Here is a 288358-nt window from a genome sequence, read left to right as displayed (position 1 = left end):
CTCTGGTTATGGCCTTCATTTTGAAATCTATTTTTATCAGATATGAGTATTGCTACCCCAGCTATTTTTTCCTTTCTATTTGCTTGGAAGATTTTTTTTTTTATCCTTTCACTTTCAAACTATGTGAATCTTTGGTTGTGAGGTGGGCCTCTGGTAAATAACATATATGTGAGTCATGCTTTCTCATCCAGTCAGCTACTCTGTGTCTTTTTATCAGAGCTTTAAACCATTCACATTTAAGGTGATAATTGATATGTACTTATTTATTGCCATTTTTGTTTATTGTGCTTATATTTTTCTTCCGATTTCTCCTGCTAATTACAGCAGTCCCTTTAACTTTTCTGGCAGGGCTGACTTTTTGCTAATGTATTCCCTTAGCCTTTTTTTTTTTTTTGTCTGGGAAGCTCTTTATTTGACCTTCTATTTTGAATGATAGCCTTGCTGGATAGAGTCATCTTGAATTCAGATCCGTGTTTTTCATGACCTTGATTACCTTATGCCATTCCCTTCTGGCCTATAGTGTTTCTGTTGAGAAGTCAGCTGAGAGCCTTATGGGGTTTCCTTTGTAGGTAACCTATTGCTTATCTCTTGCTGCCTTTAGGATTCTCTCTTTCTCTTTAAATTTTGGCATTTTAATTATTATTTGTCTTGGTGTGGACCTGTTTGGGTTTCTCTTACTTGGGGCTCTCTGTGCTTCTTGAATTTGAATGCCTTCTTCCTTCACTAAGTTAGGAAAGTTTTCTGTCACTATTTCTTCAATATATTCTCTAACCCTTGTGCATTTTCTTCTTCGGGGACTCCTATGATGCAAATGTTATTACTTTTTCAGTTGTCCCACATCTCTCTTAAGCTGTCTTCCTGTTTTTTAATTGTTTTTTTTTTTTTTTTTTCCTGATTGGTTGATTTTTCTACTCTGTCTTCTAATTCACTGATCCAGTCCTCAGCTTCCTCTACTCTGCTGTTTCATCCTTTCAATGTGTTCTTTATTTTTGCTATGTCATTCTTCATTTCCACTTGGTTGGTTTCCAGTGTTTCTATATCTTTATTCGTGGTGCTGATGTCTTTACTCATGCTGTTGAGCTTCCTCAAGATCATGGCTCTGAATTCTACCTCTGATAACTTGCTTAACTGCATTTCTTTTATCTCATCTTCAGTAGAGGTCTTTTGTTCTTTCATTTGGGATTCGTTTCTTTGTTTCACCATTTTGCCTATCACAGTGGGTTTTGGAGCCTGCCAAATTTTCTCTTGGGTATTGGTGTTCTGCTTTTTGTGGCTCCCTCTACTGGGTTTGGATGAGCATGGGAGGACCCACGTTAAAAAACACTGTCAAGTTTTACTTTCCTGAGTAGATTTGCAAGCCCAGGAATGGTTCAGTTATCCTCTAGCTTTTTGCCTGGAGGCTATTAGTCTAGGTTACTTCAAGAGCCTTGGGTTCTCAGTTGAATGAAAAACTCCCTTAGGTGTTCAGCGTAAGAGGATTTCCCAAGGGTGGGACAGATGCTGGTTGTTAATGAGCCTCAATTTGCATTTCTTTGGCCCACCTAGGTGGGGTTGAATCTTTAAGGGAGGGACCATTGCCTTTTCCTCAGAGCCCTGGGAAGGAGTGAGATGGCCACTGTCCTGCGTGGCCACAACTCAGCAAAAGCTCTGAGCTCCCTCCAAATCCCAAGTGTTCCCACACAGTTCCAGTACAATCTGCCCTCCCTCTGCCAGAGCCCAAGGTGAGTGGCTATGCTAATGTAGTGCTCTGTCCTGGCCTTCTGCGCTGTGGAGCCGGCTTGGGATTTTAACTTCAAGGGTGCTGCTCACAGCTAAGACCACTGCTGTCCATTGTCTCCCAGCCCTGCTCTTGTGCTTCCACAGAACTACCAGGCTCGATTCAGTGTCCCTGGTTATATGTTCCTCGCAAGCTGCTTTACTGTTGCTTTTTGTGATGATTTGTCTTTATTTTAGCTGTAATTCCAGTTTGTTCCTGGGAGATGGTCTGTGTAGCTTCCATTCACTCCACCGCCATTTGGGAATCTCTCTTTCACGTGTTATATAAGTCTGTTATGTCTTCCAGTCTTGGCAGGGTGGCCTTTTGTAGAAGGTGTCATCTGAAGTCCAGTGGCACAGTCTCCCTCTCACCTGAGCTGGATGGCTTAGGGATGTCCCTTCTGTGGGTTTTACAGGTGCTCCTACTAGAATTCTGCCTTGGTTGCTGTTGCCATGTCAGTGAGTGAAATTAACTACACAGAGAGAGTTGCCCTGACCCCTCTCCCTCCAGTCCTCACCCTAAGGCTGACTGGTTATCAGCGCTTTCTATGACTACTGTGGACAAGCTGTGAGGGCTGATTCCACAGAGCTGGAGTGTCTATAGCAGGGCTCTTGTTCCAATCAATGCACCTTGCAGGTCTGTCACTTGTAGAGTTGGTTGGGTGGTGCTCTGGTGTGATCTGAAGGTGGCCATCAGGAGTCATGGTCTGAAGCCTCTTACGAGATACAGGGAATCACCAGCGTAGGCGAACTGTGTCCGCAAAGTTAATAAAGAGCTCAGATTCAGTGTCTTCCTGTGCTGGGCCAGCTGGCTCAAACAAGCAATGGTGCCTGCCAGCACTTCTGTTCCCAGAGACAGCTGCCCTGACCCCTGCCCCCCTAGCCCTAACTATGAAGCCAGTCAATTAATTCCCTCCCTGTGTGTCCCTGGTGCTTTTTAAGTTGCTTCCCCTGCCAGCTTAGAGCAAGTGGCTGGCTCTGAGGGCTGGCCATGACTACAGTGGACAGGCTGTTTTGTGTGGGCTGATTCCACAGAGCCGTGAGCCAGTGAATCCATGTTCCTGAACCTCAAGAGAAATGCCTGGGACTCTAGCAACAATCTCACTTGAATGCAGTCCTTGCTGATTTTCACAGCCAGGTGTTATGGGGACTCCTCTTCCTGGCAATGTTGCCCAGGCTGGAGAGCCTGATGTGGGGCTATCCTCATTTCTGAGTAGGACTCTGCAGCTGAGAATCCTTCCAGATTCCTGATCACCACATGTGCTGTGGGGTCAGCTGTCTCATGTCACTGCCCCTCCTCTCAGTCTCAGTGTGGCTTCCTGTTCATGTCCTTTGTAATAGGACTTCTGTTCAGCCAGATTGCAGGCGGTTGCTCTGTAGTGTGGTTGTAATTTTCCTGTGCTTGTGGTAGGAGGCAGTCACAGAACTTACCTACTCTGCCTTGTTGACCAGACATGTCCTTTCTTGGATTTTCCCATAATGCACAGATTATTTATTTAATAAAAATGATAGATATTCCCCCAGAAAAGAACTGTAACTCTTAAATATTATAGGAGAATTTGCTAAGACAAACATTTCTGAAAAACAAAGGCTTTCTTTGGTAAGGTCAGCCTTGCTCCCTAGTTTGTTTGGTACAAAAATATAAAGGAGGGGGACATATTTCTATACAGACAGTTGTCTTACAGCCAGGTACGCCTGTACCTATGATCCTAGAAAGCCAGGTTTTTGCTAGGCTTCACAGGTACACAGAGCCCTGGTCAAAGCTGCTCTCCTGGCTGCCTCTTGTCATGCCAAGATGAGGTGCCAGCCCTCAGTGTACCCCAGTCTGTGTGGCATCTGAGGGGCTGGTCTCTTGCCCTACTTTCCCATCAGGCCCATAGACTGGGGCTGAGCCTGGTGAGTTAGAGCCTGTTCAGCCTGTGGGAGCCTCAGAGGCGGAGGGTTGTGGCAGATCCTTTTGGACAGAACCAAGCTGATAGGCAACCTGCTCAGTATCAACGTGGGGCAGACCCTCCTCCCTGAGAAACCAAAGCTATGTGCTCTGGGGGTTTGCAAAAATCCTACCTCCTCCATCATCCATAGACATGGACTGCCTTCCTGTTGGATAGTACCTGTGGTAGTCTGAACACTTCTGCACCGCGCCAGGGCTGGGGCTTGCCTCATTTTAGGGTCCTGGTGGGTCACCTGGAGGGCACATTGTCCTTCCATGAACACCGTACAGAGACTCTGAGCTCTGGGCACAGCAGAAGTGGGCCCAGTGCCTCTTCTCTCCTCCCTCACCAGCCTGAAGGCTCCAACCTCCTTGCTCCTTCATCCCTCTCCCTGCCCCCGTGGTCAGTCTAACCGTGCCCCTTCCTCCTCACATATGCAGCTTCTTTCCTTCTTCAAAACTGTCCAACAAAGATGAATTTTTTTCAGCTAGATATTTATGGAATGAAAGGATCTAATCAACCAAATTCATGCTAAGTATTAATGAATAAGTATACCTTAATGTATTCAGCCAAAAGAACTAATCTTCTAACTGCAGAATTTTACCATTTTGTGGCAGGCCATGAGAAAGTGGTTTGTTTCACTTTTTTTAATGCATTCCTAGAAATCAAATCCCAAATTATATCACCGAATAAGTGGGAACTGGGTTCTCAATTATTGTGTAGAAACAGCACTGCCGACCAGAGTCTCACAGATGCATAATCTGTTAGAACTTTAATGGGAATTGGAGACTACATAATAATACTAGTAAATATATAGTGAGACATTTTTATGCTATACAAGTTATGTTATCTTAGTCAATCCATGCAACAATTTTATGAAGTAGGCAATGTTATTCTAATTTATGTTTTATAGATGGAGACGTGGTGCTTGGAGAAGTTAGTCTAAGGCTACATTGTTTTATTTCTTTATTTATTTTAGAGAAAAAAGAAGAGAGAAGGAGAGAGAGAGAGAAACATCAATGAGAGAGCACATTGATTGGCCACCTCCTGCATGCCCCCCACCCCCACCACTGGGGATTTGACCCACAACTTAGGCATGTGTCCTGACTGGGAATTGAACCAGCAACCTCTTGGTGCATGGGTCGATGCTAAACCACTGAGCCACACTGGCCTAAGGCTACATTGTAACTAAGAAAGCTGGAGTTTGAGTCCTGAAAGTCTGGCTTAGGGCTATGGACTCTTCTAGTATGTATTACTGTCTCCCAACTACCTCTCAGAGACCAGGACACCAGACGGCTGGGAATCAGCAGTCGGGAGACAGGGAGTGAACAGCAAGGACAGAACCTCCTCCTCCTTGGCACTAGTTCTCTTTCCCAGAAGCAGGGTGTGTGAGTCTACGAACCAGAGGGCAGAGGAGGCAGCAGAGACCCTAAAGATCACTCCCAACCAACGGGTGTTCACGTGTCTTTTATCCGTGGCAACTTTTTTCAAATGAGATGCTCCTTGGAAGTCCATCGATCCTGAAGATAAAAGTGAGTTACTCTGGCTGAAGGTAGAGGGGCGGCCCAAACTTGAATCTTGACGCTATCATGGCCCGCGAGGCTCTTCCATAAAGCCCTTGGTTTTGAAGAGCACATTTGGAGAAACACTCCCTGTTGTAGATTGCAAAAATGGCCAAAGTTCTTTGTAGCCTTCTCATCAGAAGATGGAATTCATTTCCCCACTCCTAGCATTGGCGCTAGACTTCTGACACCCTGACCGACAGAGCATTGTGGGAGCAATGTAACGATTTAGAGTTTAGGCCTCGAGACTTTGCACTCTTTTGTTCTTCTCTTTGAATCTTACTACTACCCTCTGTGCAAGTTAGGGCTAGCCTGCTGGACGATGACAGCCCATGTGGCCCCAGTCACCCTTCCTGAGACCATCATAAGCCAACCCATCAGCTGACCATGCCCATCTGAGATCTGTGAATCCCAGCTAGGACCAACTGTAGAGAGCCCAAACTGTTGACTTACAAAATTGTGAGCTAGGTAAATGGTCTTGCTATAAGCTGCTAAGTTTTAGAATGGTTTGTTATGCAGCAACAACTAACTGATTCTAATAAAAGAATCACAAAATGACACCATGACCTTCCTTTTCAGATCTCAAAATATGGGGACAGTACAGCATGGTGTATGCCTACCCCCATCCTAAGCAGAGCCCCTGCCCACCCACCTGTGCTCTAGGATGTGCTGGGCAGAGGAGACACATGTCCCCATCTATTCTAACTTCAAACAGAATTAGTCACAGAGGGAAAAAGTCTCCCTTACTTGGCCCCAAGAGGGCAAAATTCCATCTAGAGAAGTCTGCTCAGAATTCACTGGTGTGGAGAAAGGGCACCTCTCTGTTCCCCATAGGTATGTCCAGAGTCACGTCATTCTTGAAGTCTGGGGTAGAGGAAGAAATGGCAGAGAGAATGTCTTAAAGTTAAACCTAAAACATTAAAGCTGCCGAGAAAACACCAAAAAAAAAAAAAAAAAGTAAATAAAAATGTTCAGCTGCAGGGATAGAACCCCAGGCCCTGGGCCCCGGGCTGATCTTTCATTCTGTTGGGCGCACTGCAAAGCTGTTCCCATTTATTTACTTCTAAATGAAAGCTGGCATGCCGAGGGCCGCTCCACCCAGGCGTGAAGTGTAGCCATCTGTGAAAGATTTCCAAGACTTCTCCCTTCACAGACGCATCCTTCATGTGCTTGAAAAAGAAAATGTCATAGGCACACTAAATGAAAGCTCAGTTTTGCCTTTGAAAAGTAGATGCATTCCTCAGGAGGATGTGGTTGGAGAGATACCAGCATTCACATAATTCCAGTGCACTTTATGTAGGCCAATCAGAAGAAAGGATATTCAGAAATATGCCTGAAAAAAAAGTTCTCATGGGGGACACAAATGCTAATTCTCACAAACAGAGACTCTTGGACTCACAGTTGACAATGGGGGGGGGGGGTTACCCCTCACAGGGGTTGTTTCAACACAATCGGTCAGCTAGTGCTAGCTACCATCCAGGAAAAAGAAGCCGACTAGTTTTCAAGACAGGAAGCTATATACAAGTTCATTAGTTCACTCACTCACTTCCTTTGTTTATCCAACAAATGCTTGCTGGGCCCCTGCAGTGTGTAGATGACCGTGTTGGCCACTGAGCATACCATTGTGAACAAGATAGGCCCCCTCAAAACCTACAGTCTCCCAGGAAAGAGAGGCAAGTAAGGTAAGACAGTCCTCCATTTACACAAGGGCTCCCTCTGGAATTCTTCTGTAAGTTCATTTTGGACAAAAGCCAGAATTGTTCAAAACTCTGGACCCATTCAGCAGGTGTCTATACAGTAGCACTAGGGACATCTGAGCAGGCATGGGGCTGTCTACTTGTCACCTGCCTTTCTTTTTAGGCAAACTACCATTAGCATGTAGAGGTAAAGAATGTGGGCATTGGAGTTGGGCAAACCTCCATTCAAGTGCTGGCTCTTTTTTACCATCAGTGTAATCTTGGGTAAGATGCCTGACTCTCACTGATAAAATGAGGACAAAAGCAGCACTATAACAGAGACATCTTACCTTATATTCATTTTCCTCTTCTTTCTTAGTATTGGAGTCTTGGCATGACTGAAGGCTACAGTGAGCCCAGCTAAAAAGACTACCTCAACCAGCCTCCCTTGCAGCTAGGTATGGCCATGAGAGCAATCTCTGGCCCATGAGATAAAACTGAACATTGTTGGGTGGGATTTCTGGGAAGGCACTGTAGAGCAAGCTCATAGAGTAAGCTGGCATTGAAATCTTTTGGCTTTTCTCCATTCTGTTATTGTCAGAAATGTAGACATAAGGGCAGCAGCTACAGCAGCCATAGTGGACCATGAGGTAACCCTGAAGATGGAACTTCTAAAACAAAGAAATCCAGAAGGAGCCTGAGACTCTGATGATTATGGAACTTCTATTAAGCCTAAGACTGCCAAGTTTCAGGCTTCTTTTATATAAGAAAAATATTAAAATCTTTTAAAATCACTGTTAATTCTAGTCTCTATCAAGAAACCAAAGGCATTCAATAAAAAGGTAAAAAAAAATAAGGGGGGGGGGAGGAAAGAAACTAAAGGCAATTCCACAAGTATTACTGTGGAACTTGACTGAGGCCATTCATATGGAGCACTGGTCCGCAGTGAATTCTCAGGAGAGAAGAGATTGTCAGTACATGTTTAAAATACATTGTCTTAGCTCAGGCTGCTTTAGGATAGTAACATAGACTGCATAGCTTAAATAGCAGATATTAATTTATCACAATGCTGGAGGCTGGGAAGTCCAAGCAAGGTGCTGGACAATTTGATTTCTGGTGAGACTTCTCTTTCTGGCTTGTAGGTGGCCACCTTCCTCCTGTGTCCTTACATGGTGGAGAGAGGGAGAGAGCTCTGGTCTTTCTTCCTTTTCTTGTAAGGACACCAGTCTCATCATGGGGCAACAACCTAATCACCTCATCTAAAACTAATTATCTCCCAAAGACCTCACATCCAAAACTATCACACTGGGAACTAAGTCTTCAACATATGAATTTGTTAGACAGCAGTCCATAACATATATGGACCCTACTGGAAAGGTTAATTACAGTCAATTTGCTTAGGTTAGATTAGTATCAATAGGAACCTCCTGGATTATAGTTACGAGTCTTGAGGGTTATAATAAAGGAAGGGCAGGACACGAGAACTGGAAGTGCAGTGTGATGATTGGGGACTGGAGGCTGTGTCCATGGCAGTATCTAGCTGGGAGGGCCAGGAGGGCCAGCTATTCATCATGGCACTACTGGTTCAGGAGAGTAAAACCACATCAGCTGATTAAGAGAAAAAGACCTTGAACAATGAAGTCAATGGTCAAACCCACATATCCATCTGTGTTTCATTCTTTGCTTTGTGGAGGACAAAACAATAGCAGCAACAGACTGTCTGCAGTACTCGCTATGTGCCAGGCTCTGTCCTAAGTCTTACCTCCAAGAGAATAGGTCAGGACTGGCAGAAGCAGAGGGCACATTCAAATGGAAGTTTTGAGGAGAGTTTAAAGGGGAGACCATTTGCAAAGGTGTGAGTAAGATCCAGAGAAACCACAGGGAAGGTGCAGCACCTGGAGGTCAGTAATGGGACTGTTGCCATCGGCCCTCTGACCTGAAGCCATAAGGAGACAGAGCAGTCACCAGAGCCTATAGAGAGGGTCACCTGGCAGGAGCCAGGACCTTGATAGCAGGACACAGCCAGCCTGTGATGCCCACATGGGACTGAGCCAACCATACTCCCCTCCTGCTCCAAACTAGTTTCCCATGGGCTGTAACCTTCCAGAAACCATGCCGTGATGTTGCCCATGGCCACAGCCCATCCAGACACAGCAGGGTGGAGGCGGGTGGAGAGGGAGCCTGGAAGAGCCACGGTCTTGTCTTTTAATCTTCAACAACCATCTTCTGAGATAGATACAATTATTGCCTCTATTTTGTAGATGAGGAAACTGAGGCCCAGAGAGAGAGAGATTAAACCATTTGTACATTTAAAACACATCATCTTGTAAAGACGTACAAAAGCTTGGAATCTCTGGAATAAGATGGTGAGTTCTGTTACCCAAGCTATTCGGAATAAGGTATTTCTGTGGAAACACAGGCAGCTCTGTGTGATGGCTCCGCAGACAAGACAGCTCTCGCTGTCAGATGTACCCTCTGCTGATCTGTATTTTTCTTTGAAGAAGAAAAAGCTTCATGAGGCTTACCTAGGTGACCTCTCAGATTCATTGAAATCAAAGTAGTCTCTAATCAGTGACTACTTAAACTGTTACTTCTGATTTGTAAAAAGTAGACCATAAAAATATCTTCACCACCACCAACAGAAAACTGTGCTAAATTAGAAACTCTTTCCAGTGAAATAGACCAATGCAGTAAATCCTTCTATCCAGGGACACGGAAGTGGCCAGTGGGAACAACAGAAATCAGGGAATCCGCATTGTGCCCTTCCCGATGGCATTCCTGACCATCATGCCCAAAATTTGTTCTTTGGTTTCCCTGAAGCTATCACATTTCATAGTATTATTGCCTATGGTATTAGTTGCAATTCTGTTGGTACCACCTACAGAAAATCCAACTCAATCTGGCTAAAGCTAAAAAGAAAAATCTAGTCTCTGGCGCTAGGATAAGGTTGTCTTTAGGTGTCAATTAATCCCAGGCCCAAAGGATGTCACAAGGAACCAGCTTCCCTCTCTGTGTCTTGGCTCTTCTCCATGGTGTGGGCCCCATCCTAAGCTTCATGTAGTTGCACAGTGACCACAAAAGCTCTATGGTCCACATCCTTCCAGCATAAAATCTAGCAGAAAGGCAGAATTCCACTTCTTTAGTAATTCAAATGAAAATCCTGGTTGGCATGGTGTGGGTCACATGGTCACTCTGGTCAACGGAATGTAGTCCTATGTTCTAGTCCACTGGGTGGTGCTTTCTCTCCACAACATGTAGACTGGGGCTGGCAAAAGATGACCCCACAGGCATCAGGGTTGCTGCTCAAACAATGGGGAAAAGAGGAAGGAAACAGCCCTGTTCACTTCGCTCATCAAGACCATCTTCAGAAAGATGACCAGGAAACCTCTGCAGAAATTCCCATGTTCCCCAAGCCACAATGGGGTCTGGGGACCTGTCCATAACCTCCTCCCTCACACATCCTCAGCAGTCCCCACCGGTCTCAGCCTTCTTTCTTGGGGAAGGGCACACACACAAAGAACGTGGATCCCAACACGATCACCTTCAGTTTTCCATTGGTTCCTGCAGAACTCATCCCTGTTCCATGTCTGGGTGGGCATGTTGCCTTCTTCCTGAAGCCATCCTTAATAAACCCCACACCTCCCCAACTTTTTAAAGAGCAAAAATCATCCTCCTTTATGTACTCACAATACTTTGTACATACGTTATCTTCAAAAGAGTATTTTTTTATGTATCAAAAGTAGTTACCACCAGTCCCTCATACCCTACTCTTACATCTGACCAGATTAGAAGTTGCTTGAGAGCAGGAGTTTGCTTTCGTCCATTCTTAGTCCCTAACTTGCGCACACATCTGGGATGGTATTCAAAAGCACTGGAGGAATGAATGAATAAATAAATGAATTAATGAAGGAAAGCTCTCTACGCTTGACCACTAATAAATGCAGCACTTATTTATGCATTTAGGATCAATAGCTTTAGTAAACTCTTACTGTGTATACAGGAGGCACAAGCAAAATGAGAAAAGTAAAATTAAATAAGAAAACAGAAAAGCAAGATTATGCTTATTCTGCTTGTTTTAAAATAGAACAACCCTGACATAAAAAGAATGTGCCATGTCCATGGATTCATGTGGGGGATATACACCGCCAGGTAGGGGAAAAATAGACCCCAGAGGGCCCAAGAAGCCACAGTGATAGTGGAAAAATGTGCTGAGTTGTTCCCACAAGCACAAATGGGCTACAGGCATGCTGATGAGTTGTAGAAACGCTGTTAAAAATCAGATCTCAGAGGCAGAACACCCTGGGCTCAAGTCTCCACTTTGGCCTTCCTGTCAGGTTAATCAACTCCTCTGGGCCTCTGATGACCACCCTGGGGCTGCTTGGGAAGCTCAAGACTTGACCTGCTGGCCATCCTTGATTTCTCCCAAGAGCGTGTCCATCTGCAAAATATATCCAAACCCAGTGCCTCTCGCTCATTTCCCTGAGGGCTCATCTGTCTGAATAACCATTACGGAGTCAAGTGCCTTCAGTGCCCAGAGTCCTCGGTTCCTGCTGGGCCAGCACAGTGAGCCACTATCTGAACCTGCTGGGCTCCTGAATTGGGAGGGAGCAGACCACACCTGAGGTCAGCACAGACCCTCTGCACCTGACCGAGCTGTTCTACACCAAGGTAACTGCTCTTCGCCTGGTCCATCCTACTGCCTTGGCGCCCTGCTGCCTTCTGCCTGCTCCCCGGATGTGCCAAACATGTTTTCCCTTTGGGATGCTGCCCCTGTCCTCGTCCTGGGTGTCCTTCAGATCTTAGCTCAGAAGGCCTTCCCTGACCGCCCAGGCAAATTAAACAGGATTCGGGGAGCTGCCACCTGTTTTATTTTCTTCATAACACTGATCACTACTTGAAACTATCTTATCTGCTTGTTAACTGCACCTGAACTAGAAAGTGTGCTTCAGAAACACAGGGGTGCAATTTGTCTGGTCAGCGTCTGTGTCTCCAGACCCTGGGATAGTCCCGATGCATAATAAACAGTCCATCAATATTCGATGAATGAAAGCAAGAGTAGAGGAAGGAAGGAAAGGAGGAAGGAGGGAGGGCGCACATCCTCACATCGCGATGATAAAGACTCAGAGCACTCTCACAAATCACTCAGCATGGTGCCTGACACTCAAAAACTACTTCCTACATTGTCATGATTATTCAGTTATTAGGATAAAAAGTGAGCAACACACACACTTGAGAAAGGAAAGCAAACCAAGCTCCCCTTTGCTTGGATCCCCCCAGCTTGTGAGGATACCGAGGCCCCTGAGGGAGCAATGCCCCCCCCCCCCCCAGCTCTGCCGAGCTAATGCTTGAACCAGCTCAGACCCCACGGGGTTGGAGTTCATTTTCTTTTGGCAAAACCATTGGCTTTTCTTTTCTAAGAGAAAAAATAAAATACAAAAAGACACTCATATAACATCTTGTAGATCAAATGGCTCTTGAAAAACTGAATTTTGATGAGTGAGGGAATCAAAACCATATGGATTACATTCTCCTCGGATCTCTGAGGGAATGGGGGCAGGGCAGGGGCAGGGTAGGAATGGCGGATGGTCCGAAGGGTCTGAGGTCCTTTGAAGCCGTTTGTTGACCACATACAGCTGACTCAGAAGAGAAGGAAATATAAAAGGTTAATTTTTAATCACCAATGTCTCTTTTCTTCTGAGTCCCCTCCCCCATGGGGCTGACTTTTGAAAAGGGTAGTGGCTGGATCATAAGTTTGTGTAATTTCTCCCAGAAAGCAATTTCCAAGTCTCTCCCTGAGGAAGTGGCCTGAAGTATCTGCTGAACCCAAATTTTTGGAATCAGGTACCTAGATGAGGGGGATTCGTTTTTTCGTGGTTGTGTTTCCATCTGCATTTTGCTGATCTGGGCAAATTGCAAAAAGCAGACCCCAACTCTACATCAGTCGTGATTCATGCTATCATTTCCGTGAGAGGAAATCAAGAGGGACGGGCAGGCCCCACGTCTTCACCTGGAGGCAGAGAGGCCTCCGCGCTGTTGCGGCTCCTCTCGCCCTGATGTCCTGGGCGGTGGCCGGCACAGCCGGCGGCCGAGTCCCCGGACACGGTCCTCTCACTGCGCCCTCCCACACACTTCGAGGACGCGCTCGTACTGTTCTCATTCTGCAAAGGAGACTGAGGTACCGAGAGATGGGGCAACTTAAGCAAAGTCACACAGCTAGAGATGGACAGAGTTGAGATTTGAACGTGGTTTTGCCTGTGCTTTGGACACCTTTGTCTTTGCTTTGGCTGTTCCCGTCATCTAAATAGTCTTTCCTGCTAGTCCTACCCTTGCTCGCTGCCACGTGACAAAAAACTGCCCCACCCGAGCGGTCTCAAATAAAGGCTTTTGAAACCTCCAAACTGGTGAGATTTCTCCCGCCTCTGAACCCCAAGACACCGGGTGCCCTCTGCTGCTACCCAGCATATTCCACGTCGTCACCCCAGCTCAGCTGGATGGCTGGATGCCCTAGCTTACAGCCAGACACACCAAGCGTTATCCCTTGATGGGACGCGTTAAATCCACCAACCGCTCCAGGACTCAGATTCCTCGTCTACAAACGGGGGGAACCAAACGACCTTGCATAACAGCATGCAACGCGCTAGCGCAGGGACCCACCACCCGCAGCAGACCCCTGGGAGCCTCCTGTGCTGAAGCAGCTCATGGGCATTTGGTCGCGGGTCCCAGTACATGCAGGGCGCAGAGCAAGCGCAGGACCCACAGCTGCTGCTTCCAGGTTGTCTCAGGCTGCTTGTCACCGTCCTCCCACCTACAGTCAGTTCTGGGTTTTGGGCAGTGATTGGATTAGCATTTTATTAACCAAGTTTAAAGAAGACGAGAGAGAGCGCTACTTCCGGTCAAGGAGGCTGCACAGGTAAGCGTGGTATCACCTCCACCCACAACCACATAGATTTTACAACCAAACTACAAACAAACATCCTTTAGAACCACCTGAAATTGAGCTGCATGAAGTCCTACAACTACCAGATTAAAGAAGCAGCCTTATGGAGACTGGTAGGAGGGCGGAGGCCGACGGGCTGGTCTCACACCCACATATGGGGGATAAAATCAGGAGGATACCTCCTCTGTGAAGGTCCTCCCTGAGGGGTGAGGGGTCCCCATCCCACACTAGGCTCCCAGCTCAGGGTTCCAGTGCCAGGAAGAGAATCCCCATCACTTCTGGCTGTAAAACCAGCTGGAACAGAAGCTGAGGGAGGCTGAGGCTTCTGGAGCCCCAGGCAGCTCCTCTTAAAGGACCCATGCAGCGACTTACTTGGACCCACTCCCTCCAGGCTCCATCATGGGGGAGGCAGCTTGAAGGGCAGCAGAGACATATGATGAAGAACTGAGTTGTTTGGCATCAGGATAAAAACTTGAGAGGCACCTTTCTCCCAGACAGATGGACAGATGTGCTGGTGGAGGCCTTTGCTCCTTTGGTGAACCCTTCCCCCGTGGGCCCTGCAGACGGCCACCATAGCTGGGACTCCAGCAACCTGGCTCACACTGTTTGCTCCACCCTGGTGATTCTCTGAGGCCCCGCCCCACCTGACTTTCAGTCCCACCAAAGCTATTTCCAGTGGCTTTACCATAGGATTGGCCTGTCTTGGCTCCTGCTTCAGATGTTCCTAAATTCTCTCAAACAAGCAGCATCTGGACTCAGCAAGCCCCATACCTCTCGCTAACTCAATCCAGGCCTGACACTAGAAGCAGCCAGCCTTGGTTCACAGCTCAGCTTTGCCTGGGCACCTCCAAGCTCAGCACAAGAAGCAGCCATCTACAGATAGCTTTGTAGCTTATACCTGGTTGCCCCGGATAGTACACAGGCAGTGGCTGACTTTGGCCAGAGCAATCACACATAGTGGACAACTTCAGACCATGTTGAAGTGACATCCCCCAACCACCTCCACAAGTGACACACTCAAAAAGTGGACTCAGTGGGTACCAGAGCCCTGCTGAAGTAAGTCTCGCTCTGTGTGGTGGGCCCCTGCACAGCTGATCCAAGGGAATCAGAGGCCAATGATAAATGGGCACAGCTAGTCTTTTCAGCTGATGTGCCAACAGCAATCAAAACTCAATTACAGGAAGAAAAAATGGCGGCGGAGTGAATGGAGCTACACAGACCATCTCCCAGGACCAAACTGGATTCACAACAAAAATAAAGGCAAATCTTCAGGAAGGGGCAACCAAAAGACACCTTGGAGGACCACATAACCAGGGACACCGACTCAATCCTCGAAAGCTTGCGAGGACAGGAAAGGGGACCAGGATCCCACGGTCCGCAGCGGCCTGGGCGGGGACCAGGGGATTCCGTGGCGAGAAGTTGCTACTAAAGCCTCCGCAGCGACCCCGCCTGAGTCCTGCGAACTCTGCTGCATGCTAAGCCCTCAGGTGGTGCCGCCCGGGCTGGCAAGGACTGGTTCCGACCAGGGGATTCGGCGGGAAGCTGCTACCCAGGCAGACTCCTACGAACTCTGCGTGCTAAGCACTCGGCTGGTGCCACACAGACTCGCAGGGACCAGGGAACTCTGCTGGAAGCTGCAGCCACCCTGGCAGCGTCCCGCTACCACGGCTCAGTCCTGGGGCTTCTGCTGAGTGCAAAACCCTCTACTGGTGTCAGAGCTGTGGCCGCCCTTGGCTGGAAGCAGCGTTCTCGGGTTAAAAGTCCCAGGCGGCTCCACGACACAGAGTCTAGACAGAGGCTAAATTGGCAGCAGCCATTCACCTTGGGCTTCAGCAGAGGGAGGGAAGACAGGACTGGAACTGTGTGGGGACACTCAGGTGTTGGAGGGTGCTAAGAGCTTTCGCCGAGTGCAGCCACACAGGACTGTGGTCATTCTGCTCCTTACCAGGGCCCTGCAGAGAGGCGAGGCGGAGGCGCCCCCCTCAGAGATTCAATCCTACCGGGTGACCATTGAAATGCTAATTGAGGCCCATTAACAACCAGCAGCTGCCCCAACCTCGGGAAATCCTCTTACACTGAACACCTGAGGGAGGTTTTCAGGCAACTCAGAAACTAAAGGTCTGCAGGTGACCTCTACTAATAGCCTCCAGGCAAAAAAAAGAAAAAAGAAAAAAGCTAGAGGATAACTACCATACCCTGGGCTAGCAACACTAACCAGAAAAGCTAAGACTTGAAGGTGGTGTTTAAAGTGGGTCCTCCCTGGCTCATTCAAACCCAGGAGAGGGAACCACAAACAGCAGAACACCAACACCCACAGGGAAAATTTGGCAGACTCCAAAGCCCACTGTGATAGCCAAAATGGTGAAACACAGAAACAATCGCCAAATGAAAGAACATGAGACCTCTACGGAAGATGAGATAAATGAGGTGCAGTTAAGCAAGTTAACAGAACTAGAATTTAGAGCCATGATGTTGAGGAAGCTCAACAGCATGTGTAAGGATATGAGCACCATGAGTAAAGACATAGAAATGTTGAAAATCAACCAGTTGGAAATTAAAAACCAACCTCAAGAAATGAAGAATGACATATCAGAAATGAAAAACACATTGGAAGGTCTAAAAAGCACAGTAGGGGAAGCTGAGGACCGGATCAGGAAATTAGAAGACAGGGTAGAAAAAAATCAACCACTCAGAAAACCAAAAGCAAAAAAATTATTAAAAAACAGGAAGACAGCTTAAGAGAACTGTGGGAAAACTGGAAATGGAATAATATTCACATCATAGGAGTACCTGCAGAAGGAGAAAATAAGCAAGGGTTAGAGAATATATTCAAAGAAATAGTGACAGAAAACTTCCCTAATTTGGTGAAGGAAGGAGGCATTCAAGTTCAAGAAGCACAGAGAGCCTGCACTAAGAAGAACCCAAACAGGCCCACACCAAGACACATAGTAATCAAACTGCCAAAAATTAAAGACAAAGAGAGAATCCTAAAAGCAGCAAGAGATAAGCAACAGGTTACCTACAAAGGAAACACCATAAGGCTCTCAGCGGACTTCTCACAAGAAACACTACAGGCCAGAAGGGAATGGCATGAAGTAATCAAGGTCATGAAAAACAAGGATCTGAATCCAAGACTACTCTACCCAGCAAGGCGATCATTCAAAATAGAAGGTCAAATAAGGAGCTTCCCAGACAAAAAAAGGCTAAAGGAGTACATTAGCACCAAACCAGCACTCCAAGAAATGTTAAAAGGACTGCTCTAATTACCAGGAGAAATAGGAAGAAAAACAGAACCACACTAAACAAAAATGGCAATAAATAAGTACATATCAATAATCACCTTAAATGAAAATGGACTGAATGCTCCCATAAAAAGACACAGAGTAGCTGATTGGATAAGAAAGCATGACTCATCTATATGTTGTTTACAAGAGACCCACCTCACAACAAAAGACTCACATAGATTGAAAGTGAAGGGATAAAACAAAATCTTCCAAGCAAACGGAAAAGAAAAAAAAGCTGGGGTAGCAATACCCATATCTGATAAAATAGATTTCAGACTGAAGGCCATAATTAGAGACAAAGAAGGCCACTACATAATATTGAAAGTGTCTATCCAACAGGAAGATATAACCTTGATAAGCATATATGCACCCAATATAGGAGCACCAAAATATATTAAAGAACTTCTGAAGGACTTCAAAGGAGAAATCGATAGCAATATAATCCTAGCAGGGGACTTCAATACCCCGCTGTCATCACTGGATAGATCCTCTAGACAAAAAATTAGCAAGAAAACAGAGACTCTAAATGAAGCACTAGACCAAATGGATTTAATAGATATCTACAGAGAACTACACCCCAAAACTACAGAATTCACATTCTTCTCAAGTGCACATGGGACATTCTCAAAGATAGACCACATGTTAGGGCACAAACTAAGTCTCTACAAGTTCAAGAAGATTGAAATTATATCAATCATCTTCTCAGATCACAATGGCATGAAACTAGAAATCAACTGCAAGAAGAACATACAAAGACATTTGAACACATGGAAGCTAAATAGCATGTTATTGAACAATGAATGGGTCACCGAGGAGATTAAGGAAGACATCAAAAACTTCCTGGAAACCAATGAAAATGAAGACACAACAACACAAAATCTATGGGATGCAGCGAAAGCAGTTATGAGAGGGAAGTTCATAGCACTACAGGTCTACCTCAAAAAAGAAGAAAAATCTCTAATAGACTATCTAACCTCAGAACTTAAAGAATTAAAGAGCAAACAAAAAGAAAACCCCAGAGCAAGTAGAAGGAAGGAAATCGTAAAGATCAGAGCAGAAATGAATAACATAGAGACCAAAAAAAAACAATTCAAAGAATCAATAAAACAAAGAGCTGATTTTTCGAAAAGATAAACGAGATTGATGGACCCTTAGCTAGACTCACCAGGAAACAAAGAGATAGAACGCAAATACACAGAATCAGAAATGAAAGAAGAGAGATAACAACTGACACCACAGAAATACAAAAAATCCTTAACAACTACTATGAACAACTATATGGCAACAAATTCGACAATATTAGCGAAATGGACAAATTTCTAGAAACACATAGTCTCCCAAAACTAGATCAGGAAGAGATAGAAAACTTGAACAGATCAATAACAACAGAATAAATTGAAGATGTAATCAAGACTCTCCCAGCAAACAAAAGCCCAGACCTGGATGCCTTCATGGGGGAGTTTTACCGAACATTCAAAGAAGAACTAATACCCGTTCTCCTCAAACTATTTCAAAAAATTCAAGAAGAAGGAAGACTTCCAAACTCATTTTATGAAGCCAGCATAATTCTAATTCCAAAATCAGAAAAAGAAACAACAAAGAAAGAAAACTACAGGCCAATATCCCTGATGAACATAGATGCCAAAATCCTGAACAAAATACTAGTAAATTCAATCCAGCAATACACCAAAAAAATTATCCACCATGACCAAGTGAGATTCATCCCAGGGATGCAAGGCTGGTACAATATTCGCAAATCCATAAATGTGGTACACCACATAAATAAAATAAAGAATAAAAACCACATGATCATATCAATAGATGCTGAAAAAGCCTTCGACAAAATCCAGCATCCATTTATGATAAAAACGCTCAGTAGTGTGAGAATAGAGGGATCATATCTAGACATAATAAAGGCCATATATGAAAGACCTACAGCCAACATCATACTCAATGGTCAAAAACTAAAAGCATTTCCCTTAAGAACAGGAACAAGGCAAGGATGCCCACTTTTGCCACTCCTATTTAACATAGTACTGGAAGTCTTAGCCACAGCAATCAGACAGGAAGAAAAAATAAAAGGGATCCAAATTGGAAAGGAGGAAGTGAAATTGTCATTATTCACAGATGACATGATACTATACGTAGAAAACCCCAAAGACACCATCAAAAATTTGCTAGACCTAATAAATGAATTTGGAAAAGTAGCAGGATACAAAATTAACATCAAGAAATCAATGGTATTTTTATACACCAATGATGAACTCACAGAAAGAGAAACTAAGCAAAAAATCCCATTTACCATTGCAGCAAAAAAATTAAGATACCTAGGAATAAACTTAACCAAAGAAATAAAGGACTTATTCACAGAAAACTACAGGTCATTGAAAAAAGAAATAGAGGAAGATATAAAAAGTGGAAGCACATACCCTGTTCATGGATTGGGAGAATTAACATCATTAAAATGTCCATATTACCCAAAGCAATCTATAGATTCAAGGCAATCCCCATCAAAATACCAATGGCATACTTCACAGAATTAGAACAATTATTTCAAAAGTTCATATGGAACCAAAAAAGGCCTCAAATAGCCACAGCAATCTTGAAAAGGAAGAACAAAGTTGGAGGGATCACAATACCAGATTTCAGGTTATACTACAAAGCCACTGTAATCAAAACAGCCTGGTACTGGCACAAGAACAGGCATATAGACCAGTGGAACAGAACAGAGAACCCAGAAATGGACCCAAGGCAATATGCTCAATTAATATTTGACAAAGGTGGCAAGAGCATACAGTGGAGTAAGGACAGCCTCTTTAATAAATGGTGCTGGGAAAATTGGACAGCTACTTGGAGAAAAATGAAACTAGACCATCAACTTACACCCTACACGAGAATAAACTCAAAATGGATAAAAGACTTAAATGTAACTCATGAATCTATAAAAATCCTAGAAGAGACTGTAGGCAACAAAATTTCAGACATCCTGAGGAATACAGTAGACCCAGACACATGGAAGTAGGGCACAGACTGACATCCCTCAGAAGAGGGGATGGGGGGTAGGGGGGTGGGAAGAGATAAACCACAGAACTTATATGCATGTATGCATGACCAATGGACATGGACAACTAAGCCGGGGACGGGGCGGAGGTCGGGTGGGGTGGGGGGTGCCAATGGGGTAAAAAGGTAAAATATCTGTAACAAAAGATAAATAAAAATTCATAAAGTTAAAAAAAAATTTCAGACATCATACGCAGCAGAATTTTTATTGACACATCACCTAAGGCAATAGAAACAAAGGAGAAAATGAACACATGGGACTCCATCAAACTCAAAAGCTTCTGCACAGCAAAAGATACAATCATCAAAACGGAAAGGCTACCCACTGTATGGGAGAGCATAATTGCCAATGATATATCAGATAAGGGGTTAATTTCCAATACATATAGAGTGCTCATACAACTCCACAAAAAGAAGACAAAGAATCCAATTAAAAAATGGGCAGAGGAACTAAATAGACACTTCTCCAAACTGGACATACAAATAGCTAAGAAACATATGAAGAAATGCTCATCATCACTAATCATCAGAGAGATACAAATTAAAACAACAATGAGGTATCACCTCACACCTGTCAGAATGGCCGCCATCAACAAATCATCAAACGAACAAGTGTTGGCGAGGGTGTGGAGAAAAGGGGACTCTAGTACACTGCTGGTGGGAATGCAGACTGGTGCAGCCACTATGGAAAACAATATGGTATTACCTCAAAAAATTAAAAATTGAGCTTCCATTTGACCCAGTGATTCCACTTCTAGGAATATACCCTAAGAAGCCTAAAACACCAATCAGAAAGAATATATGTGCCCCCATGTTTGTAGCAGCACTATTTACAATAGCTAAGATCTGGCAACAGCCCAAGTGTCCATCAGTAGACGAATGGATGGAAAAGCTGTGGTACATATACACAATGGAGTACTATGCAGCTGTAAGAAAGAAAGACCTCTTATCCTTTGAGACTACATGGAGGGACCTGGAAAGTATCATCCTAAGTGAAACAAGCCAAACAGAGAAAGACAAGTTTCATATGATCTCACTTATTTGTGGAATATAATGAACATAACAGTCTGAGGAAGGGGGTAGTCCCAGAGACGCGGAAGTGGGCTACAGACTGACAATCCCCTAAAAAGGGGGTGGTGGGGAAGAGATAAACCACAGAACTTATATGCATGTATGCATGAACAGTGGACATGGACAACAAACTGGGGAAAGGGTAGGGAGGGAGGGGAGGTGGGAATCAGTGGGGGGAAAAGGAGAAACATCTGTAACAAAAATTAATTAACAAAATTATTTTTTAAAAAAACTCAATTACAACAGAAGGGTGTAGAGTCCACACAAGGGGTGCACCTCGATGGCCGAGCTGGGGTGACCAAGTAGGCTCTCACAGGAGCCTGCAAAATACCTACAATACACCACCGTAGGAAGCCTAGGAGACATAGCAACTCTACCTAATACATAGAAACAAATACAGGGAGGCAGCCAAAATGAGGAGACAAGGAAATATGTCTTAGATGAAAGAACAGGAAAAAACTCCAGGAAAAGAACTAAATGAAATGGAAATAAGGAATCTAACAAATGCAGAGTTCAAAACACTGGTTATAAGGATGCTCAATGAACTTAGTGAGGACCTCAAGAGCATAAAAAAGGACCAGTCAGAAATGAAGGATGTACTAACTGAAATATAAAATAACTCACAGGGAATCAATAGTAGAGTAGGCAAAGCCAAGGAGCAAGCCATTAATTTGGAATATTAGGAAGCAAAACACACCCAATCAGAACAGCAAAAAGAAAAAAAGAAAAAAATAATAAAATATATGAGGATAGTGTAAGGAGCCTCTGGGACAACTTCCAGCGTACCAACATTCTCATCATGGGGGTGCCAGAAGAAGAGAGAGAGCAGGAAATTGAAAACCTATTTGAAAAAAATAATGACAGAACACTGCCTTAATTTGGTGAAGAAAACAGACATACAAGTTCAGGAAGCACAGAAAGTCCCAAATAAGATAAACCCAAAGAGGTCTACACCAAGACACATCATAATGAAAATGCAAAAGGTTGATAGAAAGCCATGGAGCTTGGAAAAATGGAGATGGCGGCAGAATGAATGGAAGCTACCCAGACCATATCCCAGAACGAAATTGGAATTACAACTACAATAAAAACAAAACATCAGGTAAAACCAACTGAAGAGCAGCTGGAAGAGAGCCAGTACAACCAAATAGATCCTGGTAGGAACTGCGGAGGTATGTGGGCTGGGAGCCCATGGACAACAAGGAGGGCTGTATTAGTGGTGTGCATTTCCCACTGAGAAAGCAGGGGTTTTAACAAGCACCAAATCAGCTACAGCCACTCACCTTGGGCTTCAGCAGAGAGAGGGTGAACTGGACTGGAACTGTGTGAAAAGAGTCCAAGGCTCCAGGCTGAGGAGAGAACTGAGAGCTGAACAGAACACTGGGACTCTTGTACTGACTGACTCTCTTACAGGATAGTAGCCATCTTACTCAAAGACCCCTTCCCAGAGCCCTGGGAAGAAGCAACAGCCCCTCCCACAGGAATTCAACACCACTAGGTCAGGCCAAAGAAGTGCAAATTGAGGTTTATTAACATCTAAAGTTTGATAGCAAGCCAGTGCCCCACCTGCTAGAAATTCTTTTACAACTGAGAAATTTTTTCATTCAGCTGCTGGCTACAAATTTAAACTCATCAAATATCTGAGCCTGACAGTGTCTAGGCAAAAAGCTAGAAGATAACAAAACCTTTCCTTGGCTTGCAAATCTACCCAAGAAAGTAAGACTTGACAGTGGTGTTTAACATGCATCATCCTACACTCATCCAAACCCAGTAGACAGAGCCACAACTAGAAGAACACCAACACCCACAGAAAAAAGTTGGCAGGCTCCAAAACCCACTGAGACAGCCAAAATGATAAAACAAAGAAACAAATCCTAAATGAAAGAACAAGATCATTCTGCAGGAAAAAAAATAAATGACATAGAATTAGGCAAGACATCAGAAGAAGAGTTCAGAGTAATAATCATGCGAAAGCTCAACAGCATGAGTAAAGAGCTCAACAGCATGAATAAAGATATAGAAACATTGAAAACCAACCAATTGGAAATAAAGAATGACATAGCAGAAATAAAGAATGCATTGGAAGAAATAACCACCAGAGTAGAGGAAGCCGAGAACCAGATCAGTGAATTAGCAGACAGGGTAAAAAAAAAAATCACCCAATCAGAATGCCAAAAAGAAAAAGAAAAAAAACAATTTCAAAACAGAAAGACAGTCTAAAAGAACTGTGGGACAATATAAAATGTAACAACATCTGCATCATAGATATGCCAGAAGAAGAAAATGAGCAGGGATCAGAGAATATATTTGAAGAAATAGTGACAGAAAGCTTTCCTAGGTTGGTGAAGAAAAAAGGCATAAAAGTCCAAGAAGCATTGAGAGCCCCAAATAAGAAGCACCCAAAGAGGCCCACACCAAGACACATAGTAAATAAAATGCCAAAAATTAAAGACAAAGAAAGAATCCTAAAGGCAGCAAGAGATAAGCAACAGGTTACCTACAAAAGAACCCCTATAAGGTTATGAATTCACTTCTCAACAGAAACACTACAGCACACAAGGGACTGGCATGAAGTAATCAAGGACATGAAAAACAAGGATCTGAACCCAAAACTACTTTATACAGCAAGTCTATCATTCAAAATAGAAGATGAAATAAAGAGCTTCCCAGACCCCCCCCCCCCAAAAAAAGGCTAAGGTAATATATTAGCATAAAACCAGCACTGCAAGAAATGTTAAAAGGACTTCTGTAATAAGCATAAGAAGTAGGAAGAGAAACATAACCAGAATAAACAAAAATAGCAATAAATAAGTACATATCAATAATAACCTTAAACATAAATGGATTAAATGCTCTGATCAAAAGACAAAGAGTAGCTGAATGGATAAGAAAATATGACTCATATATATATTGTTTACAAGAGACACATCTCACAACAAAAGACTCACATAGGTGAAAGTGAAGGGATGAAAAAAATTTGTCCAAACAAATGGAAAGAAAAAAAAGCTCGGGTAGCAATGCTTATATCTGATAATAGACTTCAAAATGAAGGCCGTAACTAGAGACAAAGAAGGCCACTACATAATATTGAAAGGATCTAACCAACAGGAAGATATAACCAACCTTGGTAAACATATATGCATCTAACATAGGAGCACCAAAATACATTGAAAAACTTCTGGAGGACTTCACATGAAAAATCAACAGTAATACAATCATAGCAGGGGAGTTAAACACCCCACTGACATCACTGCATAGATCCTCTAGACAAAAAATTAACAAGGAAACAGATTCTAAATGATGCACTAGGATCAAATGAATTTAATAGATATCTACGGAGAATTACACACCAAAACTGCAAAATTTACACTCTTCTCAAGTGCACATGGGACATTCTCAAAGATAGACCACATATCAGGACACAAACTAATCTCTACAAGTTCAAGAGGGTTGGAATCATATCAAGTATCTTCTCAGATCGAAATGGCATGAAATTAGAAATCCATTACAGTGAAAACATTCAAATACATGGATGCTAAATAGTATATTATTAAACAATGAATGGGTTACCAAGGAGATCAAGAAAGAAATTAAAAACTTCTTAGAAACCAATGAAAATGAACACACAACACAAAAATCTATGGGACAAAGCCAAAACAGTCCTGAGAGGGAAGTTCATAGCACTACAGGCCTACCTCAAGAAACAAGAAAAATTTCTAGTTGATTTACTAACCCGACAACTTAAAGAACTAGAAAGTAAACAAAAAGAAAAACTCAGAGCAAGTAGGGGAAGGAAATAGTAAAGGGCAGAGCAGAAATAAATGACATAGAAACTAAAAAAAACAAACAAACAACAATTCAAAACATCAATGAAACAAAGAACTGGTTCTTTGAAAAGATAAACAAGATTGATGGACCCTTAGCTAGACTCACCAAGAAACAAAAAGATAGGACCCAAATAAACAAAATCAGAAACGAAAGAGAAGTAACAACTGACACCACAAAAATGCAAAAGATCATTAAAAAAAAAAAAACATGAAAAATTATACGCCAACATATTGAACAATCTAGGTGAAATGGACAAATTTCTAAAAACACACAGTCTCCCAAAATCGAACCAGGGAGAGATAGAAAATATGAAAAGACCAATAACAATTAAAGAAATTGAAGATGCAATCAAGAAACTCCCAGCAAACAAAAGCTCATGTCTGGAAGGAGTCTCATGGGAGTGTTACCAAACATTTAAAGATCTACCACCCATTCTCCTCAAAACTATTCCAAAAAAATTCAAGAAGGAAGACTTCCAAACTCATTTTATGAGGCCAGCATGATTCTAATTCTAAAACCAGATAAGACACTACAAAGAAAGAAAACTACAGGCCAATATCCCTGATAAACATAGATGCCAAAACCCTTAACAAAAATATTAGCAAATTAGCCCTGGCTGGTCTGGCTCAGCAGCTGGAGCATCGGCCTGTGGACCAGAGAGTCCCGGGTTTGGTTCCTACCAGGGGCACATCCAAAATATATATATGAAAATTAGATATAGCAATACATCATAAAAAATTATTTACCATGACCAAGTGGGATTCATCCCAGGGATGCAAGGCTGGTACAATATTTGCAAATTAATAAATGTGATACACCACATAAACAGAATGAAAGATTAAAAACCATATGATCATATCAATAGATGCTAAAAAAGCATTTGACAAAATCCAGTACCCATTTCTGATAAAAACACTCAGCAGTGTGGGAATAGAGGGATCATATCTCAACAAAATAAAGGCCATATATGAAAAACCTACAGTCAACATCATACTCAATGGGCAAAAACTTAAAGCATTTTCCTTAAAAACAGGGACGAGACAGGGATGCCCACTTTTGCCACTCTTATTTAACATAGTACTGGAAGTCTTAGCCACAGCAATTAGACAAGAAGGAAAAATAAAAGGGATCCAAATTGGAAAGGAGGAAGTGAAACTGTCATTATTTGTAGATGACATGATACTCTACATAGAAAACCCTAAAGACTCCATCAAAAATCTATTATATTTAATAAACAAATTTGGCAAGGTAGCAGGATACAAAATTAACATCAAGAAATTGATGGCATTCTTATACACCAATAATAAACTCACAGAAAGAGAAACTAAAAAACAATCTCATTAACCATTGCAGGAAAAATATTAAGATCCCTAAGAATAAACTGAACCAAAAAAATAAAGGACCTATTCTCAGAAAACTACAGGACATTGGGGGAAAAAAAAGCTAGAGGAAGATATAAAAAAAGTGGGAGCATATACTTTGTTCATGGATTGGAAGAATTAACATCATTAAAATGTCCATACTACCCAAAGCAATCTATAGATTCAATGCAATCCCCATTAAAAAACCAATGACATATTTCATGGAACTAGACCAAATATTCCAAAAGTGTATGGGAACCAAAAAAGACCCCAAATAGCTACAGCAATCTTGAAAAAGAAGAACAAAGTAGGAGGGATCATTTTACCGGATATTATGTTATACTACAAAGCCACTGTAATCAAAACAGCCTGGTACAAGAACAGGCCTATAGATCAATGGAACAGAACAGAGAACCCAGAAATTGACCCAAGAAATTATGCTCAATTAATATTTGACAAAGTGGCAAGAGTATACAATGGAGTAAAGACAACTTCTTTAATAAATGGTGTTGGAAAAATTGTACAGCTTCATGAAAAAAAATGAGGCTAGACCACCAACTTACACCATACACAAAAATAAACTTAAAATGGATAAAAGACTTAAACGTGACTCATGAATTCATAAAAATTCTACAAGAAAATCTAGTCAACAAAATTTCAGACATCACACGCAGGGAATTTTCACTAATACAATGCCTATGGCAAGAAAAACAAAGGACAAATTAATACTTGGGACTACATCAAAAGATACAACCATCAAAATGGAAAGGGAACCCACTGTATGGGAGAGCATAACTGCCAATGATACATCAGATAAGGGGTTAATTTTTAAAATATATAGAGTACTCATATAACTCAACCAAAGGAAGACAAACAATCTAATTAAAAATGGGCAGAGAACCTAAACAGACACCTCTCCAAACAGGACAGAACAATGGCCAAGAGAGCCCAGCTGGTGTGGCTCAGTGGTTCAGTGTCGACCCATGCACCAGGAGGTCTCCAGTTCAATTCCCAGTCAGGGCACATGCCAAAGTTGTGGGCCCAGTCCCCAGTGGGGGGCATGCAGAAGGTGGCTTCAATGTTCTCTCTCATCGATGTTTCTATTTCTGTCTCCCTCTCCCTCTTCCCTTCCTCTCTAAAAATCAATAAAGAAAAAATGAAAAATAAAAACAATAAATAAAATAACAAATGGCCAAAAGACATATGAAGAAATGCTCAACGTCACTAATTATCAGAGAGATGACAATTAAAATGACTTTGAGATATCACCTCACACCTGTCAGAATGGCCACCATCAACAAATCATCAAACAACAAGTGCTGGTGAGGGTGTGGAGAAAAGGGACCTCTAGTACATTGCTGGTAGGAATGCAGACTGGTGCAGCCACTATGGAAAACAATATGGTGTTTCCTTCAAAAAATTAAAAATTGAACTTCCATTTGACCCAGTGATCCCACTTCTAGGAATATACCCTAAGAAGCATGAAACACCAATCAGAAAGAATATATGTACCCCCATGTTCATAGCAGCACTATTTACAATAGCTAAGATCTGGAAACAGCCCAAGTGTCCATCAATAGATGAGTGGACACAAAAGCTGTGGTACATATATACAATGGAACACTATGCAGCTGTAAGAAAGAAAGATCTCTTATCCTTTGAGATGACATGGAGGGTCCTGGAGAGTATTATGCTAAGCTAAATAAGCCAATCAGAGAAAGACAAATACCACATGATCTCACTTATTTGTGAAACATAATGAACAATACAAGATGAAGAACAAAATAGACCCAGAGAAACAGAAGTACAGTACAGACTGACAAACCTCAGAAGAGGGACACGAGGTAGAGGAAAAAAATAAACCACAGAACTTATATGCATATATGCAAAACCAATGGACAACAATGCTGGGGTGGGGGTGAGATCAGGAGGAGGGTATCAATGGGGGGAAAAGGAGAAACATCTGTAACAAAAGTAAATTAATAAAAATTGCAAAAAAAATGCAAAAGTTAAAAATGAAGAGAGAATCTTAAAAGCAGTAAGAAAAAAGCAGTTAGTAACCTACAAGGGAGCTCCCATAAGACTAAGCCGAGCCCTGGCCAGTTTTGCTGAGTGGTTAGAGCGTCGGTCCGCAGACTGGAGAATGTTGGGTTCGGTTCCTGCTAAGGGCACGTACCTCGGTTGCGGTTTGTCCCCGGCCCCTGCTGTGGTTGGGGTTGTGTGGGTGGCAACCAGTCAATGTGTCTCTCTCAGATCAATGTTTCTCTCTCTCTCTTTCTCCCTCTCTCACTCTTGCTTTGTCTGAAGATACGCACAAAAATGTCCACAGGTGAGGATAAAAAATAATTTTAAAAAATTAAAATAAAATAAAAATACCGTAAGCCAATTTCTCAAAAGAAACTTTGCAGGCCAGAAGGGTGCAGGCAGGAAATATTTTAAATGATGAAAAGCAAAGACCTACAACCAAAGCTATCCTGCAAAGCTACCATTTAGAGTCAATTACCGTATAAAGAGTTTCCCAGACAAGGAAAAGCTAAAGGAGTTCATCACTACCAAATCAGTATTATATGAAATGTTGACAAGTCTTCTCGAAGAAGAACAAAAATATGAACAATAAAATGGCAATAAATACATATCTATCAACAATTGAATCTACAAACAAAATGAGCAAGCACAACAGAAACAGACTCATAGATACAGATTACTTTTTGGTGGTTGCCAGATGGGAGGGAAGTTGGGGTGATGGAAGAAAAAGGTGAAGGGATTAAGAATTAGAAATTGGTTGTTAGACTGAGGAACCTCAAAGGGACGGGGAGTGTGGTGGGAAGAGATAAACGAAAGAATTTATATGCATATGTGCATAACCAATCGACAAAAACAATAGTGTGTGTAAGGCAGGAGGGGGTGGTAGTGGGGAGGAGAGGTTCAAGGGGGGGATAGGGGGTACATCTGTAATACATTCAACAATAAAGATAAGCTTATAAAGAAAAAAGAAAGAAAGAAGAGAGGAGAGGGGTGGTGGGAGCAGCGGATGGAGACATGGCTGAGAAGAACAAGGTCAGCCCCTGTGGACTGATTGCTTACCATGTGGAAGGTTCCAGGGTTAATGTGTTCGAGCCTCCCGCCCTGGCAGGTATGTGTTGTTATTGTCCTCCATTTTACAGATAAAGGAATGGAGACCAGGACGGTTGAGTGGCTTTTCCAAAACTGTATTTAGGATTCGAAATTCAACATTGTGAGTCCAGAGTCCAAGGTCTTACCAGCTAAACTAGGTTGCCCTTAAAAGAGAGGATTTTAAGGCTTTCAAATAGCAATAAAAGAAAAAGATTAGCCAGATTTAACAGGTGCAGCTGTTGGGACACGTCTACTAACACTTTCCTGGTAGTTTATCCGATGGGGAAAGAGGTGCATTCTCCCCTAGGAGACGTGTTGGCCTGTGGCTCCACATGGACAACAGCTCCGCATGACAACAGACAGGAAAACACTGACTTCGTGAGTAGGCTTGTATATAACGTTATATTTCTTTTTAAAGGACTTGATTTAACATATACCTTAAGGTGGGGTTCAGCAAAAATATCCAGGAGGACTAGGGAACACTTGAGAGGTCAATATGATGGTGAAACATCTAAATTAGTCCTTAAAAGGTGGGGATCAGGGAAGGCTTCCAAGAGGAAGGGACAGCTAAACGCAATTGGAAGTGTGAGCAGTTAGCTTACTGAACAAGGCATCGTGGTTAGGTTCACTCAGTGGCCATTCCCAAGCCCTTTCCTTTTTACCATCCTCCACTTGAAGTTACAGCCACTACAACTCCAGCAGAAGTGTGCTGGAGGTTCTAGAAAAAGTTTCAGTTTTCTTATGAAAGAGACAGAATGGCTGGCTCAGCCCCTTCCCATTCCTCCTGCCTTGAGCACAGATGTGGCACCTGGAGCTATCACAGCCTGAGACAACAAGGTCGGAACCAAAGGAAGGGCGAGACCCAGGCTCCGGGCGCCAGCTGCTGGGGCGGTGCCGGCTGCTCCCTGCCTCGGCCTGTCTTGTCATGTGAAAGAGAGGAGCTGCTCTCCGAGCTCTAGAATCCAGTTTATTCCCCATTACTTGCAATCAAAGTATTCTAACTCATACAGGATGTTTAAGTGGAGAAAATTGAGCTGTTCTGGGCAGAAAGTCTACTATGTGTGAAAACCTGGAGGAGAGAAAAACAGGAATATTTGAAGATGGGAGATAAATGTAACCGAAGTATGTGGTGCTGGTGGTGGTGGGCGGTGGGTCCTGGGTGCTGGACGCTCGCTGTGGTGAGCAATCAGACTGAAGAATCATACAAGGGCTGCACCATGCTGGACCTTGTACAGCTTGTAAGATTAGAATTTGGAAATTATAACAACGAGGCACCATGGAAATGGCGTGTGTTCAAGCAGGGGAGTGACTGGGATAAAGTTAGTTCGAAAAAGACCCTCTGGCCTGAGTATTTCACTCAGTAAATACTTGAACATGTGAAAGTAGATTGCTACAGCCACTTTGGAAAACTGTTTTGAAGTATCGGCTAAAACGAAACATTACTACCCATCTCACAAAGAAATGAAGGCACGAGTCCACCAAAAGACAAGTCCAAGCATATTCATAGAAGCTTTACTCACAACAGCCAAAAACAGGTGGCAACTCAAATGCCCATCGAGTCTGAAAGAGATGGTGATCTGTAGGCATGGTCGCACATGGAGTGCGACACGCAGCCACACTGATGGAAACACAGGCCTGATGACGAGCAAAAGAAGCTTACAGGGAAGAGAAGATGTTTGTGTGAGTCTGGGGCCTCCAAGAAGGAAAGGTCAAATCAAATATCCAAGAGATAATTAAGAGAAACACCCCTGAAGGAAACAGGCAGGTAGTCAGGAGAGACTGGGAACCATGAGACTGGGATGCAGGTCTGTCCTACAGGAGGGAAATATCCTAGACCATCCATTTCTTTTTTTTTAATCGTCACCTGAGGATATTTCATTGCTCTTTAAATAGAGTGGAGGGAGGGAGGAGGAAAGAGAGAGAGAGAGACATTGATGTGAGAGAGACACATCGACTGGTTACCTCCCGCACGACCCCAACAAGGACCAGTGCCAGGGACCTAATCACAACTGAGGCACGTGCCCTTGACCTGAATCAAACCCCTGACTCCTTGGTCCCTGGACTGATGCTGTAACTGCTGAGCCAAACTGGCCAAGGACCACCATACATTTCTAAGGAAGCTCAGTAAGGCCAATGGGTATCATTGAGCCAAAATTGCCCGTCAGAGGAATTGCCCGTTTCCCAGGAATGAACCTGCCGTGCACTTTTCAAGGTAGAAGCAGATTCTCACAAAGGCCGTGGTGGGTTTCAGAGCTCAGCACAGTGGCCATGCAGCAGTCCCTGCAGCTGAGGTCTGCAATGTACTGGGGTGACATTAGTTAATAAAATTGCATAAGTTTCAAGGGTACAGTTCTGTAATGCATCATCTATACATTGAATTGAATGTTCGCCACCCAAAGTCAAGTTTCCTTCCATCGCCATTGATCCTCATTACTCTCTTCGACCTGCCCCCGCCCCTTCTCTTCTGATAATCACCACACTGTTGTCTGTATCTGTGAGGGTTTGGTTTTTTTTTTGTTGTTGTTTTTGCTTAATCCCTTCATCTTTTTCACCCAGCTCCCCTGACCCACTCTGCTCTGACAGCTGTCAGTCTGTTCTCTGAATCTGTGAATCTGTTTCTATTTAGTTTGTTTGTTTTGTTCATGATTCCACATATGAGTTCAATCACATGATACCTGTCTTTCTCTAACTGGCTAATTTCACTTTTTAATGCTCTCCTGGTCCATCCATGTTGTAAAAAATGGTAAAGTTTTCTTCCTTTTTACAGCCGAGTAGTATTCCATTGTGTAGATGTACCACAGCTTTTTTTTTTGCTGCAACAGGAACTTTAATATAGCATTAAACAATGCAGCATTACTTAGTAAAGCAATAGATTATTATTACTGAATATTTTATATCTTAGCAATTTTGCTATTACAAAAACGCTTAACTAAATATGCATGTAGATAAATATTTTTTCTTTTTTTAAATTAATTTATTTATTTTTGTTACAGATGTTTCTCCTTTTCCCCCCACTGATTCCCCCTCCCCAGCCCTGTCCCCAGCATTGTAGTCCCTTGTTCATGCATACATGCATATAAGTTCTGTGGTTTATCTCTCCCTCACCACTCCCTCTGATGGGGATTGTCAATCTGTACCCCACTTCCACATCTCTGGGACTACCCCATTCCTCAGACTGTTATGTTCATTATATTTCACAAATAAGTGAGATCATATGATACTTGTCTTTCTCTGTTTGGCTTGTTTCACTTAGGATAATACTTTCCAGGTCCCTCCATGTTGTCTCAAAGGTTAAGAGGTCTTTCTTTCTTACAGCTGCATAGTACTCCATTGTGTATACGTACCACGGCTTTTTTAGCCATTTGTCCACTGATGGATATTTGGGTTGTTTACAGACCTTAGCTACTGTAAATAATGCTGCTACAAACATGGGGGTACATATATTCTTTCTGATTGGTGTTTCAGGCTTCTTAGAGTATATTCCTAGAAGTGGGATCACTGGGTCAAATGGCAATTCAATTTTTATTTTTTTGACATAACACCATATTGTTTTCCATAGTGGCTGCACCAGTCTGCATTCCCACCAGCAGTGTATTAGAGTCCCCTTTTCTCCACACCCTCGCCAACACTTGTTGTTTGATGATTTGTTGATGGCGGCCATTCTGACAGGTGTGAGGTGATACCTTATTGTTGTTTTCATTTGCATCTCTCTGATGATTGGTGATGTTGAGCATTTCTTCATATGTCTCTTGGCCATTTGTATGTCCTGTTGGGAGAGGTGTCTATTTAGTTCTTCTGCCCATTTTTTAATTGGGTTCTTTGCTTTCCTTTTGTTGAGTTGTATGAGCACTCTATATATATTGGAAATTAACCCCTATCTGATATATCATTGACAATTATGCTCTCCCATACAGTGGATTGACTTTCCATTTTGATGATTGTATCTTTTGCTGTGCAGAAGCTTTTGATACTGATATAGTCCCATGTGCTGATTTTCTCCTTTGTTTCTGTTGCCTTAGGTGATGTATCAGTGAAAATTCTGCTGCATATGATGTCTGAAATTTTGTTGCCTACAGTTTCTTCTAGGATTTTTATGGATTCATGAGTCACATTTAAGTCTTTTAATCATTTTGAATTTATTCTTATGTATGGAGTAAGTTGATGGTCTGGTTTCATATTTTTGCATGTAGCTGTCTAATTTTCCCAACACCATTTATTAAAGAGGCTCTCTTTACTCCACTGTATGCTCTTGCCACCTTTGTCAAATATTAATTGAGCATAATGCCTTAGGTCTATTTCTGGGTTCTCTGTTCTGTTCCACTGGTCTATATGCCTGTTCTTGTGCCAGTACCAGGCTGTTTTGATTACAGTGGCTTTTTAGTATCACCTGAAATCTGGTAATGTGATCCCTCCAACTTTGTTCTTTTTTTCAAGATTTCTGTGGCTATTTGAGGTTTTTTTAGGTTCCATATGAACTTTTGAAGTATTTGTTCTAGTTCCGTGAAGTATGTTGTTGGTATTTTGATGGGGATTGCATTAAATCTATAAATTGCTTTGGGTAATATGAACATTTTAATGATTTTAATTTTTCCAATCCATTAACAAGGTGTGTGCTTCCACTTTTTATATCTTCCTCTATTTCTTTTTTCAATGACCTGCAGTTTTCTGTGAATAGGTCCTTTATTTCTTTGGTTAAGTTGATTCCTACGTATTTTAATTTTTTTGCCGTGATGGTAAGTGGGATTGTTTTTTTAGTTTCTCTTTCTGTGAGTTCATCATTGGTATATAAGAATGACATCGATTTCTTGACATTAATTTTGTATCCTGCTACTTTGCCAAATTCATTTATTAAGTCTAGTAAATTTTTGATGGAATCTTTGGGGTTTTCTACGTATAGTATCATGTCATCTGTGAATAATGACAGTTTTACTTCTATTTCCTATTTGGATCCCTTTTATTTTTTCTTTCTGTCTGATTGCTATGGCTGACTTCCAGTACTATGTTAAATAAGAGTGGCGAAAGTGGACATCTTGTCTTGTTCCTGTTCTCAAAGGGAATGCTTTTAGTTTTTGCCCATTGAGTATGATGTTGACTGTAGTTCTTTCATATATGGCCTTTATTATGTTGAGATATGATCTCTCTATTCTCAAATTGCTGAGCGTTTTTATCAGAATTTGGTGCTGGATTTTGTTGAATGCTTTTTCAGCGTCTATTGATATGATCCTATGATTTTTATCTGTCTTTTTGTTTATGTGGTGTATCACATTTGTTGATTTCTGCATATTGTACCAGCCTTGCATCCCTGAAATGAATCCCACTTGGTCATGGTGAATAATTTTTTTGATGTATTTCTGGATTTGATTTGCTAGTATTTTGTTCAGGATTTTGGCATCTGTGTTCATCAGATATATTGGCCTGTAGTTTTCTTTCTTTGTAGTGTGCTTTTCTGGTTTTGGAATTAGAATTATGCTGGCCTCATAAAACAAGTTTGGAAGTCTTCCTTCTTCTTAAATTTTTTGAAATAGTTTGAGGAGAATGGGTAGTAGCTCTTCTTTGAATGTTCGGTAAAACTCTCCCGTGAAGCCGTCCGGGCCTGGGCTTTTGTTTGCTGGGAGAGTCTTGATTACATTTTAATTTTTGTTGTTGTTATTGGTCTGTTCAAGTTTTCTATTTCTTCCCGGTTCCATTTTGGGAGACTATGTGTTTCTAGAAATTCGTCCATTTCACTTAGATTGTCAAATTTGTTGCAATATAATTGTTCATAATATCTGTTAACAATCCTGTGTATTTCTGTGGTGTCAGTTATTATTTCTCCTCTTTCATTTCTGATTTTGTGTATTTTGGTTCTCTCTCTTTGTTTCTTGATGAGTCTAGCTAAGAGTCCATCGATCTTGTTTATCTTTTCCAAGAAAAAGCTCTTTGTTTCGTTGATCCTTTGAATTAATTTGTTTTCTATTTTTTAATTTTTTTGGTTTCCATGTCATTTAATTCTGCTCTGATCTTTACTATTTCCTTTCTTCTACTTGCTCTGGGGTTTTCTTTTTGTTTGCTCTCTAGTTCTTTAAGTTGTGAGGTTAGATAGTGCATTAGACATTTTTCTTGTTCTTGAGGTAGGCCTGTAGTGCTATGAACGTCCCTGTCAGAATTGCTTTTGCTGCATCCCATAGATTTTGTGTTGTCGTGTCTTCATTTTCATTGGTTTCCAGGAAGTTTATAATCTCTTCCTTGATCTCCATGGTAACCCATTTATTATTTAATAATATGCTAGTTAGCCTCCATGTTTTTAAATGTCTTTGCATGTTCTTGTTGCAATTGATTTCTAGTTGCATGCCATTGTGATCTGAGAAGATGCTTGATATGATTTCAATCTTCTTGAACTTGTAGAGACTTAGTTTGTGCCCTAACATGTGATCTATCTTTGAGAATGTCCCATGTGCACTTGAGAAGAATGTGAATTCTGTAGTTTTGGAGTGTAATTCTCTGTAGATATCTATTAAATCCATTTGGACTAGTGCTTCATTTAGAGTTTGTGTTTTCTTGTTAATTTTTTGTTTAGAAGATCTATCCAGTAATGTCAGCAGCGTGTTGAAGTACCCTGTTTTGATTTTATTGCTATCTATTTCTCCTTGAAAGTTCTCCAAAAGATTTTTAATATATGTTGGTGCTCCTATATTGGGTGCATATGTGTTAATCAAGGTTATATCTTCCTGTTGGATAGATCCTTTCAATATTATGTAGTCGCCTTCTTTCTCTCTAGTTATGGCCTTCATTTTGAAATCTATTTTGTCAGATAGGAATATTGCTAGCCCAGCTTTTTCTTTTCTTTATGTTTGCATGAAAGATTTTTTTCTATCCCTTCACTTTCAACCTATGTGAGTCTTTTGTTGTGAGATGGGTCTCTTGTAAACGACAAATATGTGAGTCATACTTTCTTATCCAGTCAGCTACTCTGTGTCTTTTTATTGGAGCATTCAATCCATTTATATTTAAGGTGATAATTGATATGTACTTATTTATTGCCTCATTTATTTAGTGTGGTTCTACTTTTCTTCCTATTTTTTCTACTAATTACAGCAGTCCTTTTAGCATATCTTACAGTGCTGGTTTGGTATTAATATATTCCCTTAGCCTTTTTTGTTTTGTTTTGAAAGCTCCTTATTTGACCTTCTATTTTTGAATGATAGCCTTGCTTGATAGAGTAGTCTTGGATTCAGATCCCTGTTTTTCATGACCTTGATTACTTCATGCCATTCCTTTCTGGCCTGTAGTGTTTCTATTGAGAAGTCAGCTGAGAGCCTTATGGTGTTTCCGTTGTAGGTAACCTGTTGCTTATCTCTTGCTGCCTTTAGGATTCTCTCTTTGTCTTTAACTTTTGGCAGTTTGATTACTATGTGTCTTGGTGTGGGCCTGTTTGGGTTCTTCTAACTTGGACCTTTCTGTGCTTCTTGAACTTGAATGCCTCCTTCCTTCACCAAGTTAGGAAAGTTTTCTGTCACTGTTTTTTCAAATATATTCTGAAACCATTGTCCATTTTCTTCCTCTTCTCCTATGATGCAAATGTTATTATGTTTCCAGTTTTCCCACAGTTCTCTTAAACTGTCTTCCTGTTTTTTAATTGTTTTTTCCTTTTGGTTTTCTGATTGGTTGATTTTTTTCTACCCTGTCTTCTAATTCACTGATCTGGTACTCAGCTTCCTTTACTCTGCTGGTTAGTCCTTCCAATGTGTTCTTAATTTCTGCTGTGTCATTCTCCATTTCCACTTGGTTGGTTTTCAATGTTTCTATATCTTTGCTCATGGTGCTGATGTCCTTATTCATGCTGTTGAGCTTCCTCAAGATCATGGCTCTGAACTCTACCTCTGATAATTTCCTTAGCTGCATTTCGTTTATCTCATGTTCGATAGAGTCCACTTGTTCTTTCATTTGGGATTTGTTTCTTTGTTTCACCATTTTGGCTATCTCAGTAGGTTTTGGAGCCTGCCAAATTTTCCCTGTGGGTGTTGGTGTTCTGTTGTTTGTGGCTTCCTCTCCTGGGTTTGGATGAGCCTGGGTGGGCCCATGTTAAACACCATTGTCAAGTCTTACTTTCCTGGGTAGATGTGCAAGCCAGAAAAGGTTCAGTTATCCTCTAGCTTTTTCCTGGTGGCTAGTAGTCTCAGTTATACAGTCCCTTGGAGTGTATCCCTGGTATTCTGCATAAGAGGATTTCCAGAGGGTGGATTAGATGCTGGTTATTAATGAGCCTCAATTTGCATTTTTTTTGCCTTACCTAGGAAAGGCTGAATATCCGAGGGGAGGGGGGGGACGCTGCTGCTTTTCCCCTCAGCTTGGTGAAGGAGCACCCTGACTACCGTCCTTTGTGGCCGCAACTCAGCAAAAACTCTGAGTGCCCTCCAAATCCCAGGTGTCCCCACAGAGTTCTAGCCCAGTCTGCCCTCCCTCTGCCATAGCCCTCAGTTGAGTGGCTGTGGCTATTTTAGTGCTCAGTCCTGGCTCTCTTCACTGTAGATTGGGCTTGGTTTTTATTCCCCAAGGGTGCTGCTCACAGCTAAGACTGCTGCTGTCCTTGGGCTCTGAGCCCCCCACCCTCTTTTGCCTCCGCGGATCTTGCCAGTGTCCCTGGTTATATGGTTCTGTCCTGCTGCTTTTCTGTTGCTTTTTTCCAAGGATTTGTCTTTATTTATTTATTTATTTATTTATTTTATCCTCACCCGAGGACATTTTTCCATTTTTTGTTCAGGTAGAGTAGGAGGGGGAGAGAGGAACAGAGAGAGAGAAACATCGACGTGAAGGGACACATCGAGTGGCCGCCACCCGCACGACTGACCAGAGCCGGGGACAAACTGCAACCGAGGTACATGCCCTTAGCGGGAACCGAACCCGGGTCTCTCGGGACCGCAGGCCGACGCTCTAACCGCTGAGCCAAACCGGCCAGGGCGATTTGTCTTTATTTTAGTTGTAATTCCCATTTGGTCCTGGGAGAACATCTGCATAGCTTCTATTCACTCAGCCTCAGTTTTTCACATCTTCTATGTCTATCTTGTGCGCAGCTGGGTGGCACAGGCCTTCCTGGTGCCCCAGCGTCCTGCAGGTCCCGCGGGTAACTGAATTTCACAGTCCCTTTGGGAACCCAGCTCCATGCCTATGTTATGGACTGCTGGGTGGCACAGGCCTCTCTGGTGCTGCAGCACCCCTGAGGACCCGCAGGTAACTGGATTGCATAGTCCCTGCTGGGTCACACAGGCCTCTCTGGTGCCCCTGAACTCTGCAGTTCCCGAGGGAGGGCAGCTGAATCACACCAGTCTCTCCAGGGCTCTGGCTTGCCACTGCTCTTGTGAGCTACTGGACCGCACAGGCCTCTGTGGAGCCCCAGGTCCTGTGGCTGGAGGCTGGGGAGTGCTGCTGCCCTGTGGGGTTCATCTTCTGCTCAGCTTTTGTTACAGTTTTTGGGGATGGGTCTCAGCTGCTGGTCTGTGCTTCTGTTGCCTGAGGATGGATGTCTGCTCCCCAGCCTCTGTTGCTGGGGGTATATCTGGACTCTGATTGGGCTGCTACTATGGGGGATGGTGCTGGGCTCCGGGCTGTCTGCGGTTTCTGCAACCAACCAGCACCTTGAGAGCTCCACTACTGTGCGCTGGTCTGTGTGGACACAGAGTGTCTACTGGTCGGATGGTGCCAGGTGCGCTGTTGGGCTTAGGTTGCTGGGCCCTAGCCAATCCCACTGCCTCCTCCCAAGGAAGACCCAGGATCTTCCTAAATGGTGGGACCTCCCCGCAGCACAGGGAGAAGTGCCCTGAAGGGTCACTTACCTTGGAAGCCAGCTGCTCCGTCAGCACAGGGACCTTCTGCTCCATGTCTCTGCACTGCTCGGGTTTGTTCGTCCACCTTCATGTCCACTCACACTCTCTCACACACTCGCTCACTCTCACACACTCACTCTCCCTAGGTCCTGCCTGCCATCATCTTACCCACAGCTGTTTTATCCTCTCATCTACTGATGGACCCTGGAGCTGCTCCTAAATCTTGGCAATTGTAAATAATGCTGCAGTGAACATAGAGGTGCATATATCATTTCAGATTAGTGTTTTGGGTTTCTTTGGGTATATTCCCAGAAGTGGATCACTGGGTCAAACAGAAGTTCCATTTTTAATTTTTTTGAGGAAACTTTATACTGTTTGCCACAGTGGCTGCACCAGTCTGCATTCCCATGAATAGTGCACTAGGGGTCTTTCCTCCACACCCTCGCCAGCACTTGTTTGTTGACTTGCTGATAGTTGCCATTCTGACAGGTGTGAGGTGATACCTCATTGTTGTTTTAATTTGCATCTCTCTGACAATTAGTGATGTTGAACATTTTTTCATGTCTATTGGCCATTTGTATGTCTTCTTTGAAGAAATGTCTCCTCAGTTCCTTTGACTATTTTTTAATTGGATTGTTTATCTTGACTGGGGGAGTAATGTGAGGTGGGTACAAATCCTTCAAGACATCGCCTAAGATTTGTGCACTTCATGTACCTTCATAGAAAAAAATTAAGAAGTATGTACTGAGGGAGTGCTCTACATCAAATGTAGTGCTTAGCCCTGGGCGCACGCTGGGGGGTGGACTAAAGCAGACAGGGACGCTGCCCTCGAGGGGCATGCAGCAAGGAGCACGGTCTGGAACACAGGATCGAGACAGGAGCTGTGCAGTGTCCCTGCGGCCTGTGAGACTGCAGAGCTCAAGTCCAAAGGACAGTTCATCAGAGACTCTTGAAAAAAGAGAATAAAGCACAACTGACTTGCAAGATGTGAGAACTAGAAAAAGGAAAGCCAGTCGGAAACCACTGCAGCTGCTTGCAGAGCACAGTGCTTGTGGAGAAATCACTATCAGAGAGTTTGGTGTGGCTGTTAACGTGGGGCCTCAGGGAGCCCCGAGCCCCAAGTCCCGGGAACCTCATCTTTCCTGGGCTGGATCATCTCTGTTCCCAGCAACGCCTCGTTTGTTTTACAGGATCCACTGGAAAATTGTGTCTGATGCTTTTTAAAGCCAGGAAAGGATTTCACACCTTCTGGGAGGCAGGGAGAGGAATGTAGCCTCTGGGGAAAAGGGTGCAAATTAGAGCCAATTAGAACTAAATTGACCTGTCATTTGCCAGAAATGCATAACGGAGCTCACGCTGTTCTGCAGGGTTTCTCCTGTGCGTTCACTTGCTCAGGGAAAGTTCTTAATAGAAAGTGCTTATGTGAGCATTCTTTCAGAAAAATGTTAAAAAGTGAACTCATCCCAAATGACCGTGTAGTGCCAATGCTTCTATTATCACTACGTGATTCCCACACATTTGCAACTGGAGGTGGTGATGTTGACTTTCAGGCTCTGAATCGAAACATAGACAGAATGGGGCAAAAGTAGGTTTACAGTTGTTTGTATGGAAAATAATACCATAATTAATAAATAACAGTACAAGAATAAACCCTGTGCTTGCTTTCCACAACTGCAGACCCACCTCTGCTCCAGCCTGCGTGCCCCGGAGAAGCCCGCCCTCAAGCTTGTGCTCTCCACGCTTCCCAGAGAGAGAGTCTAAACAAAATATCTAAACTTGTCTCACTTCTTCTAGGCTTTAAAAAAATGTCTATCTCTTCAGTCTGTGAGAAATGCATAAAAAAAGTGTTATCCAATACTTTGCTGTGCGAGATGGCAGGTAATTGAGCTATCCCAGTTGGTGCTTTAGGGAAGTTCCCATGAGGGGCCATTTCGCTTTCTAAGCTTTATTTACTGGATCAAAGTGAATGAATTGACATGTTCAAACTTAAAGGCATGGTTAGTTCCAAATCAGTTAAGTTCCTTATGACTTTTGATTAAGAACCCAACATTATGAAACATTGATATAAAAATCACTGTAAAGCAGAAAGTAGTAGAATCATTATGTAAGCTTCATTACACAAACAGGGGAAGAGTGATCAGGTAAATTGAGTGCGGTGGTCCCAAAAGGCTCTGCTTGGGACAGAACAAACATTTCAATGACAATAAAGAAGCTGGGAAACTTCTGGTCAAGGTGGCAGGTAGGTAAACACAGCATCACCTCCTCCCACAACCACATCAAAATGACAACTAAACAACCACCCTTTAGAACCACCTGAATGGAAGTCCTACAAGTACGAGATTAAAGAAGCCACATGGAGACGTAGGAGGGCGGAGACGGATGGGCTGGTCCCACACCCACATGTGGTGGATGAAAATCAGGAGGGTACCTGGGCTGGGAAGGTCCTCCCTGAGGACTGAGGGCTCCCCGTCCCACACCAGGCCCCCAATTCAGGGTTCCGGTGTCAGGAAGAGAGTCGCCATCACTTCTGGCTGGGAAACCAGTGGCAGCCGAGACTGAGGGAGGCTGAGGCAGCTGGAGCCCCAGCAGCTCCTCTTAAAGAGCCCATGCACGAACTTACTCGGGCGTGCTCCCTCTGGGCTCCAGCACTGGGGAGGCAGCTTAAAAGGACCAGGGACATAGGGGAAGAACTGAGTTGTTTGGCATCTCGGTGAGAGCTGGAGTGGCAGCTTTCTCCCGGACAGATGTGCTGGCGGAGGCCATTGTTCCTTTGGTGAGCCCTTCCCTGTGGCGGCAGGCAGCCACCATCCTGGGACTCCAGCAGCCTGGCTCACACTGGTTGCCCCGCCCTGGTGATCCCCTGAGCCCCTGCCCCACCCAACTTTCAGGCCCACCCAAACTGTTGCCAATTGTTTTATCATACATAGGATTGGCCTGTCTTGGCTCCTGCTTCAGATTTTCCTAAATTCTCTCAAATAAGCAGCATCTGGACTCAGCAAGCCCCATACCTCTTACTAAGTGGCCCCAAGCCTGGCACTAGAAGCATTCCACCTTGGTTCACAGCTTGCTTTGCCTAGACACCTCCAGGCCCAGGCACCTCCAAGCCCAGCACAAGAAGCAGCCATCAGCTAATCACTTTGTAGCTTATGCTTGGTGGCCTCAGATAGAACACAGGCAGTGGCTGATGTTGCCCCAGAGCCAGCACACCCAGTGGACAGCTCCAGACCACATCAAAGCACCATCACCCAATCACCTCCACAAGTGACATACTCAAGGAGTGGACTCAGTGGGTACCAGAGACCTGATGAAGTAAGTCTTGCTCTGTGTGGTGGGCCCTGCACAGCTGATCCTCCAAGGTACTCAGAGGCCAGTGGTCAGTGGGCACAGCCAGTCCTTGCAGCTGATCAGCCTGAATAAATCCCTCCCATTGATGTGCCAATAGCACTTAATTACAACAGAGGGTGCACAGTCCACAGGAAGGGTGCACCTCGAAGACTGAGCTGAGGTGACCAGGAAGACTGTTGTCACTGGACCCCACAGAATACCTACTACAACAGACTACCCTAGGAAGCCTAGAGACATACCAACTCAACCTAATACATAGAAACAAACACAGGGAGCCAGACAAAAAAACCATGTCCCAAATGACAGAATAGAACAAAACTCTAGTAAAAGAACTAAATGAAATGGAGATAAGCAATCTAACAGATGCAGAGTTCAAAACACTAGTTATAAGGACGCTCAAGGTACTTAGTGAGAACTTCAAGGAACTTAGTGAGGACCTCAAGAGCATAAAAAAGGACTAGTCAGAAATGAAGGCTGCACTAACAAAAATAAAGACTAATTTACAGGGAATCAATAGTAGAGTAGGTGAAGCCAAGAAACAAATCATCGATTTAGAATATAAGGAAGCAAAAACTACCCAATCAGAACATCAAAAATCCAAAAAGATAAGGATAGTGTAAGGAGCCTCTGGAACAACTTCAAGCATACCAACATTCACATCATGGGGGTGTCAGAAGGAGAAGAGAGAGCACAACAAATTAAAAACCTATTTGAAAAAATGACAAAAAACTTTTCTAACTTGGTGAAGGAATCAGACATATAAGTCCAGAAAGCACAGACAGTCCCAAACAAGATGAACCCAAAGAGGTACACACCAAGACACATCATCTTCAAAATGGAAAGGTTTAAATCAAAGAGAGAATCTTAAAAGCATCAAAAGAAAAGCAGTTACAGTGATACCTCGGTTCTCGAACATAATTCGTTCCAGGAGGACGGTCGAGAACCAAATTGTTCGAGAACCGAAGCAATGAAACCCAATAGGAAATAATGGAAACTGGATTAATTCGTTCCAAGCCCCAGAAAATGCCTATTTACTGGCCTAATTTGTATATAATATGTAGAAAAACATAAGTCTCAACAAGAAATAAAAGTGTACAGTATGTCTAAGGGTTAAATTCAGTGTAAAGCGTGACTCTCTCCACAAAGCGTGACTCTCTCTCTGCACTCACACTGATGACGCAAGCAAGGCGCGCTGGGCCGAATGAACGCCATTCGGCTCAACTCGGCTCATCTCGGAAGTTCGAGTTCCAAATATTTGTTCGGATTCCAAGACAAAAGTTTCTCGAATCTCCTGGTCGAATACCGATTTGGTCGAAATCCGAGGCGTTCGAGAACCGAGGTATCACTGTAGTTACTTACCACAGAGTTCCCATAAGACTGTCAACTGATTTCTCAAAAGAAACTTTGTAGGCCAGAAGGGAGTGGCAAGAAATATTCAAAGTAATAAAAAAACAAGGACCTACAATCAAGATTATTCTATTCTGCAGAGCTATCATTTAGAATCAATGTACATATACAGAGTTTCCAGAGCCCATCACCGGTTTGGCTCAGCAGTTGGAGTGTCGGCCTGCGGACCAGAGAGTCCCGGGTTTGGTTCCCACTTAAGAGCATGTACCAAAAAAAAAAAAAAAAAAAAAAGGATTTTCCAGAAATGAAAATACTAAAGGAGTTCATCACCACCAAACCTGTATTATATGAAATGTTGACAGGTCTTCTTGAAGAAGAAGAACAAAAACAAAACTATGAACAATAAAGTGGCAATAAATGCATATCTATCAACAATTAAATCTACAAACAAAATGAACAAGCAGAACAGAAACAGATTCATAGATACAGAGAATTTTCTGTTTGTTTCCAGATAGGAGAGGGTTTGGGGGGATGGGTGAAAGAGATGAAGGGATTAAGTACAAGTTGGTTGTTAGACTGACTTACCCAAAGGGAATGCATGGGGGGGGGGGACCAAATAATTTATAAGCATATATGCATAACCAATGGACACAAACAATAGTATGGGGAAGGCAAGAAAGGGGTGGGAGCAGGAAGGAGGGGGGTCAATAGGGGGAAAAAGAAGGAACATCTATAATACATTCAATAATAAAGATAAGTTAAAAAAAAAAAAAAAGAAGAAGCACCTGGAGTCCAGAAGGCCTTCCATAGGATTTGAATCTGAAGGGAACCCTCAGAGGTCTGATGTCCTTGCAGCAGAAATTCAAAGTTCCCATGGAAAGCATAGACTGGGCTCTGGACGTTCTGGCCCTTACCTGTTGACCTTGGCCAGCCTGCCATCCACCACCAGACACAAGGTAAGGACCTACTCTTGGTTGGAGCCAGTTGGCATTCACCTGAAAGCCTTTTAAGGATCAATGAAATGTGATTTTTGCCTTTTAGCATTCACATTGAATTTTTCTCCTGCAGTTTTGGAGCTCAAGGAAGTAACGAGGAGGGAGTCAACTGGAATTGACATTAAAACAATAATGAGGGCTTCCCAAGTGCCAAGTTTAACAAGTTTGGTCATTCTCATCCATCTCTACACTTCTCCTGGAAGGATGTGGGGATGATTCATAACCTCCCTTGTGTTACAGACTGAAGCACAGATACGTTCGATAACTTCCCACATGGTCACACAGTGAGGAGGGGTAGAGCCCAGGCCTGCATGATTAGAAGAATAGGTTCTTTATCTCCACAAGGTGACAAGGCCTATTGCACCCATTTATTCAAGATGTATTAACTGGATGCTTTTGCCTTGTCTGTGCATTCTAGGAGCCAAAGGTACAGTGTGACCCACACAGCCAGGTTCCTGCCCTCAAAGGGTTCTATTCCAGTGCAAAGAGACAAACGTTAAGTAATTAAACAAATTAACAAAGTCAGAAAGTGATAATGTTTTGCAGAAATTGTTTAAAGGGTAACATGATAGTTGCTGGTTGCTTCTTTCATCTCTTAAGAGATGGTATATGAGTTGAGATTTAAATAAGAAGGTAACAGCTATCCTGAGACCAGGGAGGAGGCCACTCCATGCAGAGGCCAGAGGCAGGTGCAGAGACCCCAAGGGAAGAATGAGTTGGTCATCTGAAAGCAACAAGAAGAGGCCAGGGTTGTGCATTGCAGATTACCACAAATTCTTTGTCTATTTTCCTCCCCTTGAATGTGGGTGCACCTTGTGACTTTCTTTGACCCGTAGAATGTAAATGAAGTGATAGTGCTTCAATCTGGGGTCTAGGAGTCTGGCAGTTTCATATTTTAGTCTCTTGAAGACCTGAGCCAACACATAAAGGGATCCAGCTCCACGTAGTGGAGACCACATGGAGAGAAAGAGATGCCTGGCCAGCCCCCAGCTGAGAAGCCAGCTGTGTGAGAGGAGGAGTTCCAGCAGCAGCAGAGGTCCCAGCTGAGTACAGCCGCTTGAGTAACCCTAACTGAAATCATACTGGAATGGAGATGAATCTCCAGCTGAGCCCAGCCAATCCACGGAGTCATGAGAAATAACCCATGGTGACTATTTTAAGCCAGTAAGTTTTAGGATGGTTTGTTTCACAGCAATAAATTATTACAGCAGCAGAGAGGTGGTGAGGGCTAGGTCAGGTGGGTCTAGAGGCCAGGGAGAGCAGTTAGGATTTCATTCAAAGTGTGATCTGGAGCCATCAGAAGGTTTAGGGGCATGACATGGCCTGTTGATCTCTATATCTTAAAGCTTATTCTGACTGTTGTGTGGTGACAAGTGGGGCGGGGCGAGCAAGAGAAGGAGCAAGGAGTTCGGTGACGGCTGTGAGAAGGACATCAAGAGACAGGGGCAGATTGGACCAAGGCAGTGGCAGTGGAAACTCAGTGACCTGATTTATGTTGTGTTTTGCAGACAGAGTCAAAAGAACACGCTGCTGGATGGAGTGTGTTGGGACTGACTGAGGATGCTGCTTGGTCCTGTCTTGAGGAACCTGGCTGATGGTGCACTGTTCTCTACTGTGGAGAAGACCAAGGAACATGAGCATATTTGGACAAAAGAGAACAAGAATGCACAACCCTGGCCTCTTCTTGTTGCATTAAATTTGAGGCATCGATAAAATATCCAAGTGGAAAAAAACAAATGAACATTCAATTACAAGGGTAGAAGGTGTCATGGAGAAAGTGTGATATTTCAAGTTATGGATCTAAAGAGAATGTTTATATAGATAAGAAAACAGGCCCTCTTGACTGAGCCCCAGGGTACTCGGACACTTGGAGAAGAGAGGAGGAGAGGATTTAACCACAAAGGCGAAGACAAGCAGCAGTGAGGTGGGGGAAGACCCAGAGTCTATGGGAATCACAGAAACCAGGAGAATAATGTTGTTAAAGAAGAGGGAGAAATCGTCAAATAGGATAAGAACAGATGTTGGCTCAGGCAACCAATGGAAGTCGCAGTGACCCATGAAGAAACCATGCCAAGAACTACGCATTTCAGAAGATAGGGCATAGAGCAGAAACTAGTTCCCAACCCTCCCGAATCAATGCCGTGAATGATAGTATTCAAATCCCTGAAGATGATATCAATTCAAGAGAGGAAAGAAAATAAAAGGATTCTTAATTGACTGAGTTTAAACTTTAAAAGAGGGAGTTGCCCCCTCTTCCCCCCATATATCATTAAGAAGAATGATGGCCCAGAAAGGAGTCTGGAAATGAGCTATGGGAATATGGAATAGAATATAAAGTAAGTTAAATTTGATATCAGCTCGAAAACATGGCGCAAAGATCTCGGTCCTGCTGCTTCAGTAGCCAGACCCTCCCAGAAGGGTCCACCTTGGCCTTGATCAACAGTGGGGCACAACTGGGGTGACTCTTGCCTCCCCAGGGGACACTTGGGGTGTCTGGAGACAGCTAGGGTTGTCACAATGAGGTTGCTACTGGTACCCAGTGAGCAGAGGCCGGGGAAGCTGATAACACCCTACGATGTAGAGGATAGTCCCAACAACAGGGAATTGTCTGGTCCCAAATTATCTGGTCAAAGTGCCAAGTTATAAACCTAGTCTATAGGAAATCCCAGTTGTATAGAAAGAAAACAACCTATCATAAGGTGACAATTGTAAAAAAAAAAAAAACCCAAAACAAAACAAAAAAAGCTTGAATTCCCTCTACATGTAGCCAATCACCTCTGTTGACCAGACTGCAGAGTTAAGGAGGCCAGGTGTCTTGGTTCAATCTCTTCCTGATCATTTGTCTGTGTTCTCTCTAGGGTCACAACCTGTATCCCAGCTCAACAAGGCTCTCGCCCACCACAGGAAGAGGCTGTGGCCAGCCCAGGCAGGGCCATCCATGCAGTTTTCACATACAAAGAACCCTGTTAACCTAAGCACATTTGCAAGCATTTGCACCTTAGTCACTGTACTTTTAGCTTCTGTTGGTTCAAGAGACAATAAGAAACTATCTTATTTCCAGTACTACTTTTATTATTTTTTTCCAGTAATACTTTTAAAACAATTGTGAAAGAGAGAGGCAAGACGGGTGCAGCCTCAGGAAGCTCCGCCCACTTGCTCCAAGCACAGGACTGGATTTGAGACTAACCTGCAGAACATTCAACTTGAAAACCACCTGAACACGGCTGACTGGGAACACGGCGAGTAGGAGCGTGGAGAGGGGTCAGGGGACACGAGAGCAGCTGGGGAGCCAGGGAAGGTGGGCAGCCCAGCTCCTGCCCCCTGGGAGCGGGGACTCAGCCCCACCCACAGATCCCCAAAGGGCAGCAGCAGAGAAGGGAAGGGGAGGCCCTCGCATCAGACGGTGGGAGTCGGAGGTGATGGGCCCACTGTGGGGACGCCAAGCACTATCCCGGGCTAAAAGCAAGTGCTGGGTCACAACACCAGCCTGGGAAGCTCGCCCTGATTGCGGCGGTGGGAGGGGACACTAAGCAGCACTCTGGACCTGAGGAGGGTCTGAGCGGATCACAGAGCAGTGAATCTGAGGGGCTGGGTATTGGCTGAAAGAACTTTGATGGGGGCCGGTCAGAGTGCCCAGGGAAAGAGGCATAACCCTCCCTACCTTGAGGGGAGGGGAAGTGTCCCTTCCCCCACCAGGAAACAGTGCTGGCCTGGAAACTGGCACCCCAACAGCAGCACTGGGGATTTGGATATTGGGCTGGGTAAGAGCCTGTGTAGAAACCCCGCCCAGTGAGAGCCGGAGACACTGAAAGATTAAAGAGCCAAGCAGGGCATGTTTTTCTTTCTCCTTTATGTTTCTATTCTCCCTGCTTGGGGTGGCGACCAGGGAGTGCCAGCACCCAGGCAGAGCTGAGGCCGAGACCACCTGCCCTTCCTATAAGCTACAAACAACACTCCCAGCACAAACATGCTTAGAACACCCTGGCGGGTCCTGACACCCTGCAGAGCCCAGTGCTGTGGGGGAAGGGAAAGTAGCCCAGAACAAATACATACAAGAGGCGAGCCAGAAGCAGACCTAGCCTCTGGGCTAGGGAAGCCCTGACCGTAGGACTACCTGGGATCCCACCCTCCGGGGATCCAGCCCCGAGGTCCAGGACCAGGAAGGGACAGCGATTCACATGGCCTGTACCAAAGAACTGCCCAAGAGGACAGGGACCCACACCCAAGGGGACAGATCCAAGATCATTGGAACAAAATCCAGTGAGCTCCATAAATAGTATATCCAAGGTTTTATTTGTTGTGGTGGTGGTTGTTTTAGTGTGTGTGTGTGTGTGTGTGTGTGTGTGTGTGTAACTTTTATTTTTAATTTAATTTTTTCTTCCTTTTTTCCCCCATTTTTCTTTTCTATTCTATATTTTATTCAATTTATCATTATTATTTTCTAAAATTGTTATTATTTCAGTCATTATTTTTTTATGGAAAAATATCCTCGGGAGAGGATTAAAAATTTTTTAAATAGCATTAACAGAATTGTGAAGTTGTAAGAATAAGATGATCTTGAGGCAAGATTCAGTGTGGGTACATTGAGTTATTACCCCTTTATCATCCCAAATTCCTAAAAATATATGTTATCCAGGATTGTTACAGAGCTTGATCTGTATGTTTACCTTGGGGAATGGTGGATTGGATTTGTCTATGTGCCCTGGTGTCCTTTAAATAAAGAAGTTGAGACTGTAACCAAACCCCCAGATTTTTCCATTTGATCTGTGCTAGGCAGGAGTAAGAGGCTCTGTGGAAGGATTGCTCATTCTGTGCTGCTGGATCTGGGTTCTGTCTCGATATGCGAGAGCCCTGGGGAAATTGGAAATGAAGTGGTGTATGGCTGGTCAGTGGGAAAAGATGCGTTCCCAGACATTTTCTGAAACAAAGATGGAACTTTACTGTTGGACCTTAAGACTGCACAACAAGCAAATTTCAAGGGGCAAAAGAAAGTGCAATTCAAAAACTCAAGGTCAAGAAGAGACTACTAAGCAGAAAACCTTCACTCTGTTCTCTGTCAGTATCTTGGTCATCAAAGAGAGATTATTGGGGTGGCCACCAACTCTGCATGGGTGAATAACCAATAGGGTCCAAGAACATTCAGATTATCAAGAGCTACATGTCTAGCTACCAGTGATTTTCAAAGTGTAGTCCCTGGACCAGCAAAATCAGCCTTACCTGGGAACTTGTTACACAAGCACCCAGATGATTCTCTGATGTATACTCAAGTTTGAGAAGTTCAGTCATTAATTTCTATCTTTTATTTTTTATACTTATCCTATTTCTGGTCTCTGCCTTCTTTGCTTTCATATACTAGCCACCCCCCCACCCCACCCCCACCTCCGCCAACTCTCAGTCTCACACCTTCTAGTATTCTGTGTGTGTATGTTTTCAGTTTGTTTGTGTGTCTTTTAATCTTTTTGTTGATGCTGGTGCTTTTATCATTGTTGATGCTGATTTTTTTTCAGGTTCTTTCTTATTTGGTCTGGTATTGCCTTGCCTTCTTTACTTTTATTTTTATTCTCTCTCTTCTAATTCTTTTGGTCTCACACCTCCTAGTATTCTGTGTGTGTGTGTGTGTGTGTGTGTGTGTGTGTGTCTTTTAATCATTTTTATTGAGGCTGGTGCTTTTATTATTGTTGATGCTGATGCTTTGGGGGGATTTTTTTTTGGTTTGCTCTGCTTTTGCTTTGTTTTGTTTTATCAACACCTATATAACAACTGTCATGACAGGGTTGACAGGTTCAACAGGGTCAAGGTTGAGACTCATAGTTAACAACCCTGAGGGCTGAGCCCACCACAAATGGACAACAGCAATCAAGACCTAAATTTAACAAGAGAGCCCACATAACCCGCACAAGGGTCATTCCTAGAGAACCCAGCTCAGAAGATCAAGGAGACTACTCCATTGGGTCCCACAAGGCCACTACACCAAGACTAGAAGGCATCTTGTCTGATACACACCAACTGGCCTATGCATCCAGCATGCCTTACCTGGCCCCAAACTACAAGACTGCTAAAATGAAAGAAAAGGTGGAGTCACCAGAAAAGGGACTACATGAAATGGAGGCAAGCAGTTTGTCAGATAAGGAATTCAAAGTAATGGTTTTAAGGGTGCTCAAACACCTTAGTGAGAATTATAAGCAACTTAATGAGAATTATAAAGAGCTCAGTGGGAACTACACCAGCATTAAAAAAAAAAAAAAAAAAAAAAAGGTAGAAGCTATGAATAAAAATCAAGTGAAAATGAAAAATAACATAGCTAATAGAAAAAATATCTGTGAAAGCCCGGCCATTGTGGCTCAGTGAATTGAGTGATCCCAGTTCGATTTCTGGTCAGGGCACATGCCCAAGTTGTGGGCTCGATTCCCAGTAGAGGACATGCAGGAGGCAACTGATTGATGTTTCTCTCTCACATCAATGTTCTCTCTCCCTTCCTCTTTCTCTAAGAAATTAGTAAAAACATATTTTAAAAAATACTTTGGAAGAATTTAATAGTAGATTAGAAGAAGCTAAAGACCAAAACAGTGATTTAGAAGACAAAGTAAAAAACAAAACAAAACAAAACAAAAAAGACCCAATTATAGCACCAAATGGAAAATAATAATAATAATTTAAAAAAAATTAAAAAGCAGGAGGACAGTCTGAGGGAGCTTTGGGACCATATGAAACATAGCAACATTTGTATCATAGGGGTACCAGAAGGAGAAGAGTTGGAGAAAGGACTAGAGAACCTTTGGAAGAAATAATGACAGAAAAATTTTCTAACTTAGTGAAGGAAAAAGTCACACAAGTCCAGGAAACACAGACAGTCCCAAGCAAGATGAACCCAAAAAGACCCACAGCTAAACACATCATAATTAAAATGACAAATGTAAAAGATAAAGAAAGACTCTTAAAGGCAGCAAGAGAGCAACAGAAAGTTACCTACAAGGGAGCTCCCATTAGTTTGTCAACTGATTTCTCCATAGAAACACTTGAGGCCAGAAAAGAGTGGCATGAAATATATAAAGTAATGAAAAGCAAGGGTCTGAATTCAATACTTCTCTATCCAGCAAGGCTCACATTCAAAATGGAAGGTGAAGTAAAGAGCTTCACAGACAGAAAAATGGCTAAAGAAATTTACTACCACCAAACCAGCACTGCAAAAAAATGCTACAGGGACTATTGAAGAAGAAGACAAAGTAGAAAGAGAGAGAGAGAGAGAGAGGAACACAGGCATAAAGACTAAAAATGGCAACTAATAAGTATCTATCAATAATAACCTTAAATGCAAATGGCTTAAACGGTCTATTCAAAAGACATAGGGTAGCTGAATGGATAAGAAAACATGACCCATATATATGCTGTCTACAGGAGACCACCTCAGAACAAAAGACTCACATAGGGTGAAAGTAAAGCAATGGGAAAAAGTTTTCCATGCAAAAGGAAATGAAAAAAAAAAAAAAAAAAAAAAAAAGCTGGTGTAGCAATACTCATATCTGACAAAATAGACTTCAAAATGAAGGCCATAATAAGAGATGAAGAAGGTCACTATATAATATTAAAAAGATTAATCCAACAAAAGGCTATAACCCTGGTAAACATATATGCACTGAATTTGGAAGCACCAACTTATATTTAAAAACTTCTGGAGGAGTTCAAGGAAGAGATTGAGTGCAATACAATTATATTAGGAGACTTTAACACCCCAGTGATACCACTAGATAGATCTTTAAGACCAAAAATTAACAAGGAAACAGAGATTCTTAATGACACACTAGATCAGCTGGATTTAATTGATATTTATAGAACATTTCACCCAAAGCTGCAGAATATACATTCTCCTCAAGTGCACATGGGACATTCTCAAAGATAGACCACATGTTAGGACAAAAACTAAGTCTTTAATAGTTCAAAAATATTGAAATAATATCAAGCATCTTCTCGAATCACATTGGCATGAAACTAGAAATCAGTTATAGTAAAAACACTCAAAAATATTCAAACACATGGTGGCTAAATAGCAAGTTATTAAACAATGAATGTTGTACCAATGAGATCAAAAAATAAATAAATAACTTCCTGGAAACTAATGAAAATGAACATACAACAATACAAAATCTATGAGACAAAGAGAAAGCAGTCATAAGAGAAATTTTATAGCAATACCAGCCTACGTCAAGAAACAAGAAACATTTCTAATAAACTATCTTACCCCACAACTTAAAGAATTAGAAAGAAACCAAAAATAAAAGCACAGAGTTACTAGAAGGAGGAAATAATAAGGATCAGAGTGGAAATAAATGACGTAGAGATTTTTAAAAAAATACTAAATCAATGAAACCAAGAGCTGCTTCTTTGAAAAGATAAGCAAGATTGATCAACCTTTAGCCAGACTCTCCAAGAGACAAAGAGAGAGGACCCAAATTAAAATCAGAAACGAAAGAGGTGCAGTAACAACTGCCATCACAGAAATACAAAGAATTGCAAGAAAATGCTATGAATAATTGTATGCCAACAAACTGGACAACCTAGGCAAAGTGGACAAATTCCTGGAATCATAGTTTTCCAAAACTCAACCAGGAAGAGTCAGAAAACCTGAACAGACCAATAACAACTAAGGAAATAGAAGCAGTAATCAATAAACTTCCAGAAAACAAAAGCCCTGGTCTGGATGAATTCACAGGAGAGTTTTACCTAACATTCTTCTCCTGATACTATTCCAAAAATGTCAAGAGAAAGGAAGACTTCCAAGCTCCTTTTATGAGGCCATCATAATCCTAATCTCAAAACCAGATTAAGACACTACAAAAAAAAAAAAAAAGAAAATTATAGGCCAATATTTCTGATGAACATAGACACAAAAATCCTCAAGAAAATATTAGCAAATTGGATCCAGCAATATATTTAAAAAGTTATACACCATGACCAAGTGAAATATATCCCAGGGATGCAAGGCTGGTACAACATTTGCAAATCAATGAATGTGATATACCACATAACAAAATAAAAGATAAAAGTCATATGATCATATCAATAAATGTTGAATAAGCCTTTGACAAAATACAGAACCCATTTCTGATAAAAATTCTCAGCAGTGTGGGAATAGAGGGATCATATCTCAACATAATAAAGGCCATATATGAAAAACCTATAGCTAACATTACACTGAATGGGCAGAAACTAAAGGCATTACCTTTAAGAACAGGAATAAGACAAGGATGTCCATTTTCACCCATCTTATTCAAAGTAGTATAGGACATCTTAGTCACAGCAATAAGACAAGAAGAAAAAAAATAAAAGGCATCCAAATTGGAAAGGAGGAAGTGAAACTGTCATTATTCACAGATGACATGGTATTGCCAATAGAAAACCCTAAAGACTCCACCAAAAAACTACAGATTTAATAAATAAATTTGGCAAAGTAGCAGGATACAAACTCAACATCCAGAAATCATTGGCATTTTTATACACCAAAAATGAACACACAGAAAGAGAAACTTAAAATAAATCTCATTTATCATCACAACAAAAAAAATTAAGATACCTAAGAATAAACTTAATCAAGTGGGTAAAAGACCTGTACTCAGAAAACTACAGGACATTGAAAAAAGAAATAGAGAAAGCCATTAAAATGTGGAAGCATATATCATATTCATGGATTAGAAGAATTAACATTGTTAAAATGTCCATACTACTCAAAGCAATTTATAGATTCAATACAATCCCTATTAAAATACCAATAGCATAATTCAAAGATCTAGAATAAATACTCCAAAAGTTTATATGGAATAAAAAAAAGTCCCCAAATAGACACAGCAATCTTGGAAAAGAACAAAGTAGGAGGGATCACATTACCAGACATCAGGTTATACTACAAAGCACTGTAATCAGAACAGATTGGTACTGGCGCAAGAAAACATATAGATCAGTGGAACAGAACAGAGAACCCAGAAATTGACCCAAGACATTATGCTCAATTGATATTTGACAAAGGAGGCAAGAGCATACAATGGAGTAAGACAGTCTCTTTAATAAATGGTATTGGAAAAATTGGACAGGAACATGCAAAAAAAAAAAAAAAAAAAGAAGAGGAAAAAAAGAAACTAGACCACCAACTTATACTATACACAAGAATAAACTCAAAATGGATAAAAGACTTAAATGTAAGTCATGAAACAATAACAATCCTAGAAGAATTGTAGGCAACAGAATCTCAGATATCACATGTAGCAAAATTTCCACAGATATATATGCCTAGGGCAAGAGAAACAAATAAAAGATTAATAAATGGCACTATATCAAACTAAAAAGTTTCTGCACAGCAAAAGAAACCAGCATCAAAATAGGAAGGGAACCCACTGTATGAGGGAACATATTTGTCAATGATACATCAGATAAGGGGTTAATTTCCAAAGTATATAGAGTACTCATAAAACTCAACAAAAGGAAGATAAGAATCCAATTAAAAAATGGGCACAGGACCTGAATAGACATTTCTCCAAAAAGGACATTTAAATGTCCAAGAGACATATAAAAAAAAAAGAAGCTCAATGTCACTAATCATCAGAGAGATGCAAATTAAAACGACTGTTAGGCATCACCTCACACCTGCCAGAATGGTTGCCATCAACAACTCATCCAACAACAAGTGCTGGCGAGGGTGTGGAGAAAAGGGGACTCTAGCACATTGCTGGTGGGAATGTAGACTTGTGCAGCCACTATGGAAAACAATATGGTGTTTCCTCAAAAAATTAAAAATTGAACTGCCATTTGACCCAGTGATTCCACTTCTAGGAATATATCTTAAGAATCCTGAAACACCAATCAGCAAGAATATATGCACCCCTATATTCATAGCAGCACTATTTAAGATCTGGAAAAGCTGTGATACCTTTACACAATGGAATACTATAAAGCTGTAAGAAAGAAAGATCTCTTACCCTTTGAGATGACATGGAAGGACCTGGAGAGCATTATTATGCTAAGCAAAATAAGCCAGAGAAAGACGTGTATCATATGATCTCACTTATTTGTGGAACATAATGAACAAAATAAGGTGGTGAACAGAATAGATCCAGAGTCATGGAAGTAGGAAACAGACTGACAAACCTCAGAGGGAAGGTGGGGGTGAGTGGTGGGAAGAGATAAACCAAAGGATACTTACATGCATGTATGCACAACCAGTGGACACAGACAACAGTGCCGTGAAGGCAGGAGGTGCAGCAGTGGGGAGGAGACTGTCAATGGGGGAAAAGAACGGACATCTTAATAAAATAATTAATTAATTAATTTTAAAAAATAATAATTGTGAGAGAATTTTTTTCCTAATAGCACTACACCTAATGTAACAAGATGGTGTTAGGGTTAGTGGAAGTTTTCCTATTGTTCTGAAATTGCTGCTAAGGCCCAAAGCTGATGACAAAGGATATTAATGTCCATATTACAAGTTCAGAGATTTAACCTTTGAGAATCAAAATGACCAGCCACCTCTCCTCAGGGGTTTTTTTGGAGGTAATTGTTTAGGAAAATCACCATCTCTACCATTACCTGTATTTCTACCATCAACTCCACCACCATCATTTCTACCACCACCTCATCCTCCACTATCATCACCACCATCATCACCACTATCACTTCCATCACAATCACCACCACCAGGACAGCTGCCACCACTGTCATCGCCACCACCATGACCATCACCTCAGCTGCCATCGCCACCACCACAACCACCACCACCACAGCCACTGCCGACACCACCACCACTGCTATCACCACCACCATGGCCACCACCTCAGCTGCCATCGCCACCACCACAACCACCACCACACAGCCATTGCCACCACCATGACCACCACCACAGCCATTGCCACCACCATGGCCACTGCCACCACGGCCATTACCACCACCACAGCCACTGCCATGGCCACTGCCACCACGGCCATTACCACCACCATGGCCATTACCACCATCACAGCCACCACTACCACCACGGTCACCAGCACCACCACGGCCACCACCACCACCACCATTACCACCACCACAGTCATTACCACCACCATGGCCGCCACCACCATGGCCACTGCCACCACCATGGCCACCACCACCATAGCCACCACCATAGCCACCACCACAGCCACCGCCACAGCCACCGCCACTGCCACCACCATGGCCACCACCACCACAGCCATTACCACCACCATGGCCACCAGCACAGCCACCGCCGCCACCACGGCCACTGCCACCACCATGGCCACCTCCACCATAGCCACCACCATAGCCACCACCACAGCCACCGCCACCACCACGGCCACTGCCACCACCATGGCCACCACCACCACAGCCATTACCACCACCATGGCCACCACCACAGCCACCACCACCACCACGGCCACTGCCACCACCATGGCCACCACCACCACAGTCATTACCACCACCATGGCCACCACCACCACAGCCACCGCCAACACTACGGCCACTGCCACCACTATGGCCACCACCACCACAGCCACCAGCACCACCATGGCCACCACCACCACAGCCATTACTGCCACCGCCACCACCATGGCCATCACCACTACAGCCACCGCCACTATGGCCACTGCCACCACTGCCATCACAATTGCCCCTGACATCATCACCACCTCCACTATCATCATCAGTGCCACTGTTTCCATTGCCATCACCACCATTACCACCACCACTATGAAGAGAGAAAGTCACTTTTTGGGGCAATGCAGCACTTTTTAAAAATATGTTTTTATTGATTTCAGACAGAGGGAGAGATAGAAACATCAATGAGGGAGAAACATCGATCAGCTGCCTCTTGCACACCCCCTACTAGGAATTGAGCCTGAAACCCGAGCATGTGTGCTGACCAGGACTTGAGCCGGCAACCTTCTTGTACAAAGGATGACACTCAACCAACTGAGCCACACCAGTCAGGCACACGCACATTTTAAAAGAGAGGCCCTTTCCTTTCCTTTCTTATTCCCTTGATGAAAAAGTGTGCTCCCATCTCCGAAGCTAGGAGAGGGAGGCCCAGAGAGAAAACCTCCTAGTGATTGGGGGAGTGCCTGTGAGCAAAAGAGACTGAAATTGCACTTTCTAGTGAGAGGACATGCTGACTTCCTCTGTCTTCTAGAACTGAGGTGGATTGGCTGGTGGGGTCCACCAGGAAGAGAGGGGATCAGGAGCATCCCTACTTTTAGTCCCTAGTCCTTGAGAGGTACGGCAGTTGAATCTCATACATACCCAGAGGCCCTGTGTTGGTTTTGGAAGTTAGATGAGCAAGGACACTTCACCATGGGGACCAAGAGGTACCTGTGCAGAGGATTATGGTTGGGTCAGCTAGAAGGTGTGGCCAGATCCAGGTAGACCAACAGCGCTCAAGTAGATACTGATAAATTAGTCCCTTGCAAGGTCAAACACACAAAGCCCACAACCCCAGGGCAACAACAGTTGGGCAACCAGACAGAAGCGTTGACCTCGCCAGGTCCAGGCAGGAGGCGGGACCATGCTTCCGTTCCTTCCTACAGCCCCTCCTTACACATGAGCCAGTGAAAGTTGAGGGATGTGAAGGGCAAATGGTGTGAGGAACATCTTTGCTTCCCTTATAATTATAGTTTAAGTCTGACCCAGGGAAAGAGTAGAGAAAAGCCTTTCAATTCAATGAGACAGTGAAGTTTTAAAATGAACAGGATGGAGCCTGAAGTCAAACTTGATGGTTTTAGTCAAGAATTTGATAAACGATAAAATCCAGCTGAACTTCTACTAAGGATATGTTTCCTGATGACAAATGTTATGTACCAAGCTGGGGACAATTGTTAGAAACAATAAAACCATTTCTTGTTTATCCCAGCAATGGACTGAGACCCCTGGAAACAGAGGCTACAGCGCACTGAGGAGCAGCCCTGTGCCCAGTGCTGAGCCGGCCTGGCTTCGTCTCGTCCTCACACCGGCCTGCACGGCAGGCAGCACTCTCGTCCCTGCTTTGCTGCAGAAATTGAGACTCACACCAAGACCACACAGAAAATAAATGACAGTTAGAATTCAAACTCAGGGTACATAGTGTGACTTGAAAATCTAGTATTATGACCGGGACCCTGAATCCTTCAGAAGGCCTTATTCATCACAACAGTGGGAACGGGACCACACTGTTCTGCATGTAGAACTACAAGCTACAAACTCAGCCACGGAGAAACACTTCTCCACTTTTCTGACAACTAAAATTAATTTATTTGTTAGGTCCCTGGTCCCGGAAGTGATAGAGACAAAAATTGCTGTCATTTAGGAATTTCTCTGCCTCTCCCAGGTTGAGTTCAAGTTCTGGAGGTTCCTGGGGGGACTGAGGCGCGGGAGGGATTGCAGCCTCCTGAGGTTCTCACGCCCTGTCCACGTCTCTCTGCCAGCTGAGGCTTCCTCGGGCTCTTTGTGCCTGGACGCCCTAGTCAGCCATCGCCACCCAACTGAGCCCATACTGGGGTCTCTCCTCATCTATCCAGGGTGTGACTATGGACATGGGCTCTGGAGTCAGATTTGTTATATGACTCTGGGCAAGTTACTTAACCAGTTTGTGCCTCAGTTTCCCTATCTGTAAAGTCAAAGGTCACATAAGGTTGTTAGAGAATTAAGAACAGAATACTTGCCCAGCTGGTATGGCTCAGTGGTTGAGCGTCGACCCTGCACCAAGAGGTCCTGGTTCGATTCCCGGTCAGGATCAGGTTGTGGGCCTGATCCCCAGTGGGGGGCATGCAGGAGGTGGTCAATTGATGTTCTCTCTCATCAATGTTTCTATCTCCCTCTCTCTCCCTTCCTATGTCTCTAAAATCAATAAAGAAAAAAAATTGGGGGAAAAAAAAAAGGACAGAATCCTTGTGAAATGCCTAAAACAGTGTGTGGCACACCATAAATGCTTGACTAAAGTTAACTGTCATTATTCAGGGGTCAAAGGGAGGACAATGATAACTCTCCATAATCAAGGCGTTGTTTTTCGTTTTTGTTTTTTTTTGTGGTACGTGCCCCTAGCAGGAACCGAACCCGGAACTCTCTGGTCCACAGGCCGACGCTCAACCACTGAGCCAAACTGACCAGGGCTAATCAAGGTTTTTTCTCATGTTTGGACAATAGCTTTGAAATTCAAATGACAACCTTTAGCCCTTTTACTCCTTTCTTTTCTCAGACAATACAGGCACATTTTTGGCTTCACAAATTAGAGTTTGGAGATGGGCTATGGTTAATATCACAAAATCCCACCCTACCCAGCCAGAGGTGGACAATTCTGTTTGAGACCCTCTGAGCTGCCCTGCAGCAACTCTGCAGTTCCCCGACCCGCACGCCCATCACTACCACCATCATCGCCATCTACAGGGCAGACTTCTCTGCCACTACAACCACTACAACAGCACACAGAATTTATTTTCCAGCCACATCCATTCATTGGATCCTTTTCATGACCTTTGAAAAGAAAAAAAACAGATTCGGTTCTGGGTCACCATCCTTTTTTTTATTAACAAAAATTTTTGCATCCTTATAAAGTTGTTCATAATTATTGACACAGGAGTTTTCCACTCTCCAGAGGGAGGTGTGCAGATTAGAATGAGATTCTGACATGCATATTTCTCAGCTTCATGTCTCCCATGTAGACATATTGCTCCCATAATGAAATACGCTGAAATTCTTTTTTTCTTTTCTTGCACCGCGGAAAACTTCAAACATATACAAAAGTGAATGTAGCCCTGGCTGGTTTGGCTCAGTGGCTAGAGCATTGGCCCACAGACCAATGAGTCGTGGGTTTGATTCCAGTCACGGGCAACCTCGGTTGCGGTTTGTCCCTGGCCCTGCTTGGGTCATGCAGGAGGCAACCAGTCGATGTGGCTCTATCACATCGATGTTCCTCTCTGTCTCTCTCTCTCTCCCTCCCTCCCACTTTATCTAATGATGAATAGAAAAATATCCTCAGGTGAGGAATTTTAAAAAAGTGAATGTACCAGGAGCAGAAAAGTCATGCATGTATCCTCAATCAGTTTGGCTTTGTCCATCCCTATCTATATATAGGGCATCCCCCCAAAATCTGTACACAACTTTGAATAATTACAAAGCCAGTGTTTATTAAAATACATTTCATTTTTAAAATGTAATAGAATCTATAGACCCCCTGTGTACATTTTTGGGGACACATTTTTGAAGCAAATCTTAGAAATCATAATTTCACCTGTAAATATCAGTGTGTGTTTCTAAAGCCTTGGAATGCTCTTTCAAAACACAAAACTATGACCACACTTAGAAAACCAAGGATGAGTCTTTACTATCATAAAAAACCTGTCTGTGTCCAACATTTTTAGCAGAATCCAATGTGACGCATCAGGGTTCGGGTCTGTTTGCTGGTGGAAGTGGGGTCCTTGCTGTGTCATGACAAAAGCAGCTTTGGGAACCCACAAGGGAGGATGCAGTATAGTAGTAAGATTTATTTGGGTGCTGGATGTAAAATCAAAAGGGTGTCCCTCCTAGGTTCCCAGTGCCCCACCTCTGTCCGTCCTGCCATGGAAACCAGGGCCAGCAACGGGGCCGGAGCCCAGACATCCTGCGCCCTGTTCAAGCTCGGTCCAGGCCAGCACAGACAGCTTCCCTGTGCTCCCCGCTGCAGCCCCTGCTGTGCCTGCGTCCAGCCCGCCTGGGGCCTGAGTTCGGAGTCCACTCCGCCGGGGAGGCCACATGGCTATGTAGAGAGAGCGGCCCAGTGGGGAGAGTCACTGAGTGGATGAGAGAGAGAGAGAGAAAGAGAGAGAGAGAGAGAGAGAGAGAGAGAGAGAGGAGAGAGAGCTTCTTGTTAAGCTGGGTTTATATTATCTTGGGCTTGGGAAGAACCAGGAGCTTTTATGAAATAACCAACCAACTTTCCAAGCTTTCATGGGTTTCTGATTGGTCCATCCCTAGCCAATGATCCCTTTCCCAGGTGAGACTGACAGGCCTCTATGGTCTAGCCCCGCCCCCTGCCCCTGTGAAGACACCCCTGTACAGGGGGGAAGGGAGGGATGTTCATCTTGGAGGGGCAATGCTGGGATCGCCCCGACTGCAGGGGTGAGGAACGTTTTTTCTGCCAAGGGCTATTTAGAGATGTATAACACCCTTCACGGGCCATACAAAATCGTCAACTTAAAAATTAGCCTGCTCTATTTGGTCAGGCTGATTTGGTGAGGCGGGTGACGTGAGCTGGTACTGGTTTCTCAGGCCTCATATGGCCCGCGGGCCAGACATTCCCACCCCTGCAGGAGTGTGTGTGAAGCTATAGCTTCCTGGTGAAATAAACAGTTGATTATATTTAATGATGTCTGACTCCCTCTGCTCCCTTCCCTTATTCATATCTACGCTAACATTCGCACCTGGCAAATTGTTTTAGGAAATCGCCTTAGGCTATCCAAAAGAGTCATTCCACCCCTGTTTCCTTCATAGACAGGAATGTTATACCAAACCCACGCCGGTTTTGCTAAGGTCTCCAAAAAGGCAATCATGTGTCAAATAACCATGGAGACGCAGTGACAGGAGGAACTGAATCCTTCCTCCCTTAGAGGAGCAAGAAGAAGCTGGAGGTGGAGGGAGGGCGGGGGCAGAGAGCACCAGCTGCTCCCTGGCTGTCAGAGCCCATTGGCCGGCTCCTACCAGGCTGGGCTGACTGCCCACTGCCCCGACTGCAACCACCAGACGTTCCTCGTTAGTTTCGTCTAATGGTTTAGCAAACAGTTTGAGCTGACTTCAGCAGAGAATTCATCTAAGGTATTTTATTATTATTATTTCATCTGGTTCCAAGCTAGTCATTTGCACGATCTTGTGATATCACTACCCTCAGGGCAGTTCCCAGCCTGACCCCTTGAAGTGACTGCAGTGTCAGGTTGGAAGCTGTGAGGCCTCCCTTCAGACACCTCACTCGCATGCCCGCAGCCGCGGGTGAAGCGCTGCCCACGCTCTCATTTACTTGTGAATATGGTGAGCAACATACGCTGAGGAACAAAACAGATCCAGAGACAGGGAAGTAGGGATCAGACTGAAAAACTTCAGAGGGAAGGGGGTGGGGGCAGGAAGAGGTAAGGCAAAGAACTTATATGCTTATATGCACAACCATTGGACACAGACAGCAATGCTGGAAAGAGGAAGGGGGAGGGAACGGAGGAGGGTGTCAATGGGGAAAAAAGGAGAAACATCTGTAACAAAAATAAATTTTTTAAAAAAGAATGAAGTGATACTATATTTACTTTTTAAAAATATGTGCACAGAACCATTCCCATAGCAGATGCTCTGGGGCTGGGCCCCTGCTCCTCGGCAAACTTCTCCTGTGTCTTGCTGTCCCAGGTCAGTCCAACAGCCAGGGAGCACGTGTTGGTGGCCAAAGCCCGAGGGTGGGATGACAGGGTGTTCTGCAGTGCTCCCCAGAGTCCCACATAGGCTCAAGCTCCAGGGTAACGTGTTCATTAACGTGCCCTCACCCATCACCCCTCTATCCCGGCATCACCTCTCATTATAGGGTGACTGACCCATGGGAACCCCCAGTTCCACACAAACCAGGACAGTGGTCACCTTACCTCCCAAATAAACCACTATTACCCAAATCCTCGTCTCGGGGTTGGCTTCTGGGGCACCCAAGGCAACCCACACGCAGAGCAGAGTCTGGGCTGAGACATCACCTCGATTGCATTGCTCGTGGCCAGAGACCCTGGAGCTGGCGGGGGGCAGCGCTGGCCTCCGAGGGTGTCTGGGAGTGAACGAGGTACCCACCAAATCTGCAATCGATGTTTGTGCAAAGACCACACATCATTTGTCTTTCTTTTTTTTTAAGTACATAATTTTTTAACAATTAGCAAATATTTGTTTTACAATTTTAAATGGATCATTTTTATTTAGATTTTTTAAAATGAAGGAAATAAACCACGTGTTAACATTTTTTTTATGGTGATTTAGGGCAATGGTTCTCAAGTTTTTTAAGTCTCCAGATATTTTCTGACGGGTTCCTACATGACTCCTCCGGCAACTAAAACCGAGTTCTGGCCCGAGCCCTGTCCACCAGCGCCCTCAGCCCCCAAGGTCTTCTGCGCCTCAGTAACCACCGGGCACTTCCTGGGGACCCTGAGGCTGCTGTCCATCCAAAGGAATCACTGCCCTAGAGGACTGTTTAACGGCATGACAAAATAGTGTGAACTTTTTACTTTAAAACACGTTATTGCAGGGAAAAAGCAGGTTTAGAACCAAGAGCAGCACACTGCGACCTGAGGCTGTGGAGAAGGGTGACACGTGTCTGCTTGCACACACAGGGACAGGACGAGGAGTGTGTTTCAAGCCCATGTGCCTTAGTCACAACTCAGAGGAAAGTCTTCTCATATCCAATCTGTAGATGATGAAGCAGATCGGGGGACGTTAAGAGACTTGCCCAAGATCACTTAGAAAGAAAAGAGGCAGCATTTGGATTTCGGTCTGAGGCCCAAACACGCCCTCATCCATTCAGCCAGGCCATTTCCGGAAAGTTCATTGTTTTCCTAGAACAACAGTGTCAGAATTCTCCACTCAGCCCCTCATCCGCTATGCTCGGCCTCCTCCTGCTCGCTCACACACCGTCTACGTCTGACCTGCATCTAAAATGCCGAATCCCGCCCAAGACATTCTGTTGCAGCTGTCTTCTCCCCACTGGCGGACTTCTTGTCATGACGCGTCTTCCCTTAGCTATGGAAACCAGCTACTACTCGATTCCACTGTAACTCTGTTATTTGAAAGCAATTGCGCAAACTCCTCTAAGCAATTTGGTTATTCGAAGTATAAGGTGCTTGACGGTGGCTTCCTCTTCCTCCTCTAGTAGATCCATGGTGGCTACAGATTTCCACCCTGACCTCCTGCGATGACACAGAGAGTCCACCTCAGAGCCACCCACAAGGACATGGTTACTGGAGAACTGGCACAGACACCCCTCAGCCGCTCCGTGCGCCCAAGGCCCCGTGGTCTGTCCTTCAAACACCCCGACAGCTGCTTACTTACAAGTCCCGGGCAGGCGCCCCAGCGGCCACACTGAGAGGGCGGCGGGCCAGGGGACCCCGTGCTGCCCGGTGCGCGCTGGGGACCGAGCGCCTGCCTTTCCAGGACAGTGAGCAGCAGGTCTGACTTGACTCACTGCGAAGTTGGAACAGACAACGCGCCATGGAACGTCTCTCCTCATCCACCTTGTGGAATGGCAGATTCCCGTCCGTGGTCCGTGAGAAGCCCCGTTAGAACTCCGCCGTGCGAAGGCCCCGCGGTGCTCGGACAGGGACCGGAGCAGTGGGACGGCGTGCCCCGGGGCTAGCGGGCCGCCCTGCAGGGCAGACGGAGGGCCCGCGCGGAGCGTCTGCGCTTCGGTTTGGAAGTGACTTGCAGGCAGCGCCTCAGCCGAACAGCGACACTTAACTGCGAGCCGGACCCTGTGCCAGGGGCTGTGCTAGCGTTTGACCAGAAAGAAAGCCGCCCTCACTGAGTTCCCAGCAGGCGGCCCCAGGAGACCAGGAGGGCTACTTGAAAGCCGTAAATCTTCTCTCCAGGAGACCGGCTGCCCTGAGTTCCCCGGCCTCCTGGGAATTCCCCAGTCATCATCAACAATCACTTTTCACTCTTGGCTCAGAACTCTGAACAATAAATGCACCCTGATTCCCCAGAAGGTATCCCGCAGCATGACTTCTGAGCAGAGTTGGTTCTGAAGCTGGCTTGGGAACTCCTCCGGGGGACAGCTGTGTTCTACCCAAAGCCTGCGGGCAGCTGGCACGGGGTGCTCCTGAGGCCGAAGGGGCCAGAGTCTGCTCTGGGTCTCTTTCAACAGGTCAACTGTCCCGAGGAGCCGGGTACAGAAGCTCCAGAGCAGGGCCGCGGACCACAGCCAAGGGTGCCCTCCCCTCCTGCCTGAAAGGGGCGGGGACCCAGCACCAGGACCATAACTGCAGAGCTGTAAGGGACAGGGCAATAGGTCAGGTGAGACAGGACCCAAACCTGCACACATTATGAAGGGGGACTTGAAAGAATTTGTCAGTGGATCAAAAAAAAGAGGACTCAAGCCCTGGCTGGTTTGACTCAGTGGTTAGAGCGTTGGCCCACAGACCAAAGAGTCGTGGGTTCGATTCCGGTCAAAGGCAGTAAATCGGTTGCAGTTCGTCCCCAGCCCCGGTTTGGGTCATGTGGGTGGCAACCAGTCAAAGTGTCGCTCTCACGTTGATGTTTCTCTTTCTCCCTCCCTCCCTCCCCCCCACTTTATCTGAACATAAATGGAAAAATATCCTTGGGCGAGGATTGAAAGAGAAGAGAGAGAAGAGTCAAGGCCGAGCAGATGGAGAAGCCGAGGAGCATGTTCGGGGAAGAGCTGGACATACTGGGCTCCAGACGACTACTCGGTGCCCCAGGTTTGCTCGTTTTCCATTGCTGTGCAACAAAGCAGCGTCAGAGCTGCGGTGCGGGTGCTCGCTGGCCCGAGGTCTTGTCTGAGGCCCTCCGGAAGGGCCCACTGGCGGACTCCTGTGAGTTTCTGGGAGAATGCAGTTCCTTGCACTTTAGGCTCGAGGTCCCTGTTCCCTGGCAGTCAGCTGAGGGCACTCCTGGCTTCCAGAAGCTGCCCGCATCCCCACCCCGGGCTCCCTCCATCCTCCAGCCAGAACAGGGGCCACACTCTCCTGCTGCCGACCTCGCACTTGCTCTTGTGCCACAGCCACCCAGCTCGCCCTCAGCCGCCTCCACGGGGCAGCCTCCAGCTGTGTCACAGCACCAGCGAGTCCCAGCAGCAATCCCGCCACGTTCTCAGTCCCAGGAATTCTGTGAGTGCACACAGCAGGGGTGCAAACCCGTGGGGCTTTCTAAGAATTCTGCCCCCAGTGGCAATGAGGAAGAGACAGTCTTCTTCAGAAACGTCCAGGGCTGAAGGATGGAGCAGGAGCTGGGAGCCCATCTGGATCTTTCTAACCTCTGGAACCTGAAGCATGCAGGAAGGAAGGCCAGGCCTTTGAATCTGCCCCCCAGAGCCCGCTTCCTGGGCCCCACAGAGCCTGCCTGCCAGCCCCCGCCCCCAGGCCCTGAGGCCTCTTGGCTGCAGTCCCCATACTTGGCAGGTGAGTCAACATTTGGCTTCTCTCCTGGGCTTTCCTGGAAAGGGCTCTGTTCCAAGTTGGCAGCTGTGCTGGCTGGGAAGGAGGAAAGATAAAAGCCAGCTTCTGGGGGCCTGGCAAGGCTGGGCACCAGGGCCTCTCCCCGTCAGCTACTGAAAATGACAGGAGGAAAAGTTTGCTGTCACGCCAGGTAAAGCAGGGTGGTAACACTCTCAGGCAATGGAGTCAGAGGGTGACAGCCTCTCGGCTTCCCCATTCACAACGTGGGGTGGTCCTTGGCAGGGGTCTGTGATACACGCATGGTATCCCCAAACCACTGAGCATATAGGCATATAGAAAGTACCAGTAATGCTGCACAGTGAGCATGACTTTTTTAATTAAAAACATGTTTATTGATTTTTAGAGAGAGAGGAAGGAAAAGAGCGAGAGAGAAACACTGATGAGAAGAGAAACACTGACTGGCTGCCTCCTGCACTCCCCCTATCAGGGATCAAACCCACAACCTGACTGGGAATCAAACCGGCACAGGACAACACCCAACCAACAGAGCCACACTGACCAGGGCACAGTGAATGCTATGAACTAGGGGAAATGGAAGACAGAGGTTTTTCGACCAGAAGGGATTAAAAAGGAGGAAGGGATCCGGTAAAAAGGTCAAGGAGCTGGCTAACCCCTGTTATGAAAATCTCTCATGGTACTGGAATGCAAGTTGGTTGTTTGTATAAAGATTTACAAACACACAAAGGACAAATGCTAAACCCAAAGCATGATAGATTTTTATTGGGTCACATAGTGAATCTGGATATGATGTTCCCGAGACTCCTGGGTAGCCAGATAGGGTTTCTACTATCTACAGAAATTCAGGAAAGAAAAGAGGGACAAGCGAGGGGCAGACTATTGTGTTGGAATGTTGCCATGTTTGGGTGCAAGAAAAAGAAATCCACTCAAGCAAGTGGAAGGGGGTGACATCTGGGCATTAATGATGGGTTTACCGTACTCCTATACTCACCAAATCTCTCCCATTCATCCTGAAGACCAATTTCCCACCTCCAACCTCAATCTAACTCAGCAAGAATCGAATTAGGCCAGCCGGTGTGGCTCAGTGGCTGAGTGTGTCGACCCATGGACCAAGAGGTCACTGGTTTGATTCCTGGTTAGGGCACATGACCAGATTGTGGGCCCAATCCCCAGGGGAGGGCACGCAGGAGGCTGCCAGTCGATGTTCTCTCTCATCGATGTTTCTATCTCTCTCTCAAATCAATAAAGAAAAAAAATTGAATTGGTTACTCCCTGGGAAACAAAGAAGAGACCATGTATACTCAGGGCAACACAGTGGAAGAATGAAGATCAGTTTCCACCAGCTTTGCACCAAATAGCTGAGAGTTCCTTGAATTGACACCAAAGCATCTCGCTTCCCTGGCAAGGACAACCAAACCCCATCAATCTTTCAGGTTGCAGTTGTGAACCCTGAGCAGGAAGAACCCACCTACTAGAAAGGGTTCTTGGTGGCTAACTGGGCTCAATTTTTTAAAAAGATCACCTAGCAACCATTTCTACAGCAGAGCCTCTCTTGCAGACTGCACTTCATGGAGAAGCCCAGCACTGACTGCCTGCCTACTCTCTGTTCCCACCCTCTGAACCAGCCCTTATAAAGGAGTTCCTGGAATCCTCTTTCAACTAATAGGACTGAGTTTTTTTTCCATCCAATTAGAGCTGTACAGCTTGGTCCAATCAGATTGGCTCTATTCTGACCAATCAGGAAAGTGCCTTTTGGACCAACCAAACTGCAAAGATTTGGAGTCCTCATTTGCATGAGGGCAGACCAATCAGGGACCAGGGGCAGGGACTTCTGTCCATAGAAGGCAGCTCCCACTGCCTCCCGGAGCCCACTCTCCACAGCAGAGTGAAGAGTGCATTTTCCTATTAGAGCAGAGCAGAGCAGACCAGACCGTTGCAGGAAGGTCCAGCAGAGCTGCTCAGCTGCAGAGGGCCTCCCAGCAATGTGGTTCCCACAGCAGGCTGCATGGGGTGAGCTGTTCCCCAGCCGTGCTGTTTCCACAGCCATGCTCTATCACTGCTGAGCTGATTGCACTGAATAAAGTTCCCTTCTTTACTGAGCCTGAACTGGGGATTCCTGTTGGCATTGAATGGGCGCTGACCATTGGTTGAGGCCACTGGTTGACACAGTGACGTGTCCCATGGATAATATCCTTCCTGCATTCAATGACCAGGACAAAAGCCTCCAGGCCAGAGAGGCCCACAGAGGACACTGGACCCGCTGAGAGCAGATGGTGACAAAAATGCGGTGGATAAGCTGAGATTAGTTTGGAATCCCCCTTGAGTGGGGACCTTGAACATGCAATAGGCAATCCCACAAAAACCCAACAAAAGGAAATCAAGGAAGTCAGGCCCTACCATTGCTTGATTGTCAGGTCATTCCTCTCTCCCCTCTACAGACTGGTGTGCTCTCTCTGCCTTTGTAAGAAAGAATGCCTGGCATTTGATTAAGTGATCCAACCTAGCTGTGTGTGCCTCGGTTCCAGGACCGAGCACTGCCTGGGGCTGTGTGCCTCTGAGTTTGCCATTTCAAAGGCAGAAGCTGGTTGGCTCATAGATTGAGCCCACTGATTGATACCTAGGCCAGGCATTTACTTCTGATCCAGTTAATGATGAGGGGTGGGCCATGTAGTCACACAGCACACGCATGGCTGCTCAGACCTACCTCCATCTTCCAGTGTGGTTGTGGACAACTCGATTCTCAGAGGAGAGGCAAGGCTTGGCCAGCACCCAAAATGTGTCCACCACAAACCACCCCAAACCAATTCAGAGTTCACAAGTTTCTTTCCGACATATCATTACAGAGTTCTGGCTGTCTAACCTGTTCCAGAACATTCTCTGATGGACCAGGAGGGAATTGTTACATCTTTGTATTCTCTGTCTCTTCCAGAATCTAATTGTCAGTGTTATTTCTAAACTAGCTATTACAGAAGTCCTATTTTGCAAAACAAAGTCTCTTGTGGTTAGTTAAATAATTATCCTTCATTTATCTTTTCAACAAGTCTCAGTTTTCATAGAGTGGGCTTGTTTAATGTGGGGTGCACCCATATGGATATTTCTGGGGCAACAGTGTGTCACAGAACAAGCCAATTAATTACAGGAGAGTTAATTTCCTTGTCCAGGTTGCTAATAAAGCCAAGTGCCACTTGCTGAGTCTTCAACTCTTCATGAACTCAAATCCCAGTTGGAACTTTCTACTAGGGTTGGGAGTTCTCATTTTCCTTAATTCACCAGATAGAATCAGAGCAACACTAAGGGCGGTAAATACTCTGTCAGGGCATGAAAAATAACCACAATAAGGCACTCACATTAGCGAGGAGATTCATTCATCACAGTTTGTTTACTGTCTCAACAACCCAGCAGATTTGGTGTTGCAGTCTCTGGGGAAGCAAATGGATTAAGGAAATCAGATTTCGGTGGGAAGAATGTGTGCTGTGCAGTCATGGGGCCTCATTTCGAGTCCTGGCCAAGGCCCTGCCTTCTCTAATGGGACAAACCTGCTGGTCAGTACCCGTGCCCTAACCCTAGTTAGAGTTTGAATGTCTGCTTCTCTGGCCCTCAGCATTTCTCCCGAATGGAGACTAACAACACCCACCCACAGGGTGACTGTGCGGACTGCAGACCACCCACGCGCAAGTGCCGAATCCAGTAAGTCCTTGCTGTGTCTGCTTCTTTCACACTGTCGCTGGTTTTTTCAAGGTTTCTGGAATGAATGTTATGACTGGCAAAAGGGACAAAACAAGACCTAATGAGGAAAGGCAAAGTTTCTTCATTCTAAAAACAAAAACAAAAACTCTCAGGTAGGTCCTGCTTAAGGCTTGAATCCTAGCCTCTTTCCCAGACCCTTCTTTCATTATGGCAGAGGCTTCTGATTATCCCTAACATCAGCCTTCCTTAGTTCTATAATAATAGAATTCTCACACACAAATCAAGTTTAAACTGAACATGTGGTCAATTAGGGAGAGAGGCTACAATTCCCAGCATCCCTTGCAGCTGACAAGACTATGTGACTACATTTTCACCAATAGATGTGAGAGGAAGGACAACTGTGCAATTATTGGGACTCATTGGGCTTCTCTTTCCCCTGTCATGCTAACTGGAATGTAGACAAGAAGCTGGTGAGCCTGTCATGACCACATGGATGAAGACAACACACTGAGCAACAAGAGAGAAGGAACCTGGGTCCCTGGACAACTTTATGCAGCAGAGCTGTCCTGGACCATCCACTTACCTCCATGCTGTTACATGAGAAAGAAACATACTTTTCTCTGGTTACCAACATTATACTTGGGCAGGGGGGTCTCTTTATCACATCAATTCATTCTACTCCCTAACAAATACATCCACCCTCCCTTATCCAATTTTGTCTTTGGAGCTGGCCTTGAGCAAGAATGGTCTGGAGCCAAGACTGCCTTTAGGACAGCTCAGATTTCGTAATCTGGCTGTTTGGAAACCGATCCGACCCCAGACATGCTTTGTTTTGGCTCCTCTAGTGTATTTTTAAAATTTTGGATTTGTCATCGACATTTTCAATTTGAGAAATTGCCCCTAAAAATCTAGACGTCCAGATTCTTTTGAGATGTCCCTTGGTCTGGCAGCCCTGGGCCCACACTGCTGACTGGCAAAGTCCAGCTGTAAGCCGCTCTTGCTCAGCACAGTCAATGCTTGAAGATGCCCTCGGCCCGGGGCCTTGCCATTTGGGAGTGCAGTGGCCTGACTTCTTACCCCAGAGCCTGTTCCTTTGCCTGAGGCTCTCTCACCCCCTCTGGATCCTGGTCAGCCAGCGGAGCCAGGGCACTGAAGCCACCAACACAGTGGATGGAAGCTGATGTGTTAGCCCCAGCCCCCCACTCTCAGGCTGGATGGCTGAGGGCACCGCTCACACTCACTCCCAGAGCTGGAGTCGCAGCTGCTCACAATGGCGACTCACTGCTCAGTGTAGTCTTTGTCACTGACTGGCTGCCTCCCTCCGTCCTGGGTTCCAGTTCACCTTCCAGACAGCGCTCCTTGCACAGACCTTACCCTCAGAGCCTGCTTCCGGGGCAGCCGGCATCACGGCCCTGGTTCCCACTTGACAACAGTCTGTATCACCATGCCCAGTGGCATGTCTCTCCTTAGCACAGTATTTATTTGTTTTTGTTTTTGTTTTTTTATCCTTACCCAAGGACGCTTTTGCATTCATCTTCAGAGAGAGCAAGAAGAAGAGAGGGAGGAAGAGAGAGAGAAATGTCAATGTGAGAGAGACACATCAACTGGCTGCCACCCGCACGACCCAACCAGGGCTAGGGACAAACTGCAACTGAGGTATGTGCCCTTGACAGGAACCGAACCCGGGACTCTCTGGTGTGCGGGCCAACGCTCTAACCACTAAGCAAAACCGGCCAGGGCATATTTGTATCTGATCTTCTTTAACAGAGAAAAATTGTTCCAGAAGATGATGTGTTTAGAAAAAAATAGGAGAGCCCTGGCCGGTTTGGTTCAGCGGTTAGAGCGTCGGCCTGCGGTTCTGAGAGACCCGGGTTCGGTTTCCGCTAAGGGCGCGAACCTCGGTTGCAGTTTGTCCCCAGCCCTGGTCGGTTGTGCGGGTGGCAGCCACTCGATGTGTTCCTTTCACAAGGATGGTTCTCTCTCTCTCTCTCTTCCTCTCTCTCCCTCCCACTCTACCTGAACAAAAAATGGAAAAATGTCCTCGGGTGAGGAAAAAAAAGAAAAAAGAATAAAATAGGAGAGAATATGTCTTCGTGGAAGTCGAGAATATTCCGGCACGTGTAACATGCAGACAGGAGCCTGCTCATCTCACTGCACTACCTGCCGGACCCTCAGACGTTCTTGTCCTGACCCCTGGTCCACAGCACCGCAGACTCCTGCTGAAATCCTGGAGTCCTTTACCCCCGACTTTGACTGACTGAGATGAGCTAGGCAGCCATCTGGGGGCACACGGAGGGAAGAAAACGGAAGATGTACATGTTTCAAAAGAAGGAAGGACCATAGAACATCTTGGCATTTGGGTCAGACAAGGGAGCTCAAGGGGGCACCTGGGTGAGGGAGGCAGGGCCTTTTCCTAATCTGTGACACCCCCTTCACCCACAATGTCCACCCCCCCCCCCAGTTTTGCTCTCTTCACACAGACACCCCTTCTGGTGGGTATCTCCTGACCTCGCAGGAATTCCTGCAGCTCGGACGCTGTACCTATTCTACCGGCTACCCCCGTGCTGGGCAGAGGACTTCCGGTAGCGGGTGCCCAGGAAACGTTTGTCTTGCATTTCTGTGGGCCAGCTTGACCCCAGAGTGGGCACTCAGAATGCCGTGGAAGCCAGGGGGCGCTGTGGTTCCGTGTTCATTCTCCACCGGGGAGCTTAGAGGGTTTGAGCTGTAGGCTGCGCCCACGGCGGGCACGGGCTGGCCCCACGCCATCCAAACCACAAAACACGGGCTTCTGGGAAAACCAGCCGTCTCTTCCCTGGGTTACAGCCACCTGGTGTACGAGTGTGGGCTCTGGAGTCAGACTGCCCAGGCGGCAACACCAGTTTGCCTGCTTACTAGCCGTGTGACCTTGGGCAAGTCACTTAACCGCATAAAAGGTGGGAGTTAAATAAAGGAAAACAAAGGCGTGTGCAAGGCTTCCTCCATGCCTGCACAGAGGAAATGCTTAAAATAGGTTAGCTATTATTGGCTCAGATTGGGGATGACAGGATCCCGATTTACAAGAAAGCCAGATACTAAGGTGGACTTGATGCCTACATTTTGACAGAAATGACAACTTTCTCTTAGAGATTAGCAAATACAAAAAAATAAATCTTTTCCCTATCCGAAATAAAAATCTCTTTCCCGAGGGGAGCCACAGTACATCCAGGCATATCGAGAAACACCCAAGTTGGTCCTTCCCTGCTCCCTCCCTCCTGCCCACCACCCTGAACATGCAGTGGGCTGAGCAGGGTGTGCCTTCTGGAGGAGCAAGTGTCTCTCCTTCGAGTCTTGGGAGGAGCTTCAGGAGAGGAGCTAGCGAGGGGGTGGGCATCTCATCTCCTGGCTAGACTCTCATTAACAACAGGGATTTCAAACCTGTTCTGGAAGGACCAGGAGAGGCCTGGAAACAGAGGCAGGAAAGGGTGCTGTCAACCTCATCACTGAAAGGGTGAGCCATGGAAATGCCCTCGGGTAAAGGACCCCGTTGGCTTGAGTCGTCCAGGCCAGAAGAGCCCAGGAGCCAGTGTCCAGGGAGAGGTTTCTACCAAGGAAGATGGAGGAGGCCAAGCGGGTGGGTCTTCCATGTCGGAGGCCTGTGCACTGAGTAAACCCCTCCCCCTCTCCACCCACACACACCAGAACCCACTTCAAAAACCTCACAAATGGACCCACTTGCAAGTCAGCATTTGGAACCCCACACACAGAGGGGGCGCGGCATGACCCAGTGTGAACTGAGTGGAGACTCCCCAAACTTCTGTTGAATAAAATCAAATGTGTTCTTTCTCTGCAGGCCCTTCTCCTTCTGCCAGCAGAAAGGGCTCCTGGAAATCGCAGGGGACACATGTCACATTGTCTCCTACAGGAAGTCGTCCCAGGACTGTGCCACGCGCCAGGGTGCTGCCTGGCACCGCCTAAGAGAGGATGGAAGAAGGACGGGGGAGGAGAGATGCTTAAGCAAACCGAGCTCCTTCCTCACTGCAAACCTTCAGGCTGAGTCAAACTTGAGCAGGGTGGAGGGAGGAGATGAGACTAGAATTTTAAACAAAACCTTTTTCTATCCAAAGTGAAGAACAGACCTCTCTGGGGACCATCCAGAGTGTCACCAAGGGACAAGAAAAGGAGACAGACCAGCTGGAGAAAAGTCGTCCAGTTCATGTTTATGTTTCATCATCTTCAGACTTGTCAACACCTGAAGTCGGTTTTGCAATCAGGAGAGCACCCAGATGCAGTCATGGGCCCCACAGCCATAGGCAGACACTTGCCTTCATGTTACCTGGGAAGAGCAACACCTTCCTCTCAAAAAATTGATCCCCAAAGATGGAAACACATTGTAACACTGGTGGTTGATGGTCCCTTTGGTACGGGAGACACCGCAGTTGCTCCGGCAGGGTGCCAGCCGGCTGGAGCTGCTCCAGAGGCAGCTCTTCCAGTCAGAGCGTCCACAGGAACGGGGACTGAGGAACTCACAGCCCAGGGGTCGTGGATGTGTAACTAGCACAGCACACGTCTGGGTGCACAAGTCACGGGAGCTCTGAAGGAGACTTCCACAGTCCTGGCTCCAGCCCGGGCTGTGCTTTCCAAAGCCAGGAGAGCCCAGGCCTGCAGACACAGGCAGACTGAGGAAAGTTAGTTCCCAGGGGTACGCTCCCACCTCGGGGGTGGCAGGCAGTGGATCGATGTTGCCCCCCACCCCCAGCAGGACAGGGCAAAGGCATACCCATGTCTGCATTCCCTACACAGCACCCTGTACGTGACCGGAAAAGAAGACACCATTCTCTGCTTTCCTCCCTTCTTCCTCACTCCTTCTTCCTGGGTTGCTTCCCAAATAAACGATTGCACCCAAGCCCTGACCTGCTTTTGGAGAAACCCTCACTGAGCCTGCGCTCCCTGCAGTTGAATGCCTCTGGCTTCATTAGGTCCTGCCGCACCTGCGTGACTTCAGGCCAAGGACGGGAAGCCCTGGGATGCAAGCGGAGGGTGACTGGAGAAGAGCCATGCAGCCAGGAAAAGCATTTGGAAATTACGAAGCTAAGCGGCTTACAAAGGCAGAAGCCTGGCTGGAAATGACTGCAAGAGCACAAGGTGGAAAAGGTGCTCCGGGCAGTCCGGAATCTTCAGCGACAAGAGAGGGCTTTGTGAAGGACAGGAAGCCGAGTGCGGTCCGGGACAGCTGGGCCCAGTGCAGGACTGGGAGGCGGGAGGAGTGGGTTGTGGTGCCCGAGTGGCCTATGGGGCCTGAAATACCTGTTCCGGCAGGACAGCTGGGCCCAGAGGGACGGTGGGCCAGAGTTTCTCGTGGCTGTAGGTTTGTCCCCAGCGTCAGCAGGCTGAAGGAGCATGGACAGGAGCGGAGTGTCCGGGAAGCCCCTGCAGAGAGCTGTGTCTACACTCACATCCGCGCCTGCGCTTCGCTCCCTGGAGGCGCACTGAGCGTTTCCTGAGGGCGCCGTCTGTGGAGCTGACCCTGCACGGCCCTCTGGGGAAGGGGCTTGGAGTGGATGTTTGCGGGAGGTACTCTTGGGAGATTCACTCACTCAACAAGTGCTCCTGGAGGCTGCTCTAGGCTGGTGGGAACCGGGACTGCCACAGTGGATGGCCAGAGGATGAGCCTGTCCCCCGAGCACGTCAGCCCCTAGGGGAAAACAAGCATTACGCTATATCAGCTACCACCCAATACATGGGGGCACTAGTCCAGACCCTGGCATGGACTACCTCAGTGAACCTTCACAACTCCCTGTGAGGTCCATGCTGCACGACTGACTTCAGAGAGGAGGAAACAGGCCCAAAAGGTTTAGTTAAATGGGCCGAGATGACAACATTGTAAGGTGTCAGAGCCATGACCCAAACCCATATGGTCCAGCTCCCAAGTCTGCACTCTGAACCACTACACTTTAGTGCCTTTTGCCTTTTGTATTAAAGGGCCTGACAAGTCCTGCAAGCAGGATCGGCTACATAATTTGTGGGACCCAAAGCAACATGAGAATGCATGGCCCTGGCTGGTAGTGGGGAAGCTGATCTCTTTGCATGGCTGCCCCAACCCACAGTGGGTGGGTGATCCCCAAAGGACTGGAAACTCTTTAGTACCTGGATCAGAGGTGGGTAAGAGGCCCCCACCAAGCTGTCTGCCAAATATATTGGGATACTGCTGGTCCACCATTGGGATTGCTGTTGTCTTTCCCTGCCCTGAGATACTGTGGGACACGCACTGAACTCTAGCCCTGCCCTCACCTGCATCCAGGCCCCTGCAGGGGGCAGAGTGACAGAAGAATGCTCCCCCACCCGATGCTAACTTGTCCCTGTCCTGAGCTCAGTGGTCTGGGCATCCTGGTGACGGGGTCTCCGGGAAGAGCAGGGAATGGGAGCTGGCAGGGCCTGAACCCCAGGAGGAGGGCAGGTGGCCCAGGGAGGTGGTGAGGGGGGCCCCAAGGACCCAGCCCAGAGAGGCGGTGAGGGGGGCCCCAAGGACCCAGCCCAGGGAGGCGGTGAGGGGGGCCCCAAGGACCCAGCCCAGGGAGGCGGTGAGGGGAATTACTGAGACATCAGGCCCGCAGCGTCTGCTCTATTGTTTTACCAAACTTTCTTCACAAAACACAACTTTGAAGATAAAATAATTAAGAATGTCAGGACAGCAACCACGGGCCATAAAACCCCAGGTGCAGGGTGCGTGCCCGAGAAGCTGGCCTGTGGTGAAGGCGGCGGGAAGGGGTTGGGTGCCATTGAAGTTTTCCACTCTCTCTTCTGCACAGAACCCCTTTGGCGGTTAACAGCCCATGGTGTCCATGGGTCACCCTTTTGTAAGTGCTACAGCAGCTCCTTCAAACCTAGTGATACTCTGTGAGTCAAAGAGGACCAGGGTTATCACCATTTTCCTCAGAGGAGGAAACCGAGGCACAGAGAGGAAAGTGTTTCATTTGAAATAGGATGGCAGGGTCAGCTCCCAAAGCCAGGCATGCAGCCTTCAGGCCCAGCACTCTGTCCCCTGCCTCCGGGTGGCCTGCCATCCCTGGTGCCACTGCAGAGTGGGTATATGCTGCCAACCAGACGTGCCAGGAAACGACAGGCCAGCAGGTCAGCAGAATTCATTTACTCATGTACTTCAGAAGCTCTGAGAAACTCTTTCAGGCACGAGTTGTTGGAGAGGGAGCTTTTGGTCCTCCAAGATGCCACGTTATCCTGAGCATCCAAAGGCCTCCTGGGGGAAGAGAGTCCCCATCAAGTTCAAAGAAACCGTAATGATACTTCATGACACCACCTGCCTCCCTCACAAGTGTGACAGCCCAGCCAGTGACCCCTGCCCTCTGACAGGCACATCTTCATGTGGCGCCCTCCACACCGAGTGCGGCTGACCTGAACCACAGTGGAATATTGCAGAAACGATGGTATAACTTTCAAGGTTAGGTCACAAAAGACATGCAGCTGCTGCCTTCCTCTCTCCGGGGTCCCTCACTCTGGGGGGCCAGCCGTCACGTGGTGAGGGCAGTAGAGCACCTTTCTGCAGAGATTCATGGACCAGGGCCCGGCCTCCTCCAGCAGCAGGTGATGCTCCACGTCGCACTGGGTCCCCCAGCCCACACGCTTTCAGATGGCAGCAGCCCGGGCCCATGTCTGGACTGTAGCCTCATGAGGGACCTTGAACTGGAACCACCCAGCAGCAAAGCTGTTCCCTGCCCCACATGAGATAATCAGTATCTGGTTGTTTTAAGGCACTAAATTTTGGGCTTGCTCATTATACAACAGAGAACTAATACACTTCCTACAAGAGATAATGGGGGATCAGCAGCTGTGCGGGGGCGGGGGGATCTGGTCGTCAAAATGAGATCTGCAAACACAAACCTCCGTCATGTCCTCTGTTCTCCCCCTGCCCTCACTGTCCCTTCAAGAGAGCCCCTGGGGACACTGGAGTCACAGGGCTGGAGGGAGGTGGAGAGGTGGAGAAGGGGAACTCGAGTGCGGAGGTTTCCACAGAGGACCACGGAGGTGGCGCAGGTGGCCACAACGACAACCACAAAGCAGAGGCGAGAAGCAGCACCATCCATAGTTACGTATGAATTGCTACCAAAATAATAGCCTTCGCTAGCAGTCACCAAGCACCCTGCGTGCTGAGCGCAACCTTAGTTCTAGGGCTTTACCCACGTTAATCCTCACAGTAACTCAGTGGCCTGGTGCACAGGTCAGAACACATCCATTGTGAAGGACAAAACGCACCTCAAATTGGCTGAAGCCAGAATGGATGGCATTTGTCACTTAATCAACTGAGAAGGGCAGAGGAGATCTGGGCTGCAGCACTGCTGCACGCTGGGTGCCCAATGAAGGCCTCTCCCTCCCTGTCTCTCTCCCTCTTGTTGCTTCCCTCTCTCTCTCTATCTGCCCCCTCAGTCTCTCTCTCCGTGCGTGTGTGTGTGTGTGTGTGTGTGTGTGTGTGTGTTTGTGGTGTGACGCGTGGCTGGGCCTGGTTCCAGTGCCAAGCAGTGAAGCCAGTCTCACTAGAACCACATGCCATGGTGATTTTCTAACTGAAAAGGGGGTGATGGGCAGAAAAAAACACCCCTTTTGTTACTATTGTTACCCTCATTTTACAGCTGAGGAAACAGGTTCAGTGCACCCTCCAACCTGCCCAGGTCTCTCAGCGGGTGAACAGCAAAGCCAAATCTCTGACCCCAGGCCCTAAGCTGTAAGCCATGCCCCTCCACCTCCCTGATTCCCACACAGGTGTCCAGGCCCTGCAACCAGGGTGCCTGTGACCTCGTCTGCCCCTTCGCCGCCCACCCCATTCTTCTGAGGCCAGAAAACACTCGCCCAGAGAACCTCCCATCCAGGCCCTGACTGTACCCACAGCCACAGGGACCACAGCCACCTCCACCCACGGGGAAACCCTTCGGTGCATCCCCTTGCTTTCGGAGTGAGGACCAAGACTCTTACTTCAGAACGCCTGGCCCCTCCCAACCTCTGGCTTTGTCTTTTCCACACTCTGTTCTAGCCACACTCTCCTTTCATCTATGCAGTGCCTTGCTTCCCTCATCCCAGGACCCTTGCACTTTCTGTTCTCTCTCTTGGAGCACTCATCCCTCCTCTCTCCACCAAGAGCATCATCCTTCACATCAGCTCAAGAAGCCACACACATCCACAGCTGGGGTTAGTTCCTCTGTTTCGACTCTCGTGGAAATTCAGAACTCTCGTGAGGCTCTGAGCACGCAGGGGTTTGTGCTGGGATCTGCCTCTTCAGCTGCTGAGCAATCAGAGCAGGGGTCTTTGTATGTCTACTCAGTACTTCTAACACTCAGCTCAGGGCCTGGCCCAGAACAGACCCTCACAGAACATTTCCTGAAAGGGAGACAGAAAGGAATGCAAGAAGGAGGAAGGGAAGGAGGAAGGAGGGAAGGAAGGAAGAAAGGAGGGAAGGAAGGAGGGAGGAAGGGAGGGAAGGAGGGAGGGAGGGAGGGAGGGAAGAAAGGAGGGAGAAAAGGAGGGAGGGAGGGAGGGAAGGAGGGAGGGAGGGAGGAAGGGAGGAAAGAAAGGAGGGAGGGAAGAAAGGAGGGAGGGAGGGAAGAAAGGAGGGAGAAAAGGGGAGGGAGGGAGGGAAGGAAGGAGGGAGGGAAGGAGGGAGGGAGGGAGGGAAGGCGGGAGGGAGGGAAGGAGGGAGGGAGGGAGGTGGAGGGAGGGAGGGAAGGAAGGAGGGAGGGTGGGAGGGTTGGAGGAAGGGAGGGAGGAGGGAGGGGAGAAAGGAGGAAAGGAGGGAGGGAGGGAAGGAAGGAGGGAGGGTGGGAGGGTTGGAGGAAGGGAGGGAGGAGGGAGGGGAGAAAGGAGGAAAGGAGGGAGGGAGGGAGGGAGGGAGGGAAGGAGGGAGGGAAGGAGAGAGGGAGGGAGGGAAGGAGGAAGGGAGGGAGGGGAGAAAGGAGGAAAGGAGGGAGGGAGGGAGGGAGAGAGGGAGGGAGGGAAGGAGGAAGGGAGGGAGGGGAGAAAGGAGGAAAGAAGGGAGGGAGGGAGGGAGAGAGGGAGGGAGGGGAGAAAGGAGGAAAGGAGGGAGGGAAGGAGGGAGGGAGGGAGAGAGGAGGGAGGGGAGAAAGGAGGAAAGGAGGGAGGGGTGGAGGGAAGGAGGGAGGGGAGAAAGGAGGAAAGGAGGGAGGGAGGGAAGGAGGAAGGGAGGGAGGAGGGAGGGGAGAAAGGAGGAAAGGAGGGAGGGAAGGAGGGAGGGAGGGAGAGAGGAGGGAGGGGAGAAAGGAGGAAAGGAGGGAGAGGGAGGGAAGGAAGGAGGGAGGGTGGAGGGAGGGAGAGGAGAAAGGAGGAAAGGAGGGAGGGGTGGAGGGAAGGAGGGAGGGGAGAAAGGAGGAAAGGAGGGAGGGAGGGAAGGAAGGAGGGAGGGTGGAGGGAGGGAGGGAAGGAAGGAAGGAGGGTGGAGGGAGGGAGGGAAGGAAGGAGGGAGGGTGGAGGGAGGGAGGGAAGGAAGGAGGGAGGGTGGAAGGAGGGAAGGAAGGAAGGAGGGAGGGTGGAGGGAGGGAGGGAAGGAAGGAGGGAGGGTGGGAGGGATGGAGGAAGGAATCAAGGGAGGGAGGGAGCAAGGAAAGGAAGGAGGGAGGGAGGAGGGAAGGAGGGCGGAAGGGAAGGTGGGAGGGAGGGAGGGTGGGAGGGAGGACAGGAAGAGAGTTTACATGACTCGAATTAAGGTCCCTTGGAGTAGATCACAAGTATTTCAAAGACGTTGAGTAAACTCTTAATCTAGGATGAACATGTCAATGAAACTGAACAAGCATTAGAGGATTCACTGGCTGGTCCTGGCTGCTTTTCAGTATAGTCCTTCTTCTCATCTCCTTGGAGGACAGGCTGGAAGTCCTGGGGGCGGGGGGTGAATTGGTGGAAAAGGGAAAGATATAAGGAAGGAAGGACAGAGGGAACACAGACAGGTAGCAGGGGAAACAAAGGGAGGGAAGGAGAAGGCAGGCGAGGCAAAGGGGAAAGGAGAGGGAGCCGCCCACGCGGACCTGCCAGCGCAGGGGGCAGCGCAGGGGGCAGCGCAGGGGGCAGCGCAGGGGGCAGCGCAGGGGGCAGCGCAGCACTCCCGCAAGCCCGCCGCGCCCAGGAGAGGTCTTGCGCAAGGTCCGTGCCAACCGTGCACCGTCCGCCTGGACCTGGACGGAATGTGACCCATGGAGCCGAGGACGGGAGGTAGGACACGTGCTGGGAGCAAAGGGAGGAAGGGAGCCCAGGCTGACCCGGGAGGGAGGCGGAAGGAGCGGACCTGTCACTTTGTCCCCGAGCGCTCATCACTCCGAAGGCTTCTGCAGCTGGCTCCCTCCCTGGTCGCGTGGACGGGAGGAAGGGATATTCACTCTGCTAACACAGCGGACTGTGGCCGCAGCCGGAGTCCCAGGAATTGTCCTTCATGCTGTGCGGAGACGGCTGAGGCTCATCCTGTGGCCGCGGTGGGCGGTGGGGCAGAGGGAGGGGCTGGCATCCCTGGGCTGTCAGCCTGTCCCTGGAAGCAGACACCGCTTGACACACCCAGCTCGGGTTCTGGGAACTTTATTGTTGAAAACACAGGAGCATGGCCTCTGGAGGTGAGAGGGCCCCCGCACAGCGTCCATGCACCTCTGGGAATGTCTTTGCAGAGGACAGGTTTGCAGAGATGTAGGAACACACGTGGAAACAATGAAAAGAATGACTGCAAAAAAGAGCAAAATTCTCGAGGCAGAAGCAAGTGCCGGTGGGCAGGACGTGCAGTGAAATGCCCCAGAGGAACGCAGGCGAACTTCCTCGCCAACCGGACCCTGGGCCCCAGGGTTGGTGGTTTTCCTGCTGAACCCACTACCTCAGCACTAGAACCACAGCCCTTTCTGGCAGGAATTTATTGACTCAGGTGACTGAAAAATCCAGGGATTACATGGCTCTGGGCACAGCCACGCCAGGAGTTGGAGCGTCACCAAGGCTGTTTCTCTGTCAGGGGAGATGCCTTCCTCTGCTGCTGTCCCACGTGGCCCTACTGAAGACGGCTCCTCTTCCCCAGGGTTCCAAGGAGTCTCGGGCCTGGGTCTCACTGGCTGGGCTTGGGACTTGTGCCACTCCTGGGACCAGGAGCAACATGTCAGTTCTATCAAAATAGGTGCTATCAGCCCAATGATGCTCCATGGCTGTTGTGCAGACAAGACACCAGCCTGGCCCCAGAGCTGTCTTCCCAGCCTGCCAACGAGGGCACCGCCCCCAGGAGCCACAGCCTACACACTGGTTACTTCCTGAGACAGAAAGTACTGGGTGGGAATGACCCCTCCCTGACTGGTCTTCTCTGGGCATTTACTTGGCAAATGGTGTCTCCAGAATTACCAGGTGGCACACAGACTGTACCAGAATGCCATTCACCCGCCCATCCGCCCACCCAGCACTCTCTCCTCCTCTGGATCCCTCACCCCTGCCTTCTTCCTGCATCGCTCAGGGAACCATGCTTGTGAAAGCTGCCAATGGCTTTCTGCTTTGCGATCCTGTGGACAATGTCACCTTTTTCCTTCCTTGACCGCTCAGAGGACTTGGCACCGTGGACAGTCTCTCTGGAAACCTGTCTTCTCCACATCTCATCTGTCTGCCGGTCTCCAGTCCAGACCCACAGCCCAGACCACTCTGCTCAGCTTTGGTTTGTGAATCCAAGTGTGTCCTGCAGCCTGTGCTCAAGTACCAGCTAGTGTCCTGGACTCAACAGGTCTTTTTTATTATTATTAATTTATTTTTGATACAGATGTTCTCCTTTTTCCCCACAGACACCCTTCTTCCTGTGGACTCAACATGTCTTAAACCTGAACTCCTGGACAAGGTAGTGCAGGAGCACCCAGGAGTGGAAAAGAGCCTCGAGTGCAGAGGGAGACGCCGACCACGACGTCCCCTCACCCCTCCCACCCCCTGGGGACTGTCCGCGGGGGCCCTGAGCGACTTTGTCACGCGTGCATGAGGTCACAAGCAGTCAGTAGCGCAGAGGGACAGGCTGAGGGTGAGGCGAGTTCTGAGTGAAGGAAGCCAAGGAGAGATTAAAACCGGCAGTGCTCTGCATTTTCCTGTCACAGCGGATTTTATAAGCCTTCATCTCATCCGAAGTGGCTGCTGCCCGTTGTCTCTACTGCTCGGATTTTCTCCAGAGAGAGTTCCTCACCTGTTTTCTTAAAAACCCACACTATGGTAGCCTCATTAATGCAGATGGCCATGCTGAAGTGTGGACTGATTGGAATGATATGTCCAAGTTTTTCCAATATGGATGGAGATGCACCACTAATGAGAATGCCTATTCAAACCATACCCCGATGGGCAACTGGGACCAGGAAAGATACGACCTAAAGAATATCATGCAGCCCAAACCTTTACCTTCCCAGTTTGGACACTACTTTGAAACAACATACAATATAAGCTACAACAACAAAATGCCACTTTCAAACCATAGATTTAAGCGAGAGCCTCACTGGTTCCCAGGACATCAACCTGAGCTGGATCCTCCTCGATACAAATGCACAGAAAAGTCAGCTTATACAAGTAGCTATTTAAACCTTAAACTGGACATCACTCTGTCTGTGCATAATCATGATAACTGCCTATTTCAGGGTCTAAGATTCTAAGAAAGAATAAGAAGCTTCGGAGAGGAAAAAAGGCGGCGGAGTGAACGGAGCTATACAGACCGTCTCCCAGAACCAAACTGGAATTACAACTAAAACACAGACAAATCGACGGGAAAAACCAACAGAAAAGCAGCTTGGAGGACCATATAACGAGGGACCCTGACTCCATCCCGGTAGGCTTGCGAAGGCGCGAGACCGGGCTGGGAGCCCACGGTTGGCAGCTCGGCAGCAGCCTCAGCTGGGAGCGGCGCCCTCGGGTCACACTCCCAGGCGGCCCCACAGCGCAGCCGGGACAGAGGCTGAAACAGCCACAGCCACTCACCTTGGGCTCCGGCAGAGGGAGGGCGGACTGGACTGGAGCTGTGTCGGGACACTCGGGATCTGGAGCGCGCTCAGAGCTTTGGCTGAGTGCAGCCACTCAGGACATGGCCACATTGCTCCTTCCCAGGGCTCTGAGAGAGGCAGCAGCCCCTCCCTCAGAGATCCAACCCCACCTTGTGGGCCATTGAAGTGCTAATTGAGGCTCACTAAGAACCAGCATCTGCCCCACCCTCGGGAAATCCCCTTGTGCTAAACACCTGAGGGAGCTTTTCAATCAACTGACAACCCAAAACTCATCAAGTAACCTAGACTGCTAGCCTCCAGGCAAAAAGCTAGAGGATAACAGTACCTTTCCTGGGCTGGCAACTTTAACCAGGAAAGTAAGACTTGACAGTGGTGTTCAACGTGGGTCCTCCCTCGCTTATCTAAACACAGGAGAGGGAGCCACAAACAGCAGAACACCAACACCCACAGGGAAAACTTGACAGGCTCCAAAGCCCACAGTGATAGCCAAAATGGTGAAACACAGAAACAGAAGCCAAATGAAAGAGCAAGAGACCTCCACCGAAGATGAGATCAATGTGGAGCAATTAGGCATGTTAACAGAGCTAGAATTCAGAGCCATGATCTTGAGGAAGCTGAACAGCATGAGTAAGGACATAGAGACACTGAAAATAAGCCAATTGGAAATTAAAAACCAACAAGAAGAGATAAAAATGACATATCAGAAATGAAAAACACATTGGAAGGTTTAAAAAGCAGAGTAGGGGAAGCTGAGGACCGGATCAGTGAATTAGAAGACAGGGTAGAAAAAATCAACCAATCAGAAAAACAAAAGGAAAAAACTATTAAAAAACAGGAAGACAGCTTAAGAGAACTATGGGACAACTGGAAACGTAATAATATTCGCATCACAGGAGTCCCCGAAGAAGAAGAAAATGAGCAAGGGATAGAGAATATATTCAAAACAATAGTGAGAGAAAACTTCCCTAATTTGGTGAAGGAAGAAGGCATTCAAGTTCAAGAAGCACAGAGAGTCCCAAGTAAGAAGAACCCAAACAGGCCCACACCAAGACACATAGTAATTAAAATGCCACAAATTAAAGACAAAGAGAGAATCCTAAAAGCAGCAAGAGATAAGCAACAGGTTACCTACAAAGGGAACCCCATAAGGCTCTCAGCTGACTTCTCCCAAGAAACACTACAGGCCAGAAGAGAATGGCATGAAGTAATCAAAGTCATGAAAAACAAGAATCTGAATCCAAGACTACTCTACCCAGCAAGGCGATCATTCAAAATAGAAGATCAAATAAAGAGCTTCCCAGACAAAAAAAGGCTAAGGGAATACATTAGCACCAAACCAGCACTGCAAGAAATGTTAAAAGGACTGCTGTAATTAGCAGTAGAAATGGGAAGAAAAATAGAACCACACTAAACAAAAATGGCAATAAATAAGTACATATCAATAATCACCTTAAACGTAAATGGATTGAATGCTCCCATAAAAAGACACAGAGTAGCTGATTGGATAAGAAAGCATGACTCATCTATATGTTGTTTACAAGAGACCCACCTCTCAACAAAAGACTCACATAGATTGAAAGTGAAGGGATGGAAAAAAAATTTCCAAGCAAATGGAAAGCAAAAAAAAGCTGGGGTAGCAATTCTTATATCTGATAAAATAGATTTCCAAATGAAGACCATAACTAGAGACAAAGACAGCCACTACATAATATTGAAAGGATCTATCCAACAGGAAGATATAACCTTGATAAACATATATGCACCCAATATAGGAGCACCTAAATATATTAAAAATCTTCTGGAGGACTTCCAAGGAGAAATCGACAACAATACAATCATAGCAGGGGACTTCAACACCCCATTGACAGCACTGGATAGATCCTCTAGGCAAAAAATTAGCAAGGAAACAGAGACTCTAAATGAAGCACTAGACCAAATGGATTTAATAGATATCTACAGAGAATTACACCCCAAAACTACAGAATACACATTCTTCTCAAGTACACATGGGACATTCTCAAAGATAGACCACATGGTAGGACACAAACTATATCTCTACAAGTTCAAGAAGATTGAAATCATATCAAGCATCTTCTCAGATCACAATGGCATGAAACTAGAAATCAATTGCAACAAGAACATGCAAAGACATTTCAACACATGGAGGCTAAATAGCATGTTATTAAACAATGAATGGGTCACCGAGGAGATCAAGGAAGAAATTAAAAACTTCCTGGAAACCAATGAAAATGAACACACAACAACACAAAATCTATGGGATGCCGCGAAAGCAGTTCTGAGAGGGAAGTTCATAGCACTACAGGCCTACCTCAAAAAACAAGAAAAATTTCTGATTGTCTAACCTCACAACTTAAAGAATTAGAAAGCAAACAAAAAGAAAACCCTAGAGTAAGTAGAAGGAAGGAAATAGTGAAGATCAGAGCAGAAATAAATGACATAGAGACCAAAAAAACAATTCAAAGGATCAATGAAACAAAGAGCTGGTTTTTCGAAAAGATAAACAAGATTGATGGACCCTTAGCTAGACTCACCAAGAAACAAAGAGAGAGAACCCAAATACACAAAATCAGAAATGAAAGAGGAGAAGTAACAACCAACACCATGGAAATACAAAAGATCATTAACAACTACTATGAACAACTATATGGCAACAAATTCGACAATCTAAGCGAAATGGACAAATTTCTAGAAACACACAGTCTCCCAAAACTATTCCTGGAAGAGATAGACAACTTGAACAGACCAATAACAACTAAGGAAATTGAAGAGGTAATCAAGACTCTCCCAGCAAACAAAAGCCCAGGCCCAGATGGCTTCACGGGGGATTTTTACCGAACATTCAAAAAAGAACTAACACCCATTCTCCTCAAACTATTTCAAAAAATTCAAGAAGAAGAAAGACTTCCAAACACATTCTATGAGGCCAGCATAATTCTTATTCCAAAACCAGAAAAAGACACTACAAAGAAAGAAAATTACAGGCCAATATCCCTGATGAACATAGATGCCAAAATCCTGAACAAAATATTAGCAAATCGGATCCAGAAATACATCAAAAAAATTATTCACCATGACCAAGTGGGATTCATTCCAGGGATGCAAGGCTGGTACAATATTCGCAAATCAATAAACGTGATACACCACATAAACAAAATGAAGAATAAAAACCACATGATCATATCAATAGATGCTGAAAAAGCATTCGACAAAATCCAGCATCCATTTCTGATAAAAACGCTCAGCACTGTAGGAATAGAGGCATCATATCTCGACATAATAAAGGCCATATATGAAAGACCTACTGCCAACATCATACTCAATGGACAGAAACTAAAAACATTTCCATTAAGAATAGGAACAAGACAGGGATGTCCACTTTCGCCACTCTTATTTAACATTGTACTGGAAGTCTTAGCCACAGCAATCAGACAGGAAGGAAAAATAAAAGGGATCCAAATTGGAAAGGAGGAAGTGAAACTGTCATTATTTGCAGATGACATGATATTATACATAGAAAACCCTAAAGACTCCATCAAAAATCTACTAGACTTAATAAACGAATTTGGCAAAGAAGCAGGATACAAAATTAACGTCAAGAAATCGACGGCATTCTTGTACACCAATGATGAACTCACAGAAAGAGAAACTGAAAAAACAATCCCATTTACCATCGCATCAAAAATATTACGATACCTAGGAATAAACTTAACCAAAGAAGTAAAGGACTTATTTGCAGAAAACTACAGGTCATTGAAAAAAGAAATAGAGGAAGATAAAAAAAAGTGGAAGCACATACCCTGTTCATGGATTGGAAGAATTAACATCATTAAAATGTCCATACTACCCAAAGCAATCTATAGATTCAATGCAATCCCCATCAAAATACCAACGACATATTTCATAGAACTAGAACAAATACTTCAAAAGTTCATATGGAACCAAAAAAGACCCCGAATAGCCACAGCAATCTTGAAAAAAAAGAACAAAGTAGGTGGGATCACAATACCAGATATCAGGTTATACTACAAAGCGACTGTAACCAAAACAGCCTGGTACTGGCACAAGAACAGGCATATAGACCAGTGGAACAGAACTGAAAACCCAGAAATGGACCCAAGGCAATATGCTCAATTAATATTTGACAAAGGTGGCAAGAGCATACAGTGGAGTAAAGACAGCCTCTTTAATTAATGATGTTGGGAAAATTGGACAGCTACATGCAAAAAAATGAAACTAGACCATCAACTTACACCATACACAAAAAGAAACTCAAAATGGATAAAAGACTTAAATGTGACCTATGAATCCATAAAAATTCTAGAAGAAAATGTAGGCAACAAAATTTCGGACATCATACGGAGCAGAATTTTCGCTGATACATCACCTAAGGCAACAGAAATAAAGGAGAAAATGAATACATGGGACTACATCAAACTAAAAAGCTTCTGCACAGCAAAAAAAACAACCATCAAAATGGAAAGGCAACCCACTGTATGGGAGAACATCATTGCCAATGATGTATCAGATAAGGGGTTAATTTCCAATATATATAGAGTGCTCATACAACTCCACAAAAGGCAGACAAAGAACCCAATTAAAAAATGGGCAGAGGAGCTGAATAGACACCTCTCCAAACAGGACATACAAATGGCCAAAAGACATATGAAGAAATGCTGAACATCACTAATCATCAAAGAGATGCAAATTAAAACAACAATGAGGTATCACCTCACACCTGTCAGAATGGCCGCCATCAATAAATCATCAAACAACAAGTATTGGTGAGGGTGTGGAGAAAAGGGGACTCTAATACACTGCTGGTGGGAATGCAGACTGGTGCAGCCGCTATGGAAAACAATATGGTGCTACCTCAAAAAATTAAAAATTGAACTTCCATTTGACCCAGTGATCCCACTGCTGGGAATATACCCTAAGAAGCCTGAAACACCAATCAGGAAGAATATATGTACCCCCATGTTCATAGCAGCACTATTTACAATAGCTAAGATCTGGAAACAGCCCAAGTGTCCACCAGTAGATGAATGGATAAAAAAGCTGTGGTACATATACACAATGGAGTACTATGCAGCGGTAAGAAAGAAAGATCTTTTATCTTTTGAGACGACATGGAGGGACCTGGAAAGTATTATCCTAAGTGAAAGAAGCCAAGCAGAAAAAGACAAGTACCACATGATCTCACTTATATACGGAATATAATGAACATAACAGTCTGAGGAATACAGTAGACCCAGAAACATGGAAGTAGGGCACAGACTGACATCCCTCAGAAGAGGGGGTGGGGGGGGGGGGGGTGGGAAGAGATAAACCACAGAACTTATATGCATGTGTGCATGACCAATGGACATGGACAACTAAGCCTGGGACAGGGCGGAGGTGGGGTGGGGTGGGGGGTGCCAATGGAGTAAAAAGGTAAAATATCTGTAACAAAAAAATAAATAAAAAATTCATTAAAAAAAAAAAAAAAAAAAAGAATAAGAAGCTTCATTTTTCCAGAATAGAACATAGGAGAGAGCACATTCTAAGCACAACTAAGAATTTAGCAGACTATAGCACAGTTTCACTCTCTGAATAAATAAAGCACAGAAAATGTTCTGTACCCACTTTTAACGAAGATTTAAATGTCAAATTTAAGTTGATTACATCTATTAGTTATGCATTGGGGGTGTTGTAGCAGGGCATTACAAATCATATTTCTCTCAAATCTACAGCCAGTCTGCTCTCCTGTGCCTTTCATCCAGAGCAGAGTTCAGTATAACTTAGGTAAAGTTTGGCTAGATGCTGTCTGGATATGAGTCTGGTAATTATGGTCAAATAATGTAACTTTAATGTGAACTTAATGAACATTCCTCTTAAGGACTAGAAATAGAAAAATAACTTTTTTATTATTACAGAGAATTTAAAACATACAAAAGCAGACAGAGTATTATAATGAACTCCCATCATCAAAACTTTATGACCAATTTTACTACCCCTGTCTAGTTTCTCTGGTTATTTAAAAATTAATTTTGGAGCATATCTCAGAAATTATATCACTTTATCGATAAATATTTCCATTTATATTTCAAAAAGATATGTCTATCAATTTTTGATTCCCCACAAGGATCATCATAGACACCTATTGATTAAACAAAGCTGAGTATTTAAACCTATAGCAAGGAAGAATATCGGCTTGGCAAAATCTTGGTAATGATTCAAAAGAGAAATATTTGTGTAAGTTATCTTCAGGACTTTGGGATAAGGACTCAGTTTGCTTATGTTAAGGATGGGTCTCTCAAAGTGGGGAATTGGTAAGGATTGAGAAAAGGTTGTTATTAGTTTAGGGTTAGTGAACACAGGGAGGCAACAGTCTTGATTTTAAAATGGCAAACTTCGGGACATCCAGGATGGTGGCAGACTAGGTGGATATTACATTCACCTCCCAGGACCAAACTGGAATTACAACTGAAATATAGAGCAATCAACCTGAATAACCAACTGAAGAATAGCTGAAGAGAAGTCTGAAAACCAAGAATTTACAGAAGAAGCTTCGTTGAGACTGGTAGGAAGGGTGGAGACGTGAAAAGGGCTGTCCTGCCCTGGCTGGAATTGCTGTTGGTTGGGCACTGTCCTGTGCTCCAAAAGGTTGCTGGTTCAATTCCCAGTCAGGGCACGTGCTCCGGTTGTGGGCTCATCCCTGGTAGGGGTGTGCAGGAGGCAGCCAATTGATGTTTCACTCTCACATCAATGTTTCTCTTTCTCCCTCTCCCTTCCTCTCTCTCTCTCTGAAAATCAATACAAAAAAATATTTTTGGAAAAAAAAACAAAAAACAAACCTGAACTCCTCACATCCCCACCCTGTCCGTTTCTCTCCAGGGTCCCCTGGCTTGGGCCTGGAACCACCACCCAACTATCTGTCTAGATCACAGACCGAGAATAGGCTCAGCCCTCTCACCCCCACATCCTTCAGTCAGTCGGTCCTCCCTGAAAAGACCCACCCACTTCTCGCCACCCCCTCTGCCTTCTGTGGCAGCGCCATCATCCAGCAGCAGGACTTCGGCCAACTGCGTCCCAGCTGCCCTCTCGCCTCCCGCCTTGTCCCACTCCAGTCCATCACCCACACCGCAGTCGGAGGTCCTTCTGAACACAGATCTCACGGGCTTGCTTCCTTGTGGTTTTCCATGGCCCTCAGGAAGAATTCAGACCCTTGAGGCGGCACCAAAGGCCAGGTTACCACCAGCTTGCCACCCCAGATTCACTGCCTTTGACCTTCTTCTCTCAGACCTCACACGCCTGCCACACTGGACACTTCTCCATTCTCACTCCGGCTGCTCCCTCTGCCCGAGATGCCCTCCCTCCTGCCTGTCCACTTAGCTCCTCTTGCCCATCCTTCAGGTCTCCTTTTATATCTGTCATCCCCTGCAGGACAACGTCTCCAAGCACCCAACGATAGACCACGGGCCTCTTCCACGCGCCCCTGAAGGTGAATGAATGAATGCATCCGTCAGTCAATAAGATGGTCTAAAAAAAGTGTTCCAGCTCTGGATGAAAGAAAAGATCACACAGGAGGAGAGGTATGAAAACACGTCTAGCCAATAAAGACATTCTTTTTGACATTTATTTTCCAAACAAAAATGTGTTCAGTTGTTACCCTGAGTCAGCTGCGCTATGCTGGACACTGAGACATTACCCGCAAACCAGACACACACACCTTGCCCTTCAGGAAATTACATTCTAGTAACAAGATAGACACTAAATAGACAATTCAGCAAAATTTAATGTGTATTGGCCCTAAGTCTCCTTTTCCAGAGGTGGCTGCACCAATGTACACCCCACTCAATGCGCCTCGCGATTGACAGCTGGCCCTGCACGGAGGTGGGGTCCGCCCTCCCCTCCCTTTGGAGCAGATGGACTTCGCAACAGCTTTGATCAGTAGACTATTGTATAAGTGACACTGGGTGATGTTCAGGTCCATAAAAGCAACACGGTTTCCACCAATCTCTCTCTCCCTCTTTCCGTGCCCCCTTTGAAACCCAGCCCACCCCACTGTGAGGAGCATGAGCCCATGGAGAGACCACGCGTGGGTGTTCTTGCCAACAACTCCAGCCAAGACTTGGGCACACAGACAGCATCGACCTGGCTCCTGTGAACAGAGCAGTGCATGTGAAGCCAGCCCCAAGCCAGGCACTCTCCCAGCTGGTGTGCAGACACTGTGGGCAGTCCAGTTCCCAACCCATGGAATCCATGAGCATAACAAGGGGTTGTTCTACGCGGCTGGGTTTGGGCGCAGTTTGTTCTGCAGCCATGGCAACTGTATTTCCTCTCTAGGCTTTCTTGCAGAAAAGAACAATGGACTTGAAAAAAGAGAGTTAAATGTGATGGTGTCTGTCTTTTGGCTGTGCGGATGCTCGCTGGCTGTGTGACCCTGGGCACACACACCATCACCCACCTCTGGGTGCTTAGTCGTCCTGTCTGTAAAATAAGGGGATGGGGCCAGATGGTCCTAAGACCCTGAGAAGCTTGAAAATTCTACCAACTCATTAATGAGATGACCTCATCAGAACCGTGTCTCTTGGTATGGCAAGAAGTAAACTTTTTAATTGACAATAGTGATTTAAACATTTTTTTCCTAAGAGATGAACTTAACAAAAGCCAAGAGAAAAACAAAGGCTTCCTCTCATACACATGTCATGAAGGGAGAGAGGGTCTGACCCAGCAAACCACTGGGAATGGAAATGCTGTTAAAATGAATGTTATCCCTCCCTCTGCCTCCCTCAACTCACACCAGCTGGGGGGGGGGGGGGGGGTGACTGGAGTGCGGTGAAGTTTTAGTTGATTTATTACAGAATGGTCATCTCCTCCAGCCACTGCAGTAATGACACACACTGAGTGTTCAGGCAGGTCTGTCCCACCCCAGGGCCCCTCATCCTGAGTGATAAGGACTCCATTCCTTCCCTGGGAGATGACCTCCCCTTCTGGTATCCTGCTCAATTAGGAAGCTATGAGCCCAGTGACAAGACGCCTGTCTGCTCAAAGCTTTGGGAAATCCCCAAGGGGCTAACCTGGTCCACAGAGGCACAGGGAAGGAGAGTCGACAGCCTGTAATTAGTATAATGACCTGTTCCGAGTCTGCCTGTCTGTGATTCCCCAGCTTGCTCGTTGGTCCACGCATTCACTCACTCAGGCAGCAGATGTTTGCCCAGTGCTGTGACGTGCCACCCTGGTGACTGCCTGCCCCAGGAGCCAGGAATCTGAGTGCCAACGACGGAGAAGGCAGTGCTCCCAGGGCTGTGGGAAGAGTGGGGGCAGCCCCTGGCACGCGAAGAGCTCGACAATAAAGCCCACGGAGGAGCGCGGAGGGAGACAGGAGCGGTGGCGAGGCCCGACCAGCGTGGCTTGCTCAGAACCCCGGATCCAGGCTTGCCTGAAGCCAACTCTAAACTTGGGCCGAAAAAAGTCTCTGCTTGCTTCATCCAGCGTGGCCTGTTCATCGCATGCCCAGGTAACACAAGTGGCGAATGAGGCAGAGCCCAGTGGGCCCCTCTGGAGCCCCCGCCAAAAAGGGAGCGGTGCCGACCAAAAAGGGTAGGAGTGACCCGCGTCCAGGGCAGAGGATGCGCAGACCACGCAGAGCCAGTGCCAGCTGGCGAGGGTCCGAGAAGGGCCCTGCCGTTCCAGTGCAGACTGCGAGAGAAGCAGCTGTTTCCAGGGGAGACGCCAGCGTTACCCCGACCTCAGCGACACCGCAGGGACTTGGTCCTCAGGAAGCCCTGGATCTCATTCTTCTCCGACGTCCCGCACCCTTGCATGCCCATTCTTCCAACACTCCGGCTCGCTCAAAAGCTGCCCAAATCGCCAATTTCCCCACACTCTTGTAAACGCCTCCAGTTCTGGAGAAAGACGGATCTCTGTCGTGTTCATAAGTGTTTTCTGTCTTACAGCCTTGGCCTCTGTGTGCACAGGGCAATCAGGCCGGGGCTGAGGCAGAGGAGGGGTGCAGAGAACCCCATCTGCCGCCCGGCAGGGAGAGGGCTGTACCTGGGAAGACCTGGGACAGGCCGAACATGCTTTTGCAGATAGGAAAACCACTCACTATTGTCCAGGGTGCACGCATTCTTTCTGACTGGTGTTTCGGGATTCTTGGGGTATAGTCCCAAAATTGGAATCTCTGGGCCAAAAGGAATTCCATTTTTAACTTCTTGAGAAAACTCCACAGTTTCCCACAGCGGCTGCGCGGTCTGCATTCCCACCAGCAGTGCCCAGGCTCCCTTTCTCCACATTGCAACAGCCAAGATCTGGACACAGCCCAAGTGCCCATCAGCAGAGGAGCGGATAAAAAAGCCGTGGTACATTTACACAATGGAGTACTACTCGACCATAAACAAGAAGGAAATTCTAACTTTTGTGACCACATGGGTGGACCTGAAGAGTATTATGCTAAGAAAGATAAGCCAGTCAGAGAAAGACAGTACCTCTACATATGTGAAACCTAACGAACAAGGTGAACTGATGAACAAATGGAAACAGAGGCAAGGACACATGGAACAGGCTGACAGCTGTCAGAGGGGACCGGGTTGGGGGACTGGGTGAAGGGATTAACCAAAAAGCATGTATACATGACACATAGACACAGACAACTGTGTGTGATAGCCAGGGGAGGGGGTGGAAGTGGGCGAAGGGGGCGAGTGGGGCCCGAAAGAGACTTTGCTTGGAGCACTAGGCACCCCATGCAGTGTGCAGACAATCTTTCGATGAGTTGTACACTTGAAATCTGTGTGGTTTTATGAACCAGTATCACCCCAATATATTCAATTTTTTAAAAAGGAAGAACCAGGAGCATTCCCTGGTAACCTGCCCAGGTGTGTTTGTTCTCGGGCATCCTCTGAATCAGAAGGGAGAAACACTCAAGGGTCCTGGGTCCCAGGGCCAGAGCACTCCTCCCTTAGCCACTGGGTCTCAAACAAGGCTCTAAGCCTCAGTTTCTTAATCTGTAAAGTGGGAAAATGAAATATGGCTGACCTTACTCTATTTCGCTAAAACATGGGCGCCACTCCTCTGAGGCCAGGCACACCCCTGGTGGGACGTCCGTGACAGGCTGACGGGCAGCTCCATCCGGTTCCGACTTGCGACCACTCAGCCTTCCCACCACAGTGGCCCCAGGCCCCATTCTCTGACCCCAGCAGAGGGACCACGCCTTCCAGTCCTCTCTCTTTGCCAGCCACCCACCAGCACCCCAGCCTGTGCCCAGCACTGCAGCTGCTGGTCAGGCACTGGATGAACCTGGCTGGTGCGAAGGGACTTTGCTGTGCTTCACGGTCCTGGGCTGGGAGGGCCAGCGTCCCCACTGCCCCAGGCTGTCTGACTTGCTCCCTCAGGACCCGACTTGGCCTCCAGGACAAAGGTGCCGGGCAGGTGCTTAGTGTCTCGCTATCCCTGTTGTAATGTGTGTGAGTTGCCCCTGAAGCCCTGCTCTGTCCACAGGATGGAAGAGGGTTGGAATCGTGCCCCCAGCTCAGTGCAGCTCTGAGCCTGTGCTTGAGCACAGCCCACCAAGCTTTAGACCCGTCAGACCAAGCCTGTGAGAGCACCGGGTTCGTCTTCAAAAGTGGGAGCTGGTGAGTGTACTGCAGCTTGTTTATCCACCATCTGTGGGGGACACATGGTATACACACAATGGAACACTGTGCTGCTGTAAGAAAAAGCTCTCTTACCCTCTGAGACAGCATGGAGGGACCTGGGGAGCATTATGCTGAGTGAAATAAGCCAATCAAAGAAAGATAAATACCACATGATCTCACTTATTTGTGGAACATAATGAACACAATAAGCTGATGATCAAAATAGACCCAGAGACATGGAAGTAGGGATCAGACTGACAGACCTCAGAGGGAAGGGGTGGGAAGAGATAAAGCAAAGAACTTACATGCATGTGTGCACAACCCACGGACACAGACGACAACACTATGAAAGGGGTGGGGAACAGGAGCAAGGAAGAGGGTGTCAATGGGGAGAAAAGGAGGGACATCTGTAATTTTAAAAAATCAAAATTAAAAAAAATATTTCAAAAAAGAAAAAAAGTAGGAGCTAGGAATCAGGTGTCTTTGACCAGTGTTGGCCTCTGCTCCGCAACCATCCCTGGCTTTGTAGGGGTGTTTCCAAGGTTGTCGGGAGTCCGCAGAGGGAGGAAGGGCTTTCAGGCGGGCCTCTGGACCCTTGCCCATGTCCCTTTGCCCCTCCTGACCTTCACAGGGGACAGCCGAGCTCTGAAGAACGGTCCACACAAGGGAATGAGGGAGGGGCCTGGCCACAGCTGTCTCCCTAGTGCTTCCGCCGACGCACCTGCAGCCCAGAGCCTCTGATCAACGCTGTTGTTCCACTGACTTCAGGAGAAACCCAAGTTCTTTGTCTGATGTGCAGTAAATGGATCAGCTCTTTCTTCACCCGAAACAATACAAGTGATTCTGAAAGAAAAGACTCTGCTTAGGACAAGTGGTTCAGCTCAGTGGGCATGTGGATGCCCTGGGAGCTCGTTAATCTGATTGCTGAGCCCACACTCTGAGGGCAGTGCCTGAGCCAGGGCTGGGGTCCCTCCAGCGCCCGGCAGCTCTGTCACCTGCAGCAGGTCAGTGAACCTCTCTGTGGCTCAGCTGTCTCGTCAGGGCAGTAGGTATGACCACGCACGTGCCTGGGGGAGTGTGGATGAGTTAGCTGCTGGGAAGCCCTCAGAACAGGGACCAGCACGTAAAAGCGCTCAGTGAGCGTAAGTCCCAGCGAGACAAAGCCCTGGGAGCTGCGTGTCCAGTAAGGAGCCCGGGTGATCGATCGGGTGCAGAGCGTCTGTGGGCCACCAAGAGCCGGACCAGCCTCCGCGTGCTCGCGCTCCCCCTGTGCGCGGACGGCGCGGACGGCGCAGCACCTGCACTGCCCGGCCCTGTGCTCCCGAAGAGGCAGCAGCTACTTTTCCCTCAGATGGAAGCAGCTTGTTACTCCGAGACACACGTACAGGCCAACGAACCCCAATTATAAAGGTCAGAGAGGTAAAAAGAAAAAAACACTTTAACCCCAAACACAGAGAAAACAACTAGGAATGTGTTGTTCTGTGCACACACACACAACAGAGGAAGGAACTTTTTTCTCTCATTCACCACAGTCGCCCTTCCCCTCGGTGATGTGAGGGGACATCTGGCCATGTCGTATCACCTGCTCACGTGACAAAGCGCAGAGATGACGCAGCCAGTCAGTTACTGCCCTCTGGCTGGGTGAGGCTCAACAGCTGCAGGCTGCAAGTGCCCGTGGTGCCAGGCGCTTTCCTCGCAGATCAGGAGCGTGTGTCGGTTTCGCTCCATGTTGGCCTTGCCTGGAAGGCTGGGCGCTCTGAGATGAATGGTCACAAGGTTACGCTCTCAACCCTGATACATCTGCTTCAAACCCAGCTCCACCGACAATTAGCTCTGCGATCCTGAGCAGCTAATTAACCGCCCAAGTCCTTGTTTCCTGTCTATAATATGGGGACAGTGACGGTGCGTCTCAGGGTGGCGCTGGCCAGTCTGTTCAGGTGTGAAGTCTCAGCAGGTGCCTGGCAACGAGTGAGTCTCCGTCACTTACCAGGTGTGTGGTGAACAGAAGCAACACTAAATGTCTTTGCCCTTTAGTCAAAATTCCTGAGGACAAAAACCTAAGATCTCAGGGCCACACTTTTTAAAGTCTTAATTCATAGCATTAAACTGTGCTCCAGAAACACATCCCCACATAAAACATAAGAATTCTGGTTTCTCTCTGCCGTCACTTGCACAGCTAGGTACTTTCTGTGCGAACCTGCCCCTCCCTGTGTTGGCATAGCAGTCTCTCCAGGCCATGGACGTGAGGCCTGCTGAGTCAGAGCCTGCTGAGGACAGACAGCTGGTGGCCCCTTCAGAGAAGCATGCTCCCTTTCTCTCTCTGTGACTAAGTCACGTTCAACTTGCCTGGACATCAGAGCCGTGTCCATCAAAACGTTCCAGCAGAACACTTGGCATCTCTGTCCTGGACGCTGCAGGTCAGCCCGACCCCTCCCACCAGGTCTGTCTCTCAGCCTGTGGGGAAACAGCTGGACCCAATGTGATCCCTTCACAGCTCGTCTTCCTGGACAGCTCTGTGGGTCTCCAGACATCCCGAGCCCAGGCCTACACACAGCCTTTCTCCTGTGCCAGCAGTGCCCCGCTGCGCCTGGCTCCAGCCACCTGTGGGGACTACACGCTCGGAGCTGATGAAAGGTAATACCCGCAGTGCACGGCTTTAAACTGGCTGCCGCCGTGAGGCCTGGGCCACCTCTCCAAAGGCTAACCTGTCACTGCACACGGCCCTGTGAAAGTGGGGGAGTCTGGCCAAGAGGCATACGTGGGAGCGCGGGTTCTCGGCTCCCGAGGAACTGGAACACCTGCTCTCTATTGTGTTCCCTGAGTGGGCGGAGAAAGGCCAGCAGGCGATCTCTTTCAGGTGGTCTCACCCTCAGCGTGCGCTCAGGAAAGGGGGTTTGAGGACCCTAGAAAGAAAATGAGCATTTTCAAAAGAGGGAGCTATTTTTTATTTTCTTCAGTGAGTTGACACCTATCACAAATAAGTTCAACCCACAGAAAGGCCCTTTGTAGGTTTTTCTTTAGATTTCTTTCTCACCTGAAGAATAATGACATTTCCCCCAGATTTCTTAAAAATTAGGCATTCAGAGAAATCTACGTCGAAGGAAAAGAAATTAGCAACAAAAAGAATAACAATAACAATAGGTCTCATTTATGATGCAGGTGATGTGCTCGGTGGTTCACTGGGTTTACACTCATTAAATCTCCGCGTAACAGTGGCCTGGGAGGAAGGTAAGGAAACCAGGCTTAAAGAGCGAAACTATTTTATCAGGGTTGGCTAAGGTTTCTCTAACCTTTTATTACAGTATACACCAGAAAAATGTACACATTATAAGTAACAAGTTGGATGGATTTCAACTGGTGAACATGTCCATGTAACCAGCATGTCAACCAAGACCATCATCACCAGCCCCAGCTTCCACGCACTGATCCCCAGGGCAGCTGTGACCCTGACTGACACCTGCTCCGCCTCTGTGATGCACAGCATGGACTTGTGTCGTGCTTCCTTGTCCACGCTTTCCTTCCCGTGACGCTGTCGGGGCATCGTCCTCACTGCAGCACTTCGTGGCCATTGATGAACTTTCGGGGTGTTTCCAGTTGGTTGCTCTTACACGTGGTGCCGCTCTGGAACACCCCTGAATGTGTCTTCGGGGCACACATGTGCGCGTTCCTGTCAGTGTGTGCTTCAGAATAAATGTTCAGCTTTAGCGGAGTCTGCTTTCCAAAACACTTGGACCCGTTCACGCTCCTACCAGCAGCGTAGAGAGTTCCAGTTGCCTGACTGTCTCACTAAGACTTGGGATTCTTTTGTTTCTACTCCAGCCATGCTGCTGGGCAGGCAGCACACAGCTTCTGGGTGGAGGAGCTGAGCGTCAGACCCAAATGTTCCCAGTGCATTGCGGAGCCTGGTGTCTGACACTTGGGGGATACTCAAGGAATAGTCATCAAACTAATTAATTAATGATTCCAGTGCACATGGTGTTTCTGCTACAGTATTCTGCTTGTCCCCCTTCCTCCATCTCAGACCCCTGCATGTCACAGGTCTCAACCTCTCTCTGATGGGACAACGAAGACATACTGTCAGTAGTAAAAGGAAGCCAGGGTGAGCTGTGAGGGATTCAGGAGCTGCGGGCTGTGGGAAGCAGTCATGACTATGGGGTGGGTCCTGGGCTGCAGTGACCATTCCCCTCGGAGAGCAATCCATGGGGCAAAGGAAGAAAGACAAGAAGAAAGCTGTACCAACACCATACATGTGCACTAACACATTATAGAAGAGAGAGGAGTCTCTTGATTCCCTTGCAAACTACAAGGTTTTATTAGGGCAACTCTTTCAGAAGAAATCAAATGAATGACTGTCCAATTTTACAAAACCTCCTGAGAACAGGCTTAAGTATGATTAAGGCAATTGTACTCATTGGGAATAACAGACAGCTGCCCTGGGCCCTTTGCCCTCATTGTACATCTTCTGAGAGCTTTCTTCCTCTGGCCCTTCTCCCTCACCCTGCTGACAAATTCTGGGAACAGGAATGACAGCAAGGTTTGGCATTTTTAGAGCTTACTGCTGTATGGGCACTGTCCCGAGCCTTTTGCCAAAGTCACCTCATTTAATCTTCACTGAAACCCTACGGGCAGGGCCTGACCCTGTCCCCACTTAAAGGAGACTGAGCCCTGGCTGGTGTGGCTCAGTGGGTTGCAGCATCGTCCCACATGCTGAAAGGCCCAGGTTTAATTCTCAATCAGGGCACATACCCAGGTTGCGAGTTCAGTCCTCAGTTGGGACACGTATGGGAGGCAACCAATCAACATTCTCTCTCACATCAATGTCTCTCTCTTTCCCTCACTCTCTCTCTAAGATCAATAAGTATATCCTCAGTGAGGATTAATAACAATAATAATATAATAATGATAACAATAATAAAGGTAGGAGATTGAAACTTGGGGAGATAATACCTAAAGGTCAAGCAGCTGGTCACAAGTGGTAACCGAGGCTCAACTGCCACGTAACATGTCACCCCAGACTTAACGGCTTGAAGTGACCATCATTTGGGCAGCGTTCTTTGGGCAGAGATCCACGCCACCGGCATCATGGGCCTTTCTGGGCTCCTGTGGAGGCTCAGACTGCTTCTCCCGGCGACTATGCCTCGGCAGGAGGCTGGCAGCTCAGCTGGGGCTGCCACTTGAAGGAGCAGGTGTGCTGTCGCAGCGGGGCTGGGTACCCCTGTATTTACACAGCCAGCAGGGTGTGCACGGAGTTGCCCAGGAGCCAGTGGGAGTGCCCGAGCCTCAGGGCCGCACAGCAGGTTGGGGGGAGTGCTCAACCTCTCAGGGGGAGCAACATCAAAGAGTTCCGTCTTCGGTCTTGGAGTCCGGAGCCACCCCCCCAAAAAAAACCGAATCCTGCTTCGCGGCTGTTAACGGTGTTGTCAGGCATTTACACAAGCACACGTCCTGTTTGACTTAGTTCTAGAGGAAAGAGGAGGAAGAGGGGGAGGGAAGGAGGAAGGGGAGGGGAAAGGGGAGAGGCGGAGGTGGGGGCAGGGGGAGAGGAGGCGGGAGGGGAGGGGGGAGAAGAAGAGAAAGAAGAAGGGGAAGAAAGGAACATGGGAGACGGGAGAGAAGGGGAACCCAGAAAGCACACATTCTCCGATTGGTGTTACGGGTGACGACACAGACCTGGAGAGGTGGCACGACTTCTCCCGGGCTAGAGTCAAGGTAGCAGTTCACGGGGGTCCTGCTTCCTTCCTACTGGTTCCTGAACCCTCCCTCTGCCAGGCTGCACCTCCCTTTCCCAGTCCCCAAAGTCAACCCGGGGTCAACAGTCAGGGGTGTCCCCCGAACCCGACACCTGCTCAGGGCGAGCGCAGTGTCCTGGCCGGCTCCCCAACAGGCGGAGGGTCCCCTGCCCTGCGCACGGCTCGGTGCGCGGGGCGAGGGCGGTTCCAGGGCTGGGTCTGCCGGCTGGCAGCGCCCGCTCCTCCGCCGCCCACTCGCGGCCTTTCCCTCAGACACGCGCTGCGGATCCACCAGGAACGGAAACTGCTTATCCAAGTGCATCTCCAACGCGGCGGCCACCGAGTGTGCGTGCCGCGCCCAGGCACCTGCGGCCCACGGAGCTGTCCGGGCGGCGTCCCGCGCCTGGCGCCGCAGCCGAGGGCAGGGAAGGCTTGAGTAGGAAAAGGGATCCTTCAGGGCACAGTGATTCTCGTGTGTGTGTTTGTTGTCCTGACCGGAACTCATACACACACACAGAACTGTGAATCTAGTTTAATCGGAGGCTCTCAAAGTTACTGCTAATGTGGTTCCTTAATATCCTTGGTTCAATCTTAGAATTTCAAACATTTTTGGCTAAGGTTTTCTTTCCCTGGAAGCACTGTAGCTAAGAGGTTGAAAGTGTGGGTGCTAAAGGTACCCTGCCCACCTTTGAGTCCTGCGCGCGCGCGCACACACACACACACACACACACACACACCCTCTTGGCAGCTGGGGCCCTGGTAACTGTTCCTGGGCCTCTATTCGAAACATGACTGACAGGGCCTCCCAGCCAGTGTTGCTGTGAGGTTAAAAGACACAGATATGGGAAGAGCCTTTAACACAGCGCGGGGTATACATGCTGAGTGTTTGTGTTCACTGAGTATTTAATAACCCAAGATTCAAATATCTAGTCACATACACCATGTGGATAAGTGCATATCTTGGTGTAAAATGACCAGCTATATACTTCTTTGTCAATCACCTGTAAATATTTTTTCCCCATTGACTCCCTCCTTTCCATTCCCACCCCCCTCCTGCCTTCCCCAGCCTAGTGTCCATATCCACTGGTTGTGCACATATGCATACAAGTTTTTTGGTTTATCCCCTCCCACCCTCCGCCTCCCACCCTCCCCGTCCCTCTGAGATTTGTCAGTCTGTTCCCTACTTCCATGATTCTGGATCTCTTTTGGCTGACAGCTTATTTTGTTCATTATGTTCCACAAATAAGTGAGATCATGTGGTATTTGTCTTTCTCTGGCTTATTTCACTTAGCATAATACTCTCCAGGTTCCTCCATGTCATCTCAAAGGATAAGAGAGCTCTCTTTCTTACAGCTGCATAGTATTCCATTGTGTATTTGTACCACAGCTTTTTTTATCCATTCATCTACTGATGAACATTTGGGCTGATTCCAGATCTTAGCAATTGTAAATAGCGCTGCTATGAACATAGGGGGTACATATATTCTTTCTGATGGGTGTTTCATGCTTCTTGGGATATATCCCAAAAAGTAGGATCACTGGGTCAAATGGCAGAGCCATTTTTTTTTTTTTTTCTTTTTTGGTACGTGCCCCTAGCAGGAACCAAACCCGGGACTCTCTGGTCCACAGCCTATGCTCCAACTACTGAGCCAAACCAGCCGGGACAGCAGTGCCATTTTTAATTTTTGAGAAATACCATAGTGTTTTCCATAGTGACTGCACCAGTCTGCATTCCCACCAGCAGTGTACTAGAGTCCCCTTTTCTCCACACCCTCGCCAGCATTTGTTGTTTGAGGATGTGTTGATGGCCACCATTCTGGCAGGTGTGAGGTGATACCTCATTGTTGTTTTAATTTGCATCTCTCTGATGATTAGTGATGATGAGCATGTTTTCTTATTTCTCCTGGCCTTTTGTATGTCCCATTTGGAGAGGTGTCTATTCAGGTCCTATCTTCATTTTTTAATTTGGTTGTTTGTCTTCCTTTTGTTGAGTTGTATGAGTACTCTATATATTTTGGAAATGAAACCCCTTATACGACGTATCATTAGCAAATCTGTTCTCCCAGAGAGTGGGTTCCCTTTTCATTTCAATGCTGGTTTCTCTTGCCGTGCAGAAGATTTTAGTTTGATGTAGTCCCATGTATTAATTTTTTCCTTTGTTTCTCTTGCCCTAGGTGATATATCAGTGAAAATTCCACTAAGTGTGATATTTGAGATTTTTTTGCCTACATTATTTTCTAGGATTTTTATGGATTCATGGGTCACATTTAAGTCTTTTATCCATTTTGAGTTTATTCTTATGTATGGTGTAAGTTGGTGGTCTAACTTCATTTTTTTGCAGGTAGCTGTCCAATTTTCCCAACACCATTTATTAAAGAGGCTGTCTTTTCTCCATTGTATGCTCTTGTCACCTTTGTCAAATATTAATTGTGTATAGTGCCTTGGGTCGATTTCTGTGTTCTCTGTTGTGTTCCATTGATCTATATGCCTGTTCTTGTGCCAGTACTGGGCTGTTTTTATTATGATGGCTTTGTAGTATAACCTGATATCTGGTATTGTGATCCCTCCCACTTTGTTCTTCTTTTTCAAAATTGCTGTGGCTATTCGGGGTTTTTGCATATAAACTTTTGGAATGTTTGTTCTAGATCTGTGAAATATGCTCTTGATACTTTAATAGGGGTTGTACTGAATCTGTAGATTGCTTTGGGTAGTAATGGACATTTAATGATGTTAGTTTTTCCAAGCCATGAACATGGTATATGCTTCCACTTTTTTATGTCTCCATTTCTTTTTTTTCCAGCGTCCTATAGTTTTCTGAGAACAGGTTTTTTACCTCCTTGGTTCAGTTTATTCCTAGGTATTTTACTTTTTGTTGTTGCAATGGTAAATGGGATTGGTTTTTTTGTTTGTTTCTGAGTGTTCATAATTGGTGTATAAGAATGCCATCAATTTCTGGATGTTAATTTTGTATCCTGCTACTTTGCCAAATTCTTTTATTAAATCTAGTAGATTTTTGATGAACTCTTTCAGGTTTTCTGTGTACCATATCATGCCGTCAGGGAATAGTGGCAGTTTCACTTCCTCCTTTCTGATTTGGTTCCCTTTTAATTTTTCTTCCTCTCTGATAGCAATTTTAGCCACAGCAGGCTAAGACTTCCAGTACTATGTTAAATTAGAGTGGTAAAAGTGGGTATCCCTGTCTTGTTCCTGTTCTTAAGGGAAATGCTTTTAGTTTTTGCCCATTGAGTATGGTGTTGGCTATAGGTTTTTAATACATGGCCTTTGTTATGTTGAGATATGATTCCCCTATTCCCACTTGTAAACATTTTAATTATTATAAAAGTAATTTGTTTATTGTGGAATTATTTTTTAAATATGGAAAAGTATAAAGAAATAAAAATCACTACTTTTCATCCAATGGCCTACAGATAAACATTTTTTAACATTTGACCTATAAACTTCTGGTTATTTTTAGTGTGCTTAAATATTTTTTTCATAAAGTACTTGCTTTTTATAGCTTACTCTATTTACTAGTGATAGATCACAAATGCACTCACATCATTAAATAGCCCTGGACAGAATCATATTAAACGGCTTGGTTTGGGCTTCCATCTCTTGAATATATTGCTATTAATTTAACTGACCCCCTGCTATTGAACAGTTAGATTGCTTCCAGTATTTTTGTAATATTAAAAACAACACCAAAATTAACAGTCCTGGAAATCAACTATTGTACACTTACATGGGCTATTTCCTTGGGACAAATTGATACAAATAGAATTTCTAGCAAAAGTCCTGCATATTTTTAAGGTTATATAGGGGACCATAAACCCTCCAGGAAAGATGCATCACTCCCATTGTTGGTGAATGAATATTTCTTTTCCCTAAATTTATTGCCCCTGAGCATCACTTGCTCAGTTCAATAGCTTCTTACTTAGCACCTGCTTCTCCCAGGCACTGCTGGAGGTAACTGGAAGTCCTTCTCCCCCCATGCTCCATCTCTAAAGATTTCCTATCCTCACCTCTGAAGATCTGGGGTCAGCCTGGCCACTTATCTCTCTACCTTACCATCTGAAAAATGCAACAGGGTGGAGACAGCTCTTCAGTTGGGCTGTGAAAAGCCCATCCTTCCTGCCGTGGTCACAAATGTCCAGTCCTAATGTTCCCTCCTTACTGCTCTGTGTGCTCTGTGCCTTGGTCTGATCCTCTAGTCCAAGTCTTCTCCCGAAATGTGTGGCCAGAGCTTATAACCCAGACAGAAGAGGGTTTCTACGCAAACACAACTCTAGTGAGTTGGTAGTGATAACATCAATCTCTGGTGGAGGATTCTGAGGCTGTATCTGAGCTCAGTTGGACGAGTGCTGTGATTGATTAGTGATGTCTGCCACAGGCAGAGGCATGTAAGAGAGTGCTCTCTATACTGGTCAATTCTGTCATTTCCTCCATCTCCAGGCTTTGGTTGTCCTGAGGACAGAACTGTGGGTTTGTGCGCTGTTTTCCTGTACTGCTGCCTTTGCTCCTTTCGTCTTCTTCTTCACACTCTTCTCATTTCACTCTCTCTATTTTATTTCTGTTCTTCAGCCATGTTTCTCATCTTTGTAAATCTTGTGTTTCCTACAGACGAGACCCTCAGTGTTTTGCCAAGAGAGCTTACTCACTGACCTCTCCGCCCCTGCAGCCGTGTGTCCTCAGCCCTCTCAGTGACACCAGATGTCTCAGTGGTAAACAGCATTCCCCAAGCCAGCAACTCCTTCCTGACAAAGTGACCACAGGTGGGCTGTGTCCCTCAGGACGTCCCACTGTTTGGGCAGGAGGGGCTGGTGCCCTGGTAGTCACCAGGAAGCCCCTCCCACACCCCCAGGAAACAAAGCCCATCAGCTATGACAGCTTTCTCAGTCACAGCATCCGCCCACTGCTTCACAAGGCCCTGGAGGCTGGTACATGTCACCTGTAGAATTAATTCCATGCTGGCCCAGGCCTGTGAAGAGCACTGAAACACTTAGCCTCTGGGGCTTAACAGTCTTTGGGTACACTATTACATCCCATAAACAGCATCCCCCTTACTGAGCTTGAACTATGAACCATTGTGTTCAGGGTTTGTTTGCATTATCTCAATGGATTTCCCACTAATCTGGAGGCTGGTTACCATCATTATCCCGTTTACAGATGAGACAACTGAGGCTCTGGGTATCTAAGTAACTTTCTCCAAATCACTCTGCTAGGGAATTGAGGGGCCTCCAACTTGTCTGTGCTGTTCCGCATCAAGTATCAGTCAATATAATACATTGATCTTGTGTGGGAGCCAAGATGTAACACCTACCCATCCTGCCTCACCAAAGAATTTGGAAACTGGAAAGACAGAATTGTCATCTGGAAGCTAGATCACAGAATCAGTCCACAGTGTCGATCAGCAAGGCGGTTCCAAAGACATCTTGGCCCCAGGTCTGTAAGCAATAAGACATCAGCATATTTAAAGAAACTACTGTGTCCCTTTAAAGGAGGTTTGGTTACTACTACAGATGATCTCACTTACAGTGGTTCAACATAAGGTTTTTCAACTTTATGATGGTGCAACAATGTTAGGCATTCGGTGGAAACTGTACTTCGAATTTTGAATTTTGATGCTTTTCTGGGCTAATACTGTGTGGTTTGATACGCTCTCATGATGTTGGCAATAGCAGTAAGCGCAGCTCCCTGCCAGCCATGTGATCACGAGGGCAAATGCCCAGCACCCGGTGCTGTGCTGCTGTGCTGCTGCCCAGCTGTGGCTACTCCAGTTCCCCACAACGTCCAGCAGATTGGCTGTATCATACACATTTTCAACGTATGGCATTTACAACTTGTGATGGGTTTATTGGGACATAGCCCCATTGTGAGTCAAGGAACATCTGCAGTAGACACCCTGTAAAAGGACATCAGCCACCAAGCACCAGCCAGGGGAGGAGTTGAAACACCAAGTTTCCTACTGTGGGCTCCTGGAGCTTGAGCCCATGGGGGCCTTGGGGACACAGGGTGTGTTAGAATATGGGTTCTATTATCGTTCAGTTGTGGCAAGGCCAAGATACAAGGAGCCAGGCGCCACTGGGAAGAGAGCTCCCGGGGCGCGGCTGCCGCGTGGCCGATGGTGGGGAGCAGGGGCTCCGTGTGGGGCAGAGAGAGGGGCTGTGGCTTCTGCGGAGAAGAGGGTGAGGCAGGGGGAGCAGGCTCAGGGTTGGCTGGTTTGAATCATGCAGTGGGCTCTGGGGCAGAGGTTGTCTGGCATCTGGCCCTTTGATGACTGGGGTAGGTAGATGGTAACCTGGAGCATCAGAGTCCAGTACAGGACGCAGGTGGGGGTGTGGACTCTGGATTGGTTACTTTGCATTTTAAAGATACACTCCCGAGTACATTTTTTCTCACCTGCAGGAAGGAGCTAATCTTGGGCAGGGCAGTCCCTCCAGAGTCAGCAAGGCCCCAGATGTCAAAACAACAGAAATAAAGAAAATAAAGCCCGGCCGGTGTGGCTCAGTGGTTGAGAGGCCCCTGCACCAAGAAGTGTGCAGGAGGCGGCCAGTCGGTGCTCTTTCTTCTTGATGTCTCTATCGCTCCCTCTCCCTTCCTCTCTCCGAAAGAGGGAAAGAAATGCCTTTTGGAAGACGCCCCCCCCAACCCTTGCGCAGAGCCGGGGCAGTGCAGTACAGCTCCCCGCAGGCGCCTGTGGCAGCAGAGTTCCTGGCGGCTGGACGCTGCTACTTCAGGTTGAGGGGGTCACTTGGTGTGACTCGGAGCTAGACCGACCTGGACCTGTCCCAGGGTCGATCCCAGCCCTGCCACGTGCCAGCCGTGGGAGCTTGAGTGGGTTCCCCTCTGCCCAGCGTCCTCGTCTGGAAAGTGGCAGCACACCGGCAGAGCTGTGAGGCCCGTTCCAAGGGCCGAGTGTGCAGCAGGCGCCCGGCAGCGTCGGCTTTTGTACCCCGCACTCGTCGGCTTCATTGGCTGGTTTGACTTTCCAGGAAAGCTGCCAGTCAGGACTGAGCTTCTGCACCCCTGGAGCCCGGAGGACTACTGAAGCACAAGGCATATACCTCCCGGTGTGACCTCAGGAGGGCCTGACCTTGGGACACTCCGCCCACTGAGATACATTGCTGTTGGCTTGGCCTTAGAATGTCTGCAATGCTGAGGATCGAGATGAACAGACTGTCCCTGACACAGTCACTCTTTGGAACACAGCCTGACACCCACGTCTAGGCATCAGACTGAGAAGTCAACAGCTCGGGAAGGAAGCTGGCTCCACAGGTGTCCCAGGTCCTGCCACCACCCTCACTGCATCACCCTCCTTTTCCTTTCTTCTCTCATTTTCCTAAACTTTATTTTCCAGTCACAGGTGAGAGTCAGTATTATTTTATATTAGTTTCAGGTGCGCGGCATAGTGGTCACACAGTCATACACTTTACTGAAGTTGCTCACGATATGTCCAGCACCCATCGGCCCCACACACAGCCTCACAATGCTACTGACTGTGTTCCCTGAGCTGCACTTCATCCCCTGTGACTACCACATTGTACTTACTACATTCCCTTTTCAACCCACCCCTCCAAGCTTCCTCCCCTCTGGCAACCCTGTGTGTTCTCTGTATCTGTGAGTCTGTTTCTTGTTTGTTTATTTTGCTCTTTATGTTCCACATTTAAGTGAAATCATATGGCATTTGTCTTTGATTCACTTCACTTAGCTTACTAGGTCCACCTATGATGTAGAAAATGCTATGGGTTCATTCTTTTTTGTGGCCAGGTAATATTCCATTGTACATATGGACCACAGCTTTTTTCCACTTGTCTATCGATGGGCACTTAGGTTGCTTCCACATCTTGGCTATTCTAAATAACGCTGTGATGAACAATGGGGTACATACATCTTCGTCAATTAGTGTTTCAGGTTTGCACAGAGGTATACCAACTGTGGAATTGCACCTCCATTGTACACACACATTTTCTTATCATTCCTACTCAGTCACATAGAAAATAGGAAGGCACTTTCTAAACATCAATGGACTGCAGAAAATGAGACCCCCAGGCCCAACCCCAGGCAGGTGGACAGGCTGGTGATGCCTGCATCTCCTTTTTGTGTATTTTTCATTAAGTGAACCCAACTCCAAGCATGCGGATCAGTCTGAGAACACAGGTAGCAGTGCAGCTGCCAGGAGCACCTTCTTACGTGGATCTGGGGGTACTTGTGCATGTTTTGTCTGCCAGAAAGGAGGCAGGACAGCTGAGCTTCGGAACTGAGGGTCTCAACCCTGGCTTGATTGTTTCCTTGCCATGTGAGGACTGAAAGCAAGCTGCTTAGCACTCTGAGTCTCTCCCCCCACCACCAGCATTGTTGTCTATATCCATCAGTTATGCACACATGCATATCAGTTCTGTGGTTTATCTCTTCCCTCCCCACTTCCCCCTCCTCTGAGGTTTGTCAGTCTGAACCCTACTTCTATGTCTCTTAGACTATTTTGTTCATCATCTTATTTTGTTAATTATATTCCTAAAATAAGTGAGATCATATGATACTTGTCTTTCTCTGATTGGCTTATTTGGCTTAGTATAATGCTCTCCAGATCCCTCCATGTCATTTCAAAGGTAAGAGATCTTTCTTACAGTTGCATAGTACTCCATTGTGTATATGTACCACAGCTTTTTTGTCCACTCATCTACTGATGGACACTGGGCTGTATCCAGATCTTAGCTATTGTAAATAGTGCTGCTATGAACATAGGGGTACATATATTCTTTCTGATTGGTGTTTCGGACTTCTTAGGATGTATTCCTAGAAGTGGGTCAAACGACAGTTTTATTTTTAAGTTTTTGAGGAAACACCATATTGTTTTCCATAGTGGCTGCACCAGTCTGCATGCCCACCAGCAGTAAACTAGAGTCCCCTTTTCTCCACACCCTCGCCAACACTTGTGTGAGGATGTGTTAATGGCGGCCATTCTGGCAGGTGTGAGGTGATACCTCATAGTCATTTAATTTGCATCTCCCTGATGATTGGCGACATTGAGCATTTTTTCCCTATGTCTCTTGGCCATTTGTATGTCCTGTTTGGAGAGGTGTCTATTTAGCTCCTCTGCCCATTTTTTAATTGGGTTCTTTGTCTTCCTTTCGTAGAGTTGTGTGAGTCCTCTATATATTTTGGAAATTAAACCCTTATCTGATGCCTCATTGGCAATTATGCTCTCCCATACAGTGGGTTCCCTTTCCATTTCGATGCTTGTTTCTTTTGCTGTGCTGAAGCTTTTTAGTTTAATATAGTCCCCTTTATTAATGCTTTCCTTTGTTTCTCTTGACCTAGGCGATGTATCAGTGAAAATTCTGCTGCATGTGATATCTGAAATTTTGTTGCCTACATTTTCTTCTAGGATTTTTATGAATTCACAAGTCACGTTTAAGTCTTCTATCTATTTCAAGTTTATTCTTGTGTATAGTGTAAGTTGGTGGTGTAACTTCATTTTTATTTTTTTGTTCTCACCCAAGGACATTTTTGCATTTATCTTCAGATAGAGCGGTGGGGGGGGGGGGGGGGGAGAAACATCTACATGAGAGAGACACATTGACTGGTTGCCACCCACACAACCCCAACCAGGGTGGAGACAAACTGCAAGCGAGGTACGTGCCCTTAGTAGGAACGAAACCTCTCTGGTCTGCAGGCCAAAGCTCTAACAGCTGAGCCAAACTGGCCAGGGCTGTAGCTTCATTTTTTGCATGTAGCTGTCCAATTTTCCCAACACTATTTATTAAAGAGGCTGTCTTTAGTCCACTGTATGCTCTTGCTACCTTTGTCAAATATTAATTGAGCATAATGTCTTGGATTAATTTCTGGGCTCTCTGTTCTGGTCCATTGATCTATATGCCTGTCCTTGTGCCAGTACCAGGTTGTTCTGATTACAATGGCTTTGTAATATAACCTGATATTTGGTATCTGATCCTTCCCACTTTGTTCTTCTTTTTGAAGATTGCTGCGGCTATTCGGGGTCTTTTTGGTTGCATATAAACTTTTGGAATGTTTGTTCTAGTTCTGTGAAATATGTTGTTGGTATTTTAATAGGGATTGCATTGAATCTATAGATTGCTTTAGGTAGTATGAACATTTTAATGATGTTAATTCTTCCAATCTATGAACAAGGTATATGCTTCTACCTTTTTATATCTTCCTCTATTTCTTTTTTCAATGTCCTGTAGTTTTCTGCAAACAGGTCCTTTACTTCTTTGGTTAAGTTTATTTCTAGGAATTTTAATTTTTTTGCCACAATGGTAAATGGGATTGTTTTTTTAGTTTCTCTTTCTGTGTGTTCATTATTGGTGTATAAAAATGTCAGTGATTTCTGGATGTTGATTTTGTATTCTGCTACTTTGCCAAATTCATTTATTAAATCTAGTAGATTTTTTATTGAGTCTTTAGGGTTGTCTATGTACAATATCATGTCATCTACAAATAATGACAGTTTCACTTTGTCCTTTCCAATTTGGATCCCTTTTATTTTTTCTTCTTGTCTAATTGCTGTGGCTAGAAACTTCTAGCACTATGTTAAATAAGAGTGGTGAAAGTGGACATCTCTGTCTTGTTCCTGTTCTTAAGGGAAATGCTTTTAGTTTTTGCTCATTTAGTATAATGTTGGCTGTAGGTTTTTCATATATGACCTTTATTATGTAGAGATATGATCCTCCTATTCCCATTTTGCTGAGAGTTTTTATAAAAAATGAATGCTGGATTTTTTCTAATGCTCTTTCAACCTCTATTGATATGATCACATGCTTTTCATCTTTCATTTTGCTTATATGGTATATTACATTTATTGATTTATGAATATTGTACCGGCCTTGCATCCTGGGATGAATCCTACTTGGTCATGGTATATAATTTTTAAAATATATTGCTGGAGTCTATTTGCTAAGATTTTGTAGAGGATTTTGGCATCTGTGTTCATCAGGGATATTGGCCTGTAATTTTCATTCTTTGTCATGTCTTTATCTGGTTTTGGGATTAAGATTATGCTGGCCTCATAAAAAGAGCTTAAAAGTCTTTCTTCCTTTTGAATTTTTTTAAATAACTTGAGGGGGATTGGTGTTAGTTCTTCTTTGAATGTTTGGTAAAACTCCCCTGTGTACCCGTCCAAACCAGGGCTTTTGTTTGCTGGAATTGTATTGATTACTTCTTCTATTTCCTTAATTGTTATTGGTCTGTTTAGGTTTGCGGACTCTTCCCAGTTGAGTTTTGGCATAGTATATGATTCTAAGAATTTGTTCATTTTTCCTGCATTGTCAAATTTGTTGGCATATAACTGATCACAGTATTTTCTTACACTCCTTTGTATTTCTGTGGTGTCCATTGTTACTTCACCTTTTTTGTTTCTGATTTTATTTATTTATTTAATCCTCACCTGAGGACATTTTTCGATATTTTGTTCAGATAGAGTGGGGGGTGGGGGAGAGAGAGAGAAACATCGATGTGAAAGGGACACGTCAAGTGGTTGCCACCCGTACAACCCAACCCGGGCCGGGGACAAACTGCAACCGATGTACGTGCCCTTAGCGGGAACCGAACCCGGGTCTCTCTGGACCACAGGCCTATGCTCTAACCGCTGAGCCAAACCAGCAGGGCTGTTTCTGATTTTATTAATTGGGTTCTCACTCTTTGTTTCTTGGTGGGTCTGGCTAAAGGTTCTTTTCAAAGAACCAGCTCTTGGTTTCATTGATCTTTTATATTTTTTTAGTCTGTATGTCATTTATTTCTGCTCTGATTGTTATTATTTCCTTCTTTCTACTAAATCTGGGCGGGGGAGAGGTGTTGTTCTTTTTCTAAATACTTAAGTTGTTGGGTTAGTTTACTAGAAATTTTTTTTCTTTCTTGAGGTAGGCCTATAGTGCTATGAACTTCCCCCTCAGAACTGCTTTTGCTATATCCCATAGATTTTGTGTTGCTGTGTGTTCATTTTCATTAGTTTCCAGGAAGTTTTTTATCTCTTTCTTGATCTCATTGGTAACCCATTCATTGTTTAATAACATGCTATTTAGCCTCCATATGTTTCAATATTTTTGAGTGTTTTTATTGCAATTGATTTCTAGTTTCATGCCACTGTGATCTGAGAAGATGCTTGATATGATTTCAGTCTCCTTGAATTTGTAGAGACTTACTTTGTGTCCTAACACGTGGTCTACCTTTGAGAATATCCTGCGTGCACTTGAGAAGAATGTATATTGTTCAGCTTTGGGGTAAAATGTTCTGTAAATATCAATTAAATCCAACTGATGTAGTTTGTCATTTAAGAACTCTGTTTCCTTGTTAATGTTTTTCTAGAAGATCTATCCAGTGGTGTCAGTTTATCTTATCAGATATGAATATTGGAGTCTATCTTATCAGATATGAGTATTACTACACTAGCTTTTTTAAAAATTTCCATTAGCCTGGAAAATTTTTTTCCATCCCTTCACTTTCATCCTGTGTGAATCTTTTGTTGTGAGATGGGGCTCTTGTAGACAGCATATATAAGGGTTATGTTTTCTTGTCCAGTCAGCTACCCTATGTCATTTGATTGGAACATTTAAGCCATATACATTTAAGGTTATTATTGATAAGATACTTATTAGTTGCCATTTTTATTTTATGCCTGTGTTCTTCTCTCTATATATTTCTTCTCCTTCTCCTTCTCTTTCTCCTTCTCCTTCTTCTTACAACAGTCCCTTTAGCATGCCTGGCAGTGCTGGTTTGGTGGTGGTAAATTTCTAATTTTTTTTTTTTTACTGTGAAACTCTTTATGTCTCCTTCAATTTTGAATGATAGCCTTGCTGGATAGAGTAGTCTTGGATTCAGACTCTTGCCTTTCATTACTTTGTACACTTCATTCTACTCCCTTATGGCCTGACGTGTTTCTATTGAGAAATCAGCTGACAGTGTAATGCGAGCTCCCTTGTAGGTAACTTTCTGTCTCTCTCTTGCTGCCTTTAAGATTCTTTCTTTGTCTTTAATGCTTGTCATTTTAATTATGACGTGTCTGAGTGTGAGTTTTTTTTGGGTTCATCTTGCTTGGGACTGTCTGTGTTTCCTGGACTTGTGTGACTTTTTTCTTCACCAAATTAGGAAGTTTTCTGTCATTATTTCTTCAAACAGGTTCTCTTTTCCTTTCTTTGATTCTTCTTCTGGTACCCCTATGATGTGAATATTATTATGTTTCCTATTGTCCCAAAACTCCCCTAATCTCTGCTCCTGCTTTTTAATTTTTTCCTCATTTTTTGCTCTATTTGGGTGTTTTATTCTACCTTGTCTTCTAACTCGCTGATTTGGTCTTCATCTTCTAATCTACTACTGAATCCTCAAAGGTATTTTTCATAACTGCTATGTCATTCTTTATTTCCATTTGATTTTTATTCATAGCTTCTACCTCTTTTTAGGCTGATGTAGTTCCCACTGAGCTTTTTATAATTCTCATTAAGTTGCTTGTGGTTCTCACTGAATTGTTTGAGCACCCTTAGAATCATTGCTTTAAATTCTTTATGTGACAAATTGCTTGCTTTCATTGCATGTAGTTCCTTTTCTGGTATTTCCTCATTTTCTTTCATTTGGGTGTTGTTTCTTTGTTTCACCAATTTAGCTGTGTGGTAGTTCCAGGTCCAGTGAGGAATGTTGGGATGTGTAGGCAGGTCGGTGTGTATCAAATAAGGCTGCTGTGCCTCCCAGACTGTTCTGATGTGTGGTATCTCCTGCCTGCTGTGAGTCCCTGAGGATTGACAACTGGCAGCTGGTATTGGTCTGTCATGGTAGGCACTGCTGGGGTGCAGGTCCCACCGGTGCATTGCTGGATATGCTGCTGCCTGGTGGGGCTCAGCTCCTGATTAGTTGCTACTGATGTTGCTGGGGGCAAGTGTCAGCTCCCAGTTTGCACTGCTACTGCTGTTTCTGTTGCCAGGAGATGCTCTCAGTTTCCAGTCCTCTGCTGCTGTTGGGGGCTTAGGATGCTCAGCTTCTGGGACTTTGCTGCTTCTGGGGGAGAGGCTCCACTCCAAATCTGGTGCTGCAGTTGCCAGCGGGGGGGGGGGAGGGGGGTCTCAGCTGCCCGAGCCTTGCTGCTCCTTGGGCTGGGGCACTGCTCCTGATCAGCTTTTGCTGATGCTGCCGGCAATGGGTCTCAGCTGCCAAACTGTTTTGCTGCTGCCTGGGGATGGATGTTTGTTCCTGAGCTTCAGCTGCTATTGGGGATGGTGCTCAGCTCAGATCAGGCTGCTGCTGCATGGTGGTGCTGGGCTCCCGGCCTGTGCACTGGTCCTCGTGGCCACAACAGGGTCCACTGGTCCCACGGTGCAAGGCATACTGGTGGACTCAAGCTGCTGGGCCCTAACCAGTCACCATAGCCTCCTCCCAGAGAGACCAGCGATCTTCCAGATGGAGGGCCTTCAGGCCACGCAGGAAGAGGCACCCTGACAAGCCCACTCACCCAGTAGCCCTGCTCCCCGTCCACAGCACAGGAACCTTCTGCCCCACCTTCTGCACTGCTCGAGGTGGCTCGTCCACACTAACGTCCACTCACACTCTCTCTCACACTAGCTCACACTCTCACTCTCACCCTCACTCTGGTCCTGTTTGCCACCATCTTCTCTATTGTCCCTCTTTTCTTATTTTTTTTTTTTTATCCTCACCCGAGGACAGTTTTTCTTTCTTTTTTTTTTTTTTTTGTTTGTTTGTTTAGATAGAGTGGGAGGAAGAGAGAGAGAGAGAGAAACATCGACGTGAAAGGGACACACAACCCAACCAGGGCCGGGGACAAACTACAACCGAGGTACGTGCCCTTAGCGGGAACCGAACCTGGGTCTCTCCGGACCTCAGGCCGACGCTCTAACCGCTGAGCCAAACTGGCCAGGGCCCTCTTTTCTTATCTTAAATTGGCAAACAGAAATGCCAACCCTGTTGAGAAGGTAAGAGGAGTAAATGAGACTGAGAAACATTCAGCACAGAGCTACACTTGGTCGCTGAGACACACCCTGCTCTGAGCTGCGCACTTTCTAACATTAAGCCTCTGGACACACTCTGTCTGTTAACAATTTACCATGGAGGAAACAAAGGCACAGAGAGGTAATGAAGGTCACACAGCAAGGAGGAGTGTGAGCCAGCCTGGTTCTTGTGTCTGGTCTCAGCATCTACACTCTGAGTAATAGGAAGGTGCTGTTTTCATAAATTACCAGACTTATTGATTTGTTCAGCAAATATTAAATAAAGTGTGCTGAACATTTTTTAAGAACGAGATGTGCTGGGTGGGCAGGACGGAGTGTGGCCTGGAGAGCCAGGAAATACCTCTTTGGTGCTGTAACTGCCAAGTGGAGAATAGAGGAGACTCAGCCAGGCCCCAGACTTGATGACATCAGAACCCCTGGAAGGTCTGAACCCACAGTGCTGGGCCCAGCCCCAGAATTTGGGACACAGTAGAGCGGGGACAGTCTGTCCACTTGACTCTCTCCCTCTACTGCTGACCCTGGTCTGGGGAGCACAGGGAAGGGAGTGCTGGGGAGAGGGAGCTGCAAGGCCAGAGGTCTCATTCAGAGACCCAGCTCCTGAGCTCGCTGATCATGGCCCCCGTCTGGTCACTGAGAAAATCAGGGCTCAGAGCAGTAGGTGAACTTGCCGTGAACCTTGGCAGAGCCAGGCTGCCAGGCCAGGCCCAGGACTTACAGGAGCTCCATCTGCAGCACAGGAAAGATGGTCCTCCCTGAGCGACACACACCCACTGCAGGTCCTCCTGATGTCTGTTTGTATCTGATGGTCTCCTCAACCATCGCCGTGGCTCAGGAGGCCTGTGCAGATCTGTTCAAAGTCCCTGCAGAGAGCCTCCCATCTGACTTCACAGTTCCCCAAGAGAGCCCGGGGCCATGGCCGGCGAGCTGACCAGCTGACACAGCCTGTCCTGCCTGGTCCTCCCTCCCCCCTCCTCTGCCCTTCCTAGGGATTCTCCCTGCCACGTTCCCATGGAGCATGCGCTGACTACCCAGGTTGTCTTCCTCCTCTCTGGCTAATGAGGCTCCACGGAGGATGCCAACCATGTCTTTGCTTTTGCTCTAGAATTGCTGCTTAAGTTACCTGAGGCTTCTCAGAGCAGACAGACCCGTCCGTGGTGATCCGGGGCGGGATACCAGAGCACAGGCAGCCTTTCAATGCTGAGCTCCCACGGAGGAGCCTGGTGTTTCTAGAACCATCACAGCAGTCCAAAGATTTCAACCCGTTCAATGAACACAAAACAACACGAGATACAGCCTGGACTGCACGATTAAACACGAATGTGTGGACCAGGGTTCACAGTCCGGACCAGTTACTGGTTGGGGGCATTTCCTGGATGCTGTGTTGAATATTTTTCTTCATTATCTTGCCTAAACCGCATTATATGCTCAGAGGCGGATGCTTTGTCTCCCCCATTTTACAGAGGGAGAAACTGAGGGCTCAAGGCCTGGGGACTTTGTCACAGACACAGCGCAGCGTTGCAGAGATGCACAGCAGAGGCCTCGCCCTGGGCAGATCCCGCGGCTGTGTCATCGTTTGTGACCCATGTCGCCCTCTTCTCTCAACCCCAGAGCTGAATGTGAACGACAGGGCACACGGGGATTGGATCTGGGCTTGAACCCAGGCTGCTGGACATGTACTAGCTGTGTGACCTTGCGTATATCTCTCTGGACTAAGCAAAAAAGGGAATTTACAAGTAATACAATGACCAGCCCAGGAACACACTGGCTTCGGCTCTGCTTCTGTGGGGCTCAGACCTGTTTTCTCCTCGGCATCTTGTGAGCATGTCCTCTCAGGCTGCCGACTCCATGCCGGAGGAGCGATCCCTCAACGAGGCTCAGGCGCCAGGGCTCCTGCCCACACCCGTCCCTGTCACTGTCATCGGAAAAGTGCTTTGGTCCAGGCAGTTACAGCGGGCGCTGCGTCATGTCCCATGGCTCTGACGGTTCACTGCCCAGCCCTGAGCCAGTGCTTGGGGTCAGAGGGTCGTAATGAGTCGACTGGCTTGGGCCAGGGCATAGCTTTATGCCTGAGGGGGTTAGCACCACCTCTTAGCCACACTTGCTGACAACGGGGAGAGGGGTGTTTCCGAGGGAAATTAGAGAAAAGTTGTCAGTCAGAACGCATTTCACACACCCGATGAAGAGTGCCATGCCTTGATTTCCAATTCTGGAAAATGGGGATTCTAACAGTGTCTTAGTCGGCTTGAAATGCCTTAACAAAACACCATGCCCTGGATGGTTTAAACAGCAGAATTTATTTTCTCACAGCTCTGGAGGCTGAGGGCCTGAGAACGGGGTCAGCAAGGCTGGTTCTGGGAGAGCCCTCTCTCTAGCCCGCAGACAGCGCCTCTCGGTGTGCTCTGTGGTCTGCCCTCTGGGCACCCACGTGGAGAGGAGGAAGCTCTCGTGTCTCTTCCTTTCGCAATGATGGTATTGATCTCATCCTGAGGTCCCCAACCTGCTGCCCTAATTGAATACTAATCACCTCCCAACGGCCCCATCTCCAAATATCACCACATTTGGGGTTAGGGTCTCATTGTATGATGAGGGGGGCACAGCAGAGCATGTACCCCCTTCAGTTCATGTGAAAGTTAAAAGAGGTAGTGCTTTAAAGTTCTAGTAGTATTTATCCCCCAGAGTACCAATTAATAAATAGAAGTTTATAGATATACCTTTTGACTTTTTTAAATTGAGGTACAATAACATCCACCCATTTTACGTACAGAGTTTTCTGATTTCGGTGGTTCTGTAGCTGGCGTACTCCCCACCACAGTGAGCACAGAACCGTGCCTTGGCCAGAAACGCCGGGGCCCTGCAGTGCTGCCCGCGTGACCAGCCCAGGCCGTGCTGACCTGCTTTCTGTCTCTACCCTGTTCCTGTCCTTACAATTTCATGTAAATGAGTCTTATGGAGTTTTGTGTCTTTTGTGTTTGAACTTTTACACAGAGCAAAGTAATTTTGAAACTCATTCATGTTGTTGTCTATTAATTTTCTCTTCCTTTGTATCTCTGAGCATATTCTGTTGTATAGATGTACCCGTTGGTCTCGCTACTCATGGCCGATGAACGTGAGAGCTGTTTCTGGTTTTTGGTTGTATGAGCAAACTGCTACAAACAGTTGTGTGCAGTTGTATGGACATCTGTTTCTAGACTGTAATACTCTTGTGGCAGGTTCTCCCTCCGGCTTGTCTCACGAGGCTCAGTTTGCTGTGCCCATACATGCTGCCACATGGCTGCCATGAGGCCGATTCCTGAAAACATTACGTCATGTGACAGCAGCCAGTCACAGACAGACACACGCACACACAGTACACAGTCCTACTTATACGAAACGTCTGGAACAAAAAATCTGTAGACACAGAAGTCGATCACTGAGCCTAGTTCTGGAGGGTCTGGAGGGAAATAGAATTACTGCTAATAGGTACAGCATTTCTTTTCAGGGCAATGAAATATTCTAAAATGGATTGAAGTAATTGTTTTACAACTCGATGAATGTGCTAGAAACCATTGAATTGTATACTTTAAATGGGTACATTGTATGCTACGTGAATTATATTTCAATAAAGCTGTTAAAATTATTCATTAAATGAATGAATGATTAAAACATTGAATGATTCCTGGCTGTTTAATTACTCCAGTACCCTCTGGTATTTATTTTCAATTCAACACGCTTATTGCTCATCTGTGAAGTGCCAGATGTGGTGTGAGGGCTGGGGCTCAAAGCCGGACACCTGAGAGAAAAGCTTGTGGCTGCAGGTGCGGTAGGTCGCAGTGACCCACACAGACGGCGGCCAGGCCCAAGAGCTATTTATCTTCTCAGTACAAAAAACAAACACTCACACATGGTCATATACAATGTATTGATTTAATCTTCACAGCAGCACTTAAGGAAGGTCCTAGCATTATCTGCTCTCTTTAGATGAGAACCCTACTGTACGGGGAGGGCCCGTGTCTTGCTCAAGGTCACCCAGCTGGTGAATGGTGCAGCTGGAACTGGGAGACCAGAACGCCCAGCTCCGTGCCTGCTGACCGCTGTGCCCCCACCCAGCCCGGGCCATGTTGCTTCGTGGTGAGGGTCCCGTCGTAGAGGAGCGTGAGAGCAAGGCCACTGTCACAGCTCCCCTGGAGTGGCTCGGCTCTCGGGCCTGCAGAACCTCAGTCTCTACACTTTCCTCTTCCCCTCCTCTCTCTGCCTGGCCCACATCTGCCCTGACCACACTCTGGAGACTGCAAAGACCCCCAGCCCTGCCTCTGGCATCCATCTCTGTGGCCTCTCTGCTCCTCTTCCTGTCCCCGGAGAGCGGAAACACCACACTGCTTGTTATGGACCGAGCTGTGGCCCCTCCCGTTGACGTGTTCAATCCCTAATCTCCAATGTGACTCTGTGTGGAGAGAGGCCATTTGAAGAGGAAATTAGGCTAAATGAGGTTATAAGGGTGGGGTCTGGGTCTAGTTCAACTGCGGGCACAGGAAGAGAGATTCAGGTGCGGTGTGTGGAGGGACGGCCAGGCGAGCACAGTACGAAGGCGGCGTCTTCAAGCCAGGAGGAGAGGCCCCCTGAAACCAGCGGCACCCTGACCTCGAGCTGTCCACCCCAGACTGTGAGGAAATGCTGTTCTGTTGTTTAAGCCACCCTGTCCGTAGTGTTTTGCTAAGGCCAAGCATACCTGCCTCTCCCAAAGAAGCAAGCCGGGCCTGGCTGGGCAAGACCGCACCCCGGGAGGGAGGTCTGAAATGGGTCTCCTTGGAAGTCCGGTTGGGCGGACAGCGAGTCAGATCCACAGCAGCCGTCTGCGCCCGGCCCTGGACCCCCGCCACTGACTGCAACATTCACAAGAATTTTTGAAGCTGGTTATTAAACACAACCATTTTTCAAAGTTAAACTGTATAAACTTTTATTAACTAAATTATATTAAAAATAAAGGTGATCAGTACTCAAAACCACCTCGGCCTAAGTATTTTAATACATTTTACTATTATGTGTGCTTCTGAGGTTATTTTTGTTGTCCTTGTATATATAGTGTACACATAATGGTGTAAAGCCACATGCGCTGCCCAAATCCACATCAGTGACACCATGTGATTAGCTGGGAAAGAGGAGAATTCACTCCACAGACACCGGCAAACACTGAAAATCGCAGCTTGGTGTACTGTTCTGTTTTTGTCTAGACTTAAGAATGTGATGGAGGAAATGTCAGTAATAAACTGCAGTACAGGTATATTGTTACATTGTGAACAGCACAAAAATCAAGAAAATATTCTCCCAGAGTTGAAACACTGTTACCCAGTCCGGCAAAGACGTCATTCCCCGAGGATGAATGTGCCTTCCGACTGTGTCTGTGATATTTCACTTCTGTCTCAGTCTCTAACAAGCGAAATACCCAACAGCACTCACGTGGGGACCACATTCGTTTGTCATTGCAACTGTTCGGTGGCTGGATATCAGGCTTTAACCCTCACAGGCCAGGGTTTTGCTTTCCCTCTGGGTATTTCAGTTATTTTTCATTATTATTTTCTTACCCCTTGAGGGTGGTATTTCTCAAGATGGAACTTACTTGGGAGAATAGAAAAAAATGAAGACCTTAGTTCAAAAATGGGTCTCAGATACTGTTAAGAAAATGAAATGGTAGGCCACATACTGTGGGAAAATATCCACATTACACACACACACACACACACACACACACCCCAAAAAAATTAGTATATATAAAGAATTCTTCAATCTCAATAATTTTAAGAAAAACAATGTAATTAAAACAGCCAAAAGATTTGAACAAATACTTACCTGGTTGATCCTGCCAGAAGCATATGCTTGTCTCAAAGATGAAGCCATGCATGTCTAAGTACGCACGGCTGGCACAGTGAACTGCGGATGGCTCGTTAAATCAGTTATGGTTCCTTTGGTCGCTCGCTCCCCTCACCTTGTTCATGGATTGGAAGAATTAACATCATTAAAATGTCCACACTACACAAAGCCATCTATAGATTCAATGCAACCCCCATCAAAATACCAACAACATACTTCACAGAACTCGAACAAATACTTCAAAAGTTCATATGGAACCAAAAAAAAACCTCGAATAGCCACAGCAATCTTGAAAAAGAAGAACAAAGTAAGAGGAATCACATTACCAGATTTTAGGTTATACTACAAAGCCACTGTAATCAAAACAGCCTGGTACTGGCACAAGAACAGGCATATAGACCCCCAGTGGAACAGAACAGAGAACCCAGAAATGGACACAAGGCAATATACTCAATTAATATTTGACAAAGGTGGCAAGAGCATACAGTGGAGTAAGGACAGACTTTTTAATAAATGGTGTTGGGAAAATTGGACAGCTACAGGCAGAAAAAAATGAAACTAGACCATCAACTTACACCATACACAAAAATAAACTCAAAGTGGATAAAAGACTTAAATGTGACTCATGAATCCATACAAATACTAGAAGAAACTGTAGGCAACAAAATTTCAGACATCATACGCAGCAGAATTTTCACTGATACATCACCTAAGGCAATAGAAACAAAGGAGAAAATGAACACATGGGACTACATCAAACTCAAAAGCTTCTGCACAGCAAAAGACACAATCATCAAAATGGAAAGGCAACCCACTGTATGGGGGATACCCACTGTATCAGATAAGGGTTAATTTCCAATATATATAGAGTGCTCATACAACTCAACAAAAGGAAAACAAAAAACCCAATTGAAAAATGGGCAGAGGAACTAAATAGACACCTCTACAAACAGGACATACAAATGGCTAAGAGACATATGAAGAAATGCTCAACATCACTAATCATCAGAGAGATGCAAATTAAAACAACAATGAGGTATCACTTCACACCTGTCAGAATGGCCGCCATCAACAAATCATCAAACAACAAGTGTTGGCGAGGGTGTGGAGAAAAGGGGACTCTAGTACACTGCTGGTGGGAATGCAGACTGGTACAGCCACTATGGAAAACAATATGGTGTTACCTCAAAAAATTAAAAATTGAACTGCCATTTGACCCAGTGATCCCACTTCTAGGAATATACCCTAAGAAGACTGAAATACCAATCAGAAAGAATATATGTACCCCCATGTTTGTAGCAGCAGTATTTACAATAACTAAGATCTGGAAATAGCCTAAATGTCCATCAGTAGACGAATAGATAAAAAAGCAGTGGTAGAATACACACAATGGAGTACTATGCACTTGTAAGAAAGAAAGATCTCTTAACCTTTGAGACGACATGGAGGGACCTGGAAAATATTATCCTAAGCGAAACAAGCCAAATAGAGAAAGACAAGTATCATATGATCTCACTTTTTTGTGTAATATAATGAAGATAACAGTCTGAGGAATGGGGTAGTCCCAGAGACGTGGAAGTGGGGTACAGACTGACAATCCCCAGAAGAGGGGGTCCTGGGGGAGAGATAAACCACAGAACTTATATGCATGTATGCATGAACAGTGGACATGGACAACAAAGCTGGGAACAGGGTGGGGAGGGTTGGGGAGAGGGGAAGCAGTGGGGAGAAAAGGAGAAACATCTGTAACAAAAATAAATTAATTAATTAATAAAAAATAAATAAATAAAGATTTGAACAAATACTTTACCAAAATGATATACTGTTGGCCAGTAAGCACAGGAAACATGGTCAACATCAATAGTCACTTGGGAAATGAAAGTTAAGCCACAAGGAGATAATGATAGACTCCTACTTTAGTGTTGAAATTTAAAAGGACCGACCACAACCTGGCCGGTGTGCTCTGTGGTGGAGCATCGACCCTGCACCAAGAGTTGCCGGTTCGATTCCTGGTCAGGGCACGTGTCCTGGTATTGGGTCCGATCCCCAGTGGGGGGCATGCAGGAGGCGGCTGATCCATGTTCTTCTCTCATCTCTGTCTATCTCTCTTCCTCTCTCTCTAAAAAAATCAATAAAGAAAAAACTTTGAAGCCTGACCACAGTAAATGCTGGTGAGGGTGTAGGAGAAACCGTCAGGACCCTCATGTTCTGCTGGTGGGAAGGCAAAGTGCTGCAAACACTTTGGGAAACGGCCATTTCTCCCCAAGTTAAAAATAGTGACCATCCAATGCCATGCTCCTCCTAGGTGTGTGCCCGAGAGAAAGAAAACACCGTCCACGCAAAGCTCGTGCAGGGTCACGCACAGCAGCTTCATCTCTAACAGACAAAAACTAGAATCAACCCAGATGTTCCTCACAGGAGAATGAGTAAGAAAACTGAAGTATTCCCATGGAACAGAACATACTCAGCACTAAAAAGAAAAAGAGGAACGAACTGTTGATATACACAGCAACATGAAAAAATCTCCGATAATTACACTGAGCAAGGGCCAGGATAGAAGAGGACTTGAGTACGATTCCATTTTGTAGTATGTTCTAGAAAAGGCAAAAGTGTTAGGACAGGAAGCAGACTTGTGTTGCCAGGGGTTGGAGGAACTGACTGCAAAGTAGCACAAGGGACCTTCTGGGGACGATGGAAAGTTTCCGCATCTCGTTTCGGTGATAGTTACATGAGTGTATCCACTTGTCAACTGTATGTTGAAAGTGGATACATCTTATTATAGAAATTTGTATCTCAACAAAATTGATTTTAAAAGTAGCTGTGTAACCGAGACAAGTTATCCTACTTTTCTGGGCCTCCGTTTCCTCGTCTGTAAAATGCTGACAATAACTGTGGTATCTGGGAACGAAGGAGGGAGCCTGTGCCAGCCACTGGAGCATGGCTGTGCATGGGACCCCGGTTTGCTGTCCTGTTGGTTTTTATTAAACTGGAAAGAGCCAGGTAACATGTATCCACCCCACGATGTGTGTTAAGCACTGCTACCTTCCAAGTGGACACTTGAAATACATCAGCAAACAAAATAGACAAAGATTCTTGCCTTCTTGCTATTTTAAACTCTATTAGGGAGAGACAAATAAATAATAAAAGTAAGTAAATTATATGGTATGTTAAAAGACAATAAATGCTTTGGGAAAGAAAAGGGAGGTAGACTAGGTGACAGACAGGCGTGTCTAGGGCGCTGTGGGCTTAGCAGAGCAGCCGTGTGAGAGGTCCCGCTGAGTAGAACACACCCATCACACCCATGAGAGAGGAAGGGGTACAGGCTGGGGGGGGGGGGGGAGGCAGTAAATGATCTGTCAATTGCCTAAAACTGAGCATTAATTCTGTGGGGTGGGGGTTGGGTGGTCATGATCTTTCTACTATATAAGTTTGAATGATTTTATTGGAGTATAAACAGTGAGAAAGACAATTGAAGTAAAGAACTCTTGCAGCCCGGCTGGTGTGGCTCAGTGGTGGAGCGTCGACCCTGCACCAAGAGGTCATCAGTTCGATTCCTGGTCGGGCACATGCCCAGGTTGTGGGCCCGATCCCCAGTGGAGGCATGCCGGAGGTGGCCATTTGATGTTCTCTCTCATCAATGTTTCTATCTCTCCTCTTCTCCCTTCCTCTCTCTAAAAAATCCATAAAGAAAAAAATTTTTTCAAGTAAAAGAGAATGTTTGCAAATCCTGGGAAGACATATCAACACAACTGAATTCAAAACACTTAGACTCAAAGGTCACCTGAGCCACCTACTAGCTTCAGATGACCTCTGATGGCAAGTCCACCCTCTCAGAACCTGATGCCCTTCTGGAGTCAAGGTGACAATGGTCACCTATGGGTGCTGTGAGGGGTAAAGGAGGCAGCACAGGTTTGGTTTCGGCACAGCTCCTGATGCCTGTTTCAGCTGAGAACCCACGTGCACCCCGTGGCCGCCCAGCTTGCACGCCCGTCCCCGTCCCTGACACGGCAGGCTCGGGAGCGATTCTGCTCCGCTCTGCGCAGTCCCAACACTGCTTCCCGACCCTCCAAGCCTGCAGTTTCAGCACTTCTCCAACTAGGTGATTTCCCTTCATATTCAATGATTTATGGAGGTGGATGCTGGTATTTCGCACTCCTTTTTTTGAAGCACTTGAAAGAGAGGGCCCAGTCCTGACACCTGCTGCAGTTGAGGGCACTGCCTGGTGACAGAGTGGGGCCACTTCTGTTGTGACTGGGCCTCCTGGGGAGACCCAGATGAAAAGCAGCTGGTAGGGTTTTGTTTGGGCTGGTGACACAGCTTGTGAAAGAATTCACAACAGAGAGAAGAGAGAAGAGAGGAAATGTATTTCTTTCTCCACAGCCAGGGAAGGGACATGGCAGGAAGGGCCAGGCAGGAGGGGTGCATTGCCCTTTTACTGTGGCTCTCGGGATGGGGAGGGGTCGCACTGAAGCTCAATGGATGCCGGTGGTGCCTTGAGGCTCTGCAGTTTGTTCTTCAGGAGACAGTCCTGCCCTTGGCGAGGGGTTTCTTATCACCTTCTTTAGCCTGTAAAATGTGTTTGGAGCTCAGAGAGTATAAAACGGGAATTTCACTGAAGGAGACAAAGAATACTGAAGAGGGAGATTTGTTTGGGGGAAGGGGAGTTTCTATTCATTAGAGGCTCTTTGGTGTGAATTACTTTTCAGATGCTAAAACCGGCTGCGGAAGGCCCGCACTTGTTTATTTACTGTCCAGTAGAAAGGGGATTGAAGTTACAGACACCAGCTATCTCCACGTTTATTACCAGGTGCTTTGATAAACCGAGAAAAAATCTTAACAACAAGAAAAGTTCTGTCTTCTGTCCTTACAGAAGCTTTCTAAAACATTTTAATAGTAAGTGGAGTTCATCAGTTTCTACCCCATTACAGTAAGTTATTATTTGTACTTCAAATCTTAACCAAATGGACACTGCAACAGTCCGCGTCTTCTGCGTGTCCAGAAGACCCTACCACAGACCCACACTTGATGACAACACCAGCAGATCGGTCCTCGACCAAACCAATTGCTTATTCCAAGAGGAAAAGCCTTCCGTTTGATGGTCAAAAGAGGAGCCTGGCTCTCTGAATCTTCTCAGAACAGTGCCGTGGCATCCAGGGCAGAGCTGACCACGGAAAGTGGCTCCCCGGGGTCTCAGCACCATCAGGACGACGTTCTGGGGAAGAAGAATGTTCAGAAGATGAAACCCACTCTCCTCCCATTTCCGTGGAGCTGGGATCCACAGGAAACACTGTGTTGGGTTCAGGTGTGCCCCCTGGTGACCGCTGTTGGCGACTGTGGGAAATGACCATAGTAAGTCCAGTTCTCACTCATCACCTCACATAGCCACACATTCTTTTCTTATGATGAGAACTTTTAAGATCTACTCTCTTAGCAACTTTCAAATATCTGATATTGTTAACTCTGCTGTACTTTACATTCTGTGACTTGTTCTATAACCGGAACTTTGTACCTTTGCCCCTCCCCCGTTGCATCTACTCCCCCCTCACCTCTGGCAGCAGCCAGGTAGTCTCTGTAGCTGTTAGTCTGGGTTTTAAGATTCCACAGATAAGTGAGACCGCATCGTGCTCTCTGTCTGGCCCACCTCGTTGAGCACAAGGTCTTCAAGGTCCGTTCTTTCCGTTCGTCTGCATAGACACACAGGTTGTTTCCAGCCCTGGCAGCGTGCCCGTGGGGTGCAGATCCCTTTGGCACAGTGACGGCTGAAAGCCCAGCCTTGCCCTCATACAGGATGAACGTGTGAAGTGCTTGTTCCATTCAGTTTTTGAGGACCTGTGGGTGGAGCTGGTTCAGAAAGCGCTTGATGGCGGGGTTTACACCGTCCCTCAGGGGAGGTACCTGGAAGTACATCTTTATTTATATGTTCATTTCTAAAGTTAGAGACAAACTGTCTAAATCTTTCAGGGCAATGAAATGATACCTTTGGGTTCTCTTCTCTCCCCGACAGAAGTCACCGGCGTCCCTGGAGGAGAGCACCTGTAACTTCTCAGAGGTCGCACAACCGTAGGCACCCAACTGCAGTGAGGAGCGGCCTCAGGGAGGCTGTCATGCTGGGGCTGAGTAAGCGATGCTCTCGCCGGACGTGGACAGACTCTATTTTACCCTAGTTCTAAGTTTTGGATCATTTTTCTTAACAGTTCTGTTTTCACGGCCAACAAAGCCAGATCCTTCCTCTGCTCAGCTGTCTGTCATGCTGTGTGTGTCCCCCCGTCCCCGGGGCAACAAGTCCTTCTGTAAGCCTACACGATCAACTGCTATTCTCACTGTATTTAAATAAATACTCAGGCCAAATTAAAACTGGACTGTAGTCTCTTTAACAAAATGAGAGTGATTTTAGGGAAAAACTGTGTTTCGATGAAAATCACAATGCCCAATGGACTATCACAGTTGATTGTCTTCAAAGTTTAAAATCTTATTTTATCTGTGAACTAAACTGGTTCCTATATACTTCTAGTTGCCTTCAACCCTCCAAACTAGTGTTTCATTTTTTTCTCCTATCCTTTAACTTAAAATTACACCTATTTCTTTTTTTTAAAATATGTTTTACTTGATTTTTTTAGAGAGAAAGGAAGAGAGAAATAGAGACATGAATGTGAGAGAGAAACATCAGTCGGCTGCCTCCTGCATGCCCCCTACTGGGGATCGAGCCCACAACCTGGGCATGTGACCTGGCTGGGAATTGAACCTGGACCTCTCAGTCCATGGGATGACTCTCAAACCACTGAGCCACACCAGCTGGGCATTAAATCTATTTCAGAAACTTCAACCTGAGGCCTACACTTGTAAACCCATCCAGGACCTCAAGATCCTCTTTAAAAAAAACCCAAAATAAAAACCTGCCCAGATGGTGTGGCTCAGTGGATTGAGCATTGTCCATGGACTGAGAAGTCCAGGTTTGATTCCCAGTCAGGGCACATGCCCGGGTTTCGGGCTCAATCCTGGGTGGAGGATGTACAGGAACCAGCCGATTGATATTTCTTCTTCTTTTTTTAAATCCTCACCCAAGGATATTTTTTCCTTTTATCTTCAGATAGAGAGGGAGGGAGAGAGAGAGAAAAAGAAACATCGATGTGAAAGAGACACATTGGTTGGCTGCCTCCTGGACGACCCCGACCAGGGCCGGGAACTGAACCGCAACCAAGGTACGTGCCCTTGGCCAAATTCAAACCCGTGACTCTTTGGTCCACGGCCAACACGCTAACCGCTGAGCCAAACCGGCCAGGCCTCTCATCAATGTTTCTATCTCTCTCTCCCTTCCTTTCTCTCTAAAAAAATCAATAAAAACATATATAAAACAAAAAAACCTGTTACAGATAAGTAATATAATGACCAAATATTAATACAATTGTCATCCACCCATTACAGCATAGCCACCCTCCTGCCCTGGTGCCAGCCTTCAAGTGCCCATCACAACCCCCAGGTGCCTCTACCAGACCCCCAGGCAGGGACAGCTGTGTCCTGAGGAAGCTGGAAGAAGTTGCAGTATGGCCTTCGCCCATGCTCCATAGTTTTGAGTCCATTGTTAAGAAAAGCAATTGTAGTGCTTAGAGGGGGTAGTTGTAAGGACAGAAGACAGTATTTTTCTTTTCTTATGATTTTTTTCCAGCACAATGTATAAGGAGCACATGGTCATTAAACCTGGAGATGGCTGGTGTCTGCAACCTCAAACTGTCTTCCTACCCGACTGAAAGGGGCGGGAAGGAACATCTGAATTAGTAGGAAATATGAGAAGAGTAAGAATAACGGTCTGGGGCACTAGCCCTAGTCAGACCATGTGTTAGCAACCCTTTCCAGTGGTGGTCCTGGGCGCTGCATTCTGCCCGAGGACCTGGCTGGGAGTGAGCCTCGGGCGTTTTCCTAGTCTGAGGACAAGGGGCGGCCAGATGTCAGGGAAAGATAACACCCTGATCAGCAGAGCAGAGACAAGCCACTCGCTGGCCACCAGCCCTGCAGCCCCCCCCCCCCCATATCCCTCCCCCTTGCCTGTGACCATTTCATCCATTCTTTCCCTTTGTCCTAACTGCCTTTGCCACAGTCATTGTTTCTCTAGCCGTTCAAAACAGCTGGCAAGTGAGGGGGGCAAAGTGGATCTTACGGGGAACCACTGCTCCCCACACTGCCGGCAACATTGGAATGAATACCCACATACCGTTCAGCCTGGTCTCTGCGTCATTAGCTCGATCGCCACGGGCGGCCCTGGGCCGTGTTTCACAGCCGGCAAACAGATGAGGACGCAGCCCTTTCCAGCCCTTCAGACCCTTTCAGGTGAAGCTCCTTTCTCCCCGAGAACCCCCACGGCATCGGCCGGCTGCCCCCCCCCCCCCCATTAACCAACAAACTGAACCCTCAAGGCAGCCAACGCTGCGTGTGCAGAACGTGACTCCGCCCGAGCCCAGTGGAAGCTCTGCCCTGGCTCCTGGCGGCCCTCTCCCTGCCTGCCTGCCGGAGGCTGGCGCGTCCTCCCTCCTCTCTCCGCAGCCGCTTCGCCCGCCCACGCAAAGCCCTAGCGCCGGCCCCTGGCCGCCAGGCGATCGCTGTGGCTGGAGGGCGGTCAGACCCCCGCAGACACCCAGGGAGCCTTCTGCAGGCCTCCCCTCCCCGTCCCCCACTGGGGTCACAACCTCACTGTGTTGCCAGTGTGGCCGTCTGGCCCTGAGGCTGGGAAAACCTCTGAGAGTCGGGGTGGCCGGTCCTGCGCAGAGACCGACACGCAGCGAGCGTGGGATGCGCGGCGCAGCGCCCCCGGCTCCGCAGGCCCAGGCCATGCTGGGGTCTCCTGTGCCCCGTTGGGGCCAAAGCCCGGCCCTCCACGTTCTCGGAAGCAGGTGTGAAGACAGGCTGACAGGCCACGGGGGACATGAGGCCACACCCCACAGCCCTAGGCTACATTCTCCCCTCACCCCGTTTTGCTTGGCTCTTGGAAAGAATTTAAACATACTTAAATTGTCAACATTCATGTTTTAATAATCCAACATTTCCAGGTCCTGTTGGAACATCGTTCGCACAAGAGCCCTGGGAGCTGCGGAGCCCCCCCCGTCCGTGCCGTCTGAGGGGAGCACCGTGGCCCATCACACACCTCCCCGGCTGCAGAGCAAGGGGTCCGAGTCTTCAACATTCTGCCGAAGTCTCCAAGAACAGCGAGGGCATCACCAAGAGCACGACAGCCATGACCTGGGCTGCCCACACGCACACCTGCCCGCCCCCGCGCTGGGGTTCCCTGGCGTCCCCTCTGCCTTCAAAACCCACCTGGACGCCCTGGCCAGTTTGGCTCAGCGGTTAGAGCGTCGGCCTGCGGTCCGGAGAGACCCGGGTTCGGTTCCCGCTAAGGGCACGTACTTCAGTTGCAGTTTGTCCCCGGCCCTGGTTGGTCGTGCGGGTGGCAGCTACTCGATGTGTCCCTTCACGTCGATGTTTCTCTCTCTCTCTCTCTCCCACTCTATCTGTACAAAGGATGGAAAAATATCCTCGGGTGAGGATTAAAAAACAAACAAACAAACAAAAAACCCACCTGGAGGAAACCTCTGCACATTTCAAACTAACTCATCTGAGAAACCCCAACTCAGCAGCACTGATGGACCCCGTCGTTTCCGAACAGACCCTCTAAGAATGCCCTCCAGCCTTGGCGGCATCTGCTCCCCGTTGACAGCAGTGGACCCTGGCAGTCCCGTCCCCGTTCAGCTTTGGCTGCGCAAAGCTCGGACTTACATTCTGGACTTGCTCCTGGTACGTGCTCCAGCTTCTGGTTTGCTGGCAACTGGAACGTTCCGCTCACTCTGCGGCGCTCTCACCGCTCCTTTGGACGATCTTCCCTTGACCTGGCCCCATGCCTGCCGGCAGCAACAGGCCAGCGCGTGTGGCCGCCCCTCGTTCTGGCCCAGAAACGGACCCCTGGCTCCAGCCAGCCCCTAGGTTCTCAGCCGAGGCGACTTGGACCCGGGATAGGCATTGCCCGTGAGAGGCTGGGCTGCAGGCGTGAAGTTCATGTGACCAGGAGTAGTGGGCACCGTCTCCCGCGGGACTGCCCCGAGTAGAGACCAGCCATGGGTGGAGCACCGCCTCCAGGGGTCAAGTCCAGCTCCTTCTGCCCAGGCTTTGCTGACACAGTCCCATAGTCTTCTAATAAATTCTTCCTTTTTAAAGCTACCTTGAGTTGTGTTTCTAAACATTTAAAAATGATATGCCTTTGCCCTGCTTCAAGCCCCCAAATTTCCTTAAAATAAAAGTTGAACACTCTCTATGCATAATCTGGCCTCGTCCAACCTCACCAAGCGGGCTTCTCTCCCCCCGTCATTCTGCTTCAGCGTGACAGCCTTTGTGGCATTCTTCCAAGAGCCCATCATGCTCTGGGCACCTCAGGGCCTTTGCACGTGTGGAAAGCCGACTTCCCAGAGCGCCCATGGCTGTTCTTTCTCATCCCGTCACCTTCCTGGAGAGGCCTTTCCTGACCACCCGCCCTAAGTTTGCCCCCTACCCAGTCCTCTCTTTCACCCCACTCTGTATTTTCTTCATGGTCTTTATTATTCTGAAAGATTACAGTTATCTGCTTGTTTGCTTGCGCTTCATGTGCACCCACAAATGTGTGCCCAGCAACACACACTCTGCCTGGTGCACAGGTGGGGTCAGGCAGTGTCACTGCACAAATGAGGGTTCCTTGCAGCCCCAGAGTCCTCACCCCTTGCCTTCTGTGGTTCTTGAGTTCCTTGATCTTCATTGTACTGGTGAAGGTGTGTCTTCCCGGGTAGAGCCTTTCTGGAGCATTATCTTACTTGACAAACACTAGTGCCAGGTATGTTTCTGAGCACTTTATAAACTAACTCATGGAACCTCCACCAACAGTATGAGGAGCTAACATGATCACCCCACCTCACACACAAATGAACAAGCTGAGGCACCAGGGGGACCTATTTCCTAAGGTCACCCACATATATACAAGGGGCAGAGTGGGACTTACGCTCAGGAGTCTAGCTTCCAGCACAGTCTGTGACCTCTCGGCCAGTCTGACTCCAGGTGACTGACTGAGAGACACCTGTCCTGGCTCCTGGAAGGTGGTCCATGTCGTCCCTCCTTAGGAGACGTTTCTACTCCAAGTAAATCATGAAGGTAAGTAGAATCACACGCCTCTAGGGAGCAACCCAGCTGGAGGAGGCAGAAACAGAGCAGTCACAAGTCTGCTTGGGGGCTTTTTGAGTGGCAAGCAACTCTACACGTCGCTCCAGTCCTACTTCTTCCCCAGGCTGGCCACTGAGCCCGAGAACAAGCCAGCCCCCGGAGCAGGTGGTCTGAGAGTGGGGTGAGGGGAGGGGATGACAGTTCTGGGGCTCAGGGTTCAGCAGAGGCTAGAATTCAGCTTTGCTGGGTGATGCCAAAGATGGCTTGAGCCCCTCCATCATGTTCCTTGGCCACACACATAAATGAACAGTGTAAGAGAAAGTGTGTTGTGAGACAAACACAGCTTCAAGATGAAGCCCCCAGCTGACCCTCTGCCCCCGGAAACCTCACTCCCGAGCTTGGGGCTGTCCGGGCAGCCACCGCCTGCCCCGCCGGCCAGCATCCTCTGGAGGTCTGCTGGACACACACAGGAAGGCAGGAAGCCAGGAAACCTGGACTTCCTCATTGGCTTCCGAAGGCACAGGAGCCCCAGAGGAGGAGGCAGAGGGCGGAGGAAGCCTCAGGAAGCGGCCTGCGCCTCTAACACAGGCCCCACGCTGCCCCGGTCCCGCGGCTGCGTCATGGCTGTGCTTCGCCCGGCGGCTTCCCCCGGAGGGGTCCCAGACAGGCCATGGAGGACTACGTCCCAGGTGCCCACACTCACATCGCTGTGGGTGGGAGGAGTGACCAGAACGTGGTGTCAGGCTTCCCCAGAGGGTGCCTGAGTGACGCTGCCCCATCCTGCCCAGATGCCCCACACACCTGCCAGCAGGGCGCCTGCTCTGTAGAAGGCTTCCTGCTGCCTGGCACTGCCCACGTGTGGGAAGGCACAGGGCCTCTGGAGCTGCCTGAGTGAGGGCCAATGGGACCTGGGATGAAGACAACACAAGGAGATGTTCCCACTGTTCCCAGAGCTCCCCAGGGGGCTGGGCTCTTTCTGTGCAGCGATGCCCTTCTTGATACCACCCTGGACAGTGTGTGCCCCTCCTGATCTGCCTTTCCTGCTTCCTACCGATGCTTCCTGGGATCACCTCCCAGACGAAAGACTTGCCTCCAGGGTTTGTCTTTGGGTCATCTTCCAGGAGAGCTCAGGCCACGGCACTGCCTTTGTGCTGTCTGTGAAAAGGCACGTTTGGGTGGATGTGGTCTCAGGGGTATAGGGCTTGCTGAGCAACCCTTCGGCCTGCCAAAGCCTGGCAGCAGGGGCCGATGGTAAGTGCTGCGTGGGCTCCACCGGCTCCTCTGTGGGGTCTCTCCCTGCACAGGCCCTGTGGCAGGCATCAGCGCATCCACTGCTTCTCTCCTTGGGCTTCAGGAAGGAACAGTCTGCCTAGAAGGGACAGCGAATCTATTTCGGAAGCATAGCAGAAATCCCACCAATCCTAGGGACTCGGAGTGAGCAGGGTGTGGAAAAAACATTGATTGTGACGGCCCCAAGTTCAAATCCCACCTCTGCCCCTTCCTAGCTGTGTGATGCTGGGTACATTAAATCAAAGGTATTGGGCCCCGGCCAGACTGGCTCAGCAATTAGAGTGTCGGCCCACAGACCAGAGAGTCTTGGGTTGGTTCCCGTTAAGGGCACGTACCTTGGTTGCAATTTGTCCCCGGTCCCGGTTGGGGTTGTGTGTGTGGCAACTAGTTAATGTGTCCCTTTCACGTTGATGTTTCTTTCTTCTCTTCCTCTTTCCCTTCCACTCTATCTAAAGATAAATACAAAATGTCCTTGGGTGAGAATAAAAAAAAATAATAATAAGAGGTATTGGCTCAAAATATTTAAAGAAAAATATGCAAAATCAAAATGAATAGATGTTTCATTAAATGTTCACAAATATTAGGTCCAAGTGGATCTAATTGTTAATTGTTTGGTTTCGTTTTCATCAAGATTTTATTACATCTGAAAACAACTGTGAGTTGGTCACCTGGCTTCGAAGAACTCCTGACTATACATGACGGTTGCTTAAACGGCAGGGCCAAGTCCGTTACATGGGTCCTATTCATAGCCAAATAAGTCCAGAAGCAAAGTCCTAAAGTTTCTTTAGAACATATATATATGGTATAAGTACATTATATGATATGTGTAGTATATACAATAAATATATATAGTATATATGATATGTAAATATATACATATGATATGGGTGCATTATAATATTTAATATAATATGTAATGTAGGGCGAGTTTCTACAAATAAGAGTAATAAGGCCAAAGAACATCTTAAAATGATCTGCTATATGGCAATGGTCACAATTGTTAGTTCTTGGAAAACTCTTTACTAGGATATACACCCTACTCTGAGGAGGCCTGTGGGTTATTCCTCCTGGAGATGTGATTGGAAGGTCAGCCACTGGCCACTAATGACACACACCAGTAACTTCTGGCTTATTATCTCAGTGTAGGAAAATGGCCATTTTGTTCCTTAGAACTGGAGACTTTATGACCAGCAGCCTACATACATAGTCCAGCCTTGTCCTCAGACATCTCCCAACTCAAACAATTTGGTCCTTGACCAAGTTGTTCAGGGAAAAAGCCTCGGCTGTGGAACAAAACTTCAGTTCTTGACCCGACACCTTTCACGCGGACCTGTGTGGTCTCACGCGACTCCCAGGCGACAAAGGAGAGCGTGTGTGTCTTTACTGCTACACTCACTTTGTTAATATCTCAAGGAGTTGTGCTGTGAATATTTTGGTTTTTTTTCTTGCGTTTGTTGCTGCTTATTATTATTAAATATATACAGTAAGTCACCAGTCCTAAGAAGGTTAGTGATAGCAAAGGGAAAAGGAAAGTTGTGAGAGCAACGGTTGAGCTTTAACAAGAATTAACTGCAAAGTACGGGAGAGGCGCTGGCGTGTCTGATTGGCCACCGAGTGTGGCTGGGCGAGGTGGAGGATTAGCACAGCTTGAACACACAAGGAGGCCGCCAGGGAGCTGATGTTGCTGAGGGTGTGATAGTTCTCACGAAACAGAACCACAGGCAACTGAGGAAGCTTAAAACAGAATCATTTTGGGGTGTGGAACAAACCATTTCAATTTACATTATTGTTAATGAGAAAAAATGATTCGGTTTTTGAACAAATCACTTCCCGAACAGCTCCAGTCGAGTCCTGTCCAAGAACCGAGGCTCCATTGCCTGCCTTCCTCTGGCCTCTGATCTGACAGACTTGCATCCATTTCCTCCAGAAATATCAGGGAGCGCGTTGGGTTCACAGGGAACTTAAACTCGTTTTTAATCCTCACCTGAAGATACGTTTAATGATTTGAGAAAGAGAGATGGATGTTAGAGGGAAGCATCAATTAGTTGCCTCCCATACGCACCCCTAACTGAGGATTGACCGGGTATGGAACCTGCAACCCAGGTATGTGCCTGACCCAGTATCAAACCTCCAACCTTTTGGTGTATGGGCCGATGCTCCGGCCAACTGAGCCACTTGGCCAGGGTGACCTCTTTTTAAAATCTCTCAATCCTCCTGCCTTCGCCCGGGGCCCAGAGCACACCTGCAGCCACCTCGCAGGTGGGAGCTACTGCAACCCCTCGACCTTTTTACCCGATTCTCAGAGGCTGTGCTTGGGGGTGATGCTATTTCTACAGGCCCTTGTTCCACAGAAAGCCTTCTGCACCCCATGACCTCTGTCAATTTACTCAGACTGAAGAGTGCCCAGAGGCCATTCGCTGCAGGTGCGCAGCAGAGACCGAGCCGAGGGCCACCAGGAGTCCCACAGTGGGAACACCTTCGACTTGTTTTCATGCCACTTCAAGGAGCAAATCGATTTCAGATGGACACTCGAAAGTCTCCTGTTCTTACATCATCTGTCCGGTGAAGGCCGAGAGTAGCCGTGTCTGCATGAAGAGGACACCGCAGGCAGGTCTGAGTGGGAGGTGCCCAGAGCGGCGCTGATGCAAACAGATAGGTGCTGGGTGTGTTGAGGCACAACGCACCCCCCCCAAGAGCCCTGCTGGTTCTCGGCATCAAGGAAAGGTCCTTCACGAGCCTGGCTGCATGCAGGTGGGTGGACTCCCAGGCAGAGGAGGTGGCAAGCCTGGGAGAAGGAAGAGAGCAGGGGTACCGTTGTTCCCAGTGACTGCTGAGAGAGGGGTGCAGCTGTGCCCACTGGGTGCTGAGTGAGGGGTGCAGCTGTGCCCACTGGGTGCTGAGAGTGGGGTGCAGCGTGCCCACTGGGTGCTGAGAGAGGGGTGCAGCTGTGCCCACTGGGTGCTGAGTGAGGGGTGCAGCTGTGCCCACTGGATGCTGAGAGAGGGGTGCAGCGTGCCCACTGGGTGCTGAGAGAGGGGTGCAGCTGTGCCCACTGGGTGATGAGAGAGGTGCGGCTGTGCCCACTGGGTTCTGAGTGAGGGGTGCGGCTGTGCCCACTGGGTGCTGAGTGAGGGGTGCAGCTGTGCCCACTGGGTGCTGAGAGCGGGGTGCAGCTGTGCCCACTGGGTGATGAGAGAGGTGCGGCTGTGCCCACTGGGTTCTGAGTGAGGGGTGTGGCTGTGCCCACTGGGTGCTGAGGGGTGCAGCTGTGCCCACTGGGTGCTGAGAGAGGTGCGGCTGTGCCCACTGGGTGCTGAGAGAGGGGTGCAGCTGTGCCCACTGGGTGCTGAGAGCGGGGTGCAGCTGTGCCCACTGGGTGCTGAGAGAGGGGTGCAGCTGTGCCCACTGGGTGCTGAGAGCGGGGTGCAGCTGTGCCCACTGGGTGTTGAGAGAGGGGTGCAGCTGTGCCCACTGGGTGATGAGAGCGGGGTGCAGCTGTGCCCACTGGGTGCTGAGAGCGGGGTGCAGCTGTGCCCACTGGGTGCTGAGAGAGGGGTGCAGCTGTGCCCACTGGGTGCTGAGAGCGGGGTGCAGCTGTGCCCACTGGGTGATGAGAGAGGTGTGGCTGTGCCCACTGGGTTCTGAGTGAGGGGTGCGGCTGTGCCCACTGGGTGCTGAGTGAGGGGTGCAGCTGTGCCCACTGGGTGCTGAGAGCGGGGTGCAGCTGTGCCCACTGGGTGCTGAGAGAGGGGTGCAGCTGTGCCCACTGGGTGCTGAGAGCGGGGTGCAGCTGTGCCCACTGGGTGCTGAGAGCGGGGTGCAGCTGTGCCCACTGGGTGCTGAGAGCGGGGTGCAGCTGTGCCCACTGGGTGCTGAGAGAGGGGTGCAGCTGTGCCCACTGGGTGCTGAGAGCGGGGTGCAGCTGTGCCCACTGGGTGATGAGAGAGGTGTGGCTGTGCCCACTGGGTTCTGAGTGAGGGGTGCGGCTGTGCCCACTGGGTGCTGAGTGAGGGGTGCAGCTGTGCCCACTGGGTGCTGAGAGCGGGGTGCAGCTGTGCCCACTGGGTGCTGAGAGAGGGGTGCAGCTGTGCCCACTGGGTGCTGAGAGAGGGGTGCAGCTGTGCCCACTGGGTGCTGAGTGAGGGGTGCGGCTGTGCCCACTGGGTGCTGAGAGGGGTGTGGCTGTGCCCACTGGGTGCTGAGTGAGGGGTGCAGCTGTGCCCACTGGCTGGTGTAGGACACTCCTCCAGCATCTTAAGCCGTTCTGGGCTGTGTTGCCAGAGCTGAGCCTTCAGCTCATTGTAGCCTGTCTGGAGGCTGCAGGGTTACTGAACTGGTGAGTGATATCACCTCCTCCTTGCAGTGTGCTTCTGGATCCCCCCATCTCCTGGTCCCGACCAGCCCTTAGGAAGCCACTGTCAGTCACTTTCCACAGGACAGACCCACAGAAACACAGAACTCAACTCAAGAAACGTGTGTGTACAGGGGACATGCCAGGCACTGTGCTGGCACAGGGAGTACAAAGTGAACAAAAAAACAGAAACCCAAATTTGCATGGCATTAAACTCCACTGGAAGGAATCACTGGGAATGAATGTCATCCAGTCTGTTGTGGGAGAAGAATAAGTGTAAGGAATTGGGCAGCAGCTGCGGGCTCCATGCTGTGCTAGGAGATTTATATTTCTCATTCTGTCCCTCAACCACCTGGAAAGTGAAATTGTCATGCCCATTCTACAGATGAGGAGATGGAGGCCCCACAAGGTTTGGTGAGATGCCCAAGGTCTCAGAGCTGGAAGGGTAAATCCAGCCCATCTTTCAAGCGGGTGACGCGTGCCTTTGCTCGTTCCCCCGCTTGTCCACGCACAGCACTGTCTCCCTGTAAGACAAAAGTTCCGCTGCCAACACCAACGTTCATGACCTCGTGCCTGCTCAGTGGTCTTGCTCTCTCATCTGTGAGGTGGATCGACAGCACTGGCCGAGCTACAGGGAGGACGGGCGGCCCGCCCGGGACACGCAGTGCTGTGACCGTGGCTGGTGGCGTTTCCCAGGCTTCTCTGCTCTGGTCTCCGGCGCTGCTGCTCAGGCAGCACTCAGCTGTCTGGGGCGCTGCTCCGCGGGTCTGAGTGCCCTCTGATGCCACGCCACCTTGGACCTTGTTTTAATAGTAATGTTTACATATTTGATATGAACAATCTCATAGAAGCAAAAAATGATGACATCTAGCAAATCACCTCTAATGAAACAAGGGTGTGAAGTTGAGAGACTTACTGAGAGTACACTACGTAGGTCTCTAGGAGAAAAGCATGGTTTCTGGGAGCATCCTGAACAGAGTGGGCATCTGGGTGCTACCGCCTTGGGACTCTCCTGTGCGCACAGCACATGTCCAAGCAATTCTACCTGCTGACTGTGCCCGGCCTCATCCTAGAGACAGGCCTGAGCTGGCCACCACGGCTGCAGGGAGCATCAGGGTCTCGACGTCCTCCGCTGGTGCTGGGGTGGGTCTAAGCTCAAGCAATATTTAATATCGAGACCTTTGTTTTTGTTAGCCGTTGAAAGAGCCACCCAGTGATAAGCCGCACTCTTCCAATGCCTTTCATTATACCTCTCTTCCCTTCTGTGTTTGCTGCGTCACAGACCACCCCAACGTGCACGACATGTCATTCACTCAGCTCACATTCTGTGGGCTGTCAGCCTGGACTGGCCTCCGCTGGGCTCGCTCTGTGACTGATCAGATTCCAGAGCAACTCAGGCTGGCTGGTCTCGAGGGCCTCAGCACAGACAGCTCCGCCAGGCTCCTGGGTCTCCCCTCCTCCTGCAGGCAGGGTGGTGCTCCTCCACGGAGCCGCGGGGGGCTCCAGGAGCTATGGGGAGGCCAAGTCCCACCGAGGCTCGTCCATGTGCAAGTGTCCCTGCAGCCAGAGCATGGTGCCCGAGGTCCCAAGGCACAGTGAGAGGACACAGAACTCTGTGACCACTGGGTACCAAGGGAGACCCAGTGTGCCAAGGCACCTGGCAAAACCCCATGCTAGTCAGGATGTCTTTGGATCTAGGTTACAGAACCCCACCCCGATCAGCTTGGGGTGGGGGGCAACTTACTGGCTGGGGTAACTGAGAGGTCCGGGTGGAGCTGGCTTCAGGGTGGCTGGGTGCTGAGACCCAGGATGCTGTCAGGTCTCCCCCACTCTGTCTCTGGCTCTTTCCCTCTTCCTTCTTCTCCTCCATTTCTGTTTTCTTGTGCACAAGAGTCCCTTCCCAGCAAGTTTTCCTCACATGGTTACAAAGATAGTCATTGTCAGCTCAGAAACCGCTTCCTTCCAGTTTACCACTCAGGAAGAAAAAGCATCATTTCTAATGCTCTGGCCAAAGTTCTGAGGGGGAATCTCACTGGTTGGGCTGGACCATCTGCCCACCCCTGGACTGATGGCTGTGCCAGAACAGGGCCCTCTGAAGGGCCGGCCTGGGCTAGGGTCCTCCCTGCGGGGTGAGAGGTCCTGCCGACTCTTAAGATAGGCAGGGACCGAGGCCGGGCTGCCACGGAGCAGGGCAGGAGCGCTTCCCGGGGAGGGTGCGAGGCAGGCGGAAGGCGTGCCCGTGGTGCCCGGGCACTCGGGCAATTGTGGAAGATGCTTGGCGTGACCTGCTTTCAAAAATGCTCAGAAAAAGGACAGGAGAAGGCCTCCCAAGACAAAAGGAACAGGGGTGTTCATAGTGTTTGGGAAGAGACCCCAAAGCAGGAGACTGTGAGGCACAGGGTTCTGTGTGCTCCAGGAAGGCACTTCTAGTGGGCCACTGACTTCCTGGTGGAAGACACGCCCGAGGCCAGCCTGGCCTGTCATGCTGCCGTCTCCGGACTCGACCTCGCCCACGCGACAGCACACTGGGCAGGTCCCCACCTTCTTTTCTTACTGCGGAACCACGGAAGGGCCATGGCCTCTGTGCCGAGGCTCCTGGAGCAGAACCCCCACTCCTAGTCCCAGAACATGGAACCAGGAGTACAGTGTGCCCAGGTTGGCCCCAGTGACGACGGCCCGCGGCTTAGCTGTGAATCAGTCTGTCTCCACCCGCACTGGCCTCACCCCCAGGGCCCTGCAGAGCTCCCTGGGACGGGGCCAGCACCCGGAACGAAGCCAGCCTTGAGCACCTTTCTGGAAAGAGCCGAACGATAACATAGTTTAGCTTTGCAGACCAGGAGGCAAAATCGATGCTGCTGGGTAGCTACTCACAGAACCAGGGAGAAAACACTTCCACAAGTTTGTTCGATCGTTTAAGGAGCCGGCAGCGATGATAAGAAAGCAACAGGGAGCAAAGGAGAGAGGGAGGAGCAAGCGAGCTGACTGCAGCGTTTGGACCTCACAATAGAACTCGCCAGTGGCAATAGCTGTTGAACTGCTTTTCAGTTATCGTGGATACTGCCCCCCACTTCTATTAGTGGGGCAAAAAGCTGAATCTGGGCCACAGTGAATGTGAGTTTCGAGAAGCTGCTCCCCAATCCACCAACCTGGCTGTGGCTCCCCCTTTTGTCCCAGACCAAAGAGCAGCCAGTTCCCACTCCCGTCACATCCCTCCCCTACCAGCACAGCTCCCCCATCTCCCTCTGCCCCCAGCTCCTGTCCACCCTTTCTTTGGGCAATGCCCATGGCCCCACGGCTGAGACTCAGCGCCCACTGGGTGTGCCTGCTGAGACAGGCAGGGAAGAAAACACCTTGCAAACTGTACAGCTGACATTGCATTTTGTTCCCAAAAAAGCCTAATTTTGATGATCTTCTCTATGCTGTCATCTTCAGGTGACATTTCCATGGGCCCCTCCAGCCAGGTCTCCACACACAGACACAGGGTTACTGGGGAGGAAATGAGATGTTTGTGATTTAGGAGCTTGCTTTGCACCAAAAAACAATGTGGTCAGCGTGGGGATGGGGGTGGGAGCGGGCACCCTGGCATCTCTGCTGAAGTTTCTGTTTCCAGGTGATTATTTTAGGTATTAGGACATTTGGAGCATGCACCCCCAATTCAAGATGCAGGCAACCCCCCTCCCCCTGCCGCAGCGTTGGTCTGCACCTGCTCCAGTTCCGCTCAGAGCTCCATAGAACCTTAGACAACACAGCGCCCTCGGCCGACTGTAACTCAGTGTGTGCTCGGCCGGTGAGTTTGGCACCTGCCCCTTTCTCAGACACGCGCGCCGCTGCAGGGAGCTCCCTGGTCGTGAGACACGCAGGAGACGACAGTGCACAGTGGGCAGCAGTGGGCTCATAGGACAAGGATGGGGCCCCAAGGACCTGTGGGAGGTGAACGGTGCGGAGCCCACAGCCACCAGCGCCGCGAAGGGGGGCCACGGATTGCCTCCTCGGTGGTGGCCGCCTGTCCTCGGCAGACAGTGAGGATCGAAGCCTGGTCCCCGCTCCAGAGAGTGAATGACTCAAGAAAGCCCGTGGGGACACAGGCTAATGCACACCCCCTGCAGAAGGGTGAGACGGGGTGGGGCGGGTTTGGAATGCAGGGCTGGCCTTCGCTGCTTGGGTGACAAGGCTTGGAGTCTGGCTTCCCCTTCTGGGCAGTGGGTGAGCTCCACCCCACGGGAACCTGGGGGCACTGGGTGTAGTCTCCACCTCAGGGGCACCTGGGGGAGGCACCTGTGAGTGGGGTTCCTGTGAAAACCAGAGGCTGTCAGGGCAGCTCAGGCAACCAAGGTGTGTGGCAAGTGGGTCCTGTGAGGCAGAAGCAAGACGGGGTCAGGAGTGCACTCTGCAGGCCTCAGAGGACCCTCCGCTGCAGAGGAGAGAGGAGGGGAGGAGGGCTGGGCAGGGAGGCCTCGTGAAGGGGACCGGAGCCCACAGCACAGGCTGCCTGAGGGCCCTGGCGGGGCAGGGGAGGCCCAGCTCCAGCACCTGGCCGTGCCAGTCCGTGGCTGGGAGCCGCCCGGGACAGTGGCCTTGGCGGGTGCTGCAGCTCCTGGAGGGGAGCTCAGTCCCACCTCCCAGGGCTATGCCAGTTCTGGGGGCGGGGGGGGGCATATGGCTGAGATAAGCCAACCAGCAAACCAGCCAATTCCACTTGACTGGCCCCTGTGGACTGGCCCCGGGTTTACCTGAATGATCCACGGAGTGAACTGAAGACACTGCCCGGGTGCTGGCACCCAGGTCTGCTTTCTGGTATCTGTTAAAAGCAGGGACTGCTGGCACTGCCTGAGGACACGGAAGTGTTTGCCTTGGGATGTGGTCACACTTCAGTCCGACCGAGCAGGGAACCACCAGAACCAGGGCTTGGGTCCCACTGTCCAGCCCCCGGAAGCCTCTCCGTAGATGCACTCACTGGGCTGCTCAGTTCCTGAACCAGTAACCGACGAGCCCTCCTCACTGCTGAGGAGCATCCTGTTCCTGAAAAGAAAGCCCTCGGTCTGATCAGCAGGTGCCCTCCGACACCCACACACGCTGGGCAGAGTCACGCCTGGCAGGACTGTGGCTGATGAAGGTGGTGGGGCCCAAGGCTGCCCGGGACCTCCGGGCAGAGAGCTTGCCCGCACTGTGGAGGCTGGTGTGATTTGCCCAGGGCCTGCAGCTCCCGCCCAGCACCGCTGGTGTCGCTGCCCTGTGTGTTCTCCACCACAGAGATCTAACTCATTTCCCTCCCTGAGCTTGCAGACTGACCGCAGACGCACTTGGGGCTTCTCTCAGCGCACCTTCACTGTTCACACCTGCTGCCCGGCCCCAGCCTCGCGGCCCTTCACCTTCCTGAGCGCGTCAGCATCCTGCTCTTGCCCCCTCAGATGCCCTGGAGAGACTCCCATTCCACTGCCTACAGAGGAGGCTGGTATCAGCACTTCTGTACACATTCTCCCTCGGTCCCAGTGTGCGCTTAGAGTCGAGAACCCTGGTGTAGCAAAGCTTTCCAGGTCAGCAGCCCCAGCCTGCCTTATCAAGTTCAACCCGACCGTCAGCAGAGCAGAGCTCAGACACATGGTCCAAACATGCCCAAAGCCGCCTCCGCAGTGGGTCTCTGCCTGCAGGACTGATGTGGACACAGGCCCTGCTGGACATGCTCAAGACGAGCCACGCCCAGCAGTCGGGCACAGAGCAGTGGCCCAACGTCTACTACAATCCGACCTCACCTCCGACCAAAGGTGCACTGCCCCGAAGACACCAGCTGCACACGACTGTGGGCGAGCTCAAGGGCACAGGGAGTCTGGGCACCCGTGCCTGGTGAAGGCACCGCACCAGGAAGGCTCTGACCACCCAGCTTGCACTTAAGGGTAAGTTCTTCTACTGCAGTAAGACTATCAACGCAGCTACAAAAAGTCCTATTTTGGGAGGTTGTTCAATGACATGGGGGAATATTTATGACCTCATGTTAACAGAGGACAAGCGATATGAAATGTACATAGTGCATGATTTTAATTTTGTTTTTAAAAATGTAGGTATGTATTTATATATGTACACACAGAAAAAAGGCTGGAAATAGACTTTGAAAAGGTAATTGATTCTAAGGTGAGGTTTTTCTGGAAGCTAAGTATTTTTAATTTAGAAGATTGACTTTTATTCTGACATGTCCTTTTACTTTCCCATTGTTAACATGCTTTTATGAAAGGATGGTTTCAGTAGAAGACCCCCCCCCCCCGCCCCATTTCACAGAAGTCTGAATGAAGACTTGGACCCCACCACTCCAGGGACCAGGCGGTAAGAGCCTCCGTCCCACCACTCCAGGGACCAGGCGGTAAGAGCCTCCGTCCCACGCCCCAGGCCTGGCTGTCCTTGGGTACGGGCTCTCCCAGTGGCCCTGGCCCTGCTTAGTGTGAGTTCCAAGGAGGGGATGATCTCCAGCCAGGAAAAAGTGTGACCTCCTTGAGGAGGTGGCCTTTGGACGGGACTTGACTATGGATGGGATTGTTACAATGTGTCAGGGAGATAACCAGAGACACACAGCCAAATTGTAAAGAAGCGCTTTATTCTCACCAGCGGGCTGCGGGGGCATAGTCTCCCCTCAGATCAGCAGCCTCGAGATGAGAATTTCTTGCTCCTCGGATTTTAAAGACAGAAGTCCCATCCTCCTTTTGTCCCCCCCTCCCCAGAGGACCGGTTCAATAGTGGGTGTGACAGCGATCACAGAAGTCAAAATGAGCATTATTCACCGGCTCGCCAATACCTGCAAATGTCTGCAAATACCAATACTGGAAACTGCAAATGCCTCCCAACACATGGGGCAAATATAATCTTAGGCAAAATTCCTTTACTTCTAGGGGTAATTAATCTATTATTGGAAAAAAACCGAGGAAAGTCCATTGATGATAAAAATGGAGTCGTTTAGTCGCCTTAGCCGAGGCCCACATAAGAACGGAATCTAGTCACCTTAGCCTTGGGGCCTTCCCCACTGGTTTTCCTGACAAGTCAAATCTTTGACTCTACTTAGTTTTTATGAAGCCGTTTATTAGACGTGGTCCAAAGGCTAGGAGTAAACATAGTGTAGCGAGAGGGCTGGCAATGGCGGATAATAGAGCTGTAAACTGATTTTCAGATTGTTGCCTTTTTCTTTCTTGTTCCTTGATATTTTTCCTAACTAGTGATAAACTTTCTTGAATAATGCCTAAATTATTCACATAAAAACAGCATTTTTCTCCTCGGGCAATACATAATCCTCCTTCCTTAAGAAATAAGAGGTCTAATGCTCCTGTTCTGTAGGACCGTTTCTTTCTTTTTTTTAATCCTCACCCGAGGACTTTTTTTTTTTTTTTGTATTTACCTTCAGATAGAGTGGGAGGGAGAGTGAGAAACATCGATGTGAGAGAGAGAGAGAGACACATCAAGTGGTCACCACCCACACACCCCAACCAGGGCCAGGGACAAACGGCAACTGAGGTACGTGCCCTTAGGGGAACCGAACCTGGGACTCTGATCCACAGGTCGAAGCTCTAACCGCTGAGCCAAACCAGCCAAGGCTGTAGGACCATTTCTAAGTTCCCAGTTCCATTAAGGCCGGTCTATAAGGATTCCTTGACAGCCGTTGGTGCAGGCAGGATGACAGTGTATGGTCCCTTCCAGGCCGGAGTTAGTCCCTGGGTGGTGAACCTCTTTACCCATATCGAGTCCCCAGGCTGGAAAGGGTGCACAGGGTCTGAGGTGAGCATAGGCGGGCCATCGCAGACGTGTTTATGGACAGCTTTCTGGGCGAACTGCAGGGCCTGCAAGAACTGTAAAAGGGCGAGGGGGAGCAGAGTGGTCCAGTTTTCACTAATTTCTAAAGTAAATTTGGTTAAGGTTTCCTTTAGGGTCCTGTTTATGTGCTCTACCTGCCCAGAACTCTGTGGGCGGTAAGCACAATTGAGCTTCCGATTTATATCTAACCCTTTAGAGATGTCCTGTAATCTCTTGGCTATAAAGGCAGGGACATTTTCTGATCCAAGAATCAGGAGTAGCCTAAACCTGGTCCTCCCTTTACTACATCCCAGACTGTTATCCCACCACCAGGGGCAAGCTCTCCCTCTCTGTGTCCTATTTCCTTCCCTTCTTGAGTATTTCTCCAATGTCCCGACTTCCTGTAATATGTATGTTCCTTCTTTCATCCTTTCTTATCTTTATATTTCCTCTGCATAACCCTTCTTTAACTTGCATAGAGCCTCTGCAACTTTCCTAGTCCTTTCCCTGACATTAACCTGGGAGCTTGCTCAATCTACCTGCAGTCTACACATTCCTCAGTTTTCCTTCTCCTCCTCCCTACTCAGACCCACACATATCTGCTTCCCTCTGCCTTCTCCCTTTCCCTGTGACCTTACTGGACATTACCTGCCTCTCAGGAGTTCAGTAAGCTCGGTGTAACCTAAGTGGGTAGTCTGGTGCAGCTGGTTGACTAAAGTCTGACCTAGAGCCTCTGGGACTAACAACCACCATCCATTGATTTCCTTTATGGCTTGTTTCTGCTTGGCTAAGTCATTTTCTGACCCAGTGTGTAGGAGTCTAAGGCAAACTTGGATTTGACATGGCGACTAATATCTGGAGAGGCCCCACTGGTTTTAGGGCTACTTCTTGAGCTTCCTGGTCAAGAGCATGGTTTCCCTGTGCCTCTATGGAGTTCCCCTTTTGATGTCCTTTACAATGTACAATAGCAACAGCCTTTGGTAACCAAATTGGGTCTAATAAGGCAAGAATTTCTTCCATATTTTTAATATTCTTTCCGGCTGAGGTCAGCAGTTCTCGTTCCCAATAAATGGCACTATGCACATGTATTGTAACAAAGGCATATCTGCTGTCTGTATAGAGAGTTATTGATTTGTCCTTTCCCCAATGTAGGGCCTGGATCAGGGCTATGAGTTCAGCCCTTTGGGTGAAGTTTCCCTACTTAATGCTTGAGACTGAATGACACGGTCCAGAGTTACTGCTGCTGCCCCAGCACACCTGTTTCCTTCTTGGACATCGCTGCTCCCATCTGTGAACAATACCTCATCTGATGATGGCGGCGGGACGTCCTTGAGATCTGGCTGGGCTGTCTGCATGGTGTTGATTACCTCCAGGCAGTCGTGTGGAGGTTCCTCCAGGTCATCATCAGGAGCAGGCTGGCAGGATTGACAGCCAGCATTGTGTGGAATTTGAGGCGGGGTTGATCCAGGAGGAGCACCTGGAGCTGGATGACTCAGGGGTTTGACATCTAGTGTTCCGGAGTACTCCCGTCAAGGGCTTCAACCACACTGGGTGCAGTTAAAGCTCATCTTGCCCTAGAGTTAACTTGTCTGCCTCCTTCACTAGGAGTGCAGTAGCTGCTATTGCTCTGAGGCAGGAAGGCAGGCAGGCCATCCGGTTGCTACAGGATCTAGTCTTTTGGACAAGTAGGATACCAGTCTCTTCTGGGGCCCCAAGTTTTGAGTGAGGACTCCCTTAGCTATGCCTCTAGCCTCGCTTACATACAAATGGAAGGGTTTTGTGACGTCCAGTAGGGCAAGAGTGGGTGCTGAATTTAGGGCCCTTTTTAAAGTCTCGAAGGCCTTGTTTTGTCTCAGTCCAAGTCAAAGGTAGGGCCCCTCCTGTACAGTATACAGCGGCTTAGCAATGGCTACAAATCCTGGGATCCATAGGCAACAGTATTCTACTGACCCTAGAAATTCCCAGACCTGTTTCTTGGTTTCTGGGGCCAGATCCACAAAATTGCCTCTATGCGGCTAGAGGATAGATTCCGTTGGCCCTTGCTGATCTTATATCCCAGGTAAGTAACCTCCGGGTGACATAGTTGAGCCTTTTTGGCTGAGACCCGGTACCCTAATGTCTGTAAGGTGCCCAGGAGGTGCTCAGTACCTGTCTGGCAGTTCTCCTTGTCTTTGGTCGCTAGGACAATGTCATCTACATATTGGAGTAGGGTACATTCAGGGTGCTCTTGTCTGAAGGCCTGTAAGTCAGAACTGAGAGCCTCATCAAATAGAGTAGGAGAGTTCTTAAAGCCCTGAGGCAGCCTTGTCCAGGATAATTGCCCTGAAAATCCCTCTTCAGGGTCTGTCCACTCAGATGCAGATAGGCTGGCTGACAGGGGCTGAAGGGATGCTAAAGAAGGCATCCATCAAATCCAGAACTGTATGGAACAGGTGTGCTGGTGGAAGTATTCAATAGAGTATAGGGGTTTGGGACCATCGGGTGCATGGTCTCAACCCGTTTGTTTATTCCCTCAAATCTTGCACCAGCCTAAAGTCTTTGGTGCCAGGTTTCAACACTGAAAGTAAGGGTGTACCTCAGGATAACTGACAGGGAACCAGAATCCCAGCCTCCCAGAGCCGACAAATACGACACTTCTTTGCTTCGTGGCTCATGGGGTATTGTCTTACCCTGACTGGAGTCGCTGTGGCAAGCAGTTGAACCACAATTGGTGGCTGGTGGCCAGCTAGTCCGGGAGGATTGTTTTCAGCCCAGACAGAAGGGAAGAGATGTTGTCATTCCCTCATGTAAACCGATGTCTCAGGGTCCGTTTCTGGAGGGCCTGGGTTTCTTCCTGTAAAAGATATTCCTCCGACAAAGGGCAGGTTACAAGTATTTTTGAAAGGGAAATGGGGAGTTTATCCTGATGTTCTGGTTTACAGTAAAGTGTGCTTCTTCTCCAGTAATTGATACTGTAGCCTGTAACTTTCAGAGATCATGCCTCAACAGTGGATACGGACATTCAGGCATAACTAAGAGTATGTAACGCTGCCCTTTCCAAGATTTACAGTTCTGTTCGTGGTCCAAGGTAGAGGGCAGTCTGACCTGTCGCTCCTTGAACTGAGGTCTTCTTAATTGTTAGTGAACCCAGGAGCTCAGTTAGAACTGAATGTGTACCCCTGTATCTATTAAGAAATCAACTGGCTTGCCCCTACCTGTGCAGCGATCCTGGGCTCCCGGGGCTGAGTTGAAAGGAGCCCTGGCCGGTCGTTCCTCTAAGTGAAGGACGGCGGGGCGCTTCTCCTGGGGCACTCGCGCTGCCAATGTCCTGTTTCTGCAGTAGGCACATTGGTCCTTCCCGAGTTGGGTCCTAGGCCTGCCACCCTGACCCTTCCTCATGTTTCCCTTCCTCAGGTGATCTTTCCCCGTGGGCCCTGTTTCCCTTAGGGTGGTACTACCACCTCTGCTGTTCTTTTATCTTGCTTTTCCCCAGGGGTGTCCCTATTATTATACACCTTTTGAGCAATCTCAACCAATTGGGAGTGATTCGTTCCTTCAAAACCCTCTAGTTTTTGGAGCTTTTTCTAATATCTTGGGCCAACTGGGTAACAAAGGCCACGTTTATTGCTCGCTGGTTTCTGGAGCGTCCGGGTCTATTGGAGGGTACGCATGGTATGCTCCACAAAGACGCTCCAGAAAGGCAGCAGGAGAGTCCTGTCAGCCCTGCGTCACTTCTGACACCTTGGACAGAGTAGTAGGCTTTCTAGCAGCCACCTTTAATCCCTTCAATAAGTACCGGTGAGAAGTGTCCAGTGAATTTTTTCCCGCAGTGGTATTGGGGTCCCAATCAGGCGTGAAGGTAGGAAACACACCCTTGATTTTATCCTTATTCTCCCCTAAGGACTCCCCACTGGGGCTCACAACCGCCTTTCTGGCCTCTAGTTAGCTCTATCCTTCTCTCCGGAGGTGAAGAGGGTGCCGGCCGAGAGCTGCTGCCACACAGCCCGTGAGCATGGAAAATGGATTCCACCAGTCCAATCGGCGCCTGTGGCTTTTCAGAAAAAGGGGGGTTTGGGGCCTTCCAGTGATAAAGATCACTGGTGGAGCAGGAAAACAGACCAGAAAAGGGTGGCCCCCTGCATGTTCCCCTGTCAGAGGTGCCTGCCTTAGGGGTAGTATTGCATCTCCTCCCCCTTCCTCTGGGGGACTGCCATATTCCAATCCGCTCCTGGTGTGGGCGGTGAAGGGAGTGGCCCTCAATCCCCTGAAGGTGACTTTGCTCCTGGGTTGCAGGGAGGTGGGAATTCAGGCTCCTCGGTGGTAAGGGGAGTACGAGATATTTGGCCTTTGGAGCCGTGAGGTTTGAGGTCTTTGTGTTACAGCCAGTATTCTGGCGCCAGTCTGGAGTGCACAGGTCTTCAGCCATAGGGGTGAATATCTCACTAAATCAAGCCACTGATCAGTATAGGGAAATTGATCTGGATGTCCAGGCCCATCCTGTGACCTGGTTCCAAACCACCTGCACTAACTCAGGGTCAAAGGAACCTGTATTAGGCCATCCTACCCCGAAAGTGGGCCATTCTAATTCATCATGGAACCACAGGGTAGTTCTCACAGTCTCCGTAACAAATGTGAAACACGGTCACTCACACATCGTTTGAACTTTTTTCTAGAAATTCCCTATCCTGAGTGGCGCCTATGCTGCTTGGGAGGTGATCAGTCTCCCTTTCCGCCCCAGTGGCGGGTCTGAATGAACAGAGTTTGCCAGATTTGAACCCCGCCTAATGTCTTGGGGGGATCCCAGGAGAGGAGAGGCTGCCCGCATCCGGCCCTCTCACTCTCATCCAGATAGACTGGCCATCCAGAGCTCACCTCCGGAGGCTTCTACCAGGTCTCCTTCAATCTTCTGGGGGACGTCCTGGTATCTCCCGACTGCTTATCAGAAACCCAAGTAGGATCTTCAGGGCCCTGGAACTCAGGGGGCGCCTCCCCTCACATCTATAGGGGTCCGGTGGCTGGATCAGGTGAGGCTGCCTGTCCCAGGCGTCTAGTCCTTGGTGTCGCAAAACACCAGGAATCTTGCTGGGGCCTCCAAATGTTATACTGTGTCAGCAAGATAACCAGAGACACACAGCCGAATTGTAAAGAAGCACTTTATTCTCCCCAGCAGCCTGTGGGGGGCATAGTCTCCCCTCAGATCAGCAGCCACGAGATAAGAATTTATTGCTCATCCGATTTTAAAGACAGAAGTCCCATCCTCCTTTTGCCTCCCCCCCAAAAGGACCAGTGCAATAGTGGGTGTGACAGCATCATTCACTGAGCTCCCTAGTACCTGCAAAGGCCTGCAATTACCTCGGAAACTGCAGATGCCTCCCAACACATGGGGCAACGATAATCTTAGGCAAAATTCCTTTATTTCTAGGGATAATTTATCTATTATTGGAAAAATACCGAGGAAAGTCCATTGATGATTAAAAAAAAAAAATGGAGTTCTCTAGTCACCTTAGCCTCGGGGCCCACACAGGAGTGGAATCTAGTCACCCCAGCCTCGGGGCACACAAAGGAGTGGAATCTAGTCACCTTAGCCTCGGGGCCCAAAAGGAGTGGAATCTAGTCACCTTAGCCTCGGGGCCCACACAGGAGTGGAATCTAGTCACCTTAGCCTCGGGGCCCAAAAAGGAGTGGAATCTAGTCACCTTAGCCTCGGGGCCCACACAGGAGTGGAATCTAGTCACCTTAGCCTCGGGGCCCAAAAAGGAGTGGAATCTAGTCACCTTAGCCTCGGGGCCCACACAGGAGTGGAATCTAGTCACCTTAGCCTCGGGGCCCAAAAAGGAGTGGAATCTAGTCACCTTAGCCTCGGGGCCCACACAGGAGTGGAATCTAGTCACCTTAGCCTAGAGGCCCACATAGGAGTGTAATCTAGTCACCTTAGCCTAGAGGCCCACACAGGAGTGGAATCTAGTCGCCTTAGCCTCGGGGCCCACACAGGAGTGGAATCTAGTCACCTTAGCCTCGGGGCCCAAAAAGGAGTGGAATCTAGTCACCTTAGCCTCGGGGCCCACACAGGAGTGGAATCTAGTCACCTTAGCCTAGAGGCCCACATAGGAGTGGAATCTAGTCACCTTAGCCTAGAGGCCCACATAGGAGTGGAATCTAGTCACCTTAGCCTCGGGGCCCACAAAGGAGTGGAATCTAGTCACCTTAGCCTCGGGGCCCACATAGGAGTGGAATCTAGTCGCCTTAGCCTCGGGGCCCACAAAGGAGTGGAATCTAGTCACCTTAGCCTCGGGGCCCACACAGGAGTGGAATCTAGTCGCCTTAGCCTCGGGGCCCACACAGGAGTGGAATCTAGTCACCTTAACCTCGGGGCACACAAAGGAGTGGAATCTAGTCACCTTAGCCTCGGGGCCCACACAGGAGTGGAATCTAGTCACCTTAGCCTAGAGGCCCACATAGGAGTGGAATCTAGTCGCCTTAGCCTCGGGGCCCACACAGGAGTGGAATCTAGTCGCCTTAGCCTCGGGGCCCACACAGGAGTGGAATCTAGTCGCCTTAGCCTCGGGGCCCAAAAAGGAGTGGAATCTAGTCACCTTAGCCTCGGGGCCCAAAAAGGAGCCCAAAAAGGAGTGGAATCTAGTCACCTTAGCCTCGGGGCCCACACAGGAGTGGAATCTAGTCACCTTAGCCTCGGGGCCCACATAGGAGTGGAATCTAGTCACCTTAGCCTCGGGGCCCACACAGGAGTGGAATCTAGTCACCTTAGCCTTGGGGCCCAAAAAGGAGTGGAATCTAGTCACCTTAGCCTTGGGGCCCACAAAGGAGTGGAATCTAGTCACCTTAGCCTCGGGGCCCAAAAAGGAGTGGAATCTAGTCACCTTAGCCTCGGGGCCCACACAGGAGTGGAATCTAGTCACCTTAGCCTCGGGGCCCACACAGGAGTGAAATCTAGTCACCTTAGCCTCGGGGCCCAAAAAGGAGTGGAACTAGTCACCTTAGCCTCGGGGCCCAAAAAGGAGTGGAATCTAGTCGCCTTAGCCTCGGGGCCCACAAAGGAGTGGAATCTAGTCGCCTTAGCCTCGGGGCCCACACAGGAGTGGAATCTAGTCGCCTTAGCCTCGGGGCCCACACAGGAGTGGAATCTAGTCGCCTTAGCCTCGGGGCCCACACAGGAGTGGAAGCTAGTCGCCTTAGCCTCGGGGCCCACACAGGAGTGGAATCTAGTCACCTTAGCCTCGGGGCCCACAAAGGAGTGGAATCTAGTCGCCTTAGCCTCGGGGCCCACAAAGGAGTGGAATCTAGTCGCCTTAGCCTCGGGGCCCACAAAGGAGTGGAATCTAGTCGCCTTAGCCTCGGGGCCCAAAAAGGAGTGGAATCTAGTCACCTTAGCCTCGGGGCCCACACAGGAGTGGAATCTAGTCACCTTAGCCTCGGGGCCCACATAGGAGTGGAATGTAGTCGCCTTAGCCTCGAGGCCCACACAGGAGTGGAATCTAGTCGCCTTAGCCTCGGGGCCCACACAGGAGTGGAATCTAGTCGCCTTAGCCTCGGGGCCCACACAGGAGTGGAATCTAGTCACCTTAGCCTAGAGGCCCACACAGGAGTGGAATCTAGTCGCCTTAGCCTAGAGGCCCACACAGGAGTGGAATCTAGTCGCCTTAGCCTCGAGGCCCACATAGGAGTGGAATCTAGTCGCCTTAGCCTAGAGGCCCACATAGGAGTGGAATCTAGTCGCCTTAGCCTAGAGGCCCACACAGGAGTGGAATCTAGTCGCCTTAGCCTAGAGGCCCACATAGGAGTGGAATCTAGTCGCCTTAGCCTAGAGGCCCACACAGGAGTGGAATCTAGTCGCCTTAGCCTAGAGGCCCACATAGGAGTGGAATCTAGTCGCCTTAGCCTCGGGGCCCACATAGGAGTGGAATCTAGTCGCCTTAGCCTAGAGGCCCACATAGGAGTGGAATCTAGTCGCCTTAGCCTAGAGGCCCACACAGGAGTGGAATCTAGTCGCCTTAGCCTAGAGGCCCACATAGGAGTGGAATCTAGTCGCCTTAGCCTAGAGGCCCACATAGGAGTGGAATCTAGTCGCCTTAGCCTCGGGGCCCACATAGGAGTGGAATCTAGTCGCCTTAGCCTCGGGGCCCACATAGGAGTGGAATCTAGTCGCCTTAGCCTAGAGGCCCACATAGGAGTGGAATCTAGTCGCCTTAGCCTAGAGGCCCACATAGGAGTGGAATCTAGTCGCCTTAGCCTAGAGGCCCACATAGGAGTGGAATCTAGTCGCCTTAGCCTCGGGGCCCACATAGGAGTGGAATCTAGTCGCCTTAGCCTCGGGGCCCACATAGGAGTGGAATCTAGTCGCCTTAGCCTAGAGGCCCACATAGGAGTGGAATCTAGTCGCCTTAGCCTAGAGGCCCACATAGGAGTGGAATCTAGTCGCCTTAGCCTAGAGGCCCACATAGGAGTGGAATCTAGTCGCCTTAGCCTCGGGGCCCACATAGGAGTGGAATCTAGTCGCCTTAGCCTCGGGGCCCACATAGGAGTGGAATCTAGTCGCCTTAGCCTCGGGGCCCACATAGGAGTGGAATCTAGTCGCCTTAGCCTAGAGGCCCACATAGGAGTGGAATCTAGTCGCCTTAGCCTCGAGGCCCACATAGGAGTGGAATCTAGTCGCCTTAGCCTAGAGGCCCACATAGGAGTGGAATCTAGTCGCCTTAGCCTCGGGGCCCACATAGGAGTGGAATCTAGTCGCCTTAGCCTAGAGGCCCACATAGGAGTGGAATCTAGTCGCCTTAGCCTAGAGGCCCACACAGGAGTGGAATCTAGTCGCCTTAGCCTAGAGGCCCACATAGGAGTGGAATCTAGTCGCCTTAGCCTCGGGGCCCACATAGGAGTGGAATCTAGTCGCCTTAGCCTCGGGGCCCACATAGGAGTGGAATCTAGTCGCCTTAGCCTCGGGGCCCACATAGGAGTGGAATCTAGTCGCCTTAGCCTAGAGGCCCACATAGGAGTGGAATCTAGTCACCTTAGCCTCGGGGCCCACATAGGAGTGGAATCAAGTCGCCATAGCCTCGGGGCCCACAAAGGAGTGGAATCTAGTCACCTTAGCCTGGGGGCCCACATAGGAGTGGAATCTAGTCGCCTTAGCCTCGGGGCCCACAAAGGAGTGGAATCTAGTCACCTTAGCCTGGGGGCCCACATAGGAGTGGAATCTAGTCGCCTTAGCCTAGAGGCCCACATAGGAGTGGAATCTAGTCGCCTTAGCCTCGGGGCCCACATAGGAGTGGAATCTAGTCGCCTTAGCCTCGGGGCCCACATAGGAGTGGAATCTAGTCGCCTTAGCCTCGGGGCCCACATAGGAGTGGAATCTAGTCGCCTTAGCCTCGGGGCCCACATAGGAGTGGAATCTAGTCGCCTTAGCCTAGAGGCCCACATAGGAGTGGAATCTAGTCGCCTTAGCCTCGGGGCCCACATAGGAGTGGAATCTAGTCGCCTTAGCCTCGGGGCCCACATAGGAGTGGAATCTAGTCGCCTTAGCCTCGGGGCCCACATAGGAGTGGAATCTAGTCGCCTTAGCCTAGAGGCCCACATAGGAGTGGAATCTAGTCGCCTTAGCCTAGAGGCCCACATAGGAGTGGAATCTAGTCGCCTTAGCCTCGGGGCCCACATAGGAGTGGAATCTAGTCGCCTTAGCCTCGGGGCCCACATAGGAGTGGAATCTAGTCGCCTTAGCCTCGGGGCCCACATAGGAGTGGAATCTAGTCGCCTTAGCCTCGGGGCCCACATAGGAGTGGAATCTAGTCACCTTAGCCTCGGGGCCCACATAGGAGTGGAATCTAGTCGCCTTAGCCTCGGGGCCCACATAGGAGTGGAATCTAGTCGCCTTAGCCTAGAGGCCCACATAGGAGTGGAATCTAGTCACCTTAGCCTAGAGGCCCACATAGGAGTGGAATCTAGTCACCTTAGCCTCGGGGCCCACATAGGAGTGGAATCTAGTCACCTTAGCCTCGGGGCCCACATAGGAGTGGAATCTAGTCGCCTTAGCCTCGGGGCCCACATAGGAGTGGAATCTAGTCGCCTTAGCCTCGGGGCCCACATAGGAGTGGAATCTAGTCGCCTTAGCCTAGAGGCCCACATAGGAGTGGAATCTAGTCGCCTTAGCCTCGGGGCCCACATAGGAGTGGAATCTAGTCGCCTTAGCCTAGAGGCCCACATAGGAGTGGAATCTAGTCGCCTTAGCCTCGGGGCCCACATAGGAGTGGAATCTAGTCGCCTTAGCCTCGGGGCCCACATAGGAGTGGAATCTAGTCGCCTTAGCCTCGGGGCCCACATAGGAGTGGAATCTAGTCGCCTTAGCCTCGGGGCCCACATAGGAGTGGAATCTAGTCGCCTTAGCCTCGGGGCCCACATAGGAGTGGAATCTAGTCGCCTTAGCCTCGGGGTCCACATAGGAGGGGAATCTAGTCGCCTTAGCCTCGGGGCCCACACAGGAGGGGAATCTAGTCGCCTTAGCCTAGAGGCCCACATAGGAGTGGAATCTAGTCGCCTTAGCCTCGGGGCCCACATAGGAGTGGAATCTAGTCGCCTTAGCCTCGGGGTCCACATAGGAGGGGAATCTAGTCGCCTTAGCCTAGAGGCCCACATAGGAGTGGAATCTAGTCGCCTTAGCCTCGGGGCCCACATAGGAGTGGAATCTAGTCGCCTTAGCCTCGGGGTCCACATAGGAGGGGAATCTAGTCGCCTTAGCCTAGAGGCCCACAAAGGAGTGGAATCTAGTCGCCTTAGCCTCGGGGCCCACATAGGAGTGGAATCTAGTCGCCTTAGCCTCGGGGTCCACATAGGAGGGGAATCTAGTCGCCTTAGCCTCGGGGTCCACATAGGGGTGGAATCTAGTCGCCTTAGCCTCGGGGCCCACATAGGAGTGGAATCTAGTCGCCTTAGCCTCGGGGTCCACATAGGAGGGGAATCTAGTCGCCTTAGCCTAGAGGCCCACAAAGGAGTGGAATCTAGTCGCCTTAGCCTCGGGGCCCACATAGGAGTGGAATCTAGTCGCCTTAGCCTCGGGGCCCACACAGGAGTGGAATCTAGTCACCTTAGCCTAGAGGCCCACATAGGAGTGGAATCTAGTCGCCTTAGCCTCGGGGTCCACATAGGAGTGGAATCTAGTCGCCTTAGCCTCGGGGCCCACACAGGAGTGGAATCTAGTCGCCTTAGCCTCGGGGTCCACACAGGAGGGGAATCTAGTCGCCTTAGCCTAGAGGCCCACATAGGAGTGGAATCTAGTCGCCTTAGCCTAGAGGCCCACACAGGAGTGGAATCTAGTCGCCTTAGCCTCGGGGCCCACACAGGAGTGGAATCTAGTCGCCTTAGCCTCGGGGCCCACACAGGAGTGGAATCTAGTCGCCTTAGCCTCGGGCCCAGGTCAGGATGTACAGCTGTGAAAACCAACAAGAAGAGACAGCAGTGCCTGGTAAAACACAGAGCAGTTTGGGAGACAGAGATATAGACATTCCTTAACCACGTCACCCACCAGAGGCACTGGGTGCGGGGGCTGCTGTCTTCAGGGGTACTGGGCTGCTGTCAAACTGCAGGACTCCAGGCCTGACAGCTGTGAGCAGCTCTCATGTACCCCTCCTGCGGCTTCCTCCCAAATGTGCCCCGGGCAAGAGCAGCCAGCGATGTCTCCCTGCCTTAGCTTAGAAGACAGCGCAACACTGTGAACACTTAAGGACTAGGGACAGGCTGGGGCCGAGGCTTGTGCGGCAGTCGCTGCCAGATGGACATCTGAGGGGACAGGAGAGCAGCCCACACAGACAACTCTTGGGGAGAAGAACCCCGTTTGCGGTTTCCCAGTGCTTTACTTCCACACCCATCCTCTCCTCTAGCTTACTTTTCACGAGTTCCTTATCTGGGAAACAAATGGTCCCACAGACAGCGCGACAGAGCAATCGTTTGTCTGTCTGACACGTGTCCCTGCTTGTTTTCTCCGGCTTGGGACAGAGCGTGGCAACTGTGGACAATGGTGCCCTTTAGTGCAGAGGCATGAATCAACGCCCCCTGCATTCGCCCCTTGCTGCCTAAATCAAGTCCAATCAATGCTTCCTTCACTTGGTAGGGCTGAAACTATATATAACACATGCGGAAAACCGCTGGACAGGAGACAGATCACAAACACAAATTCCATCGGGGATATCATGAAGATGACTGGCCAAACAGTCAGATGTGCATTTATGAACCTGACCTTCAACTTACCTGATGTGCAATGACTGATCACTTTGTACAAAGGGATATCCGCATCTTTAAAGATTACATTTATACATCCCGAAGATTTGGTGTTTTTTAAAACTCTAGAGTTGCTGGACTTTTCTTCCATACTTGAGAACTCACGTTTATTTTTTCACCGTTGACTATATGGATCAATTTCTAGTTACAGGATATATAATAATACAAATCTCTTTATAACAAAACATCCAGGAGCCCCTTTACTTTAAAATAATTTTATGGTCTCACTACTGAGACAGTTTGACCCTTTCTCTCCTTCGCCCAATTCTTGGTAACAGAATCTGATTCATAGAACCAAAGTGGACTTTTCACCGGCAGGTGTGAAAACTGCCCCTTCCCCTGCCTCGGGCCAGCTGCTCGACCAATTTAGACTGTGGCATGGAGTAGCCCTGACTCATTTGTAAATGAACCCTGTGCCACTGAAAGATGGTATCAGCATAGTACCTGGCACCTAAACTGATCACTCTTCAAGGATAATGGGAGAGGAGAAACGGAACACAGAAAAGAGGTCTGTGACGATGAAACCCAGAAGTGGGGCCACGCTGTGACTCACTGATATGATTAATATTCCCCCCTAACCTGCTGAGCTGTGCAGACTTCTACGACCAGCATGCCTCTGCAGCGGCTCCCGGGGCCGGCTGTTTGCCCAGTGCCAGCTCCCCAGCAATCTGTCCAGGAGCTGAATAGAGCCCTGTTCAGCTCTGGGAAGGCAGTCAACGATAACAAACCCATATGCTGGCTTACTACTTTCTCGTTTATGAAGTATTTTGAACATACAGTCTCATCACCCTGTGAGATAAACAGAAGTAGTTCCACTCCATTTTCAAGATGAAGGGGGAGTTGCAGAGGCTGGCACAACCCATGTGGGCTGGTGACACCCGAACTCACCTCGCCAACCCCAAAGCCTTGCTCTCCCACGGAGCTGCAGCCAGGCAGTCACTGAGGTGTCCTCCTTCTCCTTCCCCAACTTATTTTTCTCCCACCATCCGGAACTTTTGGGAAACTCCTATGGTTATATGAGATCCCTACAGCTAACTGGCAGGTTGCCTAGTTTTAAAAAAAGGCAGCACCTCTGGGCTTGTTCTGGGCTGTGGACACGGACCGTTTCTTCACTCACCTTTCAGAGAGGACGTAGTGCCAGAGGGGAGGATGGCGCTGCAGAGCCCGTCAGCCGCAAGGGGCACTGCGCTGGCAACACTCGACAGTCGGCACCGAGCGCCTCTCTTCCGAGGGTGTCCGGGAAGACCGTGTGTGCTAATTCTTTGAGGGAGGAAATAATAGGTTTTTGTACCCAAGACAAGCAATCTCACCAAAGTAGATACTTTTTAGATTCCTAAGGACAGAAACTGATGGAGGGGAGACTTTCTGTGGCTTTTGAGTGTTGAGACAAGAATGGACTTGCTCAATGTGATGTTAGTAGAAGCAGATGAGGGGAGTCAGAGATGATGTGTGTTTCACTAGCTTCAGGGGACGTGCTGCTGAGGAGCAAGCAGGTGAGACAGGCGTGGGCCTGAAGCCCTCCAGCAGCCGAGGCGTCTTGCGCACACGCTGACACGTCTTGCGCACACGCTGACACGTCTTGCGCACACACTGACACAGCTCTTCCAGGGCCCAGGAGCTGACACACGTGTCCAGTGGCACAGCCACCCCAACTATCCTGTTAAGAGAACCTAGAATTTATGTTGGAAATACAAATACTCTCCATCTACATAAACCCAGAGTAAAAGGATCATACCCCTTCTTGAAATAAAAATGCTACTGAGATTAATGCATAACACTTCCTCCCCAAAGCAAATTGGTTTAACTTGTTGATTTATTCAACAAATGTTTATGGAGCACTCAGCACAGGGCACTGATGACTGCGGTGGCAGGACAGACACGGCCCCACTCCCGAGGGGCCGACAAGCGAGAAACAGGAATGAGCCTGATACTTGCCATGAGGATGGAGTAGCAGGGGCCACATTTAATCTCCCACCTGAAGTAACCAAAAACTAGAAACAGAAATAATACACAAAACAGGGACAGTGACCCTGTGGGACAGAAAATGATCACGGGTGCCATGACTGCCTCACCACTGCCCCGAGAGGCTGTCCAGGCCGCAGACAGGGACGACCCAGCAGGGCCCAGTGGCTCTGGAATTCAGGAGACAGAGGTGAGGGCTCAGCGGGACCAAGGCAGCTCGAGTGTGCAGAACAGTGTCCGAGAGGAGAGGGCTCCCCTCTGGTATTCGAGTGCTTGCGGATGAGAGTGAGGCTGGGAATGAGCACAGGAAAGGATTCAAGGGGAAAGTACTCAGCACCCACACAGGTACTATTTCCCAGCGAGACTAGAAAACTTGTAATTCATACGGCATGGGGAAGCCTATCCTTAGGGCTGAGAACCACTCTGTCCCAGACCGGACACGCTTCCAGGCCTGCCCAATCCATTACAAGAGCAAGACCCACAAAGATGAAACCATTTCCAAGTAACTTAGCTACATCCCCAAACAAAAGTAAGGAATACTTATAACACACATCCAGTACCAACAAGATAAAGCCCACAATGCCTGCATTCCAACAGAAGATTACGAGGCATGCAAAGATGACTCATGAGGGGTTGTGTCCAGAATTCATAAAAACCCTCAAAACTAAAAAATAAGAAACCACCCAGCTTAAAAAACATTGGCAAGAGATCTGAAGAGACACTTCACCAATGATACGTGAGTGACAAATTCGCCTATGAAAAATGCTCAACATTATAATCTTAACATATGCAAATTAAAACCACAATGGGATACAGCTTCACACCTATTAAAATGGTAAAATTTTAAAAGGCTGCCACACCAAGTGATGCCAAGAATATGAAAAAACTAGACTTATACATGGCTGGTGGGAATGTAAAATGGTACAGCTACTTTGGAAAGCAGTTTGGCAGTTTTTAAAATTGTTAAACATATAACTACCACAATGGCTCAGTTACTCCACTCCTAGATACTTACCTCAGAGAAACAGAGCATATGTCCACACGACAGCTTCCGCAGAAATATCCCTAGTAGCTTTATTGGGGTAGGAGTGGGAGGGGAGCAAAGCGACATGAAGACGCTGGGGGATGATGGGAAGTACAGTGTCTTGGCCGCGGCGGTGATGGTTTGACTTGGTGCGTACATCTACATTGACACTGATCACACTGCACACTTAGGTACGTGTAGTTCACTGCGTGGCAAGTGTACCTTGGTAAAGCTATTAAAAATATGAATGGCTCCACACTCTAGAGACTCTGGAAGAATTATTTTCATCTTCAAATATTAATTACATTTTAGTAAAAATACTTTACAACTTCATTTTTAAAGTTTCAGGAAGGAAACTAAAAGTTATCAACATTAGCTCATTGAAAAACAATGCTGTATACACGAAGAAAAAGTATAAAGCAAAAATAAAGACTTCTCAGTCAGTAAATAAAACCAAATCTGACCCCCTTCTCAACAGGGGTGGAAGCACTCAGCGGCCCTCTGCAGCCTGCCGGCCCTCAGGCTCGCGGATCTGAACCACAGCCTGCAGGTGTTCCCCCAGCTCCTCGATCAGAGGCCCAGCTGCTCCACCGCCCTGGGAAGAGGCCAGGGGCTTTCCCTGACGGACAGCAGGCCTCAGAACGGCCGAGGCTCCACATGCCCCACCACCATCAACCAGCAGGGCACTGCTTTCCACAAGGAAGGGATCTTGGAAGGAGCCGACTCCCTCAGATTCGCCCCCTGTGAGCCCCTCTGGCTCCGAGGCCGAGTCTGCAGTCTCAGGGGGCGTGCTGCTGTCCGATCCCTCCGAGTCACCTGCCTCGGAGCTGGAGGAGGGAGTCCGCTGTCCGGATGCAGAGAGGGACGCCTTCGCTGCGGCTTCCTCCTCTTGGACGAGAAGGGCGGCCGCCTCCAGCTCTTCCACCTCTAAGCCCAGCTGGGCCTTCGTCAGGGACACTTCTTTCAAGGCTTCTGCAAGAGCTGCCAACTTTTTGGACCTTGAAAACCATTTTAAGAACAAATATTAAGGCTATTCATTAATTGGCCTGCAGACAACAAGGGTACACACTGCTTAAAGCAAACACAAAATAAAGCTGGACCCATACTTCATGTGACATGCAGGATACATCCCCAAACAGATCAGATATAAAGGCAAAACAAAGCTAGTCAAGTACTACAAGAAGCATGGGAGACTCCCTCTATGATCCTCGACAGAGGAAGGTCTTCCAGCCATGACAAAATGCAGGAGCCACAGAAGAAAAGATGGATACATTCAGTGAATAGAAACCAACAACTTCTGTAGGGCAAAGAAGCCATCACAACTAAAGTCAAAGGCTGATGGAAAATGGAGAACCATTTCTGCAACTCCTACCGCAGAGCACAGGCCTAATTTCCATAACCCAGCAGTAAAGTGGACAAAGCGTGAGCACACAATTTTCACAGAAGGAAACACAAATGCCCCTTAAATCTGTAAAAAGACATTCAACTTCAGTCAAGTAAGATAAATGCAAATTGAAGTCACACTGAGATATACTTTTCACTTATCAAACTGGCAAAAATCCAAACATCTGAAGCCACTGCTGAGGCTGCGAGGGAAGGTGCCTGTGCGCCCTGTTGGGACACACCAGCGCGACCCCTCGGGGAGCACCTGCAACAGCCTCAGGATGGAACCGTACCTGCTCCTGGCACAGCAACACCACGTCCGAGCATTTAGCACACACTATACAACACAGGCACAGAGTTCTTCACTACAGCATTTTTTTTAATACCCCAAAATGGGAAACAATCAAATGCCCATCAGTAAGGGACCGGTTGAATAATTACGGCATATCCATACAAAGGAAAGTACAACTACACGAGGAATAAAGCCCTCTGTGGGCTAATCAAGATACTGTTTATTTTTAAGCCCATGTGAACTTAATACCTATTCAAAAGTTTTAAATGTACAAAAAAGAAAAAGCATAGTAGAGAGTAGCATAGTGTTTTCAATGTTTATCAGAAGACCACTGCATGTTATTTCAGAGGATATTTTTCTACATTTGTCATATTATGTTATATAAATAAACTTTTTCATTAACTTGGAAGTATTGAGTTGTTTTTCATTTTTGAAAGAAGCAACACAAAACAATCTGCAATTCTCCAAAAGCTGTCTTTAGTATTCTCTACAGGAAAATCTGATGTGACTACTGAAAAAAGGAGGCAGTAAGTGAAAACGGTCTGTGTGCCCTGTCAGTGTGGCCCAGTGGATTGAGTGTCCTCCCATGAACTGAGAGGTCCCGGTTTCTGGCTCGAGACTGTGTGTGTGTGTGTGTGTGTGTGTGTGTGTGTGTGTGACGTGCAGGAGGCAGCCAATCAATGTTTCTTTCTCACATCAATGTTTCTGTCTCTCGCTCTAAAAAATGAAAAACATATTAAAAAAGAAAATAGTCTAACTCCAAAGATTAAATAAGTGTATAAAACATTCAGTGGCTTTGAGACAAACTGGAGGAGGTGAGTCCACAAGATACATTCATTTGTGAAGGTGTCGTCCGCCCACAGAGAGGAGGAGGTTTCATTCCAACAGAGCTGAAGAGAATAGATCCCGCAAAGGGAAGCACTGAACGGAGTGGTAATTTTCATCCCAGGGCCAACGTGTGTTTGAGACTCCTCTGTCCCAAAATATTCAGCACAGTAAGGGGTTTGTGTAGGCATGCTCCTCCACCCTGCTGCCTTTCCACAAGTGTCATCACAACACACTCCACTGCAGCTGCGTCCGAGGGCGGGCGGGAGGTACTGGGGGCAGCTGATGGCTTGGAGGAAGGACTGAGGTTCGGTGCGGCCTCGTCTCTGGAGCTGAGAGCAGGAGAGGTGGCCAGGGGAGGGAGGGCACCGGCAGGTCTGCAGGAGCCAGGAACTGATTCACCGGAGGGCCATCAACCCCGGGTGAACTCTGGTCAGTTGAGAAAGCTTTAATACTGACAGAGTAAGATAGTTGCAATATAACTTACATCCATGTTCAGGATAGTTGTAGATGATGTCCACCATACGTGTATATGGTGGTAACGGGTTCAGTCAGAGCTAGTGGGCCAGTTTGAAATCTGTCTCCCAAGGCTCTGTCCGCCTGAGAAGCAGCTCATGGCCTTTCTCACTGAAGGAGGTCCTGCCTGCACAGTGACTTGGCTTTAAGAGACAAAGAGCAATGACCTTGGGAAAGAAGACAATGTCTCATATTAAACTGTTATACTAGAAATAAGAATTTCTAATGTGAGAAATAAAAGCTTTTATTTCACTAAACGTGAGACCATACATCTCACATTTTTAACAGTCATGACAAATTCTTTCAACAATACACGAAGGAATCTGTGTCACGAACATTACTGCACAACCCCCATGAGTAGTTTCATGTTTATTCCCACATCACAGATGATGAACAGAAGCTTGGCAGGGCTTAGTGACCTGCTGGGCATCACCTCCCGGAGGAGTCAGGGCTGGGAACCTCAGTGCTCCGGCCGCTGCAGCGTCGGCCCCAGGAACGGCCCCATGAACGCCTAGGCTCCGGGAGGTTCCGCCTCCAAGACCACCTTCTTCACCTCCCAACTACAGCTCTATCAGCATCTTTCAAATAAGCAAGTTCTGACCTGCACAGGCCCAGAATTCTCCAAAGAAGCTACAACTGCTACCTTTAGCTAAGCAATCGTAGAGTTGGTTCCAAGTCTGCCACTCCTTAAAGTATATACATCTAAGCTTTGACTACAGAGGTTTAGAATAAGAGAAAAAAAATGAATTATTTTGGTGGATATTAATGAACACTATAGTAGATAAGTTGACTCAAGTTGAAACGATTTTGATCCTTGTTATTACTATAACAATGTTGTATATCATTTGTAATAGTATACATTTGGAATTTCCAAGTCCTTCACCTGTAATCCTGGCTCTTTTCGAAAAGCATACCCCATGTATGTTGGGACAAAAAAGTGTCAGCTCTGATGGGCAGAACAGTGGTTAGGACGAGCCTTGTGACCCAAACAGGAGTCCATGCCTATTACTAGCGGACTGAATTTTTATCCGTCAGAAAAATGTCTGTTTCTCACTTTCAGCACTAAAATATGTGAAAAGTGACCCATTTATATAAGCTATGTAGGAAATGATTAATATAGTTGTTTCTGATTCTTCACCACCCCAATCCATCTCTAGTTCTTATTATCCCACTCTTCCTACTACATGCTGGCTAGTTTTCTAAATGAAAAAGGTTCGGACAGAAACACGGAGCTCATAAGAAAGCATTCTGAACCCTCTCCCTAAAGAACGCTAGGATACAAAGGGTTTAAAAATTTCAAAATATCATTGGTGAGGAATGTGTCCTAATAGTCTTAAGAATGAAGTCGGGTTTGTTTCTATTCAATTATGTTCCACAGATCACTTAGCAGTCACTGTGTGTTTGAAAAAAAAAAATCCAGCCATGAAAAGGTGGCCTTTTGATCTTCTAACCACTGGCACAGTTGAAGTTGGTCCCAAGCCCTGGTCAATCCCGGAGCCGGCGCCTGGGGTGGCCTCCCACCTCAGGAAGCACCTCGCGGACGCAGTCAGTGGTTTCACTGCCCGCTCACACCAGGCTAGCTCAGGTCAAGTCTTGTCAAAGGACATATTAGCAGAACACAATGCCTACAGAAACCAGGTATGTTCTGATGTAGGTCAACAAACACATATTGAGTTACTAGTTGTACTTATAGTATATATTTTACGTCTAAGGAAAAAACATCTATCTGCCAGGAATGTATTTATTACAGAATAAAGAGATTTAGCATTTAAAAGAGATAGGAGAATTGACTCATACTGTCATATTTTAATAAAATTATACTCAAAACAGGTTTTTCCAAGACAGTTTTTGGAAATGTCATTCTACCATGTAACTTTAAAAAAAAAAGTTTCATTTCATTTGTATACGTGAAATAATACTCTATTTAGAAAAACATTTTAATTAGAAACTGCTTTCTGACCAGTAAATATAACTACATGAAAGAGCAAGAGCTGAGTGTGTGCCTTCTCCACGTGGAGCTCATATACAGTTTCCTCAATTATTTTATAATTGGTGCCCGAGTTGAGGGGAAAAAAGGATCCATGGCCCTTATGAAACAGCCCAAAGTGCAAACGGAGGCCTGAAATGTAGAAAAAAGAAAACTAGGTATAAATAGAAAGCATACATCCTGTTTCTTGCTCTTGAGTTTTGTCTCAAACTATCAATCAACTTTTCACTGCTTCCTGCAATAGCAAGTCTACTAAATCTCATAGTAACTGACGAGGTTTCATTTCCTCTGCCCAAACCTGCTAACCTGCCAGGCATGACAAACCGCCACAAGAGCCAGCAATTGATACTGTAGCATAGGGCACCATTGATGCAATTCAAGAGACATTCATACTAGATGACGGAGTACAACGACTTGGCCTTTTAGTTTCAAAGTGTACACACACACACACACACACACACACACAATCTCAGGTTCTATCTGGGAACAAACAGTTCATCATCTTTCTTTTTAAAGGGAATTGATGAAAATGACATATAATCACAATTCCTGTTTATTGAAAAGAACCAGTTCCAAACTCCAAAATCTCCTTCCCAAAACACAGTTATGTAGCCCAATCTAAAAAGTAATCATTAGTTTTAAGTAGAAGCTGCTAGTGAAACTCTTCTCTGACAGTTGCATGAAAAGGAAACACCAGCTGATGCACAGATGAACGCAAACAGCCTGTCATTACTCTGCAATAGTGAGAACATTTCCAGCTCAGTCTTTAAGGAGCAATCAATCTCTCTGAACAATAAACTACTAATTCAATATAGAAAATATTGCAAGATTAAGAGTTATTTAAGCCATATTGAATCTGGGCCAATGAAATAATTTTTCACCATCTTTCCAACTCGACTTAATACTATTCTGTGGGTCTAGGCTATGAAAAATAACATCTAGTCCATGCATCAGAATAATTTTCTGAAGATTCCTGTCTTAGTTTCCTAGGGCTGCCATAACAAACTACCACAAACTGGTGGCTTAAAGCAATAGAAATGTATTCTCTCACTGTCTGGAGGGTAGAAGGCAAAAATCAAGGTGCTGACAGGGCTGGTTCCTTTGGGTTCTGAGGGGAGAATCTGCCCCAGGCCTTTCTTAGTTGCGGGTGCTCTCACAATCCAGCAGGCCCTGCCTCTGTCGTGCGGTGGCGTTCTCTCTGTGTGTGTTTCTGCATGTGGCCATCTCCTCTCTGCATGTGTCTCTTTTCCTCTCCTTGTAAGGACACCAGCCATACTGGATTAAGGGGTCATCCTACTCTAGTATGACCTCATCTTAACAATCAATGACCTCTACAACAACCTTATTTCCAAATACGGTCACATTCTGGGGTTCTGGGAAGGACATCAATTTTGAGGGGACATTCTCCAACACAGAAAACCACCCGCAGCTGAATAAGTAGATAGTAAAGATGCTCATTAATGGACGACAATTAAGACCATAAAGTAGAAGCCAAAATTTAATAGTAAACAGTGATAAAAAGGTTAAGATTTCACCTTGAAAAGAAATGACAAACTACAAAAATAAGTTTATAAAATACTTGACAATGTTAACATGTAGGTTATAACTGCAACTGTGCACTAATTCTCAAGAAAAACAGAGTGAACCAAATTATTAGCTGTATTTGTAACTGTGATTGTTATAACAAAATCACGTTATATCATCATATGACAATCATCATGGACTTTTACAGAATCATACAGGAATTTTCACAGATAACCATCCAGGGCATAGTCAGTTTTCTCAAGGGTCTCAACCATGTGATACTCAAGTCAATCATGTGACTTTAAAAAAAAAAGACTTTCCATTACTGTCACTATTACTGCAGAGCTTTCTTCTTCAACTATCGACGCCAGGCTTCACTGTCAGTATTTCTGTGTGGTTCAAGCACAGCTCCCACGTTCCTTACACCGCCTTGCGAGACCCTTGACCTTTTGCTCAATTTGCAACTTATTTGCACTGTCCAATGCCAACGCTCAACAAGGGGTCAAACAACAATACCGGCAGGAAGGCTGAGAAAGATGCTAAAAAGGAAATTATATGTAAGAATTGAGACTAAATTTATTAAGATGCTTGATCATCAAGGAGTATGTTTGTGTTTGACTTCTATCACTTCTCTCTGTAACTTTCTAAGCACAGAAAATTATGGACAAAGAAGTGAGGTCACCCTCCGCTCACAATGTACACAGGTGGCGCTACAGATCCTCTAGCAGTTTGTTTTTGCTGGGAGCACAGACATCACCTATCCCAAACCCTTTGTTTTTTCTAAGTGAAGCTGGTGTGGCTGCTGTTTTGATGTAGCTTCTAAGTCTGAGGGACTTACATAGCAAGAGCTGGGACGAGATCTCAATCCCAAAGTTTCCAATTTTTGAAGGGCTATACTCTTTCAAATACTTACCAGAACAGTTGTTATGACAATAACAGAAATTATTTAATCTTTGAAAAAGATAGTTGAAAACGACAATGCTACTTAATTCCTGTTGAGAAGTCGATTTGACTGTGGTATGACAGGTGTAAGATAGATACAATGTGAGATGAATAATGTTAGAAACCACCAGTATCAAACCATTCTTTAAGGACATGTTGACCATTTCCCAGAAGTCTGTAGCAGAAAATAACTTCTGTCTTGAAATGTTATAAAGTACATTAAGATAATTTCTTAAAAATCACAAAATAGATCTATACGGTTTCATAAAAATTTAGGTAATTATAAGTAGCATATAATCACATTAATACATGCTTTCAGAAAGATAATTCAACAATTTTATAATTATAGCACTGCCTTTTTTTTAAGTTTATGAATTCTAGTCCTTTTAGTAAAGAAAAAAAGTAAATGCTCATTAGTTCATTACTATATATGCTAATTAGTTCATTAATGTATATTTGATACACTGGACTACAGATTTAAAAAAATGAGAGGAATAAAACCTTTAAATGCCTTTGAATGACAGTTAAGTTATTATGGCCAACAGCTATTATAAAGACTTCGTGGGTGCTACTTACAGGCACAGAGGTTCCTTGTCAGCATCAGTTAACAGAAACAGTTCATACTTCCCAAGCAGTGATTCTGTGGCAGGCTCATTTCTAAGTATCTTACTGGTATGGCTGACTCACTCAGAACTCACTGCGACCCTGAGACAGGTACCAGTGTTCTCCTATTGGTCAAACGAGGAAACCAACTCATGGAGGCACAAAGAAGTTGTCAAATTAACACAAAGACAACTCCAAAGGCCCCCAGGAAGAATACTTTTTATTTTTCATATATTAATACGTTTGTAAACCCACACATCTTTCTCCTAGTTCACAACTATATAACCACTTCTTTCAACCTCAAATGTAAGCGGCTGGCGGGGCTGAGCAGGAAAGCCCCTCCCGGCAGCAGGGTGCAGGCAGCGGAGCTGAGGCGAGGAGAGGAACTCCGGCCCCGCAGTTCCTGCGAGCATGTCGCAGACACGTGCAAATGTGCCTGGGCACCCCCTGAGCTCAATGGAACACACACATATTTTTAGAGCTAGTAAATGAGTTTATGTTAAAAAAAACTGCTCTGGCTATCCTACACACGAAAGAGTAGGCCTCTTGTGCATGCAGGTTTATCCAAATCTAGAGATGTGTTCATTTGTCTTACCACCGACATCCGTCTAAGAGTAAAAGGGTAAGGGTGATGAATAGGTTGAGAAAAGTACAATGTTTATAAAGAATTGTCTGAAAGAAATGCAATCCACTCAGCCCTTGAAATTGTTTTGCATTTAACAGACTGAATCAAATTAGAAAATATGGAAATGTACCATAAATTCGACACATTTCCATCTATTCCTCCTCCACCCAGCATAACTGCTTTTGCTGAAATGTGCTTGGTTTTAATCCCCAAAGCTAGGGTTCAGAGCAGATTCCAAAACCTGCCCCATGAAACTCTTGGATCTGGGCTATTCAAAGGTCTCCCTTCTCATGTGGGGTGTCAGAAACTTCAAATCTGGGACCTACCTGGCACAATGAATGTACCTGGAGCTCCGCCCTTTTCATTCTGTTGCCACCCTCCCTTCTTTTACCCCCATGATTAATCATGTCATCTTGTTTTATACACACGCTTTAATTTATGGTTTCAAAGGAAGATATAAAGTAATTTGAATGAAACCAAATAGCTGATTAAATAAAACAACAACAACAAAAACAAACCTTTGTAGGACAGAAAAGGATATGGGAAAATGGGGACTTAGAAGTCCAAGGCTGAGACAAACAAATCTTTTCAACCCATTTTCTCCTCTACAACTACCCACGGAGCACAGCGCTCTGGGTGTGTCAGACGTGCACAGCTCTGACACCATTCTACATGTCACCTGTGAGAGGGAGCGGTGTTTTGTGACAGAGCTGCTGTCCTTTGTCCTATTGACTGTTCAGATGACGTGGCTGCTTGGAATCCAGTAAGCAAGTGGAGGCAGGACCACAAGACGAGAAAGGTATTGCTAGAGAGACAGCAGCAGAAGGAAGCGTGTGGGTTCCTGTCACAGAGAACTCCCAGAACCTCACCATGGGATCAGTTAGAGATAGGGTCTTTGCAGATACAAGCAAGTTGAGGTCACACGAGGTTATGTGGGCTATAAATCCAATGAGTCCAGGGGGAACCAGTGTCCTCATAAAAGTATGTCCATAAAATATTTTATTCCTAATTATCTCAGTATTAAGTTGTAGTTCATGTTTAAAATTAAATGACTCTTGGTGTTTTATGTTAATGGATAATATGAAATGTAAATACCGTTTTTACAAATTTTAAATTCTTTTAACATAATGATGCTACAGATTGTGACTAAGCAAGAAAGAAAAATTAAAAGTCATCCTGGCTGGTTTGGCTCAGTGGTTGGAATGTCAGCCTGTGGACCAAAGGGCTTCAGATTCAATTTCCGGTCAAGGGCACGCTACTGGTTTGCAGGTTTGATCACCTACCAGGATTGGTTGGAGGAGGCAACCAATCGATGTTTCTCTCCCCCTCTCCCTCCCACTCTATCTAAATTTTTTTTCTTTATTGATGTTAGACACAGAGAGGAACAGAGAGATAGAAACATCGACGAGAGAGAACATCGATGGGTCGTCTCCTGCATGCCCCTCACTGGGGATTTGGCCCACAACCTGGGCATGTGCCCTGACTGGGAATCGAACCAGCGACTTCTTGGTGCAGGGTCGACGCTCAACCATTAAGCCACACTGGCCGGGCATTCTTTCAGTCTATCTAAAGAGCAATGGAAAAATATCCTCGAGTGAGGATTAAAAAAAAGTATCCGAGTCTTAAAAAAATACCACGTGAAGACACAGAAACAGAAAAGGCCATGTGATGGCAGCGGTGCAGTGACATGCCTGCAAGCCGAGGGAAGTCCAGGGCTGGCAGCCAGCAGAGGCGGGAGGGAGGCAGGGAGCAGGTTCTGCCTCAAGCTTCCAGAAGGGACCAACCCTGCAAACACCTGGAGTGTGCACTTCTGGCCAGAAGAACTGTGAGAGGGTACCTTTCCCTTGCTGAAGCCCCACTTTGTGGACTTTGTTCCAGCAGCCCAAGGACACTAAAGGGGGGGGGGAGCACAAAGGAATCAAAATCTTTTTTTTTTTTTTTTTTTTTTTTTTTTTTTTTTAAATCCTCACCCAAGGACATTTTTCCATTTTTTGTTCAGGTAGAGTGGGAGGGAGAGAGAGGAACAGAGAGAGAGAAACATCGATGTGAAGGGACACATCGAGTGGTTGCCACCCGCACAACCGACCAGGGCCGGGGACAAACTGCAACCGAGGTACGTGCCCTTAGCGGGAACCGAACCCGGGTCTCTCAGGACCGCAGGCCGACGCTCTAACCGCTGAGCCAAACCGGCCAGGGCGGAATCAAAATCTTTAGAGTTCAACATAAATTAGAAAATATCTCATACAGGTTCCTGATTTTACAATTGAAAAAAGTGACACCACCAAAATTATCAACAGCACTTCTATACTATGGTCATAATGTTCCCATATTGAAAAACCAGCAAAGGCTTCCTGGAACACCTAGAATAAAATCCACACTCCCTCACTGAGGAAGAGGCCCCTGCCTCTTCTCAGGGGTCACCCTCCATTCCTGTCCAGGTAACTGCCCCAGCCCCACTCCCTACTCTCTCTCCACCCAAGGCCACAACGCATCCTTGCCACAGGCCTGTGCACTTGTTCCCCCTTTCTGGTACATCCCCCCAGTGGGCCCAGGCTGCACGGCACATTCAGGACTCAGCTGAAATAAACCTCCGAGAATCTGACAAGGACAGTCTACTTAAAGCGATGCGTTCCAAGCCATATCACATCACAAGACAGAGAACATGGTATCTGCCTGGCAGGGCACTGGGGAAACACACCACGCTGGCTCACACCCTACCAGCCATCTTGAAGGCTGATGGTGCCAATATCTCCATTACCCAAAAGCCATTTGTGACGCCAGGGACCACCGGCTGGGATTGAGTCTTACAATGATGATCTAAAGAAGTGGAAATTCTGGCTAAATTTTCAAACATGTCCCTGTTGTCTCCACTTTCCCATCTTGAAAGCAGAACGAAAATGACAGCTTCCAAGTTCCCTGGCGTACTATGAGAAAGGAGGACTGGGGAAGTGGTTACATGTGCTTACTTCTTCATATGCTGGTTCTAAATGCTAAAATTTTCCTTGGTTACAAAATATCAAGTTTGTGAGCTATGCTGCTTTCACAAACTGAGACAGGAAGATGCGCAGCACATGACACGCTGCGGCAGGCAGCTCTCCACATCACGGTGCGCTCAAACCCCTACAGCTCAGAGCGCTTACCCACTCACGGGAGGGTGCAGTGAGATGTCTTCTTAAACGCGTGTTGCAGCGGCATGAGTCAGTTACAGCAGGACCGTCTGGTTTCTTAGCGACAATCCTTTTAGAACATGATTAACACAGCACACTAGGGCTCCCTGCTTTGGGTTTCCTGGCTTATTAAATGTCTGACATGATCACATGAGCTCTGCCTCGTCCCACTCACTTTGAACCACGGTCAACATGGTCTCTAAAGAAAGTCTGGAACCTTTGCTTTCCTACAGGAAAAGTGGGGGCAAAGGGGTATAACACAACCCATGGGACACAGCTCCTCACAGGGCTGGTCCTAACACGAAGTGCCATCTCCAGGGGCAGGCCCATTGCGCCCTTCTGTGTTCTCACACAAACAACTCCGTGCTGAGCCAATCCATACACCTCACTGACAGAGTAAGGGCAATTACTTCCTGGGCCTCCGCTCTACCGGGGAGCCAGGCCTCGGAGCCCCAGCATTCAGATGTACCGAGCATGTTCCTGCTGGACAGGGAGAGCTGTGCCCGGCAGGGAGACCTGACGATGGCTGTGCCTTAGGGCCGGTCGACAAAGGCAAGCAGGAAAGTGGTCAAAAAACATGTCCACCTATAATCTACTCAGCATCCCATCTCCCCAACTTCCCCACTTCATGCCCCTTCCATAGCTGCACTGCTGACTGCTCCTTCTTAGGATTTAATGCTCTCAGGCCAATCTGCCAGATTTTTTTAAAGGTGCCCCAAAGCGACCTTCAAAAATCGATACTGACCTAAAATCCTCACAAAAATAATGAGTGAATGAAGGCACACACAAGTTCTACAAAGTTCTAAACAGGCCTAGTTGTTGAGCCGGGTGGCAGTTACACAGGTGTTTTCACTTTATCAAAATTCATTATTCGTATGCTGATAATCTGTGCACATTTCAACAGAGATCAGCTTAAAAAAACCCACACCTGACAAACACAAGTCCTGTGCACAAAGTCTCAGGCTTGTGAACATGTGCTCTGGGAGAGGCGCTGGAGCCAGAGGGGGGCTGTGGACGGTGTCCGTCACAGGATCACAGGACCGTGGGACTTTCTGCTGGGCAGACTGTCAGGACTGCAACACCACACCCTTTTCCTAGGACACCTGATCTGCAGACCAACCTTAGAACTTTCTGATCTAAGTATAAGATTTTCAAATATTTTTCCTTTTAATACTGGTCCAAGCCTCTCTGAAAATGAGCCTTCCAGTGTCTTTATATCATTTGTATGAAAATTTTGCTCAAAGTGAGCAATTTTATCTAATTTGTGTACTACAGAATAAAGCTTACTTTCTCAAAACAGATAGTTTAAAAAAATGAGCATAAAGATTTATGACTTCATTCTATATTTGCAATTACAATTAAAGTCTACACAGTAACAACAAAGATACCTTTCCTCTCAGAGGGAAACACAACTAGATCAAGTTTTCAGGTTCTTTGTTATTAGAATTATTACTGTAAGAAACCTAGATGAGGAAAATTTGTTTTTGGTTGACCTCAGTAACTTGAGTCTTTTTTGCTTCGATTTTAACAGTTTTATTTATTTTTTAACAGAGGAGTATGTTTTACCAAAACATTTCTCTGTGAAATGACTAGTGATTTGGACATTATAGTCACATTTTTCAAATAAATTCTGTAATTCAAGGGCTGTCTTTTCTAGGAAACCCATGCACGTGTCAACACATGCACAGGTAGATGTAATAAAGGCTGAAACATGTTCCACATTTATGATCGTGTCACTAATCAACTCCTTTGGGTTTGTCACGTAAGCGTCCTAGTCGTAAGAGCAACTCAGCACTCTTCCAGCGCCCGGGCTCCGTCTGCCCCGAGTTCTGCCATCAGGCTCCTCTCACTGGAATGTCCCCACTCATGCCTCTGGCCGACTCCCTTCTAAATAATTGTCCATTTGCTCAAATGAAATATCTACCCCCAAATCTCTAAATTCAATTTAAGGTCAGCAATGCCTTATCTAAAATCCTTGGACCTAGAGGAGTTTCAAAATTCCCATTTTTATTTTGCATTTCAGAAAGGTAATTCTGAATATATATTATTAGTTTTTCTTTCCCTCCCTCCCTCCCCCCTCCCTCCCTTCCTTCTTCATCTTTATTGTGGAATGTATTACAATGTTTCTCATTTTCCCCCCATTGAACCCCTCCTCCTCACTCCCGCCCCATTCCTGCCTTTTCCCACACTGTTGCCTGTGTCCACTGGTTATGCATATATGCATATAAGTTCTTTGGTTTATTTCTTTGCACCTCCCAAAGCCCCCTTCCCTTTGAGGTTTGTCAGCCTAGCAGCCAATTTGTTCTTCTTAATCCCTTCACCTTTTTCACCCATTCCTCCAACGCCCCTTCCATCTGGCAACCAACAAAATGTTCTCTGTATCTAGGAGAATGTTTCTGTTCTGCCTGTTCATTTTGTTTGTAGATTCCATTGTCAGTAGATATGTATTCATTGCCATTTTGTTTGTTCATATATTTTATCTTTTTCTTCAAAAAGACCCTTCAACATTTCATATAATAATGGTTTGGTGGTGACGAACTCCTTTAACTTTTTCTTGTCTGAGAAACTCTTTATATGGCCATCGATTCTAAATGACAGCTTTGCAGGATAGAGTAATCTTGGTTGTAGGTTCTTGTTTTTCATCACTCTGAATATTTCTTGCTACTCCCTTCTGGCCTGCAAAATTTCTTTTGAGAAATCAGCTGACAGCCTTATGGGAACTCCCTTGTAGGTAACTAGCTGCCTTTCTCTTGCTGCTTTTAGGATTCTCTCTTTGTCTTGAACCTTTTGCATTTTGATGATGATGTGTCTTGGTGTGGGCCTCTTGGGGTTCATCTTGTTTGGGACTCTCTGTGCTTCCTGGACTTGTATGTCTGCTTCCTTCACCAAGTTAGGAAAGTTTTCTGCCATTATTGTTTCAAATAGGTTTTTGATTTCTTTTTTTTTTTTTATCCTCACCCGAGGACATTTTTCCATTTTTTGTTCAGATAGAGTGGGAGGGAGAGGGAGGAAGGGAGAGAGAGAGAGAAACATCGATGTGAAGGGACACATCGAGTGGCTGCCACCCGCATGACCAACCAGGGCTGGGGACAAACTGCAACCGAAGTACGTGCTCTTAGCGGGAACCGAACCCGGGTCTCTCCGGACCGCAGGTTGACGCTTTAACCGCTGAGCCAAACTGGCCAGGGCAGTTTTTGATTTCTTGTTCTCTCTCTTCTCGCACCCCCAAGATGTGAATGTTGGCACGCTTGAAGTTGTCCCACACACTCCTTACACTATCCTCATTTTTTTGGATTCTTTTTTCTTTTTGCTGTTCTGATTGGGTGTTTTTTGCTTCCTTATACTTACTCTAAATCCATGATTTGCTTGTTGGCTTTACCTATTCTACTACTGAATCTGTGTAAATTATTCTTTATTTCAGTTAGTGCCTCCTTCATTTCTGACGGGTCCTTTTTTATGCTCTTAAGGCCGTCACTAAGTTCGTTGAGGTTCTAAGTTCATTGAGCATCATTTATAAGCAGTATTTTGAACTCAGCATCTGTTAGGTTGCTTATCTCCATTTTGCTTAGTTCTTTTCTTGGGGTTTTGTTCTGTTCTTTCATTTGGGACCTGTTTCCTTGTCTCCTCATTTTGGCTTCCTCCCTGTGTTTGTGTCTATGTATTACTTAATGAGAGGTATGGGGCTCGCTGAGACCAGATGCTGCTCGTTTGAAAGAATTTTAAAAAACCTGAAGACAGGCCAATCCTATGGCAATAGCTTGGATGGGCCTGAAAGTTGGGTGGGGCGGGGCCTCAGGGAATCACCAGGGCGGGGCAACCAGTGTGAGCCAGGTTGCTGGAGTCCCAGATATGGTGGCTGTCTGCCACCGCAAGGAAGGGCTCACCAAAGGAACAAAGGCCTCTGACAGCACGTTTGTCCCGGAGAAAGCCCCCTCTCCAGCCCTCGCTCCAGTGCCAAACAGCTCAGTTCTTCCCTGTATGTCTCTGGCGCCCCTCAAGCTGCCTCCCCTCCAAGTTCAGAGGAAGAAAGTCTGATAAGTCCGTGCGTGGGCCCTTTAAGGAGCTGCCTGGGGCTCCAGCCACCTCAGCCTCCCTGAGCCTCAGTTCCCACTGGTTTTCCAGCCAGAAGTGATGGGGACGTCTCTTCCTGGTACTGGAACCCTGAGCTGGGAGCCTGGTGTGGGAGGGGGACTCCTCAGTCCTCAGGGAGGACCTTCCCAGCCGAGGTGTCCTCCTGATTTTTATCCGCCACATGTGGGTGTGGGACCAGCCTGTCCACCTCCGCCCTCCTACCGGTCTCCATGTGGCTGCTGCTTTAATTCTATAGTTGTAGGACTTCCATTCAGCTTGATGTCAGTCGGTTCTGAATGATGGTTGTTCTGTAGTTTAGTTGTAACTCTGATGTGGTTGTAGGAGGATGCGATACTGCGTTTTCTGAATATATATTATTATTACCATATATTACCTAACATCCCCAGTAGCAACCTGTAATCCAACACACCGATACACTAATATTTCTGTAAGCAAAATGTATGGTTAGCCACTCCCGTGGGATAAGTAAAGACTGGAAATGTCACCAGGTGAGTTCAGATCAGTCGGGTTCTGTTGCCAACTGCTCTAAAACTTCTGCTTTTAAAACTCTCTGGATTTAGAATTGTGGGCAAGAGGCTATGGACCAGAACCAGACACAATTAGACTGACCTGCTGCTGTACAGGTCAAGCACCCAGGTCCAAGGTCAGTCTTCTGACAATTATTTATTGACCATCTACTATGTGCTGGATTTGGTGTACGCAAGGGTGACTAGAAACCACAGTCTGCTCTGAAGGACAGATCATCTCGGGGTGTGGTCAGCAAGGACACAGATCGCAATGCCACAGTGAAGTCGGTTTGTGAGAAGGACCAATGTAGGGTGTGCCAGGCTTGTCCAGCCTTGGGCTCTGAGGAGTCCGTCTTCTCCCCCATGAAGTTTGACAAGAAAACCATTTCATACCTTAAAAGGAATGCAAGAAGTCCACCAAAGTTCTAATTCTGCTCAGATTGAAATTTCAAATAGCAAATTCTTTGAGGGGAGAAAAACAATTATTTTTTCTTTTCTGCCCTACTGTGCTGGTCCATATACCAATGTTCAGTCTGTCTATACAGTACAGTTGATTCTCATTATTTGTGAATTCGTCTACTTGCCAAACTTTATTTGTAAACTCAAAATCAATACTAATAATTTTTGTGGTCATTCACATACACGCACAGAACAGCAAACATTTTTAGTCAACCAATGTGAGTGCTCCCAGCTAAGTCTGACAAGATGACACTGCCCTCCTGTTTCAGTTCCCACTGTAAAATGTGTGTGTCCTTTCATGGTCCACTCAGGGCCATGGTTTCTGCATCTGCAGGGTTTTTGCTGATGATTTCACTGTTCAAAATGGCTTCCAAGCTCTGCGCTGAATTGCTGTCTAATGCTCTTCAGTGCAGAGGCTAGAATGTGTGCAGAAAATGTGTGTTAGGGAAGCTTTGTTCAGGCACGAGTTATAATGCTGTTGGCTATTAATTCACTGTCAGTCAAGCCACAATATATATATTAAATAAGGTCTTTCAACAGACATCCTAATAAAACAGGACATGTATTGATGGTTTGACGGAAATGTTGTGACTACAGGCTTACAGGAACCAAACCTACGTTTCCCTAGGAGCAATGATTCAGAGTTGGCTAATTTAGTGTTTGCAAGACCTTTATAGACCACAACTACTGTAAGGGACAAGAACTGACTGGAATTCAGTACTGGCCATGAGACCACAGAGGATAGGCAGCCACTTCAGGTTGGAATGGTTGGGAGAAGGAGGAGAGGGTAGAGCAGGCTCCCTATAAACAGAGTAATTCAAATGGAAACTTTCTTAAGGCCCATGAAGAGCTGTCCAGGGGAGGAGCTGTCAGCCGTCTGTGCAGCAGAGGGCGAGGCGAGGGCCCGGCTCAGCCCTGGTAGAGTGCTGTGTCCCACAGCACTGAGTCCTCTGCCTTGGACTGTGGCAGGAACAGAGATTCACAAAAGACTATCTACTTATGAGAGACCTTGACTATCTGAACTCAAATCCCCAAATGTTCATAATTTCGAGTAGTCCTCCTTTATTCTTTCCCTCATTACATCTTCCAGGACAGTAACTTTTTAGAAGCACGGTGAGCCTTCAGAGTGTGTCAGGCATTGACAGCTTCTCCACAAGCCAAGAACAGAGCTCTCCTAACCACAATCCGGGCACTGATGGGACTAGTTGTGCCGGGTGCTCAGCGCACACACAGGGCACCTTACTGGGCACAAGCGCCCTCTGGCATGTAGGGACCAGTGTGAAAGCCACTGAGGCTGGGAGTGCTTGACAACAGCCCGAGGGAGCCTTGGAATGCAAGGTCAGACTTGCCAACGGTGCCTACAAGTGTTCAACTATGGAGAATCCAAATCGGGAAAGGCCAATTTTCTTTTTAAAAAAATTTATCTTTATTGTTGAAAGTATTACAGATGTCTCTCCTTTCCCCCATTGACAACCCCCTCCCCACTCCCGTCCCCACCCCCTAAGGCCAATTTTCTTAATGTTTGCTTATGCTCTCCACTATTTCAACTAAAGTGAAAAGCACTGGTCTATCAGAACATCTAATGACAAAACGATAAGAATCCTTGTGCTCACGGAACTTACACTCTTGTGGAGGAAAAGGCAGACAATAAACAAAGACTCAGTAAACAGAGTACGCCAGATGGCAGAAGTGCTATGGGAAAACACAGAGCTGAGGGTCTGTATTCCGCTTTCATGAATGTTTCAGGAAGGCCTCACTGAAATGTGACATAAGGACTAAAGTAAAATATATGTAAATATCCTAAACTTTGGGACCTACTTTATCCTTGCTTTCTACCTGTTTCATTTCATTTCTGCCTCCTGGACTGATCCCCTGTCCGTCAAGCCAAGTCCAGCACTCCCGCCCCTGCCCCCCATCCTCAGCACACCTGGTTGTCAATCCCCACGCAGCTATTCTGATGTCCAGACTGTGCATCTGTGCCCAGACAGCTACTTCTTGTACCCCCATCCACCTGAGCCTGATACCTAACCTACGTTGTCTCATGTTCACGGAAAAGGACAACTGGTTACCTTCTTTCTGAAAAGGAAGACCCAGAGGTTTAGCTTGGCAGAATGTTATGTTGTAAATATAAATGAGATGAAAGTATTTGAGAGCTGCTGAAAGTATTCTACAACTAACTCATCTCTCCTGAGGAACCAATGGTAAAAGATGCCACAGGAAGGCCTCACATGCAGTCACTAGGGAAACAAGGAGTAAAGATTTCTGCACATGCAAGTCCCTGATAGGGTGGCGGCGGGAGGTGTGAAAAGCGAAATGAATTCTTCCTTTAGGACTGAGCAAGACACTTTGCTGAAGCCTGCAACTGCAGACTGGAAGCCCGATGCCGAGTCCAGGCCGTCCTGCAGAGCTCCACCACCACGGACACATTCCCTGTCTGTGCTGTCCAACGCAGCAGCCACTGACCACATGTGGCTATTGAGTACTTGAACTGTCATCAGCATGACCGAAAAACTAAATCTTAAATTTTATTTAATTTAAATTAAAATAGCCTTATGCCCTGGCCAGTTTGATTCAGCAGTTAAAGGGTCGGCCCGCAGACCAAAGAGTCATGGGTTTGATTCTGGTCAAGGGCATGTACCCTGGTTGTGGTTCAGTCCCCAGGCTTGGGGGGTCATGAGGGAGGCAACCAATTGATGTCTCTCTCTCTCTCACATGAATGTTTCTCTCTCTCTCTCTCTCTCTCCCCCTCCCACTCTGAAAACAAATGGAAAAATATCCTCGGGTGAAGATTAAAAAAAAAAAAAAAAGCCTTATGTGACTATGAATACAAAATTAGACCACTCAGCTCTAATCTAAAGCCTTAATTTTCTGTGACAAAGACGAGGCATAGAGGTAGCTAAAACCACAGGACTGGCCCCAATCTTGAGCACAAATACTCCGCACTGGATCAGACCGGACAGCGCAGGATTGCTCTCACCTGCATGAGCCCGTCCGACCCTTCTCTAGGCCACGTCAGCTAAGCAGGCTCATGTGACTGACTCCCCACATTTCACCAGTGCTCAGAGGGTTAACCCCAACAAAGGCCAGAGCTTCTGACATGTGCTGGTTCACAATGAAACAGGGCACACTCTGGGTGATCAGAGAGTTAATTAACTATATGAAACAAGACACTGGAGAAGGACACTTGCCAGTGAAACAATCGAAAGATCTTTCTTGTGTTGTGAAGTCTAATCCCTGCCAAAACATTTATGCAAATTAAGTTTTCTAGGATAGTTTTATTAGGACGAGCATCACAATTTATTCCACATTTTAAGGTAGTAACTGTGACTCTTAAAAATTAGGACTAATTTGTTGGACATCTCTTTGCCTATATTCACTTTATCATCCAGACATACAAGCAAAAACTTCTCTATAACTAAAACTGAGGAGTTGTCAAAGTGTCTTAGACCCAAATCACTACCTGTTGAAACCACTCAGAAAGTATCTGACGGCATCCAGGGACAGAACAACTTAACCCCGGTTAGATGCTGCTGAGAACCACCTCATGGGCTAAACGGCATTTCCTGTTCCCACCAGAACTGGATGTTATCAAATCGCTTTCCCCACTGGAGGAGGGATGTAAGTGCTGTTCTCCTTCCATCCCTTGTCGAGGTGTCTGCCTGGGTGGGTTTTTTCTGGGAGCTACCTCACTCCATGAAGACACACCCAGCCCCACAACAAGCCGTTTATTAAAAGCAGAAACTGCTATGCGCAGGAGCAAAGCAGCGCTGACCACAGTGCAGTCCCACCTGCTTAAAAAGGCAGCAGCAGTGATTCCCTTGCTCCCAAACACAAATCAGCAGAGACAAACATTACACAGGTCCTGACCCTGCTGCAAGCACCGCGGCCTCGGGTGGCTGTGGTCTTCCAGAGCCCGAGCCGAAGCCTGAGGGGAGAAGCAGTTTGGCTTTCTTCTTTCCGAGGTCTCGATGACAAGGTGCATTCAGAAGGAGTGTGAGAGAGTACCAAGTGCAGAAGAAAGGAAATTAATACACAGAACAAGAACACAGGCTAAACCGTGGCAGAGAGCTGCCATCAGCAGCCAGGAAGAAAGACCATATCCCCAGTTAAAGCAGCGGGGCTTTACCAGGCAGCAGGTCCTGAGCTCCGCGGTGATCTCTGTCAGTGCTGTGCTGCTGAGGCGGAGGGATGTGCCTTCCCCATTCCTACTGCTTAGTGTGTGTCTGGAGAAGAAAACAGCAGGTGGTGGAGCTGGAAACAGAACAATGTATGACCAGCAGTTTTAACCTCGACACAGAAGACTTCTCCACTTTATCAGCAGACTATTTCCTGCTTAAGGTCATCCACATTTTGCCTTAAAAAGAGAGTGCGCCTCATCAGTCTGTTCTCCTGAGCATTCTAGCGGCCGCGGCAGCTTTGGAAACGGATTCCACAGAGTGCAGTCGCTGCAGCCACCGGGCACCAAGGCCGGTGCTTGTGGGCACTTGGCGCCCTGGCAGCAAAGCGGTGCACGCACAGAGCATGGCTCCTGCTGGCATGGAGCCTGCAGTTTGGCAGGAAGTAAGTGAGGATGTCGTCTTACCCATCAGGCCAAGGTCACAAACCCTGCTGCCCTCAGGAGCCATGCAGGCTGAGTCTGGTGGAGGGCAGGAGAGGGTCTGGGACAGAGTGGGAGGCACTCGTCCTGTATGATGGAGACAGCTGGTCTCAGCTCTAGCCAACTGTTACCATGTGGGGATGTGGGCCCAGCAACTGCCAGAATTTCCCTTATTTCAAAAGCAGCTGTAATTCCACATTTTTACATAAAATCTTCCAAATTCTAAGTGCTGACAATTCAAAGTTTTAAAAAACTCATGAGAGTCAAATGTGACTCAAGGGACACTAGCTTGCAGCTTTTACACTCTGTAGCCTGAGCTCCTCTCTGCAATTCTCTAACCCAGCCTATGCACCCGGCATAGACCTGCCTCACCAGCATGGCCAGCTTCTCACTGCTCCCACTGCCGGCACAGCTGTCCTGACGTGTGGGATCTGCCCCCAGCCGTGTCTCTGCTCACATCTCTGTCCCTTCCTTCTGTGCCTGGTCATGTCCTACCCATCCTTAGCTTCAAGTTCAGGATACCTACTGCACTAAGCCATGTAGACCACCCCAAGTTCCCCCTTCTCTGAATCATTATCTTTCTTATGACTGTATCACTGGCAACAAAGCAGGGGTTCACTCCAGAGTCCTCTAATTCTGCCATCTTTATATCTAATCTCACCAACCAGACTAAATGCTCAATGATAAAAACCATGCTGGAACTGCATCAACGGAACGCGTAGTGTTAATGGGGGTGGGGCATAACGTGTATGGAAAATGACAGGGACTGATGACCACAGCAAGGGAACTAAGAGCTCAGGCTCTAAAGACAAACAGGTCTGGGTTACTTATCTCTCTGATCTTCCGTATTTGTAACCTGAGGCTTTAATAACACAGGGACATAATCCAGATTCACAGGGAGCCTGTGAGATCAGGAGAGATGCTTAACGTGAAGCACATAGCACAATGCGTGACATGCAGTAAACTATCATTATTGTGGACCGACTGCCTAACGCAGCCGATGTTATTGTTAAGCCAGCACTGCATCCCTGGAGCGCTGCTGTCTGCAAGCCATTTACTGCCTGCTTACTCTAGTCAACATGCTCTCAGCACACTGTTAGCTCATTTAACTTTCCAGATCTCCCCATTTTACGAACAGTTGCAGCAGAGAGCTTAAATGACTTGTCAGCTCCCATACTGCTAACCGTGACACACTATGGTCTCTCCACATTTCTAATGGCAAGAGGCAACTTTCTGACCTCAACTTTCTCAAATCAAAAACAGGATCTGACTTTGTAAACAATAGCTCAAGGTGACAGAATAATCAGAGGCTTGGGCCAGATGATATCTTAGAAGTTCGAAGAAGTAGTTTGCTTCTTTATCAGTTTGACCAAGGGCTGACAGTTTGTTCAACTGAGAGTGATGAAAAAAAGCAAAAAATGCCCATAAAGTATCATAAGATTATAACTATTATTATGGAAGGCAAAAACAGACATAAATTGATATTAAAAGAAAAGGAATTTTGCTTATCACAGAAAAAATAACTAGAGAGGAAATAAGAACAATGTTTCTAGCCTCCAACATCCACACAGAAGATGAGGCACATGTATTAGGCTTAATTTCCAAAAAGGCACAGAAGGAAAGTGATGAAACCACAAACCACGAACTTAAAATCCACAAATGACAGTTAAGAGATGAAGTGGTTATCCCCAAAAGGTGGTCTGAGTTCATGAAACCGATGCTATTCCACTGGGATTTGGCCTGAGTCTGGAAGCTATGTGCCAAGACTGTGCCTGGGTTTTGAGAAGACAGATGACAATCTTCTGTGGCTTATTATGAGCAAAATATAGCAAATGGAGTACATGGTTATAAAGCTCTCTGCACTCACATTTGACTTCCAGGTAAGAAAGACTATAACCTGAAGGAAGGTATCTACTGGAGGAGTACGAAGTTCTGACATAAAACTTCCTCATTTAACATTTTCTTTACCGTCTTTGGTGAAAACACAGTATTTGTTCTAATTCTTTAAGGGCAGAAGCCTTACATAATTCCTCAGTTCCCCATGCTTGCCTTGTGCTTGACATACAGAAAGTGCTCCAAAAACAATTACTGATTGATTTCAGGAGTCAAGTTTTCAAACAACATTTCAAAAATGAAAAGATCAGGAAATGGCTGGGATGACATACTCCAGTTCCAACAAGACTACGACAGGTGAATGGGATCCAAGACGGTGAAAGTTAGCAGGGACAAACACAAAGTTATTCAACAGCTGACAGAGAAGGAAAATTATAGTTCAACCACTGAGACAAAGATTTCCAGGGTTTGGCTAATGGCAAACAAAGAATAAGAAGTGTGTCGAGGTTTCCAACGTACTAAGATGCGCTCCTGACTACATGAACACAGTCATGTCCACCCAAAGCTGAAAGCAACAGCCCGTCTTTTTCTGGACAAACCTGGTGCATTATATTTAATCTGAAGAATATATTAAAAGGGTGCTGATCAAAAAAGGGGAGAGGGGAGACAGAAGGCACTGATAAACCACACTTTGCCAAAGAGACCAGGAGGAAAAGGCAAAGAATGGGACATTTCGAACCTACAAGAATAATCTAGAGGCAGAACAGGTTGATCTGGAAGACTTGGAAAGAACGTAACAGCAACGACCTAGATGGTTCTAAACAGGTATGTGAAGAGAGAATGGACTTATCCTGTGGATTCAAAACTGAAACGAATGTGAAGAAAGTAGATTTCAATCCAATTTAAGAAACTTTTAAACAATGTAAGGTGCTTCTGAGTAGACTAGGTCCCCTGGTTCATGAGCCAATTTTTAGGCATGGGACCTCATGACAAGGGTCAGCGGACATGTGGTGCTGACAGTGCACAGGGCATGTCTACAAAGTAAGACTTGCAAAGGAGAAGAGTTTGCCAGACATTTGCATTCTGTGACTGACTTTACAGATGATCCCCACCAAGAAAACTGATGCCAGTGTTGGCTTTCAGCTTTATTATGGAGAAATGACTTTATTGGGGTCATTAGAGAAAGCTTCAGGCAAAATAAAACATTTTTGGTAGAGAAAATGCAATGCATAGAGGCAATGAAAAGCTGATGTTAATGGAAAATTTGGGAAATGGTGAGTATGTGTGTTTGGCAGGAGAGAGGGAGGGTGCTCAGTGAGCAGGAGCAGGGATACAGTGTACAAGACGAGGAAAGGTGAAGAGGGTCTTGAACCCAGCGAGGCGATCAGGTTTCTACCCTGTTGGCAAGGGGAAACCCTCAAGAACTTTTGAGCAGGACAGCCATGATCCACACGGCATTTCAGAAGGATCAGATGGTACCACAGGAAGAAACAAGAGGGAGACTGAGCTCTGGTGGCAATGAAAACAGAGAGGGCACTCCGGCAGGATCTGGGAAAATACTGAACGGCAGTGAGACCACAAAGAGAAATTTAAATGAAAAAGGTTATACAGGAAGATTAAAAGGATCGGTGATTAATCAGCCGGACTCAAGAACAGACACACTTGAATCGGGGAACCCGGACATGTCAACCTGCCTAACAGTAAGACCTAAACCCCCCAAAATATCTGAATAACTATTTCCCAAATTACTGATTCATCTCCACTTTATATCACATGTTCCACATACAAGAAATGACTTTATAGTTATCTTTAATATGAAACCAGCCACCAAGTTTCTTGAAGCAATGTTCACATGCTTTAACTCCTCCAGGGATGAAAAGAAGATACACCAGGCAAATGCTGACCATAAGGAAGCTAGGATCTCTATACTACTGTCAGACAAAGTAGACTGTAAGGCAAAAAAAACCCCACATTACTAGTGATAAAGAAGGACACTACATAGTAAACACTGCAATTTGTCAGGAAAATATAACAATTATAAACAAAAACAGCAAATGATATGCCTCAAAATATAAAGTAAAAATCGATTACAGGTGTATAAGAAGAGAATCAAGATCACTAACATCTTAGTGATTTTCACACACCTCTTTGAATCTAAAAACTGATACATGAAACAGTCAAGTCAGTAGGCGTATAAAAAATTTAAATAGTCTAACTGGCAAGTTTAATCTAATGGAAAGAGATACAACACAGCAGCTAACAATTAAAGAATACACATTACTTTCAAGTTTTAAAATTTAAGAAAATGACTGCATGCTAGGCATGAAATTAATCTAACAAATTCTCTGATAGAAATTCAGTCAGAAATCAGTACCAAAGATATTACAATAAAAAAAGCAAAAACAGCCTGGCAGGTGTGGCTCAGTGGATTGAACGTTGACCCATGCACCAAGAGGTCACTGGTTCAACTCCCGGTCAGAGCACATGCCCAGGTTGTGGACCAAATCCCCAGTGGGGGGCATGCAGGAGGCGGCCAATTGATATTCTCTCTCGATGTTCACACTCTCTCTCTCCCTCTCCCTCTCCCTTCCTCTGTCTCTAAAATCAGTAAAAAAAATTTTAATAAACAAAAAGCACAAATATAAGAAATAAGACATTATATATGCTGTACAGACAAAAACAGATAAGAGGAAATAAGCATACCTTTATGGCAGAAAAGTTAGAAAATTTACATGAAATAAACCAATTTCTAGAGAAACATAACCTAACAAAACTGACTCAAGGGGAAATAAATAACTAGAACAGTCCGATAACAACTGAAAATTTTGAATGAATAGTTTAAATATCTTATCACAGAGAAAAGATGGTGTTTTTGGTGAATTTTACTGATGAGATGAAGAATGAGGGCAATTCAATTTTACATAAATGATTTCAGGGTATAGAAAAGGCAATCCCCACCCCACCCCCAACTCATTCTATCAAACTAGCACTCCTTGGTAGCAAATCTAGAAAAGGACGGTACAACAGTGCAAAACCATAGGTCAGCCTCCTTCCATTCAGTCCCTTCCTCCTTCCCTTCCTTCCTCTGTCTCTGAATCTCCCTCTTGGAGCATGTGATAAACACACACACACACACACACACACACACACACACACACATACACACACCCCAAACCAAATTCAGCATATTTATATCATATATCATAATCAAGATGGATTTATCCCAGGAATACAAGGTCTAACTTAAGTTAGAATTTTATAAATGCCATTTATTACGTTAATAGATTAAAGGAGAAAACCCTTAAAATCATCTCAAAAGATGAAGAAACATATGCAATAAAATTCAACAACAATTTGGGATAAAAACTCTTTGCAAACTAAGAATAATGAAAAGCTTTCTTGATTAGATAAGGCCATCTACAAAGGCCTGTAGCAAACATCACATTTAATGGTGAACTGTTGAAAGCATTCTAAAGATAAAGAGCAAGGGAGAACTACAATACCTCCATATCTATTCAGCATGGTATTGAAAGGTCTAGCCAGAACAACAAAATAAAGAAGAAAAAGAAGAAATAAAGGATGCAACGATTAGAAAAGGAGAAACCAAACTGTTTTTATTTGCATTGCTATTGCCTATATAGAAAACTGGAGAGAATTTATACATAAGACTTCATAATAGAGTTGTAGTAAGGTAGCTGGATACAAAAATCAATATAAAAAAGTGAATGACATTTCTACATACCTTAAACATGTAGCTTGAAAATAGTTTTGTAAAATACTATTCACAATAGAAACACAAAACAATAAATCTAACAAAAAATGTACAACATTTTAATGGAAAATGTTATATATTTTTATTGAAAGACATTAAAGAAAACCTAAATAGGGTTATACCATGTTACTGGAAAGAGACTAAACGTGTTAGTCTCCCCAAATTGATCAATAAACAGATTCAAAGCAATTCTAATCAGAATGTCTGCTATGGAACTTGACAGATTGATTTTAGATAAAAGCTACAGTAATTACAGAGTATGGCACTGGTACATGGCAGACAAGTAGATCGGTGGAACTGAACAGATCCATGCATATATGCAAACTCGATGTGGGACATGATGAGCACGGCAGCTGCATGGGGAAAGGATGGACTATTTAATAAATACAGCTGGGATAATGTTCAACATATGGGAAAAAATAAAACTGGTTCTCCTATCTCATAAAATACACAAAAATCAGTTCCAGGTGGACTAAAGACTTTAGATGCTTAACACACACACAAAATTTTTTTAGAAGATACTATATGAGAATATCTTTATGACATCCCCCCAAAAATCTTCCTTAAAGAAGAAATATAAAACACATCCCATAAACATATTGACAAATTCTAAAGCATTAAAATTAAAACTCCTGTTTATGAAGACATTACAAAAGACCAAAAGATAAAGGGCAAACTGGGAAAGAATGTTTGCAACATTTAACCAATAAAGGATTGGTATCCAGAGTACCAGAAAAATCCTAAAAATCAAAAAGAAAAAAAGACATCCCTAAAAAAAAATAGGCAATGGAAAAAACAGGTGTTTCAGAGAAGAGGGAACATGAATGGCTCATAAATACATGAAGAGATGCTCAGCTTCATTAGTTATCAAGAAAATGAAAGTGAAAATTACACTTTCCTACCCTTGCAAATAATCAAATCTTAAAATTTGAATACGTGTTGGCGTGAAGGCTGAACCAGGGAAATCCTCACACACTGCTGGAAGGAATAAGTTGGTAAACTTAGTGGGAAACAGTTGGGCATCACCCATCAAGTCTCGCCTTCAGCAAATCCCCCCGCCAGTCCCCAGCAACCCCATTCCTACGTCTGGAGCACTTACTCAAAGAGTTGCCTACAAGTGCACCATGAAACATAGACAGAGATGTTCACAATGGTATTTTCCTAATAACCAAACTGGAAACCATTTGTCAACCATACAATCTACAGAACAGACACACAAACTGCAGTATATTCAGATAGTACACAGCAGACACACCTCTGTGTCATCAAGGATACATTTAAAATAATATTATGCCAAAGCAGCAACAGAAAAATACACGCAGTATGATTCTATTTGCAGAAAGTTCAGAAGCAGGAAAAGAAAACCACACTTGGGGCATGCATGGACGAAGACACCGTAAGGAACAGCAGGGCACCGAGTGGTCGCACAGAGCTGAGGGTTGTTGCTGTGGGTGTGTGTGGTGGGGAGTGTTCTAGGAAACCACTGCTGCTGTTTTTCTTAAGATTGGGTGTGGGTACATGTATGTTCAGTTTATTACTGTCCCTTACACTGTACATATATATTTTTATATAATCCTGTATTTCATAAGAAAATAACTAAACTCTATAAACATACAAAAAAGGGAGACTAAAGGCAATCTTCAATAGATAACTAAGCCCGGTATTTCCTTTAGATAATAAAACAGTAACGAGGGATAGAAAGAAAACTAACCATTACCCAGAATTATAAACTAACGTATAAATGACCCAGAAGAAACTAAGTTATGTAGACAGAAGAATTTCTCTAACAAAAGACAAGAGCCTGAGAATCATTTTTCCAAATGAGGTCCCCTCACCCATCCAGCTGTGCCAGCCACAAACCCAGGCTTCCTGCTCCGAGTTGCTCTCTTTCTCCTCAGACCCATTTTCGTTCCTAAATCGTACTTCCCTGGTCAAGATATACTTATCCCTCATGAGCAAGAGAACCCTCCTAACTAGCTTGATAAGCTCGTCACACCACACCACCAGTGATCTTCTCCCATCATGTGCTTAAAACCCTTCACTGCTCTGTAAATAAAGATAAAAATTCTTAATGTTTCTTAGAAGGTACCATGCAGTCTGGGCCATGCCTAAATGACCAGCCAAATCTTGACCCCTCTTCTATCCCCTTCCCTTTCCTTTGTGACCCAGCCACCCTAGCCTTTCATTTCAAATTCCCTCCTGCCACAGAGCCTCTGCAAATGGCAGACCCACTCCATCTTCCCGATGTCCCCCCAAGTCACTCCCGGTGCACGTCAGCACTCCAAGCAGGCAGCTTCCCAGGATCATTCCCTGACCTTCTGCCAGCCCACCACCTCACGAGGTCCGCCATCACGCGCTGTGATGGCAGCATGAATATTTTCTTCTGCAGTACTTTCAAAGGTTTTAATTTTACTTTTTGTGTATGTGAGCATTTGATTAAAATCTCTCTCCCATTAGAACACGAATTTTGCGCTGACGGGGGCATATCTGGTTTTTGTTTACCATCAGTCTCAGAGCTGTCGCACAGAATGTTGCACACAATAGGAACTCATAACTAGTCACTGAATGAATGGATGGATAGGAAACCGATATTCAAGCCTAAAGCAGTCACAACTTAGGATAACAAGACCCCAAGATGTAAAAAAAAGTAGAAACTGGGCATCACCTCTCACTCCCGAGCCTCAAGGGGAGAGCCCGTCTTATGCTGGCAGGTAAGCGGCATGACCAGTGGACATGCTACATTGTCCTACAGAGAAGATCTGGGTTGCTTTTGGTTACAAACAAAAACAAAACTGTTCTCACAACCTGGAGCAAGATTGAATCTTTCTGACAAAAAGGTTAAATGAGTCTAGTATTTGCCATATAAAAATTTTAGATTTCCAATTTCACCTGAAATCATAGATTATAATAATACAGATGTCAATGTTGCTTTGTTCAGAATGTCAGCTACACAACTGCTTCAGTGCTAAAAACTTGGCTTTTATAATTAATCCAGCATTTAATACAGTGCAATCCTTTGCCAACAGTTTTATTCAGATGGCCTCAGCTTATATCGCAGAAGTGAAATCCTTTTAACAGTTATATTCATTAAAATAAGTCCACAGGACGTATTCTAACAACAGTAATTTTAAACATCAAGTTGAAAATAAAGTCAATTTCCTCCAGTAAAAACGAAACCCTGATTTTTCTGAAGCATTAAGATATTCTAAGGAGAGAAATAAAATTTAAATCGGCTGCAAGCTTACTTGGTAGTTACACGGCACGAGGTACTTAATACAAGCTGTAAAAAGGTGTTTCATTCTTTGCTCAAATACATTGTCTTTGGATTCTAATAAGGTATCAAACATGACAGCTCCAAAGAACAACTTGGGGTGTGTATGTGGCCTGGGGCCTGGGCTATGCAGCAAGAAAGAGTCTGGAGAAAACAAGATGAGGGCAGACATCACGTTTCACAGGCATGTCATTTAAAGCACACCACACAATTATAACCCTATCACACCAACAGCAGTTCAGCTACACAAAGGGAACAACGCCAGGACATCTGAGGCACACTTGCTGTGTTGCTGTGACAGTGGACTCTAACGGTGTGTTGTCTTTTTTCTGCTGTGATTTTATATAAATAACAAATTGGTGGAGAAACACAAGTCTCACACAATGAGAGAAACTCTATACTTGAAAATCTTGTTAAATTACCACTCAAGTTAAATGCTAAGTTCGTATTTAAGAAATCTCAAATAAGTATGAATGAATTATCTAATTATTGTGTTTAATCCATTTCATTCAGGGCTTTCTTTTTCATTCATTTATTTATTTGGTTGGGCCTTGAGTGTACACCACCACACTTTTTACTTTATTTAGTTCTGTAATATTGTTATTCGAAGAAAAAATTTTTAACAACTATTTATACCACCCTTGTAATTTCTTAAAATGCATACCTGGAAAAAAAAAAAAAAGACTTGTTCACTAAAAAACATACAAAAATCAAGTATAAAATAAAAAAGTTGCCCATGAATCCACAAACCAGAGGTTAACTTTTATGAACATAATGTGCTTCCTTCTAGGACTTAAACACACACACACACACATATATATATATATATATATAGAGAGAGAGAGAGAGAGAGAGAGAGAGATATTTCATGTGACCAAGCCTTTTCAGCATATATAGCTTTACAAAGGCTGTTTTTCTACTGGGCTTTCCAGCTATGATTTTCATGGCAGCATAATATTGCTGCCTCCTAAACAACAATTTCCAATGAACCTTCCTACAGAATGGGCTCCTTGATGCAAAAATTTTACCCTGAAGTTACTGAGTAAAATGCTGGCTGGCCATGGCAGGTGTTCAATAAACGTTGGATTTAATCAGACTCTAAACAAATCAACCACAAAGAAAAAAATATATAATCATATTTAATAATTATAATTATGAATTTATTAATACAATTATAAATATTTCAAATAAATGTGGTTTGATTTTGGAAGCTGTTATTCACAGGTATTTCCCTATGTGGCAAACAGAGTTTAACTGAATGCTACACACGATATCCTTCAGCTAGGCTGCAGACCACTCAATCAGTCTCCTGCTCAGGGGCATAATTTGGAGAAGGTACTGGAATTAAAGGCTGGAGCACCCTTTCCTTCTCAACTGGCCCATACTCTGTCTCTAGATATGGGGACAGCACAGGCACAGACCCTGGATAGTCAATTATTGGGCCTAACTCCTCGGGGAAGCTACATGCATGCATTCCAACAGCATACTCTCTGACCCAGGATTGCTCAACAGTAAGTAGGTGACATGCAAGTGACCTGAACATCTATTTGCCCGACCAACCACACACCCACACACCCACACACCATTAACTCTGTCTCTCCTATACCTCTCCAACCTGCTTTGATTTCCCAGGCATAGCTAATAAGCATTCGCAGAGTTATGTTTCCTTTGTTATTTATCTCAATACACACCATCAATGTAGGTAAATGCATATATCCTTGTTTTGTGACTAGACACTGAAGGTTACTGGAGAGGGAGGTTTCACACTGTGTAAAGTGAGGGTAAAACTGCTTGTTTTCACTGAGGCTTTGTAATGAATGAGAACATTTTCAATTCAATGAGCATTTACCAGGTGTGATTAAAAAGTGTCTGACATTTTGCTAGGTTCCAAGGTACCAGGTTGACCTTTAGGACAGTCACAGTCCAGATTTCTTTGGGCTCTTTTTCCTTGGATGACTAATTAACAGTGAAACCACAGAATCAATCCTCAAAAAATCATACATTCTGAGGTTAAACCTATGTCACACCCCACCCCTAGTTATGTGCATGTCAGATCTTTTTTTATTTTCTTAAAATGATAGTTGTTTTTTTTCTTTAATTTTTTAAGGTACACAAGAGAATCCAAAGCAAAGGCTAATGAGGCCACGCTGCTGGGCCAGGAGACGTGCTGCCACCATGACAAGGTGGGCACGGCCAGGCCAACAGAACAGGAAAAACGAGGCAGAAGTGAGCATTTTACATCTGGCCTAAAATCTCAAGCTCCAGCAGTTGAGTTTCTTTGTCTTTAACTTAGTTCAAGCATCTGGCAGAGCCTGACTAGAATCCCTGAACCCCAACCCCAATTTCCTAGGAGAGAACCAGAATTCAGGCTTTGAGAATAAATGTATGTACTTCTCTTTGGAAACAAAGGATGGTTGTTCCTCCAAATTTCTGATCAAGTATCCTATCACTAAAAAATGGTTTTTGCCATCAATCTGATAGAGTAGTCAGTTAGAGAGGCACAAGCAGAGCAGGAACAATAGGACAGGTACAGAATGTCGCCAGGGCAGAAAGTCATGGGTGCCTAGCAATGGGCAAAACTGGAGAAAACAACTATTAGAGGCTAGGACCTCACCCCCAGGGTGACCTTTCCTCTCCTAATATATCGCTGGTCATGCGATTTAGACCCCCTTACTTTTCATATTGCAGGTCATGTAGTTTAGACCCCTTAGAGGAGAAACAAGGGAGCCAGAGACAGCCTCACAGACTCCCATACAAGCCCTTGCATGACCACTCCCTTAAGCACTAAGCCCTCGGGACAATGAGGTTCTGATCCGCATCAGATAATCTTAGGAACAAAGGCGGGTGTGTGTGTGTGTGTATGTGTGTGTGTGTGTGTGTTTGTTGACCACAAAGAGAGAGTTTTGGTCCAAGCAGAGATGACATTTAGTTAGGCCTCAATTGTGTTTCAGTTCCAGGCCCAGAAAAACAGCAATACCAGGTGGGATGCCATGGCTGACAACATGACCAGCTGCATTGACAAATGACTCCCTGCCCTGGCTCCAACCAATCACCAGAGCCCATGACCCTGAAAGGACACACCTGGAAAGACTGATGAATATTTTATTGAGATTCTTTGGAGACCTCCCCTAAAATTCCCACCTTCACAAAACAAATAAAAACCCTTAAGGCAAGGAACCCAGAGCACTCTCTCTAGAGCAGCGGTTCTCAACCTATGGGTCGTGACCTCTTTGGGGGTGGAATGACCCTTTCACAGGGGTCCCCTAAGACCATCAGAAAATGCATATTTCCGATGGTCTTAGGAACTAAGACAATGCCCCACTATCCGTCTCCAGGCGGGTCCGGCCACATGCAGATACACCCACATACATCATGAGGAGCTGTGTTAAAGGTTTGCGGCATTAGGACGGTTGAGAGTCACTGCTCTAGAGCTTGCCTATGCCTCTTCCCCTCTTCCTGAAGGCATGTTATCTTTGCTTTCTTTCTCCTAAGCTCCAAGAGCCCTTCTTTTGCCTCTGTAACTTGTTTGCTGAATTCATGCTGTTCAGCTGGCTCACTTCTATCTTTGTGACTTTCTAAATAAACGTCTTGCATTAAGAGTCCTTGTCTCTTAATACATCACCTAAGGCAACAGAAACAAAGGAAAAAATGAACACATGAAACTACATCAAACTCAAAAGCTTCTGCACAGCAAAAGAAACAACCATCAAAATGGAAAGGCAACCCACTGTATGGGAAAGCATAATTGCCAATGATATATTGGATAAGGGGTTAATTTCCAAAATATATAGAGTCCTCATACAACTCAACAAAAGGAAGACAAAGTACTCAATTAAAAAATGGGCAGAGGACCTAAAGAGACACCTCTCCAAACAGGACATAAAAATGGCCAACAGACATATGAAGAAATGCTCAACATCACTAATCACCAAAGAGATGCAAATTAAAATAACAATGAGGTATATCACCTCATACCTGTCAGAATGGCCGCCATCAACAAATCATGAAACAAGTGCTGACAAGGGTGTGGAGAAAAGGGGACTCTAGTACATTGCTGGTGGGAATGCAGACTGGTGCAGCCACTATGGAAAACACTACGGTGTTACCTCAAAAAATTAAAAACTCAATTGCCATTTGATCCAGCGATCCCACTTCTAGGAATATACCCTAAGAAGCCTGAAACACCAATCAGAAAGAATATATGTACCCCCATGTTCATAGCAGCACTATTTACAATAGCTAAGATCTGGAAACAGCCCAAATGTCCATCAGCAGACGAATGGATAAAAAAGCTGTGGTACATATACACAATGGAATATTATGCAGCTGTAAGAAAGATCTCATCCTTTGAGATGACATGGAGGGATCTGGAAAGTATTGTCCTAAGTGAAACAAGCCAAGTAGAGAAAGACAAATATCACATGATCTCACTTATTTGTGAAATATAATGAACATAACAGTTTGAAGAACAAGGTAGTCCCAGAGACATGGAAGTAGGGTACAGACTGACAATCCCCAGAAGAGGGGGTGAGGGGGAGAGATAAACCACAGAACTTATATGCATGTAAGCATTACCAATGGACATGGACAACAAAGCTGGAGACAGGGTGGGGAGGGAGGGGGAGAAGGGTGTCAATAGGGGAAAAAGGAGAAACATCTGCAACAAAAATAAATAAATAAATAAATTAATTAATTAAAGAAAAAAAAAAAAAGAGTTCTCATCTCTGAATTTTTTCTTAGCCAAACTCAAGAACCGAGGTCACGCTCTGCCACTAACAAATCCATATATTAAATACTAGTGAAGCCTAATTTCTTTCTTAAAAAATAAACAGATGAGTCTGCCTGCATTCCAAAAAGGAGGTTTTATGTGCTTCATGTGCTAAATGCTCCTCACTTTGGAAGCCAGTGCAATAAAAGATTTGTACAATAAATATATAAATCAAAATCACAATTTTATAATAATAAAAAATGCTATAGAAAAAGGAGGTAAGACAAAGAGAAAATATGATATGCTCTATGAAAGTTAAGTTATGTTTTAACAAAAACATGAGGCTTCCATGAAGAAGGCAACTCAAACAAAGCCAGTGCCCGTTCCCTATGTTTCGGCTTCTGAAAGGTGCACTAAGTGAAGGTATCTAAAATAGATGAAAAATTTGCTAATATCCACCCATTTAAAATAGAATCTGTCAAATTCTTTCAATACTGTGTTAATATCCACTTTTTTTTTTTTGATAAAAACTATTTTTTGGAGAGCTGTTTAAATTGAGGACAATGAAAGAATATTCAATGATAAAATTATCAGAAAATAAATATATCACTTAAAATCTGGACATATACCTCAAGGAGGCCCTTTCCTAACATCATCACCCATTGTAGGGAAAACAACTGCTCTGTAGCTCTGTTTATTATTTCTCTGCTCCTATTTATGCAGAAGAGTAGTCAGAGAAAGAAATGGGACAGGTCAAATCGTCAAAATCAATCTCATCACCTTCATAGCATGCTGTGAGTGTAATCAGTCCTCTGTGTATTTAGGGGACTTCACACTCTTTACAATAAGGCAAGAACTTCCTGCTGGTTTTGGCTGAGATAACTGTTATAATAAGGATTAGGTTTTAATCATAATAGGCAGAAGAAAAAAAAAATTGTACTCGAAGTTTTCAGTTTTTAAAAAAAGCTTCCTTGTTACTCCATGCAAAAGATGCTCTTGACAAAGCTTTCCTTAAACAGAGAACTTTCTAAATATGATAACCACACACATGGCATATAAATCAGTGTAAGCCTCTTCTTTGAATGAGATGTGAAAATTCTATGTGAAGTAGGGAATATGGGCTTACAAAACCGGGTGAAATCGATCCCCCCCCCCAGAACTCACTTGATCCTGTGGGTCTCCTCCAGATAGAATCCTCCAAAGACCTTTGAAGTGCAAAAATATATAAGGAGGAGGAGGTGTCGGAAAACACCCATCTGCTCACACAGTAGCTAATTATACACTGTAAAAAGCCTTTGTTCCACCAAGTCAAAACCAGGGATCTGAGAAGTCTGAAGCCAAGTATCCGGTACCAAATCAAGTGCAGACAGGCACAAAACCACCCAGCCACAGCTCTCCACTGGGCCCGGCACATGCAAGCCTCCATGCACCATACATGCAGGCACTGTGCAGTTTGGGAGCTGCCTGTCTATTTACCTCTGAAAAGGTTTTTATTTTTTACAAAAACTCCCATTTACACTTTCTCCTCTAACCTACTCCACCTTAAGAAAATTCATATGAAAATATAAAGCCTTGCCCACTTTATTTTTATAAACCTCTATTTTATTAATATATTATAATCACTATGCACAAAGTACGTGTAGAAGTAAACATGATAAACGATGTTTCCAAATTTCTAAAAATTCTCAAATACGTCAAAGTTTGGATTTACGAATATTAGGATGTATGTATTAAGCCTTTCAGATATCTTAATATCCCAATAATATTTTACTACCTTCCAATTGCATTTAAGCTCTTGAATAATCAAAATGTGCAAGAAATTGGGCATTGGAGTTCCAGTTCTTAGTACAAACAAAACATAATATCCTGGATTAGGAAAAGAACATTAGGTAAAAACTAGGAAAACTGAAGCACAGTGTGGACTTCAGTCAATAACGCACTACTAGTGGTTCGTGAGCCACGACAGATGTGCTGCACAAACGCATGATGTTGGTGACAAGGCAGACTGAGTTTGGGTTGTCCGGAAACTCTCTGCACCACTTTCATATTTGTTTTCTAAATCTAAAACTAGTCTAAATACAAAATTTACCTTAAGAAAAAAGTAGGACTGAAATTACAAATTTAAAAAAAACTAGTAAAAAGACCAACCAAAAAACGCCACAAAACTTTAACATTCAGATATGTAATTCCTTGTCTAGTTTTTTCAATATGCATAGTTACATGAAGCATTCTTATCTTCACAAAGGATGCTGTCTGAAATCCGTAGGAACACTCATAACCATAAGATTTATTGACACATTTCTTGAGAGAGAAGTCCATGGAAGAGCAACAGTCCCCAGTGAGCACCACTGGGCTCCCGAGGGTCAGGTACAGAGCCATGGAGTAAATCTCTGTACATGAAACCACATGAAAGGGATCCTGTACTAACTTTTTCTTATTGAGATAAACCCCCTCCCATCCAGAATAAATTTGTGGATTTAAATACATTTGTGGATTAAATTAAAAATAAAGAGTAACTTGACATGTCAGAAAAAGCACCTTACCAAAAATGATTTCAATTCAAAGGAGCTTGCTTGAAATTACGTACAGTTGTTTCTTAAAATTTCGACATGCTAACCATTAGCAGCCAATGTAAACCAACATTTCTGTCTGTCAGAGAATGCCCCATACAAAGTGAAACCGCCTAGAGGGTCCGATGACCACTTGGTGTGCCTGCATTTTCCAGAGTCCTGCAATCACCTTCACACCTGGATTTCACTGTGAACACCAGCGACATGGGCAATGGAGGGGCCAGTGCTCTCCCATGGAATTACACCTCTGCCCCACATGCACCTTTCTCTGAGAAATGCCACTCACTAGTGACAAAGTGGGCCCCAACTCAAGCTCACTGTGACCAACACAACTGGGCCAGGAAGACAGTGGCACCGCCTCTCCATCTGACCTGTCTCCATCTGCTCACTGCCCAGTCTCCTAAGTTGCCTTTCAGTCTTGAGTCCGAGCTCCTCCCTTGGAATTGCAAACAGAGGAGTCGAGTCCATCTCTCCTGAAACTCGGGACATGTGCACTGAGGGCTGTGGATACCGTTTCCCACGAGCCTCCAGAACAAGGGTGGCAGTAACTCACAGAAAGAAGCGACAGAGACCACATGTCACCAGAGAGTAAGTGGCTGCCACATTTCATGACCTGAGCATATGGGGCCCAGCTGTACCCCCAGCATCTGGACTCAAGAAGATGACCTGTATCCTCCTAATAAAGTCCCCAGTTTTACTATAAAAGTCTGAACTGGTTTCTCTTATGTAACCAACTGATTTCTAAGTCAAGAATATAGATAGTATCCAGCACACAGAACGAAGAAATAAGGATTTCATATTTGGCCCCGTTACTAAAACATTGTGACTCCAGGCTAACTGTAGGCACTACTTAATAATAAAGGGACACTACAAGGCGAGATAAAACTGTGATCCAAGTGCAAAAAAGCTTCACTCCCATTCTCCCAAAACACCATAGTTACAACCAACCAGGAAATCTGTCCGCCATGTTCTCACACATCCTACTTGTCTGCTCCTCTGCACGATGCGACTTCCTCAGCCTGGAATGCATCCACGCTCCCCATCATTATTACATTCAGATGTGTAACTATGCAACCAGATCCCATTTTTTATGTTTTGCTATTAATTCATACGCCTTCTTTGTCCAAACTCCTCTCCATATATCTTTTCCAGCTGTGACCCATATGTTCCTAATGTCTCCTATGGATATTCCTTTAGAGACCTCCAGTCCACATTTCCAAACCTGAACTCCACATCTTCCCTCCCTCGCACTTCTCTTCCAACCTAACTTTTTCCGATATTATTTAATTTTAGTAAATGCACCTCCAACAGCCCAGTTAACTGGCCAAATCAAAATGGATCTCACCTCTGACTACTCCCTCCTCTCGCTGACCCCACACCTACATCCAATCAGTCACTAAGTCCGTCTCAGCCGCCTCTCAAATCTGACCAGTCCCCACGGCTCCCCTCACGGCCCGCGCTCAGGTCACAGCGGCCTCGGGCCTGACCACAGGTCTCCGCACTAGCCTTTCCGTCTTGAGTCTGCTCTCTGCCCCACCCCGACCCGGTCCCCACAATGTGACCTGATGGGTCTTCCCAGAATCTACATGTCATTATGTGACTCCTACAGACACTGCTCTACAGCTTAAACTCTTCAGCTGCTTCATTCTCCCAGGACAAAGGGAAACATCTTTCTTATGTGGCCAAGGCTCTACATGAAATCTCCGGCCTCATTTCTTTCCTCTCATTCCTGAACTACGATCCAACCATCCTGAGGTTTTGAGCTCGTTAAAAGGACATATTCTTCTGGCCCTATTGTCTGAATACCTTCACCTCTGATTCCCCACCTATGTCTGGCGAACTCTTCCTGATCTCTCCGCTCCAGCCTCTGCTTTCCTCCCGGAGGCTGTTTCCTGTACTCTGAGAGCTGTGTGCCCCCCTGGAGCTTCTCCGGCACCCACTGTCCCCCTGAAGCTGCTGTCAAGCCAAAGCATCACGCCCCTCACATCTGTACGCCCACTAGCAGATCAGCTTTAAGGCGGCTCATTCACCAGAGCACCCCACCACCTCGCTCATTCAGTACCTGGCAGACTATAGGGCTCAATAATTAGCAGTTGAAAAAATAAATAACTGAACTTTCATAGTCAGTGCTGATGTTTTACCTCTGCATCGGAGTTACCCCACTCCCATAGCTTTTGGCAGATAAACCAGGAGCGAGACAGTCAGAAGGAAGAGGGCGATGCTGCTCCCAGGAACAGCCTGCCCTCCACCACAGCACACCCCCCGGGGGAGCCCCTGAAGGAGCACGAGGCAGCAGTGAGGTCCCCGATAATCTCTCCACGTCAGTGTCCAGAGGGTCACAGAATAAGATTTCATTTAGTGGGGGAAAAGTACGCTAAAAAGCAGTGAAAAAATAAAAGGATCAGGAGAATGAATCAGAGTAAACTATTTATTAGTCCAATGTAAAGTTTCAGCATTTCAAAGACATCATTCCCCCAACTAACGACCTTAAATAACTATACTAGAGTGAAAAAAAATGTGACCTGAAACCTTCACAAGCTCAGATTTGTAATGAAGACTGTCGAGATTTTAGATTTTAATTTTGTTTAGAAAAAAAAAAGAGCAAAAATTTTTCCATGTAGCAAAAACAAAATAATACCCTACTTAATCCTTTGTCATTTCAAAATACACCATTCATTAAAACCACATAGTATCAAGTTTTCTTCAGTGGGTATATACTCTTTTTATAATGAGGAACAAATAAGCTATTTAACAAAAAAACATTATGCTATGGATATTATGTTACAAAAGAAAATGATTTATAGGGTACTATTGTAAGTATAAAACAACTCACAAAATGATATGTATATTGTAAAGCAATTATTTTCACTGGCTTAAAAATGCAAAATAACTGGAAACATGAGAATGCTGATACCAGCTGCATTCGATGGGGTGACAGAGTGACTTGCTAAGTCCTGTGGCTAATGCGAGGCAGAGCTGGAACGTGTTTACGGTGCATGTGCTTCCATCCCAGCCTACATGGAAGGGCATAAACTGGCCAATTTCCAGAGGTCAGAACTGTTGCTGCTACTGATAAGTACAGCCCACCAGCAAAGAAATCAGGGGGAGGGTGACATCTTATATTGAATGAAGCTGAAAATTTAAAAAATAAGTTAGAGCCAATCCACAGTTTTTAAAGTACTATAATTTTTCTTTTCAAACAATGAGAAATGCTTCCTCAGTTGGCTTTCCTAGGTACCAATCAATTCAACTATAATTTACTGTGGTGCACACAAGGGTCTGTGGTGGGCCCAGGTAGGTGCTCCTTCTCACAGACTTTACCATGTTACAGGGGGAAGAGATACTCACCTAAATTACTACAACATAGGGCAGGTGTGAGATGTGCCCAAATCATCTCTATACCAGGTGCTATGGGAATATCCAGGAGGAAGATAAATGAATCCTTAATTCCTCTTTCTATAGAAAAAGCTCTCTAAAGGGAAGGCTCCCCTCCACCCCTCCAGATATCATGGTAAAAGACAACTGGTTGTCTAGATGGCATATCTGGAAAACTATGCAATCCAGACCCAGAAGACCTTAGCTATTACAGACCTTTCTCCTATATAAGCTATTCGACCTTCACCCACTTTCTGAAAACATGCTCTACAAGATACAGATAACACAAGGAAAAATAACCTAGTAGTACTGAAGCAAAACTTGTAACTATTGCCCTAACTTCATTAATTTAATATAAGAATGACTCTGCTATCCACATTCCAATAAGTGTTTGCCAAAGTAAACGCCTGATGTAGAAATGGAATGCTGTTCTTTGTGCTAGTCAGAATTTAGTACTTGTCTGATATTTCAAATAAAATCTTAGTCTTTATTATTGTAATAAAAAACAAACAGAGACTAAGGCAAACACAGACTTGCTTTACGATAGGCACTAGCTCCCACTGATAAACCACACGAGAGAGAAGTCAGTCAGGAAGATCTCGGACACTCTGCAGCATCCCTGACCCAGAGCCGGGAGGGTCACAGCGGCAAGGACACTGAAAGCTCAATTATGCTGTGCTTGAAAATTTAAGAATGAAATTAGAAAATTTAATAAAAATTAGGTACATGAACAAATATCTTATTTCAAGGAGGAGAAAAGAATAGCTGAGTTAGACTAGAGTGAAAATATATAAAGTGAAAACAACATACCCTATTCAGGGAAAGGAAAGTTATGTTCAACTTGGTAAAGCTGAAAAAAATTCCAAAGTAATCTGAAGATATCCTGCTAAATTCTCTTTGCTACCTCACCTCCCAATACATGACCCCTTTTAAAAAATTACTATTATAACAATTATTAGAATCTAAGAAATTCTTTCATTTCCTGCAACTTAAAACCAAAGGGAAAAATGTTTAAGAGAAACTCTCCTACTTCCCATATCAACCTGAGGGTATGCTTCTACTTAATGAGATATGATCTTCTCTTAAGTTAATAAGAAATGCAACTCACAGAAATGGGATCCTCGTATAAATCTCAATGTTCATTACATGTTAATAAAATCCTCACTCTCAAAGAAAAAAGAAAGATCTAAACCCACACAAATTTCATTTAATTTTATTATGAAAGCAACAGGAAATGGCAGAAGAGCTCTTGATAAGCTCAATTAGCTGAAGGATTTGATGAAGTGATGACATGCCATCATGACCTCAGGGACTGGAGATACAATTTTCCATCTGGCAAAATCTAAATTTCCAACATAAATGCTGACACCACCTGCTGAATATTATTAGGCGTTATCTTGAGCAATCCCCAGGCATTTTCTTTACAACAGGTAACAGGTAATAGTTTCAAGATTTTTTATTTCACTCTGCAATATAATTGCTTCCCCATGAATAGAACTCAAAAATAGATTCTACATCATGGCTTACTTGAAATAGGCATTAAAGCCAAACTAAAGTATTAACTGACCAATCACAGTAATAGTGAAGACATCATGATCATTTATTTTTCTTCTAAGTCACAAATGATATTGTGTCATCATTTTCTACAACACATCGTTTTCTAAGAATCATTCCGATCAAGAGCTCTCTTTGTGTTCTCAATAGCTCCTCAATACTGAAATGGACACTGTGGGCATGTGTGATAAGAGTCAGGTCTATAGAACCCTTCACAGATGAAAATTCCATGCATTTTAAAACTCAATATAGTTCTTTGAGGCAATGGAAAACCCTTATTAAAGTTTACATACCAAGTGCAAGCACCCACTTGCGAGTGTTCAGACCCTTAGATGTGTGTGATCGAGCACCATGTTATTAGGCTCTAAAGATCGAATCTTTACACTCTGAATAAAGGGCTCCAAAAGCTCGTGGTTGTCCAATGAATGTATAGCTCCTTGCTCAGACTGAGTAAGTTTGCGTCCAGAGATGCTTACACAAGCACGCACACTCACATTGCACTGTAAGTAAACCAGCAATAGGTTCAAATACCTAGTCTTGAAATTTCATATTGTATAATCAATAGCATAGCACTAAATATGCATACTGCCCATTTTAACATTTATTTTCCAGGCAGTACCATTTTTTTTTTTTTTTTAGTAACATTAACTTTTCAACATCTATACTTCCTCCCTAAGCAAATTCACTAAGCTACCCATGTTGATCCAGTTACCTCTTACAGTGTTTGGTAGCGAAACAGGGCCTCTTTTTCATTCAAGTTCTCTCCAGGTCATTTCACTGTCTTCCTCCAGAGTAAGGAGGTATTCCAGGAAGGGGAACATGCAACATTTGCACATAACTCAGGACTTACTTGGCTTTCTGAATCCACACGCAGTAGTCTGAGATGTAAAGATCGTTCAGAATGTAAGCTGGGTCAGTTTCCTGAAAAATTCTGTGAATATCCAGTAGACACTTTAAAACTGCACTTTTACCTAAAGGAAATTAAAAAAAAAATCATCCTTAAGAAAATACATCTGTTATTTTTTTTTAACTAAGAAATTTAGACACTAAGAGGTAATATATTTATAGCAGTTCAGAGTTTTAATTGTTTTTTAGAATAATTTTAATATTCCTTTATTGCATAAAATTATATCAGTACTATTAGGTCCAAATCTTATTTTTTCCTTAAAAATTATAAGTAAGCCTTGTAATCTATTTTGATAGCTAATTAACTGTGGTTACCAAAAAAATAAAATATATATACTATGAAACACAAGTAGGTACATTAAACAAAAACCAATCCAAATTAAATGAATATTTACATGCATTGTAACTTTAATTAAATAATGTTTGTCTAATTCAAACTTTTAAAATACCACTGGAAATTACATTTTGGTTTTCACCTTCTTTACTCCTTATGTCAACATTTTTTTGGTCAAGGAATTATCTAGTACTAACTTAAATTTTTTCACCTTAAAGAACTGAAGAAAAGTTAGACTAAAAACTAAAATATCATAGTACTACTTCAAAAACAAGGCCACAAACCACTTGGAAAAAAGCCATCAAGTACTACAGTCTTGTTCACTCTAATTACTTCAACCTGGTTGTTAAATGGACCTAATTTAATCCCAACCAAAGCCTATAAAAAAAACCTTTCACAATTTCCTAGGTGTTCCAAACTTTATGACAGTCTCTGAAATTTATTAACTATCAGACAAATTACTAAATTTAGAGTACTGTTCCTTCCTTTGACCTGTAAAATACAGAATTTTCAGTTTAACTGTTACACACTTATCTTCATGGCCCTAAAACATAAAAACACAGTGCACTGATCTCATGAAGACACTAGCTGGGCTGCCATCAATGCTTCCCACCTGATTTTTAGAGCCCACAAAAGGGTCACAAGCTAACTGACACCTCAGGATGCCCAAACGCTGTTGCTAATTTCAAACACTGTTACCATTAGACAGTCAACTTCAAGAGCAGGGGCTTGTTTTATTTAGTAGCGAATCCCAAATACCCAGAAGAGAACCTTGCAGCAGCAGACTTTCGATTTCAGTACTTTAAGAATGAGTGAATGAATGACATACTAACTGCCCACTTAAACCCATTCAGTTTGTTCATCCCACAGCCTCACACATCAAGTCCTGATGATTTTTCCTCAGAATGCTCCATACAGCTGCCCTTTCTCCTGTGCTCAATGATCTCATTAGCTCATACCTCCATTATGAACTCTTCTTCCTCCTCCCTCATATTACAGACTCTCCCCTTGTAGTCCTGACACACATTCTTTATGCACTGCTTTCACAAGCCCCCCACCCCCACCCCCCGCACATGCTTTCAAGGCTCTGTTGACTTGTCCAGGGTCTTTGGGCTGACTTCCTAGTTATCACAGCTATTTACTAACCCCTGAAAAGGAAAAAAGTGTAAAGGAAACTCAGCTGATCCTCGCCATAGCCTCACTTGCTCATTTCACAGAAGCAGAACCTGAGGCCCACAACAGCAAGATATTCACAGTGCCACCGTGAAGGGCTCGGGATACAAGTTCTGACCCTGCTGACTCCAGAGTCCAGCCACTGTGCTCTGCTACCCATGTTCTTGCCATTCAGTCTATGCCACAGCATTTTTATTATTCAAGAGTTAAGTAGATAGGAAGCTCAAAGCAGCGACCATGCCTTTCTCAAAAATTTTAACTATTTATGTGGCTTCCTCATATGCAGCTGGGAAGAATGCCAATAAAAACTTCACTGCTCAGTTGGTTAAGAGAAATAGTCATGTGCTGCTTAATAGGCACACATTCTGAGAAGTGCATGGTGAGGGGACTGGGCTGCTCAGCAAACATCACAGACGCACTTACACTGGCCTGGATGGTCTGGCCCACGACAGGCCCAGGCTACCTGGCGCTGCTCCTGGGCTACAAGCCTGTGCAGCATGTAACTGCACTAAACAACCCGAGATTAAATCACGCACGAGAGAAAATGATGCAATCCTGAGTAGCTGCTGCCAGCTTAACAAGGCATACTGTTTTACAGCAAATGTTTTTTTAACGAGTACACTCTAAAATAACAATAAAAAGTAGAGTAGATACATAAGCCAGTAACAGTGTCATCATTTATTAGTGTCAGCAGCACCACGCCCTGTACTACATAACTGTATGCACCACGCTTCCACCTGCCTGGCAGCGCAGTCCACTGTCCACAGCAGCAGCACCACAAACTCGCGAGCAGTGCGCTGCGCGAGGACGGTACCAGGGTTCACTATCACTAGGCTATAGGAATGTTCCAGCTCCATTATAACCTTATGGTACCTCCGTCTGTCCTTGAAGTGTAATTATTAGGCACATGACTGTACTTAGAAAGCCTAAAACTACATTTAGTTAAGTCAAGGTCAGAGTTCCAGCTTATCAAAGTGGCCCAGAGCAACTAAGTCAAATGATAAGTGTGCCCCCTCCCCACACCACTACAGGCTAACTTTAATGACAAAGTAGGTAATATTGAAGGCAGAATTTAATGACAGGAGGAGGAAATACAGCAGGTTCTCAAATAACTTCCTTTTGTTCAACTTCATTTCATTATAACTTTGTAGGAACTTAACTCTTGTTTATATACGTTGGCCAATGATAAAATTGGTTTTCTTGTGTATCTCTCACTTAAAGTTATAGAACCTATTGATGACGTTAAGTGAGGACTTACTGCCCAATCAAAACTCACAAAAGCAATGAAACCAAATTAGCAGTTGCCAAACAGAAAAAAATCAAAGGAGAACTATCTAAACTGTAAGAATTTTTTGAACAGTTTTAATTGTCATACAGAAGAAAATACCAGGGCAAGCATATGCCAACATAGCTCTCTCTCTCTCATTTGGCGGGTGGTGTACAGGAGGTGTTTATTTCTATAACTACCAACTTAAAGTTTATTTTTTAAAAATATGTTTTAATTGATTTTTTTTTAAGGGAGAAGGAGAGAAACATCAATGTGAGAGAGACTGACTGATCGGCTGCCTCCTGCATGCCGCTCACTGGGGATCAAGCCTGCAACTCTAGCATGTGCCCTGACGGGGAATTAAACCGGACCTCTGACGACGCTCAATCCACTGAGCCACACTGGCCGGGCATGGAAAGTAGTTTTGAAAAGAAAAGTTCTACACTCTTCAAATCCTGTGTTTTCATTGTAAGTCTTATTCAGATTATTTTCACAGTACATTGTGTGACAAATAAGGCAAAAAATAAGCAGGCCCTCGCAAGTGTCGTTCAGTGGTTAGAATGTTGGCATGTGCACCAAAGGGTTGCGGGTTTGATTCCTTGTCATGGGTGCGTACCAGGTTTGATCTCTGGCCCCAGCGGGGACGCGTGCAGGAGGCAACCAATCAATGTGTTTCTCTCTCTCTCTTTCCCCACCCCTCCACTCTCTCTAAAAAAAAAAAAAAATCTACGGGCAAGGGATGGGAAGAATACCTTCTGGTGAGGATAAACAACAAAAAAGATAACTAGGCTACTGGCAGTTGCCAATCTAGAACAAAAAGTACATTAAAACTGTCCTCCCCTCAACAATGTGTATGTTTCCCCAAGGTCACATTAGACCTCTTGTTCCCACTAAATCACCACAGATGACTAAGGAACACAACCAAGAGACACAAGAATCACACAGCTCTTTTTAAGTCTCTTTGGTAGTGACTATTCTTTCTCTCGGGTTGTCAACAACTTATCTAAGAGTTATCAGCATGGGAAAACACTGGCCTCCTCCAGGCTGTCTCATGGCCAGTAGCCAGAATCTCTGGGGACTCAAAGCACCTGGCTCCTGTGGGGCTGTATCTAGTCCTGTGCTCATCACACATCATATGGGCATAAAAACTGCTCAGGCTTAAATCCAAGAGAATTATTTCTACTCAAAGACACTGCACATGTGTAGGAAAAAGGCACCTTGCAACAGAACCACGGTAACTCTTTCCACTGCAGCAATGAAGTGCCTCTCTAGGATGTTCAATCTCCAGAGAGTTAGGATCGATGATGTACTTGCTTAAACTAACCCTGTCCATGGCAGAAAGGCTTCTGGGTTCAAGATCTCTTAACAAGAGTGTAAAACTAGTGAAATTCGTTAAGGCTAGTATCCTGGTGTGCAAATGACAAGTGTCATGCATATTTACCTCAGGGAAAATGGTTCTCTAATAGCAGCGAAGCATAATGACAACATGAAGAAAGCATGGAGGGTGGTAACAAGCAGGTGGACAGTAGACGGCACTGAACACATTCTCTGGCTACTCACTCTCCAGCTTCCTTTTAAATAAAGGAAAGGTAAACTGAGAACATGTGCTTTCCTATTCTGGACAGATGTGGCATCTCAGATTAATACAGCTTGAAACAGAGACAAGATTGAGCTGTTCTAAATTAAAATCCATTGGCTATTTGAAATTTTCCTATTAGCAGACCAGGTTTGGCAATAATCTATCACTGACAGACCAGATCATGGTTGAAGGACCTTACGAAATGGCTCTCAATGCTAGGAGATCATCAGAACAGTAAATGTTTTTCCTGGCTAAAAGTCAGCATAGGTAAAATAATATGAACTGCTAACTCTATACAGTCAGGGCTAGATTTCTTTTCAACTACTGATACATTACAGTTGCTACGTGTCTGACTGGCTGGGCATCCAATGCTCCCCTTTCAAGTTTTGAACTACACAAGACATGAAGCCAAAGAGTAAAATAAAAACAGTGGTTATTCAAAATAACTAAAGAAAAGCACCGCTTGGTCTTTATTTGTAAAATCATCTCAAAATAAAAGCAAAGAAAAGAAAAAAGAAAAAACACTGCTATCATTTTAAAATGCATAATTTAGTAGATACGTGGTTAGAATTCTGGGATTTTGATGAGACCACTGTACGAGAAGAAATCATTTATGAATTATTTTTAACATTAATTTTTATTGATCAATATACCATAAAACGGAATAACAGAAGAGTTATGTCAAATTAATCAAAATTAAGAAAAAGAAAGTGCAGTAATTTGTGTCAATACCTGGTCCTGTTAGGAAGTAGCATAAAGCAAGACCCTAACAACACAAACACATGTTAATTTCACTTTATGAAAGCTTCTTAGTCCCTTTAATTTTATTTATTTATTTATTTATTTATTTATTTATTTATTTATATATTTTTAATCCTCACTCAAGGATATTTTTGCATTGATTTTTAGAGAGAGTGGAAGGGAGGGAGAAGGAGGGAGAGGGCTAGGGAGAGAGAAAAAGATGGATGTGAGAGAGACACATTGTTTATTTGCCTCCCACATGACCCCATCTGAGGCAGGGGATCGAACCTGCAACCCAAGTACATGCCCTTGATTGGAATCAAACCCACGACCCTTCGGTTTGTGGGCCGACGCTTTAACCCTTGAGCCAAATGGGCCAGGGCTATTTAATTTTTTTATCCTCAAATTTCTCAGATACAATTTAAGTTCTTACATTTCTGAGTTATAGTAAGAACACACACACTTGAAGTAATAGTTATTATTTTGAGCACAAATTTATAGTCTTAAATCAATTTTAAAATTATTTTATTAAAATTACATATATTACCTGCATAGCCATAAACAAGATTAACACAAAGCAAATACATACTCTAATTGTTTCCTTTGCCTGGAATGCATAGTCCCAAATCCAACCTTCATTTACCATTAAGTCTCAAATTGGACATTACTTCCTGTATGAACTGATTCCAACTCTCCCTCAACTGGTTTAGGCGCCTTCCTAATTCCTGACACAACATCCTCATCTACTATGGTAGTTAGTAGTTACCCACTTGCTCTATACCAAGTACCTTCTACATTGCATCATTTAATCCTACTAAGTTAGGTACTTTCTTGCTTATTTCATAAATGAGCAAACTGAGGTTAAAAGATTTGAAACTCAGCCAGGAAGCAAAAGTCACGATTGAAAATAAGTATGCCACTATGCAACAGATACTGTGTCAGTATGTGTCAATGTGTGTGGCAAACTCCTTGATGAGAAAGAACACGGCTTTTCAATGCTTTTCAATGATCTTCCCCTGTCTAAAACGATGTCCGTCCAGCAAACTCCATGATCCCATTCAGCAGAGGATGGTTGTGGACGTAGTCTGGAGTACACAGAGCCTATGTTTAATAACAGCTGGCCAACTGCTCAGTTAACATGTACCAGTTGTAACACCTTTGCGATCTAAAGACTTCAGTTATTGTATGATGACAAATGGTAAGTATACATCTTATCTATTCCCTGACAAGAAAAGAATGCAGGGGAGCCAACTGTCTTACATTACCTATACCATCAGAAGTTCACATGAAGAATTAAATCCAAGGTTGTCTTTTGCCTTTTCTGCTCTAACAATCCCTGCTAGATTTCCTGGTTAGAAAGAACAGTCTTGACATTAACTCTATCCTCCTCCTAAAGTCACCTTTAAAAACAGTCGTTGAATTAGTTTAGAAATACATGTCTAACTGAGACCCCACCTGACTACAATGGTCCACAGGCACCAGGTGGATGGCAGCTGGTCTTGGTGTACCCTGAGACCTTTGCTGAGTGGCCTTGGACCCAGCACTAGTGCCAAGTTTGACTATTTATTGATCTAGTAAATACTACTTGCTCCTACTAGGTGACACCCTGCGAACCTACCTCATGCAATTTGCATACGACCAGAAGTTCTTTCAGTGACTGAGTCAATAGGCAGCTGGCAGACAAAGGCACATCTTGGGGTGCCTTGGGCACTTTAGCTGATCTGTCCCCAGCTCAGTGCTGGTGGAAGCGGGCCTTGGTGTGCAGCTTAGGTCCTCCCATGAATGTTCAGGCCCAGCAGCGGTAGCCACAAACAGTGGATCACTTTGTAGCTCCAAAGAGGTATCGCAGAATGGTCACAGACAGCATCTGACATTGACCTGCACCAGAGTCCCTACCAAGAGGCCCCAGAACCAAGACACTAGGTAGCAGAATCTAGTCCACATCATAGCATAGGCCAATTAGCTCCACATGTGGCACCTGCAAATGGAGATCACCAGGCAGCCGACCCTGTATGCTGTGGTCAGAGCAGAGGGTCAACCCCATCCATGAACAGGCTAACAGCTATCAGGACTCAACTACAACAGGAGGACCAACATCATGCACACAAAAGCACCCAGCTCAGGGGATCAGGGAGACTGCACCACTGAGCCACATAAATCACCTACTACATAAGGCTACCACACCAAGGCTAGGAGACATAGCAGATCTACCAAATACATGAAAACAAATGCAGAGAGGCAGCAAAAATAGGGAGACAAAGCCCCAAACTAAAAAAAAAAAAGAGCCCCCCCTTACTTTGCCTTACTTTGTAGGCAAAGTAATCTACAAGATACAGAGTTCAAAACAATGGTTATGAGGATACTCAAGGAACTTGGTAAGATCTCCAACAAAGAGATAGCAAGCATAAAAAAGAACCAGACAGAAATGAAGAATACAATATCTGAAATGAGGAATACACCATAAGGAATCAACAGCCGATTAGATAAAACAGAGAACTGAATCAGTGATTTAGAAGACAAGGTAGCAGTAAACACTCAATCAGAGCAGAGGAAGGAAGGAAGGAAGAAAGGAAGGGAGGGAGGGAGGAAGGAAGGAAACAAAAGAAAGAAAAGGTGTTTTTTTAATGAGGACAATCTAAGGGACCTCTGGGACAACACCAAAAGTAACACCATCTGAATTACAAGGGTACCAGAAGAGAGAGAGAGCAAAGGATTGAGAACCGATTTGAAAAATTAATGAGTGAAAAATTCCCTAACCTGGTAAAGGAAATAGATATAGGTCCAGAAAGCACAGAGTTTCAATCAAGATGAACCCACAGAGGACCACACCAAGACACATCATAATTAAAATGGCAAAATTTAAAGAAAAAAAGAGAAGCTTAAAAGTAGCAAGAGAAAGACAATAAATTGCCTACAAGGAGCTCCCATAAGACTGTCAGTTGTTTCTCCACTGAAACATTTCAGGCCAAAAGGGATTGGCACAAAATATTCAAAGTGATGAAAAGTAAAAACCTACACTCAAGACTACTCTATACAGCACTGATATTTAAAATTGAAGGAGAAATAAAGAGATTCCCAGACAAGAAAAAGCTAAAAGACTTCACTACTACCAAACAAATATTATAAGAAATGTTACAGAGACTTCTTTAAGAAGAATGGAAGAAAAAGGAATATATAGTTATAAAGAATAACATGACAATAAATTTGTAATTATAAAATACGTAGAAAGTAAATGGATTAAATGCTCTAATCAAAAGACATAGTGTGACTGGAATAGATAACAAGCCCCATACATATTCTGTCTAGAAGAGACACACCCAAGAATGAAAGATTTATACAAAAAAAAAAAGATAGTTCATGCAAATAGAAACAAACAAAAAGCTGGAGTAGCAATACTTATACCAGACAAATAGCCTTTAAAACGAAGTCCAGAATAAGAGACAATAAAGGACATTACATAATGAAAAAGGGATCATTTCACCAAGTGGATATAAATAACTCTTGGAAACATATATGACCCAACATAGGACCACATAAAGGAGGGGTAGTAATACAGTCATAGTAGGCGATTTTAACACCTCATTGACATCAATGGATAGATCTTCCAAACAGAAAATCAATAAGGATATACAGCAGTCTTAAATGACACACCAAACCAGATGGGTTGACTTGATATTTCCAGTTCAAAGCAATAGAATATACATTATTTTCAAATGCACACAGAATACTTTATAGGGCAGACATTTTTGTTAGGACATAAAACAAATCTCAATAAATTTAAGGAGACTAAAATTATGTCAAGCATTATCTCCAACCATAGAGGTATAAAACTAGAAATCAATTGTAAGAAAAAAACTAGAAAACACACAAACACATGGAAGCTAAAAACATGTTTCTAAACAATAAATGAGTTAGCAATGAGGTCAAGAAAGAAGTCAAAAGTTATCTTAAAACAAATAAAAATGAACATACAACAATTCCAACTCTAGGGGACACAGTGAAAGCAGTCCTAAGAAGGAAAGTCATAGCAATACAAGCCAACCTCAGAGGCAAAAGAAAAAAATCTCAAACAATCTAACTTTACACCTAAAAGAACTAGAAAAGAACAAACAAGACCAAAGTGAGTAGACAGAGAGAAATAATAAAGAACAGAGCAGAAATAAACAAATAGAGTTTAATAAAACAATACAAAAGATCAATGAAAGTAGGAGCTGGTTTTTCAAAAAGATAAACCTTTGGAGAAAAAAAATGGCGGTGGAGTTAATGGAAGATAAACAGACCATCTCCCAGAGCCAAACTGGAATTACAACAGAAATAAAGACAAATTGCCAGGAAGGGGCATCCAAAAGGCAGCCTGGAGGACCACATAACCAGGGACACTGACTCAATCCAGGTAGGTTTGCAAGGATAAAGGGGGGGCTGGGAGCCCACGGTCTACAGCGGCCTGGGCCGGGACTTGTGGCCTCAACTGGGTGCTCCGCCCTCGGCTGGGACCAGTGGCCTCAGCTGGAAGCTGTGCCCTCAGCTGGGAGCTGCTAAAGCAGCCATCCATAGCTGGGAGCAGCGCCCTTGGGTTAAAGTCCAAGGCGGCTCCATGGTGCAGAGCCCGGACAGAGGCTAAATTGGCAGCAGCCACTCACCTTAAGCTCCGGCAGAGGGAGGGCAGACTGGACGGCAATGCTGTGGAGACACTCGGGATTTAGAGGGTGCTCAGAGCTTTTGCTGAGTGCAGCCACGCAGGACTGTGGTCATCTTACTCCTTCCCAGGGCCCTGGGGAGAGGCAGTGGCCCTCCCTCGGAGATTCAACCCCACTCAGTGGCAATTGAAATGCTAATTGAGGCCCATTAATAACCAGCAGCTGCCCCACCGTTGTAAAACCTCTTACACTGAGCACCTGAGGGAGTTTTTCAGTCAACTCAGAAACCAAGGTTCATCAGGTGACCACTACTAATAGCCTCCAGGCAAAAATGCTAGAGGATAACTATCATTCCCTGGGCTAGCAACTCTGACCAGCAAAGTTAAGACATGACAGTGGTGTTTAAAGTGGGTCCTCCCTGCCTCATCCAAACCCAGGAGAGGGAACCACAAACAGCAGAACACCAACACCCACAGGGAAAATTTGGCAGAATCCAAAGCCCACTGTAATAGCCAGAATGGTGGAAAACAGAAACAAAAGCAAAATGAAAGAACAAGAGACCTCTACCGAAGATGAGATAAATGAAGTGCAGTTAAGCAAGTTAACAAAACTAGAATTCAGAGCCATGATCTTGAGGAAGCTCAAAAGCATGAGTAAGGACATAGAGATGCTGAAAATAAGCCAACTGGAAATTAAAAACCACCAAGAAGAGATAAAAAATGACATATCAGAAATGAAAAACACTTTAGAAGGTCTAAAAAGCAGAGTAGAGAAAGCTGGGACCAGATCAGTGAATTACAAGACAGGGTAGAAAAAAATCAACCAATCAGAAAACCAAAAGGAAAAAAACGATTAAAAAACAGGAAGACAGTTTAAGAGAACTGTGGGACAACTGAAAACGAAATACTATTCGCATCATAGGAGTCCCTGAAGAAGAAGAAAATGAGCAAGGGTTAGAGAATGTATTCGAAGAAATAGTGACAGAAAACTTCCCTAATTTGGTGAAGGAAGAAGGCATTCAAGTTCAAGAAGCACAGGGAGCCCCAAGTAAGAAGAACACAAACAGGCCCACACCAAGACACATAAGTAATAAAAGTGCCAAAAATTCAACACATAGAGAGAATCCTAAAAGCAGCAAGAAAGAAGCAACAGGTTACCTACAAAGGAAACTCCATAATGCTCTCAGCTGACTTCTCAACAGAAACACTACAGGCCAGAAGGAAATGGCTTGAGGTAATCAAGGTCATGAAAAACAAGGATCTGAATCCAAGACTACTCTACCCAGCAAGGCTATCATTCAAAATAGAAGGTCAAATAAAGATCTTCTCAGACACAAAAAGGTTAAGGGAATACATTAGCACAAAAACAACACTGCAAGAAATGTTAAAAGGACTGCTGTAATTAGCAGGAGAAATAGGAAGAAAAATATAACCACACTAAACAAAAATGGCAATAAATAAGTACATATCTATAATCACCTTAAATGTAAATAGATTGAATGCTCCCATAAAAAGACACAGAGTAGCTGATTGGATAAGAAAACATGACTCATCTATATGTTGTTTACAAGAGACCCAACTCACAACAAAAGACTCATATAGGTTGAAAGTGAAGGGATGGAAAAAAATCTTCCAAGCAAACGAAAAGGAAAAAAAAGCTGGGGTAGCAATACTCATATCTGATAAAATAGACTTCAAAATGAAGGCCATAACTAGTGACAAAGAAGACTACTACATAATATTGAAAGTATCTATCCAACAGGAAGATATAACATTGATAAACATATAAGCACCCAATATAGAAGCACCAAAATATATCAATATTCGCAAATCAATAAACGTGTTACACCACATAATAAAATGAAGAATAAAAACCACATGCTCATATCAATAGATGCTGAAAAAGCCTTCGACAAAATTCAGCATCCATTTCTGATAAAAACGCTCAGTAATGTGGGATTAGAGGGATCATATCTAGACATGATAATATCTAGACATGATAAAGTCCATATATGAAAGACGTACAGCCAACATCATACTCAATGGGGAAAAACTAAAAGCATTTTCCTTAAGAACAGGAACAAGGCAAGGATGCCCACTTTTGCCACCCGTATTTAACATAGTACTGGAAGTCTCAGCCACAGCAATCAGACAGGAATTAACAATAAAAGGGATCCAAACTGGAAAGGAGGAAGTGTAACTGTCATTATTTGCAGATGACACGATACTATACGTAGAAAACCCCAAAGACTCCATCAAAAATTTACTAGACTTAATAAATGTATTTGGAAAAGTAGCAGGATACAAAATTAACATCAAGAAATCAATGGCATTTTTATACACCAATGATGAACTCACAGAAAGAGAAACTAAAAAAACAATCCCATTTACCATCGCGGCAAAAAAATTAAGATACCTAGGAAAAAACTTAACCAAAGAAATAAAGGACCTATTTGCAGAAAACTACAGGACATTGAAAAAAGAAATAGGGGAAGATACAAAAAAGTGGAAGCACATACCCTGTTCATGCATTGGAAGAATTAACATCATTCAAATGTCCATATTACCCAAAAGAATCTATAGATTCAATGCAATCCCCATCAAAATACCAACGTCATACTTCACAGAACTAGAACAAGTACTTCAAAAGCTTATATGGAACCAAAAAAGACTTTGAATAGTCACAGCAATCTTGAAAAAGAACAAAGTTCGAGGGATCACATTACCAGATTTCAGGTTATACTACAAAGCCACTGTAATCAAAACAGCGTGGTACTGGCACAGGAACAGGCATATAGACCAGTGGAACAGAACAGAGAACCCTGAAATGGACCCAAGGCAATATGCTCAATTAATGTTTGACAAAGGTGGCAAGAGCATACACTGGAGTAAAGACAGCCGCTTTAATAAATGGTGCTGGGAAAATTGGACAGCTACTTGCAGAAAAATGAAACTAGACCATTAACTTACACCCTACACAAGAATAAACTGAAAATGGATAAAACACTTAAATGTGACTCATGAATCCATAAAAATCCTAGAAGAGACTGTAGGCAACAAAATTTCAGACATCATACGCAGCAGAATTTTCACTGATACATCACCTAAAGCAATAGAAACAAAGGAGAAAATGAACACATGGGACTACATCAAACTCAAAAGCTTCTGCACAGCGAAAGATACAATCATCAAAACGGAAAGGCTACCCACTGTATGAGAGAGCATAATTGCCAATGATATATCAGATAAGGGGTTAATTCCACGATATATAGAGTGCTCATACAACTGCACAAAAGGAAGACAAAGAACCCAATTAAAAAATGGGCAGAGGAACTAAATAGACACCTCTCCAAACAGGACATACAAATGGCTAAGAGACATATGAAGAAATGTTCAACATCACTAATCATCAGAGAGATTCAAATGCAAACAACAATGAGGTATCACCTCACACCTGTCAGAATGGCCGCCATCAACAAATCATCAAATAGGAAGTGTTGGCGAGGGTGTGGAGAAAAGGGGTCTCTAGTACACTGCTGGTGGGAATGCAGACTGGTGCAGCCACTTTGGAAAACAATATGGTGTTACCTCAAAAAATTAAAAATTGAACTTCCATTTGACGCACTGATTCCACTTCTAGGAATATACCCTAAAAAGCCTGAAACACCAATCAGAAGGAATATATGTACCCCCGTGTTTGTAGCAGCACTATTTACAATAGCTAAGATCTGGAAACAGCCCAAGTGTCCATCAGTAGATGAATGGATGGAAAAGCTGTGGTACATATACACAATGGAGTACTACGCAGCTGTAAGAAAGAAAGATCTCTTATCCTTTGAGACTACATGGAGGGACCTGGAAAGTATCATCCTAAGTGAAACAAGCCAAACAGAAAAACAAGTATCATATGGTCACTTATTTGTGGAATATAATGAAGATAACAGTCTGAGGAATGGGGTAGCCCCAGAGACGTGGAAGTGGGGTACAGACTGACAATCCCCAGTAGAGGGGGTGTGGGGGAGAGATAAACCACAGTACTTATATGCATGTATGCATGAACAATGGACATGAACAACAAAGGTGGGGACAGGGCAGGGAGGGAGGGGGTGGGGGGAGTCAGTGGGGGAAAAAGGAGAAACATCTGTAGCAAAAATTAATTAATAAAAAAAAAGCAAAAAGATAAACCTTTAACCAGTCTCATCAAGAAAAAAACAAAGAGGACAGAAATAAATAAAATCAGCAATAAAAGAGAAGCAACAACTAACACCATAAAAATACAAAAATTTCAAGAAAATATTTTGAACTATATGCCAACAAACTGGACAATCTGGAGGAAACGAATAAATTCCTATAAACATATTATCTTCCAAAACTGAATACAGAAGAAACAGAAAATATGAACATACTGATTGCAATTAACTAAATCGAAGTAGTAATCAAAAAGCTCCCAGCAAACAAACCAAAAAAGTAAAATCCTGGAATGAAAAATTTCACGGGTGAATTTTACCAAATGGTCAAAGAAGAATTAATAAATGACCTTTTCAAACTATTGCAAAAAATTCAAGTGGAGCAAAGATTCCCAAGCTCATTTTATGAGGCCACATTATCCCAATTCCAAAACCAGATAAGACACTACAAAGAAAGAAAATTACAAGCCAATATACCTGATAAACATAGGTGCAAAAATCTTCAACAAAATATTAGCAAACTGAATTTAGCAATACCTTCAAAAAATCATAACCATAATCAAGTGGGATTTATTACTGGTATGCAACACTGGCATACTATCCAAATATCAATTAAGGTGATAGATACACCACATAAACAAAATGAAGAATCAAAATCATGCGATCCTATCAATAAATGCAGAAAAAGCTTTTGATACAACCCAGCACCCGTTTATGATCAAAACTCTCAGCAAAGTGAGAATAGAGTGATCCTACCTCCAACATCTTAAAGGCCATATATGACAAACCCACAGCTGACATCATAACCAACACGTAAAAACTAAAAAAGAGTTTCACTTAAGATCAGGAACAAGACAGGGATGTGCACTTTCACCACTTTTACTCAACATAGCACTGGAAGTCCTAGCTACAGCAATCAGACAAGAAGAAGAAATAAAAAACATTTAAATTAGAAAGGAAGAAGTAAAACTGTCATGATTGGATGATGACATGATATGCTATACAGAGACCATAAAGACTCCCAAAAAACTACTATTATTGATACATGAATTTAATAAGATAGCAGGAAACAAAATTAATATTCAGAAATCAGTGGCATTTTTATACACCAATAATTAATTATCAGAAAGAGAAATTATCAGAAAGAGAAATTAAGAAAACACTGCCATTTACAATTGCATTAAAACAAACAAACAAAACCAAAACAAAACAACCACCTAGGAATAAATTTGACCAAAGTAAAAGACCTGTACTTGTGAAACTATAAGACACTGAAGAAAGAAATTAAAGAAGATACAAATAAGTGGAATCATATACTGTGCTCATGGGTTGGAAGAATTAACATTATTATAACGACCATACTATCCAAAGCAGTCTATAGATCTAATGCAATTTCTATCAAAGTAACAATGGCATATTTCACAGAACTAGGACAAATAATTCAAAAATTTATATGAAACAACAAAAGACCCCAAATAGACACAGCAATCTTGAGAAAGAAGATCAAAGTCAGATGTATCACGCCTGATATCAAACTATACTACAAGGCCACGGTAATCAAAACAACACGGTATTAACATAAAAACAGAAACATAGATCAGCGGAACAGAATAGAGAGTCCAGAAAGAAACCTAAGCCTATGTAGTCAATTAATAAATTTAAAAAAAATTTTTAAATTTTATATTTTCAATCCTCACCCAAGGACATGCTTAGAGGGGGAGAGAGAGAGAGAGAGAGAGGGGGGGGGGAGGGAGAGACAAAGAGAGAGAGAAATATCAATTGGTTGCCTCCTTACACTCCCCGATTGGGATCAAATCTATAACCCACGTATGTGCACTGATCTGGAATCAAATCGGCAACCTTTAGATGCATAGGACAATGCCCAACCAACTGAGCCACACTGGTCAAGGCAGGTCAATTAATATTGATAAAATAGTAAGAATATACAATAAATGGTGTTGGAAAAATGGACAGATACATGCTAATAAAATTAAACTAGAACCCCTTTTTATACCATGCGTAAAACTCAAAACCATAAAATTCCTAGAAGAAAACACAGGCACTAAAATCTATGACATTTCTTTTAGCAATATTGCTCTGATATTTCTCCTCGGGCAAGGGAAACAAACAAACAAATGTTACTACATCAAACTAAAAAGTTTTTGCACAGCAAAGGAAACCATCGACAAAACAAAAAATAACTTGCTGAAGGGGAGAAGATATTCACCAATGTACATCTGATAAGGAATCAACAACCAAAATTTATAAAAAACTCATATAACTCAATACCCCCACCACCTCAAAAATCCAATTAAAAATAGGCAAAGGACCTGAACAGACACTCCTCCAAAGAGGACACAGAGATGGCCAACAGACATATGAAAAGACGCTCAACCTCACTGATTATCAGATAAATGCAAATTAAAGCCATGAGATATCACCTCACAACTTTTAAAATGGTCATCATCAATAAATCAATAAGTACTGGTGAGAATGTGGAGAAAAGGGAACCCTCACGCACTGTTGGTGAGGATGCAGACTGGTGCAGCCACTGTGGAAAACAGTATGGAGGGTCCTCAAGAAATTAAAAATGTAACTGTGACTCTGCTTCTGGGTATATATCTGAACAAATCCAAAACACTAATTCAAGAGAATATATGCATTACTGTGTTCACTGCAGTGTTATTTACAAAAGCCAAGATATGGAAGCAACCCAAGAGCCCATTAATAGATGAGTGTATTATAAAGCTGTGGTGCATATATATATAACGAAATACTACTCAGCCATAAAAAAAGAATGAAATCTGACCATTTGGGACAGCATGGATGAACCTAGAAGGTATTATACTAAGGGATATAAGTCAAAGACAGAAACCATGTGATTTCACTTATATGTGGAATCTAAAGAAGAATATAAACAAACCAACAAAACAGAAACAGACTCCTAGATACAGAGAACACAATGATGGTTGCCAGAGGAGAGGGGGTTGGGGAACTGGGTCAAAAAGTTAAAACAATTGAGAGGTACATATCGATAGTTACAAAACAGTCATGGGAATGTAAAGTACAGTATAGGGAATTATAGTCAATAATATTGTAATAATTATGTATGGTGTCAGGTGGGTACTGGAAATATTGGGGAAAACACTTTGTAAAGTATATGATTATCTATTCTGTACATCTTCAACTAAGACAAAATAATACTGAATATAAAGTGTAGTTGAAAAATATATATAATTACATGGCTGGATGTCATTAAAATTACATAATGGTAGCATGACTAATTTCAATTTCTTTAGACAGTTAAGAGTGAGGCATCATAGTTCAAGGTAGAACACTAAAAAAAGCCCATCTTACAGTAAGTACAAAAGTAGAAAGGTTAAGAAGTTGAACATGCATGGGAAAAAGCTACCTAAGCCTGAATTTTAAAAAAATCTGTAAATATCTAAAACTTCCTAATACTGTGGCTGTAATTTTATGTAAAATATTCTACCTTATGAATAAGCATGTTGCTCAATGGCTGGCAGTAGCGCAATTTAAAGTAAATTATTTTTATTGTTGCTTTAATTAAGACTATTATTCTTCATTTCCCCATAGATATTACTTAATATTAAACGTTTGACTTGCTTTTTGGAATTAGCTTAGTTTTGAACTGAGAAAACTAAAAACTGTGCACGAAATCAGAAGGAAGAAATATTTAGGAAGAAAAACAGCTACATTCCTCAGAAGTCTCATGAATGGAAATAAATCCAATGAGACCAGACTTATGAGAGCCTTTGGTGATCTGAAATACTTACCAGTTTGTAATAGTAGAAGGAAAGAAAGCAGCACCCTCACTGGATCACAGTGCGAGCTTGCTCACAGCTGAATGGCTTGCCAGCTGGGAGAACTGAATCATGCTTCTCTCCATTTTCATCAATATACAGTAAATAGAACTTAGTAAAACTGATCAGACATGTCTATCTACATGCAAGTTTAGTTTATATTAAAAGGTTACATAACAATTTTGATTTTGAAATTAAGATCTTAATATTCTAGTCCTGCCCTGGCTGGTGTGGCTCAGGGTTTAGAGTGATGGCCTGCACACCGAAGGGTCTCCAGTCCAATTCCCAGTCAAGGGCATGTACCTGGGTTGCAGGTTTGATTCCCCAGTCCTGATCAGGGCACATGTGGGTGGCAGCCAATTGATGTGTCTCTCTCACATCAATGTTTCTCTCTCTCCCTCCCTTCCACTGTCTCTAAAAAAGTCAACAGAAAAAATATCCTCAGGCGAGGATTAACAACAACAACAACAACAAATAATTTTCTAGTCCCAAATTCTAAAAGGCTAAGGAAAGATTAAAAAGCTAAGTATAAATAATCTTGTGCAGTTCTTAGCTAATTTCACTATAAAGTAAAAATGGTATTAAGCCAAGAATCTGTTTGCTCTTGTTGTCATGTCTTACTGTTTGGTAGTTAATTTGAACCTGTTTCCACATGGGTTAATTGAAATGCTTCAGAACTGCTGTGGGAATTAAATGAGACAACCAACATGTAAACACGTTATAGATGATAAGGGAAGGAGGACAAGGGCTCTGGGACTCCCTTCCCTATAACCTGCAAAGCATCTGCCCATGTACTCCTTCTCCCTCTACACCATTAATGCTCCAGCGCAGACCTATTACCTGTCCCACACTACTTGGCTTTAGGCGAGAAGAGTGGTCTTTGCTTCTCAATACCCTCCTGGTCTCATTGCCTCAATGACTCTGTCCGTGGTGTTACAGCCAGAATGGGATTTCACAGACCACACCACCAACTTTCCACAAGTCCCTCCCTGAACCCGACGGAGCCTGTCGGCCAACCACTGCAGGCTCTCCACGACCCTGCCCCAACACACACCACTTCCACCTCTTCCCACAATTCCCTTTTGCATCCCAGGCCACCAAGCAAACTAAAATATCTGCCCAAATCATAGACATATATGATTTTATTTTCTGCTCCCTGAATTTCTTTACCTTCTACTTTCTCCGGGAATACCTTCCTCCACTGCTCTTTTCTAAACCCTACACATTCCTTGAGTAATAACTACCACTAACCTCACTCATTTGGCCCACGCTGTTTGCTTCTACCTTGTCAAGCCCAACCCCTCACCATACTCTAAGGCATCCAATGAAGTCAGAGTGGAGTGCGGTGCTGGAGTGCCTAATCCTCTCCACCCTGACAGGCTCTGGCTGACAACAGTAATAATACAAAGTGAGTGGAAAGAGAGGTAAAGGATCTTTTGATTTGTTTTCCTTTTTCCTTTTTAAGGTTTCTGAGAGAACACAGGACATCTCCCACCTCCTTCCACAGCCTAATCTGGGAATCTACACATGGCTGAGACTCGGTCTCCAGGTAACCTTGAAGGAGCACAGACCTGGTGTAAGCCCTCAATGCAGTTGGAAGCTAGCAGGTCCAAGAAGGTATGAGAAACAGTCTGGCATTTGGCTTGTTTTAGAGTTGAAATAAAAAAATGAATGACCCACAGAGACTGACCTGGGCTCACAGAATTGAATGGCTCGTGAAGTATTATTTTAAATCTTTACAGCACTGTTCACAATTACACTTTTGAAAATTTTTATAATAAAGATCACTGCTTTCTTCTATTTTTAGAGTTCTGCAACCTAGCAATACTACATATCCACATGGCAACAACAGGCTATAGACAGAGCATGAATGTCTCCAGTTCAAACAGGCCTCATTGTTCCCCATTTTTTGTAAACACTGCCGTCCTCATTCATTCACTCACTTGGCCAAACAGGCACCTCAGTTTGCTTCTCCTAATGTTAAGGGATCCACTCTGATGGGACCAATGAGATCAGCTACATCTCATCCTGTGAAGATGGGAAAGCAGTTGAAATGACCCCCTTCAACACTGGATGCTATTTAGGATGGAAGACAGCCAAAGCGCCCTCCGAAAGGGCCCCTTTCAACCTTGTACAGACACTTAGAGCAAGGCTAGGTACACTGTTTTCTGTAAAGAGCCAGAAAGTAAATATTTTGGCTTTGTAGGTCACAAAACATGCTGCAACTCTGCCATTATATCACCAAAGCAGCCATGGACATTATGTAAGTAAATGAGCATGTCTTCCAATAGCGTTGTATTTATAGGCATTAAAATCTGAATTTCATATAATTTATGTCACAAAATACTATTTTTTAATTTTTTCAACATTTAAAAATATAAAAAAGCATTTTTAGTTCACATGCTATACAGAATAGATTTAGCCTATGGATGGCAATGAAGGTATTTTCTTGAGACTTTCTCTTTTGCATCTTGTAAATACTTATATATTTTGTATCTTATCTTTTGTCTTATAATTCCTATTAAATAATTACCTTCTTAAGAGCTAAGACCAAGTCATAAACATCCTTATAATTCTTTGCTGATTCTGTTATATATTTCTCCCTTATCCATGAAGAATATGTTACAAGACCCCTAGTGGAAGCCTGAAACCACAGATAGTGCTGAACCCTTTACAGTCATCCCTTCCCACTTCGCGCTTCAACTTTCGCGGCTTCACTCTATTGCGTTTTTTTCAAATATATTCATTAAAAAGTTTACTGAGACAGTGAAAATGATACAGTGCGCGCTCGGTTGTCTAAGTCAATTACACAACCCTGTATTACAATTAAAATTACCGTACATATGGACTGTGGACCTATGTATTTGAGCACCCCTGCAAATCCTTCAATGCCAGGTGTAACCGCTAGACCACTCCTTGTGTGTGGGCAATAACTTTTTTCCAAAAAATTAGGTGTGGTGAAACCAAGCCAATCAGAGCGTGCTGTTCACTGATTGGCTAACCTATCCTCTTACAATCCTGGCCACTGATTGGCTCAGCCTCATGCAAGTTCGTTTCTCTCATACATGCTTCTACATAGCTAGGCATTGGAAGCATTTTTGCTCTTGTGTTTGCGATTTCTGAGAACTTTTATCGAAGTCCCACAATGGCTCCTAAATGTACTGCTTCTTTTAAGCCTTCTGACAATGAAACTAAGCACTGGAGGAAGATGCTTGCCATCCAGGAGAAGGTGAAATTCTTGGATATGATCAAAGATGGCAAGAAAATCGTGGAGGTTGCCCGCCATCATGACTTGAATGAGTCTACCGTTCGCTCCATCCGTAAAGATGAAAAGAACATCGGTGCGACAGCTACTGTCTCTTTCAACAAGGAAGCAAAGCACATAGTGATAAGTCGTAATAAGTTCATAGTGAAAATGGAGTCTGTTCTAGCTGTTTGGATCAGCAACAGCCGCAAAGAAAACATTCCGTTGGATTCGCTGGTCACCAGGAGAAGGCGAGGCAGCTCTATCAGCACTTTACTGAGGACGAACCTCAACCAGGACCCTCTTCTGCGACATTCATGGATTTCACAGCGAGCAAGGGTTGATTCAAGAAGTTCCAGGAGAGGTATCATCTGAAGAGTGTCATTTTCCACGGAGAAGCTGCCTCTGTTGACCAGCCTGCAGCAGAGGCCTAGGTGAACAGCACGTCCCAGAAGATCCTTGCGGAGGGTATCATCCAGAACATGTGGATGAGCTGCTGGAGACACATTCGGATCTCTTAACTGATGGGGATCTGGTGGAGATGACTAAGTCTGCAAGTGAGGAGGAGGAAGAGAAGCCAGAGGTTCCTGGGGATCAGGAGGAGGAAGTTGGCCTTACACTTGAGCGTCTCTCGCAAGTCGTGAAAACTATTAAGGTAGTAGGACGTGACTGGCAAATGGGACCCACAAATGATGCGTGCATTGTGGTTCTGGAATGCACCTGATGGAGCGATAAAACCATACAAAGCCTCCTCACGAATATGAAAAGACAGCGCTAGCAACTGCCTATCACAATATTCTTCAGCCGTGCACCCAGACACCCACTGCCTACTGCCAGTACTCCTTCAGCAGATGACTATGCACCTGCTGAAGATACTGCACCACCTGAACTCTTCTACTGAGGTCGTGCCTTCAGAGGAGCAGTAACCTTGCTCTTCTTTGCTGTGCAGTACATCTCTTCATCTTCATCGCTTCATCATCGAACAAGCTGCACTATTTTCATAGGTTAGTAGTTGTGTGTAAGAATTGTGTGTGTGTGTGTAATGAAATATACAATAATAATAATACTATATTTGTAACGTCTAATATGTCTTATTTTGTCTAATATATTGGGTAAAGTGTAATGGTGACTAAAGGGTGTGATTTCATCTCTAGAGGGCCAATAATGTTAAAAAGTGTATTTAGAAGATCGTAAACAGGTTTTCTATGCTCTAACTGCAAACACATTCGATTTATAAATAAAGAATCCTACTTTGTGGAAATTCATTTATGGCGGTAGAGTCTGGAACTGATTAACCGAGATAAACGAGGGCCGACTGTATATACTATGTTTTTCTTATACATATATACCTATGGTAAAGTTTCATTTATAAACTAGGCAATCTCACGGAGAGAAGATTCGTTCTTACTGTAAAATCTCAGCAACTTTAGCATATACTGTATATATTTTTTCTTTCCTTATTGAGAACTATTTTCACTTGAAGCACTTCACAGCTCATCTTTGGCATACCTAACTACTCTTGCACTTAGGGGCCATTGTTAAATAAGGGCTTGAACACAAGTGCTGTGACACTTCAACAATTGATCTGATTACCTAGAGGGCTACTAAGTGAATAACAGGAGGGCAGCTTACACAAGACAAAGGGATGAGTCATGCCCTATATGGGATGGAGCAAGACAGAGAGATTTATTTCATCACACTACTCAAAACGGTACACAATTTAAAACTTATGAATTATTTATTTCTGGAATTTTTCATTTAATATTTTTGGACCATGGCTCATTGTGTGTAATGGAACCCATAGAAAGCAAAATTATAGATAAGGGGGACAACTGCAATATCCACAGAGAAGAGATTTGGTCTGTTGAATAAATGTCTGCTGTTTTTTTTCCATATTAATTCTTTTTAAAAGGAACTCTAAACTGCAAAAATAAAATTTTCCCATGTTTCCCAGATAATATATAAAACATTATTCCATTTATTTCATCTAGGTCTCAAAATACTACACAATGGGACCTACATTCATTGTGTTAAAAAATGTTTTTGGCCCTGGCCGGTTTGGCTCAGCAGTTAGCGCGTTGGCCTGTGGTCTGGAGAGAGCTGGGTTCGGTTCCCGCTAAGGGCACGTACCTTGGTTGCAGTTTGTCCCCGGCCCTGATTGGGTCGTGTTGGCGGCAACCACTCGATGTGTCCCTTTCACATCGATGTTTCTCTCTCTCTCTCTCTCTCTCTCTTCCTCCCACTCTATCTGAACAAAATATCGAAAAATGTCCTCGGGTGAAGATTAAAAAAAAAAAAGTTTTTGTTCTCCCAAATCTGTTTTAAATATGTACAATTTTCTATCTTTATCCTCTTATTTGAAAAAAGTAGATTTATAGTTACTTTCTTACAAATTCATATCAATAAAAATAATCTCAAAACTGACTTTAGATTTATTAAAAGAGGCACTAACTAAAGAAGTTTTTAAAAAGCCTTAATATTCAAATAGTGTAACTAACTACCTTGGTTTTTTTTTTTTACATTGCTCAGCTCAGAAACTGCAGAAATTAACAAAACTCATTTTAAATAAATAATACAGAAAATACAATGTAGATTTAAATTGGATATATAGTTGACCCTTGAACAACATGAGTTTGAACTGCCTGGGTTCACTTATATATGAATTGTTTTCAATAAATATATTAGAAAACTTTTTGGATTTTCCACAATTTGAAAAACTTACAGATGTAAATACAATTTTTTTCGCATTACCCTTTTATTTTTGATATCTAATATTAGTAATACATATAACATCTACAGTGTTTCGTACCATATAAGACAACGTTGATGTAGGTACTGGCTGACAAGTCATCTTGTAAACAGCTGATGTAAACTTATGGTATCAATAATATAGTACAGTACTATAAGTGTATTTTCTTTAGCTTACTTTATTATAATAATATAGCATACAATCCATTCAACATACAAAATATGTGTTAATTGACTATTTATGTTATGTAAGGCTTCAGTCAATAGTATACTATTGGTAGTTAAGTTTTGGGGTAGTCTAAGTAATATTCGGATTTTTTACTGTGCAGGGGCTGGCACCCCTAACCTCCACACTGTTCAAGGGTCAAATGTATGTATAAGTATTTAAAAGACCAGCTGATTTTGAGCCACTACCCACCAGTAAGCATTGCAATATAACTCAACTTTCCAAAGAACAGTAAAACTAATATATATTAATTTTTTTTGGTAGCAGAATGATCTTAAGCTCTGTGTATGGCAATTAAAAGGCAATTTATCATTTGTAAACCATATAGGAAATGCTGCCCCCTACAGAGTATTTTAAGAAAACAGCCCTGGCCTGTTTGGCTCAGCGGTTGGAGCATCGGCCTGCGGTCCAGAGAGACCCGGGTTCGGTTCCCGCTAAGGGCATGTACCTCGGTTGCAGTTTGTCCTTGGCCCTGGTGTGGGTGGCAACCACTCGATGTGACCCTTTCATGTTGATGTTTCTCTCTCTCTCTTTTTCTCTCTCTCTCCCCCTCCCTCCCTCCCACTCTATCTGAACAGAGAATGGAAGAATGTCCTCGGGTGAGGACAAAAAAAAAAAAAAAAAAGGAAAACAAAGAATGCCTTATGTAAATGTAACCCAGAAATTCTTACAAGAGCAATGTAAAAGAGTTCAGGTATTGAGTCTTGTGGAGTTCGGTGGGCACAGTCCTACCCCAGGGACAAGAGCTGGTCCCAGACGGATCTTGGGCCTGAGGAGTTTGTCTCCGACGTCTGCGGGGGTGCAGCGGCCTGAGTTCTAAGTGCAGCAGCCATACAGCTCCAAATGGTACTGAAGGATACTAACTCCTCACTCCCACAGAACATCCTCCTTATTCCGGGCTCCTTGATGAACAGCAGCCACCTCGCTCAGCTGACAGCAAGTATAAGAACCCAAAGCACCCAACAACCCTGATCAGCTTGAAGCAGCCGAAGCAGTCTTCTCCCAAAAGACCCCATAGAATTGGGTTCTCATAACTTAAGGGGGGAAATGTTAGGTAGGAAGCGAGACACAAGTGGCTGGGGTGGATCTGGCCCAGGGTCCGACAGGAGGCCAACACTGCCTCCTGACCGCCTCTCTTGCCCAGCCCGCAGTTTCAGAACCAACTGGTTCTCGGCGCAAGCCGAAGGTTAAATGGTGGCTCAAGATCCTATCACATATGTGTAGACCTGAACTAGAAGCCTTATATGCAATTTTTGGGCTGTGTGACCTCTGGAAAGTCATTTCTCTCTCCCGAGATGTAGTGTCCTGGTGTAACAAATATTGAAACAGATTAGGCCAGTGACGGGCAGGGGGACAACACACCATTGTAGAGCTATTAAGAATATATATATAAGCTCTTCACAGTATTTATATTGAACCTACAGTTCTCCAATATTTGGCACAAAGGGAGCATTGGTCAGCATGTTGGTTTTTTGCTGCTGTTGGTGTTTTTTAATGAATACAGCATATTCATTATGGAGAAGGGAGATAACGGACACAATGGTGTAACAAAATAATAAAATAGGAAAGCACAGGAGGTAATGGGAATGTTTTCATGTGGGAAGAAATATGACTGTGCAAGAGGAACACAGCCCAATATGTGTTAGAAGTTCTTGTTGTCCATCAGTGTCTGCAAATACCTCATTTTCCTGAAATCTTAAATAAAGGTATTTAATACTAAAACAAACAAAAACAAAAAAAGTAAAACAATTTAGGAATTAACAGAATTATTAGAGAAAAAAGAATTCTATAGAGATAATTTAAATTTGATTTTCTACTCTTTAATGTCTATGCTCATATACTATGTCCTTCCATACAGAAGTGTATGTATAAACCCACACATTCTTTGTGGATAAATAATACAGATAAAAAGATTATGCCAGTTTGAGAGTTTGAAAACAGACTTGGGCTCTGAGGAAGAGAAGAGAGTAAAAGCACTGTCTCGCCTTCTGTAAGAAAGTCCAGGGGGAGCGAGGCTGAAGCTGCTGTCATGACCTCCCAGCAGAGTCCCCTGCCCTGTCACAGAGCTCAGCTGGAGCACACAGGTCCCAGTGCTCCAACACCACTTCCTTCTGAGATTACTTGGTAAGTGAGTGGTCAGTAAAAACAAGTATAAGTGAAACTGGGTAACAAATGGGTCTGGGTCACCCACCACTACTTGAGCCAATTAAGCAGAGACAAGGTTGACTCGTTTATGAGCGTTTATGCCAATATTGCCGGCAGCATGGGAGAGCAGAGGATCATCCTGTAAAAATCCACTCTAAACCCAACCCTGTTAGCTGGCTGCTTGTAAAGGGTAGAAAGACAAAGACTACATGAGAAAGGGCAGGCAGGCAAAAAGAAAAAGAAAAAAAAAATGGATGAAGTGGTTACAGGTGATTACAATTACAGGGAAGGAATTCGGGGCTGAGGTAGCCTCCAGGATTTCAATGCCCCAACCAAAGGTCGCTAATCTTTCCATGATGTTGAGCAGCTCTCCCCTTGTTCTCAGATAAGAACAGACGGCATTTCTGAGGTGAACTCCCAGGGCACACAGCTCCTAGCCAGTCAGAACAGGCTTTCTTTAGTCAGAGCAAAGCAATCACAATTAACAGAGCAAGGATGTTGAGCATTTCTTGTAGCTATGGCTAGTGTCTCACTATGATTAGTTCTCTATTATTCTATTATTCTCTTCTGCCCCTTTCATAAACAATACTTCAATATTTGATTTGAATTCAATGCTATTTCAATTTCCTGAAATCACTATGAATGTTCCATTCTTAGAAGAAACATTTTAATTGCAATGGGGAACTGACTAGGAAGTAAAATGATCAAGAACAATTTAGAATGAGGAGAAAACAGATTGTAAGAATTATCATCTCCTGTGTGGGGAGCAGGGAATTAAGTGATAATATTTTAAAAGTTGAGAAATCAATCTGGTGAACAGTTAATTCAGATAGGAAAGGAACTATCAATTAGTTTTAGAGGCTATAGGGCAAATCTCAGGGTCACACAGCACACCAACTCCACATTTTCACGGATGAAACTGACACCATTATAATTAGCTAGTTATTAATAGGAAAGGAGCAAAGGGAAGGCCAGACATTATAAGGCACATCATTTGGGCAGCTTCACCAGGAAGCTGCAACTCTGCACTCCGCAGGGAACCACCAGCCTATTCCCCACAAAACACCAGGGGAAGGGATCCAACAAAAGGAAGATGGATGCATGCTCAGTCAAGTTGGGGTGACACAGGGAAGGTACTTGCCTGTCAATCACAACTGGGGATAGAGATCATTGGCCAGTATGGGCGTGGCAACTGCAAGTGCATGGAAATCGGGAATACATAATCTCCTAAACAAAGGAGTTCTCTCCTGGGCTTGACTCTCGGCTATGGGCTCTTTTGCTCCCACTTCCGTGCATTCACTATCAAATCTCATGTCCTGAATCAGGCTTTTACTGATCTCTAGTGAAATACCATCACCTGTCCCTTTTATGAACTACTTAGTCTGCATTTCATGTAAGGTGCTTACCACTGTCACTGTGTATTTTATGTATTGATGGACATCTTCACTACCCTACTAGGATACATGCTCCCCCAAATACAGCACATAAATCTCATTTCTGCTGCTCTTCATATTTATAAGATACTCTGCACATAATAAATGTCTTTTCAGTAAGTACTAATAAAATACCTGTTGAATGAGAAGGTTAATAGAGGAAGTCATCATATATAAACAAGTACTTTAGAATAGAAAACTGTAGTAGGAACTGAGAATGTGAAGTCAACTCAGGCAGAGCCTTCTGTAGGAGGCAACATGTCTGTCTTAAGTGACTTAAAGGTAAGTCAGCTTCCCTGGCTTTATATTTTCACCCACTATATTTCTCCTTTGAGTTACGTACCATGAATGCAATTTTTTAACAGCCTGGTAGTTGTGCAAGTTCCCTGCCCACCCAAACACCCCTTATAACTTTAAGCTCCCTGAGGGCATGAGTCAAATTCCTCCTGCTTGCTATTGCATTTCCAGACCCAGCTCTGTACCCTGACATAGGAAGTACTCAAAAAATACTTGTATATCACTCTAGAAATAATATTACCTAATATACTTGGGGAGTACAATTAAAAGGTCTAACATGTCCATAACTGGGAATTCATAAAATTAAACACAGATAAATGTCAACAGTGGAAAATCCTAGCGATTTCATCTTTTACTTTTGAAGTTTTGGGTAATCTTTACAATTCAATAAAAAGCATTTGGGCCCTGGCTGGTTTGGCTCCATGGTTAGAGCGAAGGCCCATGGACCAAAGAGTCGCATGTACCTCAGTTGCAGTTTGGTCCCCGGCCTGGTCAGGGTTGTGCGGAAGACAATCAATTGATGTGTGTCTCTCATATCAATGTTTCTCTCTCTCTTTCTTTCTCCCTCCCTTCCTCCTACTCTATCTGAAGATAAATGGAAAAATATCGTCTGGTGAGGATTTTAAAAAAAGCATTTGGACTTTGGACTATATAGATTCAAATGCTAAAAACAAATTCATCTTCAAGGTTAGATCAGAATTCAGTGCTCACACAATACACTTGCCATACCTCAATTTCTTGAAAAAAAAAATTTTCTTAAAGAAAAAGATCAGCCTCCAACCCCTGTACTATGGTTATTCTTTCCTTTTACACTGACTGTGTTATTGTATCTATCTACAGAAGAGGTTAGTAAAGCCGTTATTTCTAAAAAATTAATTATTCAACCCAGTGATGACATATGTAAGAGTTATTATTTATATGAAGTAAAACCAGTTTTTAATTGGTAAAAATAACTAACCTCCTGAAGACTCTTTACTGGGTGATAGCCTGCCATATGGTTACTAGTTATCAGACCTCTAATGTTTATAGAAAGGTAGTTTTCTATTAGCCTTACAAACAGAACAAAACAAAACAAAACAAACAAAAAAACCAACTAATTTTAAATGTGTTATTAGCAAAAAAAAAAACAAAAAAAAACTTTATACAACAAAATTACAATAGTTCCACAAAATGATGAACAAATTTAATTTTGAAACAAAGAAGCATAGTAGATAAGAGTCCAGACTTAAAAACAATCATTTTATAAAGGAAAAGTAAAAAAACGTACAAAAAGAGAGGACAGGATGTGGACCGCGCCAGCACTCACTACCCAGTTCCAGGCAGCCCTCACCTGCGGCTGGCCTGGCTTCATCTGCACCCTGCCCACTTTGCCCCAGCCCATTCTACATTATTTTAAAGTAAACCCCAGGCTTCATATAATTTCATCTCTAACTATTTCAATACTACAAAGGGCACAGACTCTGAGTCAAACAGACGTGGCATTAAATCCAGGGTCTACCAACCATTAACTGTGTGCCCCTGGGCAAATAATTGAACTTCTCTGAATTATTTATTACTTTCAACTATGGGAACATTAGAATGAACAGATATTCTAGCATAACAAACAAGAAATTAATTGTGATGTGTGATAACTCCAGTTCAGCAGTCATTTGTAGTATATTAACTTTTGAAGGTAATTTTTTAAAAAATTACTTTTCTTTATTGAATTTAGAGAGAGAAGAAGGGAAAGGGAGAGAGATAGACACATCGATGAGAGAGAACATCGACTGGCCACCTCTTGCATGCCCCCCACTAGGGATTTGGCCCACAACCTGGGCATGTGCCCTGACTGGGAATCGAACCAGTGACCTGTTGGTGCAGGGGTCGATGCTTAACCACCGAGCCACACCGGCCAGGCTTGAAGGTAATTTTTAAAATTCAGAAAATACAGGCTAGAAGGCAAGAAGAAATAACATGAAAAATCAAAGCTGTTTGTTTCCCACTGTTAAATTAGACAGATTTCAATTAAAGACAGATTTCTCAAAAGTAGTGGTTCTGCTGTGCTATAATCAACAACCCTTTAGAATAAAATACCACTAGTTTAAACGAATGGGATAAATAAAGAGGTATCTTTCATTTAACTGATTAATTTTTATAATTATTGTCTACTTTATTATTTTTTTCATCCTCACTTGAGGATGAGCTTAGAGAGGGAAGAAGAGAGGGGAGAGGGGAAAAGAGGGGAGAGAGGGAAAAGGGGAGGGGGGGAGAGAGAGACAGACACACACACACACATCTATGTGAGAGCCTTCTGACTGGGAGTCCACCCAGCAACCTTTCAGTGCACAAGACGACGCTCAACCAACTAAGCCACACTAGCCGGGCACAATTATTGTCTACTTTCAAAGAATTTACTCCAAACACGATCGCCCCCAGGGCAAGAAGATTATACGTTACACAAGAGAAAAGCCCAAGTACATACACCTATAGGAGGGACAAACATTACATGTAATTTTTCCCTTTGAGCCAATGAAGTCACCTGGATGTATGGAAAGATTTTTCTTTCTTTCCCCCTTTTATCCTGAAGTGTGAAAATTAGGCCCCAAGAGCACTTACTTATATCTAAGGACAAAGAAATGATGACTCCCCAGGAGAGAATATAAGAAATTACCATAAAATATTGAAGATGACTTTTAAATAAATGTGCCAGAACTAGAAATGGATGCCATCCCCATCAAAGTCATTACCTTAGAAATTCTATATTTAATCCAATGACACTGTTACACAGTCGGCCCTCGTTTATCGCGGTTAATCAGTTTCAGACTCTACCACAATAAATGAATTTCCACAAAGCAGAATTCTTTATTTATATACACTCATCCCTGGCGACTTTGGCTTCGACTTTCGCAGCTTCACTCTATCGCGGTGGAATTTGTTTCAGAGATTAGAACTTTCTTCATCCTTAAAAATAATGAATAGCTGTCTTTTTAGGTTGGATGAAGCACTAGTCAAAAGTCCTGGCTGGTGTGGCTCATCTGGGTGGAGTGTCATCCCATACACCAAAGGGCAATGGGTTTGATTCCTGGTCAGGGCACATGCCCAGATTTTGGTTTCCATCCCAGGCCAGGGAGGAGGCAGTCTCTCTCTCACTCGTTCCCTTACTCTAAGATCAACAGAAAAAAATAAAAAAATAAAAAGTCCTCAGAATGGCTGTGCTTTATTTTGGAAAGCCTTTCCTAATGTCCCAAGTCCAGGATCCCATGCCTCTTTCTGTACAGAGAATCGCTGTACTTCCCCCAGCAAAGCACACTTCACTCTATATTGGAATTGCTTCTTATGTATCATCTGTCATCCAGGTGAAACTGTGAACTTCACATAAGCAGGAAATTTATTTGTTATTATGCCCACAGATTTAGCTAACTAGCACAGTGCCTAGAAATTACAGGCATCCAAGAAATACTGAATGATGCAATCTACTACAATAGAGAATTCTTTGGAATATGGGATGCACCTTCTCGATTTACCTCCCCACTTCTTTCAGAAAGAGTACCATACTTATGTGACTATATATCTGAACAGAGGGACTATTCCTTTATATATACCCAGGAGAAAAAGTGGTTGGATGAATGATTTTCATTATTTATGTAGAGAGAAAAAGCAAAAATCAGGATTACTCCCTCAGACTAAAAACTTACAACTTTTCATTCACAACCTGTAAGCACAATAATTTCTCACCTAGTTGCAATATCTTCACAGTGTCTCTGTAGGCTTCCATCACCAGCTTGAAATGGCGGTAAAGTGGGTAGCACAGAACTCTTCTTCCAAAAGACACCAGGACTTCATGAACATTAGTCCAAGTCTGTGAAGTATCAGTTAAATAAGTAATCATTTCCACATTATACAAACAAAAGCACATAATGAAATATTTCCATTAAAAATTAAAAGTTTGGATCGTCATGAAGCCAAGTAGAAGAGAAATATAAAACCATCAAATGAGACTTTTTGTACATCTTACAATAATTTAATCTTATTAGCCTTTGTAATTTCTCATATTTTATCAAAACATCACAAATGCCCTTTAAAAATCACATATGTAGTAGAAAAGCTTTTAAAAGTCTCTTAAGAGTTATAAACGTGAACCTGAAACAGGTGGCACTAACCAAACCCACATGCACATGAAAGACGTTTCTAAATGACCTGTTTCATGTTTTTGTCTTTCAGGACCTTCAAGACAGGGCAGATGAAAGGTGTAGAACTTTCAGTGACGTGTGTTCACTCGCTCTTTTTTTTTTTTACTTTGGGCATGAGTAATATATGGTATTTATTTCAGTAATTTATTTTTACTCATCAAAGAGAAAACTAGTAATTTCTAGAAAAAAGAGTGCTTTATTGTGACTAGTATTAAATCGATACCATTAGCAATTCAAAACTTACTGAAATCACTAGACAAAGGTGATTTTTCTAAAAAAACTGGTTTTAAATAGAGTTTTGATAAAAAATTTTACCCATAAGTAAAACTTAAAATATAAAATTAAAACTAAGAGAACAGCATAATTTCCATGTATATTAATTCTTAATGAATGAGAGATCTGATTAAGAATACTGAGTATATGACAAAGAATAGTTTATATCTAAAAAGAGTTATGAACTTTAAAAAATTTCTATCAAAAATGAAATAGTTATAAAAATTTGATAGCTATTAACATGTCTGGCAATTTTAAATTCTCTCAAAAACAATAAAAATTCCAATATAAAATCATAAATAGGTGAAGTTATTCAAGTGGATTTTAATAAATGAACTGTAAAATTAATCACCAACTCTGCAATTAATTCAATTATTGCAAAAATCAGCTTCTCCATTACATATTGATCACGGCAGTCTGCAGAACCTAAATGAAGTCTAGAGAACAGCACCTCTCCATGTTTAACATACACATAAATCCCTGGAGATCTTGCTACTGACTCTGACTCGGTGACTCTGTACTGACATTCGTTGTGCTAGTAACCAACTCCCAGATAAGAACATTGGTCAAACTGTTGGTCCATGGACCATTCTTGGAGTACAAAGATTCTCTGATAAAGCTGAATATTTCATTTTCTGTTTACATCTTATCTTTTACTTCAACAAAGTGAAGTAAACTATTTGTCTTAATTGATACAATTATCAACTATTTAAAATGACACTTTTTAAAGCTTCTACTTTGAATCTGTTTTGATATTCAAGTTTGTTCAAAACAGGTAAATTTAAAGATACTATCCTTTGGCCCTGGCCAGTTTGGCTCAGCGGTTAGAGCGTCGGCCTGCGGTCCGGAGAGACCCGGGTTCGGTTCCCGCTAAGGGCACGTACTTCGGTTGCAGTTTGTCCCCGGCCCTGGTTGGTCGTGCGGGTGGCAACCACTCGATGTGTCCCTTCATGTCGATGTTTCTCTCTCTCTCTCCCTCCCACTCTATCTGTACAAAAAATGGAAAAAATCCTCGGGTGAGGATAAAAAAATAATAATAATAAAGATACTATCCTTTGATATTTTTGGTAAGACATACATGACTATTTTCTAGAAAATGTAGCTAAAAGCAATTATTACTATATTAAAATATTTATCAGATATAACCATAGTAATTGTAGGACCTAGAAGTTATTTAAGCTATATGATCTAAGTGGAAGTCTGTAAAATATTAATAATACTTCTCACAGACCTATTGAAAGGAATTAGAGAGGTAACACATGTAAAATGCTATCACAAACCCTGGGGGGCAACGGTAGCATTACCGCCTGGGACTGACTCCCAGCCTGGAACTCCAAGCCTCACTGTACGTCAGCTCACAGACATGCCTGCAACTCCAGCCCAGGCTCCCCCAGCAGACCACATGCCCATTCTTTCTCCAAAGTGTGTTTCCTTCTCTTGATTTCCAAAATACCCCATCTGGCTTCATTAGTAAAGTACAATTAGAATAAGGGTAACAAATAGAATTAGAATTTTATTTTAAAAGTGGAAAACACACTTGTACAATAAAGTTTCCACTTTTAAAAAAGTCAAGGTATTCCTTCTATTACCCAAAATGAACTAAGGACAACAACAACAAAAAAATAACTTTCTAAACAAACAAATCTAGACAATTGCAATAAAAAAATCATACCTCAAACCAACACAGCGTTGCACTCAGTTTTCTGATATTCCATGCAGATTCAACCTTTTTTGTTTTAGAGAAAAGAGTACTGTCACACTAGAGGTCAACATATAAAAATAAAGCAAATATATCCATTTATTCAACTAGTATATGAGTAATGTTGATATATATAAGAACTAAGAAATGACTATGATTGCAAAAAAAATAATTGCTCCACTTGATGCAGATGCTATCGAAGACAAGTTTCTGTCTACTTTCCTTGGGATTTCATAAAGTAAAGCTTAATAAATGCTTTTCCACTGATAAGAGTCCCAGGACACAAGAGCAAATAAGCAGGGGCCTAGTAAGCAAAATTAAAGCAATGCTCACTCAACTTCTGTCCTTCTCAACTAAGTAACTTGCCGCCCATACATTCTACAGATAATCTGCCAGGGCTCACAGGGAACATCAATGTGCTGCCTGCGGCTGAGAAGGCAGAGAATGCTTCTAAGAATGAGTAAATACTAAAGAGGCTTTGAAGTTGCAAGTCTTCATGATTTCAAATATGCAAATATAAGAACAAAGAATAAATTTTACTGAGTAAATCTAATCACTCATTTATTTATATTCTCAAGCAATAATATGAAGCATTTTTTTTTTTTTTTCCCAAAGAAAACATTTTCTCCATGTAGTATCTTTTAAAAAAATGAATGGAAACAAAAAAGCATTTTCAGTTATATTAGGCCCTGGATACACTCATTAATATTCTTTTTAGAGAGAAGTCACTAAATTATTAAGAAGTCACAAATTATTAAGAGTCACATTTGAAAATTTCAGAATCATAACAACAAAAAATTTGGCACATATAAAATCCTACTCCTAAAACTATGCTAATGCTATGATGTTAAGTGAGAAAGGCAGATGAAAGAAAAATACATACATGTGCAAAATGAAAGAGAGTGAAAGAGATATATCACCTTATAACAGTGGCTTTTTCTGATGCTGAGATTATAGGAAATGTTCACGATTTTCTTCATGTATGTATTTCCCTTTACAATGATACAAAGTATTTGTGTATTTAAAAAAAGCATATGCTCAGCTCAAGAAAAGCCTTTTGAACAAGCACAGTTATAAAGAGCTGAAGGGCACATTAACCAGAAAGACTTGTGGTTTTTTTGTTTGTTTTCCAGCTTTTTTTTATATAGGTGAGAAAAAAAGATTAACTCTTCATTTACAAAATTAAATGTGGTTTAAGAAGAGATACAATAAAGTGTACATTATTTAGAAAGAATATCACTTAAGACTACTAATGTACTTTACAAATAGGTTTACTTTTATAATAGGATTTCTTTAAAAGATTCCCATACCTTGCATCTGCTAACTGACAGCTCAGAGAAAGAATATAAATGGGTTGGCAAAGTTTACCCCTTGCCAATGTCAAGTGTCATGTGGCAACAGCCCTCTTATTTGGCCAATTTATCTCTTAAAGGTCCTTTTTTTCTACCCTCAGTTTCACTCCCCACTTTGCTGTTTGTAATGACTGATGCCAAGGAAGAAGAGAAAGAAATCAACTAAGCATTATGCTTTCATGGCGATATCCACCACCAGCAGACATGTGGCAAGTCAGGCCCAAGCATCCTCTGAGTAAGTGACCACAACAGGTCTTAGTCTCGACAGTAGTGAAGTCGTACAGTCACTCGGTGCAGGCGTCTAGGCCAGAGATGCAGACACACGGGCACTTACAGTCTTCTCTCCTTCGTTGACACGAGTTTCATAGCAGTATGCCAGAAGGATATCTGCCAGACTGTAGTACACTTGACGGTGGGCTCTCTTGTCCAGCAGGTAAGATTTATGGACAAATTTTCGCAGTTGATATTTCTCTTCTTCAGAAAAAGACACTAAAACAAAACGTATTTAAAAATTACATGTTCCATCCAGTTGTGCAGAACTCCCCAATGTGGAAGATTTGTCAAAATAGAACTGTGATTATAGAAACTAAAGTTACATAATTTTAGATATATAAACAATTTTAAACCAGACTTCACAGTTTTATTAAGGGCTTTGTGTTTCCTCCAACCCTAGTAGGGCTAAATAAAGAAGAAATGTCTAAACATCTAGTCCATACTTCCAGATCCCCTCCACTTGTTTTCGCTCCCCTGTTCTGTATCAAGGCACCTAAAAGTCAGTTACTGACTTTAAAGTTAATATACTTTAACAACACAAAACATATAATAGCTAAATAAAGCACTCTATAAATATTCACTATCCATTTTACAAGTTCTATGTAAAAAAGTAGGAATACTCTCATATTAGTCCATTTATGAGTATAGTATTAATATTCTGTATACACAGAAACAAAGACATACATAAATACACAAATATGTCCATATCTCACACACGTAACTTATGGAGAGAGGATGTTTCTTTTCAACACAATTGTTTCTCTTTTCTTCTTCTGCTTGGCACCCTCTTTTCATCTTCATCAATAGTCTCCCCAAGTTAAAAATTTAGTATATACGTTTCGTATTTTTCTTGACAACCACGTGATCACACATAGACACACAAACATACATATACACATGGGAGCTTATACTCCCTTCCCCTAAAAATAATTAGATTATTCTTCTTCATTTAGCCTGTCTCATTGGACAATATCTCTGACAGATCTCTTCAAGTTAATTAGCATTTAGTTAATTTTTGTAAAGGAGTAGAACATTCTGTGGTATAGCGGGTTCTGTCCAACCATTCCCTCTTCTGATGAGTATTCACATTTCACCTTTTTAGAATCATGTTCAATTTAAGGGATACACAATGACTGGGGTAGGAAGAACCCTAAGATGGCTGCCGATGAGTCACATCTGAGTATGAGCAGAAGCTGTGACTTGTGTCTACAGATGACAAGACAGTCACTGTCGTGATTATATTTTGTTGTTTGCAGACTGGAGCTGGAGACTAGACGGCAGGTTTAGAGGATGCCATGTATGAGAGGACCACTTGAGGGGTCAAGTAGGGGCTCTAAGATATCAGAGTGCTCCCCAATGACAAACTAGCAGGACCACGGGCGACTCAGGAATGAAATTCTGCCAAACATCATGTAAGGTCAGAAGAAGACCCAGAGAACATAGCTGCCAAAAATTAAAAAGTTTAAAAAGAAAAGATGGCCATATTTGTACAGCCTTGTAAGAAGAGGACCCAACTAAGTGACACTTGACTCTCGACCCACAAAAACTAAACCACATTAGGACTGTTTCTAATTTGAGGTAAATTGTTATGCAGTAAGAGAAAACTAATAGTAACATATTGTTACTTCAGGTAGTATTTCTCTTACTGCTAAACTTTGAGCATTATTTCATAGGTTTGCTGGCAGTTTGGCTTTGGCTTTGCTCTCCTGTGAAACATTTATGTGTTTTTCCTATTTTTTTTCTGTTGGATGGCTTGTCTTGTCAAATTAAGGATTCTTTTGTCTATTATAAATATAAACTCTAGTCATCTCTCTAAATCTACAGTCTCTCTATTAACTTACTGTGCCACTGAATTATTTGTTTTTTGTGTAGCCTAATATGTCCATCATTTAAAAAAATAACAACAAAAAGAAAACAAGAGTCTGGATTTACAGTCTTCTATAAGGTGTCTCCAACCCCTGAAGTATACAAGAAGTCTCCTTTTCTTTAAGATTTACTGTTTCCTTTCTTAAATTTAAGTCTTTAATCCATCTGGAAGTTATTTTTCAGATGCTCTAAGACTTCAGTTACTTCCAGAGGACAGCTAACTGTGTCGGCAGTGTGCTCAGTGACCCAGCTTTTCTCACTGGAAACACCAACTTTATAAAATAGGTCTGTTGCTTTTGTCACTTGCAAATATATTATCTTCCCTATATCCATTATTAAATACAATTGAAAAGAGAAAAGTTATTTCTTTTTACATATCAGCCAACTTTCCAAATGTTGGGTACATAAGACAAAAAAGAAAAACAAAAAAAAACTGAAGTACTTAATAAATGCTAATGACTAAAAAAACCAAGTTATATCTACATTGGTAAGGTAAGAAAGTATGCGACTGTAGTTCCTTCTAGGCTGCCTTCGATGCCTACAATTCAGGTAAGCTATCACACAGTGTGTATCTTCTAATACGAACAGAGCACAAGCATCAATGGCTCTTCATCACTATACGTACAAAGTAAAAGACATTTTGTCTTAGAGCAAGATTTACAGAAAGAATAATAACTAACAACATATATGTGCTCAGTCCCTAACTAGTGAAAGTAAAGCATGGCCTACCAGTTGTCTTAGATTTTTAAAGAAACATATTTAGAAACATTAACTTACCTCTAAATAAAAGTGTTGTCAATCTCCTACCTTGAAAAGTAATCCTTAATTTTCCTTCCATACCCTATTAGACAATCACTTTGAAATTCACTTGTTTTTAAGCCCAGTAAAAAGGAGCATTCAGCTTCCAGTTCCAGTGCTTCAAATCTAAGTAATGCCAGAATAACTCTCAAGCCTTTTTCTCCAGGTTTTAGAACTGTCCGTTATTTAATATAGGGCAGGCTTAAATAAGAGACATTTCCTTCTCATGCTGCTGCCCTGAAGGAAAGATCCAGGAGTTGTGGAGCATCTGTATCTCCATCACACAACTTTCAGCTCTGGGTCCAACACAGCTACCTCCAGGTTTTGAGCACCTTCTAACCAATGGGCAGCAGAATAACAAGATGGCAAGTACCTTCTTTCTGAAGACTTGATCCAGAAAGTGCACAGAGTACCTTTCACTCACTTCCCATCATATAGGACTTAGCCACGTGACCACACCAGTGGCAAGGAAGGAAACAGAATCACTAACTGAGTTGTCATGTGCCCAGCTCTAACTCAGGAAGCCTCTTAGGGGAGAAGGACTATTAAAAGACACCTGGTTGTCTCCACCCCCTTCTTGGAGACCAAAATTTATTAAATTACATTTTTAATATTCCCAAACAACTCTCTTGAGCTAACTACCAAGCCCCCTTCTATCTCTGCTCAATTAAAGGCTGCCCTTCTGCTCTGGGCAAAGCCAGAGGAGGAGAGTATGACTACACACACACGATGCCCCTGTTCACATACAGTTTTCCAAATGCACTTCTGTCCTCTCTTAGCAACCTTAGGGTTAACAGGGCTTCTTTTTGTTTTAAGGCTTCCTTCCAGCGGGTCTGCAGCCTCACCTCTGGGAGAAAACATCTTAAATACACTTATTTGAAGTTACTCGAAGCAATACTCTTTTGCTCATTAAAATACACATAGTGCAAAAAAAAGGTTTTGAAATATATTTTTATAATTTTTTCAACAATGTTAGAAATCCCATTTAAAAAATAAAATAAAAAATAAATGTATTTGTACAAGCATCACTTTCATAAATGACAAATAATTGAGAGTCGATTTATTTAATTCGCTGACCAGCAACATTAAAAAATGTACAATGCCCTGGCCAGTTTGGCTCAGCGGCTGGAGTGTCGGCGTGCGGACCAGAGAGTCCCGGGTTTGCTTCCCGCTAGCGGCATGTACCCCCAAAAAATGTACATGTACATTTATTTATTTTATTCATTTTTTATCCTCACTTGAAACATTTTTGCATTTATCTTCAGACAGAGCGGGGGGGTGGGCATCGATGTGATAGAGACACATCGACTGGTTGCCACCCAACACAACCCCAACCGGGGCCAGGGACAAACTGCAACTGAAATACGTGCCCTTAGCGGGAACTGAACTCAGATTTCTCTGGTCCGTGGGCCGATGCTCTAACTGCTGAGCCAAACTGGCCAGGGCAAAAAATGTGCATTTTAAAAACTTTATGCAGGTAGGTGTCAGGTGAAGCATTCTTTTTTTTTTTTTCCAGTTAATCCTCACCCAAGGATATTTTTTTTCCATGGATTTTTAGAGAGAATAGAAGGCAGGGAGGGGGAGAGAGAGAGAGAGAAACATGGATTGGTTGCTTCCTACAACTGCCTGTAAGACCCTTCAGTGTGCAGGCTGACGCTCTAACCACTGAGCAACACCAGCCAGGGCAGGTGAAGCATTCTTTAAGACACATTGGAAAACAAAATAAGGGCTCACATAAAGATCCCTTAATTTAAACAGAAGCTCAGTTCATTTAACAATCTGATTTAAGAAAACTCTAAAAAGAAACATAGTACATGAAGAAAGTATACCTGACAATGTATTTTAAGACCCCTAGTATTCTGCAAGAAGTGTTGAGACAGTTATTCCTCTAGGTATAATTTTTGAGACGTTCATTAATTTAGCTAATGCTAGGGAAGTGCCAGGTGTTCCTGATGACATTATCTCAATAGGAAAAACCTTATATCTTTGTTGACTAATAATGACTTCTTCAACATAATTCTGAATCACAAGGCAAGTGTACCTAAAACCATTAAATGACATATCAATCATCTACATTATTAAAAATCAACACCTGTACATGTTTAATGGTTAGTAAAAGCTGACATGGGGACTGTAGGACCTGACGTTACTTTGCCCACAACTGCTTCCACGTATCATAGGTCTCTTTCTACGACTCCATATACATGGAAAGCCTACTTCAATGCACTCTTCTGAATTCTTGGATGGTAGGTAGTCCTAACCTATCCTTAACACCCCACCACCTTTTCTGAGTGTTTTTAAGTTCCATTTTGGCCTAAGAACTTCGTTAATAATACAGACACATTTAAATTCTAAAATTCAAGCAAAGAAACCGAGACGATAAATAACAACAACAAACCAGGAAATCACTACAGAAATCAAAAGTCGGAGCAACCCAGGGCTTTTTTTTATTAGAGCTGTAAATCACGTCACCAAAAGGGAATATGGGGGTTTGCAATCAGGTCTAACTGAGCAGCAGCATGGAAATAACTGCAGAGGCAGCGTCAATGACACTCGGAGGATTGGCGCCACAAGTGACGTCTGTCATGCATTTGTGCGACAGCTGTACTACAAAGCAGCTTTTTATAGTTCTGGACATTTTGATTAATTACACTTCTATAAATAATCTACAGGTGTAGATCTACAGCTGAAAGCTCCATTCATTTAAGGTAGAAACTGGTGTCCTGACACTGAAGCAAATGGCCTGAGACCACCGCCCAACATTAAAAAACCCCATCAATAAGATTGCAAAGAAGCTCCCCCCAAAATGGTAAGTGACCTTTTCACTTCACGTAGAACATTTTCCAGTTTAGTTTCTTTTATTTTTTATTTTTTTAATTAATTTATTTTTGTTACAGATGTTTCTCCTTTTCCCCCCACTGATTCCCCCTCCCCCTCCCTCCCCACCCCGTCCCCAGCTTTGTTGTCCATGTCCACTGTTCATGCACACATGCATATATGTTCTGTGGTTTATCTCTCCCCCACCACCCCCTCTTCTGAGGACTGTCAGCCTGTACCCCACCTCCATGTCTCTGGGACTACCCCATTCCTCAGACTGTTATGTTCATTATATTCCACAAGTAAGTGAGATATGATACTTAGTTTAGTTTCTTTTAAACCTTCCCTTCTAAATCCCCTCCCAAATGTCCTTGTCTTCTGTGGGTCAACAATTAAATCATCCATGACCTGGCTTCTCTCTCGAGGAATGCAAATCTGTCCACCACATTGCACACTTTCTAGAAACAGATCAGAACCAGAATAAAATGCGCTGCATTCAACCCCTGGTGCAAATGGGTAGCCCTGCAGTGGCTACAACTCCCAAGTTGAGACTGACAGCTCTGCAAACACTAACAGGTGCCCCTGCCGCAAGTCACTAACTGCAGATGCATGTGGTGTCACAACAAGCGGTCGTGTGCCAAGATTCCTGGGCTGACGTTAGCCACTGATAGACAAGGGAAATGTGGAAAATCCATCCTCATAAAACCAGAGCTCAGTGGGAGCACAGCATCTAACACTTTCGATTACAAGCCTTTGGGAAGGAAGATCAGGGTCATGACAAAACTGAAGATGCTGATAAAAGTCTCCACACTGTAACTCAGGGCTAAGACGACATGATAAGAATCACAATGGAGGCAAAAGCCTTGTCTGGAATTTGAAACAATTGTAGATTGATATTTTACGATGAAGATGAGTCAAAGGTCACCTCACACCCGCACTGTTATATTTGCCTAGCAGCACCTGATGAGGGGGCATAAAGAGGAAAGAGGCCTGGAGGTGAACAGAGGAAGAGGAGGGAGAACCCGGGTGCAGCATGCTCCTTGAAAGCTTGAAGGTTATTTCTTTTCTCCCATATTCTATTCTGGTTTAGCATACTTCAATTTATTCCTCCAATTCTGGGAGCTTCAAATACTTGAACAAAAAGAAAAAATAAAAAGAATCTCATTAACAGAGAATTCTTCTTAAAGCTTTGTAAATGTACAAAAAATGCAATTTCACAGAGAAGCCATTCAATTCCTGGCTCTCCTGCCATTGATTTTACTCTATAATAATATTTTCTAACAATTACCATATGATAAGGATGTTAACTACATCATCTTATTCAGGCCCATGACAATTCTGTGAGGGTGGTACAGGACTTCCACAGCAACGTCACACAGCAAGCCTGTGGTAGACCACGACATCCAACCTCAAGCCCTATGTTTAACTTATGTTCTATCCTTAACCCTACTACACAGAACTCAAGTCCTTCTAACTTAGATCACAAGCCCTGGCTGTTTAAAAGATGAGTTTAGAGCAAACCACCTAGTGGATTGTGACCACTCTCGAAGGACCAGACTGGATATATGCAGTGGGTCGGATGAAGATGGAGGGTCAGGAGGGCCAGTGGCTACATAAACAGCCGAGCTTACTCTGTTAAAATTATACATAGAGAATTAATTCACAGCACAGTGACACAGAAAAGAAGACCCAGAACAAGCTACCACTGATCAAAGCACAGCAAGTTAGAATGTAAATAAAAGGCAATACTGCCTTCTCTTGATGTTTAGGGCAACTAGCTCACCCTGGTGGATGGAAAACATAACTATGCAACCACCACTTTCTTCCACACCACCACCTCATTAAAACACTGCACTAACACTGGAAAAAGAATTCAGCCCTAGATGGCCTTGATGATTTAAGTTTGAGCAAACTTTCTGAGCAGATCTTCAAGGCATATACAGCTACTATCTATATTGTGTTAGCAATCCTAAACCTGAAAATTTGTCTATACCATGTGGGAAGTTTCTGAAAGATTCTTAAACTCAAAATCTAAAACCAAAAATCTGTTAAAAACAATGTAACAAGAATCATTATTTATAAATGAGTTTCTGTTGTGCAGTAGAGTCAATTCTAAAAGATCACAGTAGTAATTTTTCAATCTGGTAGAAACCACCTAAACTCTAATAAAACCTAACTACAAAAATACTTACTGCAATATTTATTTTATATAAATATTTTTTGACTACCTACTATATAACAGGCACTACGGTTGACACTATAGAAGAGGCTACTGTATTGTTATGCAGAAAATTAAAATACTGTCATGCAGTAGAGACCCAATATATAGCAAGTTCAGATTTAGTAATCAAAGGAAGCCACTCCAGAAAACTGTATACAAGCCAAATTTCCATCAGTAGTAGACAGCCCAAATGTCTATAAATCATGATACAATGATTTATACTAGGCAGACATTAAAAGTAGCAGATAAAATTGTAATTGCTAATATAAAAGATACACAGCATATACTAAAAACTTGAGAAAAGCAAGATAAGAAGAGAATATCTATGATTCTATGTATATAAATTTCTTAAGGCAAATATTTAGATGTGGGTATATACATTAAAAATATACCCCAAAATGGTTAACAGTGAGTATTTTTAGGAAGAGGAATTTGGACTGGGGAGATTCTATATTCCATTTAATGTGTATATACATGTGTGTGTGTATTCCTTTTATTTAGACAATAAAATTTTATTTTCAATATAGAACATAAATAAAAGCCAAATCAGTATGACAGAAAACATGGGCCTTCTACTCCTGATCTCTCTGAAACTGTTATAATTCTAACTTACAGATTTAATATAGAGCGTCTCACTTAGAGAAGGTGGTAATAAAACGACCATCTAAGAGTACTCTCTGTGGATAACATATGGCTTGATGTTAAATATGGCACAGCCATCTCCTATGATTCATGACACTCCTGACCCCCAGTTCAGCTTCCACTGTTAAAATCCGGCCCATCTGTTCTCTGTAAGGTACAGGTATGAGGATAACATTCCAACTTCTATATAAAACCATTTGTGAAACAATTGGAGAGGACATTCCAAATTCATTCAACAGACAACGTTAAAACTGGGTCTCCTCTCACCATCACTAACACTCAAATGCTCTTCCCACAGAGTAATGTTCAGATCTCTCAAGCAGATTCCTCAACTACAAATGTCCTATGTGCTAATGACCTACATTTACCAAACAAGCAAACAAACATTTTAAAAAGGACTCCAGCCCGGCCATTGTGGCTCAGTGGTTGGGCGTCATCCCATGCACCAAGAGGTCACCAGTTCGATTCCTTGTCAGGGCACATGCCCAGGTTGTGGGCCCGATCCCTAGCGGGGCATGTAACAGGCAGCCAATGGATGTTCTCTCTCATCAATGTTTCTATCTCTCTCTCGGTCTCTCTTCCTCTCTCTCTCTCTAAAATCAATAAAGAAAAAAAACATTTTTTAATAAAAATAAAATAAAAAGGATTCCATTGATTCAAAAGTAAACATACTTCAGAAGAATTCAGACAAATAAATCTAATATTGAGTGGCATTTTCCAGACCAAGTTAAAGACCCTATCTCCAAAATTAACAAACCACATGGAAGTAGGGAACAGACTAATGAAACTCAGAGGGAAGGGGAATGGGGGCAGGAACAGATAAACCAAAGAACTGGACACAGACAACAGTGAGGTGAAGGCTGGGGGTGGGGGTGGGGGCAGGAGTGGAATAGAAGGGGTCAGTGAGGGAAAAAAGGAGGGACATCTGTAATACTTTGAACAATAGAGAGACACTTAAAAAAATAAGCAAACCGAAAAAATATCTTCACTCTATGAGGCAGTTAAAAAATAAGCCTATTTTTAAGTTTCTTACCTAATACAGCATGATTTTCTTGCTCTTGACTCTTTTCCAAAAAGGCCATCATTTTTGAATATGTATTAGTCCACCAAGGATTATATTTCAAAACCTGCTCAACTGCCTCATCTTCAAAAAAGTCAGCTCTAGAAAAAAAAAACAATGAATGTCATTTGGGATTGTTATACGGACTTAAGCTGGTTCTCATTTTTAAAAATTTTATAACTCACTACATTTGCACTAGAAATATAGATTAACTCATAGTACATTTCAAGGAAAGATGAGCACTGCATCTACTTTCTTTATGGTAGAAATCGTCACAAAGTGAAAAGCAGGCAGCTAACTGAAAGGACATCTGAGACCAGGCTTGCCCTGAAGCCCCATCCCCTGCACTCCAGTGACGTGGGATGAGAAACAACACGAAAAGGACTGAGGCCTAGAGCTTATGCTAGGTTTGCAAATACCACAGATTCTGGTCAAGTTGCAGCAGTGAAAATAATCTTTTAACTCCACCAACAAAGACAAATAAACACATCAGAAGAAAATTTAGGATACTGAATATCCCCAAAAGCCACACACACATACACACACACACATACACACACCGCTGTTTACCATGTGTACTCATATTTTCTACCAAGATACAATCTATTTTATTTAGCTATGCTAATCTTAATAGGTCTCTCATTTAAAATTACTGAAAAATAAAAAAGTAACCTTTGTAGAGAACAAAAATTAATTTCCCTGCACTCATTTTCTCTGTTTTAACTGGAAAACTAATTGTTATATTCAAAATATACTCCTGGATGACACTTGTTCAGAAAATATGCTATCCCTCATTCAAAGTTGGAAATTGGTATTCTTGGAGAAAGAATTACAAAAAGCATTACTCACAGTGAAAAGTTCATTTATATTTTAATTAGAAACTCGAGAGATTGGATGGGGTTTTTTTGTTTGTTGTTTCTTTCATTATTTTTGTTGCAGATGTCCCCCCCCCCATTGACACCCTCCTTCGCCATCCCCCCAGCCCCTTCCCCAACATTGTTGTCTATGTCCATCCGTTATGCATACATGCACATAAGTTCTGTGCTTTATTTCTTTCCTCCCCCACTACCCGCTCTTCTGAGGACTGTCGGTCTGTACCCTATTTCTGTGACTCTGGGTCTATTTTGTTCATCAGTTTGTTTAGTTCATTATATTCTAGAAATAAGTGAAATCATGTGATATTTGTCTTTCTCTGCTTGGCTTGTTTCACATAGGACAATACTTTCCAAGTCCCTCCATGTCATCTCAAAAAATAAGAGATCTTTCTTTTTTACAGCTGCATAGTACTCCATTGTGTATATGTACCACTGTTTTTTAATCCACTCGTCTACTGATGGACATTTGGGCGGTTTCCAGATCTTAGCTATTGTAAATAGTGCTGCTATGAACATGGGGGTACATATATTCTTTCTGATTGGTGTTTCAGGCTTCTTAGGGTACATTCCTAGAAGTGGGATCACTGGGTCAAATGGTAGTTCAATTTTAACTTTTTTGAGGTAACACCATAGTGTTTTCCATGGTGGCTGCACCAGTCTGCATTCCCACCAGCAGTGTACTAGAGTCCCCTTTTCTCCACACCCGCGCCAGCGCTTCTTTCATTATTTGTTGATAGCGGCCATTCTAACAACTGTGAGGTGATACCTCAATGTTCTTTTAATTTGCATCTCTCTGATGATTAGTGACGCAGAGCATTTTTTCATGTCTCTTGGCCATTTTTATGTCCTGTTTGGAGAGGTGTCTCGTTAGGTACTCTGCCCATTTTTTAATAGGGTTCTTTGTCTTTCTTTTCTTGAGTTGTGTAAGTACTCTATATATTTTGGAAATTAACCCCTTACCTGATGTATTATTGGCAATTATGCTCTCCCATACAGTGGGATCCCTTTCCATTTTGATGGTTATTTCTTTTGCTGTGCAGAAACTTTTGAGTTTGATGTAGTCCCGTGTGTTCACTTTCTCCTTTCTCTTGCCTTATAGCTGCATAGTGCTCCATTGTGTATATGTATCACTGCCTTTTTATCCACTTCTACTGAATCAGTGAAAATTCTGCTGTGTATGATGTCTGAAATTTTGTTGCCTACATTTTCTTCTAGAATTTTTATGGATTCACGAGTCATGTTTAAGGTTTTTTAAATCCATTTTGAGTTTATTCCTGTATATAGGGTAAGTTGGTTGTCTAGCTTCAGTTTTATTTTTTTTGCATGTAGCTGTCCAATTTTCCCAACACCATTTATTGATGCACTTGCCTCCTCTGTTATATTATTAATTGAGTATAATATCTTGGGTCAATTTCTGGGTTCTCTGTTCTGCTCCACTGATCTATATGCCTGTTCTTGTGCCAGTACCAGGCTGTTTTGATTACAATGGCTTTGTGGTATAACCTGATATCTGGTATTGTGATACAGATATCTTTGTTCTTCTTTTTCAAGATAGTGGTGGCTATTTGGCGCCTTTTTTGGTTCCATATAAACTTTTGGAGTATTTGTTCTTGTTCTGTGAAGTATATCATTAGTATTTTGATGGGTATTACATTGAATCTATAGATAGCTTTAGGTTATATGGACATTTTATTAATGATAATTCTCCCAATCCATGAACATGGTGTATGTTTCCATTTTTTTTATATCTTCCTCTATTTCTTTTTTCAATGATCTGGAGTTTTCTGTGCAGAGATCCTTTACTTTTTGGTTAAGTTGATTCCTAGGTATGTTATTTTTTTCCCTACGATTGTAAGTGGGATTTTTTTTTTTTAGTTTCTCTTTCTGTGAGCTCATTGTTGGTATATAAGAATGCCGTCAATTTCTTGATGTTAATTTTTTATCCTGCTACTTTGCCAAATTCATTTATTAAGTCTAGTAGATTTCTGATGGCGTCTTTAGGGTTTTCCGTGTACAATATCATGTCATCTGCAAATAATGACAGTTTCACTTCCTCCTTTCCAATTTGAATCCCTTTTATTTTTTTCTTCATGTCTAATTGTTATGTTAAATAAGAGTGGCAAAAGTGGACATCCCTGTCTTTTTCCTGTTCTTAAGAAAAATGCTTTTTGTTTTTGCCTATGAAGCATAATGTTGGCTGTAGGTTTTTCATATGTGGCCTTTATTATTTGAGATATGATCCCTTTATTGCCACATTGCTGAGCGTTTTTATCACAAATGGGTTCTGGATTTTGTCGAATGCTTTTTCAGCATCTATTCATATGATCATATGGTTTTTATCTTTCATTTTGTTTATGTGGTGTACCACATTTATTGATTAGCAAATATTGTACCAGCCTTGCATCTCTGGGATGAATCCCACTTGGTCATGGTGAATAATTTTTTTGATGTATTTATTGCTGGATTGAATTTGCTAATATTTTGTTAAGGATTTTGGCATCTGTGTTCATCAGGGATATTGGCCTGTAGTTTTCTTTCTTTGTACTGTCTTTTTCCGGTTTTGGAATTAGGATTATGCTGGCCTCATAAAATGAGTTTGGAAGTCTCCCATGTTCTTGGATAGTTTTGAATAGTTTGAGGAGAATGGGTATTAGATCTTCTTAGAATGTTCGGTCAACCCATCCTGTAAAGCCATCTGGGTCTGGGCTTTTGTTTGCTGGGAGTTTCTTAATTACATCTTCAATTTCCTTTGCTGTTATTGGTCTGTTCAAGTGTTCCATCTCTTCCCGCTTCAGTTTTGGGAAAATGTGTTTCTAGAAATTTGTCTACTTCGCCTAGATTGTCTAGTTTGTTGGTGTATAATTGTTTATAGTATGTTTCAACAATCCTTTGTATTTCCGTGGTGTCAGTTGTTACTTCTCTTCTTTCATTTCTGATTTTGTTTATTTGGGTCCTCTCTTTTTGTTTCTTGGAGTCTGGCTAAAAGTCCATTGATCCTGATTATCTTTTCAAAGAACCAGCTTTGTTTCATTGATCTTTTGAACTGATTTTTTTAGTCTCTATGTCATTTATTTCTGCTGTGACCTTTACTATTTCTTTTATTCTACTTGCTCTGGGTTTTTCTTTTTGTTTTCTTTCTAGGTCTTTAAGTTGTAGTGTTAGAGAGTCAATTAGGAAATTTTTTTTTGTTCTGCCTTGAGGAAGCAAGGCCACTAAAAATTTGGTTGCCTCCCACACACACAAAAAAAAATGGGAGAGAGAGAGAACATTTCTTGTTTCTTGAGGTAGGCCTGTAGTGCTATGAACTTCCCTTTCAGGACTGCTTTCGCTGCATCCCATAGATTTGGTGGTGGTGTGTGTTCGTTTTCATCAGTTTCCAGGAAGCTTTTAATTTTTTCCTTGATTTCCTTGGTAACCCATTCGTTGTTTAAAAAATGCTATTTAGCCTTCAAGTGTTTGAATGTTTTTGTGAGTTTTTGTTGTGAGTTCTAGTTTCATGCCATTGTGATCCGAGAAGATACTTGGTATTATTTCAATCTTTTTGAATTTGTAGAGACTTACTTTGTGTCCTAACATGTGGTCTGTCTTTGAGACTGTCTCGTTTGCACTTGAGAAGAATTTATATTCTGCAGCTTTGGGGTGAAATGTTCTGTAAATATCAATTAAGTCCGACTGATCTAGGTTGTCATTTAAGGACTCTATGTCCTTGTTAATTTTTGTCTGCAAGATTTATTCAGTGGTATCAGTGGGGTGTTCAAGTCACCCACTATGATCGTATTGCTATTGATCTCTCCCTTGAAGTCCTCCAGAAGTTTTTAAATATATTTTGGTGCTCCCAAATCTGGTGTGTATATGTTTACTAGGTTTATATCCTCTAGTTGGATTGATCCTTTTAATATTATATAGTGACCTTCTTTGTCTCCTATTATGGCCCTTGTTTTGAAGTCTATCTTGTCAGATATGAGTATTGCTACACCAGCTTTTTTTTTTTTTTTATTTCCATTTGCTTGGAAAATTTTTTCCATCCCTTCACTTTCATCCTGTGTTAGTCTTTTGTCTTGAGGTGGGTCTCTTGTAAAGTACATATATGGGTCGTGTTTTCTGATCCAATCACCTACCCTACGTCTTTTGATTGGAACATTTAAGCCACTTACATTTAAAGTTATTATTGATAGATAGTTATTAGTTGTCATTTTTATTTTAAGCCTTCTTTCTCTGTTTCTTCTTCTTCTTACAACAATACCTTCAGCATTTCTTGAAGTGCTCATTTGGTGATGGTAGATTCCTTTACTTTTTTTTTTTTTTTTTTAAATCCGGGAAGCTCTTTATTTTTCCTTCAATTTGAATGATAGCCTTGCTGGATAGAGTAGTCTTAGATTCAGACCCTTGCCTTGCATTACTTTGTATACTTCATGCCACTCCCTTCTGGCCTGCAGTGTTTCTATTGAGAAATCAGCTGTCAGTCTAATGGGAGCTCCCTTGTAGGTAACTTTCTGCCTCTCTCTTGCTTCAAGATTCTTTCTTGGTCTTTGATGTTTGCCATTTTTATTATCATGTGTCTAGCTGTGGGTCTTTTGGGGTTCATCTTGCTTGAGACTCTGTGTTTCTTGGACTTGTGTGACTTTTTCCTTCACCAGTTTAGGGGAGTTTTCTGTCATTATTTCTTCAAACAGGTTCTCTATTGCTTTCTCTGATTCTTCTCCTTCTGGTACCCCTATAATGCAAATGTTGTTACATTTTGTATTGTTTCACAGCTCCCTTACAGGCTCCTGCTGCTTTTTAAACTTTTTTTCCATGTGGTGCTCTATTTGGGTGTTTTTTTCTAGTTCGTCTTCTAACTCGCTGATTCGGTCTTCAGCTTCTAATCTACTACTGAACCCTTCTAAGGTATTTTTCATAATAATTATACCATTATTTATTTCCTCCTGATTTTAATGCATAGGTTCTACCTCTTTTTTTAAGCTGAAGTAGTTCCCATTGAGCTCTTCATAATTCTTAAGTTGCTTGTATTCTCATCAAATTGAGCATCCTTATAATCACTGCTTTGAATTCTTTATCTGACAAGTTGCTTTTTTCTAGTTCCTGTAATTCCTTTTCTGGTGATTCCTCTTTTTCATTTGGGTGTTGTTTCTTTGTCTCACCATTTTAGCAATCTGGTAGTTCTAAGCCGGTGAGGGATGTTGGAGTGTGTAGGCAGGTTGGTGTGTGTCAACTAGGGCTGCTGTGCCTCCCAGCCTGTTATGGCACCTCTTGCCTGCTGTAGGTCCTGAAGGACTGACACCTAGCTCCTGGTACCCTGGTATCGGTCTGTGGTGCAGGTCTTGGCTCTGCAAGACTTGCTGCTTAGGCTGGGCCACTGCTCCTGATCAGCTTCTGATGTTGCTGGGGATGGGTCTCAGCTGCCGATATGTGCTATTGCTGCCTGGGGTGCATGGGTCCGTCTGGTGCCTTACTGGGGTGCCTGGGTCCCACTGGTATGTTTCTGGGGTGCGTGTGGTTCCATTAGTACCCAGTTTCAGAGCGTGTGTTCCACTGGTGTGCTGCTGACGTTCATGGGTCCCTCTAGTACGCTGCTGGGGTTCATGGGTCCCTCTGGTACGCTGCTGGGGTACACAAGTCCCACTGGTGTTCTGTTGGGTTACCCTGCTGCCTGATGGGGCTCAGCACCTGATCAGTCACTACTGGGGAAGAGAGTCAGTTCCTAGTTCACACTGCTACTGCTGCTGCTGCTGTTGCCAGGAGGTGCTCTCAGGTCTTAATCCGTTACTGCTGTTGAGGACTGAGGATGCTCCTCACCTGGCTGATGCTGGGGGGAGAGGCTCCATTCCAACTCCACTGCTGCAGTTGTCAAGGGCAGGTCTCAGCTGCCCTAGCCCTGCTGCTTGGGCTGGGACACGGCTCCTGATCAGCCTTTGCTGATGCTGCTAGGGATGGGTTTCAGGTGCCAATCTGAGCTGCTAATGCCTGTTGGGGGTGGGGCTCTACTCCTGCCCAGTCACTGTTGCTGTGGGGGGAGGTGCTGGGTTCCCAAGCTGGTGCTAGTGCCACCACGAGCATGAGTGAGCCGCTGCTGCTGTTAGGGATGAGGCTCCGGCTTCCAGCCAATTTCGGCTACTGCAGCAGGCACCTCAATAGTGCTGCTACTGTGCGCTGACCACGTTGACACAGCTGAGTCCACTGAACCAATGGTGCAAGGCGCTCTAGTGGACTCAGGTCACTCAGTCCTAGCAGCTCCCAGTTTCCTCCTCCCAAGGAAGACCTGGGATCTTCCAAAATGGCAAGGCCTCCTGGCCACAGAGAGGAAAGTTCACTGATGTGCTGCTTACTGCAGTAGATGGCTGTTTTCCGTCCACAGCACAGGAACCTTCTGCCCCATGTCTCTGCACTGCTCAAGGTTGGCCATCCACACTCACATTCACTCACACTCTCACTCACTCACCCTCACTCCAGTCCTGCCTGCCGTCATCTTTTTTTAAATTCTGTTTGTTTAGATAAATTGGATTTTCTAGCTGATAGTTTTATGACCTTAAATATTTTTTTCTTTCAAGTGAGATATTGAAATCTTTCTTTTTTCTCTTACTGATTTTAGAGAAAAAGAAAGGAAGAGAGAGAGAGAGGAAACATCAATGAGAGAGAACATCAACTAACTGCCTCCTGCATGCTCCCCACTGGGGATCGGGCCCAGAACCTGGGCATGTGCTCTGACTGAGAATGGAACTGGCAACCTCTTTTTGGCACATGGGTCGACAATCTACCACTGGGCCACACCAGCCAGGTAAGATATTAAAATCTTTTAAAATTAGAAATATCAGCCCTGGCCAGTTTGGCTCAGCGGTTGAACATCGGACCAGAGAGTCCCGGGTTTGGTTCCTGCTAGGGGCATGTACCCCGCCCCCCCAAAAAAATTAGAAATATCACAGATAAGATCTTTGTGCCCTTGCTGGTTTGGCTCAGCAGTTAGAGCGTTGGTCCGCGGACCAAAGAGTTGCATGTTCGATTCCGGTCAAGGGCAAATATGTCAGTTGCAATTCATCCCTGGCTCTGGTTGGGGTCCTGCAGGAGGCAATCGGTCAATATGTCCCTCTCACGTCGATTTTTTTCTGCTCTCTCTCCCTTCCCTCATTCTCTATCTGAAGATAAATAGAAAAATATCCTCGGGTGAGGTTTAAAAAAAAAGTTCTTCGGATGTGCCCAAGTACTGCACTAGTGCTTCTCGTTCACTATTTTTTTTGAATCCTCACACAATCCCCTGGTCAGAGGATACTCCCTGCCCATAAAATATGGGTGGACACTGACGCTCAGAAAAGCTGTAGATCATGGCTATGATCAATAAAACCAATAAGAAATGTGGCCAGAATTAGGACCACTTAAGTCTTACTCCGGAGTCCAAGCTATCAACCAATATACGCATTTTATTTTTATGGTTGAGAAAATACAGTAGATATTGAACAAAACAAATGGAATGATCTTGAAACAATAATTCTCAGTATGAATTTTCAGGTGCACAGAGCATAGACACCGGGATGAAGTAGTTGCTTTATCAACTAATCCTGTTAAGGGCCTCTTATTAGCCATGTCTTTTTAAAGTGAAAAAAAACTCAAACTGATGGTTGCCAGATGTGAAAGGGGGTGGGTGAAAAAGAAGGGATTAAGAAGTACAAATTTACAGTTACAAAATAGTCACAGGGATATAAAATACAGCATAGGGAATCTAGTCATTAATACTATAATAACTATGTATGGTGTCAGGTGGGTACTAGACTTATTGGGGGGGATCATTTTATAAATTGTATAATTGTCTAACCACTATGTTGTACATCTGAAGCTAATTAAATATTAAATGTCAACTGTAATTTAAAATTTTTTTAAATTGATATTCTATTATAGATTTTCACCCACTAATCAGAATGTAAACATTTTCTAGCAAATGAATTTCAAAAAATATTAACAATAAGAGTAAGTGGCTAAAATGTTAAATAAGTCAACAAATGTACTAACTTTGTGCCACGTTCCAAGCACCATGTTGGGCATTATTACATGGCTATCATGTTACATGGCTGACAAGACATAGGGACTCCTGGCCTTCATGGTACTTACAGTCTCATAGGAGAGTCAAACAATTACAATTCAACATAAGTGTTAAGACAATTGTCATGGCAAAATAAAATTGGGATGACAGGTAAGGTCCCTGAAGCAAATAATATGTAAGCCAAGAGCTGAATAATAATGAACAGTTAACCAGTTTAAGAGAGGTGGGAGAGCCCTGGCCGGTTTGGCTCAGCGGTTAGAGCGTCGGCCTGCGGTCCTGAGAGACCCGGGTTCGGTTCCCGCTAAGGGCGCGTGCCTCGGTTGCAGTTTGTCCCCGGCCCTGGTCGGTTGTGCGGGTGGCAGCCACTCGATGTGTTCCTTTCACGTCGATGTTTCTCTCTCTCTCTCTGTTCCTCTCTCTCCCTCCCACTCTACCTGAACAAAAAATGGAAAAATGTCCTCGGGTGAGGATAAAAAAAAAAAAGAGAGGTGGGAGAAAATAATCTGGGCAGAAAGAATAGTTAGCAAGAAAACACAACAGGAAACAAGAAGGCACATTTAAGAAAAAGAAGTTGAGAATAGCTGTAAATAATGGGTTGTGGTGACAATGACCTTGTAAACCATGTTAAAAACTGAGGATTTTTATCACCAAGAACAACTGAATACTTAAAAGCTTTTGCATTTTGGGGACCAGCATCAGTGTGTTTCAGAAACATAACCCTCACTCTGCCTAGAGAATGGTTTAAAGGGACATGAAGGAACAGAAATCATGGTAGCCTTGAACAGGATAGTGGCAGTAGGCATGGAGGAAAGTGGACAGATCTGATAAACAGTTAGACGCTAGAATCCTCAGGATGTAGGAGTCAAGGGAGCTAGGAGTCAGAGTCAATGCGTAGGATTTTGGCCTCGACAATTCAGTGGTCAACAGTGACGTTTGCTGACATAGGAGCACAGGATGCTAACGAACATGACATGAGAGATGACTTCTGCTTGAAACAAGCTGATTCTGAGCTGTCCTTTTAGGACACACAGAGTCCTGTCCAAAAGGCAGTTAGACATGCAAGTCTAATGCTCAAGAGAGACACATGGGACAGTTAAGGAAGCCAAAGAAGAGGCCGGAATTGCCTAGGAAAAACTGTCAGGGGGGGACAACAAGGGCCTTGTACACTGGAGTGCCAAGGACATTTAATGCAAAGGTAAAAGCCCATCCACAAAAATGTTGCCCCTCTCCCTAGGAGTAAAATGATTAAAATAACAACAACAACAAAAATGGCTCCATAAAACAGTATCTCTGCCACCTTCATGTCACCTCTCTCCTTGCCCCCCCCCAGTTATCAGAATATTTAAGTGATTAATTGGAGTAAAATATCACTAATTCAGTCCCAGTAATTAAACTGTGACGGTTTTTACAATGTCCATGATTTAAGAGTTTTGTGAACAGATCTGAGGCTGACTACTGGTCTGTTTTCCAGAATAATTATTTTCAAGTTTTTAAATGCCATGAAATTCAACAGGCATCCACTGAATACTCTACGTGCACGCAAATCAGAGAGACGAAGATTGGCAAGACTTATTTCCTGCCCTTGACGACTTCACAATTTAATGGGAGCCACCCACACACAAACAGAGTGTTGTAGAAACAAGATGAGCTGTAACACAGGTGCACTGAAGAGGGGTCCCCCTGCCAGTCTGGGAAAGTGGGCACCAGGGAATGACAACTAAGCCTAGCCTTTAAAGATAAGTAAATGTAATGCAAGCAGGATGGGACAAGGTAGAAAATAGCTGGCAAAGATATACTACTAGTACAAAGTGTGTGAGAAGAGGTGCAGGTGGAGAAATGCACATACTCATTACTGCTACAGTATAAAAGGTGGGCAGGGAGTGGCAGAGTCCAGATCACAATGAACTTTATATGTCATCATAAAAAGTTACAAGCTGTAGAACCTGAGAAAGATAACTACTAAAAAGGGCTCCCAGTGGCTAACTGGACTTAAATGTAAAAACAACAAAAATAGAGCCCAGCAACCATTTCTACACAGGAGCCTCTCATGTAGGGAGAAGTCTGCACTGGACTGCCTGCCTCTGCACTGAATTGCCTGCAACTGCCTGCCGCCTGCACTGGACTGCCTGCAACCGCCTGCCCCCTGCACTGGACTGCCTGCCGCCTGCACTGGACTGCCTGCAACCGCCTGCCCCCTGCACTGGACTGCCTGCCTCCTGCACTGGACTGCCTGCAACCGCCTGCCCCCTGCACTGGACTGCCTGCCTCCTGCACTGGACTGCCTGCAACCGCCTGCCCCCTGCACTGGACTGCCTGCCTCCTGCACTGGACTGCCTGCAACCGCCTGCCCCCTGCACTGGACTGCCTGCCTCCTGCACTGGACTGCCGGCAACCGCCTGCCCCCTGCACTGGACTGCCTGCCTCCTGCACTGGACTGCCTGCAACTGCCTGCCTCCTGCACTGGACTGCCTGCCTCCTGCACTGGACTGCCTGCAACTGCCTGCCTCCTGCACTGGACTGCCTGCAACTGCCTGCCTCCTGCACTGGACTGCCTGCCTCCTGCACTGGACTGCCTGCAACCGCCTGCCCCCTGCACTGGACTGCCTGCCTCCTGCACTGGACTGCCTGCAACCGCCTGCCCCCTGCACTGGACTGCCTGCAACTGCCTGCACCCTGCACTGGACTGCCTGCAACTGCCTGCCTCTGCACAGAACTGCCTCCTGCACTGTGTTCCTGTCCTCTGAGCCACCCCTTATACAGAAATTCCTGGAATCCTATTTCAGCCAATAGGACTGAGGTTTCACCCATTCAATTAGAGCTGTGCAGCTATGTCCCTATCAGCTTCTTTACTGACCAATCACAGCCGCTCCATTATGACCAATAAGGACAGTGTCTTTGGACCAATCAAACTGCAAGGATTTGAAGCCCTCATCTGCATGAGGACAGACCAATCAGGGACCAGGAGCAGGGACTTCTATCTATAAATCTGCTCCTCTCTGGCTCTGAGAACCCATTTTCCCTTTCCATGGAAGAATGCATTTCCTGACGAGCTGAAACACTGATGTCTTACCACAGAAGACTGGCACAGAACTGAGCAGACCAGTGCAGGGCAAAGCAGACCGGCACACAGCACAGCAAACAAGACCAGGGATGAGCAGAGCAGCGCTGTCCAGCTGAAGAGGCCAGCTTGCTACCTCACCCAGGCCACATTACAGCTGTGCTGTTTTCACAGCCCTGCTGTATCACAATGGAGCTATTTTGCACTGAATAGCGTTTCCTCCTTCACTGCACCACTTATTGGGGATTCCTGTTGGCACTGAATTGGCACCAATGACCACTGGATGACAACGTTTATGTTTTCCAGGGGTGGGGAATGTCTGGCCTGTGGGCTTATAGGGCCTACGAAATCGACACCAGCTAACATCAAACACCTGACCAAACTTGCCTGCCCAAATATAGCAGGATAATTTCTTTTTTTTTAATCCTCACCTGAGGATATTTTTCTATTTATCTCAGATAGACTGGGAGGGAAGGAGAGGGAAGGGGGAGAGAGAGAGAGAGAGAGAAACATCAATGGGTTGCCTCCTGCACGACCCTGACCAGGGCTGCGGACAAACAGCAACCAAGGTATGTGCCCTGGACCAGAATCAAACCTGTGACTCTTTGGTCAGTAAGCTGACGCGCTAACCACGGAGCCAAACCCACCAGAGCTAGAAGTCTAATTTTTAATTTTGTATGGCCCGTGAATGATGTTATAAATATCCAAATGGCCCTTGGCAGAAAAACCGACCCCACCTGTTTTAAGCAAAGGACAACCCAGTAAGAATTTAAGCAGATTTTCTTTTTTAGTACATGAGATATACTAGTGATGTTATAGTTGATGGATTTGCAGAATTCCAGGCCGGAGGAAGAGATATCAGTTAGGCAGTGAGGAGAATGCTGCAATAAGTAGCACACAGATGAGGGCCAGAAACAGATGGAGTAAAGAAAACAGCAGAGATAAATGATACAACTTCAGGACAGATTGGAAGTGTGGGTAAGAAAAAAGTCAAAGATGAATCCTAGGTTCCTAACCTGGGTGACCTGGGTGACTGGAGTGAAAAATCAGGCCCTCTACCATGGAGAAAATTCAGGAAGACTATAAAGGTAAACAGATGAGTTCAATTTGGACATGTTGAAATAGAAAAGTCAGTGAGATGCCCAGCTGCTCTCTAAAACCTTAACTTGGCACTTACCACTGTGTCCTTCCCCCACTAGAATATAAGCCCCACAAGTGTGGTGACCTTGTTGTATTCACAACATGCTCCTTGCTCTCTGTAAAACTGCTTGGCACAAAGTCCATTCAGAAGATATTTGAACAAATCAGTGTATACATGAAAAAAACGAATAAATGAAATTTTATTCCAATGCATTCTCCGAGGCTTGGTATTTTGAATACAGAGCCACTTTAGAAGCAGCTGGTCCTCTTCTCGGCCTCATCATTACTACTTGTTGTCTTGAGTTCTCCTCAAAATATCCAAAAGTTGATCAGTGTACCATCTTAACAAATTTTAGCACTGAAAATTACAATTTAAAATGGGACCCCAAATGCTATTTGATCTTTTTTGTACCATTTCTTATCTCACTGACATTTGAATGTTGACTGAATTATTTTATTTTCTGCCAAAGAAGGAAACAGGTAAGATTTTATTAACTGGTTGAAGTAAAAAAAAATGCCAAAAATTAAAAACCAAATTTCCTGGGTAGGAAAAAATCAAAAAACACTCTCAACAAGTGAAATATAAAAGTTGGCTATAATGAGCAAAAGAAGAAGGACTATAAAAAATATTTCAAGATGGCTTCAATATATTTCAGTGTAAAAATAATACCCAAAAGGTATTATAAATGGCAAGAAATGGATAATCAAAAACAATGAATGGATCATCTATATGCCCAGCATTCTACTGGACTACAAAATATAAGGGGGAAAGTAATATGCTAGAACCCAGATATTACAACAAAGGATTTTTAGAAACAATCATAATCCAAATCATTCATATGTGCCTTTGAAAATACAATCAATTCACTTCACTGTTCTGCTTTAGGTTACAAGTAAAATAAGTTTTCCTTAAGCTCCTCAAAAATCTGACACCATCAGGAGAAATCATGGCTTAGGAAGGACAAGCCAAACTTCTTCAAGTTTCATCTACTACACTAATGTAATATATATTATGTGTCATGTATGTATATTACATGACATATATAAACATGTACTAGACTATACCAAACACACTGTCTGCATGGTAGATAAGAATTTAAAGTGAACCCTTTCCCCCAAGTGCATTAACCATCAAGTACAGCAGAAAAAGCACTGATAAGATTGAAAATTCACAAGGATTTTACTTGCACTTCATTCAATACTAACACAACCGTGAGACTGTCAGCTAATGAACATGATGAGTGATGAGGTCTCCAAGGTCAGTAGTTAGGTGGCATGAGAGATCCTTCAGAACTCTCCCCTTAAAGTTATGTTAGACATCTAGGATTCCAAGGATTCCCTGCTCACCACACAAACACATCTGAGAGATCCTCACACAGAAACATCTGAAGGTGGGTGTATCGGAGGGAGTGAACGAAGGACAAGGAAAGAGGAAAGGACAGAGATGGGTGCACAGGCACAGCCCCGCTCAGAGCTCACTATGGGACTAAGCAGCAGGAAAGGAGTCAGCTTACAGTGTACACACTGTGAAACCCCAAAGAAAAGAAAGTAGAATCAACATTCCTGCGAGTGGTCAGCACATACTGTGGCTGAACTCAGTGACAAGGGCAGAGACAAACACCAAGGAACAGCAGCTGGCCATTACCAGACAGAGAACAAAAACACAGACCTGTAGCTGCCTCCCCTCGCCCTCCCAGAACTTGCTTGCCTTCCTTCACCCTCCCAGAGCTTGCCAGCGGCCCCAGCAGAAGCGGTGGCAGAGAAAGTGTGGGTTAGAGAGCACACTATCCTCAGTCCTGAAGACTGGAGAAGCAGAAACATTTCTCCCTGAGTGGTCAAGTCACAATGTGGCCAATCCCAATGACGGGTGGAGATACAGAGATGAGGCAGCTTAAGTCCGGCAGCCACCATTACTGGGAGGAGGACAAAGCCACAAACACATGATCTGACCTATCCCAGCGCACCCTACCCTCACCCACTGCAATAAAACCCAGGAAAGGCACCTGGAACAGCTCAGGTAGTACAGCACTGACGGGAGCATCTAGTTGTAGAAGGCAATGCTGGGATCTCCAGGGCCCAGAATCTTATCACCTGCTACATTCCCCCACAGGGGTGGTTGCCCTGAGACTAAGGAAACCTGGTCACAGAGGTGACGCCCACCTCCTCAGGGAATACAGGGCATTTTCCATGGTAGATAGGACACCTCCCCACAGAAATTCCTGAAGCCCCAGCAATGCAAGTGAGAGAAAATTAAAACTTATGCTTCAGTGCCACCTACTGGGAAACCTCTTTGTATCAGCCTGCTGAACAGAGAAGCAGATGTGATTCACTTCCATATATGTCTAGGCAGAGAAATAACCCATCAAATATCAAGAATAACCAAGGTAATAAGGTTTCTCAGAAAGAAAATAAACCACCTCCAGAAAAAAAAACGTAAAGACACGGAAATATGTGATTAAAATGACAGAATTCAAGATTGGAGTTCTAAAACTATTCAATGGGATATAAGAAAACTCAGAAAGGCAGTTTAGTGAATTCAGAAATAAAATCAATGAATAAAAGGAGTACTTGACCAAAAGAGATTGAAACTTTAATAGGAACCAAAAAGGAATTCTGGAGATGAAGAACTCAATAAAAAAGATGAAGAAATAGAGCTGACCAGATAGAGAAAAGAATTAGAGATATTGAAGACAAAAATCTAGAAAAGATGTACATGGAGAAAGAGAGGGACCTGTTTGTATATTCTTCTATTTCCTTTTTCAATTTCCTGCAGTTTTCTGAAAACAGGTCTTTTACCTTCTTGCTTAAGTTTATTCCTAGATATCTTAATTTTTTTTTGTTACAATGGTAAATGGGATTCTTTTTTTTTAGTTTATCTTTCTGAGTTCATTATTGGTGTATAAAAATGCCATTGATTTCTGGATGTTAATTTTCTATCCTGCTACTTTGCCGAATTCATTTATTATATGTAGTAGTTTTTTGGTGGAGTCTGTAGGGCTTTCTATGCACAATATCATGTCATCTGTGAATAATGACAGTTTCATGTCCTCCTTTCCAATTTGGATCCCTTTATTTATTTTTCTTGTCTGATGGCTGTGGCTAAGACTTCCAGTACTATGTTGAATAAGAATGGTGAAAGCAGGCATCCCTATCTTGTTATTGTTCTTAAAGGAAATGCTTTCATTTTTTCACTGAGTATGTACGATGCTGAGTATGATGTTGGCTGTAGGTTTTTCAAATTTGGACTTTATTATGTTGAGGTAGGATCCTTCTATTCTCACTTTGCTGAGAGTTTTTATAAAAATGGGTGCTGGATTTTGTGAAATGCTTTTTCTGTGTCTACTGATACGATCATATAATTTTTATCTTTCATTGTGTTTATATGGTGTATCACATTTATTGATTTGTGAATATTGTGCTAGCTTTGCATCCCTGGGATAAATCTCACTTGGTCATGGTGCATAATTTTTTAAATATATTGCAAGATCCGATTTGCTAATATTTTGTTGAGAATTTTGGCATCTATGTTCATCAAGGATATTGGTCTGTAAACACTTCACACCTACCAGAATGACTACGATCAACAAATCAACAAAAAAAACAAGCACTGGCAAAGCTGGGGAGAAAAGGGAACTCTAATACATTGCTGGTGGGAATGCAGACTGGTGTAGCCATAGAAAACAATATGGAGTTTTGTCAAAAAATTAAAATGGAACTTCCATTTGACCCACTTCTGGGAATATATCCTAGGAATATATGCACTCCTATAGCAACACTATTCACAATAGCCAAGATTTAGAAACAGCTCAAGTGCCCATCAGTAGACGAATGGATAAAAAAAGTTGTGGTACATTTACACAATGGAATACTATGCAGTTGTAAGAAAGAAAGATCTCTTACCCTTTGAGATAGCATGAAGGGACCTAGAGAGTATTATGCTGAGTGAAATAGGCTAGTCAGAGAAAGACAAATATCAGATGATTTCACTCATATGTGAAATCTAATGAAAAAAATAAACTGATGAACAAAATAGATCCAGAGACATGGAAGTAGAGAATAGACTGACAAATCTTAGAGGGAAGGGGGTGGGGTTGGGAAGAGATAAACCAAAGAACTTACATGGACACAGACAAAACAGTGAAGGTCTGCAGCGGTAATGGGACAAGAGTGGGGTGGAAGGAGTCAATGGGAGAATAAAGGGGTGACATCTGTAGTACTTTCAACAATAAAGATCAATTTTAAAAAATTAAATTAATTTAAAAAAGGAGGAACTTGAGAGTTAAAAAAAGAAAGAACTCTAGGAGAACTAGACCCCATCAGAAAGAGCAACATAAGAACAGTGAATATACCAGAAAGATAAGAAAAACAAAACAAAACAGAGAGCCTATTCAAACAAATCATCAATGAGAACTTTCAAAACCTATGGGAAAAACCTCAAATTCAAGAAGCAAACAGAATACCTAATTATCTCAATCCAAAAAGGCCTTCCAAGGAACAATATATTAAAACTCAAAAATTAATGACAAAGAATTCTCAAGGTAGCCAGGAAAAAGAAGACAGTAACCTACAAAGGAAATCCCATTAGATTATCATCTTTATTTTTCATTAGAAATCCTGCAAGCTAGAAAATATTGGAATCAAATATTCAAACTACTGGAAGAGAAAATTCACTAGGCAAGAATAATATATCCAGCAAAGATATCCTTTAAATACGAAGGAGAACTAAGACCTTTCCAGACATACAGAAGCTAAGGGAATTTACCACCAGAAGACCTGCATTATATGAAACACTGAAGGGTATTCTACCTAAAACAAAAGACAAAAGAATACAAAACTATGAGTAAGATGGCTAACAGACAGCTCAAAGCAGGAAACTGCAACCCTTGCTCAGAACACGATAATATAGTTAAATATAACATAAAGGTTAACAGAAGTAAAATCATAAAAAAAGACAAAAGCTACTGCAATTTAGAAATGAACTCGTGGCACAAAAAGGGATAATTTGTGACAACAAAACATAAAAGGACCATACAAAATATTATGAAAGGCTATAAATCACCAAATTCAATAACCTAGAAGAAATGGTCAAGTCTGTAGAAATATATAACCTTCTTAGACTAAATCATGAAGAACTGAAAAATCTATAAACATACCAATCAACAGTAAGAAAGGTCCTCAAAGACCTTCCATGAAGTAAAAGTCCAGGACTAGATGGCTTCACTAGTGAATTCTACTAAATATTTAAAGATTTAATACCTATAATAAATTTATTTAACCTGTTATATCTAAAATATTATTTCAAGAGATAATCGATATAAATATTGATGCAACATTTATATTTGTTTTACTAAATCCTTTAAATCAATGTGCATTTCCTCTCTCTAAAATCAATTTAAAAAATAATTATTCTCGGGTGAGGATAAAAAACAAAACAAAAAACAAATGAGATAACACCTCACACCTGTTAGAATGGCTGTGATCAATAAAACAATAAATAACAAATGTCAGTGAGGTTGTGCAGAAAAAGAAACTCATTCACTGCTGGTGGGAATGTAAATTGGTATAGCCACTATAGAAAACAGTATGGAGGCTTCTCAAAAAATTAAGAATTCAGTTAACATATGATCCAGCAACCTCTCTTCTGGGTATTTATCTGAAAAATTTGAAGACATTTATTCATAAAAATATACGTACCTCTGTGTTCACTGCAGCATTATTCAGTGGCCGAGACATGCAAACAACCTAAGTGTCCTTTGATGTATGACTGGATAAAAAAGATGTGGTACAAATATACAATGAAGTTTTAGACACAGGAAAGGATGAAATACTTCCACTTGTGACAACATAGATGCCAAGAGATGTAAGTCAAATGGAAAGTTCAAGAACCATATAATTTCCCTTATCTGTGGGATATAACACAGAAAGTAACCAACAAACAAGACTTGTAGACACAGACAACAGTATGGTGGTTACCAGAGGGAAGGAAGGTGTGGGGAGGATGAAGAAGGTAAACGGGGTCAAATAGATGCTGATGGAAAAGGACTTGAATTTGGTTGGTAAATATACAGATGATGTACCACCGAATTGTACGCTTGAAACTTATATAATCTTATTAATAGAGGCCATGCCAATAAATTTAATTTAGAAAATGAGTAACACAATAGCCAAAGTCTTAACAGCTATCAGAAAAGTCACAAGGAGCCTTTAACTCATGATTCCCACTCTTCAACCTTGCCCATGACTAAATTTAAACCACTCCTGTAAGAGCACTCCCTTGAGAAATAGAAAGAACTTTCCATGCATACTGTTAACAAAAATGAGCTCCTGGATCAAGAAACACAGAAATTGAAGAAAAACAGGAGCTGCTTATAATATCACACTGTTCACTATATATTCTAATTTCTAATTCTCTCAGGCCACACAGTTATCCTTCCAGCTTTATAAGAGAAGAGATCGGAAGGTTCTCCTAATTAAGCTCCCTCCCATTTGAAATTTCATTCTTCTAAAGCTCATTCTGTTTTCATGCTTGCCTGAGAAAATTGCTGGCAATGAAATTTTTACGTTAAGTAGTCAGCAAAATCTTTTTAAATAGTGGACTTTTAAAGCCACAATTGGAGTGATAAAGGTAATTAGAAATGGCAATGTGAATAGATCTGCATCTCTCAGATGTTCTCCAAAATAGAACACACTCTGCTCTTCTCCAGTTTCCCTTAGGATGTTGAATTGCTCAACCATTTATCAGGACATATCACTCAATGCATTTGCATATCACAAGATCTATTTCTGCCATTCCAATTAGTTTCCCACTGGGTCATAGGAGATCCAATGTTAATCACAAGACCAAGAGCAGTTAAACTGAAATAGTAAAAATGAAAGAAAATACAAAACTATACATGTCTTTTTCAAGTCCTACCCAAGTCACTTAGTAGTGGTGTGACCTTGGGCAAGTTCCTTAACCTTTCTCCTACTGAAAACTGAAATAATCATATGAGAGCACTTGATAAGCTTAAAGCATTACAGAAATATAAAAATTATGTAAGATTATAGCTGAATATATGACAGTTTAGAAGTTGATGGCCAGAGCTTAGGAAGAATAATAATGGAGGTCTAAGTGAACCAGGAGAGCCACTCACAGAGGCCAGGGACACTGGCTTCCTTGAAAGAAGTGTTGCTGTCATAGCCTATGAGAAACGTCAGTCTCTCCTCCAGTGATTATTTACCTATCCATTAATTAGATAAATCCCTTGGGCAAATTTAAGCCTGACAGAGATGCAGTATCGCTAAAGACACAGTTAATGCAAGTGAGCAATAAAATAAAGCAAAACTTAAAATTAGACTTTATTTATATCCTACTACAAAAAGTAACTATTAATTTGAAACCGGATTACTGGTGCTAGTGAATGAAAGTGTTAGGAAAAGCCTGGACCAGCCAAGAAATGCAGTAAATGTATATTCAAATTCATCAAGACCATTCCCACAACAACAACAACAAAAAACACTTAAGAGAAGTGCAAATATGCTTGAATTCAGTACTCTATTTTTCAGCCCGGAGGAAAAAAAATTCAAAGAAGCATGTTAGAAGAGCTCTCTGCTGGAATCAGCGGCTAAGAAGCAACATTCCATAAATATCACAAAGGCTTTTACAGTGGTAGGTTAATGTAAAAGTCTTTGAGCTATCACCAATTTCCAGAATACAAAAAGCACATGCATAGCATAGTTAAAAAGATACTCAAAATTTAAAAATAAATGTCAAGTAAATTATTTAATTCTCAAAAAATTCAGTACTCACAGATAATGATCAGGATCAAATTTGGCCAGCTCAGCTGCCAGGCGTTTCTGCCTCCGTTCAGCTGCAGGAGTAAAATCTGGGTCCTTAATATCGATGACATCACTGAATTCATCCTAAAAACACCAAGAAAGAATAATTGCTACCTCCTATTTTAGCACTGACAAATATATTTTGCACAAAATGCCAAAACACAGGAAGAAATCTGATCAGTAAGCCATGATATTACCTGTGACATTTTGATTCAAATCCAGCAAATGTTTGTTAAACCTCTACTACTTGCCAGGAAAAAATTATCTCATTTAATCCTTACAACAAACTTTTAAAGATATATTAAGGCTACGAAAGTTTAACATAAAAAACAACAGAATAAAGTGCTGTACGTTAGCAGGAGCATTTAATTCTTCATTATTCCCCATTTACTCCTAGAGATTTGAAAGTTATTAAAAGCATGCTAAAATAAATTTCTAGACTCAAAATGGAGATATTCCTACCCCAGATGCCATTTAAGCCAACCATAACTTAGATTATAACTTTCATGTCCCTGTAAATGCTCTGCTTGACTAGAAATGCAGTATACTCATTCAGCCAGTCACTCCCCAAATGCCAGGCCAGCTCGGCACTGTATTTAGTTTCTTATTCCTTCCAGCCCCAAACAAGGTTGACTACGTGGCCCCCCGTCCATCAGATATTTTCTATTTTTCTCTTCCTTGTTATTTATTTTCTTCTACAAAAGCTCCTGCCTTTCACCCCATTTTGTAGTTCTCCAAATGAAGAATGGAAGCTTCCTGAAGTGTGAAAGTTATTTATATCACCGAATTGTCTTCTTTAATCATTTTTTAACAGACAGAATGAATTCAGTATCAATCATCTACACAAAGACTTTCCTTTTGTTTCTTCCTATGGTCTACCTCAGCTGGTTTCAAAGAACACTATATAAAACATACAAAACTGTACATTCTACTTTATGAGCAGATTTAAGACTCTTTAAGAAAAATTTTGATGTATATGACTTTCCATTTGAAAAGTTAAAAATCTAATCCTAAGTAATCAACTTTACTGTAACTATCTTTGCCTACATGTATATATATTTATATACAGCATGGTTTCTAAGGCAAATCATAAAGAATGCAGGTATATTAGAAAAACTGCCTAGGATGCCATACGATCTTTTTAAATTTAATTGGAATTATGAAGTAACAAAATCTATACCATATGAAATATTTTTGACACAAAATATTTCTAAAACTATACCTTTTTCCTTTCTTCAACCTTCCATTTCTACTATAAACTCCAAGTGAGAAGTATAGAAATTAGAAAAAGCTTAAAGAATATGAGCTGAAAAGAAATCATGGATAACAATTTGGTAGAAAGATGTGCAGCAAACTATTGAATCAGATTTTGTAAGTGAAGTGACAGGTTAGTGTCTAACAATCAGGCTTAAAATCTACTGCAGTGATACAAAATCCCTGCTATGGAATGTAAGATGTGCTGAAGTAGCCAGTAAGAAACTAGGGTATAGCCTTCCCCCAAAATCAAAATTTCTGCATAATAAAAAATTCTCTCTCACTCTTATTTAACATAGTACTGGAAGTCTTAGCCACAGCAATTAGACATGAAGAAAAAATGAAGGGGATCCAAATTGGAAAGAAGGAAGTAAAACTGTCATTATTTGCAGATGACAAGATATTGTACATAGAACACCCTAAAGACTCCATCAAAAATCTACTATACTTAATAAATGAATTTGGCAAAGTAGCAGAACACAAAATTAACATCAGAAATCAACGGCATTCTTATACACCAATGACGAAATCACAGAAAGAAAAACTGAAAAGACAATCCCATTTACCATTGGAGCAAAAAAATGAAGATACCTAGGAATAAACTTAACCAAAGAAGTAAAAGAGTTCTTCACAGAAACTCTGAAAAAAGAAATAGAGGAAGATATAAGAAAGTGGAAGCACATGCCTTGTTCATGAATGGGAAGAATTAACATCATTAAAATGCCCATACTACCCAAACCAATCAATGCAATTCCCATCAAAATACCAACGACATACTTCACAGAACTAGAATAAACACTCCAAAAGTTTATAGGGAACCAAAAATACCCCGAATAGCCACAGCAATCTTGAAAAAAAAAGAACAAAGTAGGAGGGATCACATTACCAGATTTCAGTTTATACTACAAAGCCACTGTAATCAAAACAGCCTGGTACTGGCAGAAGAACAGGCACATAGATCAATGGAACAGAATAGAGAACTCAGAAATTGACCCAAGACAATATGTTCAATTAATATTTGACAGAGGTGGCAAGAGCATACAGTGGAGTCAAGACAGTCTCTTCAATAAATGGTGTTGGGAAAACTGGACAGCTACTTGCAAAAAAATGAAGCTAGAACACCAACTTACACTATACATGAGAATAAACTCAAAATGGATAAAAGACTTAAATGTGACTCATGAATCCATAAAAATTCTAGAAGAAAATGTGGGCAACAAAATCTCAGACATCCTAACACAGCAGAATTTTCACTGATACAACACCTAAGGCAAGAGAAACAAAGGAAAAAATGAACACACGGGACTACATCAAACTCAAAAGCTTCTGCACAGCAAAGGTAACAACCATCAAAACGAAAAGTGATCCCACTATATGGGAGACCATAATCGCCAATGATGCATGAGATAAGGGGTTAATTTCCAAAAGTTATAGAGTGCTCATAAAACTCAACAAAAGACAAAGATCCCAATTAAAAAATGGGCAAAGGATCTAAAGAGACATCTCTCCAAAAAAGGACATACAAATGGCCAATAGATAGATGAAGAAATACTCAACATCACTAATCAGAGAGATGCAAATTAAAACAACAATGAGGTATCACCTCATACCTGTCAAAATGGCCGCCATCAACAAATCATCAAACAATAAGTGTTGGCGAGGGTGTGGAGAAGAGGGACTCTAGTACACTGCTGGTGGGAATACAGACTGGTGTAGCCACTGTGGACAACACTATGGTGTTACGTCAAAAAGTAAAAAATTGAACTGCCATTTGACCCAGTTATCCCACTTCTAGGAATATATCCTAAGAAACTGGAAACACCAATCAGAAAGAATATATGTACCCCTATGTTCATAGCAGCACTATTTACAACAGCTAAGATCTGGAAACAACCCAAGTAGATGAGTGGATTAAAAAACTGTGGTACATGTACACAATGGAATACTATGCAATTGTAAGAAAGAAAGATCTCTTATCCTTTGAGATGGCATGGAAGGACCTGGAGAGTATTATGCTAAGCGAAACAAGCCAAGCAGAGAAAGACAAATATCACATGATCTCACTTATTTCTGGAGTATAATGAACTAAACAAACTGTGAAACAAAATTAACCCAGTGACATAGAGGTGGGGTACAGACTGACAAGTCTCAGAGGAGGGGGATTGTAGGGAGAATAGATAAACCATAGAACTTACATGCATGTATGCATGACCAATGAACATAGACAAAAAGCTGGGGATGGGGTGGGGGGGAAGGGGAGGAGGGTGTCAATGGTGGGGGGGATGAGAAAGATCTGTAACAAAAGCAAATTAATAAAAAAATATTTTTAAAAAAATCTTGCTCAAATGAAAAAAAAAAATTTCTTTCATCTCTACCACAATCCATTTAGCTGAAATAGTATCAACATTTAACCTAAGCACATTCTAATATAATATAAGGGCCCAGACTTTTTTGGAAGTCACATCCAGAACATCTTAATACTTCTAAACAAACCTTCTGAGCAAAAACGAGATATCTGCCTGTCCCTAAACTTATAAAAATGTATAGTCTAAAAGCTCTTTTGCAATTTACTTTTTGGAAACTTAGAATGTATTTTCCTATAGAAATTTTTTTTATAAATAGCAATTAGACTCTCAAGACAACCCACAAATTTATTCAAGTCATAATAAACTTGAAACAGAGTACTCAAGACAAATTGTTTAATAAGCACTCAGCAATGTTTCCATGGGAAAATATTTCCAAAGTTCCAGTTTAATCACCAGAAACATCTCTTCCCCAGCAGTGGAACCTAGACTCTTCCTTTCTTCCCATCCCTCCTCGTATGCTGGAAATTAGCTCCATCAGCCACAGAGCAGCAGGGCACTGCTGTAGGTACTGGAGGAGATAAGTTACATTGTACTTGGAGGACTTACCTCAGCCAGATGAATACTATGAGCCACTTCCTGCCTTTGGACCCCAGCACCTGAGTCATCACTTTCTTTCCTTCTAGCCCAAAGGAGTTCCCTGCACACGTGCACGTACGTACACACACACACACGTACACACACACACATTTTGAAAGTAATCTGATGAAGTAGAAAAAGCATGACTTTGAAGTCAGACAAACCTGGATTTATTTATTTTTTAACTTAAGTATAATTGGTATACAATCTTATATTATTGGTTGTATAGTTTCAGATGTACAATACAGTGATTTGACATTTTTATACCTTACAATGTGATCATCCCACTTTTTCTAGTAATCATCTGTCACCGAGCAAATTTATCATGGTATTATTAAGTACATTCCCCTCACCTTTTCCATCTCTACACCCCTTCCCCTCTAGTAACCATTCTTTGGTCTCTGTTTATGAGTCAGACAGAGAATGACAAATATCATATGTGGAATCTAAAAAAACAATGCAAGCAAACAAAACAAAACAAAACAAAACAAGACAAACTTAAATTCAAAACCCAGCTCCATTCTAATTGTACAACTTCTCTGAACCTCTCAGCTTCCTTACTATAAAAATGAGCCTAGTGACCCTATGCTATAAGAAATTACCACAAACTTAGTGGCTTAACACAAAACACATTTTTTTCTCTGACAGCTCTGAAGATCAGAAGTCCAGTCTGGTTCTTTTCTGAAGGTTCCAGGGGAGAATCTGTTCTCTGCCTTTCCCATGTCAGAGGCAGACGGTGCTCACTGCTGGCTCATCACCCCATATCACAATGTCTTTCTTTCTGCAGCTTCCAGCATCACATGACCACCTCTTTGTTCACATTGACTCACTTCCCCTTAGAAGGACCATGTGATTAGATTGGGTCCACCTGGATAATCTCCCCATCTAAAGACTTTTAATTTAATTCTGCAAAGTCCCTTTTACCAGTAAGGTAAAGTATTCACATGTTGATGGGATTAGCATGTGGATCATTTTGTGGGGGGTTTGTGGGGGTCTGAGTGGTGTTATTCTGTCTACCACAGGCAACTATGAGGATTCAATGAAATCAATTGCAGGTCTTGATACATTCAATAATGCCAGGATGTCAGCCAGTAACCGGGAATGGCGGGCTGAGAGACAGAGAAAAGAAACTGGCATCATTGAATGTATCAAGAATATGCTCTGTTCAAACTCAAGAGAAATTGGAGCAAACGAAAAGCAGTTAGCCTGGGGCAGAGAAATCCAGGCATCAACCAACCAGAGGGAAGGAAGAAAAAGGGATGAGAAATGTTAACCTACAGCAAGACAAAGGTGATTTTAAAAAGCACTGCTATGGACACTGTTATTAAAAGTATTTAAAGGACATTGCCAAGAAAAGTTCATGTAGGATTTAAGTCAGGCTAGACTATCTAGAGAGAAAACAAAGAACTGTGTGCACATCTGGCCAGTGGATCTCCTGAAAATAATGGCTTCAGGTCCCTGGTATGGCTGAGAAGAGGAATGGCCCAGAGCCTCCAGGATTGTTGCTGCTGGCAGCTGCCACTGTCAGAGCCGCTGTGAAAAGCCCTGACCCTGGGCAGCCCAGGCAGTTTTCCAAAGGCGCCCTACTGGCTGGCTGCAAGTTCAGAAAGGAAAAGAAGGGGATATATGTGGGGGCAGAAAGGAGGAATGTTGAAAAAAATCTGTTTAGCAAAAATATTTTTATTTTCTTCTCATCAGTAAGTAGCAATGAAGATTATACTACCTCCCCACCCCATAAAGAGTTAAGTTTGTCACTTAATGGAAGATACCTTGTCGGAATTACGTATGTTTCACTTTCTTTGTTATATTAGATTTTTACAATGGCTACACATTACTTTTATCATCAGAGAAAATAAAGCCATTTTTCATTTAAGAGGGGGAAAAGAGACTAAAAATACTTTAGTAAAATATGAGTAGTTAACAAAACTTTAACAGATTTTTCTCACCAAAGGCAAAGCTAGAGAAACTCTAAACTTAAGAGAACACTATTTGAGAAAATGATGTTTCTTAAATGCATCATTTTAAATTAGAACAGATGCTCTTAACACTCTTATTTATGCAATAATTGTTTCTTTTAGTTACTTGAGTCACAAGGAAAGGGTCACAAGGTTCATCTTACATGATCACTCAGTTTTTAACCACATGGTATAAATGTCACAAATAGAGAGCATATGTAAATGCAAAGGAACTTTGCAAATAACACCAATTATATAAAATTTCTGTAGCACTATCGCATTAAATACTACCTGAATACCTCAAAGAAGGCAGCCTTTAATTCTTGACATCTTCATTCACATGATCTTCAAAAGTTCTGATATTTCCTCATTGTTATGAAGGACACCAAGTCTTCAAATTTAATTCATATAAGAAAACATGATACTCTCTAAAGATCAGAGAGTCTGTTGGTGCGTCCACAGGTATAATGTGCAGAAGTAACAGCAATGATGCCACGATGGAGCAGTAATGTGGAGCCGGTGGGCACACAGTCCCTGGCATAAGGACAGACTCAGGAGCTGCCAGCTACTGCTGTGCAGACACTGGAGTGCAAGTCTGTGACCCAAATCCCCTGGAGAAGGGCAAGCTTCTGGATTCAACTCTGAAGAGTTCACAAAAGTAATATGGTACTCATATATTATTCAAACCCTTCTAAGAAGTCTAGATCAGTACCCAATATTCAAATTCATTACTGTTTCTACAGCAAATTTTTTGAATATGAACACTAAGTGGGAGAAAAAGAAACTATTAATAGACTAACATCAGCCCTGGCTGGTGTGCCAAGTGGTTAGAACATCAGCCTGCACACCAAAGGGTGACAGGTTTGATTCCTAGTAAAGGGCTCGTACCTGGGTTGCACGTTCGATCCCTAGCCCCAGTCAGGGCATGTGCAAGAGGTGACCAATTGATGTGTCTCTCTCACATGAGTGTTTCTCTCTCTCTCTCCCTCTTTCTCTCCTCCTCCCTCCCTTCCTCTTACTCTAAGGAGAAAAAAAAAAATCAATGGAAAAAATATCCTTGGGTGAGGATTAACAACAACAACAAAATCTAACATCAGTTCAGATCAGGTTTTGCCACCAAGCTAAATATAAAACAACTTTGTTTCTGAATTTGTGTGATTCCAGCATTACACACGTGGAGTTATGTACCTGGATGACTAGTGGCATTACTATTTACATCGCCCCTTAGAGTTCAGTCACACGCACAGCTCCCCGCCTACACTGAGGAAAATATGCATTCAAACTGTGGAGAATAGCAATGTTCATTCCATGAAAATCTGAAGAACAGTTTAATGATTTCAGACAATCAAGCTAAATGCTCAGGAATAATAAACATCACATTCAATGGTTCATTTCTGTGGGAAAATAGAGGGAGGTAACCAGGAAGGGACACACAGAGGCTTCAACTATGCTAGTAATGTTTTCTTTTTTAATTTGGATGATAGGTACCTAGAGACTTGGTACATTAGTTAAGACATTCAGAAAGATATAAAGAATATTTCATAATAACTTTTCTCTTAAATCAACTTAAATTACTTATTTACACATTTGAATAGATGTGAGAACTTATGACTTAACAGGGGCTTGGCAATGCACACCCTCTCAGCATTCTGGCAGACAGCCTTTCAGTGGTCTTCCCTCAACAGCAGTAGCAATTAAGAAACCAGTTCCAGATCTCATCAATAACTGAAAAGGTAAAAAGGGTAAAAAGCTGTGTACATTTACACAATGGAACACTATGCAGCTGTAAGAAAGAAAAATATCTTACCCTTTGAGATGATATGGAGGGACCTGGACAGCATTTTTTGCTGAGCAGTCAGAGAAAGACAAGTACCACATGATCTCGCTTATTTATGGAACATCATGAACAAAATAAGCTGTCAATCAAAATAGACCCAGAGACATGGAAATAGGGAACAGACTGATAAACCTCAGAGGGATGGGGGTGGGAGAGATGGACAGAGATAAACCAAAGAACTTATATGCATATATGCACAACCAATGGACACAGGCATTAATTTGGGGAAAGCAGGAGGTGGGTGGGAGCAGGGAGGAGGGGGTCAATGGGGGGAATCTATAATACTTTCCACAATAAAAAATAATAGTTTAAAAAAAGAAAGAAAGACACCAGGTTCCCTGGACTCAAAAAACACTTTCAATCCAAATGTACAATCTGCACTTAGCCTGGGTGACTTTCACATTCATTCAATTAATAGTTTTAGACAGGCAAGTTCAAAACAGACTGACCACAAACTAGCTCTCAGCCAAACAACTGAGGTTCAGTCACTATATTTTCTGCTGTAGACAAAACCGACTCCATTCTTACTATCTACCTCAGAGGTGACCAGGCAATTTAATTAGGGAGAGAGAATACAGAGATGATAATTCAGCAGAAAAGGTTTTTGAAGGAAATATTTCATCAGCATTATTTGCTCCTAAGTAAATCCCAATTTTGTTCCCTTTAAGGAATCTTAAGAGCATTTTATATTTTTCATGGGCAGAGGTCTTTCTAGGTTCTTAAAGTTGTTTTCAAAGAGCTCACACAATGTAGCATCACCTTAAATTTTCTGGATGGCCTTCTAAAGAGGTGAACAAAGTTACCTCTGTTTTACAAAGAAGAGATGAAATTTCCTTGCAGTCAAGTAATTGGCCTGACATCCCAAATCTAAACAGAGGTAGAAGTGGAACTATAGCATAGGTCACTTACCTTTCCTTGGTAGACTCAAACATGTCTTACTATAATAAACCACATCCTAAAAAGGTTTAACATCCTCTACCCACACAGTAATGAAATTAAACACACACACACACACACACACACACAAACTGTTCATTTCTGTTTCTTTATTTCATTTTTATAAAGTTAAGACCTGGCCCTTGCTGGTTTGGCTCAGCAGATAAGAGCGTCGACCCCAGGACCAAAGAGTCACAGGTTTGATTCCAGTCAAGGGCACATAGCTCAGTTGCAGTTCCATCCCCAGCCCTGGTCAGGGTCCTGCGGGAGGCAACCAATCAATGTGTCTCTCTCACACTGATGTCTCTCACCCCTCCCCCCCCTTTCTGTCTCTCCCCTCCCTTCCTCCCTCTCACTCTATCTGAAAATCAATGGAAAAATATCCTTGGGTGAGGATTAAAAAAAAATTAAAAGAAAATTTAAGACCCCAAGTTAATGGTTCACTGACACTTCCATCACACAGCATTCTAGGAATACATTTTCTATACAACAACAGAACCAAGTAATCCAATCTCTTCCCTCCAGTTCATTCATTTCAATCTCCCTAGAAAGCTTAGAATGAAGTAGAATTTCTGAATTATTTGAGGAAGAGAAAGTGATGTCATTCCTTTTTAGCCTAACTGACATACAATCAGGTTTTAAGAAGAGATCACATTCAATCCCCATCAAAAGTAGAGACCAACGTTCCTACTGTGCTCCAAAAACTAAATAATTTGATCAAACAACACAAACTCTCACCAGGACCACCTATAAAACAGAAGAGACATCAGACCATAAATACATGCTTTTCATAGAAAACACAAAGCTTCCCAGGAAGCATGAGGAGAGGAGATTCCATTTTGTATCTTAAAACCCTAATGTCTAGAACACTGAATGAAGTGGAGAAAAGAGAAACAAGAGGGCACCTTCCTGTGGACAGAGCACAGACTGGGCAGAGCCGCCAGTGTGATGACAATGAGTGAACACCTGTATCGTGTATGCACAAGAAGCTGTGTTTTGTGCTCTAAACAGGTCACCTCCTGTAATGTTCACAAACTCCCAGTGCAAGCAGCACCGAGATTACAATATCCACGTGGTAAAACCCCAGATACCCAGGTCTTTTAGGAAGACCGCGCACCTGTAATCGCTGAAATACTCCTGATCGTAGGCCTCCAAATCCGTAGTGGCCTTGCAGGTTCAGAGCACTTTCTGATACCTCTTCATAAGGGGACTGCTCAATTTCCCAATCAAACTCTTCATCATCATCTTCTACTCCTTCCTCAGAAGCACCTAAATGTGTTAAATATTAATTTTTTAAAATACTGGATTTCCAGTATAACTTGGGGAAGAAAATGGGAGGAAAAATGATTGCCTATGTTGCACCAAAAGACAGTAAAAGAATATGCATACTTAGATAGCCAAAAAAAAAAAGTAGATGCAACCCACGGTCCATCAATGATAGAAGGTATAAATAATAAATGCAATGAAAGCAAACATACCTCAGCCATATATGCATAAATCTCACAAAAATGTTAAGTGAAAGAAGCCAGACAAAGAAACATGCTGTGTAAAATATATACACAATTTGAAAACAGGCAAAACTGAAGACAGCGGACGCTTTGGAGAGAAGGCACAGGTAAGACTCCAAGGTGCTGAAAACGCCATTTCTTGACGTAGGTGGTGTTCACTTCATGCAGCTCATTGAATTGTATTCTTGTGATCTCAGCGAAAGGGGTCAGTACTTTGCTAAAGACAGAGATGGTATTTCAATTGGTCCAAAGTATGACTGACTTACTAGTTCAATGTAGTTTTTTATGTCTTTAAATTATATGTTACCAAATGAGCTATTTTCACATAACCTCCTTATCTTGTCACCTGAAGTATGTTCTCCAATCTTCTTTCTGCTATACCTCTTCTCCCCTGGAAACGCACAGCATTCTAAATATTCTGCTTTTCTTTATTTTCTTCCAACTGCAATAAACATACCTATTTCCTCCACAAGTGGTTTTGCAGTCCTGGATTTTCTTGGTGCCAGAAGCGCAGTTAACATGTTCAGCCCCTCAAAATGCTGGCCAGGAGTTTCTTTGGGCAATTGAATGGTAAAAATTCCTTAAAGATAAATTTGTTTTATGCTTAGCAAGATTAAAATAATCAAAGACTTCACAAATATGCCCATGTAATATATATCTAGTTATAAAACTATACCCACGTAATATATACCTAGTTAAATTATAATTCTATTTTATAGAACTCCAAAATTATGCCCTTTCACAAATTTAATGAATAAAAATCAAAATAGAAAAAGGCTCCAACAGGGTTCTTCAGAACTACTGATTCAGCTGTCACCACTGTTAAGAAATTCATCTGTTAAAGCAGAATGCTTTAGTTTCATGCAGTATCACCTTAACAAACTATTGATAATATTAAAAGTCCAAGTCAAAACTTCCAAAACGCAATGACCTAAGATGTAATAGCTTAGCATTAACCAGTAGCTTTTAAAATTTATTTCTGGACTAAGGAGGCAAAAAAATAATCAGGATACATTATCCTATAGAGAATAGCACTAATTTCAAAAATACACAAAAAGTGCATGGCCAGTGTGGCTCAGTGGCTGAGCACTGACCCATGCACCAAGAGGTCACCAGTTGGATTTCTGGCTAGGGCATATGCCCAGGTGGTGGGCCTGATCCCCAGTGGAGAGCATGCAGGAGGCGGCCAATCGATATTCTCTCTCATCAATGTTTCTATTTCTCTCTCCCTTCCTTTCTCTCTAAAATCCATAAAGAAAAAAACATTTAAAAAAATATACACAAAAAGCAGTTATGGCTTACTGAAGTTCTTTACTATCTCAAGAGCTACATACCTAAAGTCTATCAAAGGCAAACACAAATTCTACCTATGTATTTCTTTCTTTCCTTGACGGGTTTATCAACTTCATCTAGGCTCCCCTATGAACTCATTACATTAATTACTACTTTTATATTTTAAAACATTTTACTTCTTTCAATGTACTGAACATTATCCTAATATATTAAATACAACTTAACCCAAAATATTTCCACATATAGTAACCTTCCTAAACTCTTGTGTACTTTTAAAATGTAATAACAATTTATCTGCAATTAAAAGCAGATTTACAACCTAGGAAGGCAGTTTCTTTCTTTCTTTTTTTTTTGAAATAATTATAGCTTTCATTTTACAGAATATATACATATTTTCAAACACATTTTACAGTAACATCAAAAAAATCGACAATTTTATAACTTTATCAAAATTAAATCAAAGCACATATTTGTCTTTGAAGTGAGCCATTTCCAAGTTATACCTTATTTATTTATTTTTAATTAATTAATTGTTACAGATGTTTCTCCTTTCCCCCCCACTGATTCCTCCCTTCCCCTCCCTCCCCGCCCTGTCCCCAGCTTTGTTGTCCATGTCCACTGTTCATGCATACATGCATACAAGTTCTGTGGTTTATCTCCCCCCCCCTCTTCTGGGGATTGTCAGTCTGTACCCCACTTCCACGTCTCTGGGACTACCCCATTCCTCAGACTGTTATGTTCATTATATTCCACAAATAAGTGAGGTCATGTGATATCTGTCTTTCTCTGTTTGGCTTGTTTTGCTTAGGATAATACTTTCCAGGTCCCTCCATGTCGTCTCAAAGGATAAGAAATCTTTCTTTCTTACAGCTCATAGTACTCCATTGTGTATATGTACCACAGCTTTTTTATCTATTCGTCTACTGATGGACATTTGGGCTGTTTCTAGATCTTAGCTATTGTAAATAGTGCTGCTACGAACATGGGAGTACATACATTCTAGGAAAGCAGTTTCATTATACTTCATTATCATATTAATTACATTGCACTCCTAGTTAGAACTCTGTCATTTAATATTTTCATGCTCATATCAAGGTCAATAAATAAGTTTAAAATTGTACAAGAAAGATTTGATTCACATCTAAAATCATCTGTATTTTCTACTGCCTCACACATTCTAACTTTTACTTTTAAACACTTAATAAATATAGGGGTAATAGGAAATAAAAACTACTAGAAAATAGAACCAGAGTATTTAACTTTACTGTGAAGTGCTTTAAAAGACTGAAGAAACTGTCATTGTTAAGAAATCCATGAATAACAGCATCACTGGTCACTGAAAAACTTTAGCAATAGGAACAGACTGTACTTGCAATACACGTAAAAGAGTAAAAGGTACTCATAGTATCTTGAAAGATTTTTACATAGTTACTCCAACATGAAAAATCCAAAGAACAAAACTAACAAAATTTCCAGAGTAAATACCTTTATCTGCATCATAGGACCCTTGCTCACTTCCATTCTCTACAATTCTTCCAGGAAGGGTTAACCTGCAGATTTAATGTAAGGTCTCATGAAGTCTTTACATTACAAAATGTAAGTGGCCATTAATGACAGTATACATCAAAATCTATCAACTTTTAAAGCTATCTATTTTAAAAAGAAATCCCTTAGCATTTTACAAACTATATAAGTTAGATTTCTTTCCTAGCTAAGAAAAAAGAAACCAGAGATGACTCATCTCTGTCTGAATACCTGCGAGTTACCAATAAAATACTTAAAAAGAAAAGCCACAATAAATATTAGTTATCACATCAATACTGTTACAGTACTGCCACCATTAATGAATGAATTAGTTATATACCTGGTGTGTGACACAGCAGGGGCTCAATAAAAGTATTGGCTTCCAATAAAGGAGGGGAGGACAATAAAGAAACAACAAAGCCAATTGTTTGTATTGGACAAATTACTACCAAAAAAAAAAAAAAAGCAGAAAGCAAGTGTTTTTCTCAAATCTGATAATTACTATATGGGGATTTCTCCTTCTTTCATACTAAAGGACATGAACTGATTTCCCTGTTTCCAGTTTTACTCTGGTTCAGTAAGTCATCCATTGAGGTCCCAAATGAATTTTTCTAATACAGAGGTCTGATTGTCACTTTTCTATTTGAAAAAGTTTCTGTGACTGCCTAACATTGACTAGATAATTTAAACCCATCAGTAAGGCTATCAAGCCAGCACCATTCCACTCCAAACTTAAAATCTGAGCCTTGCCCTGTCCAGAGTGGCTCAGTTGGTTGATCACTGTCCTGTGCACCAAAAGGTTGCCAGTTAGATTCCCAATTAGGGCACATACCCAGCTTGCAGGTTACCCTATTTGGGGTGTGCATGGGAAGTAACAAATAGATGTTTCTGTCTCTCCCCCTCTTCCTTCCTCTCTCTCTAAAATCAGTAAAAACATACTTAAAAAAAAAATCCGAGCCTTCTTTTCTCTCACACGCCCTCTTCCTTGCTTCCTACTCTAACAATAATAATACAAAACACTTGGCAGACCCCATAGGGCCCAGGGCTTCACAACTTAGTTACCATTGATCCCAACGTTTCTAGGAGCTACAGTGCATTTTCTAAACCAAGATCCCTCCTAAACCCAATATAAGGAGTCAGTGTATGGATAAATTAGTTATAACTGTTACAAATACTAACTTTACTATCAGAATCTGAATTGTATCCCAGCTCTGCCATTTACCAGCTCTGTAACTTTCCTTACAGTTAATTAAAAACCACCAAATCTATCCCAGGGTTACTATGAGAAGGAAGGACTGAGAGGGGGCCGGGGAGGGGGCTGAGGGAGGGGTCCGGAGGAGGGGCCGGGAAGGGGGAGGGGCGGGGGGGAGAAGGAGGGGTGCGGCGGGACGGAAGATGCTGCGGCGGCTGGCCCGGGCCGCCCCCCCACCTCCCCGGCAGGCAGTCACAGATCGCTGATTGGTGAGAGCGAGTGAGGGGCAGACAGAGGAGTGAGGGGTCCCCGCAGGGCGGCACTCACCTCAGGAAATACGGCTTAGCGTAGAACTTGAAGTCCACCCCCTGGAAGTAGACGTCGAACTCGGAGACCCGAGCGTGGGGCACGCGGATAGCGATCGTCAGGAAGTCGGGGTCCTGGCTGAGGTCGAACGAGGGGGTCAGCATCGCCGCGCCGGCCGGGCTCTCCCGTCCCCGCCGCGGTTCCTCCACGCGGACGATCCACGAAATCCGCACGCGCGAGCCCTCGCTCGGTTAGCCAGGGCGCTTCCGGCTCGAGACGGAAGTGGACTGCGTGGGAGAGGAAGTCCCGCCCACCCCATCTCCATGGGGACGGGACGCGGTGGGCGGAGCGCGGAGGGAGCGCTAGGAGCGGCTTCGCCTCCAGGGCATCGCTGGGAGGGACCCGCCCGGGGCCGCCCCCTGCGCACCAGGCTCCCTCCAGGCTCTAGAGATGGTGTTAAGGGCGTCGCCTCTCCGTGGGCAGGCTGCGTTTGAATCCCTCTCGGCCACCTCCCGCTGTGAGACCGTAGGCAAGGCGCGAACCCTCTCTGCTGCGGACAGCTCCTGTAAAATGAGGCCCACGCTAGGACGGCCCGTGGAGATCCTGAGAGGGTGCCAGCAACTTGTGTGAAGCTGCGACCACGCACCTGGCAGGTGGGCGATGCGGCCGCCGCTGCAGCTTCCTGCGGTGGTTCCCGGCTCCCAGCGGTTTGTGCCGCAGCCCTGCCGCCCTCCCGCTGCGCTTTCCGCCGCCAGTGGCTCTCCCCTGCCTCTGCTCCACGTGCCTTTCCAGGGCCCTCTCTTTTCTGTGTCCTTATGTGAACAGAGTTTTCTCGTTTACGAGAGTCCATCCAACTAACCGCTTTAGTCCGCGCTGGGAACTCGGAAGAATACGACACCGAGAGGCCAAGCAGTGCCTCTTATAATCATGCGTTTTCCAATGATCGGAACCCAGACGTCTGACTCTCCCGCCTGGTTAGTGCCTATGGTGACGAATTACAATCCCTCTGTGCTTTTCCCTCTTTCCCTTTTCTTAATGTTTCTTCTTAAGATTTCTTTGAGGTCCTCTTTCCTCTGTTTTCCTTCTCTTCCTTGTATTTCCTCCCTCTAGTCTGCGCTCCTCTTACTCTCCCAGTGCGTCTCCAATTAATCTCTTTGCCTACATATATTTCCTTTCATTTTATTTCCTGCTACTCCTCTAATGGCTAGAATAGTCCAGGAAATAGCATTTATTTCCTGGTTTTAAATATGAATAGAAGAGGGGTGAAAGTCATCTCCTCAGACAGTGGACAGGATAATCTCAAAAGCCTTTTCAACCTCCAATTTTTCACG

At 44.4% G+C, this 288358-nt stretch overlaps 1 protein-coding gene across 2 annotated transcripts; it reads right to left on the bottom strand.

Moving 5' to 3' along the window:
- Nucleotides 1–163324: 163324 nt before the first annotated feature.
- Nucleotides 163325–287211, bottom strand: SHQ1 (SHQ1, H/ACA ribonucleoprotein assembly factor). Of its 2 annotated transcripts, XM_036267349.1 has the most exons (12): nt 287049–287206; nt 285491–285555; nt 283170–283292; nt 282322–282473; nt 272252–272364; nt 251334–251461; nt 242018–242172; nt 240305–240358; nt 237905–238028; nt 206301–206421; nt 183897–183993; nt 163645–163847 (listed from the first exon to the last, which is right to left on the bottom strand). In XM_036267349.1, the coding sequence occupies exons 1-12, from the start codon at nt 287189–287191 to the stop codon at nt 163662–163664; spliced, it is 1461 nt and encodes a 486-aa protein (XP_036123242.1). In that variant the 5' UTR covers nt 287192–287206; the 3' UTR covers nt 163645–163661. The 2 variants fall into 2 exon arrangements, with proteins under 2 accessions (XP_036123241.1, XP_036123242.1); XM_036267348.1 differs by lacking the exon at nt 183897–183993 and having other exon boundaries at nt 163325–163847; nt 287049–287211.
- Nucleotides 287212–288358: the final 1147 nt, after the last annotated feature.

The sequence above is a fragment of the Molossus molossus genome, unplaced genomic scaffold (assembly GCF_014108415.1).
Source record: "Molossus molossus isolate mMolMol1 unplaced genomic scaffold, mMolMol1.p scaffold_m16_p_18, whole genome shotgun sequence".
NCBI classification, from domain to species: Eukaryota; Metazoa; Chordata; class Mammalia; order Chiroptera; family Molossidae; genus Molossus; species Molossus molossus.
This window is presented reverse-complemented; position numbering and strand designations above follow the sequence as displayed.

Coding starts and splice junctions, on each gene's coding strand:
- SHQ1 (XM_036267348.1), bottom strand. CDS start 287,191: ATGCTGACCCCCTCGTTCGACCTCAGCCAGGACCCCGACTTCCTGACG. Junction 240,359..242,017: donor TCAACGAAGGAGAGAAGACT/GTAAGTGCCCGT, acceptor AAAACAAAAAAG/GTTGAATCTGCATGGAATAT. Junction 206,422..237,904: donor TGTGAAGATATTGCAACTAG/GTGAGAAATTAT, acceptor AATTTCCTTTAG/GTAAAAGTGCAGTTTTAAAG.